Source organism: Carassius auratus, chromosome 8, assembly GCF_003368295.1.
Source record: "Carassius auratus strain Wakin chromosome 8, ASM336829v1, whole genome shotgun sequence".
NCBI lineage: Eukaryota > Metazoa > Chordata > Actinopteri > Cypriniformes > Cyprinidae > Carassius > Carassius auratus.
In genome coordinates, this window is record NC_039250.1 from 16,641,266 (window position 1) to 16,929,623 (window position 288,358).

At 37.8% G+C, this 288,358-nt stretch overlaps 5 protein-coding genes and 1 pseudogene across 9 annotated transcripts; 2 read left to right on the forward strand and 4 right to left on the reverse strand.

The window, feature by feature from the left end:
- Nucleotides 1–7,162: 7,162 nt before the first annotated feature.
- On the reverse strand, nucleotides 7,163–30,611 carry LOC113107944 (taste receptor type 1 member 2-like; annotated as a pseudogene).
- Nucleotides 30,612–49,841: 19,230 nt separating this feature from the next.
- On the reverse strand, nucleotides 49,842–73,704 carry LOC113107945 (taste receptor type 1 member 2-like). The gene is made up of 5 exons (XM_026270774.1): nucleotides 73,396–73,704; nucleotides 57,485–58,231; nucleotides 57,044–57,256; nucleotides 53,976–54,096; nucleotides 49,842–50,125 (listed from the first exon to the last, which is right to left on the reverse strand). The coding sequence occupies exons 1-5, from the start codon at nucleotides 73,702–73,704 to the stop codon at nucleotides 49,842–49,844; spliced, it is 1,674 nt and encodes a 557-aa protein (XP_026126559.1).
- A 27,010-nt stretch (nucleotides 73,705–100,714) lies between these two features.
- LOC113107432 (uncharacterized) lies at nucleotides 100,715–104,033 on the reverse strand. The gene is made up of 8 exons (XM_026269931.1): nucleotides 103,435–104,033; nucleotides 103,233–103,345; nucleotides 102,627–102,727; nucleotides 102,407–102,519; nucleotides 102,012–102,124; nucleotides 101,735–101,924; nucleotides 101,407–101,495; nucleotides 100,715–100,855 (listed from the first exon to the last, which is right to left on the reverse strand). Exons 1-8 carry the CDS (start codon nucleotides 103,799–103,801, stop codon nucleotides 100,715–100,717), a joined length of 1,227 nt encoding a protein of 408 aa, XP_026125716.1. The 5' UTR covers nucleotides 103,802–104,033.
- Nucleotides 104,034–104,168: 135 nt separating this feature from the next.
- kansl3 (KAT8 regulatory NSL complex subunit 3) lies at nucleotides 104,169–129,413 on the forward strand. Of its 4 annotated transcripts, none has more exons than XM_026269929.1 (22): nucleotides 104,169–104,352; nucleotides 105,551–105,836; nucleotides 106,442–106,612; nucleotides 106,728–106,818; nucleotides 107,217–107,402; nucleotides 107,511–107,642; nucleotides 108,021–108,137; nucleotides 108,335–108,433; nucleotides 110,258–110,329; nucleotides 110,419–110,493; nucleotides 110,616–110,773; nucleotides 114,707–114,770; nucleotides 114,968–115,129; nucleotides 115,865–116,021; nucleotides 116,514–116,591; nucleotides 118,563–118,742; nucleotides 123,159–123,246; nucleotides 124,275–124,399; nucleotides 124,839–124,927; nucleotides 125,035–125,245; nucleotides 127,437–127,548; nucleotides 128,842–129,413. In XM_026269929.1, the coding sequence occupies exons 2-22, from the start codon at nucleotides 105,622–105,624 to the stop codon at nucleotides 128,855–128,857; spliced, it is 2,598 nt and encodes an 865-aa protein (XP_026125714.1). In that variant the 5' UTR covers nucleotides 104,169–104,352; nucleotides 105,551–105,621; the 3' UTR covers nucleotides 128,858–129,413. The 4 variants fall into 4 exon arrangements, with proteins under 4 accessions (XP_026125714.1, XP_026125712.1, XP_026125715.1 ...); XM_026269927.1 differs by having other exon boundaries at nucleotides 104,170–104,352; nucleotides 114,968–115,156; XM_026269928.1 differs by lacking the exon at nucleotides 104,169–104,352 and adding an exon at nucleotides 104,359–104,489 and having other exon boundaries at nucleotides 114,968–115,156.
- Nucleotides 129,414–134,340: 4,927 nt separating this feature from the next.
- LOC113107433 (bone morphogenetic protein 1-like) lies at nucleotides 134,341–208,924 on the forward strand. Of its 2 annotated transcripts, none has more exons than XM_026269932.1 (20): nucleotides 134,341–134,551; nucleotides 156,702–156,815; nucleotides 157,146–157,274; nucleotides 158,888–159,005; nucleotides 171,615–171,793; nucleotides 173,061–173,166; nucleotides 181,681–181,805; nucleotides 192,301–192,416; nucleotides 193,332–193,434; nucleotides 193,531–193,647; nucleotides 193,931–194,076; nucleotides 195,652–195,847; nucleotides 196,080–196,205; nucleotides 199,628–199,818; nucleotides 201,445–201,625; nucleotides 201,861–201,986; nucleotides 203,127–203,254; nucleotides 204,472–204,685; nucleotides 205,007–205,257; nucleotides 207,922–208,924. In XM_026269932.1, the coding sequence occupies exons 1-20, from the start codon at nucleotides 134,407–134,409 to the stop codon at nucleotides 208,057–208,059; spliced, it is 2,949 nt and encodes a 982-aa protein (XP_026125717.1). In that variant the 5' UTR covers nucleotides 134,341–134,406; the 3' UTR covers nucleotides 208,060–208,924. The 2 variants fall into 2 exon arrangements, with proteins under 2 accessions (XP_026125717.1, XP_026125718.1); XM_026269933.1 differs by having other exon boundaries at nucleotides 134,342–134,551; nucleotides 199,628–199,788.
- A 6,095-nt stretch (nucleotides 208,925–215,019) lies between these two features.
- Nucleotides 215,020–272,175, reverse strand: LOC113107434 (protein dispatched homolog 3-like). The gene is made up of 21 exons (XM_026269934.1): nucleotides 271,886–272,175; nucleotides 247,490–248,482; nucleotides 246,267–246,486; nucleotides 244,222–244,358; nucleotides 239,592–239,726; nucleotides 239,329–239,489; nucleotides 236,609–236,748; nucleotides 235,254–235,342; nucleotides 234,908–235,072; nucleotides 230,972–231,133; nucleotides 229,297–229,428; nucleotides 225,897–226,033; nucleotides 224,597–224,766; nucleotides 224,316–224,446; nucleotides 221,696–221,871; nucleotides 220,559–220,685; nucleotides 220,179–220,324; nucleotides 218,911–219,070; nucleotides 218,562–218,675; nucleotides 216,903–217,078; nucleotides 215,020–215,522 (listed from the first exon to the last, which is right to left on the reverse strand). Exons 2-21 carry the CDS (start codon nucleotides 248,472–248,474, stop codon nucleotides 215,178–215,180), a joined length of 4,008 nt encoding a protein of 1,335 aa, XP_026125719.1. The 5' UTR covers nucleotides 248,475–248,482; nucleotides 271,886–272,175; the 3' UTR covers nucleotides 215,020–215,177.
- Between the last annotated feature and the right edge of the window lie 16,183 nt (nucleotides 272,176–288,358).

Sequence of the window (288,358 nt, forward strand, 5' to 3'; positions counted from 1 at the left end):
ACAGCACATCTTGCCACGACGTGATCCTCTGGTTGCCACCATTCCGTCGCAGGCAGTGCCTCAGCCTGCTCGTCGCCGAGGGCGCCCCCCTGCGTCCTCCACACCAGCTCCGCCCCGTGCTGAGAGTTCTTCGAGGCCGGCGCGTCGAGCCCCGCGCAGGAGAGCGGCGCCCCCCGTGTCACTCCCGGCTGCAAAGTCCTCGAGGAAGTCGACTAAGCGGCCCTGACACGGGCAACTCGGAGATGCGGAGAACTGCTCTTCAGGAGATGGCGGAGAGAGCGCCACTCCCTCCCCCGGAGGAGGGCCGGGTGGAGAATCTTCTGGTTCTGTTCCGCCGCTGGTCGAACGGCCAGTGGCACCCACATTTTCATTGGAAGAGCAATTTCTCCTTCCTCCGAGTTGCAAGGCTTGTGGGCTGACAATGAGCGACGCACAGCTTCCTCATTCTCACCCACGACGCCCCCTTTCGCCAGCGGCCAAGAGGTCGCGGTTCGGAGACGCAACGCCTCTCCACGCGTCTCTGGCCAGTTCCTCCGGGAACACGGGGAGTGTGGTTGCGATGACCCAGGACGCAGTGCCTTCTGGGCCTTCCGGCACGACTCCCCATCGCTGCACCACTGCGGGTATGTCGACTGTCCCTTTGGTGCCACTTGTACGGTATCTGGGAGCGTGGCTTGCGCTGCCCAACCCGTCACGCTGGCTCATCCGGACGGTTCGACTCGGCTATGCGATTCAGTTCGCCCGGCGACCCCCCCCCAAGTTCAATGGCATGCTCGAGACTTCGGTGGCAGTCCAGGACGCCCCTGTCTTGCGCGAGGAGATTGCTGTCCTCCTGGCGAAGGATGCAATCGAGCCGGTCCCTCCAGCCGAGATGAGGACGGGGCTTTACTGCCCTTACTTCATCGTGCCCAAGAAAAGCGGTGGCCTTCGACCTATCCTGGTTCTGCGAGTCTTGAATCGGGCCCTACACAAGCTCCCGTTCAGGATGTTGACGCAGAAACGCGTTATCAAATGCGTCCAGCCCCAGGACTGGTTTGCAGCGATCGACCTGAAAGACGCGTACTTTCATGTCTCTATCCTCCCTCGTCACAGACCGTTCCTGCGCTTTGCTTCCGAGGGTCAGGCATGGCAGTACAAGGTCCTCCCCTTCGGGCTCTCCCTGTCCCCCCGTGTCTTCATGAAGGTCGCGGAGGGCGCCCTTGCCCCACTTTGGGAAGTGGGCATCAGGATCCTCAACTATCTCGACGACTGGCTCATTATGGCCCGGTCCCGAGAAGAGTTGTGCGATCACAGGGACTTCGTGCTTCGGCACCTCAGTCAGTTGGGGCTTCAGGTCAACCGGGAGAAGAGCAAGCTCTCCCCTGTGCAGAGAATCTCTTATCTCGGTATGGAGTTAGACTCGGTGAGTATGATGGCACGTCTCACCAGCGAGCGTGCCCACTCAGTGCTGAACTGCCGGAGTTCCTTCAGAGGCAGGACAGTGGTACCGCTGAAACACTTTCAGAGGCTCCTGGGGCATATGGCATCCGCAGCCGCAGTCACGCCGCTCGGGTTGCTTCATATGAGACCACTTCAGCACTAGTTACACTCCCGAGTCCCGAGATGGGCATGGCGCCGCGGTACACATCGTGTCACCATCACACTGATGTGTCGCCGCCTATTCAGTCCTTGATCGGACCTTGCTTTTCTACGGGCCGGCGTGCCCTTAGAACAAGTGTCCCGGCACGTTGTTGTCACAACAGATGCCTCCAACTCGGGCTGGGGCGCGACATGCAACGGGCAGGCAGCTTCAGGGTCCTGGACAGGACCTCGACTGCTGTGGCACATCAACTGCCTGGAGTTGCTGGCAGTGCATCTAGCTTTGCGACGGTTTCGTCTGCTAGTGCTGGACAAGCACGTGTTGGTCCGCACGGACAACACTGCGGCTGTTTCGTACATCAACCGACAGGGCGGTTTACGATCACGTCGCATGTCTCAACTCGCCCGTCATCTCCTCCTCTGGAGTCAGACGTGGCTCAAGTTGCTGCGTGCTGTCCACATCCCGGGGGAGCTCAATCGTGCAGCCAGCGTGCTCTCACGACAGCTCACTTTCCCCGGGGAATGGCGACTCCATCCCCAGACGGTCCAGCTGATCTGGAGTCGATTCGGGGAAGCCCAGGTAGACCTGTTTGCTTCCCACGAGTCCTCCCACTGCCAGCTGTACTATTCCCTGTCCCAGGCCCCCCTGGGCACAGATGCACTGGCACACAGCTGGCCTCTGGCTTTACGCAGGTATGCGTTCCCCCAGTGAGCCTGCTCGCACAGACACTGTGCAAGGTCAGGGAGGACGAGGAACAGGTCCTGTTGGTTGCGCCTTACTGGCCCACCCGGACCTGGTTTTCGGAACTCATGCTCCTCGTGACAGCCCCTCCCTGGCGCATCCCCCTGAGGAGAGACCTTCTCTCTCAGGGTCCTGGCACCATTTGGCTCCCGCGCCCAGATCTCTGGAACCTCCATGTGTGGCTTCTAGACGGGACGCGGCAGACCTAAGTGATCTGCCCCCAGCGGTGGTAGACACTATCACTCAGGCTAGAGCCCCTTCTATGAGGCAGGCCTATGCTCTGAAGTGGAGTCTGTTCACGAATTGGTGTTCTTCTCACCGGGAAGACCCCCGGAGATGCCCGGTCAGAGTCGTGCTTTCTTTCCTGCAAGGTAGGCTGGAGCGTGGGCTGTCACCCTCCACCCTGAAGGTGTATGTGGCTGCCATTGCAGCACATCACGATGCAGTGGACGGCCGGTCCCTGGGGAGGCATGACCTGATCGTTAGGTTCCTGAGGGGTGCCAGAAGGTTACATCCTCCTAGGACACCCCTGATTCCCTCCTGGGACCTCTCTATTGCCCTGGCGGGACTTCAGAGGGGTCCCTTTGAGCCGCTGGATTCGGTTGAGCTGAAGTTCCTGTCTCTCAAGACAGCGCTCCTGATCGCGCTCACTTCCATCAAGAGGGTCGGGGACCTCCAAGCATTTTCGGTAAGTGAAGAGTGCCTTGTGTTCGGGCCGGCCTACTCTCACGTTGTCCTGAGACCCCGGCCTGGACACGTGCCCAAGGTTCCCACCACTCCCTTCCGAGACCAGGTGGTGAACCTGCAAGCGCTGCCCCTGGAGGAGGCAGATCCAGCCTTGTCGTTGCTGTGTCCCGTAAGAGCGCTTCGCATATACGTGGACCGCACCCAGAGCTTCAGAAGCTCTGAGCAGCTCCTGGTCTGCTTTGGAGGTCAGCAGAAGGGGAAGGCTGTCTCTAGGCAGAGGTTGGCCCACTGGATAGTGGACGCCATCGCCTTGGCTTACCATTCCCAAGGCGAGCCGTGCCCCCTGGGGGTGAGGGCCCACTCCACACGGAGTGTGGCCTCCTCCTATGCGTTGGCGCACGGCGCCTCTCTGGCAGACATTTGTCGAGCTGCGGGCTGGGCGACACCTAACACCTTTGCGAGGTTTTACAACCTCCGTGTAGAGCCAGTTTCCTCCCGTGTGTTGGGTAACAGGTAATTGGCGGGAAGGGCTGGCTGGGTGTCTCGCTTGCTGCGCCATTCCCCCTAACACGGGGATGTGAGCGCCTTCTTCTCCCAGTAGAGTTCCCCGGTTGGCGTACCCTGGTCGAGCATCCTCCAGCACCCTCGGCGTCAGACTTGGCGGAGCAGTCTGTCGCCAGGCCCAGTACTGGCGTTAGCATGCCCGGAGCCGGTCAGCCCCTGTACTTGGCTAGGTGTCCATATGGCTGGGTTCCCTACGGGTAATCCCATATGTGTATTCTTCCACGGTAAGGTTTCCCTCTTGGCAAACCCGTGTCTTCCCTTGACAGATCGCTCTGTCAGTCTCTTCTGGCAGCCGTTCCATCCCTACTCCAAGGTAGGACCTGCCTCAGAGACCCTTCCCATATGTAGTACTGCCCCCTGGGTCAGTCCATATCGGTATATCCACATGTCACCTCCCTACGGGTAGGATGTGGTCTCCGTAGCGACCTTTCCTAAAGGCTCGCTTCCCCATTGTCTTGCCAGCTGAAAGAACAAATAGGGAAGATTTGAAGCAATCTTTCACTGAAGGTTGAAATCCCTTCCATTTACTTTATGTGGGCGGAACAGCAGCATGGCCTTCTCCAGCAGCGATGTACTCACCCTTTGGCCCCTTCGGTACCAAGGTCAGTGAATTTGCGCTGGGGCTTTGGGAAGGTTACGACCTTAAGCGTATCTTTTGTGGCACGCCAAGGCTTGTCAACAATTGCAGCGCCTCAGGGTTGTGACGAGGTTCAGGTTATGGCGTTTTCCATAGGACCCCATTTGTCGGTCGACATAACTCGTAGTGACCGACAGATAGGGAACGTCTCGGTTACGTACGTAACCCTCGTTCCCTGATGGAGGGAACGGAGACGTTATGTCCCCATGCCACAACCTTGAACCATTCGCTGTTGCCGGGACACGTTCTCGGCTCCTCAGCGTAAAACCTAATGAGTGGATGCACCTGTCGCCCTATTTATACCCGCTGGCACGGGGAGTGGCTCAGGTGTGTTAATCCACTTGCCAATTTCATTGGCGTTTTCTCTTAAAATCAGAGATGATTGGCCTCCCAAGTGAGACCCCATTTGTCGGTCGACATAACGTCTCCGTTCCCTCCATCAGGGAACGAGGGTTACGTACGTAACCGAGACGATGGGCAGAGGGGAAAGCCACAGAGACACAGAAAGAAAGGCTAAGTTAAGTTGCAGTAAACCATAGTGGTTGATATATAGATTACATATAGATTACCTCGAGGACAGCTCGATATTATCTGCTGAACCTTTGTGATGTGAAGCCTTGATAGGCTATGTAAAGTGAAGGCCCAGACGGGCTGCAATTACATTGATAGCCTGTATATGTTTCTGTAAACTGTGTAATGTGGAAGCCCTGTGTGTAAATGACCATGATAGGCCATTGTATGTGAAAAGCCACGATAGACTGGACATGAGGAGCATGTGAGAAGTCACCACCACCAGTAGTTTGCTAAGAGTATCATACTGTACCTTTAGTATATGTGAAATAGTTTAGAGTCTGATCTTGACTGAGCTGAGGATGATAATGTTAAATTCTAAACCACCGCATTGTGCAAGAGAGGCCATTAGTTTAGGTTAAAAGGGGTCATATGATGTTGCTAAAAAGAACATTATTTGGTTTAATGTAGTGTGTTTATGTGGTTTAATGTAAAATAACAAACAAACAAACAAACAAAAAATATTATTTTCCACATAATGTACATATAATGTGATTGGCAAGCTATCCAGTGCATTGTGATTGGCTGAATACCTCAAGCGTGTGATATAAATGTTAGGCCCCTCACCATTCTGTGACCAGACAAAAACATTAAAACCCATTATAAATGAGGCATTTGTTGGGGACATAATTACTGATTATAATGAATTACACTGTCTTTTTAAGCTTTGCGTTGCATAACGAGCCATGTAAACAAAACCATGTTTTTTGTGTGAACATTTGGGCAGCGTTGTGCAGATCTTCCCACATAGTGATGTGGGGGCATAGTAGAATGAGCCGTTTTAGGGGGGTGTGGTTTTATAACTTTTATAAATGATATCTCTTTGGATTTGAGACTTTAGTCTTTGCAACTTTACAGATCTACTTTATGCACCAAAAGCTTGTTACACTCCAAAGAGGAAGGAAAAATTGAAATCACATCATATGACCCCTTTAAATTATAGAGGTAGAATTAGGGTTCTAACAGTGACTTAAGTCAAGTCAAGTCACCTTTATTTACATAGCGCTTTAAACAAAATACATTGTGCCAAAGCAACTGAACAGCATTCATTAGCAAAACAGTGTCAATAATGCAAAATGACAGTTAAAGGCAGTTCATCATTGAATTCAGTGATGTCATCTCTGTTCAGTTAAATAGTGTCTGTGCATTTATTTGCAATCAAGTCAATGATATCACTGTAGATGAAGTGACCCCAACTAAGCAAGCCAGAGGCGACAGCGGCAAGGAACCAAAACTCCAATATTTGTCAGCAAAAAAAAAAAAGAAGCTTTGTATGACACCGTGTATGCTGTAATATTTTTCAACAGATATGCTCTGGTTGCAATCTAGTAGGCCAATATGGTATTCCTAAACACAGAATATCTACATAGCGTGCACTGTTACATGATTAGCCCTAGAAACTGTACATGGATATTCTTATTCCTGATTGTCAACAGCACCCTCAAGTGGCTAAATGAGAGCAGTTTAACCCCAACATTCAACCAAAGATTACATTTCTTTCACCATTTACTCACTATCATGTTGCTCCAAATCTGTACAACTTTCTTTCTTCTGCAGAACATAAATTAAGATATTCTAAACTTTGACTTTGACATTTGACTTTAACTTTGACATTGTATGGACAAAACCTTTCTCAAATTATATTATTTTATGTTTGTCAGAAGAAAGTATGACTCATAAAGGTCTGGAATGATTTGATGGTGAGTAAATGATCACAGATTTGTATTTATTTTTATTTATTTTTTACTAAGAAAGTGGTCTCAGTTGGGGCTGGACTGCTCCTACCCTTTACAGTCATGTTGAAATGAATTCTGACTATGTGTTTTTTAATGCATGATATTCAAATAATTTGTTTTATGGCTTTGAATTTTAATTCTAATTTTAGTAAAATATACAATACTTAATTATAATTAGCATTGCTCAATAAAATACATTATATATTGCTTTTCATGCTTTGGTACAAAATCATTGTATCCAAATGTGTACAAACAAATTTGTTTAATTTTTGTCTTTTTTAAATAACAAAAATTATGGAACCGTATCACTCTCCCACTTCTCAGAGTCCAACATTTGTTGCTTTCTCTTTATTTGTGTTCTGTGACGATCTTACAGCTAATACGACTGATGATGCTGTGGTGCCTGATATTTTTGATGAAACTCCTAATGAATTACTAGCTACACCTATGATTGTACATATATTATTAGAAATGTTTATACTGTACCAATGATGTCGATAGCCATTTCCTCATCACCAAAGCAGTCGTTATGAGAACTGAAACTCTGATCAAACAATCCTTGATAAGATTGGATTTCCTCATCTTTGAATGGGAAATATAACCACATTTATAGATTTGCAAAGTTTATGTAAAAGCTTATTTTATAGATCATTCAGAGGTGTTACCTATTATCTCCGTGTTAAGAAAGAGGTTCTCAAAGTTCTCTTTGAGAGTAATATCCTGAGTGTGGCACTGGTTTAAAGAGAAGTGATCGGCCACATCAATAGTGCTGGGAGAGACATAACGTGCCAAAGAAGTTATGAAAACACTAGCCACACATCAGCAAAAAATCTATATGAAGAGCTGTTAATAAACATGATACTTGAGATCAGGCAGCTTGGAATCAAAGTCAGTTAAGTCCTCTGGTAGAGTGATCATTCACTTTCTATGAAACCCATATTTATAATACATTATAAGGGTATTCTTAAGGCATTATAATGAATGCATAATGCATTATAAAAAAAAAAAAAATTATAACACAACAATTATAATACAGTATATACTTATGTATTTGTGGTTATAAGTTTAAGAGTATGATTATAACTCAATGAACATATTAAATAAACTTCATTTACAGTATAACATACTGTAACAGTATCTTACTACAGCTTGTGAGTGGTTAGATATTGAGTGTTATTTGAGTGTTTCTGTGGAGCTAATGTTAATTAATTGATGTTAGCTGAATACTCCAACTGAACTAAAAATGCAATGTTTTATATGGTTACATTTTATTTTGATTGTCCCCTTAATCAATAGACTATAAGCAACTTTGCAACTACATGCCAACTATCTCTCATTAGAGTATTAGTACTGTATGCTCAAGAATTGTAGACTCTATGGTATGGTAGAATACGTTTTTGCAAAGACTCTTATAGTCAGTTTATCTGTTGGTTGACCATCAAAATAAAGTGTTAACATATTTACAGTAGCAGACATACTAACACTCTAATGACCGCTAATTGATATGTAGTTGCAGAGTAACTTATCAACAGCTGTCTAAAGGGTTCCATCAAACTAATCAAACATATATTACAATAAATATAGTTAAAATCAAATGTGTCATATTACAACTTTAACTTATCTGGTATCTGATCTTATGGCTGTTTGAGAAAAAAAAAATGCTATTATTAATATTATTATTACTACTTATAAGTAAAGTAGCATCAGAAAAATGGCAAGAAATGAGACTTATAATACATTATAACTATGAGAAGTGTAGTCGATTGTAAAAGTTGATGCAACGTGTTCATTGTGTTATAAATTATCGTACTCTTAAAAGCTATAACCACAAATAAGTAAAAATTATAATATATTAAAACTGTTCTTATGAATATTCATGAGATGATACAACATATTCTAAGGTTTTTTATAATTCATTATGCATTCATTATAATTCCTTAAGAATGCCCTTATAATGTATTATAAATGCAGGCTTCATAGAGAGTATTACCATAGTTTTTAAGGTGGCCTCCACTGCATCCTCAGATTGGATAAGATCTGTTTGTTCTGTGAATAAAAATGAAATATTGTTGAGTTCTAATGCAGCATTCCCTAATTATGTTGTTACTGACAGATTTAACATCAGAGACAACTTATATTGTATGAGGCTGCATTTACCTGGCCTGAAAGCAACTTTAATTTTGACCAATGCATCATTGCAATCTTCAAGAAGGTTATCTGGTCTTCTTTGAGTAAATCCAGACTCCTAAAAGAAGTTGACCTTAAGTTCGCAGACCAACTTTCATCTTGTAATGAATGAAGGCGATAAATCCCACACAGAGGAAGACAATGATTAATTTAGTTAAGCTTAGAACTTTTTTATATCTCTAAAACTGAGCACTAACTATGGAATGATACTCCGGACATTATTCAAAAGGAATTGCAAATTGTATTTGCTATTGCGTTTCAATTTGTGGACGCATAAAATGTGACATAATCCAAACGCAAATGCAAATCGTGCATTACCGTTTGCATTTTTGTTTAAGCAAACGCAGTGTCTGCCAAATTTAAAATGGAAATGCAAAGTCCGTTTGCAATTGTGTTTCCCATATCTTACAAGTTATGAGACTGTCATTGTTATGACTCAGAGCTCTGTGGCTCTCTCCGACAGCCACCGGAGGGCACCTTCACCGGAATACTGACATTCTTATGGACTACATTACCCAGCGGCCCCGTACCTTGGACTAATCACCACCAGGTGTTCCTCATTTCATGCCCTATTTAAGCTGCAACCAAACACAAACACAGTGCGAATTCTTGTTTTGCCTGTCTGACATTTCTGAGCGGTTATCCCTGCCTGCCTTTCCATGTATTATCTTGAACTGTTCTGATCCTGGCGATTCTCTGCCGCCTGCCTGACCCTTTGCTCTGCCCACGACTTGTCTACTGTCTGCCGCCTGCCCCGATTCAAGCCTGGTAATCGACCCTGTCTTTGATTGTCTCTGATATCGCTGATGCTGTTGTCTGAACCCTGCCTGTTATCACTATGAGTTCTTAATAAACATTGCACATGGATCCGAATGTCCCTGACTCCTTGTTACAGTCATATTTAAATAGCAATATTAATTACCACATTTGCTTTTTCACTCTCTCTGCACTGTGCATGTAAACTGGCAAAACTGAAATGGAATCACAATTCCTTTTCCATTTGAATTTCCGATGTCTACACAGAGACCTGTCAATAAAGTGACAGGGTGGGGCCATTTTATTGGGCGTGTTTGCATTGGGAAGTGATGTCACTCACTGTCGACGGTAATAAAAGAGGCAATTGATATAATATTTAGTTTCATTTGTAATGACTGTATGTAAACACATTTCCCTGAATTAAGTACATTTCTGCTGCTATTATGTTTAAATGAAAAATTAAAGGAGGCAGTGGTATTTCATATACTTTTTCGTTCTATTGTAAATATACAGTGAGGAAAATTGCAGTAGCCAAAGCCAGCTGATATGTTATCAAGTACACTGCTGTTTGCAGAATTACCGGACCTGCATCCTTGCGGATATCACACTCCCGAGTCGAATGAACAAAGTCTTAACTACTGAGGATGCAAGTCTGAAATCAGCATACTTTGTATTGAGAAACGTGCGCAGACCTAGTTTATTTGCCTAATCTTCCTGGTGTTACGGTTTAACTGGTTACTGTGTTATCTGGTAACCAACTTCCTGGTTCAGGTCTCCGCTGCAGGAACGACGGCAGCAGATCTGTCGATTCTGAAAGCACAAACTGACGTGATATTAAGTGTTTAATAAATGCAGACTTGCTCATTGCATGATTCAGATATTCTTGTAAAAGATTACAAGTTATTAGTATGATCGCCCGTTTCATGGCTGAAGTAAGTAGGATAAACAAATGATAATAAAGTACATCTGTGTTGGCGCGAGTTTCGAACACAGGCTAAAAGATGGCCAGCCACGAGACAAGAGTCACAAACCACCAAGCTACCGATCTACACCAAATCAGCTCCAGATCTCTGGATTCAAGACAGGACTCTCAGCTCCACATCGTGCAGCTGCTGAATCGAGGAAATGTGACCATGTTAACTTGTGACCTGTGTTTACCTAATGTGAAAATAAATCATAGCAGAACACTGACTACATTTTATGGTTCATGATGTTAAAGAGCATTTCATAACGTCTCAGACAACTGTACATTTGTGGCTACTGTGGTTTAATTATAAACACTATCATTAACTCATATTTACCATAGTAAAAGCATGGTAAATTTTAGTATGATACAACAATTCTTCCAGAACAGACTTGTATATGTGCATTTCCAGAAGAGATGACAAATGGATTCATGTTCAGCACCACAAAAAGAACATAAAGTGTCAATATCAGGAAACATCTTTTTTAAGTAAAGCTTCACAGGAAAGAAACGATTAAGTAATTTTTAAGACACGTCCTTAACCGTATTGGTTATTAAGTATTTAGATGACAAAGTCCACACTAATTAATTAATAATTATTTATTACCGTCGACTCTGAGTGATGTCACTTCCCAATGCAGACACGCCCAATAAAATGGCCCCACCCCTGTCACTTGATTGACAGGTTTCCATGTAGATGTTGGGAATTCAAATGGAAAAGGAATTGCGATTTCATTTGAGTTTTGGCAGTTTACATGCACAGTGCAGGGAGAGTGAAAAGGCAAATGTGGTAATTAATATTGCTATTTAAATATGACAGGCTCATAGCTCGTAAGATATGGGAAACACAATTGCAAACGGACTTTGCATTTCCATTTTAAATTTGGCAGACACTGTGCGTTCGTGAAAATGCAAATGGTAATGCGCGATTTGCATTTGGATTTTGTCACATTTTATGCGTCGACAAATTGAAAACGCAATTGCAAATACAATTTGCAATTCCTTTTGAATAATAACCGGAATATCTTTCCATACTAACCTCATTAAGTTGGTTTAGTGTTAATATAAAAATTAACCAGGTGAACCTTACCTGGGGTGATAAGATCTCCTTTGTGGTGGACTCTAGGTCACATTACAACACATGTGCTCTGGTTATTTTCTCCCGATTGACTGCGAGCCATATCTGATATTAAATGTATATTTTAAGAAAACAAAAGCGTTTTTGACCTTGCATGCATGTAATCCTATTGTAGAAGTCTCCCAAAATAGATATTAGGAATCTTTAAAATAGCATAATAGGGGCACTTTAAAAATGAAGATTCTAAAAGAAAACTTTACAGAATGTAAATTCATATTAGGATAACTTTAATATTTCTTGATGTGCAGGCATGCAGATTTTGGAAAAATAATATTTATGATATTCAACAGGTATGTCCTATACAATTATTATTATTATTATTAATTTTTTTTTTTTTTGATAGAGGGAAACAAGATACATTTCTAGTTTTAACTGTACTTATTCTTCAGACATTCCACATTAAATACAATAAGTATTAGCTGTATAAAAAGGGACCAACAATAGTTTTGAAACCACTGGAAATTGTTAATAGTCAACAGTCTGTATATGAAGCTTCAAGGAGGTTCTCAAGGCCTTGAAAATGAAGATTTCCAAAGCAAAGTTATTAGAATGCAGTGAGATCATATTATTGTTTATTTTTATTTATTTTATTTATGTATTTTTTTATAAAGAAGTATGCACATTTTCTAAACAAATCAATATATATGACTATTATATAATAGACAGTGAGTACTGTATGATATCAAACATACAAGACAGCTGACCCACACTTCACAAACGTATAACATGGACACTAATTATTGAGTTTTCAAATGTTCTTTATTATAAGTTAAAACAAAAATGGAAGCCTTTGTGTTTACATTACATACTGTACTGTATAAATCTTAAAAATCACATATGACGATTGAACCCAATAGATCTCTATTCTCTACTTCGCTTACTTGTTTTCTCTACTTGTGTTTAAGACTGTGATTAAATAAAAGTTAAGGATCTAAGGATCTATAAGAATTAAGGTGGCTTACTTTCTTTACATAAAGACTACAGTCTGAGTCTAAGACCTACCAATGGTTTGGGTGTAATTCTGAATAGATGTTTGAAAGTATGCTGGAGTGTTTTTTTGCGGTTGGAATATTATTACGTAGGATTTTGGTATGAAATAACTGAAGAGAATTGCATTTATACTGGTTATCTGGGCCACTGCATTAAAAATTATGATATATTTGCTTTTGGTAGTGAGGTATGCTGTGAAATATGCAATCCAGGTCAGATAATATAAAATGAGACTGAATGTTATTGATTTGGCCTCATTGTAATTTTTTGGCAGATCTCTTCCCATATAAGAAAACAGGAGACACAGGAAACCAAGAAACCAACTTATAAACAATACAATGGCAAATGCTATAGTGTTCCCCATTTCACAGTTGAGCATAATTTGGTCTTTAAAACTCCATGAGTCAGCAATGGCTTTGACAGGATCGACAGTCATCCATACCACACAAAAAAATAAATTAATGAAAGAAGAAAATGCAATGAAGAGCCACTGGCCATTGTGTTTTACCCAAAGGCTGTGTGCTTTAGGGAACTGAGCAGCCATTTTAAAAACACAAACAATTTGAAAGGAACGGACGGTCAAACAGGAAATACAGACAGTGAAGAAAAAAGCAAATATGCAATTTCTCAGGAGGCAAAATACAGATGTGGGTTTTCCGAAGAAAAAGAAAACACTTATACTAGACAAAATCAAACTGGCCAACATGAGTAAACACATGCTGCCACCAGCAGACTTTACCACTGGTGTGTCGTAATTGTAAGCAAAAAGCCAAAATTCAGCAATAAGGAGAATAATTAGGCATGCGACAGAAAACATGACAATGATGGAGGGGATTTCTGTGAACTGAGGATAGACAACAGAACGTGTCTTACATGTCGTGCTGCCCTCATCAGACCATTCATTCTCTGCACATGGAAAACATGTATAGGGGTCCCCTGAAAAAACAGTAAAATAATATGAATGTTTAGTACTAGAATTTTGCAGTAATTGTAACTGGATGTGGAAAAATATATTGTCGTCAAATATCACACTTCAAATAGCACATAACTCCATAACTGTTGTATAGTATAATGACCTGTCAAAGCTTAAAGAGATCCTCAAAAATGTTGTTTTGTTTATTTTTATAGCACATTTAATGCCACCACTGTTGCCCAAAGGGCTTACCAATCACAAAAAACAAATGCATAAATAATATGAACCACAGTTTGGGTCCGACACAAGAAAAGATACTGTCACCCTCTTGTTAGTATTTATTTCTTACAACACAAAGAATATTTTGATTTTCAGATCTCAAAGATCTGGCTACATAGGATACATCAGTGTTGGGCAAGCTACTTGGAAAATGTAGTGAGCTAAGCTACCAGTTACTCTACAGTAAATGAAGCTTCACTACACTGAAGCTACCACCCTGGGAAATGTAGCAAGCTAAGCTACATCAACAGTAGCTTGCTACATCCAAGCTACTTTTAAAATTAATTTTTTATGTTGAACACGTTTTATTACAAGTCAATGCTATCTCAGTGTTCAAATCTGTCAGTCAAACAGATAGGCAGGTGTAATTGTTTAGTTTAATAGTTGTTTATGTTCCTTATCAATTTGGCAACAAAAACAATCATAATACATACCATACCATTAACAATGTGCGCACAAGTAAGTGTATGCACCTGTTGCATGGGCATGCTTAATATACTGTAGGCCTTTGCAGAACAAAATGCAAGACCTCCAAACAGTACAAAAAAATGGCCAGGCTGGACCCCGATAATTTTTACAAGCAGCATCTGAAAACATATTTTCTCTCTGTTATCTCGGTCAGAGTCATGTACTTGTCGAGGTACGGCCACGGCGACTCACTCCTCGGGATTAACTGTTCTCCGACCTCATCCTATGCCATGATTTCATCAAATAATTTTTTGCGTGACTGGACAAGGAGTGGTACCATCCGGAGCAGAAGGTGGCGGTAATGCATCATAAAGATGGTTGGTTGCTATCCACTGTAAACACGAACAAGATGAAGTAGCGCCATCGCGTCACTACTGATCCAGGATCAGCGATCTTAGCAGTTGTATTTGCCGATTTGAGTATGAGCTTCAGAAATGCTTACGAAAATGTAGCTTGTGTGGAAGCTACCGCACTACTTGGTAAAAAAAAAAGAGCTTTTTCAGTAGCGAAGCTCTTTTTTTTTTACCAAGTAGTGCGGTAGCTTCCACACAAGCTACATTTTCGTAAGCATTTCTGAAGCTCATACTCAAATCGGCAAATACAACTGCTAAGATCGCTGATCCTGGATCAGTAGTGACGCGATGGCGCTACTTCATCTTGTTCGTGTTTACAGTGGATAGCAACCAACCATCTTTATGCTAATGAGAAACGTAGTTAAACTAGTAGCTTTACATTATATTTTCGAAAAAAAAATGATCCTAAAGGTAACATATAATAGGCAAACTGGATGAATTTTGCAGACAGAGAATGATCTTCCCATGAGATATGATTTAAACCACTTAAGCACATTTTACTTAAGCCCGACTGAGTATTCCAGGCAGCCAATCAGCATACCATGATCTACCATATTGAACTGGGTTAACCTTTTCAGTGGTGAGTTTAAAATATTCTAGCGGTCAACCCAGAGCGAGTTTTTTTTAAGGCAATTATTTAAGAACATTTCCCCTTACTTTTTCCATGGCAACACATCAGGCTTGTCATGTGACACACCGCGGCCGCAATAACACTGTATGACTGATGAATCACTTTTATTTTGTATTCCATTTTTTATTTCAAATATTCAAAAACTTGCATGCCATGTCATGAACTAGCTGATATTCCGATTAACAAGTATGTGTAAATGAGTGAGTTTTGTCCTTTAAAAACGTTTCTAAATTATCTTGATCGTGATCTGTAATGTGAGATGGGCGCCACCATGTTTGTTCGTGCTGCACTTCAGAGTCCTGTTAGTCGGATTTACAGAATGCTGATATTTTGTAGCCAAACAGTTTCCACTAACTTTAATTGAATTGATAAAAATATAGATGAAAAATCAATAGGAACCAAAACTATTTGGTTATTAACATTCTTCAAAATATCTTCTTTTTGTATTCTGCAGAAATGTATGTGGATTTGCAATCACATGAGGGAAAGTAAATGACAAAAAAAATTTGGGGGGTGGACTATCTCTTAAAATGCCAAGCTGTCATTGTTGCCTAAGGTACTTACGAGAAAAAATCATATAGGTGTTAGGTGGGCATTTTTCACATGAAAAGCAGCAACTATGAAAACCTTCAGGTTTCCTTGAATATCCAGCCTCACACTCAACAGAGCAGTTTGAGAAAGGAACCTGAGAAAGAAATTAGAAAATGTGTCATTAAAGTTAAATGACAATTAAAGTAAAATCTCATATGATTTTAAACATTTCTCCAAACTAAGATCGGTGTTCTCAATCTAAACAAACTATCTTCAAATAAACACATCCTGAAAGGGGAAAAAGTTTCGACAGGAAATTTTTTCCAGGAACTTTTTTGTTATTCTGGTTGAAATTCTGATTATCCCGACAGGAATCAATAATTAAAGTTGTTTTACAATCAAAACTGAAGACTTGGCAAAACACACAGAGACAGACAATGCTGTAAGAGAAGTGTTCTCTTTTGATACTTGTTGATACAGAGCTGCATGAGCCTATGGTGACAAAGCCTGCCAGAATGGGCGGGGCATCTGGTTTTGTAAGTGAGCGTTCGCTACAGGATTCTCAGATTTCTTCTCCTTCAGCTATGACTCTACGTTTCTACACTGAACTGAAGCCACTCACCTCTGACACACCGTCACAGCTGGAATCTGGACCTTTCAGCATGGCTGACCTACTTCTCCACTGCTTCAGTGACACAGCAGTTCCGGTCCATTTCCCCTGCCGATATCCGGCAATACTAAAAGAGCTTACTAAAATGAGCTCTCTCCTCTCCCAGATCACTTTCTTCTCAGAGGGCGGCTCCACCCCTCGTCGCCCTCCAGTTTTCTTCCTCCCAGGGACCTGAGGGTCAGAGGACTAAAGCGACCAGCTGTGAGTGAGCTCACGCTCTTCCTTGCCCTCACCATATAGAGAGTGTTCTCCCATCCTTTTCTCCCAGTCTGATCAGTTATTCTCCCTCTGCTCATGCAAGCAACCTGATCTCATTTAGGAGAAGTGAGGCTGAGCTGATAGATGACAGCATGCCATTAACAGCATCGGACACAGAGGAACTGTTGGACTCTGTGACTGACCCTACCCCCTTGCCATCGTCCGCAACCAGCGCTGCCCAAGATGGGATGGATGCCGAGCTTCTCCTAATCCTCTCAAAAGCAGTTGAAAGGTTAGGTTTAGAGTGGTCTCCACCAGAGGAACCATCCCGCAGCTGTCTGGATGAGTGGTTCCTGCCGGGGTGCCACCAAGTCTCCTGGTTAGTGTTTCTCTCCGTTCTTCCTGGAGGTCCATGATGAGCTCCCCAGATCTTTGCATATTCCCTACTCTGCCCGCCTTTGTGCCTTTGCTTCATTCGCCCTCACTTCCATTGATGGTGCTGAAGAGAAGGGGTGCGATAAGCTTTCTCCCTTGGATGAGTCGGTGGCCATGCATCTCTGCCTGACCATGGCTATTGGTTGGAGAGCAAAGTGGTCCAAGCCATGGTCCAAGCTGTGTAAGACCACTTCAGCTCTTGCTGGACATGCCTACACGTCAGCTGGACAGGCGACTTTGGCACTTCATTTAATGGCGGTCCTCCAGGTCTTACAGGCCAAAATCCTTGTTTCCTCTGACAGAGCTGAGGAGTGCAACTGACCTTGCTCTGGACACCACTAAGACCAACTCTCAGGCAATTGGGAGATTGATGGCCAGCCTTGTGGTGCTCGACAATTACACAGATCAAGGATGATGCTCCAGTCTCTCCCAAAGGTCTCTTCGGACTGGCAATTGAAGGATACACAGAATGCTTTACGGAAGTACAGAAATTATCCCAGGCTCTACAACATTTCCTGCCTAAGTGCTCCAGCTCCACTGCTGCCTCTGCTTGCCCTATATCTGTGTCGACTCAGCAGCCTGTGAAGCCAGCACCATCTACCCCTGCCATTCAGCCTGCTAAGATGCAGCAGACATGGGGATGCTTTCTTTCAGCTAAATGCTACCCTCTTCCTAAGTGTCAGGGACCCCAACCCAGTTTTCGACTCCAAATGAGAGCTGTAGTCATGCCAGAATGTGCTCTGTCCATACAGAGGCTGACGACCTCCTTCAAGATTGGTACCTCTTGCCCTCTTAAAGCATTTAAGAGGATGCTGGGCCTCATGGCTGCAGCATCGCCAGTGCTACAGTTTGGTCTGCTTCCTTTGCGCCCCCTTCAGCGCTGGTTGAAATCATGGGTTCTATCCCATGGGTTCCATCACAGACGGCCACAGATCAGGGTGAGTCAAGCTTGTGTAACAACCCTGCCCCACTGGAACGACTCCTCTTGGCTGGAACAGGGTGTGGCGATGGTTTGCAGAAGAACAGTTGTCATGATAGATGCTTCCAACTCAGGTTGGGGGACGCTGTATGAGGGCATACTGACTTTTAGCCACTTGGCGATAGTGGAAAAGGGCTTCCTCATCAACTGCCTGGAAATGTTAGCAGTATGTCGAGCCTGTCATTTCTTCCTGCCAGTCCTAAAAGGACATCATGTGCTTATCCGATCAGACAACATTGTCTGTGGTGTCCTACATAAATCACCAGGGAGTTCTCTCCATGAAACGTCTCTTCACTCTGGTAGAGTGCCTCCTGGAATGGGCTTAACTCAACCTGCACTTTCTGAAAGCAGTGCATATACGGGGCAAATTGAACCAAGGAGTGGACATGTTATCAAGTAGCAATGTCCCCTCAGGGGAGTGGATGCTCCATCCACAGATGGTTCGGAAGATCTGAGAGATCTTCAGCGAGGCCGAGGTGGACCTCTTTGCCTCGGAAGACAACTCTCACTGTCCAATTTATTTCCCAAAGACCAGGGATGCGTTGCCCACAATTGGCCCAACCTCCTTCTCTATGCTTTTCACCCAATTACCCTGATCACGCAGGTAATCAGGTGAGGAAGGCAATAAAAACAAATGGTTGTCCTGGTGGACCCCCTTTGGATGAATCCATGGATATCAGAGCTAACTCAGCTGTTGATAGCATCACTTTGGCCCATTCCACTGTGAGATGGGATCTCCTCTTTCAAACAAACGGGACAGTATGGCATCCTCAGCCTGACCTATCGGCCCTGCACCTTTGGCCTCTCGACGGGGGCCTTTGAACTTCCCAGAGTGAGCCTTAAACACAATTTCAGAGGCTAGAGCCCTATCTACGAGATGCCTCTAAGCCTTGAAATGGTCTTTTTTCTCCACTTGGTGTTTAAACCGTGGCAAAGACCCTCATGTCCAATTTTACAGAGGTGTTGTCATTTCTGCAGGAGCTGTTGGATAAGTGACTCTTCACATTTTAATTTTTAAACGAATCATTACTGAGTCATTACTGAACATTCTTTTTATACATTTTTTTATGAAAATGTGTTGGAGTGGCCACTGATTACCAATCACCTGATCACCACCGACAGCTGCAGTCACTTTCACAGGCCTATATATGTTCTCATCTCACTTCCTGTCTTTGTCAGATCGTTGGAGTTTGTTGTGAGTCGTCCTGTCCATGGCTGTCCTGTTCCCACATTATTGTCTTGATTCCTGTGTTGTCTTCATGGTCGTTCCATTCCTCGTGTTCCATGGAAGACTGGTTGCCCATTTGTGTCCATGTGCTGCCAGGAGTGGACCATTGTGCACTTGCTTCTGTCTGACCCACCACTACAACTCTTTGCTGCTTTCAGGACGTGTGGCTCAGTGGGGAACGGTGGTGTGGGATCCCTGCTGTGCCTCGTTCCAAGCACTCTTCGAGGAGATGAGACGCGAGGTGGCCCATCAACTCGCCAAGCTTTGTCAGGGGGACAGACCCGTCTCGGATTATTCGATCAAGTTCCGCACCCTAGCGGCAGAGTGCAAATGGAACAAGGAGGTGCAGTGGGACATGTTCCTGCATGGGTTGGCCAACCACATTCAGAAGGAGATTTTCACACTTTTCACAGATCTTAACGGTCTCATCGATCTGGCGCTTCGGGCGGACGCACGGTTACAATGACTAGAGAGGCACACTCGTCAGACAGTGGTTTCCAAGTTCCCGGAACATCACAGAACCAGAAGTGGTAATTTGGTTGGTCCTACGTGTGATCATGAACCCATGCTGATTGGTAGAGCTCTGCTTTCCCGGGAGGAGAGAGATAGGCGGAGGATGAAGGGACTCTGCATCTACTGTGGGGGATCTGGACATTTTTTAAGGGACTGCTTGGTAAAAGACCAAGCCAGGCAGTAGGACTGAGTTAACTGTCGGGTGGACCGGCTACAGAGAAACCCTCATCATCAACTCTCCTCCTGTTAAGACTGCAAAGGGCAACCACGTTTAATCAGTGTCAAGCCTGATGACTCGGGGGCAGAGGGTAATTTCATTGTCAAATCAGTCACCCCCCTTCCTCACAAGTTTTCTGTCAGCGCACTGAATGAACACGAACTTCCAGCCATCTCACACACCACCAGCAAAATCAACCTCATCACATCCGGGAACCACACTGAAGAGCCTTTTTCATTGCCAATTCTCCCCTGGTTCCCATGGTTGTCGGTCATCCCTGGCTGGTCAAGCACAATCCCAGGGTTGACTGGGGTCACAACTCCATCACTACTTGGAGTAATCAGTGTTAGCCTCTTGTCTTGTGTCTGCCTGTACATCTGTATCTAGTTCTGTGTTGCAGGATGAGCCAGTGAATTTATCAAACGTGCTCCAGGAGTACCTCGACTTGAATGAAGTGTTCAGTAAGTCCCAGGCTACTTCTCTACCTCCTCATCATCCATATGACTATGCTGTAGTGTTACTACCAGGTACGTCTCCGCCTAAGGGCAAGTTATATCCACTTTCCGTACTGGAAAGGGAGGCCATGGAGAAATACATTTCTGATTCTCTTGCAACCAGGTTAATTCGCCCTTCTTTTTCTCCAGCAGGGGCGGGCTTCTTTTTCGTGTGTAAGAAGGATGGTTCTCTGCGACCTTGCATTGATTACCAAGGGCTGAATAACATCATGGTAAAGAACACATATCTTTCGCCGTTGATGCCTTCCGCCTTCGAGAAGTTGCAGGGAGCATCTGTATTCACAAAACTGGATTTACATAATGCTTATCATTTGGTCCGCATCAGTTTCATGTACAGTCTGTTCCATTCCTAGCGTAAATCATGTCATCCAAGGGAATGTGCATGGACCCCAACAAGATCAAGGCTGGGGTAAATTGGCCAAGTCCAGATTCCCATAAGACCCTACAGAGGTTTCTGGGGTTCATCAATTTTAACAGACGTTTTATTCATAATTTCAGCCACGTTTTATTCATAATTTTGCGCCTCTGATGACCTCGACTTCCTGCCGAATGACGTTCAGGTGGTCTGGTGTAGCCGAAGCTGCATTTACCAAAATCAAGAGCCACTTTGTTTTGGCTCCCATTCTGATTGCACCTGATTCCTCATGTCAGTTCGTGGTGGAGGTCGACACGTCAGAGGTGGAGGTACGTAAGTGCGGTTCTTCCTCAGCGCCCTCCTTTGGATGACAAGATGCATCGCTGCACATTTTATTCTCATCATCTATCGCCAGCCAAACGTAACTACGACATTGGTAACAGAGAGTTGTTGGCAGTAAAGTTAGCATTGGAGGAGTGGAGTCATTGGTTAGAGGGGTCGGGGGTTCCCTTTGTCATCTGGACTGATCATAAGAACTTGGAAAATATCAAATCAGCTAAAAGACCCCAGGCAGGGTCGGTGGGCTCTTTTTCTGACGATTTGATTTTTTCCTATCGTACCGCCCGGGGTCTAAGAACATCAAACTCGATGATTTGTCACAAGTTTTTGACCGCTCCGATCACCCAACTACTCCCAAGTGCATTCTACCTGAGAAACATATTGTTTCCACACTCACATGGGAGATCGAGTCAAATGTCAAATCAGCCTATCCATGCCTGAGAGATTACGGTCAGACGTTATTCGATGGGGTCATTGCTCCAATGTGGCATGTCATCCAGGAGTTAATCGAACCAGTTTTTTGGTAAAGCAATGATTTGGTGGACAGGTATGGCTTGCAACATTCAGGATTTGTTTTGGCCTGTTTGGTTTGTGCATGTGGTAAGAACTAATTTCATTATTAATAATGGACTTTACATACTGAACAGAACTAATAATAATTGTGTAAATAGTAGTAAGTTGGTAGATATTTATTTTTCAGTACTGTAATAAATTATAAAAGAGTATGCAATAAAATGTGTTTCAATTATCATACTTATTATTTGGACAAAAAACTCCTTACAGCTATACTGCTAACCACCTAATAACACTATTATTAATTAGACATTTTATTTCAAATATTTTTATATTTCCTTTATTTTACTGAAAATAAATGGCTTTCTGATCTGATATGTAATGGGAAAAGGAGTAGCCTAGAATAAGTTTTGTAAAGGGCGGCCTTGAACTTGGGTCGTTGTATCAAAATCATTTTCCCACTGCGCTACTGATATTAGAGGTAAATGGGCATCTTTTGCAATGCTGTTTATCGTAGCCTGGCATTGGTGGGTGGAGTTAATGTAAATAGTCTCAACAACAAATTATGTTGTTAATATATTATATTACTTTTAATATTCTTTTTTTTTTTTTTTTTATTAAACTGTACTATATAACGCACTATAGAGATAAAGGTGACGTCATTTGACTTGACCGGGAACTGCTGTAGAGATTAAAGTACAATTTCTGCAATATTATTTTTAGATACACAGTGATAGTTTGTAGTTTACAGTAACATGTATGTATAAAAGTGTTAGTTCACTCACACGTTTGAAGCTGAAACATTACGCGTTGCATTCTGGGAAACAGTATCCCATGCAGTGTCTTTAGATGCATACATCAAATTTCAGCCAATGTAGCAGGTAATCCGGGCTTTCCATGCATACAGAACATTCACTTACTATTCACAGTATACAAGCAGCATACTGCAATATAGCAGGAGTTGTATGGTAGTCATTCCGAACACAGATTCTGTACTGATTTCAGTGGACGTATGTTATATTTAGCAGATTCTGGTATAATATAGTAGGTCATTCAGGTATTTGATGCATACAGAAAATTTTAACATCATACATACTGGATACTGCTGAAATAGCAAGAGTAGTATGATAATATGGTATTTCAAAGCAATTACTGGGAAGCCTGCTGGGAAGTGTAGTTTTCTGTTCCTTCCTGACCTCTCACAGAAGCTTAATTTATGTCACCTGTCCCTCACCAGAGCTGTGAAGAGCAGTCTGCATTTGAACAAAGGGAACTGGCTGTTCATGAGATAGTCTGTTTTCCCAGATCATGTTGAAGATTGTGTGCTCGGAGCTCAATTTTTTCTTTAAGGAAAGCCTGTTGTACTTGCTGTAGTGACTGTGTATTATTTTGCCTGCAAACGCAGTAAGGAGGTTGGTTGGTGCCACTTTTATTTTATCAATACTTACTTTTTTCTACTTGTTTTGTTGGGACAGTGAGGAAGTCAAGGAAGAAACGTATTGTTTATTTTGATGTTTTGATTGATAGGTAAGTTAGATTCCCTCTTTCCCATGTAGCATCATCGAGCGCAGCGTTAGTTCAGTCAGGCCACAGAGGCAAGGCTGTGAACAGCTGATGGGGTCACCTGTCAAATCGCTCCAATCACCACCTCTCTCTTATTAGACACGGGACATATATATATACGTGGCACTACTGCTCGGTAAGTATGCTCAACGACTCGCAACCCTCCCTCCCTCCCCATTATAAGCATGAGCACATTACTGCGCACCTTCTGGCTGTCATCTTGTTTGTTTCAGATCACTAAAGTTTCCAAAAATCTTAGCTGGCATGGACCTCACTGCTGAGAGACACCCATCTTCATAACCTGGCTACAGGATAGATGTCCCACTGTCACATCTACATAATTATCACTGTTTGCTTTAAAGGGTAACTAAACCCCTGGTCAGAGCCTGAATCCACCCACTGACAATATTTGAAAAAAGCTGAAAAGTGGTCAGATCACAGCGGAGATAGAGGGGACGAACTGAGGGCGGGGCTAAGCGAGTGTGGCGTGAATCTGAGACCCGCATTCACGGATTGATTGACAGCTGCTGTCAGAGTCGCTAAAATGGAGAATGACTGTAATGACACAAGTAGCTTTGCAACGGAGCGTTCATTTGAAGTAGAGGACTTTTCTCCCCCACCTTCACCTGAAGTGGAGGATGTCGAGGTGTCTGTTCATATCAATTTGAGTTACTGGCTCAAACTGCGGTCTTAACTCCCGCATCGCGCCGCTTTTCAGCGTGAGCTGTGTGGAGAAGACCATTTCCACTTCCATTGCGTTGGAGAAGCAATCCCATGTAAAATGCAGTTTGCACACTCCAGCTCTAGGCTGGAACTCACGGTCTTCCAGGCCAAATGCATGCAACCACTGGTGCCTAATTTTAAAGTCTGCTGGAAAACTGTGCAGTCCAGCAGTGCTGTCACAACCAGCAACACACCTACGTACCATCCTGACCAATGCACTATATACAGATAAATCTATGCTAACTTGAAGATCTAAATAACTCTATAATTTATAAGCTAAATAGATGCTATAATAGTCTATCCTGATCGTTTTCAATAATTCCAACTCCTGACTCACTACAGTTATTTTGACGGGACAAGATGGTTTTATACTGCCAAGGGCGTGGTAGCTCGTACCAAGGGGCGTGGTGAGCTGGAAACTTACGTCACCTGCCACCGCTTACGTCACTTGCCACTGCAAACACCCAATAGGAAAAATCAACTGCAGTAGCCACTGTTCAACCTAAAGTGGGAAGCACTCAGACGTTTTTGCACCAAATGTTGTAGAATTAAAACACTTTATACTCAAATGTCCAAAAAGCACCAATGAACAACACTAATAAAGCCCCATTCTTATAGATCATTAACTAAAAAAAGTTGGCAAGTAAAAGTCTTAATTGTTATGTATATCTAAATTCATGGTTCCAGGGGGTTAATGTTAAAGCTCTTGTATGTTCAGTTATTCTGGGGGCAAGAACCCCAATAAGGAACCATACCGCCAAAGATAAATTGTGTTCAATAAACTCAAGTAAACCTTGCCAAAGTGGTTCTCTGTATGAACTCCTTTTGTTTGTTATTTTGGCCTTTACCTCCTCCCGAAGCTAGAAGCGTCTTGTCTTTTCTTTATCTTTTTCTTTTTCTTTTCTTTTTTTTATTATTTTTTATTTTTAAATTAATTTTTAATTATTATCATTTACCCTTCCCCCTAACTGCTGTACAAAGACTTTACATTGTAAATAAAATCTTTAGCATTGAACTTTAAAAACTTACGGAACCATTATGCCAGAGAAGGAGAGAGTTGTCGATGGTAAAATACATTTCTGGATGATTCTCATATGAGCCCACAATCTTAAACTGTGGAGGATTCACATCAGTGCGCCAGAGCACAACTGCATAACTTATGGTTGGATCAAGATGATCATCGTATTTAATGTGACGGCCAATGAGTAGAAAATCCAACTTCTTTATTTCTCCAAGAAGCTGTTGTGAGGTGTTTAAAACAAAAGCATCATATAACTATCTGTTATATTATATTGAAGTTATTTTACTACAGTATAATATCAATACAATTTATAATACTTTTGTTTTATTCTTTTATTAAATTATTGCACAATAAATAATATAAACAATAATACAATAAGGTATAATATACTTTAAAAATACAATATTATTAATTAATTAAAACATTACTTCAACAATGTAAATATAATAATTATTCAACTTTTCATGGATTCACATGAATTTACTTACCATGTACGGTTTCACCATTATATTTTTGTTGCATCCGTTCATGTCACACTGCAGAACTTTATGTAATGCATGAGCTATGGTATATATAGCAGAATAAATGGCAAAGGAGTATGTGGGATTTTCATTTATAATCTCCTCTGCGGTCAACAATGAGCAGTAATCACAATCATGATTACATGTCTTGCTCTTCACGCGGACTTCACTCTCAGCTCTATCACTATGGCCAAAATCAGTTGTTCCTTTGGCTTTATAGACAAATTCATTAAATCCAGGCAGTGACAACAGGTTATCAGTAATGCCAATGATTGTGCCAATTTTCCTAATTCCTGGCTCACTTGGAAGCTGTTTATTCATAGCCCAATGTTGACTTGCAATCCATACTTTGTCTTGGATGTTGTTTGCTATGGCTGCTTTGATTGTTTTGGTTGCATATTGTGGCAAAGCAAAAATTACAATGACATTGATGTTGAGCTCATCAATCTTTTTAAGCGTTTGACTATAGTTTGCATTTAGGCTCAAACCCTCTTGATAGGCCAAACAAATGCTAGTATTTATTATATATTTGTTAAACAGATTTAGTCCATCCAAATCCTGTTGGCTTCCAAGAAAGGCAACCCAGTTCCATCCAAACCACTGTATGATGTGAATAATCATCTTTATCAGGTCTTTGTTGCTAGGAAGTGTTCTTACATAAGAAGGAAACTGAAGTTTATTGCTGAGCACATAGCTAGAAGCTCCATAATTCACCTTTGAAAGAGAAGAAAATATTTATATATACAGTTGAGGTCAAAGGTTTACACACACCTTGCAGAATTGGCAAAATGTTCATTATTTTACCAATAAGAGGGACCAAACAAAATGCATGTTATTTTTTGTTTAGTTCTGACCTGAATAAGATATTTCACATAAAAGACATTTATATATAGTACACAAGAGAAAATAATTGTTGAATTTATAAAAATGACCCCATTCAAAAGTTTACATATGCTTGATATCTAATTATGCGTTGTTACCTGAACGATCAACTGATGTTTTTTTGTTTTTTTTTGTTTGTTTAGTGATAGTTGTTCATGAGTCTCTTGTATGTCCTGAATTGATAAACTGCTAGCTGTTCTTCAGAAAAATCCTTCATATCCCACAAATTATTTGGTTTTTCAGCATTTCTGTGTATTTGAACCCTTTCCAACAATGACTGTAAGATTTTTGAGATCCATCTTTTGAGGACAACTGAGGGACTCATATGCAACTCTTACTGAAGGTTCAAATGCTCACTGATGCTCCAGAAGGAAAAACAATGCAATAAGAGCTAAAGGTGAAAACTTTTTTTAATTTGAAGATCAGAGAAAATGTAACAAATCTTTTGTCTTCTGGGAAACATCTTCTGAAGGGCATGCAATAAATGTATATATAGACACAGTGCATAATATATATATATATATATATATATATATATATATATATATATATATATATATATATATATATGTATGTATGTATGTATGTATGTATGTGTATGTATATGTATATGTATGTATGTATATATATATATATATATATATATATATATATATATATATATATATATATATAATTATTATTATTTTAAGTATTAAATTGGTTTAAATAACTTATATTTTCTGTATCAGTCTACACTCCATACACCATAATGATGAAGCAAAAAATTGATTTGTGACAACTTTGCAAATTTATTAAAATTAAAAAACTTAAATAAGTGTGTTGCATAAGTATTCATACCCTTAACTAAGTACTTAGTTGCAGCACCTTTACAGTCTCAAGTCTTTTTGGTATGATGCACAAGCTTTGCACATCTGAATTTGTCAATTATTTGCCATTCTTTTACTCACCTCTGGAAATCTAAAGCTCTGTCAAGTTGGATGGGGGCAGACACACATTTTCAGGTTTCTCCAGAAATAATTGATTGGATTCAAGCTCAGGCTGTGGTTGGGCCACTCAGGGACTTGCTGCGTGCTTAGGGTCATTGTCCTGTTGGAAGGTGGACTTTCTGCTCAGTCTGAGTTTCTGAATGCTATGGAGTAGGTTTTCTTTAGCGCTACTTAAATATTTTGGTGCATTGAGCTTTTCTTTTACTCTGATGAGTCCCACAGTCCCTGCCGCTGAAAAATAGCCCCACAGCATGAAGCTGCTACCACCACACTTTACTTCTGGGACGGTATTCTGCAGGTGATGAGCAGTGCCTGGTTTCCTCCAAACATGATGCTTAGAATTGCGGGTCATCCGACCAGAGAATCTTGTTTCTTAGTGTGTTTTCAAGTGTCTTCACTGAGAAGAGGATTGAGTCTGGCCACACCACCATAAAGACCAGACTGGGGGAGTGTTGCAGTGATGTTTGTCCTTCTGTAAGTTTCTCCCATCTACATATACTGTATGATCATGGAGCTCAACTAGAGTGACCATCAGTTTCTTGGTCACCAATCTAACCACAGCCCTTCTCTATCGATTGTTCAGTTTGGCCAGGAGGCAAGCTCTATGAAGAGTCCTAGTTTTTTCAAATTCTCCCATTAAAAGTAATGGAGACTACATGATTCTGTGAATCTTCAATGCAGCATAAATGTTTCTGAACTCTTCCCCATATGTTTGGCTTGATGCAATACTGTCTCTGAGCTCTACAGACAGTTATTTTGACCTCAGGGCTTGTTTTTTTGCTCTGATATACATTTTCAGCTGTTAGACCTTTTATAGAGAGTTGTGTGCCTTTCAAAATCATACCCATTCAAAGTAATTTGCCGGAGATTAACCCCACTCACAGTGTAGTAACATCTACAAGTGATATGAATGCTCCTGAGCTTAATTTAAACTGTCCCAGAATACTTATGCAATGAAATCATTTCAGTTTTTTTTTTCTAATAAAGTTGCAAAGTTGTTACAGATCTGTCTTTTTGCTTTGTTCTTATGCTGTATGTAGTGAAAATGTGAAAAAGAATGAAGGAGTATATGAGAAATTTTTATAGGCACTGTATATATGATATTTAGATGAAATAATGTACACATCTTCATTCTGTTCAAATGTTTACACCCCGGGCCTCTTAATGCATTGTTATATATATATATATATATATATATATATATATATATATATATATATATATATATATATATATATATATACAGTATTGTTCAAAATAATAGCAGTACAATGTGACTAACCAGAATAATCAAGGTTTTTAGTATATTTTTTATTGCTACGTGGCAAACAAGTTACCAGTAGGTTCAGTAGATTGTCAGAAAACAAACAAGACCCAGCATTCATGATATGCACGCTCTTAAGGCTGTGCAATTGGGCAATTAGTTGAAAGGGGTGTGTTCAAAAAAATAGCAGTGTCTACCTTTGACTGTACAAACTCAAAACTATTTTGTACAAACATTTTTTTTTCTGGGATTTAGCAATCCTGTGAATCACTAAACTAATATTTAGTTGTATGACCACAGTTTTTTAAAACTGCTTGACATCTGTGTGGCATGGAGTCAACCAACTTGTGGCACCTCTCAGCTGTTATTCCACTCCATGATTCTTTAACAACATTCCACAATTCATTCACATTTCTTGGTTTTGCTTCAGAAACAGCATTTTTGATATCACCCCACAAGTTCTCAATTGGATTAAGGTCTGGAGATTGGGCTGGCCACTCCATAACATTAATTTTGTTGGTTTGGAACCAAGACTTTGCCCGTTTACTAGTGTGTTTTGGGTCATTGTCTTGTTGAAACAACCATTTCAAGGGCATGTCCTCTTCAGCATAGGGCAACATGACCTCTTCAAGTATTTTAACATATGCAAACTGATCCATGATCCCTGGTATGCGATAAATAGGCCCAACACCATAGTAGGAGAAACATGCTCATATCATGATGCTTGCACCTCCATGCTTCACTGTCTTCACTGTGTACTGTGGCTTGAATTCAGAGTTTGGGGGTCGTCTCACAAACTGCCTGTGGCCCTTGGACCCAAAAAGAACAATTTTACTCTCATCAGTCCACAAAATGTTCCTCCATTTCTCTTTAGGCCAGTTGATGTGTTCTTTGGCAAATTGTAACCTCTTCTGCACATGCCTTTTTTTTAACAGAGGGACTTTGCGGGGGATTCTTGAAAATAGATTAGCTTCACACAGACGTCTTCTAACTGTCACAGTACTTACAGGTAACTCCAGACTGTCTTTGATCATCCTGGAGGTGATCATTGGCTGAGCCTTTGCCATTCTGGTTATTCTTCTATCCATTTTGATGGTTGTCTTCCGTTTTCTATCACGTCTCTCTGGTTTTGCTCTCCATTTTAAGGCATTGGAGATCATTTTAGCTGAACAGCCTATCATTTTTTGCACCTCTTTATAGGTTTTCCCCTCTCTAATCAACTTTTTAATCAAAGTACGCTGTTCTTCTGAACAATGTCTTGAACGACCCATTTTCCTCAGCTTTCAAATGCATGTTCAACAAGTGTTGGCTTCATCCTTAAAAAGGGGCCACCTGATTCACACCTGTTTCTTCACAAAATTGATGACCTCAGTGATTGAATGCCACACTGCTATTTTTTTGAACACACTCCTTTCAACTAATTCAACTAATTGCCCAATTGCACAGCCTTAAGAGCGTGCATATCATGAATGCTGGGTCTCATTTGTTTTCTGAGAATCTACTGAACCTACTGGTAACTTGTTTGCCACGTAACAATAAAAAAATATACGAAAAACCTTGATTATTCTGGTTAGTCACATTATACTGCTATTATTTTGAACAATACTGTATATATATATTCATAGTAACTTGCTAGTCCTGAACAAAATGTAGGAACAAAATGTATTTTGTTATGTGTACTGTATAAAAAGACACAAAATTTACCATTGGTATAAGGTCCATTGTGATCAGTGGTGCAACAGTTATAGCACTTGGGCTTCCATATGGTCCTGTTAAAGCAATCACTTTAGGCTGATAGTTGATGAGTTTTTCTTTAGGATTTATTGAGCCATTCTTTGAGATGAAACTTAAGACTGAAGGAAAATTCCTTGTGTTAGAACAATGGTCAAAAAGTTCATACCCAAGAGAAACATTGGGCAAAAGAGTTGTGGAATTATTGATCTCCTCAACAGCAAACCTCATTACTTGCATCATTTGATATCCAGATCCAGATACATTTTGCCTTATAAAACATCAGAGAGGAAGTTAATAGAATGTAACTGAATATTCAGTTTAGAATTATGAAAAGCTGATTAGATTCAGTGAAAAGCTGATTTTATTATAAAATACTCCGTACTAATAACCCTAAAGTGGTAAAAGATCCTTGCTTACCTAAAACATTCAGTGGTCTCCGGGTTGAAAACAGGTGTCACAGTGTCAATTTCATGTAAAGCAAAAAGGCCACCCAATAAGTAATCTCCCTCCAATCTGAATTCAGATGTTAAACAAAAAACTTTGAAAAAGAAACAATTAGTAAAGCACAAAAGAAAAGTGTAAATGCTACTGAGAAGCATGGTTAAAGATGGACTGCTGGTCATGAAGCAGAAATGTGAATATTCGTTTGAGAGTAGTCAGTCTAATATTTCTTAATTATAACTTAATTTTCTTAAAACACAATTAAATTTGCTTAAACCACCATTTTCAAGCATAATGCACATGTCCATTTCCATGTCAAACTCACAAAGTATATATTAATCAGTTATTAAATAGAGCATTACACCACAGATGTCTCCTCATACAAAGCAAATTATACAAATTTTTAAATCTACAAATCAACTCTTGTGAAACAAGCTGTAACCTACTGAAATCTCAACAGGGCTTTACAGTTGGATGAGGATCACAAAGATTTTCTAATTTAGAGATAATAATAAAAAAAAAAAAAAACCTGTGATCATTGTGTGAGGTGAATAATGCTGTGATGCTTTTTTTTTTTTTTTTTTTTTTTTTTTTTTGAGTATTCAAAACTTCTTAATGCTTTCCCAGGAAGCTGAAAAATGAGTCAATAGAAAATTCATAGATTCCAAATGGACTAGAAAAAAAAAATAAATGCTGTTGCCATTTACTTTACATTTTCAAATTTGCTTAACCAAGTTTGTGCATAAATTTATATGCATTAAAAATGTTTTACATACATTACATTAATATCAGGGGTAAAAGCAAAAAAAAGGATTGAAAATTGTTCCATGGCCAAACCCACACCCACATCCACACACCCAGGGTTTAAGACCCTTTTTATTTTATTTTATTGTAATTAGGACTATAGTGAGTATATTCTTTACTTAAATACTATTAGAACATTGACATTTTTAAAGAAAGGGAATTTTTAACTGCAATTCTATTATTTACACACTTTTATTAAATGTCAATGTTTTCCATCTAATGCTTTTACAAAACTTGACTCTTTGTGATGTAGTCATACAAATAGTTAACCATTTGCATAACTTTTCACGACAAGTTTTTATTTCTCAAATAATAAAAGCCGACAGAGAATGTTTTTGCTGCAAAGTGAGCTGATATTACAAAATATATAAAATATAATATAATTACTGTCTTTAACCTAACCATTATACCCTGGACCAGAAGAAACCATCCATTCAATTTCAGGCTGCAGCAAAGTCAGATTGTGCAGAATAATCGTCTGTTTCCTGTGGTCTTGTCCTGGTAATCCTCTGAGACAAGGTCTTTACAGGGGATCTGTATCTGGGGCTCTAGTTGTCCTGGTCTCCGCTGACATTCAAGGCTGTAGGGGTCCTATTTAGGTGCTGATCCCCACCATGGGCTGGATACATACTGGATCCGGGTGACTGCAGTGACCATCTGATATGGATACAGACTGGATCTGGTGGCTACGGTGACCTCGGAATAAGAGAGAAACAGACTAATATTAGTGTAGATGCCATTTTTCTAATGATGTAGCAAGTACATCGCGTGTTATGGGAAGTGTTATCGGTTCCGGTTATCCTAATTAATGCAGCCTAAAAATCCTTTAACAGATTTGAATATTAGAAATGTGTTAGTGTGTTATGTGTAAGCCAGGTTAAAGAGATGGGTCTTTAATTTAGATTTAAACCTGACAGAGTGTGTCTGCCTCCCGAACAATGTTAGGTAAGTTATTCCAGAGTTTGGGCGCTAAACAGGAAAATGATCTGTTTCCCGCAGTTGATTTTTATATTCTAGAGATTATCAGATTGCCTGAGTTTTGAGAATGCAGCGGACATGGAGGACTAGTGCAATGAAAGTTTGATCAATTACTGAGTTGCTTAACCATTCAGGGCTTTATAAGTAATTAGCAATAATATATCTATACGATGTTTGATAGGGAGCCAGTGCAGTGTTGACAGAACCGGGTTAATATGGTCATACTTCCTGGTTCTAGTAAGAACTCTAGCTGCTGCATTTTGGACTAGATGTAGTTTGTTTACCAAGCGTGCGGAACAACCACCCAATAAAGCATTACAATAATCTAATTTTAGGTCATAAACGCATGGATTAACATTTCTGCATTTGATATTGAGAGCATACCTGTAGGTCGTAATTTAGATATATTTTTGAAATAGAAAAATGCAGTTTTACAAATGCTAGAAATGTGGCTTTCAAAGGAAAGGTGGCTATCAAATAGCACACCTAGGTTCCTAACTGATGATGAAGAACTGACAGAGCAGCCATCAACTCTTAGACAGTGTTCTAGATAATTACATGCTGAGTTTTTAGGTCCTATAATTAACACCTCTGTTTTTTTTTTTTTTTTCAGAATTTAGCAGTAAGAAATTACTCCTCATCCAGGTTTTTATACTATGTGTAAGCCAGGTTAGAAATATAAAAACACAACCTCAAAAGAAAAAGAGAAAATCTTAAAATTACATTCTGTTACTTAACTAACCAATTTAAATGTTTAAAACGCTGTTTAAAGTCCACATGAAATCAAAATTGACTATATTTACTTTGTTTGCCTAAATTGATCGTTTTGTGCTGAACAATTCATCCATGCGAGTCAATCCACACAAAAGAAATTTTGGGCTTCATAATCTTTAATCAAAATCTGAAAATGCCCCTCCCCTCTGCATTGGAGGACCTTCACTGATGACGTAGGCTTGAGGAATTGGGTGTCTGCTTAATCTGTAACCACGCCCCTCCAACTGACAGTAGACAGACTGCCTGTGTGTTTGCGAGCATTGACAGCGCGTGAAAGGAGAGATGGCGAGGAGGGGCATTTTTGGTTGTGGAACTCACAGAACACTTTTCCCTTTCCCTAAAATTCCCTCATTACGGTCCAGATGGCTCGATTTTTTACATTTCGAGGAAGGAGGGATAACAGAGTGGTCACGGATGTGCTTGAAGCACTTCACGCGCGAATGCCTAAAAAATTGGACAGAACACGAAATGGGGTTTGTGAGATATCTGTCATTAACAGATAACGCTGTCCCGTCAGTGTACACCATTGGTACCTCACAAAGTTTGACGGTGAGTTGAACTAGCTACAACCAAGCTATTGAGACTTTGAACATCATACAGGGCTGCCAACATAACTTTGTCATATTATGCTTAATAAACTAAATACATGTTTATTGCGCGTGAATTGGTGCGTGCGCGCCAAAAACCAACATCACAACTTAAATCAAGATAGTTTCGACATAACGGTCATCTCTAACACTTTACAAAGGGTAACTTATGTTGAAAGATATAGAACAACTTCAAATTAACCATGTCTCATGCAATTGAACACACTTACTTATCTAGATCCAATCAGGTGCTAGTTGGAAAATAAGCCACGCCCACTATTTTCCTCATTTATTATTCCGTTTCTCTCGGAAATGCGTCACAACACTGGAGAAAAGTCGTTTGCAACTTCCATTTCACGGGGACTTTAATGTGAGGAAGAAAAAAAAGAACACAGCCCCTTTAAGAAAAACGCATGTGCAAAGTTAAAGAAAAATAACTTTGACTTTATGATTGTAAAAGTAAATGTAATTTGTTCTGAGGTGCTACATTGGCGAAATCTTTTCCATTTACATATCTGGGATTGACTTGGAGTATATTTGCGTTTGTGAGTTTGAGACCAAAGGGATTTGGTGAGTTCTCTAAATTGTTTAAAATGTGTATGGTTCCAAAAAAATTTTTTTTATTTGTAACTTATTAATGAGGAGTAAATGTTTTGGTTAATTTATGTGGGAATGAGATGTGGATTATATGGAAATGTATAGCCACATGTGCTGCATTGCAAACGTGCAGCCACCATTTTGAGAACATCTCATGGTTGTTTGAGACTGGGAAGATTTATCGTTTCAAGCAGATATTTAATCTTTGTAGATTGTGTTGTATTGTTAATGGTGTTTTGTTCTGTTTGTGTGTGTATGGTACTGTTTATAAAACAGGACAGGTTTTTTTTTCCTTTGAAGACATCTGAAATTTGATTTCAACGAGATGGCCAGCCACCCAACAAACCGCTGAGGAGAAGAGAGACTGTTGCTATATATCAGCAGTGTTGGGTATAGTTACTTTGGAAAGTAGTTAGTTAGGTTACAACGTTACCATCAATTAAAAGTAATCAGTTATGATACAGCGTTACCTATTCATAAAAGTAACGCGTTAGAGTATTCATGCGTTACCAAAAATTAAAAGCCGTTTTCAGCGGCTCACACATGACACACACAGCCCCCGGCCCCTTTAAATGCACCTAGAAGTCGTGACTCCCGACAAAGAATAACGTCAGTCATCCGACTAAATTAACACTGCAGGATAACAATAACAGGAAAGACAGTCAGCAATAGGCTATTCCACATGGCGTTTTATTTATTTATTATCAAAGAACATATTATTAATCAAAATTTCCACCTACCCAGCCCGGGTAGCCTAGGCTACTGTATATTATGAGCACCACAAGAAAACTCCTGATTTTTCTTTAACTTTAAATAATGCAGTTATCAAAGTACAATTTTGCTTACTTGTAAACACAACCTTAAACAGGCTTGCAGATTTAAATCCATTTAGAAATGATGAACAACCAGCCAGCCAATGATCTAACAGAAATTAACAGCTGCCTTTCAAACAAAAATGATAACAAACCGAATTAAATCCTTCACTGCCACACAGGCAAATGACAAATCGCTTAATAATTTGAGGTAGAATTTTTGGCGGTCGACAGAAGCTTTTCACCAACGCAGTGTGCATTTTACCATTATGTTCTTTTCTTTTTCATTGACAAATTGAAAATAATGTGCGTACTTCCATAAACCAAACGCTGTCCACTCTGCCATCTTGCCGGGAGTTCGAAAAAAAAAAAACCCCACACACACACACACAGGGTCAGGCGCAGGGCACAGACGCATCACAGCCATTGACTTTACGATCACAGAGTTTCGGCTCCGTTGATACATCCGCAGGTGGCACAGTAGACCCAGGCATACTGTCTGACAAAAAGCAGGCTGCAGTCGGGATTTTCCTTTCCTTAAAATAACGGATTACTTTTTTTAAAAAATAACGAAGTTACTGATTACTTACGCACGAAACTAACGCGTTAAGTTACACATTTCAGGAAAAAAGTAATTAGAGTACTCTAACGCGTTACTTTGTAACGCGTTACCCACAACACTGTATATCAGCGAACTGTAAAGGAAAGCAAATTCACCTGGGTATTCTCCATCATGTTAGGACTGTAAAGACTGCTATATTTTCCTTCCTGCAGACAGCAGTTGGACTGAGTGACTGACTGTAACCAGAATTGTGAAACCAACTTTGAGAATTTTGTAACTTTTGTGCATTTTCTTATTTATTTATTTTTTTCTACCTTCTTGAATGTTGAGTTTGGCTATCTATCATTTATGTTAGAACAAAGAAAAAGGTTACTTTGAAGCAGTCTAAGTAATACTGCATAGCAGAAACCACTGAATAAGAAACGAACCAAACTTAAATTGATTAGAACATAAAAACTTTATTAGATCTGAACTAAATAGGATAAAACAACTAGGTGAACAAAACTAGTTAAATTAGCGCTAATAGAAGGAAACCTATAGGGAAAAAAAGGTAAACATCCATTTGATATATTGCTTTATTTTTATTTATTTTTTTTATTTATTTTTTTCCTTTTATAATGTGGATGGTAATTTATTTATTTTCTTTGTATTGTGTGTGAAGTGAGGTTTTACGAGTGCTCACTGTTTGTCAATATAAACCGGCAGTTCAAACACATTTAGTGGTCTGTGTGAGTTTATTTACTGCTCCTCTGAATACTGGTCCAGCATACCTCAACCTGAGGGTGACATAATTGTTACATATGCATTCCATAAATTTTTCAAATTGGTATGTTTACATTACTTTGAATATTCAGTTTAGTAATGAGAAATTTGAGAAAATGCTGCTTTAATTTCAAATACTGTGCACTGAGAAACATAGACTGGCAAAAAGTCCTTGCTTACCTGAAACATTCAGTGGTCTCTGCGGAAAACGGAGTTGTTTCATGCTCAATTACATGTAAAGGGAAAAGACCACTCAATAATCAATCTTCCTCCAAGCTGAAGTCTGATGTTGACCAAGAAATTTTGAAAAAGAAACTATTAGTAAAGCCCACAAGCAAAATGTAAATCCCACTGAGAAGCATGGTTTAATAGAAACCACTGGTTGTGAAACAGACTGTGTGTGTAGTGGCTAATCATTTGAAAAAGGATAGGCTCATATTCAAGACTTAATTTTCACATGTCAATTTGCTTAAACCACTGTAATCACTGATTCAAATGTCAATTTCCATATTTAACTCCTTAAGCATGTCAGTCATTTTTAAATAGAGCATTACACCACAAATGTCTTTTCATGTGAACAAATGTTTGAATTTCTAAATCAAACTCTTGTGAAAGAATTAGAATCAATAGTTTTCAGTTTTAGATGTGGTTAAACTGATGACTGATGTTGCTATATGCAACATAGCCGACAAGACATGCAGCGTGAGGATCCACATGCAAGCTTTTATTAATAAACATGGTTAGAACCCAGGAAGGGTCAAACAATGGCAAACAGTATGGACAAGACCAGAATAATACAAGAGCAGACGAGGGTCTCCAATCAGCAAATGACAGAGAGAGAGAAAAAATCCAGGTACACAAAAATAGTCCAGGCAGGGGCAAACAGAATCCAAACAGCAAGATGACAGGGCCATCCAAAAAAAACAAAAGGTAAATATTGCCTCCTCTAACACTAGGAGAGTGGAAAATGCAGAGCAATACTCAGCGACTTCAGGCAGGATCTGGGTGGGTGTTATAGTGTGTAATAGCTTTCAGGTGGGTGTGTGCAATCAGTGCAATGGATGATGGGAAATGTACTCCAGGTTATAGTGTAACAGTCTGTGTAGTGTGAGAGCCCATGTAGTGAGCAAGTGACCTCTGGTGGTGAGGGAACGGAATTTCGTAAACCAGAATTGGTATAGCTGAATAGTGACTTCGTTGCTGACTGAAATACAATAAATTAATTAATTTATTGAACTGCAACTTTAATGGAACTCTTTGAAACAACCTTCAAATGATTATTCTTGCTAAGTAATTAATTACTAGCTAATTACATCTTCAACATTGTAAAATTACTGTACTAAATGCTAGTGGTAGCCTTTTGCATTACATTACATGAAAGTTCACTTAGTTACCACATACACAGTATGAAGAAATGTCTGATAGTACAATGGCGAAGGCTTTGGAGATCCTTGGCACCAATGAAAAACATCTAATCTTGTCAAATGTGTGGTAAGATGTTACCACATCCCAAGATGCTTGAATTCCTGCTTTTAAATTCCTCATGTTGAGTGACGATTGATGAGATTTAATTGCAATATGTGACATGGCATTAAGTCTTCCTAGTAGAACTTGCGCTGATGCTTCCATTTCTACCAGACAGAAGATGAAACTCAAAAGTATTTATTTATGAAACCAATACAAAGAACAGAATTATTTTGGCATAGGCCCCTTCCGAAGCTTGGATCAGACATTGAATCCAGCTATCCCTGCCAAAGATGAAGGCAGGACGGAGCCTACCCCAAAAGAAAGAAGAAAATTTTATTCACACCAGATTAAGTATTTCTTAAAAGATCCTAGAACATATGGATAAAAGAAAAGCTAAGATGTAATTAGTCATAATAAAGTATGTCTATCAAGCATTAAAGAATGTGTCAGATTATAGATTAAAGTATTAGCTTAAAGAGTAGAGGAGATGGGCCACAGAGAGAGAGGCCACGATAGGCTAAATATTAAAGGTCCTATGACATAAAAATTTCACTTTCTGAGGTTTTTTAACATTAATATGAGTTCCCCTAGCCTGTATATGGTCCCCAAGTTTCTAGAAATTTTAATCGGTGTAAATTGAGATTTTGCTATCTTTCTCTGCCTTTGAGAAAATGGAAGCTCAACCGGAAGCTCGATCTTGAATCTCCTCGTTGTGACGTTGTAAGGAGAATTGTTACCTCCCCTTTCTCTGCTTTGCCCGCCCAAATATTTACATATAATTCAGTCGCAATGTCAGAACATGCGTTACAAACAGACTTTTATGATATGGATTCGACAGCACCGCCACAAACAGTGAGTAACAGTGTTCATTAATGCCTGATCTGTGATTTCTGATGTGTATATATATTTGAGAGGGGTTCCACATGTAATACGCATTTCGTATGCAAAGATGTCAGCCAATCACAACAGTTGTGGTTTACTCGGGGTCTCACAGCAGACACGCCCCTTCAAACAGAGCATTCAAGCCAGAGGGCTAATATCAGGATATAAAAATGCTTTTTATTTCTAAATTTTAAATGTAAAAATTATACTAACAATATAAGTACACCTAAGGAAACATTAAAAAGCATTTAAAGAAAAGGAAATAATCCATGTCATGGGACCTTTAAGAGTGCACAATAGGCCAAATAGTGATAGAGGCCACGATAGGCAAAGTTTTGAGAAGAGGCCAAGATAGGCCGGATAATGATAGCGGGCACAATAGGCCACAGGAGGAAAGGCCCCGATAGGCCTCAGTGGGAATGGCCCCAATAGGCCACAAAGAAGTCTATTTATAATGAGCCGTTTTAGAGGGGTTTGGTTGACTCTTAACTTTTATTAAGAATATCTCTTTGAATTTGAGACTTTAGTCTTTGCATCTTTACAAATCTTATTTATGCACCAAGGGCTTGTAACACTCCAAAGAGGAAGGAAAAATGGAAATCTAATGTACTCTTCCAAGATCAGGAAACAGTCCTCCATAAAATGGAGTTGATGTGCCACAAGGGAACAGCTAGAGGAAATGAGTGAAAGGAATATATCCCATGATGCACTGCATTTTGCTGAACTGACAGTAAAATGACAGCTGTGCACTTCAGCTTTGATGCTATTTCAGCAGAGGGTGCACGATACCTGCATTAAATCAGGGTTTAGAGTGGAAGGCAAAAACTGGAGAAGAGCTGCTTCCCTCCTCCATTCTCCCTCTATTCCATGAGCTGATGAGTGGGCGGGGATATCTCCAGTGGGGTTACAAGCTCGGAGCAGTCAGCCAGTTGATTCCTGATGTCATTGTTTGTTAGCTGGTTTTACTGATTAATAACCTACTTCTGTTTCCATGTGCCTCTTTTCCTTGTTAAAGATAAAGAGTGCATGTTTGAATTTTCCATTAGTCTAATGCACCAAATGTGAATAAAACCAAATCAGCATTGGTGAGTAAACAGTATGAAGCAGTGTTAAATGCCAGTCGGTCGTAATTTTTTATAATAATCATAACAATGTCTTAGAACATAATATGGTTTTGTGTGATTAAAAACAGTTTTCAGTTTGTTGGGGTTATTAAAATGCTGCTCCCCACAAACTCCACTTGTGCTGTGCATCTAAGGCACTAAGGATCTGTTGTCAAATCTGTCATCAATCGAAGAGAAACATTTATAAAGAGAAGTTTCCCTTCTGCTTTACTGAGATAATATATCCACCTACATTGGACACATGTGAACATCACAACCCTTACAAAAATAAACCATGGTATTATCATAGTAAAACTACTTAATTTTCTTTTGCATGATTTCTGAATGCTGGAGACTATAAATTAAATTCATAATAAATGTATAGCCACAGGTAAATGTTGAGAGCTACAATTGTAGTTTGTAAATAATAATAATTATTAAATAATATAAATAATCATTTATTCATTAATTTACTTTTTTATTTTATTAAAGTTCTATTTTCACCACTATCATAGTTTTTGAAAAGCAAATGTTGTATTTGTGATCCAGTATTATGACGTTTGTCAGCTAAAAGAAAAACCATGGTTGATATTACTTTGTATGACACTTTATATTCTGTAATTTTCTTCAACAAATATGCTCTGGTTGCACATTACATCTTTTATCAAATTTAGTAGGTCATTATGGTATTCCTAGACACAGAATATCTCCATAGTGTGCACTACTTACTGCATCAGCTAATTCATTACCATGATTAGCCCTAGAAACTGTACATGGATATTCTTATTCCTGATTGTCAATAGCACCATCAAGTGGCTTCATGAGAGCAGTTAAACTCCAAAATTCAACCAAAGATGTCATTTCTGTCACCATTTATTTACCATCATGTTGCTCCAGATTTGTACAACTTTCTTTTTCTGCAGAACATAAAAGAAGATATTTTAAAGAATGTTGATAACCAACCGTTCAGTTATCTTTGAATTAACTTTGATATTGTATGGACAAAAAAAAAAAAAAAAAAAAAACATTTCTATAAAAAAATTGTCACATTTATATAATGCTTTAAACAAAATACATTGCGTCAAAGCAACTGAACAACATTCATTAGGAAAAAAGTGTCAATAATGAAAAAAAAAATGTCTATTATTTTATGTTTGTAAGTAGAAAGTAAGACTCATGAAGGTGTTTTTTTTTTTTTTTTCTTTTTTTTGCTGAACTGTCTATTAAACAATTCAACACTGAACAATGTACAACAATTTGAGGCAAAGTTCAAAACTGCTGCTCATATAATTATCCAGAGCAGCTAAAAATGCTAGACAGCAACCAGTGCAAGATCGAAACCTTCCTCTGTATTTACTAAGAAAGTGGTCTCAGATGGGGCTGGACTGCTCCTTCCCTTTAAACAACAACATTTCTGGTTTCACAGACTCCAGGTCTTTGAGAAAATGACACATTGGTAAATGTTAACATTGCAAACAAATACCAGTCCTTAATTATAGAAACAAAAAGAAGAAAATAAAAGGTGTTAATATTAAAATTGTTACTTTACACCCATATAACAAATTAGAAATTAACCATTTATCATTTTACAAACTAAAGGTCGTATAGTAAACATGTAAAGTCCATATGTCTTTAGTGGTTTATAAAAATACATATAAAACACATTTTTATGTTGCATTAACGCTTCTGCATGTAAGCATTTAACCTTGAAATATAATATCACTAGTCTTTTTATAAAACATTTTTGCTATATCCTTTTCATTGCTATTAATTGTGTGTAATTTAATGTGACTAAAGCTGTAGATATATAAACCATTACAGTTTTTGCCTATTGCTTACACACGGTTTGCTAAATTTGGCTCGTTGTGTCAAAACTCTACACAAAAGCAAATAAGACAACACTGGGAAATAAACCATTCACATCTATGTCAAATTGAAACTCTGCTATCAAAACCTTACAATCCTTTGTCAAAATATCACTCTGAAGTCAAAAATATACCCAGTTGCATCATATGAATACCCTTTCAGATCAGCAGCAACACACTAGTCTACTTTAAATAAATAAAAAACTGCAGTCTTTTGTTTTCAATGTTTTTATTCAGTTCCACAGAGGGCATGTTTTCACAACAACCAAAAAATGAAATCAAATCAGAAATTCAAAATCATTTCATTAGTATATTTTACAGTACAGTAAATTCAGTTAAATTAAAAACAAACAATAAACTACTGTAAACACTGAAAAACACAATTGTGCACAAGTGGGCTTATGGATCTTGCCGTCTTTTGGGGTCTGGCTACAGGATCTCATCAACATCACAAGCAATGTCTTCTTTCGCTAAGCTTTGGGGAAAATATCCCCCATGTGTATCGAATCCATACCTGGATAGACCTCACCTCAATGTCTCCGCAGGCCTGTTCCATTGCCTGCTGAAGAGGCATATCTTCTACAGGATTTAGAAATGGCAAGTCAGGAGGCAAGTACAGAACTTCAAAATGATCCTCATTGGTGAACCAGTTTTGCACCAGAGCATCCCAATGGAAACTAACATTATCCAAGACAACAATAAAGTTTTTCTCGACTGCTTAAACACATTTCTTGAAACTATGCCTCATATTCTCAAAACAGTAAACACAAATCCATAACTTCTCACCCAATTCCCCAAACAACCTATTTTCAGATCAAAATGAAGCTCTACACTCAAAACAAAACGCTGCCCTCAGACACAAGCCCTCAAAAACACACACACTACAGCATAGTCTCACACACTGCTGAGATAAATTCAAAACAATTCTACAAAAAACAAAAACCAGTAATAAATTGTGTTGTTTGTGGTTCTCCCCCTCAAGGAGCTTTTCACATGATGAACACATGTATACATTTGCACATTTTCTGTTCCTTAATGTACTGTACAGTACAATAAACCAAACAACAACAAAAAATATTCTGCCCCAGCATCACACTTTTGGTCTGGGACAGACATCACAGGCTATAGTGGCCCTAGCCAGGCTGTGGGGGTAAAATCCACCCCTGTCACACATCGACTGTTACGTCAAGTCAGGCTTCTTCCATTCCATCGACTCTGTGTCCTACACAAATAAAAGTACTGATTACTGTTACTGGAACACATCCTTTTTTACAAAATGGAAGTAAACAGAAACTCTCTCCATGTAAGGCAATTTGATGAATGTGTTGTAACAGAAGAAATCTTGCAAAAGTTGCAGTAGAGTACACTGAGGAACACCTACCTGTTTACCCTCCCTGAATGTTTCTATGATCAAGGGAACGGTGAAGCAACTTAAGTTTGGCTGAAATCATTGCCCTGCCTCCCTCATAGTCATACCATGGACAAGGACATGGTCAACTAGCGGCACAAATTTCATCGGAGACTCCTTGTCTCCTTGGCTTGCCAATCATCCTCCTTCTCGTTCCTCCTCCTCTTTCTCTTCCTTCATCTCTTCCTCCACTCCTTACTGTTCTTGCTCATCCTCTTCCTCCTTCTTCTCCTCTCTGGTGTCCTCGACCTTTTCAGTCATGTCTCTCTGGAACCTTTGTTCCAAAACTGAATGAACTGACTGGAGCACTTTTACTGTATCTATCCATTGAAGGTTCTGACTGTTGGCCATAAAGTCTTTTTTTACTTCAGTATGATTTACATTAAATTACTTATTATTATAGTTAACTTTTTGCCCCTCAATTTTATGTGATTTGAATAATCCCAAAACTGGGATTATGCAAAATTTTCATATCTCAGTCTATACATACCACATAATATTTTTAAGATTAAAATGAAATAACATAACACAGTTAGTTAGGGAGTAGGAGGATTTTATATCATAAAACCAAAATCCTCTTATGAATCCAAGTATTACAAATTCCTCTTTAAAAATCACTAATTGTGGATGGATTTTGAAAAATATAAATTTATGGATACAACATTTTAGCAACAAAACCATTCAAGGCTTTAAAGTGCCCCTTGTTATGCCATTTCCAGTATTGTCTTTCGTGAACTATGTAATGTAGCTGTATATGAATGTAAACGATCAGCAAAGTTGTAAACCTGAAAGTGCACAATAAATTAAATGTATGCATTTAGCAGACGCTTTTATCCAAAGCGACTTACAGTGCATTCAGGCTATCAATTTTTACCTATCATGTGTTCAATAAAGTTATTGTCTCCCAAAATAAAGAATCGACTCTCTACAGCCTAATAAACAAGTCGTTAGTAAATTTGAATCCCACTTCCGTGGCAGCTACACATCACGATGTTACACATTTGCATAATCCCCGCCTATGTTCTACATTGGCCAGCAGCGAACAACTTGACCCCGTCCACAAACACGTCATTTTACATATTACTGCTTCTCTGTGGGAAGTAAAAAAAACAAAAAATCTCCGGGAGTTCAACGCAGGATTCACTAAATGCTTGCTCTTGAAAGGTGGCTTAGTACTCAGTATTTGGACCAGCTGGCTCCTCTGCACCACAGATATGATATAAAATAGATGTTTATATTTTCTATCAAGTGTTCAAAATATGGAACGATGGCAATTTGCGTATAGTTTCCAACACGCGCTGTACACGGTAGACCAGTCACAATAGACTGGACTATATTACTAATCAGAGCAGAGTAGGCTCACGGAAAGGAGGGTTTTAGGCAGACTGAGTCTTAAAACTGCTTTGAACGAATTGTTTGAGAATGGCTGGAAAATGAGGTGATATTTAAATAAATAATTTGAGAAAACGAATGACTCCCAAAAAAAAATATTAGGGACCTTAAAAAATAGCATAATAGGGGAACTTTACAAATGAAGATTCCAAAAGAAAAGTTAACATAATCTAAATTCATATTAGGATAACTTTCATTTTGCTTGAGTTACAAGCATGCAAATTTTGGAAAATTTATATTTATGAAACTCAAAGAGGTATGTCCTATAGAACTATTATTTTATTTTTTATTTATTTTGATAGAGGGAAACAAAATACATTTCTAGTTTCAATGTGGCTTATTCTTCAGACATTCCACTTTAAATACAATAATACTTAAGTATCAGCTGTATACAAAGTGACCAACATTTGGTTTTGAAACCTCTGAAAATTGGTATATACCCTTACGAAAGGAAAATATATTTACCAATTTATTTCTTAAAATATATTGTGATATATTGTAATATATTATTTTCCCTTTTTATTTTCTAATATTTTATATATTTGAATACATTTAATAATATATTGATGATACATATATTATATAATATATTGCAAAATATACAAATGATTGCTGCTTCAATATATTGCAATATATTGGAAAAAATAAATATATATAAGAATATATGCCTAATATATTACATGATATTTTACAATATACTGCAATATATTTTTGTTTCATAAGGGTAGTCAACAGTCTGTATATGTAGCCTATTGTTGGCACTGAACAATGTAAGGCCTTGAAAATTAATTTCAAAAGAAAAGTTATCAAACTTCAGTGAGATCATATTGTTTTTTTATTTTTTAGATGTATTCACATTTTATAAATAAATGGGTTAAAAAGTGCTGTCGTTAATCAATATATATTACTATTATATCATTTGAATTGAATAGACAGTGAGTACTGTATGATATCAAACATACAAGACAGCTGATCCAAACCTCACAAACCTATATGGATAACATGGACACTAATTATTGAGTTTTAAAATGTTCTTTATTACACAGTAAAAACAAAAATGGAAGCCTTTGTGTTTACATTGCATGTATAAATCTCAAAAATCACACATGCCGATTGAACCCAATAGATCTCTATTCTCTACTTTGCCTACTTGTTTTCTCTACTTGTGTTTAAGACTGTGATTACATAACAGTGAAGTATCTAAACCAGAGTTTAAGGCTTACTTTCTATACATAAAAAACTACAGTCTAAGTCCTACTAATGGTTTGGGTATAAGTCTGAATAGATGTTTGGAAGTATGCTGGAGTGTTTTTTTGTGGTTGGAATATTATGACATAAGATTTTGGTATGAAATAACTGAAGATAATTCCATTTATACTGGTTATCTGGGCCACTGCATTAAAAATGATGATGTATTTGCTTTTGGTAGTGAGGTATGCTGTGAAATATGCAATCCAGGTCAGATAATATAAAATGAGACTGAATGTTATTGATTTGGCCTCATTGTAATTTTTGGGCAGATCTCTTCCCATATAAGAAAACAGGAGACACAGGAAACCAAGAAACCAACTTATAAACACGTCTATGGCAAAGGTTATAGGGTTCTCCATTTCACAGATGAGCATAATTTGGTCTTTAAAACTCCATGAGTCAGCAATGGCTTTGACAGGATCAAAAGTCATCCATACCACACAAAAAAATAAATTAATGAAAGAAGAAAATGCAATGAAGAGCCATTGGCCATTGTGTTTTACCCAAAGGCTGTGTGCTTTAGGGAACTGAGCAGCCATTTTAAAAACACAAACAATTTGAAAGGAACGGACAGTCAAACAGGAAATACAGACAGTGAAGAAAAAAGCAAATATGCCATTTCTCAGAAGGCAAGATACAAATGTGGGTTTTCCGAAGAAAAAGAACACGCTTATACTAGACAGAATCAAACTGACCAACATGAGTAAACACATGCTGCCACCAGCAGACTTTACCACTGGTGTGTTGTAATTGTAAGCAAAAAGCCAAAATTCAGCAATAAGGAGAATAATTAGGCATGCGACAGAAAACATGACAATGATGGAGGGGATTTCTGTGAATTGAGGATAGACAACAGAACGTGTCTTACATGTCGTGCTGCCCTCATCAGACCATTCATTCTCTGCACATGGAAAACATGTATAAGGGTCCCCTGAAAAACAGTAAAATAATATGAATGTTTAGTACTTGAATTTGCAGTAATTGTAACTGGTTGTTGGAAAATATTTTGTCGTCAAATATAACTCTTTAAATAGCAGCAAAACTCCACTAAGTCAAGGCAAGTTTATTTATATAGCACATTTCGTACACAATGGTAATTCAAAGTGCTTAACATTAAAGAAAGTAAAATAATCATGAAGAAAAATAATATCAAAAATAAAAACAAGCAATTTTAAAACTTTGGAAATGATTTAAAAATGGAATTATTTAAAATGAATTTTAAAAAGTTAAAAATAGAAAATGATTTTACATAAAATACAGTGAATATGTAAAATACAGTGCAATCGGTTCAGACATCGCACAGTGCTCATTCACAGGGGCGTGTCTAGAGCATTTTCAGTGGGGGGACCATGCTGGGGACTGCCTCCAAATGGGGTGGCCGCCAGTGTCCCCCCCAATTTTTTTATTAATTTAGTTTTTTGTCAACCTTGTATATATCCATTAAATTAAATTTGAGAATACTTTTATTTATTAATTAATTTATTTTTAAAGAAACTCCCTATATCTTTACTTCTTTTCATGGCTTGGCACTGCTCTCTTCCCTGCCTTCAAAAGAAACACTTATGTGTGTCTGTTATTCTTAATCTTAAAAAAATAATTTTCTAATTGTGAATGAAATGCACAGAATCCATCCATGTCATTTCACGTGTAAATGACTTAGTTCGGCCTGACAATTTAACTGACTATCTAACTGACTTTTCTCATGCATTATCAAGTAACGTGTCACCAGACAATTATTATTATTATTATGGAACAATCTGTGCATATTGTCATTTGGTGCAATCTTGCTTTGTGGTCACTGTCATAATATAAACTGATACAAAATATGCAAATCACCATGACTGTTTATTGTTTGATAGCGGCCAGTGTATTTTACTTTTATTGTGTTTTATTAAACGTTAACTGAACATTCGATTGAAATCAACCACGACCAATGTGAGCAGTGCCTGACGGGGTAAAAACATTGATCTGAGAAAACCATACAAACATATTAAACCATACATAAAGGTTTCCTACCAGTTCTTTGTTTGGTGTCTTGTGATGTGTCGTTCTTGAACGATTCATTAATTTTGAAAAAAATCTTTAATGTGACTAGGGAAGAACGAGTCGTCTCTATACGGCAACATCATTTTGATTTTTTTTTTTTTCAGAGTGGATTCTAATCTTAAACCTTGTTGTATGATTTATGTCTTTTGAGTTCACCCTTCAGATTAGACTATAGAACTGTAGTGTTACTTCAAAATGTTATTTGCTTTTAATTTATGTCGTTATGTCCTTTTTGAGCAAGCATCGTATACATACATTAGACCAATTTGTCAAGTCTGCCTAGGAAAAGCAATTATTATACCAGCAAACTCAAAATTGGATTAAAAATTAAACTAGGCTATAAATACTTGGATTATTATATTATTATATAGCTTAGTGTTTATTTACTGGTAGACAGTCAAAAAGACAAATTAATCCATATTTTATTTATAACAAGGTTTTATTTATTTATAAAATAAAAACACACCACAGATCCTGAAGAAACAGTAACAAAAACACAGTGACAGAAATGTCAGAAATGGCGCATGGATCTGTCACGTGATTAAGGAATGATTTGAACCCAAAGACTTGTCAGGCAAGAGGTGCGATAATCACAGACTGAAGACCCAGATAAAGAATTAATTAATCTTTTCTGTATCTTTATAGCATTTTAGTTTTGTATTGTTTGTAGTGTGATCAACGTTTGCATAAGTACTAGAGGAAGTTGAGGAAGTAACACGTAACATTTTAATTACATTTTGCTAAAATGAACGAAATGACTCAAAAAAAGATTCGTTCATTTTGCTGAACGCTACTCAAAAGTCTAAGTCGAAATAATGATCCAGACTTCCCACACTTGATAAAGTAAAAGTCCAAGTCCGCGACGAGCGTTTTTTCTCTGACGACGCTGCACTTCTTTGAATCGTGAACTTCAGTGGAGTCTATAAAATGATTGGCCATAAAATGAACCAATCACATGACATCTTATAGGGGGGGCACCTGGGGTGGCCAATCGAATTTCAACCAAACAGATGAGTTTTGAGTCTAGATTTAAATGTGACTAGTGTTTTAGCACATCTGATCTCTTCTGGATGCTGATTCCAACAGCGGGCAGCATTGTAACTAAAGGCGGACTCCCCTTGTTTTGTGTGAACCCTTGGTATTTCTAACTGACTCAATCCTAATGATCTGAGTGGTTTGTTAGGTTTATATTCAGTGAACATATCTGAAATATATTTCAGTCCTATGTCATTGAGTGACTTATAGATGAGTAAAAGTACTTTAAAATCAATCCTAAATGTAACTGGAAGCCAGTGTGAGGACCTGAGGACTGGTGTGATATGCTCAGATTTTCTGGTTATACTCAGAATCCTGGCAGCAGCGTTCTGGATGAGCTGCTGCCGTCTAATTGTCTTTTTGGGAAGGCCGGTGAGGAGACCATTACAATAGTCCACCCTGCTGGTGATAAAGGCATGAACAAGTTTCTCCAAGTCTTGACTGGAAGATCTGTTGTATAGGACTTGATGTTGATATCCCTTAAGGCATACTTGAGGCTCCGATGAGACTCTGTGGGATGGTCGATTGAGTGATGGCACCCTTTGGGTTGTCAAGTGGGTGCCCTCCTTCCTTGGTGTTTCGCTGATAGGCCCACGACACCTCCAGAGGGTTCAGCAGTGAATTCCAGCATCCCAGGTTCACTCCCTAGGTGCCATCAACTCACTTGAAGACCCAGGCAGAGTCTTTTCTCTTTACCATATCCACTGGCTTCCCTTTTCCGCAGCCGCGGAGAGGTCATTGACTGCCTGCCGGTGGGCCTTTCCTCGCACTCCCATGTCCCTGAGTAGCCTGGATTTTGAGGTGGCTACGAACCCTCTGAAGCCTACCTCCACTGGGCGTAATTTCACAATCCAGCCTTGTTGTTTCGCATCAGTTGCAAGTTCAGCGTACCTCAACCTTTTGTGTTTATAAGCCTCCTCCACTGCACCCTCCCAGGGCACGCTGAGCTCGATGATGTAAACAAGCTTGAGCGAAGCTGAGCACAGAACAAAGTCTGGTCGCAGGTTGGTGGCTGTGATTTAAGCTGGGAAGCAGAGTTTCTTGCTCAAGTCTGCCAGCAGCTTCCTGTCCCGTGCTCTGCCCAGCTGACCAGAGTCTGATCTTATGGTGGTGAGGTTGGCTTGACCCTCACCCTCCGGAAAACAAACGGTGTTGGATGCTACTGGGGTGTCGGGGGGAGAAGGGCATTCACGCTTGTCCGTTGACATTCTAACACTGCTGCAAGATCCCAATAAGATGTGCTTCAGTGTTGATAGACTTGGGCATAAAGGGCATGTGGGGTCTTTGGCATACCATTGTCTTAGGTTTGAAAGGAAGGACATCGTAGGCAGGACGTACCTCCTGGACAACCATCTTGCGTCTCTGAGATGGAGAGGCCTTGCTCCACACTGGTGTACTGTCCCCAAGTCCAAGACCACTTCTCCCCTCCTGCACTCACCCCACGATGTCTTTGTGTCTAAGTGCTGCCTGAAACAAAACATCTAATTCTTGCATTGTTTTTAGATGAAAGTATGCTGATTTAGTTACTGCTTTGACATGACTACTGAAACTAAAGTATGTCTCCAGAATCACACCAAGCCACTTGATTTTTAGTTGTTAGACCCCTAGAGTCAAGGTATGCATTCACCTTGAAAACTTCATTTTTGTTTCCAAATGCAATAACTTCAGTTTTTTTTCTTATTTAACTGAAGAAAGTTCTGGCATATCCAACTATTAATTTCACCAATACATTGGCAGAGGGAGTCCATACCCTTACGAAAATTAACCATGGTTTTACTACAAATAAAACCAAAAAACCATGGTTACTGTAGTTAAACCATGGTAACCACAAATTAACCATGGTTTTGCTATATTAACCATAGTTTAACCATGGTATTTTGTAGTAAATCTGTGGTTTTACAAATGGCAGTCAATACGCCAAAAAACCATGGGTTACTACAGTTTTACTATAATAAAACCATTGTTATTTTTCGTAAGGGTAGGGCTGTAGTCATCTGGAGATAAGGCTAGATAAATCTGGGTAACATCAGCATAGCTGTGATAGGCAGTTTGGTTCTTTCTCATTATTTGACTTAGTTGGAGCATACACAGGCTAAACAAGAGCGGTGCAAGAATTGAGCCTTGTGGAACTCTGCATGTCATGGACGTCCACTTAGACTTATGCTCTCTTAGACTCACATAATAGCCTAAGTTTCTAAGTATGACATGAACCACTTCAGGTCATACCAGTACCATTCCAGAAATCCCGACCCAGTTTTCCAGTCTCTCTAGTAGTATGTTATGATCGACAGTGTCAAATGCAGCACTGAGATCTAGCAATACCAGCACTGAATTTAAGCGAATATTATTCATCATCTTAATGAGTGCTGTCTCTGTGCTGTGATGCGGTCAGTAACCTGAGTGAAAATTGTCCAGGTATCCATTTGAGTTTTTGTTCAGCTGATTAAAAACTAAATTTTCTATAATTTTGCCTATAAAAGGAAGATTAGATACTGGTCTATAATTGCTCAAAATTGTGTTATCAAGATTGCTCTTTTTCAGGAGGGGCTTAACAACTGTAGTTTTCAGGGAGTGTGGAAATGTCCCTGAAAGAAGTGAGGTGTTTACCACTTCTAAGAGATCTGCTTCTAGACAATTAAGCACACTTTTAAAAAAGTTTTTTTGGGTTTGTCAGTCTCTCAACAGTGGCAAAAAGTGTATGAGTGTTGTCGTTGTTCAAAAATGGCATTCTTGTTTAATTTTATAGCACATTTAAAGCAACCACTGTTGCCCAAAAGGCTTCACAATCATATTCAACACATGCATACTAGATAACATGAACCACAAAACTGAAAAAGACAAAAATAAAGAGAGCAACAAACAAAGTTTTTGCTAAGGTAAACAATGAAAACACACCATCATAAAGACGCCCCCAAAGTATTTAAAGTGTTAGTTCACCCAAGAATTAAAATTAGTCCATCTTCTACTCATCCTCGAAGCATTCCAGGTTTGGACTCTCCTATTTCAAAATAATCCAAAGTTATATAAAAAAATTTCCTTGCTATTCCAAGCCTTTCAGTGGGGATAAGTGGGTGTTTGTTGTCAACTGTTCAGAAGACTTGAAATAAAGTGCGCACATCTGTAATAAAACATCCCTCACACAGCTCCAGGGAGTGAATAAAGGCCCCCTGTAGCAAATCCATCCGTTTTTATAAGATAAATATCCAGATTTCAAATGTAATAAACACTTTTTTTCTCAGTTCTGCTGATAGTTTGTTAGCGCTGCGTGGTTAGTGACGAGCGTGGAGAGAGAACAAAACAAAACGCTGGTCACAAAGACTGGTTTTCCTTTGATTAAGTAAGGAAACTATGTTTTGATTATTCTGAAAGAGGAAAGCCAAATTTGAGACAGGCCTAAAAATGTCTGGTTCATTAATTAAAAGATTGGGCCACTTTAACAATGGGGTGATTATAGCATGTTTAAAATCTGCTGGAAAATGCCTTGATTAAGGCATTTACTTATTAAATTTAAAAAGGTGGTACCAATGCAAAAAACTGTTTGAACAAATGTGGTGGCATAATATCATCCTTAAATGGATGAAGGTTTAAGGTAAGCAACCACATCAGCCAAAGTTGGAAGAGTTAAAGACTGAAAGTCTTACCACTCAGTAGTAATACTACAGGTACAAAAACAAATGCTGGTATCGGCGGAACAGTGGAGTTGTAGAGCAGTAATCATCCCATTAATAAAGTGAAGAAAATCTTTGCAACTTAATATAGAAGGATCTTGGTACAGCCTTTGAGCAGGGTTTGTAACTGAGTTTATAGTAGTGAAAATGATTTTAGGGTTATTTGGATTGCATGAGATTACATCAGTATAATATTTATGTTTTGTATCTTTCAAGGCCTTCTGAAATTCAAGCTGGTATTCTCAAAAGATGTCATATTGAACTTTTTGTCATATTCGATTTGTATATTTTTTTTTTCCATGTCCTCCCAGCTTGTTGCATATGTTTGAATATGTCTGTAAGTATGGACAGATTTATTTAACCGTGGCAGATAATTTAGCTTCTTAGCTTTAAGAGGAGCAATAGTGTCAACAACATATGTTGTTGAGGTTATTTTTCTGACCTACATTGGCATTCTCAGTTTCTTACAAATGCAAACAATAAAAACGTTATTTTGTGACCAGAAAATATTACTTTTGTCATTCACAATGTATGAATGTCATTTTGTCATTCACTGAATGTCCAAGTTATATGATAAAACCAGATCTAGCATATGGCCTAGCTTATGAGTTGGCCCTTCAACCCATTGTTTCTGATAAAAAGTCAATCATGTTCAAAAACTCTTTAGAAACTGCATTGTGGCCAGGAATTTAAAAAGTGGTTAAACTGTGTAGCCAGCTTGCTCAAGAGTTCAGAAAATTAACTAATGAAGTCTTTGTTTGCATTTGGAGGATGATATACAAGTGCAACCAGCACAGGATCAATTAAAGGGATTTGTAACATCTGTAGCTCAATATCATCATTTACTCAACATCATGTCATTCCAAGCCTGTATGACATTCTTTCATTTGAGGAACACAGAAGATGATATTTTAAAGAATGCTTGTATTTAGTAACTAAAGAGTTTTCTGACTTTAATTGCATGGATAAAATATACAAATTAAAAAATAGGAACCAAAACTATTTGGTTACAAACATACTTCAGAATGTCTTCTTTTCTTGTGTTCTGCAGAAATGTATGTATGTAAAGGGAATGTAAATTATGACAAAATGTCAATTTTTGGGTGGACTATCTCTTTAAATTCCAAGCTGTCATTGTCTGCTGACGAAAGTACTTACGAGAAAAATCCACATAGGTGTTAGGTGGGCATTTTGCACATGAAAAGCAGCAACTATGAAAACCTTCAGGTTTCCTTGAATATCCCGCCTCACACTCAACAGAGCAGTTTGAGAAAGGAACCTGAGAAAGAAATGAGAAAATGTGTAATTAAAGTTAATATTCATCTCAACTGATTTTAAACATTTATCCAAACTAAGATTGGTATTCTCAAGCTTAACAAACTAACACATCCTGAAACCTGAACACAATACATATTTAAACGCACATGCATTTCTTAGCTCTTGCTTTCAAAACAGTTAAAAGTTTGGCAGGCAATTTTTTCTGTAAACTGAATACTGTTTGAAATCCTGATATTCCGGACAGCAATCAGAAATTAAAGTTGTCTTATAAGCTAAATCAAAGACAGACAATGCTGTAAAACAAGTGTTTTGTGTGTGTGTGTGTGTGTGTGTGTGTGTGTGTTAGGAAAGGTATAATGTGTGAAAAAGGTGTTTGAAAATAGGCCTATGCTTTATTTTTGTAGTTTCACAATGTGTCACTAGAACTGTGCATTCAAGTCACTTAAGAAAGAGTTGATTACACATGAAAACCATCATGAAGTCATAATTATGAGTAAACCGAATGTTCTTTTTCATTTTATTTTAATTTTACTTTTATTTTAAAAGTTAATGCTAACTTTTAAACACAAACTTCCGCAGGAGGACTTGAACACAACTGTGCCACAGATTAGAGGTTTACGGGGGACTTTTTTTTTCTATCCTTCTCCTGCACCAATGACGTAACAAGTCAGCCCCGGGCCCATATGCTAAAAATGTGTATGGGCTTCCCCAAGCCTTATGGGCTGTGGTTCCTGAAACTTACTTAATGCTTCATCATTCTTAAGCTGTACTTTAACCTGTACCTTATCGTTCACTTTCGATACTTCAATTGTATTGTGTCACTAGACCCTATGGGGAAAAATAAAATTTTCTCAAAGGACTAAAGCTTTTACAATCACGCAGCGTAACTGCACGCCATTGTTTTTTTTAGTAAGTAAAAAATTTACCAATGGCTCGGCAAGAGCCTATGGCGACGGATTTGCAGAGCGTTTTACACCCTCACAAACAGCCACTGATAAGGTGAGAAAATAAAAAATGAGTGTTATGAGTTTCAAGTCCTCGCATGGCGACTCACCACCTGAACTAATCAAACTTCTGGCCACATGGGCTGAGGCCTGGCAGGACATCCCTGAAGTGTCAGATTGGATTCTGGGGATTATAAAACAAGGTTACACACTCCAGTTCGCTCGAAGACCCCTGCAGTTCTGCGGCGTTGTCTCCACCTCGATGCAGAGCAAGAACGCTAACGTATTGCAATCTGAGGGAAATAATTTACTGGTACAAGGAGCCACAGAGGCGGTTCCACCAGCTCAGAGCAAGTAAGGCTTCTAGAGCCGTTATTTCCTTGCCCGCTACACAGTGTTCATTGCTCTTTACTCCCTGAGCAGGGGATATCTGTTGAAGTTTACCTCACTTCAGACATTTATTTAAAGATTTGCGCTGCGCAATGTCTGCACACACGGACAAGCGTGAAAATGCTTTCTCTTCTAAGAGAAGAGAATGTATTTCCTCCTGTCCTAGCATCTCTTCATTAGTTACCAGTTCAATATAGGATCCATTTTAAGATTTTATTTTTTGTGTATAAAGCACTAAAAGATTTAGCCCCATCATACTTGTTGGAATTTCTCAGCTATCGGCAATCCTCTCGCTCCCTCAGATCCTCTGATAAAATCTTCTTACATATACCTCTCTCTTGCTTGAAATATAATGGGGATTGGGCTTTTTCTGTGACGGGTCCTAGACTTTGGAACAGCTTACCTCTAGACATAAGATCCGCTGCTTCCCTTCCTGTTTTTAAAACTCGCCTGAAGTCTGTATTCCTTGGCATTTGGGTTTGTTATTGTGTTTTCGTATTGATTGTGTTTTGAGTCATTTCTTTTTATTCTCTTAAATCTCTATGTTTACTTCATTTGTATATGTACAGCACTTTGGCATACACTAGATGTTTTTAAATTTGCTATATAAATAAACTGACCTTGACATCATATACCTCTGTAAATAAATTTCAAATGACGTCTCGTTCACTTCAATGAACTTTGAATGGAACATATGATCTCTTCAAACTGGTATAATGGTGGAGTATCCCGTGTTGTCCACTTTGCAGGGCACTTACGTTCAAATAGAACAAACATCTAAAGCCATGAAAAAAAAAATTATAAATAAATTTGCAGAGTAGTGGGCGCAAGGACTAGAATTGAGAACCGCTGCTTCACTCAGAGACAATGGCAAAGACACGGCTACTTATAGCAAACAATGAGGGTCACATGACAAAGACAAACCAATTGGGAAACACGGCACATGATTAAAGCAACAAATGAACAAGCAGAACTCATAATCAAAAGACAAGACAATAACCAATGAGAACATGACAATGAACAAGAGGAACCAATAGCATGAAGACAAGAGGGCAAGGGAAGCGTGACAAAAACAGCATCAATCAAACTACAAAATAAAATACATGAAAACAAGCGCATGAAACAAAAATCCCAAAACAGACATTACAGCTGTCCACCAGAGAGAGCCTGGCCTGTCTGTTTTCCCAGATCTCACTGAATATTGTGTGCTCTGAGCTCTAATGCTTCTTCAAGAATGCCTGTTGTACTGGCTGTAGGGACTGTGTTATTTTTGCTTGCAGACACCATAAGGAAGTGGGTGCCACTTGTATTTTATCAACATTTGTTTTTCTCCTGGTTTTGGTGGGACAATGTGGAAGTATTGGAAGAGACATATTGTTTGTTTTGATGTTTTGTCTGATAGGTAAGTTAGATTCCCTTACTGCCAGGAAGCATCTTCCTTTGTGGGTGTTTTTTTTTTTTTTTTTTTTTTTGCCTAAGCCCCCTCCTGAAGCTAGAAGCATCTAATACTTTCTTTTTGAATTATCCATACCATTTCCCCTTTCCTTTTTCCCTTCCCCTTAACTGCTGTACAAAGACTTTACATCGTAAATATCTTGAACATTAACAACTTACAGAACCATTGTTATGCCAGAGAAGGAGAGAGTTGTCGATGGTAAAATACATTTCTGGATGATTCTCATATGAGCCCACCATCTCGAACTGTGGAGGATTCACATCAGTGCGCCAGAGAACAACTGAAAAACTGATGGTTGGATCCAAATGGTCATCGTATTTAATGTGACGGCCACGGAGTAGAAAATCCAATTTCTTTATTTCTCCCAGAAGCTGTCGTGAGGTGTGTAAAAAAATACATATTTTATATTTTAAATATTATATATTTATATTACTTTTGTTAAATAATTACACAATAATTAAATAATAAATCAATCAGGTATAATATACTAATTTATCAAAATACAATATTATTCATTATTTAATTAATTAAAACATTACTTCAACAATGTAAATAAAATAGTTATTCAACTTTTCATGGATTCACATGAATTTACTTACCATGTACGGCTTAACCATTATATTTTTGTTGCATCCGTTCATGTCACACTGCAGAACTTTATGTAATGCATGAGCTATGGTATATATAGCAGAATAAATGGCAAAGGAGTATGTGGGATTTTCATTTATAATCTCCTCTGCGGTCAACAATGAGCAGTAATCACAATCATGATTACATGTCTTGCTCTTCCCCTGGACTTCATTCTCAGCTCTGTCATTATGGCCAACATCAGTTGTTCCTTTGGCTTTATAGACAAATTCGTTAAATCCAGGCAATGACAACAGGTTCTCCGTAATGCCAATGATTGTGCCAATTTTCCTAATTCCTGGCTCTCTTGGAAGCTGTTTATTCATTGCCCAGTGTTGACTTGCAATCCATACTTTGTCTTGGATGTTGCTTGCTATGGCTGCTTTGATTATTTTGTCTGCATATTGTGGCCAAGCAAAAATTATAATGACATTGATGTTGAGCTCATTAATTTTTTTAAGCGTTTGACTATAGTTTGCATTTAGACTCAGACCTTCTTGATAGGCCAAACAAATGCCAGTATTTCTTATATATTTGTTAAACAGATTTAGTCCATCCAAATCCTGTTGACTGCTAAGAAAAGCAACCCAGTTCCATCCAAACCATCGTAAGATTTGAATAGTCATCAATATCAGGTCTTTGTTGCTAGGAATTGTTCTTACATAAGAAGGATACTGAAGTTTATCGCTGAGCACATAGCTAGAAGCTCCATAATTCACCTTTGAAAGGAAAGAAAACACATACAGTGGAGGTCAAAGTTAACTGAATTTGCTAAATTTCAAATCGTTTATGAGTAAGAGTTATTTTTTATTTTGTTCTGATAAAGATTTCAAAAAAGAAAAAAGAAAAAAAAGACATTTACATATAGTCCACAAGAGAAAATAATTTATTTTAATTTAAATGGAAATGTTAATTTAAATGTTCAAAGGTTTAGATATGCTTGGTGTTATTTTTGTTTGTTTGTTTTTTGTTTTTGTTTAGTGATAGTTGTTCATGAGTCCCTTCAAGTTCAAGTTCAAGTTCAAGTTCAAATGCTCAGTGATGTTTCAAAAAGAGAAACAATGCATTAAGTGCCAGGGGGTGAAAAAATGTTGAATTTGAAGATCAGGAAAATGGAACTTATTTTGTCTTCTGGGAAACATGTATCCTCTGAAGGGCATGCACTAAATGAATAAAAATAAATAAATTAATAAAAAAATAAATAATAATATATATGTATTAGCAACGCTATCTCACGACCAATTCGTACGTATTTTACGAGGTGGCTTATTCGTACGAATTTGTACGACCTCACTCGTACGATTTTATTCGACCCCAGTGACGGTTATGTTTAGGGCCGGGGTTAGGTGTAGGTCATTCGTACAAATTCATACAAATTGTGCAAATTGTAAAATACGTACGATTTGGCAACAATCGTATGAATTTGTACAAATTCGTACGAATAAGCCACCTTGTGAAAAATGTACGAATTGCCGTGAAATTGGGTTGGTATTAGTTGTGGTCAGAATTACTGGCACACTTGGTAAATATGATCAAAGATGACTGTAAAAATAAATCTGCATTATTTATCCTTTTGATCTTTAATTCATAAAATGTGCAAAAATCTAACCTTTCATTGAAAAAAAAAATTAAAGTGGGGGGATATTCACATTATCAAATAAATGTTTTTCTCCAAAAAATGTTGGCTACAATTATTGGCACCCTTTTGTTCAGTAGTTTTTGCAAACTCCTTTTGCCAAGATAACAGCTCAGAATCTTCACCTATAATGCCTGATGAGTTTGGAGAACACCTGACAAGAGATCAGAGACCACTGCTTCATGCAGAATCTCTTCTGATCCTTCAGATTCACAGCTCCATGTTGGTGCTGCTTTTCTTCAGTTCACTCCATCATTTTCTTTAGGGTTGAGGTCAGAGAACTGGGACGATCATGGCAGAAGCTTCATTTTGTGCTCAGTGACACATTTTTGTGTTGGTTTTTATGTTTGTTTTGGATCATTTTCCTGATGGAAGATCCAACCACGGCCCATTATTGGATTGCTAGCAGAAGTGGTCAGGTTTTTTTTTCTTATCTGTTGGTATTTGATATAATCCATGATACCATGTATGTGAACAACATGTCCAGGACCTCCAGCAGAAAAATAGGCCCACAACATTAAAGATAGAGCAGCATATTTAACTGTGGGCATGGGGTCCTTTTTATCCGTGTGTGCACTAAATTCATCTGGTGGGTTTGCTGCTAAAAAGCTCTTCTTCTTTTTTTGACCTTAGAAGCCTGTCCCTTTTGAAGTTCCAGTCAGGTCTGACAACTGAATATGCTGGAGATTGTTTCTGGATGAGAGCAGAGGATTTTTCTTGAAACCCTCCAGAACACCTTATGGGAAAGTAAGTGCTGTTTTATTAATTTTTTTAGGTTCTCTGAGACTCAAGACTCAACTAATCGCTGCAATTCTCAAGCTGTGTTCCTTTGAGTCTTTGGCCACTCATATTTTCCTCCTCACCGTTCATAAGGACAATTTAGACACATATTCTCTTTCAGGCAGATTCGTAACATCTTTAGTTGATTGGAACTTTTTAATTATTGTTGGTGAAATTGGGGATTTTCAGTGCTTTAGTTATTTTCTTACAGCCTATATATATTTTGTGAAGCTCAACAATCTTTTACTGCACATCAGAACTATATTATTTGGTTTTACTCATTGTGATGAATAATTAAGGGAATTTGGCCTTTGTGTTTCCTCATATTTATACTCCTGGGCAGAGGTGGGAGTAAGTCACGCATGTGCAAGTCACAAGTAAGTCTCAAGTTTTAAGCTTCAAGTCTCAAGCAAGTCCACTTCAATTTTTGTGAGAATCCAGCAAGTCAAGTCAATTCACTGCTTTTGTCAAGCAATTCAAGTCGAGTCATAGCTTAGGTCATGCAAGTCACTGTCAAGTCATGCAAATGTTTGATGACTTAACATAATTTATATATTAAAATAACTTAAACCTACAATAGTTATGGACTATGTACGGTACCATTAGTAAATTATCTACAAACCATTAGTAAATTATCAGTATATGATTTATTGGCGACTTTGTTAGCTGGTCGGGGGTTCAAAAGAACAAACATGCAGGTATGCTAAAGCACAATTTTTAAGAGTAACTCATTTGTTTTGAATTGGATAAACATTTATAAATGCCTCAGTCAGGTGATTCCAGTGGCTTGTGTTAAATCCTTTCACTCATCGGCACAGACTTGTGTTCTGTGTGGAGTGTATGGGATCTAGTGATGAAGTGAACCTCTCAACCGCTTTACGTCCCACTGAAGATTACATCAGGTGCACAGAGTTAAAGAATCCATAGCCCCTTTCACACTGCCATTCCGACGAATACAGGGGTAAAGTTTTCCTGCAATTGTTCCCTGGTCGCTAGATTTGGCACTTTCATACTGCCAGTGATGACCCGGTATATGTAGGCCTACGTGCTTTCACACACAACCCTTGAAGATCCCGTAATGACACGTGACATCAGCGCGTGACTTGTAATGTACGAGTTGACAACGCTAGGCACGTTATACTTTTATACTTTCACTGAAGCAAGCAAACGATCTCGCCGTCAGCGCGGAAAGTGAGGAACTAACTGATCTCGCGTGTCGCGTGAAAAATAGGCGTCGGTTCTATTTCTAGCATGCAAGGCAGTCTGCATGCTCTAACCTGTTAACATGGGAGCCGAATTAAAATTAAAATCCAGTGTGTCGCCGGCCTGACACGCAGCAGAAACGCCACACAGCCAGTGTGTCACCGGCTTCACGGTGAATGCGTGAGAGTTCAAGCGCGAACTTCGCCTGATCTCATGAAGGCACGGGTTTTTATAAAAGCCCAAAACTAAGTGGAAAAAATGTAAAACTCAAATGTATAATAAGACTGGTGCATCCCTCATGTACACTAGTAGGCAGAATAAAGCAGGAAAATATCTGCCTCCTGCATTCTTTCGGTGACCAACAGACATAACGACAGCGCCATTTTGACCATGCCATGCGGTGTAAAATAGATACGAAGAAGTGGCTTTTATATGGATTTCTTCAAACAACCATTAAATACTCAAAAAATTTGTTATTATAATACAAATAAATTTATACAAATTTATACAAATAAATTTCCTATTCATAAGCCATATGCAATTTTCTCATCAAATTCCTGTCATCTAAAGCTGCCATGACAATCTGCCTGGTGCTCACGAGGGCACGTTAACTTTAGGGCGTGAAAAAAAACTACTTAGATAAAAGACGTTTACATAGCCTATGCAAAAAAATAAAAAACATACAGAACACAACTTACCTTACTTTTACTTGGCTCTTGATAGTCACCGGTGAAATCTCTGTCAGGAAATGTACACGAAGATTTGGTTTGGTCAAGAGAAATGGGCTTGGTTAAGTGCTGACGCTAAGGTCTGGTACAACCATTCAAAAACCGGACAGTTTATGCTTATCATATCATACTTAACTTACCACCAATACATCAGGAAATATAATTAGGTTACTGGCTATTTGCAGGACAGTTAATGGAATTACTAAACAAAAATAAATCATAATTCAGCTTAAGCAACACACTTAACCTCAACGCAGTTCAGGTACAGTCTGAGGATGAGAACTGTCCGACTCCGTTTAAAATGGCACGGCAGCACGGTCAAAGGGTAAATCATAAATGTTTTAATGAGTTAGTTTTTTCATACTTAAATATCATGTATAAGTTTTTATTTTATTATGTCAAGTTAATTATGGTCGGACCCTACCTTTACATACATTTAAAAAATTGTGTAACCATGTAATTTCATAAAATTATGACAAAGACAACCTTGTCCATTAGAGGATATATATATATATATATGGTTTGCCATCCATTTGCCAACAACGTACAGAAACCAAACAAATGCCAGAGGAATCCAGAAAAGGCCCGGATAGTTTTGGTATCTGGGCTATACCCTCACCAGTCAGTACTTAGTACACACTACAAAGTGTTCAACACCTTTTATAGATGATGTGTAAACGCATGAATAAATCATTTACAACGCTTTCTGCATCCCCTAATCTAAAGTGTAAACCATTCATCACTTCTAAATGTGTTACATATCACTTGTAGACCTTTCTTACCAGTTACAAATTATTCATATACAAGTCATTTATAACACTTTCTGCATCCCCAGTCTAAAGTGTAAACTATTCATCCCTTCTAAATGTGTTACATATCATTTGCAGATCTTTATAAATTATGTACAAACTGCAGTTTGTAAATTTACCATGTATTTGCCATATGCAAAGGTTCTGGTATACCTTTCAGTTACAGTATATACAAATCTATACAAATCCCTTATATTATATTTAAATTATAAATATTTTTATGCAAATATATTTTACTATTATACAGTGCTTTAAGTGGCCCAAAAGAGGTGCCGGTACTCTATTATAACCTATATATATATATATATATATATATATATATATATATATATATATATATATATATATATATATATATATATTATTTTTTTATTATCATTATTATTTTTTTTGATAACTCCCCTCATCCCCTGAGGTAACAATAACTATATTTAATGGGTTTTATATACAGCAGTCAACAGACGACCTTATAATTATAATAAATCTTTTTTTAGTTTGTGGATTTGCTTGAGCTAGAAAGAGCTATTGAACATAAATAAAATGTGCAAAAGGATTTTGAAAAAATACCCTTAGAAAGAGCTACTGCATTACTTAAAAAAGACGCGATATGTGAACGGCCCCTAAAACTTCTATTAATACAGATGTCCAAATGAGCGTACTGGTACGCTAAAAGCACGTTCTGGGCGCAAGGAGAGGTGGCGGTACTACATTACTAAAATGTTAACTTATTACTTATTAATCATTTGTAAATGTATAGTCATGTTTTGTAAATGATTATTTAATTGTTAACTAATAATTTATAAATGAATGTTACATCCCCTATTATCAGGACGGGCTTGGCAAGCGTTTTGTTAATAGTAACAGGACACCAGCCCCAGCCGACAGATCACCAACAACACAAAACCATAGACAGTAAAAGAAATGGACACAGCGACCCCATTGGAACTCAAGTGAGACAAGTGAAGCCCATTTTAGCGTTTTTTAGCACTTCCGTTTCTTCCGCGGCCGACTTCAACTACCGGTCGACTTCCTTGCCGCCTGCACAAAACTAATTTCCACAAAAGTATAATTTATTTAAAGTGGAAGGAATAATTAAATTAAGGAGCAACGACTTCAGGGTGCCCCAAGGCCAAAATAATAAACAAAATAAACGTATAACCAAACATATATAAATTACCTAATCAGGGAATAAACAAAATTACAAATTAACTTCCCTAACTCCCTATAAATAAACAAAGTCACAAACCAGACCAAAGTAAATGGCAGGACACTGCGGCAAGTGCCACCTTTTTAAAAGCAGCCAAACAGTAGATCCACCAATCAGACTCCACCGGCGACAGCCAATCCCTGCACATATATACAAAACAACACCCACACAAAACAAATACCTAGGATCGTAACATCCCCACACATAAAAAAAAAAAATGTTTTAAACAAAACTAAAAGAACGGGATAAGTCATCAGCTAGTACATTGTCCTTGCCCTTTTTATAATGAATGTCAAGATTAAAATCTTGAATAATCAAGGACCAATGCATAATTCGTTGGTTTGCATTGCACATTAGAGACAAAAATACGAGAGGCTTGTGATCAGTAAAAACAAGCACAGGAATAGAACTTGATCCCACATACACTTTGAATTGTTGTAATGCCAGTAATTAAGCAAGTGCTTCTTTTTCGATAGTGCTATAATGTAACTGATATTGCAAAAACTTTTTCGAAAAGTAGCCTACAGGATTCTCAACTCCATGAACATCATCCTGCAAGAGGACTGCTCCGGCTCCGGTAACACTAGCATCAACATCAAGTTTAAAAGAATGTGAATAATCCGGCACTGATAACACTGGATCACTACACAACAGACTCTTTACAGCTTCAAAAGCATGTTGACACTCATTAGACCACAGGATTTTTTGCGAGGCACAGAGCAGATTAGTTAATGGTAAAGCCACATCTGAGAAATTTCTGCAAAATGCTATATAATAACCTGCCATTCCTAAAACACGGTGAAGATCATGCTTGGTTTGAGGCACAGGAAAACCCACAATTCCCTGCACTTTCTGAACTGCAGGACGTACTTGTCCTTGTCCAACCCACTTACCCAAATACAAGACAGTTGCCTTGGCAAATTCACACTTTGCCAAATTCAGCGTGAGGGAAGCTTTAAGCAAGCGTTTGAAAACAACAAAAAGGGTGTCCATATGTTCTTTCCAGCTAGACGAATACACGACAGTGTCATCCAAACAGGCTTTACAGTTCTTAACGTCAGCCAAAATGGTGTTCATTAAACGCTGGAAAGTCGCCAGTGTGTTCCAAAGCCCGAAAGCCTGAAAGCCTGAAAGACTGAATCAAACACACAATGTCATCTCGTTGAGTAGCCGATAAATGACATAAGTGAGAATTGAGATCTGACAAAGTTTCAGAATTATTCAATCTGACATCAGACACTGGCAAACTGCATAAATTTAACCCATCTTCATCCCCACAAGATACCACAGAAAGAGAAGCAACCGGAGCAATAGAGCTGGTCAACTCAATTTTTTCATCACGAACAACATAACGCTTCAACATATTAATGTGGCACACGCGGGTTTTCCTCTGTCGATCTTGGGTACAGATAATATAGTCAGTATCACTGAGCTTTCGCTCCACAACATAAGGTCCAGAAAACTTTGCCTTCACAAAAAAACGGCTAACTAATTTTTTTGTCACAACACACATTCATCTTTATTTGAGCATTTGATAAAGCTGACCTAGCCAGATCTCGATCTTTATGCAGACGTTCTCGAAACAAGCTAACATAATCTAACAGATTGCACGATGGCTTTGTTTCAGACAACCAGTTCTCTTTGAGCAACTTAAGTGGCCCCCAAACCGTATGACCAAAAACTAACCCTGCGGGACTAAACCCCAGAAACTCCTGTACAGTCTCACGTACAGAAAACAACAACAGCGGTAATCCTTCATCCCATTCCTTTTCTGAATCCACACAATTTGTGCGTAACATGGCTTTCAAGGTTTGATGGAATCTTTCCAAAGCATAAACAACGATATGTTTAATGTGCAACTGAGACAAAATTTGGTTAAACAAACAGCACATGAAATTTGTTCCCTGGTCAGTCTGAACAATTCTCGGAAGCCCAAAAGTAGAAAGAACACCGTTAGAGCTTTCACAATGGCTTTAGCTCTCAAAGAACAAAGTGGTATCGCCTCAGGATAACGAGTTGCTGTGGACATGAGTGTAAGCAAGTATGTAAGACCTGCTTTGGTTTTCGGTAAAGGCCCGACACAATCTAATATTATATGCACAAATGGTTCTCCGATAGCAGGAATCGACTTTAGAGGTGCTGGGGGAATAACCTGGTTAGCCTTTCCAACCGTTTGACAAGCATGACATGACCTGCAATATTTTATAACATCGGACTTAATTGTAGGCCAAAAGATATGACGCAAAACTCGATAAAACATTTTAGCCACACCTAAATGGCCAGCCACATTATCATGCGCCACACTTAACACCTGTTCTCGAAAAAAAACATTTGGGAACGACAATCTGGTACAATGAGTCCCAACCTGAATTATCCGACAATGAAGGTGTCCATTTCCGCATTAATACTTCATCCTTAAAGTAATAACCAGTTGACTTATTCACAATTTCAGTTGCATTTACAGCAGAATCTCGGCAAAATTCGAGCGACTGATCTTGTTTTTGCTCGGCAGCCAACTGCCTCCGATCTACAGAAAGTAACGAATTAGCAGAACCAAATTCAGCACCACTGCTAGTGGACAGCGGCTTAGACGCGGACATCTCAGACAGTAATATACCAGAATCAGTCACGTTTTCATCAACATGAAAAGTGTCAGATAGGTCAATTACGGTGAGAAATTTTTGTGAATTTCTGTGTTGTGAACACAGACAAATCTACCACATCTTGCTTACACACAACGGATGTTTCATTTAGCGGATTCTGAATGACTTCAGGGAGAGGAAAAACTTTTCCATCAGCCAAGTCATTTCCAACTATTAGAATTACACCATTAATGGGTAACTGAGTGCGAACGGCCACTTTTATGAAACCAGTAACCCACTCAGATCGAACATATATATTATGCAATTGAATCTTTTCTACTCGTATTGCAATTCCCCGCACTAACACATCAGAACCACAATACGTTTTCTCTGAAAATGGCAACAAGCTTTCCAAAATAAAAGACTGTGCCGTCCCAGTGTCATGCAACATAGTAATGGGTATTTTATAATTTTCCAGATCACTTAAGGAAATCATTCCCTGACTAATAAAAGGTTTAAAAACTGCATCAATTTCTGGCTTCAACGAATTAGCAATAGTTAATACAAACCTGGCTCCTTTAGGCGGCTTAGTCTTATTTTTTCCTTTCAACACAGGACATACTGCAATTAAATAACCCATCGTGACAATAAAAACATGCACGGTTATCAGATTGCACTGATGGCTTCAAGAGTTGAGACAATTTTGAAGTTCTATCAGAATTTACAAAATTGGATGCTTCACGACGAACAGGTGCTTTAATACAAATTTGTCCGCGAACACAGCAGCCTCCGTAAGAGTTCAAACTTTTTGCTCATTCAAGTACACAACAATTTTATCGGGCAATGGATTCTTGAATTTCTCAATCAAAATGAGCTCATGAAGCTGCTCAAAATCTTTCGTCTTGCTGGCTTGACACCATATAAAAACAAGGGCGTAGTGTCCTTGATGTCACCCGTAGACTCCTGAAGTGTGTTTTTGAAGCCTAAAGTGTGTAGAGCAGGCCGTCGCCATCTCGGCAGTGCGTCACCACGCGAATCTCCCAGACAATCAAAAATGGGCAAAAAGGCGGGAGCTAGTTGCTGAAGCCACACCCACCTAGCACGACGGTAGTGTCAGCAGTGGCAATCCACCTGTCACTCAAGTGGCTACGCCCTTAATTATGCAGAACTTTAAGTCTTAATATAATTTAAACGGATAAGTTATAAAAAAAAATTCACCCCCTCACAGTTGTCATGAAGGGCAAAATTAGCTATTTAGACCAAAATCATTTTTTGCACCAGGCTGTAAACATGTTTTTTCCTGCTGTAAAGTTGGTCGATGAAGTGCAGTTTTAGTCACTTCCTTATTGGCCTCACGAGAGCGAGCGGGAGGTTGGCGCTCGGTTCAAAAGCACCAAAATATGAATCAACCTCGGCCTCCCGAAATGGTGCCATGAGGTTGATTTGTCTACTAATATAAAAATCCGGTGAAGTTACGGAAGGCATAGGCAACGGTGAATCAGAAGCATGTTGTAAACTCCTACTAGTTCCAACAGCAGCAATTAGTATTGGTTTAGACTCACCAAGCGGTTGTCCAGCCTGAGTTTTCAGTTCACATTGTCTAAAGCGCAAAATTTGAGTAGTATGTTCTTGACGTTTAATTTCCAAATCCAATTGTTTCAATTGGATAGCAAGTTTTAAATCTTCCGTACCTACCCCACTAAGTGAACTAAGCACTGGATGCTTGCTCGAATCCTCTTCTTCACCACTTGCATTTCCCTTTATCTCCTCACCCTCACTTTTAGTATTTTGAACTGCTGTTTACACCCCCTGTTGCACTAAAGCAGCTTGTATTAAGTCCTGCACTTCTTTTTTACGAGCTGATTTTACTACCGAAATTCCATAATAATCCCCTATTATCAGGACGGGCTTAGCAAGCGTTTTGTTAATAGTAACAGGAAACCAGCCCCAGCCGACAGATCACCAACAACACAAAACTTAGTTCCACAAAAGTATAATTTATTTAAAGTGGAAGGAATAATTAAATTAAGGAGCAGCGACTTCAGGGTGCCCCAAGGCCAAAATAATAAACAAAATAAACTTAAAACCAAACATAAATTACCTAATCAGGGAATAAACCCTGCACATATATACATAACAACCCCCACACAAAACAAATACCTAGGATCGTAACAATGACCTATAACAGAACATTATTATAAAGTGTTACCAAACAGGTATCACCTTTATGGGACATGAGCACATCATTAAAGGGATACTCCACCCCAAAATGAAAATGTTGCCCCATGTCGTTCCAAACACGTAAAAGCTTTTGTTCATCTTTGTAACACAATTTAAGATATTTTTTATGAAAACCGGGAGGCTTGTGACTGTCCTATTGACTTCCAAGTAAATAACAGTGTCAAGGTCCAGAAAAGTATGAAAGACATTGCCAGAATGCTCCATCTGCCTTTCAGTAGTTCAACCATAACTTTATGTAGTGATGAGGATTCATTTTGTACACGAAGAAAACAAAAATAACAAATTTATTCAACAAGTTGTCTCCTCTGTGTCTCTCCACTTCAGCGTAGTGCCATTTTGGAGAATATGTTATTTATTTGTCAGTTTATGGGACAGACTCAAGTCTGCCTGTTTTCACCCAAAATATCTTAAATTGTTTTCCAAAGATGAACTAAGTTTTTACAGGCTACGTCCCACTACGTCCCACTCCCGCAAAAAAAAAAAAAAAAAAACCCGTCCTGTCCCAATCTCACAAAAACACTGGGGGAAAATCCCATGCCGTTTCAATCCCGGAAGAATGACTCCTGTTCCTGCCCACTCCCGGGTTGTTTTTTTTTTTTTTTTGGCTGGAATCTGTCCAGTTACTGAAATTTTTTAAATAAAATACAATAGGCTACAGATCACAGAATGCCCACTTATGCACATTGATTTGTCAGAAGAAACCAATGCTTTCGTTCCTCTGAGCCAAACAGAAGTGATTGTTGACACGTAGCCCCACCCCATGTCCAGATTGATTCAAACTGTCCCTTATTCAACCAATAAGTAGTATTTTGAACTACTACTTAACATATTGCTGTGGAAAATTAACAAAAAAAAGAGCCAACAGTCTGATCATTTATATTAGGTATACTAAGTAAATCATTATATAATTATACAGTTCATAAAGATAGTTGCACTATTTTTTTTCTGTTGCATTCTGAATATATTTCTTACTCATTTTGTGTGTAGTTTGTGAATCATTTGCACTGTATTGTTGAAGACAATTTGTGCAATTGTTTTTACTATATGCTGTATAGTTTGTGTTTATTGTTCATACTCCGATTGAAAATATATTTATCAGAAGAAGAAAAAAGAAATGGAATTTATCTTTAAAAGAAAATCTAAATGAATGTTTTATGCCTTCATTTGACAAAGATACAGAATTTCTGAGGGGAAAAAACATTTCATAAGGCTATTTAAAGAATAAAATTATAAATGAAGTTGTTTGTATGCATTTAAATAATTACACATGCTAAAAAAAATAAAACATATGGTGAAGAAAGAATAAAAAATTTCAAAGCGCTCCCAAAAACGTAATTTTTGTTAAACGTTTAATAAATTACTGTGAAAATGTATAAGTGTTATGATTTAAATTAATTGGACATGCTTTTTGATGAATACAATTAAATGTAACCATTAAAAAGGAGTAAAAGTAAACCGATTTTATAGGGCCCTAAAAAAAGTAAAGTAAAGTAATAAGTAGTGAAGTTACTTTTCAAATGCAGTAACTAGTAAAGTAATCTCATTACAATTTACAGAAGTAACTAGTAACTAATAAAAAAATTTGAGTAACTACCCCAACACTGTCCGAGAGCTCTCAGTCCCTCCATTGAAGCTGTGTGTATGGTATACTGTCCATGTCCAGAAAGGTAAGAAAAACATCATCAAAGTAGTCCATGTGACATCAGTGGGTCCGTTAGAATTTTTTGAAGCATCGAATATACATTTTGGTCCAAAAATAGCAAAAACTACAACTTTATTCAGCATTGTCTTCTCTTCCGTGTCTGTTTTGAGAGAGTTCAAAACAAAGCAGTTTGTGATATCCGGTTCGTGAACGAATCATTCGATTTAACCGGATCTTTTTGAACCAGTTCACCAAATCGAACTGAATCGTTTTAAACTGTTTGCATCTCCAATACGCATTAATCCACAAATGACTTAAACTATTAACTTTTTTAATGTGTCTGACACTCCCTCTGAGTTCAAACAAACCAATATCCCGGAGTAATTCATTTACTCAAACAGTACACTGACTGAACTGTTGTGAAGAGAGAACTGAAGATGAACACCGAGCCGAACCAGATAACGAACAATAGACTGACTCGTTCATGAGTCAAGAACTGTTTCTGTCAGACGAGTCCGATTCCAGAACCGAAGAGCTGATGATACTGCGCATGTGTGATTTAGCGTGAAGCAGACTGAACCAAACTGATTCTTTTGGTGATTGATTCTGAACTGATTCTGTGCTAATTTTATGAGCCCAGGTAAAACGAAGGCTTGAATGAAGGGCAATCATCGCCAATGACGCCATTACGTCGAGCGCAAAAGAACCGGTGAACCGTTTTCTTCAACCGGTTTATTGAATCGAACTGTCCAAAAGAACTACTAGTGATCCAAAAATCGATGCAACCGGTTCTTCCCTCGTGAACGACTCAATGTTAACTGACTCAATTCACAATGCCATGTTTATTATACAATAATAATCAAGTTCTAAGATCATCACAAATTAAACAAGATTTTGATGCATATCTTTCTTATTAAATCGTTGTATTCCACCTCGTACTACACTTGATAGAGAATCACTTAAGACACTTTGCTTTAGGACTTTTCCACATAATTATATTCAATAAAACTGTATGTTAACATGTAGGAGCTTGCTGCATGAATCCGTGAGTTTACAAATCTGAGGGAACAGATTGCATAAGCGTGTGCACGGATTATGAATTTGTGGGTATGGATTCAAAAACCGAAGGCACGGTTTATATAATCTGTGTGTACAGATTGGAAATTCATGGGTATGGTTTATTATTCCGTGGGAATGATTTGTTAAACCAAGGGAACTGTTTAAGTATTCGTGAGTACGGTTTACAAACTGAGGGGACGGATTGTATTTTTTTTCTCCTACAGGTGACCTCCCGGGCTGCATAGTGTTATGGTGGGGTTCGCAACAATATTATTATTATTTTTGTTCTTTTCTTAAAGTTAGCTAAATGTCTGACAATTTCATGTATTGCACTTTATTAGTGTTATGTTGCTAACTTTCAGATTTTTACATATTTTAATCAAAATTTTGATAAATACATACTTATTAATATTTCCAAAATGTCCCCTGATCTTGAAAACCTCATAATGGCAGCCTCCATTTTAGTCTGGGTTAAAGCTGATTTTTCTATGGTGTTACTGTCTTTTCTGGTAACACCACAGAGCCTATAGTAACTTGCAATATAAAGTCTGTGGTGTTATAATCACGTCTGTGGTGTTACTTCAAAATGACATAAACATAAGTGGCTGTGTCACCAGTGTTTGATTGAAATTATTTAAAAATCACTAAATCTATTGACAAAGTCACCATGTTGACAACACTGCGCACACTCTGCTTGCCTGCTGAGTCATTTGGTTAGGTTGCAGTGCGGACAAAAACAAACATTTATTGAACAAAAGACTTGTAGTTATTTCAAGTCATTTAACTCAAGTCCGAGTCAAGTCTGAAATCATGAATTCCAAGTCAAAGTAAAATCTTTTATGAATATTTATCAAGGAAGTCTCAAGTCCTAAAATTTGTGACACAAGTCTGACTCGAGTCACCAACTTCTGCTCCTGTGAAACGAAATTATATTTCATGTTCATGATCACCCTGGTGTGCTAAAAAATTATAAACATGAATGGGAATATACCTCAGAGCTATTTTACTCATAAAAACAATTCTAGGAGTGCCAATAATTGTGGCCAACTGTGTTTTGGAGAAAAATATTTATTGCATAATGTGATTTTCCTCCCACTTTTAATTATTTTCCTTCAATGAAAGGTTAGATTTCTACTAATTTTATGAATTAATCAAATGTAAGGATAAACAATGCAGATTTATGTTTACAGTCATCTTTGATCATATTTACCAAGGGTGCCAATAATTCTGACCACAACACTTTGTGTGTGTGTATATATATGTGTGTGTGTGTGTGTGTGTGTATACATGATATTTTGGCGAAACTTCATTTTGTTCATTTTGTCAAAATGTTTGCTTATATGTATTTTGGGGTGTAACGGTACGCAAAAATCACGGTTTGGTACGTACCTCAGTTTTAAATTCACGGTTCGGTTCATTTTCGGTACAGTAAGGGAAAGAAATGCAAACATTAAACTGCAGGTTGTTTATTACTAGACTTTTTTTTTTACAATTTGTTTACACTTTTTTAAAATACTTTTTTAATAAAATATATATAAATAAAAAAAGAATAAGAAATAAAATACTGCTGCAAAGTTATCCACTAAATAAAATACTCTCAGTCTCAAAACCAATATCATATAATAAAATATAATGAAAAATATAAATAACTATGATTACAGTGCAGCATTACCAATCCCAGCTTGTATGCACATATTTAATATATATTTAAATGCCAACGAGAATGCGCTGAACGTGGAGACTCCTGCCACTTAATACATTTGTTTGGAAACACGAAAATTTACCTATGTTCCTCACACAAAATATTGCATTCGGTAATTCGGTACACACGTGCACCGTACCGAAAGCCCTATAGCCAAAACGGTCCGGTACGAATAAACGTACCATTACACCCCCCTAATATATATAGACACTCATAGTAACTTGTTAGTCCTGAACAAAAGGTGGGAAAAATGGTAGTGTGTAAGTATGTTGTTGTGTATACTGAATAATTTACCATTGGTATAAGGTCCATTGTGATCAGTGGTGCAACAGATATAGTTCTTGAGCCTCCATATGGTCCTGTTAAAGCAATCACTTTAGGCTGATAGTTGTTGAGTTTTTCTTTAGGTTTTATTGAGCCATTCTTTGAGATGAAACTTAAGACTGAATGGAAATTCCTTGTGTTAGAACAATGGTCAAAAATGTAATAGCCCAGAGAAACATTAGGCAAAAGAGTTGTGGAATTATTAATCTCTTCAACGGCAAACCTCATTACTTGCAACATTTCATATCCAGATTTTGAGGTACTGTGCCTTAAAAACATCAGTGAGGAAGTTAATAGCATGTAACTAAATATTCAGTTTACATGAATAATATTTCAGTTTAAAAAGCTGATTAGAATCAGTGAAAAGCTGATTTTATTTAAAATACTCCGTACTAATAACCCTAAAGTGGTAAAAGATCCTTGCTTACCAGATACATTCAGTGGTCTCCGGGATGAAAACAGGTGTCACACGGTCAATTTCATGTAAAGCAAAAAGGCCACCCAATAAGTAATCTCCCTCCAATCTGAATTCAGATGTTGAAGAAACTTTGAAAAATAGACAATTAGTAAAGCACAAAAGGAAAGTGCAAATCCTACTGAGAAGCATGGTTAAAGATGGACTGCTGGTCATGAAGCAGGAATGTGCCAAGCCATTTGAGAGTAGTCAGTCTAATATTATTTAATTATAACTTAATTTTCTTAAAACACAATTAAATTTGCTTAAACCACCATTTTCAAGCATGATACACCTGTCAATTTCCATGTCAAACTCACAAAGTATATGTTAATCAGTTATTAAATAGAGCATTACACCACAACGGTCTCCTCATATAGCAAATTATACAAATTTTTTAATCTACAAATGAAACTATTGTGAAACAAGTTGTAAACTTCTAAACTCTATGCAGGGCTTTACAGTTGGATTAGGATCACAAAGGTTTTCCAGTTTAGAGATAATAAAAAATAAAATAAAAAACTGTGATCACTGTGTGAAGTGAAAATATTCAGCATCTTTTGAGATGAAAGTGAAAAATTTATTTCATTTTTGTTATTTTATTATTCATTTTTGAGCATGACTGTCAATCTTCTCCCTGGAAGCTGGAAACCAAGCAGTAATTTTGCTTAACCTAGTTAGTGTATAGATTTAAATGTTTTATATATCTGACATTAATCTAGATTTTTGACCTCATAAGGGTCACATTTAAAGACCCCTACCACATCCAAACACTGACTTCTAAAAAAATTAAATACAAATTATATCTGAACTGTGAAGCATCTGTGCTCTATTATTTGTAGCTACATCATTAGAAATCCTGAGACATAATTGACAAACTGCATTACACAACCCTGTATGTATATCCCAATTTAATATACATCAAGTCATTTAGCAGATGCTTTTATCCACAGTGACTTAAAAAGGAGTACAATAGAAGCAATTAAAACAGCAATATGTAAGTGCAAGTAAGTCTAGTTTAGGTATTATATACACACACACACACACACACACACACACACACATACAGTGGGTACGGGAAGTATTCAGACCCCCTTATATTTTTCACTCTGTTATATTGTGGCCATTTGCTAAAATCATTTAAGTTCATTTTTTCCTCAATGTACACACAGCACCCAATATTGACAGAAAAAAAAAGACATTTGTTGACATTTTTGCACATTTATTAAAAAAAGACAAACTTAAATGTCACATGGTCAGTATTTAGTAGAAGCACCCTTTTGATCTAATACAGCCATGAGTCTTTTTGGGAAAGATGCAGCATGTTTTTCACACCTGGACTTGGGGATCCTCTGCCATTCCTCCTCTCCAGTTCTGTCAGGTTGGATGGTAAATGTTGGTGGAAAGCCATTTTCAAGTCTCTCCAGAGAGGCTCAATTGGGTTTAAGTCAGGGCTCTGGCTGGGCCATTCAAGAACAGTCACGGAATTGTTGCAAAGACACTCCTTTGTCATTTTAGCTGTGTGCTTAGGGTCATTGTCTTTTTGGAAGGTGAACCTTCGGCCCAATCCAAGGTCCTGAGCACTCTGGAGAAGGTTTTTAGCCAGGATATCCCTGTACTTGGCTGCATTCATCTTTTCCTCGATTGTAACCTGTCGTCCTGTCCCTGCAGTTGAAAAACACCCCCACAGCATGATGCTACCACCACAATGCTTCACTGTTGGGGCTGTATTGGAGAGGTGATGAGCAGTGCCTGGTTTTCTCCACACATACCGCTTAGAATTAAGGCCAAAAAGTTATATCTTGGTCTCATCAGACCAGAGTCCTTCAGGTGTTTTTTTTTAGCAAACTCCATGCAGGCTTTCATGTGTTTTGCACTGAGGAGAGGTTTCCGTCGGGCCACTCTGCCATAAAGCCACAAATGGTGGAGGGCTTCGGTGATGGTTGACTTTCTACAACTTTCTCCCATCTCCCGACTGCATCTTTGGAGCTCAGCCACAGTGATCTTTGGGTTCTTCTTTACCTCTCTCACCCAAGGCTCTTCTCCACTGATAGCTTAAGGCTGGTTCACACGGCAGGATAATTGGGCCGATTTTAGCCCCGATTCAGCCCTTCCGACAATCTTAGGATGCTCCGATTATCGTAAAATAATCTGATCAAATATTCCTGCCGTGTGTGGTGTGTTAAGACTAATCTCCTCTGCTCGGAAGAATGTCGGGACCGCTCCGATCTCAAATCGGGGATATCCAACATGTTGGATTTATTTTGCCCGATTTCTTCTCGTGTGTGGTGTCCCCCGAGGACAAACAATCACGCAGCCTGTGGACTGTGGCGTGTAGCCAATCAGAAAGCGAGGTGACGAGGCAGTGATAGTACCGGGAAACAAAATCAAAACAGCCGGCGTATATAATATAACAAATACAAATAAAGTCGATGGGCATAACTACATCCACAACTGCAGTCCACCAGAGTACATGGAAACTAATATATGAACGTTTATTTCAACGGTTATTAATCTGTGTAGTACGTAACAACATTTCTATGAGATAAAACAACAACTTATCTCCATATCATGATATAGCAAGTATAGTCCATGCTCGCGTCGTCTCCACCTCTTTGACCATCGCCTTTTCTTATTTTTCTTATGTTTTTTTCCCCGTTAAAAACAAAGCACAAACTATGGCCACTGCATCCTCTTCGTCCGCCATGATTGTTTACTCTAAAGTCACGTTTGATCTCGAGGGATTTTGCGAGATTTCCCGTCTGACCTGGGAATCCTCGGGAGTCAAATCGGTTCGTGTGTGATGTGTTGATATTGCCGTGTGGCTGCACACCACACACGGAGCGACCAAAACTGTTAGACCCGTGATTTTTTATCGCCGTGTGTGGGGTCTCTCAGGTTTGGAAAATCTGCCGACAATTTTAAAATCGTCCCGTGTGAACCAGGCCTTAGTTTGGCTGGACGGCCAGCTCTGGGAAGGGTTCTGGTCATCCCAAACATCTTCCAATTAAGGATTATGGAGGCCACTGTGCTCTTAGGAACTTTAAGTGCAGCAGAATTTCTTTTTGTAACCTTGGCCGGATCTGTTTCTTGCCACAATTCTGTCTCTGAGCTCTTCAGGCAATTCCCTTGACCTCATGATTCTCATTTGCTCTGACATGCACTGCAAGCTGTAAGGTCTTATAGACAGGTGTGTGACTTTCCTAATCAAGTCCAATGAAGGTGTAGAACCATCTCAAGGATGATCAGAAGAAATGGACAGCACCTGAGTTAAATATATGAGTGTCACAGCAAAGGGTCTGTGTGGCAAGTGGGGCGGGGCCGAGAGGCGAGCGAACGAGGAGTGAGGCCAGGTGTAGTGATTGGAGATGAGCTACACCTGCGCCCCACTCCTCGTTCCCACGCCTCTCGGCCCCGCCCCACTCGCCACAGTCTGAAATGAACACTTAGGACCAAGTGATATTTAAGTTTTTCTTTTTATAATAAATATGCAAAAATGTCAACAATTCTGTGTTTTTCTGTCAATATGGGGTGCTGTGTGTAAATTAATTAGGAAAAAGATTAACTTAAATGATTTTAGCAAATGGCTGCAATATAACAGAGTGAAAAATGTAAGGGGGTCTGAATACTTCCCGTACCCGCTGTGTGTGTGTGTGTGTGTGTGTGTGTGTGTGTGTGTGTGTGTACATACACACACACAGAAAAACAAGTAGATACAGTAGAATATAAATATAGAAAGCTAGTGTTTTTTTTAAATAATGTACTATTAAAATATAATAGAAAGTGCTAGAGTTAGAGGGTCAGATAAAGATGGAACAGATAAGGACTAAGGCTAATGCCTCAGCTGCTCATATTAATTTAGGCAGTTCATTCCACCAGGAGGGAACAGTTAATGGGAAAAGTCAGTGAAAGTGGTTTTGTGCCTCTTTGAGATGGCACAATAGTTTAGTTCACCTGCAGAACCAAAGGTTCTAGAAGGACCATAACTCTGAAGTAATTAATTTATGTAAAAGGGTGCAGAGCCAGTGGTTTTGTAGTCTAACATTAATACCTTGAATTTTATGCGAGCAGATAATGATAGCCAGTTGTCACAAACCAGGATAGAGACGGAGGGTTAGTGAAGCAGATGGTTTATTAACAGGATGCAGTATGACAACGATATGGAAAGTCACTGTTGAAGCCCAGAGCTCTGATGAGTGAAACAGGAGTAGACAGCAATGGAGATCTGAGGGCAGAGAAAGAGTAAGTTAGAGGAGATGAGTCTGGCAACAGTTCAGAGTAGTTAAGGTAGGCTGGATGCCAGAGTACTGGTGTGATGATGGCTTTATCCAGGTGAGTGATTGCTGGGTGCAGGTGATCCTGACACCAGTGCAAATTGATGAACATAGGTGTGATGTGCATTGTTTTTGGCTCATTAAAGATTAATCTTGCAGCATCGTTTTGGATTAATTGTGGATGTTTGAAAGAAGTGGCTGGAAAGCCTGCCAAAAAGCAGTAGTCAATAGTCAAACCTGGATAGAACAAGAGCTTGAACAAGAGTTGTGTTGCATGTCCTGAAGGAAAGGGCCTGATTTTCCAAAAGTTGTATAAAGCAAATCAGCCAGACCAGGCATTTTTAGTAATGTGGTCTGTGAAATTCAACTTATCAATCACAACTCCAAGGTTTTTAGCTGTTTTTGAAGGCGTTATGGTTGATGAACTGGATGTTGAAATTTTGATAAAGTGAATGGTTTGTTGAAACCACAAGCAGTTCTGTCTTAGCCAGGTTGAGTTTAAGGTGATCGTCCATCATCCAAAAAAAAAATGTGGAGCTTGGTTTTGCATTTGCTTATCGCGGGACTGCCCAGTTTTGGACTGCTAAATAGTGAGGCGTGGCCAGCTGACTTCAATAACAGGTAATCAGGAAAATATAAAAGTTTTCACTGCAGCAGCCCTCGTGTATAAAGACCGACGAGTGTAAAAACCATCAACTCAACCTGCACGACTCCACCAAGCAAGGACACTGACAAGGCACTTGAGTATTGCTTTTCTACCCTTTTTAACAAAGCAGACTTAATTTCTTCTATTGCTACTCATTCCGGTCTCAACCTCATGGCACTAACTGAGACTTAGATCAAACCTGAAGACACTGCCCCTCCACTAATTTCACTCAAGTTCCCACACTCCTCGTATGACTGGGAGTGGTGGAGGTACTGGTCTCCTTATATCAAAAGAATGGAACAACCATCTACAGGTAACGGTTCATTTGAATAACATGCAATTATTGTAACCCACTCTGTTAAAATCCACTTTGAGGTCACTTATCGTCCCCCAGGTCAATTGGGAAACTTCTTGGAGGAGTTGGATGGGCTGCTATCAAACTTTTCTGAAGATGGTGGTACTCTGGTTCTGCTTGATGACTTCAACATCCACTTAGATAAACCCCAGGCTGCTGAATTCAACACTCTTCTCACCTAATTTGATCTCAAGTGAGTGTCTACTACAGCAACTCACAAATCAGGCAACCAACTGGACCTCATCTACACATGCTGTTACTCCTTGGACAACTCTATAGTTGCTCCACTGCACACCTCAGACCACTTCCTCATTACTGCTAACCTAGCACTTACTCCTGAAGTGGCACCAACTCAAACGCAGGTCACCTTTCGACGGAACCTACACTCACTCTCTACATCTTTCCTATACTCTGTGGTTTCATTCTTGCTTCCTTCAATCTCTGTTTTCAGCTCTGGACATGAACCATGCTACTGGCACTCTTTGCTCCACTCTAACCTCTTGCTTGGACAACTTTTTTCCCACTGTTGTCTAGACCAGCACGCACCACCCTATCTGCCCCCTGGCTGTCAAATGTTCTTCGCAAACATCACTCTAAAGTCAAGGCTGCAGAGAGGTAATGGCATTGTGACGAGTGGGGCGGGGCCGAGGGATGTGGGAACGAGCGAGGCCAGTGAAGTGATTGGGAAATGAGCGACACCTGCAACCCACCACCGGTCTCGAGTCCAACAGAGGAGATGGAAGGATATAAAACTGGAGCGACGACAGTGAAGGACGAGAGAGGACCAGGCCTGGGCTTTTAGTTGTGTTTGCTTTTTATTTGTGTGTTTGTTTATTTTGTAATTAAAGTTTCATTTGGATTGTCCGCCGGTTCACACCTCCTTCTTCCCGATGATTACAAAGGTTTTATTATTACAGGCATAAATCAAGAGACTCTACTGACCTCAGTGTGTATCAGTCTCTCCTCTCTTCCTTCTTTGCAAATGTCTTCACTGCTAACACATCATTCTACCACAACAGAATTAACAACTGTTGTGATGCTCACACACTCTTCACTATCAGTGACCAATTCTCTGCAGACTGAGGATAAATTCACAATGACTAATGCACACTCTCTCTCCTCCTCCTCTCCACTTTCAGAGATGGACATTTCCAAACTTATCCTGTCCAATCATCATACTCCACTTGATCCAATCCCCACTCACCTCCTTCAAGCGATTTCTTCTTCAGTCATACCTTCACTTACTCACATTATCAACTCCTCTCTTCACTCTGGAACATTTCCCCCAGCATTTAATCATGATCGGGTAAGCCCACTGCTTAAGAAACCATCTCTAAATCCAGCACTTCTAGAAAACTACAGACTGGCATCCCTTCTTCCATTTGTTGAAGAGACCCTTGAGTGAGCTGTGTTCAACCAGCTCTCTGTGTATCTTGTACAGAACAACCTCTTGGACCGCAACCAATCTGGCTTCAAAAGCAACCACTCAACTGAGACTACCCTACTCTCAGTTACTGAAGCCCTGCGACTGGCAAGAGCAGCTTCAAAATCCTCTGTACTCATCTCACTGGACCTGTCTGCTGCATTTGACATTGTTAATCACCTGAATCTCCTGTCCACCCTCAGAAAGATGGGCATCTCTGGAACCACACTCCTTTGCTTTAAGTCCTACCTCTCCGATAGATCCTTCAGGGTGTCTTGGATGGGTGAAGTTTCTAAGTCAAAACAACTTGATACTGGGGATCCTCATGGCTCAGGACTTGGACCACTTATCTTTTCCATCTACATGACATCATTAGGTTCTGTCTTTCAGAAGCATGGCTTTTCACTGCTACGCTGATGACACTCAACTCTACTTCTCATTCCAGCCAAATGACCATCACTTTCAGCTCATCCTTACTAAGACAGAACTGCTGGCACAGCACCAACATACCTAAACCCACTAGTTTAATCTTATGTGCCTTCCAGAAGTTTGCACTTTGCAAGTGAACGACGCCTTGTGGTGCCAACCCAAAGAGGTTCAAAATCACTCTCACAGACCTTTTTCCTGGACTGTGCCCAGCTGGTGGAATGACCTCCTAATCTCAGTTCGAACAGCTGAGTCTTAACTCATTTTCAAAAAACATCTAAAGACTCATCTTTTTTTTGCCAGTACTTAACAAACTGATACTAGTTCTTACCTTTTTCTTTTCTTTTCTTGTCTATCATATTCTTGAAAGAAGGGGAAAAAACCTGGCTACGTGTTATGTACAAGGCTAACTGAAACTTGTCATGGCACTTGTAATCTGTTGTTGTTCTCTTGTTGGTCTGATTGTTTTTATTGTTCTCATTTGTAAGTTGCTTTGGATAAAAGTGTCTGCTAAATGAGTAAATGTAAATGTCTGTTAGACGTGCAAGCAGTTATCGTCGAATCATCAGGATGGAATGAGAGGTAGAGTTGAGTGTCATCAGCATGGCATGATATGAAAAGCTATGTTTCTGAATGACAGAACCTAGTGATGCCGTGTAGACTGAGAAGAGAAGTGGTCCAAGTACTGAGCCCTGAGACAACCTAATTGCTAGATGTTGCAATTTGGACACCTCACCTCTCCAAGGTACCTTGAAGGACCTATCTGAGAGGTGAGACTCAAACCACTGGCGTGTGGTTCCTGAGATGCCTTTTTCCAATAGGGTTGAGAGGAGAATCTGGTAGTTTACCGTATCAAAAACAGTGGACAGATACAGCAAGATAAGTATAGAAGATTTGGAAGCCAATCTTGCCAGTCTTAGGACTTCAACAATGAAAAATGTGGCACGGTCATCAGCTGTTAGAGTTGATCAAGGAGGGGGGAGGAGGACGACAAAGGACGGAGGAAAATGTTTTAAAGAGAATGCGAGAGTTAGGTGAATTGTTAATTTTGTTGTGATGGTGTCTTTTTAGCAGTGTAGTAGAATTCAAAGGTAAAGCATGCATATCCTAAACCTTAAAACGGGGTGCTGGGCAGACAAGTAATTGCAAAGGTAAACAATGAGTCCACACACCAGAAAATGCTCCTTAGCAATTTTAATGATTGCTCACCACGTGTAACGTTTCGGGTCCAAGCCCTTCATCAGACATGAAAACAAGTGGGGAGACACACCTCCATATATACAGCCATGTATGATCACATGATCACATACATCCATGATTAATCACATGACCAATCAAGTTAAATTGCAATTACATCAGGAAAACAGATAAAAAATATATATATAAACCGACTTTTGTAATACAAAAGATATATTAAGTGGCTAAGAGAAGGCCTGCAGTGCTTGAAGCATAGCCTAGAATTTTTTTTTTTTTTAAATGTCTCTACCACTGTAGGCAGTCATGATAGACGAGCAAGAATGTAAATACATAAGGGGTACCACAAAAGTGTGTTACATATGTCAAGTCAGCAAAACAATAACACACCATTTACAATATTAACAAAATTACAAGAGTTATTTACAGAAATGGCCTCAGGTCAAAGTCTTCTTTCAACCCTTTTGGAGGTAAAGTGTCCAGGGTATAGATCCAGAATGCTTCTCTTTTGAGTAGCAGACAATTAACATCTCCCCCGCGGGAGGGCTGTTTCACAAGTTCAATGCCGCAATATCTGAGAGAGGAAACGTTATGAGAGGATTGTGAAAAATGCACCGCTACTGGACTTTTGATGTCATGGTTGCGAATATTTGATCTGTGTTCTGAAATTCTTGTTTTCAGTGGCCTGGTCGTTTTACCAACATAGGCCAAGCCGCATGGGCATTTAAGTAAATAGATAACATTCTTTGTGTTACAGGTGATCACACCTTTGATGTCATAGAGTTTTCCAGTGCATGGGTGATTGAAGGTGGTAGTTTTATGTGTGAAGTTGCATTGAGGGCAATTACCACATCTGTAATTCCCAAAGGGAATAGACTGCAAAAAATGTGGTGGAGTCAATGGTTGAAGATGCGCTCTCACTAACATGTTTTTGAGATTAATTGCTCTCTTGTACACAAGGCGGGTGTTAGGATGTACCGGCCGCCAGGTGTAAATAAGACAATAGGGAACAAATTGCACAGTTCAGAGTGATTTTAATCCCCAGGGTGCAAAAATAGTTCTCCAGAGTGTGCAATGTAGCAATAGTCAAAAACAAAGCAAAAAAAAAGAGCAAAACAAAAAGTTATTTACAATATACCAACAAACGTAAATTTGGCTATGCCAATATCTAGGCCCAAAAATACAGGTGTAATTCAGCCTCTCCATACAACCCACCTCTCCCCTGAAATGGCTGCCTTTTAAAGCTTTGGCTCCTCCTATATTTGGAACATACCATGTTAAGGGGGGGAATTCTATAATTTACAATCAGGTGATAAGATAAAACCATAATAACATCATTATAGTTTGGCTTTACAACATACATCACCTATATCTATAACAGTTTAAAATGTTCAAAGACAATAAAGATATGACTTACAAGGAGACACTTACATACATGGTGTTCTCTCCCCTATGAGGTCAAAACCGGATGGAGAAATCTGCCATGAGCAAATGTTAGCTTAAATATGGCTACTTCCCATGTGGACAAGTTTGCCAAAGTGAGGGATGCAACAGAAGGTATGTCTAGCTGTTTGAAATGTATTGAAGTTACCTTGATAATTAAATTAAATTAAATAAACACTTATGTAAAGTATTCTGGTCTTCTTTTCTTGTGCTGAACACTAAACATTTAAACAAATAACATTTAACAGACAAAAACAAAACTAACTACTTGAGGTGAAAACTGGGATGTCACAACACCAAAATTAGCGCTACACACATACAACTATATAAGGATGGTATATTTTTTGCCGGCATTTAGTTTGTATGTGTAATGGTGGAATATGTTTGTTGCATGCACATGCCCATACTCAATCCCTTCACAATAAAAGTCCTAGGTCACAGTCAGTCTGTGACAGCGGGTGTCACGGCGTGGTAGAGACGGCGCCGTGGAAGAAACAGGGTCTGGGTCCAAATGCAGGAAAATAACACTTTATTACACACGAGAACAAAAAGGCCAACACGGCATTAACAAAACAGAAACAAATGACGTGACAATGCTAAAACACGAGAATCAAGAACCACAGCATTGACAAATGACGATTAATGCAACCAGACAGAGTGGTGTGTGAGACGAAACTATATACTCGTGAGCAAATTGGGAACAGGTGTGTGAGTGAGTATGTGTACAGAGTGAACCAGGTGTGTAAATGAATGTGTCAGTGGGTGAAGGTGATGAGTCCGGGAGAATTGAAGTGATGCCCTCTGTTGGTGAGAGGGAGGACCACCTAGTCCGGACTCATGACAGCGGGGTGATGTAGTGAAGCATTTAAGTGCTGGATCAGAGTCAATAATGTGCCAATGTTTTTTAATGATGGATTCGAAATCTCTGCCAAGAGGCGAGTATTGGACAATGCAGTTAACTCTAGACTCAGAAATTCTGGATCTGATTTTGCGGAGACAATCAGTTTGCGATATATTTTTAAAGTGATTACGTGCTTTGGTAATCCAATCATGTTTGTATTGTCTCTGTTGGAAACGTTTTTCTAAATCAGCTGCCTGGGCTTTAAAATCACTATCAGAACTACAGATCCGGTGAATGCGACTGAACTGAGACAAAGTCAGACTACTCTTAAGTGGAATAGGGTGAAAAGAATGTCCATGAAGAATAGAATTTCTGTCAGTGCTTTTTCGGTACAGGTTGGATCCCAGTCTATTCAAGTCTCTGTAAACAAGGATATTTAAAAAGTTCATCCTGTGCTTGTCATATTCCATTGTAAATTTCAAATGGCAGCTGTTAGCATTGATAAACTCATGGAACTGTTTTAACTGAGTCTCAGAACCGGTCCAAATGAAAAAAATATCATCTATGTACCTCCTCCAGTTGGAAATTGAGGGTATAGGTGTGGGTTGGATTGCTGATTCAGGATGATTTCCTTTTTAGCAGTGTAGACCTAAGCAGATTCAAATCAAGTTTATTTATATAGCACTTTTTACAATACAAATCGTTACAAAGCAACTTTACAGAAAATTATGTTTCTACAATATTTAGTAGTAGCTTATGGTGGTGACTGTCAGTTTGTTTACATTTGACAGGATTTTAAGAAAAAATTATACAAGACGTAGTCAGCCAGACTATATTATTATTAATTAATATTATTTAATTATAATATTATTAATTAATAATTATTATATGATGCAGTCACACTTGTAGCAATATTTGTTAGTTCTGTTTGTTGATTCAGGGTTCGCATCCTCTGGGGTCCTCTGAGGGGTCAGCATCATCTCTTCTCGGGTGTTCTGTGTGTTTTAAACAGAGAGAGTGTGTCTGAACCCCCGAACATTATCAGGAAGGCTATTCCAGAGTTTGGGAGCCAAATGTGAGAAAGCTCTACCTCCTTTAGTGGACTTTGCTATCCTAGGAACTACCAAAAGTCCAGCGTTTTGTGACCTTAGGGAGCGTGATGGGTTGTAGCGTGGTAGAAGGCTAGTTAGTTACGTAGGAGCTAAACCATTTAGGGCCCTATAGGTAAGTAATACAAATTTGTAACTGATATGGAACTTAATAGGTAGCCAGTGCAGAGACTGTAAAATTGGAGTAATATGATCATATTTTTGTGACCATATAAGGACTCTAGCTGCTGCATTTTGGACTACCTGTAGCTTGTTTAATGAAGAAGAAGGACAACCACCTAGAAGTGCATTACAATAGTCCAGTCTAGAGGTCATAAATGCATGAACTAGCTTTTCTGCATCAGAAACAGACAATATGTTTTATAGCTTGGCAATGTTTCTAAGATGGAAGACTGCAGTTTTTGTAACATGGAAATATGATTTTCTAAAGACAAATTACGGTCTAATATAGCACCCAACTTTCTGACTGTAGAGGAACTAAAAGTACATCTGTCTAGTTGCAGATTGTAATCTACAAGATTCTGTGTAGTGTTTTTTTGACCAATAATTAATATCTCTGTTTTATCCGAATTTAACTAGAAATGAGATGCAGCCTTGATCTGACGCAAGAAGCAGGTCATTTGTAATTTTAACAAGTGCAGTTTCAGTGCAGGAAGGTGCTCAATTGAGCAGACACAACTTTTTCAAAAATTTTAGACATAAATGGAAGATTTGAAATAGGTGTAGCGGGGTTACATGTAATTGATATGTCGACTAAACTGTCTGGGGGTTGGGGTTGTGCACATGTCTGTATATGTGTGTATGTGAGAAGATTATGCACAGGTGCGGCTGATAATGGGGAACGATCAGCAGCCTTCATGATTAGTGGCTGGAGAGGATAAAAGCTGATGGATTCTGGTAACCTGCGTTGGTAGCCGGAGCCCGAACATGACTTCACGCACCGTAACTCACGAGAGCGGAAAGGCTGGTATTACTCCACCTCTGATTCCCCAGATAGCCGTGAGCTGACCACTATTTGTTTGGACGCAGTGAAGACGGCGAAAGAATCATCCCAACGCACTCTATTCCTCGTATGAAAAGGAAGTGGTTTTGCGACTGTCTTAAGAACGAGTGGGCTTTATCCCACGATATTGTTGTGAAGAGTTGACTGATCCACTCTCCCCTCCTCGCAGTTCCGGGTGGAGTTTCCACGGTCACCATCCGTGGAGGAACGTTGTCGATGGGAGGCACGAGATACCCTGTATCGTCTTAAGGAACGAAGAGACTGAGACGGCGGCGATTCCTTTGTATTGTGATTTTGAACTGTGGACCGGCCGTGAGTGGTTGTGGGCCTGTTAATCCATTTTTGTATAGAAACGGGGGGTTTTATTAGGCAGACAATGGTTAGGTTGTAAGGTCTGGCTGCTCGCTATACTTTCTTTAACAGTGAATATGGTGAAAGGGTATTTCTCGGGTAAACAGTGTTTTTTACGTGGTAGTAGTTTGTTGTGAGATGTTGTGTTTTATTCACATTATGGTTATTCAACCCTTGTTTTCATGAAAGTGATTATGTGTGTGATGTGATTTGTACACGAGTGTAGAATTATTAAGGGTGTCTATCAGCGACGTTGAGATAACTGTGACCTTGGGACTTTACTTCCCCCTAGAGGGCGCCATATTTTTACCACTGGTTTTATAGCAGTAGTGCTACTTGTTTGTTTATTTGTACTTTATCTGTGATCTCTAGCGTGGTCACATCATTAATATTCCTTTTTTTTAGTGTGTATACATCTATATAGTATGTGTTTTATGCATTGAAAGATTGAAATAAATTGAGCCTATGCACCTATGTCTTTTGTTGTTGTACCTCGAGGGTCAATATTAAAATTTCCATTTCCCATTACAATTTTGGCGTAGTTGGCAGGACCCTTGACGTACACAACATGAATAGCAGCGAGCAGCCTCAGGTAGTGGGTACACAGCCACAAATGGTAGCTGCATTAATGCCATGATTTATGGGGGGGCCATGGGTCCCAAAGTTTACTGGAGAAGGGGGTGCATCAAAGTTTTTAGAATGGAAAACGCAAATTGAAGCCTTTATCCGGGCCCAGGGGCTGATCGTATAGCAACGGGTGGACTTTGTGCGGAGTGCATTGGAGGCAAATGGTAAAAGAGAGGTGGTGCTGTTGGCTGCTGACAAACGTGACACTGACATTACAATTTTAGGGGCCCTAAGTGAACTGTATGGAGTCCAACATCCAGTAGCTCAGTTGCGAGTCCAGTTTTTTAATTGCAAACAGGAACCAGGGGAGGGTGTCAGGGATTTCATTATCCATTTACGTGAGTTGCATTACAGATGGAGAGCCAGGGATCCTCTGGACGCCGGGTCAGATGATGAACTGCTACGGACACAGTTTGCCATGGGCCTGAGAACGGGATCCTTGAAGCAGGAGCTACAGAGGCAGCTCCGAAGGACCTCAACGCTTACCTTTGCAGAGGCTTGTGAGGAGGCAAAAGCATTAGAGCGGGAACTGGGCCACACAGAAGAACCCAACGTTTGCCCAACCGTTACGCAACATCATACCCACAGCCTACTCCTATTGTCACAGAGTTGCAGCAAATGAAGGAAGCTCTGCGGGCTGAGTTGCGCGAAGAGTTGAAAGAACAGGTAACCCTTCTAGGCAAGTCTATTGTAGAGGAGCTACAAGGACGTTTGAAGACATCGCCGGAGATGGAGACTTCCCCTCAATCATCCTGGCAGTCACAGTCCAATGACCCCCAACGCCAATGCCTGGGATCAGCCCCTCCTGGGCAGTCGTACTACCAATGGGATGCTCAAGGCCAAGCTATCTGCCGTGACTGTGGGGATGCTGGACACATCCAGAGATTCTGCCCACGGCGACGTCAAGCCCAGACGGGTTTTCGGCACCCCTGGTTACAGCAGGGCAAGTGAACCGGGAGGGGCCCTCAACCATCCCCCAACAAAGGCCCTCCATGGTTGGTAGATGCCCTGAAATCGAGGTAATTGTCCAAGGGCAACGAATTCCATGCATACTAGACACTGGCTCTCAAGTCACCCTGTTTAGCCAAAAACTATTTCAGCGCCACTTCGGTGATGAATGTATACAAGACCCTAGCCGTATATCATGGCTAGCTTTAAAAGCTGCTAATGGCCTGTATATTCCCTATGTAGGCTATGCCGTCTTAGACTTTTGCATTGGGGGAGTAGAGGTAAAGGGGAAGGGGGTAGTTATTGTCCGTGATGACTGCATTAACACTGAGTATGGACTCTTGGGGATGTACATTGTGGCAGATTGCTGGACCGGAGTTTTTAAAGGTGGCCATCCTGGAGTTGCTGCATTTAAATCTGTGTTCCCCCCCTTCTGCAGAAAGAATATGGGATACAGCTTTTGCTGCCTGCCGGAGCGCTGAAGCTTCTGTGACTCGAGTTGAGCTTCAAGGTGTGGCTAGACTCCAACGACAGCCCCCGGTGTTATTGCCTCCCTCCGTGGAAATGATTGTCTGGGCCCATGTACCGCAATCTGCTGGCCTGCCTGATCGCCCGGTCCTGATTGAAGATATGAAAAATCAGGGGTGCGAATGGCGAGTGGCTCGATCAGGGGAAGGAAGTGAAGATAAAACTATAGCAGATAGCCAAGAGAGGTGACAGAGAGCATAGGTAACGTTGAAAAGTGTCATTTTGGGGGGTTGGGGGGGGTGTATATGTTGTGTCAGGAACCATGTTGAGGTTAAGAGTGAGGAGGAAGTGATCGAAGGTGTGCAGTGGAGTAAAAAGTACATGATCAGTGGAGCAGTGTCATGTGTAAATAAGGTCCAGTTGGTTGCCTGATTTCTGAGAAGCCATAGTTAAAGGAGTCATATGATGCAATTTCAGTTTTTCTTTTCTCTTTGGACTGTTACGAGCTCTTGGTGCATAAAGAAGATCTGTAAAGTTGCAAAGACTGAAGTCTCAAACCCAAAGAGATATTCTTTATCACAGTTAAGAGAGTGATAATGCCTCCTCAAAATGGTTAATTCAAACATGTCCCCACATGTCTACGTCACTGTGTGGACAATTTGCATAATGCCGCCCAAATGTTCATGCAATGAAAGGAGTGGTTTCAGTAACCACAGTGTTGAAGCAGCCGTGGCAGGGAGATGCTGTGTGTATCTAGGCGAAAACAAAAGCACTTTATTTGGCCTTCCAAAAGTAGATGCTGTTAGGAATCTTTAAGATTACTTATAACAGTAACGCATATTATAGACAACCGTTTTGAGAACCTAGGAGAGGAGATAAATCTGAATTTGCTATGACAGTCTGGTGCTTCTGAATCAGCTACTGTTAGTATGTTTTGTTATTAGTTTAAATATTTGCTATTGAATGTTGAAATGCTGAGTTTTCCGTGTTGTGAGAGAGACATGGAGACAGGGTCACACAGTGGAGAACAAAAGGTGTTTTATCCGTCTGTAACGATATAACCTTCGTAATCATCGGGAAGAAGGAGGCGGGAACCGGCGCACAATCAAAACACTTTAATAATTCAAAAATAAATACAAAACGGCGCACCAGCCCCTCACGGACGACTGGTGCGCATAAATAAAAAGCAAACACATAAAATAATGTCCCAGGCCTGGTCCTCTCTCGTCCTTCACGGTCGTCGCTCCAGTTTTATATCCTTCCATCTCCTACGTGGGACTCGATACTGGCAGTGGGGTGCAGGTGCAGCTCATCTTCAATCACTACACCTGGCCACACTCCTCGTTCCCACGCCTCTCGGCCCCGCCCCACTCGCCACAACGTCCATTGCTTGTTTAACTGCAAACACATAAGCTTCATCAATGTGGGGGTAACATCACTCTGTTGATGTTACCCCCACATCAATTCGGGCTTGAATTGATGGTAAAACTAAGGACATTATTAACTGTCTTTACATTTATTTTGAAAGATGAAGCTGTTTGTTGCTGTCGTGTGTATTGAGTCTGAGCTCCGTCACATAATTTTTTTTATTGGGACACCTCTTTATGAGGTCATCTAATTTATCACCAGTAAAATGTTTGTCCTAGGTCCTCTGCTATTTTCAATTTACATGTTGCCCCTTTGTAATATTATTAGAAAATACAGGCTTCGTTTCCACTGTTATGCTGATGATACTCCACTATATATCTCAATGAGACCAGATTTTTTAATTATCTAAGCTAAAACGTAGTGTGTGGACTTGCAAGCAAGATGTCAGACACTGTAATATGCTCTGGTCCCCTCCCTGCTAACCGTGGTAATGAGATACCCCACATAGCAAACAGACTTGGCCCAAATGTGGCCTCAAGCTGACACTGCTGGCCTTTTGTTGGCAATGGCAGGTACCCTTTCAGCCAGAGCTGGGCAATGTGTGGCAATGATGGCATGGTGTGGATCACGGCAAACAATCTGAGGGCCGACTGTTGGGGGTAGAAGTGTGGCCCAGATCAATCCAGTGATCATGTGGCCCAAGGCAGGCTTGTGATCTGAAAGCATATTATGTGATCCATGATAAACCAGATAAATACAATATTGTGTAAGGGAAACCGGAAAATTTAGCTCAAAGGGAATTATTTACAAATAATCACTAACAGAATCACTGTTTTACGGCTGATCACTAAGACGACCAGCGATTTCATTGAACAAGCTGTTTAACATCAACTCTGCAATGGATATTAATATCAAAATATAGTGAAAACACTATTAATTAGCACAGTAACAAGATCGGCAGCTTAAGATATTAACTTGTAAGCACAAAACACAAGATACTTATCTTTTCAATATGAATGTGGCTTTATTAGATACATATAAACTAATCTAACACACAACCACATGAACTCACAAAGTTGCAGGATGAGAGAAAGTTAGGAAAGAATGAGTTTAAGAGAATGAAAATGTGAAATCCCAAGTTTACAGCAATAAATGTAATTGCATAGACATGAACAACCATCAATCACTTAATTAACCCTTGCATAGTGTTTCTCAATGAAGTTAAAGTTATATTAGATACACCAGTACAGATCAGAGTCTTATTTCTTATTAATCTTTAAAATATTTATTTAAAATACAAAATGGTATTTTGTAATTTGTGTTCGAAAGGGGAGATGAAAATGGCTTCGTATTTTGTATCAAATTTTCAGTGTTTTGGATTTTTGTAGTTTTAAAGTACTGTAAAATACTTAGTAAGAAGTCTACATGATGACATAATTAAAATGCAGCATCTGATTGGTGCCTACTCAATAAGCTAGTTTGCCCAGACTGGTTGAGATCGGAACAGAAAACTGATATATATACTGTATGGAATAACGTGGTCAAGGTAAGAAATGTTTTTTTTTTTTTTTTTACTTTTGCATAACTTGCTATAATTTTTAACAGTTCATGTTAAGTTTTGGTGTTCGTTTTTGTAGCCTAGGCTAAATAGTTTACCAATTTAAATAATGTTCTTGAAAACTATTATACAGCGCAGCAGCTCCACAATTTACGTTAGTTTGCTACTTTCAGCATATAAGTTTGTCAGTTGTAAATTATAATAATAGAGCTTTTCATTGTTGTACAAGGTTACACTTTAATGCCACAATATTGGTAAAATGGTGTAAAACTTGCATGGAGAAGCAGAATTTACTGTGAGCCACTCTGAGAAACTGGTTGTGCTTTTTTGTTTTATTTGCATTGTATTATTACATTAGACCACCCAATAAGTAATCTCCCTCCAAACTAAAGTCTGATGTTGACCAATACATAAAAAAACAATCAGTAAAGCCCACAGGCAAAATGTAAATTCTACTGAGAAGCATGGTTTAATAGAAACCGCTGGTCATGAAACAGACTATGTGTGTAATGGCTGATCAATGTCAGGCTCATATTCAAGACTTAATTTTATTAAACCACATTTCAATTTGCTTAAACCACTAAATTCACTGATTCAAATATCCATTTCCATATTTAACTCATAAAGCATGTCAGTCATTTTTAAATAGAGCATTACACCACACGTCTCCTCATATATACTGTATATGTGTGTTTGTGTGTGTCACAAATGTTTGAATTTATAAATCAAACTCTTGTAAAACCAACATTAACCTTCTGAACTATCAGCAGGGTTCTACTGTTGCTTTAGAACCACAACATTCTTCAGGTTTAGATATGGTTAAACAAATAAACTCTGATGACTGTGTGTGTGTGGGTGTATTTAGAGATTTTATGAAGCATCTGTTGAATGAACACTGAGGTGAACGCTGTGATGATTTTATTTTTTAAGTATTCAAATATTCTCCCCGGAGGCTTAAAACTAGTCAATAGGAAATTAATGGAATCCTCTTGGACCAGGGAAAAATCAGAAACATGCTGTTGTCATATACTTTAAATTTTGAAATTTGCTTAACCCAGTTCATGCACACATTTAAATGTTTTGCATACCTCATATTAATCCCAATGGTTAAGGCAAAAAAATAAAAATAAGTGCCACACACTTAGTTTCAGAGCAGTTTTTTTCTTCTCCTTTTAACTTGGAGTATAGTGAGTAGTAGTACATGTTTAACCTACACAAATTAAATACTATTAGAACATTAGCATTTAAAGAAAGCCAATTTTGAAATGCAATTCTATTATTTACACACTTTTGTGCAACCCAAGTTTTTATTTCTCAAATAATAAAAGCTGACAGAGAATGCTTTTTCTGTGAGCTCATATCACAAACTATATATAATATAATTTAATTTAATTTCTGTTTTTAACTTAGCCATTATACCCTGGACATTATAATAATAATAAATTAAGTTTTAGCCTGAGCATTATGAATAAATTATATTACCTTGTTCTAACTCAGCCTGTTAACACTGAAGAGAAAAGAGATGCCTAAGAGAACAAACCTCAGCTTGAACCACACATGATGGATGTATTTTGTTTCTTTTATACTGTGTAATACTGTATTCACAACCACAAATACTAACAGTAAAAAAGCTGTCTTTCAATCTTACTTTTGGGTTTACCATGAATATTTCAACTCTCTTTGCCAATTACTTTCAATTTTAAACAGAACTGAACGCACACAGGAGCTCATGAGAGATATATAGTCTTAAAAATAAAGTTGTTTCCCAATGCCATAGAACAACATTTTTGTCTAAATGGTTCAATTAAGAACCTTTAATAGCTGAAAAACCTTTCTGTTTCAAATAAGGTTATTTGTAAAAGAAGGTTCTTCAGATTATAAAACACTAAGAAAGAGATGGTTCTTTGAAGAACCTTTTGACTGAATGGTTCTTTGTGGAACCAAAAATTGTTCTTCTATTGCATAAGCACCTTTATTTTTAAGAGTGTATATGATATATCCAAAAATACAATATATTGGCAAAGGTGGATGCAATGTGATAAAAATTCTTCAATTCAATTGTCAATTCTTTGTCATCAGTTAGGAACCTAGGTGTGCTATTTGATAGCAATATTTCCTTAGAAAGTTTCTAGCATTTGAAAAACTGCATTTTTCCATCTCAAAAATATATCTAAATTACGGCCTATGCTCTCAATGTCAAATGCAGAAATGTTAATCCATGCAAGGTTTGATTACTGTAATGCTTTATTGGGTGGTTGTTCTGCACGCTTAGTAAACAAACTACATCTAGTCCACAATGCAGCAGCAAGAGTTCTTACTAGAACCAGGAAGTATGACCATATTAGCCCGGTCCTGTCCACACTGCAATGGCTTCCTATCAAACATCGTATAGATTGTCAAATATTGCTTATTAGTTATAAATCCCTGAATGGTTTAGCACCTCAGTATTTGAATGAGCTCTTGTTACATTATAATCCTCCACGTGCTGCGTTCTAAAACTCTTTGATAATACCTAGAATATAAAAATCAACTGCGGGCAGCAGATCCTTTCCCTATTTGGCGCCTAAACTCTGGAATAACCTACCTAACATTGTTCGGGAGGCAGAAACACTCTTGCAGTTTAAATCTAGATTAAAGACCCATCTCTTTAAAACTGGCTTACACGTAACATACTAATATACTTCTAATATCCAAATCCATTAAAGGATTTTTAAGCTGCATTAATTAGGTAAACCGGAACCGGAAACACTTCACATAACACCCTATGTACTTTCTACATCATTAGAAGAATGGCATCTACGCTAATATTAGTCTGTTTCTCTCTTATTCCGAGGTCACCGTAGCCACCAGATCCAGTCTGTATCCATATCAGAGGGTCACTGCAGTCACCCGGATCCAGTACGTATCCAGACCAGATGGTGGATCAGCACCTAGAAAGGACCTCTATTGCCCTGAAAGACAGCGGAGACCAGGACAACTAGAGCCCCAGATACAGATCCCCTGTAAAGACCTTATCTCAGAGGACCACAAGGACAAGACCACAGGAAACAGATGATTCTTCTGCACAATCTGACTTTGCTGCAGCCTGGAATTGAACTACTGGTTTCGTCTGGTCAGAGGAGAACTGCCCCCCAACTGAGCCTGGTTTCTCCCAAGGTTTTTTTCTCCATTCTGTCACCGATGGAGTTTCGGTTCCTTGCCGCTGTCGCCTCTGGCTTGCTTAGTTGGAGTCACTTCATCTACAGCGATATCGTTGACTTGATTGCAAATTAAAACAGACACTATTTCATCTGAACTGAGATGATGACATCACTGAATTCAATGATGAACTGCCTTTAACTGTCATTTTGCATTATTGAGACACTGTTTTCCAAATGAATGTTGTTCAGTGCTTTGTTGTGCTTTGACACAATTCTTTTTGTTTAAAGCGCTATATAAATAAAGATGACTTGACTTGACAAATATTTACTTTCAAAGCTTTGACTAAGTCCTCATCAAGCGTGACTATTTTTATGCTCTTTTGTCTCGTCACGATTCAGAACTCTGTGTTACATTGAACATAAGGTTAGAAGAGTCCCAACAACACCACTTACAGTAAAAAGAGTTCAATCCCAAAATCACTGATATTGTATTTGAAGCAATAAGGCAACCTGTGTGTATTTCGTTTTAACCTAGTATTTCCAATTAATGTGGCTAATGTGGTCATGCTGACTTTCCACATTGACACTCTTCACCCTTTGTGGCAGAGATTTAAGGAAATGAGAAATCGTACAAAACGGCATATAGCAGGATGACTAGGAAAAGCTCTAGCAGCAAAAACATAATAAAAATAAGACACAAATTAAACAAACGTTAGCCAAGAAAATGATTGCTGATTCATTTACCCTCAATTAGGTCAGATTTTACCACTTTTACACCAGAAGTGCTGAATTCACTCCAACCCCAATAGTCACTTTAATAGGAAACATGTCAGCCAGAATTCAACCTTTCAGATTTATTATAAAGAGATATCAGAGAGATCTCTGGTACCTCTGATATGAGATATCAGAGGAAACCTGTGAATATACACAGTATTTTACTCACAGCTTGTTGGTTATTGACTTACACTAGTGTTAATTTTGTCAGCCATTTTTAAATTAGTCTTAGTCCTCTGTCGAATACTTTTTAGTTATCATCCAATTAAATCAACCCTATCCTGTTTTTGTTTTATCAAATTTTTAGTCAAATAAATGTTTGAGCATTTAAGTCTAGTTTTTTCTCAATTAAAACTTTGTCACATTTTATTCATGCTCTATACTGGTTACAGTTTTTACGGTTGTTTGCACACTAAAATTAAAAATAACACACAGTTAGTGAAACCTGAAACTCAAAGAGCAAATTCTCAGCTCAAATCTGGACAACTTCTGCACAACACATTCCCAGCCTCACATTTTTGCAAAACAGTACACACATTGTTTTGCAAAACACTAAACACACTGCTCTACATTAGACACAGAAATCTAAAATGATGTCACTTCTTTGACATTTTAAGGCACTACTTTCCAAAATTCTACACATAGGTTAGGTGCTTTTTTTGTCAAAGCACTAAACACAATTCACAGATCCACAAACACAAGAATCAGAACATCTCAGATCTTTTGCAAAATGAAGCACTTAATTCAAAACGTTACAATCATTTAACAAAAACACATGATTCATACAATAGGATTCGGTTTGAACCACTTAGACGCTGCTGTGCTAAATCTTAAACACTTTTATGATACAGTTGTCTTTTTAAGATATTGGGCCCTATTTTAACGATCTGAAACGCAAGTGTCAAAGCGCGAAGCGCAAGTAAGTTTGTGGGCGGGTCTCGGCGCTGTTGCTATTTTCCCGGCGGGATAAATGGCTCTTGCGCCCGGCGCAAATCTAAAATGGGTTGGTCTGAAGTAGCTTCATTATTCATAGGTGTGGTTTGGGCGTAACGTGAAATAAACCAATCAGAGCGTCATCCAACATTCCCTTTAAAAGCAGGTGCGCAAGTTCCATTATGGATTGCTATTATTGTGGCGTATTTACCAGGCGCACGCCAGGAGCGGTTCACAGCCGAGGAGACTGATGTTCTTGTAAGAGCAGTGAAGGACAGAGAAGTTGTGTTGTATGGGGATGGGAGAAACCCACCCAAAATAGCGTCCGTTAAACAGGCGTGGGAGGAAATAGCCACAATTGTTTCATCGATTTTTTTTTCCTGGTTCTTGACGGACAAACCAATTTGTCAGATGTCCTTATACATATATGACCTCAAACAGGTCTGATCCTTAATTACTACAATTAGCCTGAATAATTTGTAAGCTAGATTTATGCCTATTTTTTTCACATCTTCGTGGCACACCACAATGATTTCCGTCATCTCATGTGTTAATATTTTTTTTAAGTGTAACAATTTATGATTTGCAAAAATAACTGTTGCATCTGTGTAGATTACATGAGCAAAGTGTATGCGCGTTGTGCACGCTATACATTATGGTCAAGCATGCGCCCTTAAAATAGCATAATGAACAACGCGCAACGCGCCACTGACTTTAGACTAGTTTTTTTCTGGTCAGTGGCGCAATTGTTTAATGGAACAGCAAAATAGCACCAGGGATTGTTTGCGCCGGAACACGCCTCCTTTTTTGCGCTGAACCGCCCAGGGAGCGCAAGTTCATTCACTAGTTTAGCGACGTGCTTCTGTGGAGGGAAAAGCGCGCTTTGCGCAGGTGCAAAATAGGAATGACACATGCGTCGGTGTACAAAGTCAATTGCGCTGGGTGCAAGATAGGGCCCCTTGTCAAAGAACATGAATATATTGACCAAACACAACATGTGAGCACCGGCGGCGCCAGGGGGGGTCTTGGGGGGTCTCAAGACCCTGCCAAAAAATGCCTTGACCCCCCATTTGACCCCCCAGCCTCTTCCTGATTAAAAAATATATATATTCGGGATAAAGATCCAAAAATGTTTCTCTTAAAACTACGCAGAACAATAATAAATAATAATTATTTCGACATTTATTCATACACTGAACCGAGAACCGTTTCTGTCGGACGCGTCCGATTCGAGAACCGATGAGCTGATGATAACTGCGCATGCGTGATTCAGCGTGAAGCAGACTGACACAGAGCGCATCTGAACCGAACTGATTCTTTTGGTGATTGATTCTGAACTGATTCTGTGCTAATGTTATAAGCGCGGGTAAACCAAAGGCTTGAATGAAGGGCAATCATCGCCAATGACGGCATTACATCGAGCGCAAAAGAACCGGTGAACCATTTTTTTTCAACTGGTTTATTTGATCGAATTGTCCGAAAGAACCGGTTCACTTGAGCACCTGCTCCTTTGCCCCTTAAGTGCGCTTTTGTCAAAGCAAAATTTCCTAATTTTTTTTTTGTAATAACATACACTTTTGTGAATGCCTGCCCACGCCCAATCATAATATTAGTACAATTTATTAATAATAATTTAGCCGTAAATAAAATGACCAACATGATGACCGTTCACCTGACTACGACCTCATCCAACCGGGAAGATTCCTCATGCTGCACGCGCATTTTTTAATTGCTAGAGGATATTTTCAACATCGTGGCAGCTGGTAAGTGGTGTTTCATTCTTAGCGAAGTGATTTTGGTGTTTATTTACTTATTATTATTTTACAAGAACGATGTGATGTGAGAACATGCAGATACGTTGTTTATATTGCTGTGTGTAGCCTGTAGTGTAGAAGTAACACTAGCGTGTTGTTTGAGGGAGAAAGGTTTCACAGGCATCGAGGGGTCTGGTCTTTTTTATGTTATTTGAATAAACTTTTATTATATTACAGTACTTATTTATTTTTAACACGTAAAAATAATTATCACAACACTGGTAAGGCTTATTCAGATTTTCTCATTCTCTGAATTATCATTATAAAAATAAAAACAATTCAGAAATGAATTAAAATATAATTATATTTTAAATGTGATGCAAATATTTTTTCTACAATAGCAACAGTGTTTACAACAGCAAGACCACTTTAGCCTGTAAACTCAATAATATCTATCTGGAAATAAATGTAAAAATATCAATGTCAATAAAAATGCATAATATACCTGACATGAAAGTGCAGTGTGAAGGATATGAATAACAAATGTAGCCTGTCATTTGTTTACATTGCAAAGGTGTTTTTGTTGTTTAGTAGCAGAAATATGCAGTTATTAGCCATGTCCACTGTATTTTTTTTTGGTTTTCATGAGACCCCCCTTGAAAAGACCAGGACCCCCCATTGCCCCCCCAATCAAAATTGTCTGGAGCCGCCACTGCATGTGAGACAAGCACGTTTATTTTCACATTCATGAAAATATTTATTTCTCACTACATTGTAAAATCCTTCAGTAGATCATTGCAATTAGGCTGCATTTTGCACTGAAAATCAGAACATATTGCAAAAACAATAGACGTTTGTGGAGATGGGGGGTGGCACCTTAGTTTTAACTCTTAGCATCATCTCTTCTTAGTTGGATATAGCCACTTCATCCATATCTCAGTCAATCTCTGGCTCTCTGTCCGCGGTGGGCTCAGGCATACACTCCTTGTGGGGGGTGTCAGTTGGCTGGGCTCTGGGTTCAGGGTTGGGCTGGTGCCATCCTCCTCTGCAGAGCCAACAGGATCCGTTGCTCACCAGCACCCACTCCACAAATACAGTGATGTTCCCTGGAGGACCTTCACCAGACACGTTTGCCCTGGAAGCATTGTTCAGTCTCACGATGTAGGAAGAGCAGAGGCAGCTGTCTGGGTAGTGGGTTAAGTTGGAAATACTCACAATGCTCCAGCAGAAGGATGAGGACAGAGAGGGTATCCATAAATGATAAAAACCAAACCTTTGGTGGGTGGGGAGAGTTGAGGGCAAAATAAACTGTTAGTGTGGTGCAAGGGGCACTTTATGTCATCTCAGGTGACCTATGTCCCAGGCATTCTGAGAAGAGCTGCAGACCAAGGCTTCGGCTTGATATCCCCACTCTTCAGAATGTTAGAGCTTTGTCTACACAATCCTTGTATGATTGCAAGTGGTGTGTGTTTGAGGAGTGGTGTGACAGGTGACGGCTGCTATCATATCAGTTCTCAGTCTCTTTTGCAAGACTATATTGATGGTGGACAATCTTCTTCTAATATTAAGTTCTACCTAGTGGCTTACACTGCGTGTCATGTTGGGTTTGACAGCACTATGGTGGGGCATATGTTTTCATAGGTTTATAAAGGGCGCCTGCCATTCCCTTCCAGTCACAAATATACTGATATCAAAAAATAAAATAAAAAAAATAAACTCTATTCTTTATGATGTCCAATAAAGCAGTGGATCTTGAACAGCTGAAAATCAACTGCTGTGATCAGAATGATGTCGGCCTAAATCTTCAGTTTTTGTCTTTTGTATGTTTCAGTAAAAAAAAAAAAAACATTATCTTAAATTGACTTTGTGACACACAACTTCAGTGTAGATTTTCTGTGTGAATCAACTGTGGTTATGGAGGTTAATAACATTAGGAGACAAATTCTGGTCTTCCCACAAGCCACACACAGACAAAAACTATGCTTTGATGGTAAATGATGGCTACTATTAATGAGAATGTTTCAGTTCCCATGTGTAATGTGCTGAGTTCAATTATGTTTAATGATAGATACCTCATAACAGACTAACATATAATACGATTCATAAATGAACAGGCTTTTAGCAGAAATTCCCCATTTGTTTAGAGTGCAAAGCTTTTCTGTGATTTGGAAGTTTTTTTTTTATTTTTTATAATAATAATTTAAAATGGCATATGGCTGATATTTCTTAGGGATGGGTTGTCCTGGGATGCCTTGCAGTAGGGTTTGGACCCATAAGTTTCATTGTGCGTCGTCCTGAAGTCATGTTTGCTGTGCCGGGGCTTGATATGGCTGTCTTTAACCTAGTAAGAGATTAGTTAAAGGTTGAAGGTCAGCTCTCAAGTGGGGAAAATAGTTCAGAAATAGTTACTAGCATCAGGCAAAAATGCCTTATGTTGACATAATCATTGCAATTTAATGGACACTTAAGTAGTGCTGTCAAACGATTAATTGTGATAAATCGCATTAAAAATAAAGGTTTTTGTTTACATAACATGTGTATGTGAACTGTGTATATGTGTTATGTTTATATAAATACACACACATGCATGTATATATTAAAGAAAAAAGGTTATGTTTATATATTAAATATATTTATTTATAATATAAATTATCTGAATGTAAATATTTTCTAAATGTATACTGTACATGTATGTATTTATATTTACATAATAAATATACACACACACACATACTATGCAAACAAAAACTTTTATTTTGTATGTGATTAATAGAGATTAATCATTTGAACAGCACTACTTTGAAGTAAACTACTTGTCCACTATAGTTTTAATCAAATTTGGGTGGGAACTGGGTTAGTCTGATGGACTGGAGAATCAATGTAAAATGTTACCTGCTGAAGCTGACTAGGGCTCAGTTCCTGTCTTCTGGAGTTCATGGGGACAAAATCTTTTTGCATGGTTGTAAGCATCTGATCCGACTCTAAACATACAAGAACATTTATATTTATATTTTATATATGTTTTTTTTCTATATATAGAGTATTTGTTATGTATATTGTTTAGTCTTTTTTTTTTAAGTCAGGTGACCTGAAAATGTTCTTTATGTAGTAACATTTAACTGATCTGATTTATTCTACTCAAAAACATGACTGAACCAACCTGGCCATAGGTCATTTTAGGTGTTTATTGTGAAAATGCAGGTAAGCAAACCAAAAGTACCTTGCTCAAGCAGCACGTGGCTAGGTGGGTAAACCGATGGCTTGGGACAGAGCACTTTTTTTGATGGGAACTGCTCCTGTGATGTTGTGCTGTAGTATTTTCCAGCTAGATCAAGCCTCCCGAATGTAACATTGCTCAAAGTCCTGATACTGGGTCCATCCACATGCACTGGGAACTCGGAGCGGTTTACCTGATAAAACAAATATCCCTGAGTTAGAAACAACAAGCTTTGTATCATTGTAATCTTTAGGCAAGAATAATTCGCAGTGGGTCACACCTCTGAGAGGAAGGACTGGTTCGTTGTTGACAGTCTCTCCTGGTTGTCTGCAAGTTTCTCTCCTTTGAACACAGAGCTGAGAGTCAGGCATCTGCGCTCCAGGTGAATAGGGCCTGGTAAAAAAAAAAAAAAGTGACACGCTTGATGAATATTTCAAATGTTTACGTTCTGGAAAACTTGTGAGGAGAACCCTTCATAAAATATAAAGTTAGCTGCAGATTTTAAAACACTTCTGAAGTTAAAATATTACATTTGATAAACATTTTCAAATATTGCATTCCATTGCCAACATTTAATTTAATATATTTAGTTTTAAGTTTTTAAGCTTTAAGTCCTGTGGATATTCTGCATTGAAGAACATTTTCTACGGCATAACGAAAAGTTATTTTACATACTACATTTGTGTGAAGGAAACTCCTCAGATGATATTGTAATCCATTCATCATTATGATGTTCCCGAAGCTTGAAAGGCTGAGGTTTCTTTCTCTTGTAAAGCAGACTTTCAGGGCTGTTGAAAAAATAAAAGTTACTGATTCTCTACATGGTTTCACATTTATCTCAATAGAACAAGGTGTGATAAAACGTTATTTCTAGAGCTTGATGCTGCATCTGTACCTGTGGTCACCTGACTGTCTGAAAAAGCTGGAATAAGTTGTTTGCTTGTCTTGTATTTTATCTCGGTCTCCCATTGCTATAGCTGAATACTGAACTCGTTGCTGAATGAAATACAAATAATACATTAAATTATTGAACTGCAACTTTAATGGCACTCTGAAGCACCACCATATGATTAATCTTGTTAAGAAATTAATTACTAGGTAAATACATCTTCAACAGTGTAAGATTAGTGTACTAAATACTCTAAAAGTATTGGATCTCTTATTACTTTCATATCAGCCTCAACCTACTGAACAATACAAGGATATACATGAAACTGCGCTTTCAATAAATAATATAAAATGCATAAATTAACCAAAGGAAGATGGATGCATTACAAACATACATTTTAACATTAAATGCTAAATGTTTATGTTAAATCCATTATTTCTATAAATAGTTACATAATTGTTTCATACTTTGCACAGTATATATTGCAATTAAATCAGAATTAACTAATTAAGTCACTGACAAATTAGGAGTAATCCCTTATTAATTAATTCAATTACAGTAATGCATTTCTTACAAATGCACTACACCCAACATTGCAAATGATGTATTTACCTTCTCTATTGACTCCAGAGGAGAAAGAGGAGGACACCCGCTGTAAAGGAACTGCTCTTGATAGCTACAGTCATATCTGTTCTTTTTCTCCTGCCTTAGACTTGATCCAACACCTTATTAATAAAAGAATAAAGCATCATCTGTTCAAAAAATAGCAAAAAAACGAAAAAGTCAATGGACAATGTGAGTGTGCAGTACTGACCTGCGCTCCCTAAATCCTTTGTGATAAGGATTGGAGACACCTCATGTTTGGTGTAACTGGATCTGTATGTCGGCTCTGGATATTTTCCTTCCGGCACACTTATTCTGACTTTGGTAACTGGTCGAACAAGTTTGGCTTTAGACATTGGCAGGGTCTTGAAATCAGAATGAGTGGTCACAAAGTCACCACTCCTGTCCACAGAAGTCATTTTAAAGTTTGTCCTTTGCATTGTGAGGCTGGTTATCTTAGGTTGAATGACAGGGATGGAGGTTCTGTCAATGAGTCTAAAGTGGCTCTTGGTGGTGGATTCACAGATGCCATCTGGTTTATACAAAAATGGCAAATTTGAAATTCTTGAGCAATACATCTTCGCAGTTCTTTTTGCAGATTGAAGATAAAAAGTAAAAAACTGATCTCTGTAACCAATAATTCCAAATAGAACTGCAACGTCATAATAAGGCTGGTTATTACTCGGAGTGGGCGGGGCGACACAACAGTCAATTTAATTGGTTTATAATACAGCAGATCCTTGAAGATGCGCGCATCCAGCATTTAATCTAATCCAGGCCTATACTGGACCACTATAGCAAATGCCAAATATAATACAAAATAAGCCTAGCGTAATTGCAATAATAATAATAACGAAAATTAAAGGTTTGACATGGAATGTAAACTCCAGTCCGGGTTTCTCGCAGTGCCGATGACGCGGGACTCCAGCCCGGGGTTTCCGTCGATCCGCTGTGGCGCGGTAAGAAAACAAAAGACAGTCGGCCATAGCTCAACCTGCATTACCGTGGATATTATTTTGTTGGAGTTTGTTTTCTCATCGCTTAAACTCGATTTCCTCAGTATTGTCTGCATTATTCAGAAGTCCGTTCTTTGGACCGAGATGACATGAAAGGAACCTGATACTGAGCAGTGAGTACTGTGAAAAGAGTTAGCCTCCGAGCTAGTAGCCTGCCAGACCATATTATAGCGCTGTAACTACTACACGTACACGTTTCCGGTTTCCTACGCATTGCTTCATAAATCGAGCAATACGGGCGATATTTCAGGTAATGTATTGTGATTTAAAAGCTCAAGTGTAGCAAACTGGCATGGATGTGACGGACTGTGTAACGCGGGCCATTAAACACGCCCAGATCACATCGCCACTCATGGCCCCCAGCTGAAAATATTACATTAAAACACAATTAACCGTCATTTAACTAAAAAAGCGCTATAACACCAACCACCTGCGAATGCTGGGATTTAGGAAACGACTTGAGTATTGTATGTTTCTGTTAAGAAGAAGCATTTACCATGGTAAATTGGTTTCTGCTTTTGTTGCTACAGTAAACGTGGTAAGTTTGCATTAGCCACCGCTGTCATTAACAAAATAAAATGCTAGAAAGATCTTAAAGATTTCAGCAATTTAGCACTTTACTCAAGTAGAAATAACTATTAGGACCTGTGGTATTTTAGCAGAAACGGCTATCGTGAAAATAGTGCTCTTAATAACTGTATTTAATGTGCACTTGTTGTGTTACGTTATTTTAAAATGTAAAAGTAGAAGAAGAAAAAAAGGAGTCTGAAATCATTACATTCAGTTTGCACGTAAATGTTTTCTTTTATTTCCATAAGTATATTATTTCCATTATACCTCATTTGTGTCCCTGGTCATTACCAGTCATTAGGGTCAAATTATTATTGTTAATATTATTATTTTAAATTAAAATTTAGGGCTATACACATTAATATGAAAGATGAATTAATAAGCTTTCCATTGATATATAGTTTGTTAGAAAGGACAATATTTGGCCAAGATAAAACCAAGTTATTTGAAAGTCTGGAAACTGAGTGCAAAAAAAATCTAATTATTGAGAAAATTGACTTAAAAGTTGTACAAATTAAGTTGTTAGAAATGTATATTACTCATCAAAAATCAAGTTTTGATATATTTACAGTAAAAAAATTACAAAATATCTACATGGATCTACTACATCTACTGGTTTTGTGGTCCAGGGTCTCATTTTATAAAATTGCAGTAAAGTGCATAATGATGACACTAACATCACACAAGTGCAAATGCTTTGTTTAACAGGATGCTTGATATTGACATATTGTTTCACTGCAGGGTTGATGTTTACGGTGCAAGCGTCCCATTTTTGTGGGAACCGCAGAGCCTCCGTGCAGGGCTAGAGGACCATGTTCCGTCCTGTAGGAGAGAGAGACTTCCAGACCTCGGCTCGAAGGATGGGGACGTCCCTGCTCTTCCAGCTGTCGGTTCATGAGCGAGAGTTGGACCTCGTGTTTCTTGACCACAGCTATGCCAAACCCTGGAACGCCCACCCGGACGCCAGCAGCGCACGGCCCACCCGCATGCTGTTCGTCACCCCGCGGCGGCAGCCAGAGCCCTCTGTGTGAGTGAAGAATAGAAGAAGGATATCTTTTACCTTGTTTGCACTTGTAATTGACATCTGTTTTAAATGATGCGATCACAAGTTATCAAACGAGGAAGCTGTCCACACCTGGTATCAACATCTTTAGCATCTCAAGTATTCTTGAGCACAAATGTGTACAGACATTTTGGCACCTGAATTGCCATTGGCTAGTACATTTTTAGTTTACTTGCCAGACTGATATACTGTACATGTTTGTAAAATGGCATAACTTTTTAAATATCTGAAAGTACACTCTTAACATTAGTCAGTCAAGCATTATAATATGATATTAGGATAATCATGTATTATTTAATGATAGAACTTAAGTAATTAGAATTAAAACGTAGTAACCATGTATGAATGCATAAATGTTTTAACTGAATTTAGTACTGGTGGGGTTGCTTTTTTGGTCATTCAATGTTTCTGTAAAAAAAAAAAAAAACACTACCAATAATTCTGATAAGATTTTTTGATCAACAGTGGTTGTGGTGAAAGCTTAGGGCCCTAGACATTTTAAAAGCTAGTTAATTCATCATAATTTCAAAATCATATTATATAATGGGTTGTGATGTTATCTGCTACAGTGATTCAGACATTTCCATCGACGTAGAGACGGTCACACCCACTCCAATGCCTCTCTATGACAATCAGAAAGCCCGCAGTGTGATGAAGGAGTGTGAGCGTCACGTTCTGTTTGCCCGAACCATCGCTGACGGACCGCCTCCTCCCGATGATTGGGAAGAGCACATCAACAAGTAAGAAAAGCTGCTGACAAGATATACGAGAATGAGGGAGTTCATATAACAGTATAGTTTTCCTCTTATGTCAGAGATGTCTGTTTGTGATCAAATTTTCTTCAATCTGTTTTAGGACTGGCTGGTCACTGGCTCAAAACAAGCTCTTCAATAAAGTATTGAAAGCACTGCAGGCAGAAAGACTCAGCAGACTGGCCAATGAGGGTGTGAGTTTTCAAAACTGGGTTTAACTTGCATGCTATATATATATTTTTTTCTTCTTTCAGTTAAATGTTGTTGTTTTTTTATCAAAGGCTGTTTGACTTGCTATAATAGTGGTGGTCTTAGACTGAGCAGGTGCATCTCAATAAATTAGAACGTCATGGAAAAGTTCATTTATTTCAGTAATTCAACTCAAATTGGGAACTGAAGACCTTCATCACAATATGTCAAAGTTGAAATAAATCAGGAAACACAGAATCCAGAAAAATAAAATACAAAACAAAGACCAGCTGCTGTCAGAGCAGACCTGTCCTAAAACCAAATGAGAAACATGATGATGGATAGATGGTTGTTCTAATGCAAATGTTCTCTCACTCACTCTCTGTGTCTCTGCTCTTCACAGGCCTGTAATGAACCTGTCTTACGCAGGATAGCGGTGGATAAATGTGCTCGTAAGGTCCGCCATGCTCTGGCCAGCATCAACTGGGACATAAAGCTGACACATTGGCTTCACAGCACACTTGTGGAGTCTTTGAGTCTTGCTATGCTGGCAGCTTACCTTGATGTACTGCAGACACTCAAAAGCAAGGTGGGATGCCTTATTATTATTATTATATTACCACTGTTTGTGTAGAATCCATAGTTACAGAAGATGGTTTTTATTCAGATTGTGACATCTCCACATTTACCCTTTTAGGTACCATCCCTGATCGACAGGATGTTGCTGTCATCCTCTGTAAAAACAGGAGCGGCAGGGGCTGAGGCTCTTTCGCTGCTCCTTAAGCGGCCATGGGACCCTGCTGTGGGTGTGCTTTCACACAACAAACCAGTATGTACTGCACTTTTTGTTGCTGTAGTTCCTCTTATCCCTATACAGTATCATATTTGATTTTTATGGAATCTAAATTATCAACACAATCAAATTTTTCCCAATAAAACTGTTGAATGCAATCTACAATATGCCTTCTGTCATCAGATTAGTATTACTTTTTCTGCAAATAAAAGGTATCTAGTAAGAGGTGTAGTTTCTTTAAGTAGAACTGTAAAAATGTCCCCTTTCAGGTTGTAGTGCAGTGGATTATTTGTTTGCATATGAATTTGTATCAGAATATGCACCAAATTGTTTATTTGTGGTAGGATATCTGTAATATAAAAGACTTTAACTGGAAATGTCTGTTTTCTGAATATTTATGTTTATTTTTTCCAGAGTAAACTTCCTGGTTCCCCCCTGATCCTGATCGCTCCATCAGGACCAACAAACCCCGCCTTCTCTACCTCTCGACGAATGAGATTCTGGCAATCTCAGCTGTCCTGTCTAGGGAAGGTATGCAAAATAACAGGCAAATATAGCTGTCACATACAATTTGATTTTGTGTACATCATAATTTCTGATTTAGGCTTGACTTCATTTAGATTAGCTTAATTTGTAAATTAAAATACTTTATAAATGTTCTCATTGATAGTCATTTTAGGTTCTGATTCAAATAAAACTGATTCAGTGTTTTGTTTTTGGTGATTCAGGTCATTCCCATTAACGTTCATGTGGGCAGTGGAGCCAACATCGGAATCGCGCAGTGTTTAGAGCACATGATTGGCACAGTCAGAGGAAAAGTTATTGAGGTATAAAACAACACACAAGTCATTTATTTTAAGCATTAAGCCTCATGTACACTGGAACAATTATCACACACTCTTATCGTGAGCATTTTTCGAGACATGTTTCTATGCGTATTTGTACTAATATACAAACAATTTTCGCTGGCGATGTGCCAAGTGAACATGAAAATTCACTCCCTGACATTAGATGCTGCTTAATTAAAAACAGAAATACCCCGGTACACATCGAATCCTATTTGATCTGAAGTGCCAATCTCATTGGTCGGCCAGTTTTTAATCTAGTGAGCCCAAGGCGTAAAAAAAAAAAAAAAAAAACGCTTTCACACCTGCCGTCTTGCGTGTCAGTGTGAACAGTCACATTGGCACCTTTTGTTTAGTCACGAGGTGTTAAACATCGGTGATAATCGTTCCAGTGTGCACAAGCCTTTAGTCGACTAATCGCATAATTATTAACAAACCATTTAAATCATTATACCGTATTTTTCAGAGTATAAATCGCATCAGTCCAAAAATACGTCATGACGAGGAAAAAAAACATATATAAGTCGCACTGGACTATAAGTCGCATTCATTTAGACCCAAGAACCAAGAGAAAACATTACCGTCTACAGCCGTGAGAGGGCGCTCTGTCTATGTACAGCGCCCTCTGGCGGCTGGAGACGGTAATGTTTTCTCTTGGTTCATGTCAAATTCATTTTGATAAATAAGTCGCACCTGACTATAAGTCGCAGGACCAGCCAAACTATGAAAAAAAGTGCGACTTATTGTCCGGAAAATATAGTAATGTGCCTCTAATTGCCTACACAGCCTACAAGCTCTCAAGCACATGCATAAAGCTTGCCACAGCACAGCGGCAGAAGTAATGATTATGAATGTTTCAAGGAAAAACATTAAGGAAACTGCATTAACATTTTTATATTTTATTGATAAACAAGTACTTTATTTGTTTTCAGCATAAGAGATGAAGTCGGCGACAAGACTCATAATCTCCTCAGTAGTGATGCATCTATATGCATGTTTCATATTGATTACATAATCTGAGGATATTTGTTTTCTATTTGAATTTGTTTTCATTTGAAAGTAGACATTACACTCTATATATGTTTTTCATGTCTGTAAGGCAAGTATACACTGAGTTTCAGAGATTCGTGCTCAAGTTCACAAAGACAGGGACGGCAGAATGCGCGTCCTGTTTGCTTTCATTATTTTACAAAAGCACAATGTTTTGTTGTTATTGTGAGTGCACTTACTATTCAGCTTCCACTCTCCGCACAGACACTGAAGTGCACATTTCTCTAGGTTATCATTAGATTGAGCGACCATGTAAAGTTGCTAATACTTCCATATTTCAGATCATAAGCCATATTTAAAGTCGATGAATGATAGTCAAGAGTTTGGATGTCCTGCCCAATGTACTGTATTACCATTGACCAGCCTTTAACGATCTGTCTGTCACAAACTGCATGACTTCGCCAGTGTTTTTTTTTTTTTTTTTTTTTTTTTTCTGTGACTAATCAAATTTTTGGTTGACCGAGCCTTTTCTGGACGACTTTTGGGGAGCAGCCCTAATATATATGTTGTTTTAATTCTTGTATATCATTTATAAACTAATTAAGTATATTTTATCAAAATGTCCTGCATTTAATTTCCCCAAAAATATATTATGTAGTTTATATATATATTCTTAAAACTCTGCACACATTTATTATTTGTCATTGTGTTTTCAATTATTATATTCTTGCCATAAAATTAATCTTGGGTGATGACATAATGAATAATAAACAAATCATGTGGTGTATTTAAAGATTTGTTAACTTTTTGCTCTAGGTTCACAGTCACTTTCCTCACAAGCCGATTATCTTGGTGGGCTGGAATGTGGGCTCATTGATCTCTTGTCATGTAAGTCTCTCTTAACATTAGTTTTCTGATTTGTCATCTATGTTCTGCTGTAAACTGCGAAATTTATAGATGTCTGTGTTTGCATCCAGGTGTCCCTTATGGAGTATGTGACTGCTATTGTGTGTTTGGGTTTCCCTCTCCAAACCGTCAGTGGGCCCCGAGGGGTAAGAGGAAACGGTTCATAGTTTCTCACTGCTTCTTGCCATGATGAGCAGCATGAAAACATTTAGCAGATACATTTAACATTGCTGGCTGAGGTATAGAATTGAAGTATTGTGTTTGTCAGGATGTTGATGATCCTCTGTTGGACATGAAGACTCCAGTGCTGTTTGTGGTCGGTCAGAACGCTCTTCAGTGCAGTCCTGAGAACATGGAGGAGTTCAGGGAGAAGATTCAGGCTGATAACAGCATGGTAGTTGTTGGAGGGTCAGATGACAACTTGAGGTTTGTGTCTTCAGACATTCACACATGTTTTTATACATGTCTGTTTAGACTGGTTGAAAGTAGGGCTGTGCGATAATTCGATAACGATAATTATCTCGAAATAATTTTCCTCTATAAATCGATATGTGGAGTTTGATAAACGTTCAATATATTGTGCAAAGGTGCTACTAAACAGCACGTCTATGTGGTCTACAAACAACATAACTATTGACTTTATTCTTCTCTATAATAAAGCCATTTTGGGAAATGAGCATGATCAAACATATTGTGGAGTGGAAACTGGGTCAGGGCAGACTACAGATTCTTACAGTCTCCCTCTGATGCTCTTGGCCCAAAAGAAGCATCACACTCACTCCCGTTTCACAGATTACACATCTCTTCCTGGGTAGGTGCCCATGGGCAGTGAAGCCATGCCTTAGGTTGTCCCCCTCTGGCCAAAGAAGAATCTTACCCGTCATTGGGCCATCACCTCATGCACACTGGTTATCGCTCCATCCAGTTAGGCAAAGTTATCATAGGGACTTGCCTCACATTTGGCAAAATGACATACAAACATGTTTTTGGGCGGTTAAGGAGTGGAGCACTTTTAGAGACATAACAAGCAACATTTTCTAAATGTACTGAACATGAGGACAGTACAAGCCTAGTGTCTGTCTGTGTTTGTGTCTGTGAGTTTTTGTGTTTTCATTTTGTCACTTGCATTGTGTTTATTTTCTCAGTGTGGTCGTCCTTTTTCCACGTGTACATTCAGTAGACAATGTTCTGCATTGGAGTACGCATATTTCTGTCTCTTTCTGGTGTCATGTGCAGAGAGTCTGTGTTTTCTCATTTCTTGTTTTCCATCTTGGTGATAAGACAGCTTTCCACAGTCTCTGAAAATGGTTTCATCTCTTTGTTTCTCTTTTCCTTTGGCCATTCACTTCAGTTTGGAAAAGTCCTTCTAGCTGTTGTTGCAGTTTGTGAAGTTCCATCAGGTCCGTTCATGCCATTGGGTCTCAGGGATTCTAGATCATTTAGGCTTGGAGTTCTGGATCTTGTAGGTCTGGAAATCTCTCGATTTCTAGTTCTGATGATCACTCTGTTCTTTAAGACGTCCTTTCTCTTCTGTAAGTCCCGTGGCTCCACTGGTTTTCCTATCCGTGTTCTTCAGATGACTAGATCATCTTTCTCCAGGAGGGTACACATTTTAAATCTTGATGCTTATACCTGAAATGAGACCAAAAAGATGATGTTGCCCCCCTTCCCCCACAAGAATCTTTAATGAGGTCTTTCATTGTCTTGACAGAGTCTAGCAATGTGACCATTTTTCCACATGTATAACAGAGAGTAACACCTTCTGAATTAAATCTTTCTAATCTCTTTGTTCTCTGATGCAAACCATTAGATAATCTAGAACATTCTCTCCTGCCAAATGCAGTGACTGGATATCTAGATTATACAGCTTTCATTTGACTTCTTTCATTGAAATGCTGTCTCGTTTTGGAAATGATTTGTTCGTATTGTGTATTTACATCTACATGCATAACAATGGATTCTCGCATGTGTGAACAACTCTTGTGCAATTAATGCAGACTTAAATGTGAGATTTTGTTTAGTTGCATTTGGCAAACCACTGTAACAGTTGAACATTTCCCACAACCTGGATGCAAATGCTAGAGGATGCTCTCCAATTTGCATTGTCACCACAGTTATCTTTTTCAAGTTAACCAAATTAGTCCCAGCAAGTTTAAGTAGAGAATCTCTCCTTGCACCTTTGTCTGCTATTTTGTCACGAACCTCTGCTGAGAGAGCACTAGTTAATGAGCGAGGAATGCAGATCATAAGAAGTCTACAAGCATCTTCATCTGACACACTATAAACATCCACCACCTTATCCAGTTTTGACAAAAACTCTACAGGATCCATGTTATCAGAGTGAAAAGTACCCACTGCTGTAACAAGTCTTTGGAAGTCCATAAAAGACCGTTGTCTAACAGCTTGGCCATTGTCATTTCTTTGATCAAGAACTCTCTCATTTCCAGTCTGTCTGGTTCACACTGGAGCTATTGGGATCCTCACAGAATCATCTAAAGACTGATGTCATTGACTAAAGGCTTCCTCGCATTTATTCTCATCTTATTCAGATTTGGAATGGGCATGTACTAACTGTCTAGCTGTCCCTTCATGCAAACATCTAAATGTTTCGGACTTTGAAATTCCTTTTCTCAATTTCACTGTCTGTTCCTTCAAAATGATCTCTTCAGCCTCACAGTTTCTCAATGATGTGACATAGCCTCTGACTTAAGAATTAAGCAACTTGTTTTCGGTTTTCATTTTTTCAAATCTTTTCTTAGTAACCCAGTATTTTGGGATAATTTTTGAATTGAGATATAGCCCACTCGTAGGGGTCATCTGCCTTCTCTATCCCATCAAACATTCCTACAGAGCTGTGCTTAGCTATGTATTTAACCATCAGCTCTTACATTTTCACAATCTTGTTTAATTGTGTTCAGCAAATCAATAGGCTTCTTTTCCTTCACTGACTGATCTTTATCTAGTTGTTTTTTTTTAATATACATATACCTGTTAGTCTAATTATTCACAATCCCTGTGCTTTGGAGGCAAATTAATAAAACAGCCATGCTACATCAGGCTTCTAAACCAGATTTTTCACTTCTCCATGCTCCTTCGGGCCTTAAGGCCTAAGTCTGAAATACGCATGCAAAATTTTTGCACGTCAAAAAATTTATTCAACCTCATGTTATGTCTATCATGCTTGCACACTGCCTCCGAAACTTTTGTCCATCAAAAAAATATTCAGAACAGGTTCGATTTTTCTGCGTTTTTCACATACGTAAAAACCATAGAATGTAAAAAAAAAATGCATTTTGGTGGTGGTGAATGGTGAGTCGGACTCAGTGTGCAAGGTCTCTGTGCGTGACCATTTTTTGGATCACAAATACGAAAAAAATGCATACAAAAATTTCAGACTCAGTGTGCAATGACCTTTACACCTCTCAACACTAAACTGTTAAAAATGTAACCCTATCACAGTACATGGACAAAACAACAGTACTTTGGGTTTTATGTTATATTTTTAAAACCGTTTACTTTGCCACAGTATGTTGGGCAAAACAACTAACTCGTTTCCATTTGCGTTGGAATTTTACAACTCCGTTTCAGTTACTTTAGAAACAACAATCCCAATACAACTCTGCTACCACACTGCGTCGGGCTGATTCAGTTCCATTAGAATCAAACAGAATTTGTACAGAATAGGCTTAAGAACTCCTCCTGCCAATACTGAATTTACTAGATTCTCTTCTATCCTTACAATTTCTTTTTTAGATTTATTTTATTTTGTAAACCGAGGGAATTCCCTGTCAACACCAGCAAAAAGAAAGAAACCGCTTTCATACCTTTTTCTGCTTTTTGGAAATCCCTCGGTGGGTGGCTATTGTTTATTGGCTATTGGTGTCCCTCTATTGTTTTTTTTCATACAAATACCTAAAAACCATAGTTATAGTTTTACCATGTTATTAAGGTATGCTGTATGTGTGGTTTAACTGTTTGTCATGATTTTAAATGATGCTACTATAGCATCCTATCTCAAGCTGCTACTACTATCAAATGTGCATTCCTAACAGACAAAAAAAGTAATATTATTATAAATATTATCAGGCAGCACAAACCGGTTTCTTGATTTGAAATGATATTAAATACACAAACTAAAAAATACGTTTTTCTATTAAGATATTCATTTCCTTAAGGAAAATCAATGGTTTTCTTTCTACAACTTCCACTTTTCCACAAAAATCTGGCTTTAAACTTGAAAGAAATAAAGATTGACATTTATCGTGATTATCAATATCGACTGATATGAAAAAAAAATAGTGATATTTTTTTTGGCCATATCCCCCAGCCCTGGTTGAAAGCATTCTGCTTTCTTTACAGGATTAACTCCACTAAGATGAAGACCGAAGGCCTGACACAGACCATGGTGGATCGCTGCATTCAGGTCAGTGCTTCTCACTTCTCTTCGCCACATTTCTAGTATTCAAATCAGTTAAGCATGATTTCACGGGTCATCCAGAGGAAAAACATAGGCAAATTTTAGGGAAAGCTGATTTGAAACGTTTGCACTGATACGTGATCTGTCTTTTGTGTTCTATATATTCTTAATTCTAAAGTCTTTTTCTTTTCCTTTGTTTTCAGGATGAGATAGTTGATTTTCTGACAGGAGTTTTGACCCGTACTGAGAGCCATGGCCACGGCTCTGGTGAAACTCGAGATTTGGATGCTGAGAAGAAGAAGAAACCTCGCCGTGAGCTGCCTTTTGACCTTGAGAGGTCACGACCTTCTTCACCTGCTGTGAGGGTACCTATCTCTCCATCTGGGTCAGAGGTGAATGTTGGATACATCAGGAGATATGTGTAAACTTTGTCAGCTTTATCTTCAACTTCATAAATAACTTCTATTCTGTTATGTTTTATTTTCCCTGGCTTTATTTTTTATAAATTTTTCTGGATTCCGTTTTAATGGTAAAATTAAGTAATAATAAAAAAAAATTTAATTGATAAAATAACAATTTATTACAAGTTTAATAAATAATACACTTGTGGAGTTTTTTTTTCTAATTCCATTTTTAATTAAATTGTAATAATCTAAAAGATTGTTTAATTGAGTTTATAAAGGCTTTTTAGAATTTTTATCTGGATTTATGATTTTAAATAAACGTGTATTTTATTTCATATTTTTGGCAAAAAGTGTTTCTGAACAGAGATTTGCACTTTAAATGTAAAACATTGAAAAAAAAAATTCTTTAATAATAATACAAATTATTATTATTATTAGATTACAATTCTTTTTAAAGAAGTGTACAGCTCTGCTTTTGATTTATTCATCCAAAATTTGCCAATCTCTTTGGTATAAGGCGAGAATTCAGTGTTTCTCTCTGCCTTTTCCACTTCACCGAATTCATAGGGCCCTACAAAAACTAGTAACCACATGTGAACATGCCTAAAACCAATCAGAACTTAGTTTTAGTTCATATAAAGAGGCCATGGATCATGTGAAGTAATTCAGACCTCTGCAATCATGTTTTCCCTGCAGGATATGTCCAGTGTCTGCAGCAGTCCTACAGCCAGCCCCAAACCCAAGATGGTGGGACTTTCTCCAGCTCAGAAATCCAGTCTCATTACTGCCACACAGCTGCTGAAGACCCACATGCAGCGCTCAGGAACTGTGCTCACACACAAGCAAGCACAAGGTGTGTAAATGCACAGATTCAGCCCCAGAACCCCACACACAGGATGCATTTTTGAATGTGCTGTTATTTTTGGTTATTTTTGCCTAGTGGGATAAATGATCCATGAAATATAAAACTGGCAACCATTTTTTACATTACTCATAAAAAAATCCAGTAGTAATGTCTCTTGTCCCCTTCCTTTAACTCTATTTTTGTATTTGAACGCGAGTTTGTCCTGTGTGTATCTGCATAACCGAGTCATGGTTACACCTGATGGGCCTCTTTTAACCCCTAGCTGTTCTGCTGATGCCTGTGCATGTTAAATGATGAGGGCTACGCCGTTTACAGTTGAAGAGCTAACGTTAACCCTCTGGGATTTACAGGCACGTCCTCCCTGTATTGAGGAGAATCTCAGATCCCATCAAGCTGTAATGTTGTGTGTGATTCCTGTCTTTTCTATCCCCTCTACTTTCGTTCTTCACTCTCTCCATCTTTGTCTTCCGTTGGCTACAGCTCAGTTCGCTGCTTTTATGAAACATAATATGCTGGTGAGGAAAAGCATTCCTCCTGGCAGCCCATCATGTCTCTTTGGTGAGTATCTATCAATCTCTTTTTTTCCTTCTGTCGTCCATCAGTCTGCCCCTTTCATCTTGCCTTCTCTGCTAAAAATAGTTTGTCTTGTCTTTTTACGGTTTCACCAGCTTATGTTTGCTAAAGGCACTAACAGTAGCGAATGCTTAAAGTAATGACTGCTTGCAAACCTTACATTCTTGGCAAAATGCATCTTAAATCAAATCAATGAAAAAAATAAAACGAGTCATTTTTTTTCTTCCTAACAGAACGTGTGCATTGTTAGGCTTTTGACCCTTCAAAACATTTAAAGTAGTATTTGACTGATAAATCACATAGGCCTGTTTATTTATTTGATTAAGCAGTGTCTATTTAAACTAAGTGCAAATAGCCTGCATTGTTGGCAGAAGCTAAGCGTATCGCAGTCTTTTTGTCAAGATCGGCCTGAGTTCGAATCCACCTTTGCAAAACTTTTTTCCCGAGACCTTTTCAAATCTCGTTTTACTTCGGAAAGGCATTTATGTTCAATAAAAATGACGGAAATTATCGAAAAGTTGAAAATAAAGTATCGGGTCGAGTTAGGGTAGGTGTAGGGAGGGCTTTATCGGTCAGTAAGGTGGCATCCATTTAATAATTTGAATTTAAAATTATAATTTATACTCAAAACATTATTGCATACTGTTTTATAATGTACTACAAAACTGAGGTGCAGATCATTGCCGCTATTTGCAATAATTGGTATAAACAGCAGAAAATCCTGTTATTTTAACATAATGTAAATATAATCTAAAGCTATTTGCACTTGAGTTAAAAACACATCACAAAATGCTATACTCACTTAGTGCAAATAGCCACTGCATTCTTAAACTATTGCCATTGACCAAAATGTTTCTCTGTTTGGCTGATAAGGGTCTAAAACAGGACTTTTATTTTGACAGTTGAAAACCCAGCTCTCATTCTCTCTTCATTAATGTCTTTGTTTTAAAGATATGTCTAATAATTGAAAGGTATCCCCTATAGTAAAATATTTTCATATGTTGTCGGCATTCTCAAGTCTTTTTGAATATCTAATGAACAATAGCAAGCTTCTGCAAAGCCAGCTGTTAGATCTTCTTGTGTGCATTGTAACCTGCATTTAATATGTGTTGTGGTTCATCCATGCAAAGGATCCTGTGTTAATTAGATGCAGACAGGAGAGTTCAAATGTCACTGAACATGCACACGCAAGCAACATTAAATCCTTGGTCTCAATATATGCTGCGCTCATGTAGTTTGCCACTGCCATATTCACTGTGTGCTGTATGTAAAATGTCACCTGGCTAGTGCACACCGATCAGGCAGATTACCGAGTACATTACTGGTTAGTGCTTACTTTGTTTTTATTCAGGTTTTTAATAACTTCTGTACTTGTTAAATATACTTATAAAATTCTATATAAAGTTAGTTTTTTTTTTTCAGATGAATCTGTACATTATTTGTAACTGTATCAGTAATTTTTTTGAAAAAAAAAATTATATATATATTTAATTATTCACGCTATAATTAAACTATCTTGAAATTAAATCTTGAGATATTGGCTTTATATCGCCAACAGAAAGTTTATATAGGCTCAACACTTATGTATCAGCTATTGTTTATTTATTATTTAGTGGTACAATAACTATGATGCACCAAAATGAAATTCCTTGGTCAAAATGTAAAATGTTAGATACTAGACATTTAACATGGATCATTTCGTGCACACATTTCTCTAAATCCTTTTATCAGATTTGAAGTTTTTACTACTTTGCAAGATGCTCGTCAAAACTACAAAATATGTGCAGTACAGTATACACTGATGTTGAAATGACTTTGGGTCTGAATGCATTGGAAGCATCTTAATCTGTACCCACAGACCACTGCGGTATTTTATATTCCCTGTATTGGCACCTTCTGAACCCTCAGTGAGCTTGAGACTGTTGATGCTTACCCCTTCATAATTTTTTGTTTCAGTGCCGGTGCCCAGTGAGCAGGTGGAGGGTTTGGACCGAGACGACCTGAGGCTCAACCTCAAGAGAAGACAGACTCCTAGTCCCACTCCCACCAAAGCCTCCAAAAGAGCCAAGATCAAAGTCACCATCGTCTCCCACGGAGACGCGGCGGGAAACACGGCTGGATCCACTTCTCAGGAAGGTAATGAAACCATTCAGCCCACTGAGCGCTGGTTACACTGTATGAGGTGTATTGATTGGGCGGAATCAGAAAATATTCATTTTATGCAGTTTTCAGTCAGATTGATGACTTTATAGTTCACAGAAAAATGAAAATAGTAATTTACTTTTCCACATTTATTTTATTCAAAATATCTTGTGTTCAACAGAAGAAAGAAATTCATACAGGTTTGGTGCAACGTTGACGATTTTCGTTTTTGGGTGATCTTGGGTTTCAGGTCTGTTGTTAAGCCATTGTTTTAATCATTTTTGCTTGTGTAAACTAGGCTTAGACATCAGATCCACACAACAAACACGTTATCTCCTTTATGAGACAATGTCTCACCACTGTTTACTACTACTAGTTTCCTGTACTAATACATTATTTACAATATACTAGTGTTGTCACGGTACCATTTCAATTTCAGTATTCGGTACCGATACCAGTACCAATTTCGGTACCAAAGCAAAACACAAAAATATTCTAATTAAAAAAAGAAATAACACTTTATCACTAAAAATAAAACCAATGCCATTCTTTATACTTATTTACAATTTTTTAAAGTTTTTTTTTTCATTTTTATTTTTTTGATAAATTTGTCTTAATGAAATGTAAACCTTTTTTTTTTTTGGATAAATAAAGGGGATTTTCTATTAAAATTAGAGCCCGACCGATATGGATTTTTGGGGGCCGATGCCGATATTAACTCGAAAATAGCCGATTTATAAGCCGATATTTTGATTTTGAAAATAAACTGGATATTAGACCCATTTCCTATAGACTGCGCTTACACAACATTCAATAGCAAAATATCTGCCTGTTCTATGTATGTGGACTGTATAAACCATTTTCCAGAACGGATTTTTTTTATTTTATTTTTTTTTTTATTTTTTTTAAAGCCTTAGATTACGGTCTCAATGCACAACAATTGCACATCAAAAGTATATATTTTTTAATGATCAAAAAACAGTCTGATTTTTAACATTTAACACTTTTACTTTCTTCCAGTTGAAGCTGGTTTTAACAGTCTGTGTGTGTACTGTAAATAAATTATAATACTAAAGTTAAAGTATTTGCAGAAGTAGTCCGACACTTTGCTGCTACAGCATTCACCCTTTTCAGCCATCTGTAGGGCAGAAAGAGAGACAGAGAAAGAATAAGCATGTGTATTAATAATATCACCATGTATCATTACTCGTGTCATCAATAGAATTATAATAATAATAAACAGGGATCTCCTACATAGGCAAAAATGAGAAATATATATATATATATATATATATTATTTGTCAAGCAATAGGTATGACCTATTACCTACTTATATTTAACCATATTATTACAACATTTTCCAGTTATGTCTGTAAAGCTGCTTTGAAACAATCTGTAAAAAAGAAAAAAATCGTGTTCAGCTCACATTTATTTACATGTCCCCTTTGGTTTAATCATTTCTGACGCACCTACTGCAGTTACTGGAACTACACTATATTTCTCCTCCTCTTCTCTTTGTGCAGGGAAGCGGCGCGCCCGTTTTTTCCAGGCGCGTCAGCACAGCATCGAGTTAAAAACTAATTAACTTTTCAGAATGCCGCAAGCGCCCCGCGGGTCATGTGACAAGAACTAACCAATCAGCTTCATCCTTTCCCGTAACAACGTTGAAAACTGAGCCGAGATGAAGGAACAGCTGTTCATAGCTGTATATGGATTGCCATTTTGAAATACATTTAGTAACAGAGCTACTGCGAGCGATTTTTAGTGCTGCAAATCCATTTATCCTTTGCTGAAATTTCCGCGTCTTCATGGAGAGAGCAGGTCATGGTTGCTTAGCAAAGGCAGGCGCCTCAGGAGCGCTTCTACCCGAGAAAGAAGGAAAAAGCGGCGCGCCTAGTGTTTTCCACACGTTTTTAGGTGCGATATGTGAACGGCCCCTTACGCGGTCATTATGTGGGAAACACTGCAGATATATTTAGAATAAGATAAACGCTAACGTTATAGTTTGACCTCTTATTAACGTTCACACTCTTCCACTGATAAACATGGTATTAGCTTTGTGGCTAATCTAATATAGCAATGCATTAGCGGCTGTAAGTGATGTTACAGAATATTTAGAAGTGATAATGATAGGACCGTTAGCTAGAACTACCACACCATTTTTATATACAGTGTATGAACTAAATCATTTCACATGACGAACGACAGACTCACCGTCAAAACAGTACAGTACATCTCCGTGGCTTGGCTGATCGCTTTCTTCTATAGTGGAGTTGCAGACTCTCTGCAACTGTGGAGCTCCTTCTGGTGGGCAAACTATGCAACACTCATAACATGAGTGAAGCATGAGACTCTGTTTCTCATGCTTCATCGGCCGTTATAAACGCAGATGCCGATTTAAATGCAATAAGCTCATATCAGTCGATATATCGGTCGGGCTCTAATTAAAATGTAAACATGGAAGAAATATTGTTTAAAAAATAAAACGGTAGCAGCAGTTTCACATACAATCTACTAAATAATAGTAATATTTCTAGCACAATGCCTTCATGTAAAACTTTTATTTTGACGGGCTACTTTTATTTTGACACTGGTGTTACATGCAGGATTCAGATTTCAACCAACATTTGCGGCTTAACACTTACAGCTACTGGTCCATACAGAGATTTGATTTAATTTATGCTAACTTTGACAAATTCCATGACTGTCCATATTAAGATCCCAGTTTCATTTTCATGAGATTCCGTCCACGTTTTCTGCTTCGTGGAAATCATAGCGCTGTACTTAAAGAAACCTGGTACCGTCACATTTTCATTTTTTTAGTACCGACTTGGTACCAAAGTACCGGGTCTTTTGACAACACTACAATATACTATATAGGGTCTTGGACCATTCACATTTTAACTGAAATTCGGTGTTGGTTCTCAACGGTCCCTTGTTTTGGTACTTTACACTCTGTGTAATAACAAAACATTTAATTTCCAAACCTCACAATTTAATTAAGTTACTTTATTTAGAAATTTTACACACTAGACAAAACAACTCTATAATGTCACAAATAATATTCTCATGGTTTACTGGGTCTCATATGATTCTTTGATTATTTTGTATTGTGCTTTTTGGTGAAGTCAAGTGTACTAAAAAACAAATACATTTCACAGTCTTCCAAATCGACTTCCTAATCAGTTTGTACATAAATAAATAAAGTCATTCATCTACTAATTCATCACATGAGTTTTGAGACTTGTACTACTACTGTAGTTCTCACATGATACCCGATGGTTTTAGAGGACAGTTCAGTCGTGGTATTGAAAGAAGAGAGCACTGGTTATCCACTATGGGATAAATCAATGCATGCTGATGAACTTTTATCATAGTTTATAGTTAACATTCAACACATTCATTTTCATCAATAGCATTATTTGTGATTTGATTTTGTGAAGGGGAGTTCCCCTTTAGCTGTGTTAAAAGACTGGCTTCGGACATTTTCACTTCCGAATTAGCTTGTTGCGAAAAAAGATAAATGTCTGTTATGCTCTCATCTTCACACCTTTCACTTTTTAAGACCAAAACAAAATATGGATTCATTGTTATTCTAAATAAACAACAAAACAGTAGGATACAATGGCAAACATACAATGGCAAGCTTGCAAAATGTTTATTAACAAAAAAAGAATAAGATGTGGCATGGCATAATCCAAATGCTGTATTATGTACTGACTAATAAATTATAGAACAGAAAACACAGTGGCCACAGTATGGAGCCCTGAAATATCCTGTTTTCTTTTTTAATATATTTTGAAATGTATAATTTTCAGCATCATTACTTCCGTCTTCAGTGTCACATGATCCTTCAGAAATTATAATATGTTGATTTCCTTCTCAAAAAGCATTTGTTTGTCATGCATGTTGTTTTTTTGAAACCCTGAGGATTTTTTCAGGATTCTTTGAATAGAACCGCATTTATTTGAAATGGAAATCCTTTGTAACATTATAAATGCCTTTACTGTTATCTTTGGTACCAATCCTTGATAAAAGGAAAAAAGTATTACTGTATTTCTCTGACTATAAGTCGCACTGGACTATAAGTCGCATTTATTTAGAACCAAGAACCAAGAGAAAACATTACCGTCTCCAGCCGCGAGAGGGCGCTCTATGTTTTCAGTGTAGACTACAGGAGCAATGAGCAGCATAGAGCGCCCTCTGGCGGCTGGAGACGGTAATGTTTTCTCTTGGTTCATGTCAAATTAATTTTGATAAATAAGTCGCACCTGACTATAAGTCGCAGGACCAGCCAAACTATGAAAAAAAGTGTGACTTTTAGTTCGTAAAATACGGTACATAAAATAGATAAACTTGTGAGAACATAAAACTAAGGTGTTTACATTCGTATTGGTGTTCTGTGTGCAGTGGGTTTGTCAGGAAAGCCCCTCGGACTGACGGTGGGCCAGACGGTATCAGGGGCCAAAGAGCTGTCGGAGCTTCTCAGTGCACAAAGGTACATTTATCTCTTCACACCAGACTGTACAAGAGAAACAAAGGCACTCTTTACACCAGCACAAATGCACAAAAATCTAGTTGAAATTCATATGCCATTTGTCTGTTCAAGTAAATGCATACAAAAGTGAATGAAAATGCAGACTCCTTCTGACAATAATTGGCACTTACAGAAAAGCAGAAATACCCAGGTTACTCTGGATTTACATGCTTTTAACAGCTGTTCAGATTTGTGTATTTGTGTCGGTCTGAACAGTGCATGAACAGCAGTTCACTCAAATTAAAATGGTTCACACCAAATTTTCCCACGGAACATTCCTGATGGTGTGAACAGGATTTTGATCTGAAGGAAATGAGCAGTGCTGTTTGTGTTCTTGTGTAATGAAGATCTTGATACATCACCTGATTGTTGTATTATATTTTGATAGCGGTTTTTGTTGTGACATTTGTGTGATTTATGTGATGGCATGAAATATGTGACCCTGAATCACAAAACCAGTCATAACTAGCATGGGTATATTAGTAGCAATAGCTAATAATACATTATAGGGGTCAAAATTAATGATTTTTATTTTATGTCAAAAATCATTAGGTTGTAATAAGTACAGATCATGTTCCATGAAGATATTTAGTACATGTCCTACTGTAAATGTATCAGCTTAATTTTTGATTAGTAATATGCATTGCTGAGAACTTAATTTGGACAACTTTAACAAATATTTTCTTTTTCTTTTTTTTTTACCCTCAGATGCTGTATTTTCAAACAGTTTTGTCTCGGCCAGATATTGTCCTATTCTAACAAACCACACTAATTCATTCAACTTTAAGATGACGTATACATTTCAAATTCTTTTTACTATTTTTTTTTTTTTTATGACTGGTTTTATAGTCCAGGGTCAGATAATGTTCCAGCACTTACCTCCATTACCCTGCATCTGCTCTGTATTTTCTAAGTTTCCACTTATACATAAAACTCTTGTATAAACTTTTAGAAAGAAAAAAAATCATTCAATTGTCTTGTGTTCTTAGGTCAGGTTTGGCAGACGTGTCTGGAGCTTTGGGTTCAAGTGAAGGGCCGTTTCACAGCCTGCAGGGGAGCGTGATGTCCGGGTCTTCCTCTCCTGTCCAGGCTCAGGCCCCTGCCACTGCGCAAGGTGCCACCACCGTTACATTCTGCCATCAAGATCATATAGATCAATAGAATAAATACTATGATGAGTAAGCAAGTCGAATATGCCACGAGTTGACATCCTCAAAATTTGCATACAATTTTAATTGAAGTAAATGTGACTGCGCCTTAAAGGAATAGCTCATGCAAAAATCAGAATTAGCCGTTTCTTCATCAGAACAACTTTGGAGAAACTAAGCTTTTCATCACTTACTCACCAGTGGATCCTCTGCAGTCAATGGGTGCCGACAGAATGAGTCCAAACAGCTGATAAAAACACTGCACGAATCCCCACCACTCCATCCATCGATTAAAATCTGACGGCACCCATTCACTGCAGAGGATCTCTTGGAGAGCAAGTGATGGAATACTTCATTAACACAACCTCTCTGACTCTTTTTGTGTGTGTGTGTGTGTGTGTGTAGCTCCCTCTGCCAGTAGTCTGCTGCAGGGCCTCAGCCTCAGTCTGCAGGAGATCAACACTAAATCACCAGGCGTCCCCTCCACCACACAGGTGCCGGCCGTCACACAAGAACACTGCTTCAAAACGCATCTCTTGACTAATACCTCTATGCTTTCTTTATAACACACCTGATCGTGTCTGTGTGTGGTGGTGTTCAGGTGTGCGGAGGGAAGCCGCAGAGTCAGGGGCAGGTGTTGAGCTCGCTCAGCTCGGGCGGCAGCGGCACACTCGTGAGGACGGTGCCCATCGTGTCCACAGGATCCGGGATGACCAAAACCACAGCCATCCACCAGCTCCTCACCAACGGCGGCCTGGCCAAGCTAGCCCACAGCCTGCCAGGACTGGCCCACGTCTCCAGCCAGAGCACGGGTACGTCCTCGTCGCCACTGATGACACAGCGAACCAAACAGAGGCGTCCGCGATGAGTAGAGACACCAGAGTAGCTGCAAGGTCAAAGGTCGAGTCCATGAGAAGCATCTGAGCGGAGCATGTAAACGTACCATTAACGTTTGTGTAGATTTGTACTGTTTTTATTTTAAAGCATTTAAAGAGCTTTATTGGGTGATCTTCAGCTTACAAACTAATGTCATTTTATGCAAGTTGTTCATTTTAGGGGTCGGCCTTTAACTCAAAACGGCTTTAACGTCCAGAGGACCAGAATATTTATATGGCAGTGCTGTTAAAATGAGAGTCGTGATCAATTCCCACATCAGCGGCTTGGTTCGTGCTTCATGTGACCACTTCACTGTTGTTTTATGCTCCATTTTTCTGTTTGCTTCTGTTCTCAGTTTTGCTCTTTGTTTACCTGTTGTTGTTGTTTTTTGATGAGTATGTAAATCATAATGCTTGCTCTACTCACAAAGACATTCATTAAATCCCCAACAGCAAACCATTTTTTCAACCTCTTCTTTGTGTCATTATTATTCTGTTTTCTGTTTCCATCTCCCAACTGCATGCATAAGTGTTCTCTATTTTTTGCAGCAGTTTACAATGTAAAAACAGTCCAAATAAATAACAAACAAAAAAACGAATTATGGATTTTTAATACATAGTTGTTTGGTCGAATGCAATACAAAGTGTTGGACTGTGTACGGTATGCTAATATTTTGTATTTTTATGTAGACGGTGTATACTGTGCAGTATGCAGGATTGCTCTTATTGACAAGATTTAAGACAATTTGATTCACAATGCAAGGGTATTTAGATGTGTAGCATTATTCTAACATATAGCATGTTTAATATTGATTGAATCATGTGTGTAGTATGTAATAGTATGCAGTATAGTGTTACTGTTCATACGTTCATTATGCAACTCTATCTCTGGCTCCTTCAGCTACATCCCACAAACATACAGACATTGTTCACGAAATGGATTATACACAACATGAAAAGAATGGTATCCTTTTATCAAATACTGGAATGTGTTGGACTAAACGCTACAAAATAATTAAATCAGCAAGGATTCATTTTTATGTGGTAAGTCGTGCGCATAAACTATGAAATGCCTCCAAAAGAAGATCAACAAAAATGTTAGTTTCTGCTGTTATAGTGGCAATTCTTTATAGGCGGTGTATTAAAATTAAAATTGTAGCTCCTATGAGTTGCATTCACCTGCTTCATGTATAAAAACATGAATTTATTAATTACTTGTTCATGGTAAATGTGCTTTACATGATCACATTACAAGTTGCTGCTGCTGAGGTAAACACTCGCTCTTTCTCTGCTGTCTGCTATATCTGTTAAATGGTTGTTAATTGGGTACAGAACATGTTACGGGTAATATAATCAAAAAATCATGGCAACAAATAATGTAAGTCATTTTAATAAGTCACAGTCAAATTGATTCAATTTAACTCGTGTTTAACCGTTGTTTCTTGTATTTGTTGGCTTAGGCTACTTATTTAATGAAATTTAATGAATATACAAATTAATGAAACATTTTTCATTTTTGTTATTGTTCTTTAATTTATTTTTAATAGCACACTCCCATTTTTTCATGGGTTGTACCCCCTGGCGTGTTTCGTGTTCTTTTTTTAAAGATATTTCATAGTATGAGATCCCTAATGTGTGTGAGTTCTTGTTATGCCCCCACAGGTATAATAATACATCTTATTTTTATTTATTTATTTATGTGTAAACTGCTTATAAACCATGATGTTTATGGAAAATGTAACGAAATGCAGGAAGTGGTTGAGTTTAGGGGTAACTTAGCCTATACTAAAACGTTCAAAACTTATGTTGGTACGGTATAAAACTCATTACTGGGTTTCACGGACAGGGTTTAGACTAAAATAGGATTAGGCCATGGTTTAATTAGGATATTGAAGTCATTTTTATAAACGTCGATTTAAAAAAAAAATACATTACTGGTGTCTATCTTGAGACAAAACCAAGTCACTGATATATTTTAAACATCAGTGCAAGTTTCTTTCAGTTGAAACAGCTTTTAGTCTGGGACTATTTAAGCCTTGTCTGTGAAACCAGGGGATTGTGTCTATAGAAAGTCCCCATGAAACTGAACTGTGTGTGTGTAATGTTAATGTGTGTGTGCTGTGTGCAGGACTGAAAGCTCCCACCACTATCACGGTGACGTTGCGCGGGCAGCCCAGCAGATTTCCCGCTCTGAGCCACACGGGGGCGCCAGCGCCGCTCGCAGCGCACCAGAGCACCAGGTGTGTGTGACCCGCCGCGTCAAAACCACACACACACACGTTTCTTCTATTACTTTTATACTGGCAAAACGATGTTTTCTATCCTCTAACCATAAACCTACTCCTGACAGAAAACCTGTTTACATTGTTACACCTTCAGATAAACATCTTTTAGGCTACATCATCAACATAAACATCATTATCATAAACAACTACACACACAATCACACACACACTGAGTGACTGAGTTGCAGATCCAAAAAGAATAGCAGGTCGCTTCACGGTGGCATTAGGCCTCCCTCTGCTTTGCCTCACGCTTGACAAATTAGACGAGCTCATCAAAGTCATTTAGGATTTTAATAAACATTGATTAGTCCGTTTAGTGGAGTTTTCTCCTCTCTCTCTCTGTCTGTCAGATGATGTTATTGTTTACTCGCTCTGCAGTGTGTCGTCAGAGCGAAAGCTGTAGTAACCGTCTCATTGACCATGCAGAGAGATATGCTGTAATTATTTGCTTAATCACTCAGAAGAGCATAATTATATGCTTGTCATTTTTGTTTTGGATCAGCTTAGGTATTCGTAATGGTTTGGTTCGTTTAAGAATGCTAAAATATTACGGCTGGACTGACCGCAGTGTATAACTTTAGTTCATTAAAGTTTGTAGAGATGTATTTTAGTGGTTTTACATGAACAAGAGTCACTGCTGAATGGATTCAATTAATGAATGAATGTCATATTTCACCTAATGATAAAAATAAAAAATAATAGACAAAAATCTAAAATTATTATTAAATTCACATCACTATATTTCCCCGTTTGAGGGTTTATTTATAATTATCTTTAATTTCACAATTATTGTTGTGTGGGTCACCCGATGTTGTTATTATTATTATTATTATTATTATAATTCAAATAATATATTGTGTTATTTAAATTACGTTATAACAATTAATCTAAAATCTATTTTAAAATATATATATATATTACTGGCTTCAGAATTTTTGGTTCCAGTAATGTATTTTAATTAAATCAATACTTTAAATCTGACACATCAAAAATTACACATTTATACACAAATTGATATTTATTAATTTATATAAATATATTAACATTTATATTCAACACATGTAGGCTAAATGGCATCCTAAAATAAATGAATGCAAAATAAATAAATAAATAAAATGGAAGTTGGTCTGTGTTAAAAAAAATTGTGTTGTCATTATAAGAAATATGATCACTTTAGGAACATCACTCATCAGGAGCACTGTATTATATAGTTATGGTCATGTGATCAATCAATGTTTTATCTTGCAGTGACCAGAAACTCTGAAATGGACGATATAAAGCTGAAATCGGCATCATTCTCACTTCCAATGATCATCCAAAAGAAAAACCAAGAGGAATCAAAAGCAGAAAGCGGGCTTGAAGACTAAGAAGACGCAAGAGCGCCATCTATAGACACTTCTTGCACACATGTGACTGAAAACGTGACATTCATTTGTCCATTTTTTATTATTTCCCTTATTCTGTTACACTCTGGCTGTACAACATAATGAGACATTTTCTTATTGTATTTATTATTATTATTATTGTTGTTATTATTATTATTATTATTATTTTTATTTTTATTATATTTCCCCACATTTTATTATATATTTTCACAGCAATTCTTTATGTGAACAAACTGATTTATTGGATTTATTCTTTAAAAAACAATTCCCATTCTATTTCATGAAATGTTTTACCAATATAAAATCTTAGGTTTGTTTGATTTTTGCCAGCAGAGCCTGTGCTTTATTTCCTCACAGCCATAAAGAGCCTGAGAGAAATGGATAATTAAACTGTCAAAATACTGATAATAAATTCAAGGCGCTTGAAATACGACATGAGAGCTTTTTAATTGATTTATTATATATATATATATATATATATTTTTTTTTTTTTTTTTGAATATTTTGAATGTCATGCATCAATACATCAGTCTTTCCTCACGACATCAGGATGTAGCTGTCCTTCAAATAACCGTAATGATTCTGCCAGTGGGGATAATGATGCGTCTGCCTGATTAAGTCACAATTGTTTTGATTGCAGATTGTTTTTATTGCCCCTAATGAGAGGAAACCAGTGGAGGTTGACAAGCATGAAACAGAATGATAGACACTGATTAATGCAGCAGTTTGTGTCCTCCAAACATTATGTGAGATGAGATGATTGTGAAGCACTCAGACTGACAAGATGGCAGAGGGTGTCAAAACTGTTTGATGCCATGGACCAAGAAATATCATTATAGTCTGTGAACCACAGGACTCCTTTGTGGCCCAGTTGGGTGTTACTGGGATGTCCTGGGTGATCGTTCAGCCTTTCGTCCTTGCATTCATCTCGTTTCTTCAGTCTTCCTGTGGGAATGCTACTATTAAAACCACCTGTCCTGGTTTTCCATCATGTCCCTCTTAACTAAATTGAAAGGTTATGATATAATGGGGCCATTGTTTTATTTCCGGTCTCAATACAGCTTGCCTGGAGGGCATTCCTGGATGATCGGGACACACTAATGCAATGTTTCTCTTCTGAGAATAATAAATCCAGGTTGACATCCAGGATTATTTCCAGAGTTGTGTACATCAGAATTGATGATACTTTCGAAAGAATTCCCAGGCGTGTTTCCAGTGAAGGATTTGCATAATGAAATTTGTTTGTGCGACACAAAGATGGTTTTAATCTCAGAAACGCTGCAGTTCTGGTATAATCTGTTGGCAGGAGACTAACAGGGCTTCCTAGACGTGAGATTTCCAGCTGAAGGATAAAGATGAAACTTAAGTCAATAAAATCTTGAGGTGCAAATGCTTGACCCGTAGTGGATTTGCATGAGAAACATAAAAATCTTTCAGAACAGAAATACAAATAATTCCCTTGCTTTAACCTCTGATTCACGTCAAACAGGATTTACACACTTGACTACAATCACAAAAAAAAAAAACTGTTCATGTCAAATTGGGTTATTGTCCAAACACAGACTCAAAGGGGGAAGTTTAGGAAGTATGTTACAATCAGTGTGTCTTTCCACATCGTAAAAGTCACTGACACTTCTATGACGCATTGAAGTCGTGATGAAATATATTCAAGACTTCGTATTCACAATATGACCAATATTTTCCCAGAATTCAAGCCGTTGTTGTTTCAATATCAACAATCAGGACAGACAGTCAAACAGTTACGATTAACAGGTTTCCTTATTCTTTATTCTACTAACTGAAAATGTTCACCACTCTAATGGCTTTGAAATGTTTTTATAAAATATATGTTGATTAATCGCGATTAAACACATCCAAAATTAAAGTTTTTGTTTATATAATATATGTGTGTGTACTGTGTATATACATTATGGATATATAAATACAAACACATGCATGTATATAAGAAAAATGTTAAGTTTATATATTAAATATATCTATAGAAATTATATGAATTTAAATATATGGATATATATAAATATATGTTTTCAAAATATACGTTGTATATGTGTGTATTTAAAATATACAAAATAAGTATACACAATACACACATATATGAACAAAAGGTTTATTTTGGATGCGATTAATCACGATTAATCGTTTTACAGCATTTATATATATTTGCAATGACTCTCTCTGTTCATTTCATCATTACACCAGTAGGTGGCGACAGTGCTCGTCGTTCTGCAACCGATTCGTTCGAATCACTGATTCATTCAGCGTGTTGAATGTGGAGAAGGCTTCAGAACGCATTCTGGCTTCACTTGGAAGTTATTATCGTGCTAAGAACTATTATCTATTATTAAAAGATCTATAATAGTGGTGGATAAAAAATAGCATTGTGGCTACATTGTGCTAAATAATAAAACATTTTCATTGCAGTCATTCTTGTTCGTTTTATTTTTATTTATTTTAGGTAAATTATCCTAAATCGGCAGCCTTTATGCCACGCAAAATGATATTCAAACTCATATTTAAAAACTTTCATGAACACAATCACTGATTTGACTATACAGATGTCGAATCTGCTATTGTGGGTATTGAGATAAGAAAACATTACATTAAAATAACAGACATTTGGCTACATTAACTAATAGATGGATACATTTTTGATACATATAAAACCAAAACACCGATATATTTTAATAAAATATCAGTTTCTTGTTTATATTGGTTTCAAAGGGGCAACATATAACAACAGACCACTAAACATATGCAGTTGAGTTTATTTGCATTTATGAAAATGCTTTTTTCAGTGTATAAGATACATATTATGTTATTGAAACCATGACCTTGCTGTTGTGAGCGTTTATGTCACAATAAAGTCTAGACAAGATGAACAATAAATGGGGAGTGGAAGACATCCTTTAATTGGAAAACGTAAAGTTCACACTTCTTGACATGGACTCAAATGCAGGAGGGATTTTCCTTTGAGTATCATTATGATGAATTTATGTGAAAAAAGGAAGTGACTAAAGACTTATTTGATTTTTTGGCATCTCTAACAACAATTTTATGGGAACACAATGTCATCTAGGATCTCATATTGTATCAGATCCATACAAACAGTACTGTGATTCAGTGTGGGTCAGATGTTAAGCATCATTACATACTTAATAAAGAAACAGCACAATCCCAACAGATGCATGAGAGGGGAATTCCACTATTCCACTGCACAGATGAGTGTAAAAATCGCTCTGAGGATACAAAAATATATATGGAATTCCCCTTAAATAGAAAGAAAAGAAGCAGGCACGAACAGAGTACACCATTTTTCACTACAAAATGGAGTTTTGTTATATATCTGGATTATGATGGTTTCTGTATATGATTAGAAACTTCCATCCAACATAAATCATTACAAAAGGAATTTAGAAGAAAAAAAAATATTCCCAGAGAAAGAGGGAATACTTAACTAGACAAATGGATCATGTAATATCTGAACAACACAATTATTGATGGTGAAGACATTGTAAGTAATACAGAACAATGTGCATCTGTTACAAATTACATGCTTGGACGCTCTCACTCAATGAAAACCATGCCTTCGCAGAATGAAATGTGCTGTGAGTTTGTATGTTGACTTGGGACACACTTTTATGCAATGTGACGCCTCCAATAACATCACTTACTGAGATGGATTTGCACTGTGATATAGTCAGTCTCTAGCAATGTGATAGACTTTATGGGTTTATTCAGCTTCTATGAAGGTAAATGTATGACTTTTTAAAGACCTCATAAGACCAAATGAAGAAATTTGAGGAATAATTGAAAGGGAACACAAATCCTTGCCTTAATGTAAATTAATCTTGAATAGCTCTGCTCCCAAACAGTAGAATACAGAAATAACTTCTACCATACCTTCTGATCACACTGTAAAAAAGTCATTGTTTTCCAGTGCAAATGTCTGAAGATTCATAAATCAAGATGCATTTACTTTTGAAAAGCAAAATGACACAAGATGAAGTCTTGATTTAAGAGAAATTGATCAAACCGGTTTGATTGGGATTAAAAGAAGAACAAGCATCAGCCAATGGACTCCGATAAATCGACATCATTCAAGTTTGCCTACTCCACTGACAGATGGTTTGTTCTGGTTTTGAGCATAAACTCACTTCATTTGGTTCCGTTTTTCCGTTCTTCATTTTAAATTCAATACTTTTTTATGAGCTGCAGTAACCCGGCAAATAAATCAGACGACTAAAAATATGTAGAGATGGACATAAAAACAATAAAATCACCATTATTGCAAATAAATTCTAGCAAATGTTATCAGGACGCAATCTGAGATTAAATTACTGAGTGATACACTTGAAATGAATCTAGAATTGTATTGGAGATGGTTCAGATCAAGTATACAGTTTATTTGAAAAAATATTTACACTAAAAATACTTAATTGCAGAGTGCAACAGCAGAAAACTCAGAATTACAGCTATTCCAGAGAGACATATGGCTTGTGCCTACACTTTTTTTTCGCCTATATATTAAATATTTATTCTCCATAATCTTTTCAGCCAAACAGTGTACACTATGTAGGTGGCTCCTCGACCTCAACATGCTTTCATCATAACATAAACAATAATACTGATATATTTAATTTGACTTAGATGGATACGTAACATACATGGAACACTTTTCTGTAAAGACAGAAAACACACACAGAGAGTATTACTAACTGAATTTTATACACTAAAATATCCTTTTGAAACAGTAAAGTATACCTTACCTTACATTTTCAGAAGAAAAGTTACAAAAGCTGTCACTGCGGCGATACACTGAAGGTACACCTTTCTACCTTACTCTGGTACCTTGAAGGTGTGTAAGCCTACACAAAAGTACCTAAATGGTACACATTAGTACTTGAAGTGTACATATTAATACCAAACGTGTACATATTAATACCTAAAATGAACACATTAGCATATCTATTAGCACCAGAATGTACCTACAGTGTGTATATTAGTGCCTTTTGAAGTTTTGTGAGTGTACTATGCACAGAGAACAGCACACAGTGAATGTAGCTCTATAGAAACACAGAGACCACACTGGAAACACAACATAGGTAGCCTACATCCCTGCATACATTGAGCAGAGGCATGTCACAAACCAGTGTGAGAAGCACCAACACCTCTCTCCTACAAAGTTTCTAAGCTATGCACTGGCACACAGCCCTGCTGCACAAATCACTTCACTGCTATGGGAACACAATGTGAGTGTGTCCCTGTGTGTGTGGAGGCAGAGCTGCGTTTTTAAACCCGCCCTCGAGAGGGATCTCATTTCCCCTAAAACCTCCCATTTTTCCTCCCTCCCTGTGCCGATCATCTGTGTCCGTCTGTACCTCTCTATCGCTGCTCCACTAGCCCAATCATGGAGCTCGCAGCGAGGTGTGTGTTCCTGCTCTCCAGCTTCGCCGTGCTCGCAGCGCTCGATCTGGACGCGATTGACCCAGGCTACTATGTGGAGACCAGCAGCCCGTCAGATGTGATCGACTACAAAGATCCCTGCAAAGCTGGTGAGCCCGAGAGACCTCTATTTCCCCTGCTTTGATAAGATGCAAGCTTTCGCGCAAGCCACGTAAGGCTGCTGTGAGACTGTGCGAACTATAAACCGTGGATGACAGCGCAGAATAAACACGCGATCCGCGGCGTCAGTAAACACCACAAATACTTTGCGCAAAGTGTTGTTGACACAACGATTTCTTAAAGATTACGCGATGTTTTGACAACAGACACGAAAATATTTACCTGGCGGTGTTTTTTTCTTCTTCTTCTTTCCTCCTCCAAATCACAGCCGGAAAGTTTTCGTTTTGTTTACGATAAGTTTCGCGAAAGTTTGAATTTGCGAACGGTGCGCCAACGATTGACATGTATTTATTTTTAAGTGTAAATTGCAGTTAAAAGTATGAGGAAAAGTTTTAATTTTTATTATGGGATGGATTGCAACAAAGTTGCAGATTGGGTTGCTATAGCAATGCATTTTTATTCCTTAGAAAGTGTTCTCAGTTTTTTGGTGGGGTTGGACTATCCCCCCTTTGCCATGTCACTCTGTTGAATGACGTATTAACCAGCCGGCTTGGTTTTCCTTTAAAAGGTGCACTACCTCATCCACCAGAGAAACTGCACTTTGACGTAGGGGATGTAATTTATCACGGACAGTTTTTACTGCATACTTTTTTTCATTTTTGAATATGTGTTCAGGAACAAGTACCACACCACAACCAAATATGTAATTGAATAGTTTATTGTTCAGAATTTTAGGGATGAGTTTGAAGAGCATGAAAAGATAAAGTGGATAGGATGATGGTCAGCTTGATCTGGGCGTCTGGAATTGATGGCCTGCAGAGACTCCCCAGACAGCAAGCAGTGTCGGCCCAGATCTGGCCCGCATGAAATCGTGCCATGCGCGCCAGATGTGGGCCGGATCTGGGCCAACACTATATTGCTGGCTGGGTCAGGATGGGGATATCATCTCATTTGTATATTTAGGCCAGACGATTAAGACCCCCCCGATGAAACCTGAAAAGAATAAGGATAACTGATTTGATTAAAGGGGAGGGAAGGGTGGGTTCAAGAGAAAGAGACAAATGGCGCGGTGTGAGGCGGCTGATATATGAAGGATTCTGGGAGTGAGGAGATTGGTAGAGGCGTGGCCTCGATCCCGAACCTCAGTTAACTAGTTAACTCCCTAAACTGTAAGACTAGTGTGCTGCATTGTTGTCACATGACTTCCTCATATTTAATTCAGAAAGTAGCGCCAAGTTGTCATCTCAGAAATAAACATGGTTAATCTTGCATTTGTAAATGCAAAATAAACGAAAACTCTTGGCAGACCGATGAAATTCGTAATTGTAAAATCATGTTTTATATTACTTATGTTACAAAATAAAAAAAATCACATACTGTACACAGTATACATACTATACACTGCAAATGTAGTATGTGTAGATGCTGTTTGGCACACAACCAAAGTTATAAAAAGCGCTTATCTTGATGTCCCCATTTTCATGGCTCGACCAGACTTGTATCATATCCACATATTCCAGAGGATAACTTTATCTCGACCTGAATTCAACCAATTATGTCTGATATAATTACGGTTTAGTAGCTCTAGGGAAGTAATTAATTCTTTGGGTCCCAAGAGAAGCACTGTCTATTTTCACATTCCGTGTCGTCAGGGCAAGGGCCCTTATTTTGTCGTTCGCCAAGAAGAGGTTAGAGTTTCAAAGCTGAAAATGTTTACTAAGAAGGAATGGTCCCAAATATGGCATGCCTAAACTTTGAGCACCTAACTAATGCCTGAGATTTCTTAAAGGTGCCTGTCTAAATTTTATATTGAGATCATGTTAAAGTACTTTCTCCAATCCAAGTTAATATACAGAGACAAGTTGAAGTAATCCGTTGGAAGGTTGATTTACCTAAAGAGTGTAACACTGTGACTTTGTGGTGCTATCAAAACATTGCTGTTTGTTTGAACATCCTGACCCAACAGAGCAAAATTGGCCTAACCAATGAGATTGGGGTGGCATTACCTTTTTAGTCAACCAATGACAGACGAGGGGAGTTTTTGGGAAATCAGTTTATTTTTTGCAATATATGATTCTAGAATGGAGCTTTATACTTGGTGCCGTAATGATGATTAATACAGGTTTGGAATGACCTGAGAGTGAATAAATAATGACAGAATCATCATTTTTAAGCATGAACTATCACTTGAAGAGATCAACCATTAACTGATCTAAAACTTGAATGTAGTTTCTAGGGATGAAAGCACATTAAACCTAATCTTCAGCTTGTGGTGGGATGTTACGGATTTCCTTTGTTTTGCCACCTGCAGGTTGACATTTGATTGGTTTTTACACCGTTAAGTGGATGGATTGAAATGAATCCAAGTTTTTTGAAGCTCACACAGGGGTCACTCCGGAGACGTGTAAAATCCCAGGGATCTTGGTCTCTATTAACTTGTCTGCAACTCCTCTCCACCTCCTTCCTAACTCCCTCTCTTTCATCTTCCTCTTTTTTTACTCTTTTAGGCCTGTTTTTTCTATGTCCTCATTTGCAGCTGAATGGGGCCCTTGGCTGTTCATTTTTACATTTTCACCCTTCTGAGAGACAGACTTTCCTCTTAACAAGCGACTATAGGACAATAACGCAGGCCACCAGCTGAAATTGGTATTCCAGGCAGATTAGGCTGGTTGACCCGCAAAGGCTCAGGGGGCGTCGATCTCATACTAGGATTAACTTCCCGGATTGTTCTGTCACTCTGTGATTCAGGCTCTCCAGCGATGTTAAGCCAAAGCGATTCTGTTTTGGTTGGTGACTCCTCGCTATCCCATTTCATGCATCATTCAAGTTAGCTTAGCTAAAAGAAGTGGCCCTGTCTGCTCTTTCTCAAAAAAAAATATTTTATTTAGTGCGTGAAGTTTTTGTAAAAAGGAAGTGATGTATTTACAAAGGTTGTTGTGAGTCAGAGTTCACTCGCCGTTATGACGCGATACACCGATTATCTGTTCGTTCACAGCTGTTTATCTCCTTCTTTTGTAAACAGATTAATAGCTCCGTCACCACAGTTTTCGAACAAACAGAATTAGCGAGTTGACGCCACTGTGGAAGTAATGCCCTTAATTTTTGTGTCAAAGTTTGTGCTGGTCAGGAGAGAGTATTGGCCGATCCTTCATTACCCCTAATACCTTAACTGTGATGTCAATACCCATAGTGCCTGGCTCTCTGACCTGATTGGACTGTTGTAAACACATCTATAACTTTGGAGAACAACACATGTGCACTCTCAGATCTGAGTGGTAGAAGAGGACGGGGTTTGGGATTGGCTTTGGATGGGGCCCAAGTAATGCAAGACGAGAGGTCTGCGTGTACAAGAGAGGAGTAGGAACACAGATGTAATGTGCCGTGTTTACACTTCATGCAAATAGATGTGGTAGAATGAGTTGCTGTTAAAATGCACTACATATTGATCTGCTTATTGAATTGCATTCTTCACACTAGCAAAATGAAATGCTTGTTTATAAATCCTGTTTTAAGGAAAATGTTGCACTGAATTTACTGCAAATATTTTCTCCCGAAAATGGCAATTCTGTATCTTTTTATGACATTTTTCTTATTTCTTTTGTGGGACACAAAGGAAAAGAAAGACATTTTAAGAACCATTTTTTTTCCATGCAGTGAAAGTCAGTGGAATCCAAAACAATGCAATTTTGAACTTGATAATATAAATAATTAAATAATTATTATTCTCTTGTGTTTAACCGTAGAAAGAAATCCCAACTGACTAAATGCCAGCGTTTTCCTTTTTGGGTGTACTATGCCTATTAAGCCTTGGGTGTACTTAGTTTTTCCGCTTGCTGTTATGTCATGTACAGTCTATTGTTGTATTCTTCAAAGTATTCTCAATTGACCATGACCTCAGTTGACCATGACCATGTGTTTAACTTTTGCTACTTTACCTGGCCTGTAGAGGTCAACACAAAGTTGTATTGTTTTTATACTAAAGTCGTACAATCATGGCAACCTTTTTTGACTTCCTTATATAGAAATTATTCTTGTTTCCACTTTTGCCTTCTGTTTTTCCTTATTTTTATTTTTTTTAATTTAAAAAATTTCAAGAAACTGTGTGTTGCCACCAAGTGAACCCACCAACTGGTGCAATAAAAAATGGCATATCTTTGGCTTGAAAGTCAGCATGAAATGGAAATCTATTTTTAAAATGCATGTTATAGGTCTTACTGCGAACAATTCATTCATGTAAATTTTCTTTTCATACGTTTTTGACCTCATATTGTTTATTCAAAATATCCTAACTGGACCTTCCAGTGAAAACACCACACTGATTAAAGTCTTCTCAAATCATTTAGTCCACTTAAAGGGGTCAGTGGATGCGAAATTTACTTTTACATGTTGTTTGAACATGAATATCTGTTGCCAGTGTGTGTATACAACCACCCTATAATGATAGTGTGTGTACACAACCACCCTATAATGATAAAAATCCACCCAGTGTTTTTTTTTAACCGACTGAAATCTTTACCCATTTCTCAAATCAAGCCATTCACAGCTTCTTGTCTGTGTGATGTCACAGAGACCCAGGCCCTCCCACGATAGTTGATTGACACGGCCGTCTTACTGTAGACCCACCCTGAGTGAGCTGTCATCTGTCCGCTATTGTTTCGCCGCCAGAATAAGCCCCCGATCTACCTAAATGCGTTTGTTTGCACAAATCATGCATGATCCAGCTTCACCTATAGGAGTAAGTATACTTTTTTATTTTTTTAATAATGAATCATTGCAAATTTCCTTTCCTAATAGCGTGCTAGTTTGCAAGTTTCACAATGAATGCGGCAACAGTTATCCGTCTCTCAGAGAGCGGTTCGGAAGAGAGGTGCGGTATGAGCAGAGCTCATTTGCATTTTAAATGATAAACTGAAAAATGCATGCTCTGAAAAGAGCTGTTTCTGACGGGGTAAAAAGGGTTTTCTTTTACATTTACATTGAAAAAAATTCACTAAAGTGAATAAAGAATCATATCAACTTGTGGCATCCAGTGATCCCTTTAAATCCTGCCTCTTCAAGCTCTCCGTCATCTGAATCCACTTTTGAGTGCAACGTCCACATCTCAACAACCAATCAACGATCAGTGCATAGAATCCGCCCTATTCCCATTAAGTCCCACCCTACATTTATTCTTTGTCGATAGTCTGTTTGACTCACATGTATGGAAGAAAATATCTGTCTCTAATTCCATTCCATTTCGACTTTTTACAGCTCAATGCATGGCAAAATAATCATGAATAACTAAAAATTTTAGGCATTGTTTTCATATATTCTAAGAACACTTGGGAGTATAATGTAGGAGTTGTATTGGACCTCTTTTGTGATGGTTTATTTGCAGTTTTTTATTTTTTTTTATTTTTGGTGCTATTGTTTTGAAGAAGCAACACTGTGTGTAGATTCTTTCAAATATCACATCATTGTCCACAGAAGTTGTACAGGTTTGGATCATGGAGGATATGATGAGTGCATTTTCATTTCTGGTTGAACTATTTCTTTATGAAAGACAAAAGGATGAATTCTGATTTCATCTCGACTTAAAATGTTAAAAAACTTAGACTTTGTAGCTTTGTCCTCGTTTCTCTCCCGTCTTAAGTGGTTAATTCATAAACTGAAATCCACCAGACAACAAATATACAGAGAGGCTGCAAAGCTCTGACTGCTGGCTTGCCCTCAGCTGTAGTTCTCACGTGGCAAATGTTGTTCCCTGTCTCTTTCCCCAGCATGGTTTTAATAAAGCACTCTTTGACCTGATTCCCTGTTGCACCACTCACCAAGAAATGTGGTGCTTGAATTCCTTCTTTTTGCGTCTTCAGAGTCTGTCTCATGGCTCAGCGTGGAAAACCACAAGCAAAGAGGGTTTAGCTGGAGCTGCTGGCCGAGCGCAGAGCCTGTCGTACATGCACAACTGGTGACATCATACACTCCCATGGTTCATTTTTCATTTGGAGAGGATTGGTGGTTATTTAATGACTTTTCAAGTGATTCTGCCTAATTCCAAACAATTTCACTGTCGGAATGTGTTGGAAAAATGAGTTAAATCTAGTAGTTTTAGGTACATATGTGGAATAATAGTAAAAATAATCTTTCACACCAAAGTATGCTTTGTGATTCTAGCACACTGGATTTCATCATAACTGTTCAGAGAGCTGTAATCACATTCATTAGAGATGTTGTAATATTTTTCATCGCCAAAATACTCTTTCCTATCCATAGTTTAATATTCACCACTAAAAGTAATCTGCATGTTAAATACTTGTGTTGTTATGAAACATTGTGCTTTTTGTTGGAGCATCCTGACCAGCCCACCATAGCAACACTGGCTCAGCCAATGGTGTGAAATTGGAGGAGGGACTTTTTATTTGGCAAACCAATAGGAGTTTGGGGGATTGCTTGTGGAAACCTGTTTGAAAACAGTTATTTATGCAGTTCTGTTTGGTGATGCTAGTGGCACAGAAATACACTTCCTGGAATCTTCACGTTTGTCAAGATTTAGATAAAAACAATTATAATTTAAGAAGATAATTGGAAATTAATTGTCTTCAACATTATGCCAGAAGAGCCATTGATTGGGTTTAACTTGTTGAACCTTGAATATTCCCTTAAATAAAATAATTTTTGACTTATGCCATATCTTAGTATTTTTTTTTATATTTGCATTTCGTAAAATATTTAAAGTGCTTTGCAACAACCGCTAATCTCAGCTAAAACACTTGGTCTTAATTATGGCTTTTACAGGACACCATGACAAATGCACTTGGCCTGATTGTAAGGAAAATCTCTCTCAATATTATAGGAATCTCAGGAACTTAAATACTGAATCTGGCTGCTTAAAAATATAAGGCTGTATTTCTACCCTGTAAGCCCTCCCGGGATCTTCGGTGCATTCATCTAGATAAATTCTCCCGTTTATGGAATGAAAAATGAATGAGATGTAGTCACGCACAATTACTGTATGTGTTTCCAACTGCAGTGTCTTTTTCCTGAAGGAATTGGGTAGCTACATTTGCTTAACATTTGTCTGTCAACATTATTTCCTTAATCCAGCCTCAGGACAACAAATGAAAAAAAGTTTAATTTGTAAGACTTCATTTCCATGAGCTCCAGGATTCACCTTAACTGTTGTTGTTTCCCAGCTGGTTCATTGAGCCCGTCTCTGCTCCTTGTGCAATGGACGTTTAGAACTGTAACCGAGCCAAAGGTATCCTCTCTTTCCTCCACCTCATGCCCTCTGGGTGAGGATCACAGAAAATGAGGGCTAGATCTTGGAGAGTGAGATGAGATGAGGTGAGCGTGCCTGCAGACTGTAGGTCATTCAGTGCATGCCAGCATGGCCTGGTCCTGCGGGTTTCTGCGTCTGTCTGTCAGCTGATGTGACTGTGGTGCATTCAGACCCCTCTGGCAGCTAAACCGTGAACCACACATCACCCCGCTGCATGTCTGAACCCATTTCAGATGCTGACTTTTTAAATGATTGAAGGTAGAACTGATCTGAGACCTGCACTAGTTATATGTCACCCCCAGCCATTTGCATTGTTGGGGAAGCTACTTTGACATGGTTAAAGCTATAAGCTACTTTTAAAGGTCAAGTGTGTCCTTTCTGTGGCACTAATGTTATCAAATGAATCAGGGCCACGACCTAATAGAGATGTAAATGAGTTTGTTTGTTCATGGAAACAGATTTGGAGAAATGTAGCATTACATCACTTGCTCACCAATGAATCCTCTGCAGTGAATGGGTGCCGTCAGAATGAGACTTCACAAAAACATCACAATAATCCACAAGTAATCAATACGACTCCGGCCCATCAATCAACATCTTGTGTAGTGAAAAGGCTGCATCTTTGTAAGAAACAAATTCATTATGAAGTCGTTTTGAACTTCAAACAGTTGCTTCCATCTAAAATATGAGTCTTTTATCCATAAAAACATTTCCTCCAGAAAAAGTCCATCCTCTGTTGACCCTTTAGATAAAAATTCATGGAATAGTTTTGTTTAAAAGATGCTTTATCCATGCATATTTCTCTCCTGATTCAGATTAGATGTCATTTTCACTGGAGAAAACAATATTAAGGATAATGGACTTATATTAGACTGAAACAATAGTTTGAAATTAAATTCCTTAATGAGGGATTTTTAGTGTCACTCAACATTATTTGATGGACTGAAGTTGTGTGGATTATTGTGAATTTATTTTATTTTTTTATTAACTGTGGACTCTCATTCTGATGGCACCCATTCACTGCAGAGGATGCATTTGTGAGCAAGTGATGTGAATGAAAAAAACAAACTCATTTACATCTTGTACGGTCTGAGAGTGAGTACATTTTCTGCAAATGTACAATTTAACTATTTAATTGAAAATAGTTCACCCAATTTTGTGTTCCTTTAAGAAGGCAATGTTTTGGAAACAGATCAGATTGTATCATTTCATTTTAACCCTTTAACTGCCTGCTCAACCAAATGGTTGATTTGTCACTTTATGGTAAACGTAGAAAAGCTAAGCTAATGTTTTCAGATAATCCTTTCTGCTGTCAGAATGTACTATTTGCTGAGAAATATAACTTTCTGATCATTCATTATAGTTCATATTTTCTGATTTCCATTGTATGTGTATGAATTCCGGTACTTTTGCCATAAAGTGACTTATCAACCATTTGGTAGAGGCTGATATTTTAAAAATTATGGGACGTGTTGAAAAAAAATACATTGAGTGTGGTAACTAATGACATAAGGAGATAAGAAATGCAAACAAAAAATTTTTCAAATGCTTTTTTCTTGGTGGGGCAGTTAAAGGGTTAAAGACCAGAAAAATATTTATCTTGCACAAAACATAAATTTAGTTATAAATTTTTTTTGGTCTAAATTAGAATAACAGCACCAATTAGCGCACATACATTTACATAGAGTATAATAATATAACAGCCGTGGAACAAAAACTTCTTGATAAATGACAGTTCCGTAAAATGTTCTGAAAAACAGTTCGCCAAAAGAAACTGTCCAAACCAAGCGATTCGCTAAAATGAATCTGACCTCCCAACCCTGTACTAAAGAGACAGAGAGGAATCTTCTAGAAGATGGCGCTTGATTATTGCCTCAGGTTGCTCGGTTGAAAAGCTCTGCAATATAATGTAATAAACAGTGTGTGACGGGCTATAATCTTTGTCACGCTACTCTGCTACTTGTTACTGGAAATGCTGCACAATTGTAAAAACTGCTGAACTGCTGTAACAACAATGTCGTTATCGGGTAGTTCACCAAAATATAAGCTATTTTGTTTACCCATACTCGTGTCATTCTGAATCTCTTCCACTTTCAAAGAGGACATTTTTTAAAGGAATTTTTCATTCAGTTACAGTGATGTTTTCAAGCTTCAGTAAGGATGAAAAACCCCATAAAGATATAATAAATGTGTTCCATATGAGTTGAAACTCTGCTTTTAGGTGGAAAACGTCCAGCATTTAAGCAATGCTAGCATGGGTGTTTCTAACCCAGCGGACTCAGGCTGTCAGCTGAATGTTAGCAAACAGCTTGAGTTTGTACATTTGAGTCAGATAAGAGAAGGTCAAGAGAGGTAAAAAGAGCGTGGAAGAATCATGTGGAGGAGGAGGAGGACATCTGGTTTTCATACATCTGCCATTCTAAGAAACTATATGTTGTGATACTGGTTTTCAAGTCAGGAAGTAACTTCCTGTTTCTTTTCTCCTCTCCCTAGTATGCTGCTTTCTGCTCAATGAGTTATAACAATCGAAATCCATTGCCCGGCAGCAAAAAATCATCTGCCAAGCACAGTGAGGTCCAAAAGCCTGTGTCCTCTGGTTTAAATGCTTCTATTTGGCACTTTTGAAAGTTTTGAAAGAACACTAAATTATATTAACAGCATAACAGTTTGAGTGGAATTATTTATTTCATAACAGAAGCACTAAAGCTGCATGAGCTCCACACGTTGATCGAAATATCATGTTCTCCGGTATGATTTAATAGCGGTCCAAAAAGAGCATCTTGTGCTTCAGTGGAATCCAGAACATCTGTCTGTACAAAGTCACGTGACCTGTGTCCTAGAAATAGTGCACATCTGAAATGTTATTTTAAAAAGTTCTTTGCATTTTTTGTTATAAATATTATTGATGCTTTCTTGGACTTGGCATAATAATAATCTTCTTTTTCTTTTAGATCATGACAGAATAGAACATTTTGGAGTTCTCCAAAGAACCTTTCTGTGAGAAGTTTGTAGGACATTTTAGTATTCTAAAGAACCCTTTCCCACTATTAAAGAACCTTTTGTCCAAAGGAAATTTTAATTGATGTTCCTCAAGGAACCTCTAAAGAACCTTTTGTCCAATTGTTTGGCTGTTAGTGTATTTTTGTATTTATTCCCCATTAAGTACTCACTCTTCCAACTTTCTTCCCAAGCAAATGAGCAGAGAACATGAAAGAGAAACTTCATTTTGAAGATGCTCTTCACATAATTCACTAGTATGAGCCTGTTCACCACCTCCAGCATTGCACTCCATTTGTTCAAGTAATGACACAGCAGGATCCTGTCGATGTCTTCAGCATGTGTGTACACAGCGTGAGCGAGCATGTATGGATGTTTATATGTGTGAGCCGAGCTGATCTGAGCAGGCAATGAGTAATGAAGTGATCTGAAGAGTAAGGCATGTGTTCCTCGGGGAAGTGTTTAAGCAGGCTTGAGAGCTGATGTGGGTGTTATATGTGCGGTAAGAGGATTTCATTGTGTGTTCATTGGCATTCTGTAACATTCGGTCACAGGTCAACTTTTATTTTGGTTTTGGCAAATTTCAGCTCTCAGCCAGAGATTTAATCTAGAGTAATGTCTTCCTTGTCAAGTAGATATCTTCCCACAAATTTATGCTGTTACATGCAAACATTACAGTAATCTTCCATTGTCGTCTGTTGTAATATGCCCTTCATTTCTACCATTTCTACTATTAAGATTTGTCCAGTGTTGTAGAGTAACATTTGAAGGAGTAGTTCACCAAAAATGAAAATTAGCTGAGTATATTCTCACCCTCAGGCCATCCAAGAGGTGAATGAGTGTTTCTTCTTGATAACAGATTTGGAGAATCACTTGCTCACCAATGGATCCTATGCAATGAATGGGTGCCGTCAGAATGAGAGTCCAAACAGATGAAAAAACATCACAATAATCCACAACTAATCCACACCACTCCAGTCCAGTCCATCAAATAAGGTCTTGTATAGAGAAAAGCTGCCTCTTTGTAGAAAAACAAATCCATCAAGACATTTTAAATTTAAACAGTTGCTACTGGCCAAAGTTTATAACCCATTATAACATTTCTTCCAATTAAAAAGTTCATCCACTGTTGTCCTTTTACATTAAAATCAAATTTTTTTAGAAATGTTTTGGACTGTTTTCACTTAGGGCTGGGCGACATGCCAAAATTTCAGAACAGTTCACCGATTGTCTTTTTTTTTTCTTGTCAACTTGAAAAAGTAACTACAAGATGATTCAAGTAACTATTTCTTTATTAACCCTCTAGCTACAAAAAATATATATTCCAAGTGCTTCACGCATGAAGTTGTTAAATATCTTTGCAGAAAAGATGCATGAACTACAACTGCATCTTGTACTAATGTGTCTTATACATATTATATGTAAAGAAATAATACAAGGAAAATGATTTTAAAAATTCTCAAAAGTCCAGGTAATAAAAAAAATACTAAATTACTAAATTTACTGATAAAGGCCCCTTTCACACTGCGATTCCATAAAATAAACGTGGAATGTGCCTCGGCAATTGTTCCTGTGTTGCTAGATTTTGCCCTTTTCACACTGATTACCCGGAATATGTGCGTGCGTTCACACACAACCCGTTAAGGTCCCGTAAAGACACATGACATCAGCGTGTGACGTGTAATGCACGAGTCGAAAACCCTAGGCACGTTAACTTTCACTGAAGCTGGCGATGATCTCAGCTTCGGCGTGGAAAGTGAGCAACTAACTGATCTCTGCTTCGTTACAGTTTGCACATATTTTTTCTGTCGCAAACGTTGATCTGCCTTCAAAACATCCGCTAAAAGATTTGCACGATAATGTGCTTCATCACTACGACGCATTCTCTACGGCATTAGTTTTGGCTTTTGTTCACACAGCTCTCGTTCCGGGACTGATCCCGGCAATGTTACTAGGTCTCAGACCCGGGATCAATCCTGGAATCGATCCCGGGACGTGTTTGCATTCATACATAACATTTTCTAACAATTTTCCGGGACCAACGTGCAGTGTGAAAGGGCTTCTGAAGGTTTCATCTAATTAGCCTCACAAGAGTGTATGCATTGTCTTCTAAATAAAGATGAGCCCTGCGTGATGCACTAGAGGGAACAATATGCTCTGTTTTTGGTGTGAAATGATCACAAAAACCTTGGGAAGGTCCCAGTCCAACCATCTCGTTCACACCTAATTAGCCACAATAATGAGAACGCAAACTGACCATGAAAAGCGAGTGTTGGTTCGCTCACTATGTTAGCAACACCTCAGCCACGTTTATGTTGCTCTCTGAATAATTCATCCTGTCGTCCTAACAGAGACTTTACAGAGTATAGTAAATGCTAGTTCTTAGTTCTTTACATGCACAAATATGTTTGTAGAGTACTAAGGCTTACTAAGGTTTAAAAATCCAAATGTAATGAGTGGTTAAGTGTTTGGATGGTTAGAGGAATCATTATTCACATTCAGATCTCAGATCAAAATAATGCAGCTAGCATATTGAGAGTGAGGAGTCACGTGCCAATTTGGGTTGATTTGGGCGGGGTCTGAGCCGGTCGGCCATGGCGGTAGGAGACGCTTTTGGTTTACAAGGGGCAACGCCTTCAGAACGTCACAGAGGTGCGACTAAACATTCCAGAGCTCTTTAATTTGTATGCATTCATTATTTCGGCGGGACATAAACGGATCTACGAATACGAGAAAGAAAAGGAAGAAAGTAAAGCAATGCAAAAAGATAAGGCGAAAGAAAAGGGACCTTACAGGAACAAGCTCACACCAAGCGCAAAACAGCGGTATTTGGTGAAGCATCCAAAATATCAACGCATATGAGCTCCCTGCATGGCACCTGGACCATTTACCTCCATGCACACATATGGACGTTGTGAATTATCTTGTTTTTGGTGTAAGTTACTACCCAATGCAGGAGTTTAAAAGCCACAAGTCTTTGGAAAGTTACGAGGTTTTCTGTTGTGGCTGGGTGCAGGACTTGGCCATCTACAAGCCTCCAGGTGCTGAAAACAGCATTTTAATGGCCAGGGTAAGTTTCTTCACATGCGTTTTAGTGTGTTGTAATTACGTTGCATTTAGCAGACACTTCTTAGCAGAACAAAATGACAAAGTAATTAACCGCGACTGTTTCGTAAACACTAGATTGTAACGAGATGTTCAATGTACACAAACGTTTCCAACATGTTTTAATGTAGGCTAAAGCTGTGTATGTTTAGGTATTTAGTTGTAATTTGATTTTAACCCAATGACACATACTGTACCAGGTTTTTGTGTTGGGTGTTGGGGGCTTCAAAGTGGACAAACCAGTTCTGGGTTGGCTAGGGTAGTTAAATGTGTGATTGCAAGATGTAAATGTCCTGATGCTGTGTCCAACATGACGGAGAGAAGGAGATACCGTGATATCGAGGGGAGGGGCTCTGTACCATGACGACAACTACTCACTCTCAACACAGTGACAATGAAAATTAGAGCAAAAATTGGTCATACACCCCGACATTAATAGCTCTTTCCACTCATCAGGTGTCATTAATATTGGTGTGTAAAATGAGGGCAGTCTGGCTGATGGTTGGATCAATAGCTCTTTGTAGGCAGTAAATGGTTTGTTATGGTTAGACGGGCCGCAGCCACTGTTCTGACCCCCTGCTACCCTACAGCAACTGTTTCCATTTAACATGCACACACACACACATACACACACATTTAAGTGTGTGTTTAATTGCACATGAGCAGTCGCACAGACCCAACCTGGTGAAAATGCAGAAACCTTTTACAAATATTCACTTCAAAGACTAAAAGAAACATGTTTTTAGTTCATTTTCTGGTTATTTTACTGTATTTTAGATACAGTTTGCATGATATATGTTTTTGCCCCATTGGTGTAGGTAGATATTGAGGCACTTATAAATAATAATTTTGTAAAGTACTAATTTAACTTTGTAATTGTTTTCCTGCAGCTTGGCTAGCTACAGTTTCAAAGTAGCTCACCACACAAGTTTTAAAAATAAATTCTATAGTTAAATGATTTATAAAAAAAATATATTGACCCAACAGATTCAATTTAGTTAATAACTTTTTGTTATAAACTTTTAACTTTTAACACTGCACGTTTCTTACCACATTGAATATATTGAATATAAACTGGCAAGAAATAGTAAACTCTCTTTTATCTATCAGTCTAAAACAAGATCATACAGTACAAATATCAATATAAAATATGTTTTCAAAACTGTGATATGTTTATTTACAGACCATGTTCATGTAGTCAGTTATTCTTATTCAGCAAGGATGCGTTAAATTGATCAAAAGTTAACTTCTTAAGAAAACACCTTTCTGACCCCAAACTGTTGAATGGTAGACTGTACTTTAGAAACTAATGTGACGATCAAGTACGACTGGGAGCACGATGAACGACCCGTTTGTTTTCCAAATGGCTGGCATCTCTTTGGTCGTGTGCCTTCAGAAGTCAAAGACTATCCCACGGGCCGTCTGAGAGTCTAGCCGTCTGAAAGCAGTCGCCCCTTCTATCGCACTTTCTTCATCCCGGCCTCCCTCGGACAATCCCTGAAGGCGACACATAAAGCCCATTCCCCAGTCCGTGGCTGGAGTCTAGTCTGGGACACAGACTGTGATTAGACCCTTCAAAAGCAGAAGCCGAGTGGGCTTTGCTGCCTGATGTCCAAATTGCAGTGTCAGGAAATGTCAAGGTAAGCATTTGCTAAGGAAGAACAGCTGGAAGTGTTTTTACAGGAGAGAAGAGTGAAGGGGTGCACTGTTTACAAGATTCCCTCATCCCGCGGTCCTAACACGAACGCTCAGCACCATCTGTGTCTGTCCAGAGAAGAAATATGTTTAGAGATGCCGTTTTTCTCCAGGGAAATGTCAGTTTATTATTGGATTTGTACTTGTAAATATTTCCTTGACACTCTTAATCCAGCATTTTCCTGGAAATTATCTGGATGAATCTCACTAGTCTATGTCCAGGTCACAGTTTCACAGCTCACTACAACATGATATAATAATAAATTAGTTAAATAATACTTTACTTAAAGAAAAAAGAATACGAATATACACATTCACCATTATGCCTTATCTTGCCTCCCCAAATTCTCATTACTGCAATGCATCTGAACATTTTACTTGGGTTTTATTATTTATTTATTTTAAATAGAGAATCAAGTATTTTTACTGCATTTCACTTATTTATGATCAGTATAAATATTTTTGTTGTAAAAATATAATTTTCATATAAATGAACGCCATTTACAGTGTAGGGTTTTTAATAATTATATAACTCAATTATATACTGTGTGTATAACATATAGCTTTTTATTTTATGAGATTATAATAAAATTATAAAAAACTTGAAATGTAATTGCATATAAATGATATCTATACATTAAGATGTCGCAGTATTCCTTTAATGTAAATTGTAAATGTCTTTATATTTATAAATAGGTAATGAAAAGATAAATGATATGAAGAGTAACTGGCATAAAGGAATACTTGAAATACTTAAAATATGTATGTATGGGTATGTATGTTAGTATTTTAAGTAGGTTAAGTATTCTTTTTTTTTTTTTGGAGTGGGGAGGGGGGTTCAATGGTGTTGTAATACATATTTTTACTGTAAAAAAAAGAAGAAGTAATTAACAGTTTATGCTCAATTTAATTTACCATAAATAAATATACTAAATCCCGGGCTGCTTGATTTTGCACCTAGCGGTGACGTTAAGTGAAACTGGGATAGTGAACCCAGACCTGGCTAATAGCCGAGGTCCTGATGAATGTGAATAGTGCGTTTACATTTCAGGAGGTGACAGCTATTCTCATGCGCAGCAGGCCTTACGACCCCCAGCCCAGACGTTCCCACTGTTCACCTCAGAGATGCTGAAGGCCTGAAATCTCTGATATTGTGGGTGGTAACTTCAAGACCTGTCTAGACCTCACATGTGATCCCCTCGGGCTCTGAATAGAAACCAGTCTAGGTGAAACTGGTGCCAAACTGGCTTTTGTTAATGAAAGCGCTGTTGTGTTTGGAGCCAACGTGATCATCCAGAGAGAAAAACACATTGCCCAGCTGGACCACAATTACATATGCTCTTAAAAGTATCAAATCTAGGCGTTCAAACCCAATCAATCTACGGGAGAGCTTGTGTTGTTCTTTTTTAATGGCTTTTACTCTCTGTCTCCTCAGCAAATCTCTCTTCATGGGTGGTGGAGGGTGTGATTGACAGTCATAATTGTGTAGATTACTGCAGACAGACACTGAGTTGTGAGCAGGAGACCCTGATTAAAAGGCCTCGCACACTTTGAGGTCTGCTTAGATGAGAAAAATGAGCTTCCTGAGTGTCAGTTTTCATGATAAACTGATATATTTGCTATTTTGACTTCAGTGGCATCAGATCATAACTGCGTTGGTCTGAGTAACAAAGAAGAATGATGATCTTTTAAACTTTCTGTTCATCAAATAGAAAAAAACAACAACAACAAAAAAAAACAATCACGGTTTACACAAGAATACAAAGCAGCATTTCAATGTTTTCAACATTGATAATAATAAGAAATGTTTCTTTTTGAAAGTAGAATAATATTTAATGATATCACTGTTTTTCCTGTCTTTTTGATCAAATGCATGCAGCCTTGGTGAGCAGAAGAGTCTTCTTTTAAAATCCTTACAAAATCTTACAGACCCTTAACTTTTGAACAATAGTAAAAAGGATTTTTTTTTCATACTTTTGATTTTGCATTAAGCACCATCCATGCCACTGGTTGTCAGTATAGTCCAAGATTATTGTCATATCAGCTAGTGCAACATAAACAAGTGCACATTAAAATGGCAAATCAAAATGAAAACTTTGGATCCCCCAATAATTGTGGTTAAATGGCAAGCATGCAGTGGGTTCTGAGCTCCTGCTGCAGCTGTTGAGTGTCTCTGTAATAAATGTGTCTGGATAAAGACCAGCAGCAAACCCCAATCTGCCACCACACTCCTTTATTCCACGTCCAATCTTTTCTGGTGTCATTTATAGATCCTCTTTTGGTACATTCGCTGCAGTTCATTAGTTCACAGCCATTGTGCTTCAGATTTGTAACGTGAATCCTTTTAGGCCTCGTGCTTGCGCTCCGATAAGCTCTTTTTCATTTGGGTGTATAGAAGGCATGAGGATTGGGATTTTGTTGGTGAGGATTTTGAGCTGGAAAGACAGAGGGGATTAAAACAGGAATCCCTTGAGGAAATGCAGATAAAATGCGTCACCGGAAGAACTGGACGGAGAAATGGAAGGAGGGTGGCTGGGCTGCTGTTTGGGCACTTGTTCTCGCCAGTCCTGGCTTCTGATGGAGCACAATTACACGCTAGATTAAGGGGCTTGTGCAGATATGGGGGATTGCGTCCCTCCCTCGGGAGGTTGGGATGGGGATCTCTTGCAGGTTTGGCTGTGTGTCGCTGGCGCTCTCTGGCGCTGCTGCTGTCGGGGCCTTTGGAGTCCAGGTTTGTGAGATCAGACACAGACTGGTGGCCTAGCAACTGTTTGTTTGGGTTTTCAGTCGTGGGGGGGGGGGACTTTTTCATGTACAATTTTTTGGGTTATTTTATAATATATAATATATATTATATTTTATTATATATATATATATATATATATATATATATATATATATATATATATATATATATATATATATATATATATATATATTTTGGGCTATGCACTTAAATAATATTATTTTATATACAGAATATAAATGTGTGTGTGTGTGTGTGTGTGTGTATGTATTATTAAAAGTTTGCAGATATTTTATATTGGTATTGACTTTCTATAATTATATTAATTTTATTTTAGAAATATTATGTTGCTGTCATCAAAAGTTATGACAAATAAAACTAAAATAAAACGTTAATTGCAACTTTAAATCTCACATTTCTGATCAAAATCAAATTAAAAAATCAAAAAAAGAAAAGTTTTGTAATTGTAAGATAAAAACTGACAAGTGTGAGAAAAAAAATCAGAATAGTGAAAAAGAAGACAATCAAATAATAATGATATCACTGTTTTCCCCCACAAGTACCTCTCCTATAGGTACTTTAACATGTTTAATTCCAACATACCTAAGTGTGGAAAGGAAAAAAAAGTTTTAGTTTTTTATTCCAATGCGGAAATGGGCTTCCACAGGATTCCGAATATTTTAACATCATAGATAGATAGCCAGACAGTTATGTTAGTCTTCTCAGCGCTGGTCAGGATGGACCAATCACAGTCATTTGTGATTCCCAGATAAGGAGTTATTTATGCATCATTTCACGCAGTAGAGAGTGAAAAACATCTGCCTGCGTCCACAGTCTCCAGAGGTCTCCGTGTACTCCCTGACATCTGGGAGCTGGCTCTTATGAGAGCACGCTTCGGAGATCTCACACGCTTATGGTCTGATTTATTAATGCCACGCTGTATGGCGTCATCAGTCGCTGTCAGCCCCTTCTCTTTCATCCACTCTCTTTTATCTGTGTGTGTGTGTGTGTGCGATGGATGTTAGGGTTAGTGAGAGGATCTTTTAGGTTCTGGCATGAGAACCATCTTCTGATCTTGTCTGGTCTTGTCAGTGATAATTTACACCTTTGTTTTTGGTCAGTGTTAGAACGCAGCCTCATATAAAGTAACAAATCATATGAACTGCTCTCATACGAGAGACACTGAGAGATCGCAGTTCGCAAACAAAATCACATTTTCTAGTATTCCAGAAAAATATCTAGTGTCATCTCAAAAGCCAAATAGTCCAGTGAATTCAAGATGATTTACAATATCATCAAACTGTTCTTGTCGCAGCTGTTTTCTTTGGAGCTTCATCAGCATTGCCTCTCATGGCCTGTGGTTGTCTGTGGATGTGCTTTGAGAAGTAAAACCCTGTCATTTCAGCTCTGTCGACTGTTTTTAGTTCTGTTTTTAGACCGGGGTTCAGTGAAGTTTGTCTGCAGACCTACAGAGCTGGCCAGATCCTCAGCACTGATCTTCATACTAGAAATGATTCTAACCAGTAACAGTATAGATTAGCAAAAAGCTGCTTTCTTGTTTGTATCGCGTTGTTTTACACTCAAAAGTTCTAATGGTTTACAGTGACCGTGATTTGTGAAGGGAGCACAAATCCAGGTCTTTCAGTTTTCTGTGGAAATAAGGAAATTGAGTTGATTGTCAGAGACTGTTGGTGATCAAACAAAGTTGAGCTTTTATTCCCACAAGCTCTGTGATGTGATGCACAACTACCAAGGAGTTCAGACAGCATTGCCCATGTGATGCTTCAGCTTGATTCAGATTGAATAGGAACACCTGCTCGCAATAAGTTCATTAAACAAATTATTCAGCGAGTCATTTAGATTTCATTAGAAATCATTCTAATATGCTGATTTGCTGCTTGAGAAACATTTCTGTCATCAGTGTTGAAAACAGTTCATAATTTTGTGGAAAGTGTGATGCGTTTTATTTTTCAGGATTCTTTGATCAACGGAAAGTTCAAAAGAGCAACATTTACTTGAAATATAAATATTTTGTAACATTATCAAAGTCTTTACTCTCACATTTGATCAACTGAATGCATCCCTGCTGAATAGAATTATCAATTTCCTAAAAAAAACTTTTCAACTTTCCAGTTATGTACCTCTTTAGTGGTATTTTGTCACATTGCACAGCATTTTCAATGTAAGTGTGAACAGACAAAATATTTCCAAGTCTTTGGAAACTGGGTTGGAACAAGCTGTTAGTAACTCATAGCTAGGCAAACAGCCGTTTCAGTGTTGCTTAATACTGTTACGTGTGTGACACCAAAAAACAAGGTATCAGCATACTCTGACACAACCCTGCGGCAGCAGACTGCTACTCTAAAGAATAATTGGCTCGACTGTGCAGTGCAGGAAGCTGCGGGTCTCTGCCCCACTGCCCCAGGGTGGGTTAGAAGGGGGTGGACGTCCCGTTTGATCCGGTGCTTTCACATGCACACACATCTCCTGGAATACACCATAAATCCTAATGCTAACGTTCATAGGCTTTTAAAAAACACTAGCCTTGGGCCTCACACACACACACACGCACACACACACAAACACACACTGCCACTGCACTGTACATATAGAAGCAAATAGCCTGTGTTACGAGTCTTATAAAGTGTCTTTATTATTATTTTTTAACTCATTAAGATAAAGAATGTGTGCTACTTTCCAGGTGTAGGCTAGCTAAACAATGTCTAGCGTTTTCTTGCCCAAACAAGATATAGTACACAGACGTATTTGGATAACTGCGTTTATGACTAAGAAAAACGTTTTTTATTTTTATTTTATTTATTTATTTATTTATTTTTTTGTCATGATATCATTGTAATACCTTGTTTTTTTGGAACAAACTTTGAAGCACCTTGGATACGCAACATTGTTGATGCTTTAAAACTGAAAGACTGTGAAAGCCTCATAGGGCATTAGAGGACATGGGAATATTATTCATTATGAATTTACATTAGTCCCAATAACTAGCTTATTTTTTGAACTAGCTTATGATTTGATAGAAAATGTTATGTGGTCATTTGTTATAATGGTTAACCTTAGCAGGCAAATATGTGGATGGCATGCACGTGTGTATGTTCATGTAATCGTTCACTGAGCAGTTCTGGAAAAGCATTCAGTGTTTCTAAAGGCTTTGTCTGTTTTTTTTTCAGTGTCTTTTAACTGGCAGATATACTGTCATCTTGCTGGCTGGGGATTTTAAAGCCATGTTCTCTGTAAAACCGCTTTAAGATGATTACAGTAACAGAAAACAGTAATATAATATCTCATATTAATATGTAATATTATATAATAATAATAATATATAATATTATTTTATATTACACACACACATACACACAAACATATATATGTATGCATGCATGTGTTTACATATATTATATTATATTATATTATATTATATTATATTATATTATATTATATTATATTATATTATAAAAACAGGTACAAACCAAAAAGGAATGCCTCAAATGTAAAGAATATGCTTCCATTTAATTGTAATTCATTGAATCTTCGTTGCACATGATAATTAGCTGCCCTTAAATCTGAAGACTCTGTTGATTCTCTTCTAAAGATGCAGTTAGCTCCTGACGAGCTAATTAAACTCTACCAATGCCTCCGTTCTCATGTAGGTCAGCAGCATCCTGTTGTGTAGATCTTTAGAAGCGTGCAGTCATCATCAACGTCGCTAATCAGCTTCTCTCTTTTGATGGAAGATTTATCTATCATGGCACGAGCGATGTCGATGATCATTTAAAAAAGATTTGTTGTCTATCAGCTCCCTGGACTCCTGGAGGGGTTGTTTTTAAAAAAAGATTCTGGTAAATGTGCAATATTAGATTTCGCACCAATCACTACTCATCAGTTAGCTCGCATAAACAAATGCACAAATAATGTGAATGATGCAAAAAGGCTTATAGTTATTTGAAGTACAAAAGTTGATCCATACTAAAGCAAGCATATTATTTGAACTAACCAACTAAATGTAATATATGCAGTTCCAAAGTTTGGGGTCAGTAAGATTTTTATAAGTTTTTGAAAGAAGTAATGCATCAATAAAATTGTATCCCTCTTAAACTTTAGACCAGTAAAGTATACATATATAATGCATATATTTTTTATTTATTTATTGGTTTCAAAAAATATATATATTTATTTTGTATTGGCTAACTAGATACCACAAAATCTGTTCCTTTTTTAAAATGAGTGTTAATGATAATTAACATAATCGTTACTTTAAAAATGAATGGCTATTTTACCATTCTTTAGAAATTGATAGCAGTCTTCTCTGTGTTTGTTTCAGTTGCTTATCTCGGAGATATTGCGCTGGATGAGGAAGATATGCGCATGTTTAAAGTGGACCGTATTGTGAATTTAGCAGAGAGAACAGTCACAGTTCTGAATCCCACAGATGCGGGTAAGTGTGCATGTTTGAGTGCATGTGTCTGCTTTATATAAACTTTGTGTCAGGCTTAATTGGCTTAAATCAAAGACTCAGGAAGAGAACTTGAAGCCATACGTTATTGAACCAACAGAGAAAAGCCTGTTGAGAAACAGTTCCCACATTCCCAAACAGAACAACATGTAGTGGAACAGGCCCTTATAACTTTGCATAAGTGGGTTTGCATTTATTTAGATGTAAATGTAAGATTAGAAGGTGATATGTAAGCTTTCTCTCTCTGAAACTTGAGATGATGATGTTCCAGATGATGGTTTCCTAATTAAACCCTCATGTTGGAAATGGTAGGTTCACTTTCCAATGAGACGAATACAAACAATACAGCGTCCCATCGCAAGAAGAGGGCAGCGACGTCCAGATCTGAGAGGGTTTGGCCCGAGGGCGTCATTCCTTACGTCATCAGCGGGAACTTCAGCGGTAAGTCATGTACACATCCACAGCTTTCCATGCTTAAGATTGAGTCGAAAACAACAACATGTGATTGATAACATCTGTTTGATTGTTAAGTTCCATGATTATAGAGAGCTGGATAGATTACTCACAAATTGTAGTTTATTACTTAACGTAATCTGTTTTACTTATTTTAGGTAATGTATTCTGACTAAGTTTTAGATTATTTTTATTTTATTTTTTTAATCAAACTTGTTTTGAACTTACCATACTGATATAAAAAAAAATTAAAATAAAAAAATCACAAAAAAAGAAAAGAAAATACATTTCATGTTTTTTTTTTTTTTTGACTTTGCAAAGAAAACCACAATATTATGACATATATTATTACAATATTGTTATTTAACTCTTTTCCCTTTTGAAAAAAGTTGCTAGTTACCGGCAGCATTTGTTTTACAACTTTCACAAAAACAACATTTCATTGCACCTGGAATACTTTGTTGTTTGTATATCTGAAGATGCAATATGTCAAAAGAAAGAACTGAGCCTCTGCTTTAAACAAAACAAACAAAAAGCTTCATGCATTCTTCTATCAACATTTGAAAAAATCAATTGCGAAAATTGCGTTTTTGTCAAAAGATAATGTCTGGATCAGATTCAGAATGATAATCAGAAAATATATGGAGTAGATCAATTCCATCAACACCTCAAAGCTTTCACAGTCCTATACCATTTCCTGGATCAACATTTCATTCGGTAACATTTGGCCATTTTGATTTATATGTTTTTTGATTGATCACGTTATTTTACATAAGCATCTGCTTACATATGTCATTGCTTGTTTCTACTACCGTATTTTTCAGACTATAAGTCACACCTGAGTATAAGTCGCATCAGTCCAAAAATACGTCTTGATGAGGAAAAAATATATATATATAAGTCGCACTGGACTATAAGTCGCATTTATTTAGAACCAAGAGAAAACATTACCATCTACAGCCGCGAGAGAGCCTTCTATGTCTTCAGTGTAGACTACAGGAGCATAGAGCGCCCTCTGGCGGCTGTAGACAGTAATGTTTTCTATTGGTTCATTTCTCTTGGTTCATTTCTCTCGGTTCATGTCAAATTAATTTTGATAAATAAGTCGCACATGACTATAAGTCACAGGACCAGCCAAACTATGTAAAAAAGTGCGATAAAAAGTGCTTATAGTCCGGAAAATACGGTACTTAGCTATGTTTTGATCCAGGGATTCAATGTTCTTTTCAGAAGATGCGTAATAGCACCTCCTAGTGTATATCAGTGAAAATACAGAAAGCTGGAGTATTCCATCAATGGCAGGGAAAGAGTTAAAATTACTTCTACTGTGAGGTCCGGACAAATTCATTGTTGTTTGACAATTTTTGTTGCCAAAATTGCATTACTTTCATAGGAATCCATATGAATTTGTATTTATATTTCGCAACAGCTTCAAGTCGTCATGCAAATTTGCTATCAACTATCGGAGCTCTGATTTATATAATCGCTACACTATTGAAAACAGATAGTGGTTGTTTTTGTCCACAAGAAATCACAAAAATGTCTCAGTACCTTAAAGTTTGATCGCCCTGCTCACTGCTAGTCCTGTGTGTGTTGTACAGGTAGCCAGAGAGCCATATTCAGACAGGCCATGAGACACTGGGAAAAACACACATGTGTGACGTTCATCGAGAGAACAACAGAAGAGAGCTACATTGTCTTCACCTACCGGCCGTGTGGGTAAGTGCATTGTTGGGAAGGTTACTTTGGAAATGTAATGGCTTACAGATTATAAGTTACCCTGTTCAAAATGTAATGTCGCGTAAAATTTTAATTAATTTTTTAAAGCAATGTAACAGATTTTATCTGCTAATTTTTGATTACTTTTTTTCTAAATTTTGAACGTTTTTGTTCTCACTTTTCTAATGTTTTCAAATGTTAATCATTTTCAAACATTTAAACTATCCAGGATTAACCTTACAGTAGTACTCAACACTAATTACATGCACTGCAAATTCAAACAAGAAAACCAAATCAAAAGCATCACAATAGCATCACTTAAAGGGTTAGTTCACTCAAAAATGAAATTTTGCCCATGTTTTACTAACCCTCAAGGCATCTTACGCATATATGACTTCATTCTGCTCAGACGAATCCAATGGGAGTTATATTGAACAATTATCCTTGCTCTTCCAAGCTTTAGATTGGGAGTAGGCAGTTTTTTTTTTTTTTTCAACAGTCCAAAAGACATCAAATAAAGCACACGCATCCCTAATAAAATGTGCCTTACACAACTCTGGAGGGTTAATAACTGCCTCCTGTATAATACTGATGTGTTTTTGTAAAAAAAAAAAAAAAAAATATATATATATATATATATATTTTTTTTTACGTTTTAATACTAGAACCGCCACAGGGTCAATTTTAACCGCTATTGAATGCACGTATTTTTGTCTGATGGAAAGTTGCATCCTGGTTCAGCTCAGCATCTGATGGCTCATCTGAAAGTGGTCCAGATATCTTATCATATTTACATGTTTTAGCTTAAAATTACTCTAATTGGTAAAACTTTGGTTTAGTTATTTAATTTTTGTCTTTTTTGGCATAATACAGTGAAATAAAATGTTTTTTAGCCATATAAACACAGTTGTAATGTATGTGGGTAAAATTTACCCGCTGGCGATTTTAGGTATAAAGCGACCTCTGGCAGTTCTAGTGTTAAACATTTTTCTCTCAATACCTCTAAGGCCGGTGACATACTGGATGCGTGGCGCAAGCGTCTCAGCTGCGTGGCATGTCGGTTTTAAATTCGGCTCCCATGTTAACAGGTTAGAGCATACAGACCGCCTGCGTGAGACGCGCGTCTCAGGTGCGGCACGAGCCGCGCGGCAAACGCTTGCTTGTTAGAAATAGAACCGACGCCTATTTTTACCGCAACACGCGCGCGTGTTGGAAGCTTTTCCAGGCAAAATATAATAGGAAAATGTGTTTAAATGTCATTTTGTACACAAATACATATGAATTCCTGATATTTTGATATTTGAAAGTCTATAGGTTGACATAAATTCAGATATAAATGTAATAAAAAAATAAAAAAATAATTATCGATTTTCAAATATTGCACCTGTCAAACATAATCTATTATGATAGATTATGTCCTTTATCAGTAGGCGTAGGTGTGTAAAAAAAAGTATATATTGTTGTAATGAAGACATGAGCCTGGTGACTGGTCTGTCAACGGTCTCCCTCTACAGCAGCAGCGCGCCAGCGCCGCGTCAGGCACGCTTCTGGTGTGTAAAGACACAGAATCCGCCACGCTTCTGGGACGCTTCTGGGACGCTTCAGACACGCGGCGCTCACGCCACGCATCCAGTGTGTCACCGGCCTAACAGTCGTTCCTGGCGGATGACGTAGGATGTATGCATCCCGCCTCTAAGATATTCTGGTATCTCAAGTTTGTTTACAGGAGCAAAGGAAGCAAAGTTTCCTTATACCTTACTAAAGGAAAACATACTCTCTTACTAACATAACCTTGGGTTCCCTGAGATACGGGAACAAGTACTGCATCTGGTAAGATGCTATGGGGCAGGCTTTTTCTCAGATGACTAAAGCCTTTTCAATAACGCAGTGTAACTGCTTGGCCATTGGTTCTTGCAGTTAATTAAAAACAAACCAATGGCGACAAAGTCCTCCAGAGACCGCCAGAATGGGAGGGGCCATCTGGCTATATAAGTGGGCTTTCCGCCATAGGATCCTCAGGTTACTTCGACTGAAGCAACAACTGAGTCATACAGCTACATAGCATGGCCAACAATGCATTACTCATTTCCATATCTCAGGGAACCAAGGTTATGTTGGTAACCGAATATGTTCCTATCAATGCTTCACTAGTACTGAATCTTCTAAGACACTATGGGGAACCAGTACAATCCCGCCATGCTATGCTAGAGGAATGACTAATACTTTAACCTGTCAGCCAGCACCCCCCATTATGGGACTCACAGCTGAAAGTGCTCAATCTAACTTATAATCGTAACAGTTTCGTACTTCAGTGTGTTACAAACATAATTTGGTGTCTTTGGAAAGAAGACACTTTGGGCTTTACTTTTTATCAACCAGATTTGATAATGCTCAAAAATATTAAAAGTTAAAGACACTGAAATGCCTTGTTTTTTTTTTTTTTTTTTTTTTTTTTATATAAAAATACATGAAATGAGTCCTGGAGCAATCTACAAAAAAGTAATGGGTTGAAAGCCACATGTCTCATGAGTTTCTATTTCAAATCTGAAGAAAATTAGACTCTACACCCCCCACCCTCCAAATATAAGAAAATATATTTCCCAATAGTATTGAAGGCTTCTACAAACTATTTGGTCCGTAAACATACCACTGCATAGTTTTTTTTTTTTTTATTATAAAACACTAGACAGAAACTTAGACATCATATAAGTGATTTATTTGAGCACAAAAAAATTAAATTAGAATAATTTGAGTAAGAAAAATAAGAATAATAAGAAAAATAAAAAAACATTTAACTTTGTTTGCCAATTACAGAAAATCCTGAGATTGCTAGGAATGCAGCATTTACAATGAATTACGATGCAAATAGGTGTTGATGTGCTGATGGCCACTTATACAAATGGTAATAACACAAATGTGCCATAAAAGTAAATAATCCACTCTCTCTATTCATATAGACACGTTCACTTTGATAGCCGTGATCATACAGTAATAGCGAGCTGATTTGGGCTGATTTGCACCAACAGATGGTAATCATGCAGATACATTCACATTCAACATAAAACACACTCTCACATTTATAAAAACTGTTGAAAAATAAAACAAACAAAGAAAAAGGCGATCGCTATAAGTTCCGCCTCCATCAGCTGACAGGTGTGTCAGAGCGCTTCACGAGGGAGCGCCAAAATTCAAATATACTATCTTTCGCCTTCCTTTCATTCATTCTTTTTTCTGGTGGATTGTCTCTTTCTGTTTGTGACACTGTACGCTGCAAAACCACGCCATTTTTTTTTACTACCAAGATGCAGTTTCCGACCGTGAGTTATTCCTTAACGGATTCCAACAGTTCTGTCACTGAAGAACTGTAACGTAAACAAATTAATTATGATCGATATTACAAACGTTATTGCTTCTTTGGACCAAACGTGCTCCATCAGATGTCGTTCAGTGGACCCTTACCTTTTTAACTAAACCGGGATTTACAGCTGTGGATGTGTTTATGACTCGTTATTACGATGGATCTGGTATGTACAACGTTTCTAATGTTCATGATGTTATGTGTACTGCTTACGCAAATATAGCAAATACAGTCTTTATAAGCTTTCCATTGAAAAACAGCGATCTGGCGTCGATGCTTGAGGCTTAGATCTTTATAATGATATATAGTTTCATTTAATCTATTCATAAACACTGACACGTGCAAGTTGAGGGGTGTTCAGGATGAGGGCTTCGGGGTGCTGGCTAAGAGGTTAACTTGCCTTAAGCACAAAAGGGGGCCCAGAGGGACCAGGTATTTTGCACTGGGTAAAATATCCCCCGCAGGAGTTAATAGGGCCAAACTCACGCCAGTAGCAGAGCGGATTTTAGCATCAGAGAACGAAGGTCATTGGTCTAAAGGTTCATTAGAGCCCTCAATACTGTGGGCAGATCCCAGGTCCACAGACTCCCAACGAGAGGTCAAAGGTTCAGAGCCCACAGCTCGGGCTGGGGGTGCCATAATTTTCTGTCTCAGGAGGATGGGCCACATGGCTGCTGAGAGCAGCGAGGACAACCCTGCGAACCAGTGTTGGTTCCTCCAGAGTGAGGCCACTAACAGAACCTTTGGTTTTCTGTTCCCTGAATCATCTGATTATCTATGGGGAAAAGCATAAAGGAGGAGGTTGGGCCAGTTGTGGGCCAACGTATCCCTGTCCTTCCTCCCAGATTCTTTGAACCACTTGTGGGTGGAGCATCCACTCTTCTGAGGGGACATTGCTCCGAGATAGCATGTCTGCACCTTGGTTCAACCTGCTCGGCACATGCGTTTCTCTCAGTGAACCCAAGTTGAGCTGAGCCCATACCAAGAGGCGCTCTACCAGAATAGCAATTTATATAGGACACCACCGTCATGCTGTCCGAGCAGACTAAAATGTAGTGTGCCCTAAGGTCTGGCAGAAAGGTGCGACAGCCAAAACATACTACCACCTTCCTTCTGCAGACTATTTCCAGTGTCACACCCCTTTCCATCCTCTGAGGGTCTTTTAAAGTGCCAAGAGCTACTAAGAAGGCGTTAGAAGTTATGAAGGCGTCCAAGATGCCAAGCATGGGGCCGAACTCCAGTGCTGAAGGTGCTGCATGTTAAGCAGTGCCAATACCCAGTGCACGTTCTGGCGCGACTACCACCCTCATTTGTGCTGAGTCGAGAACTGTTCACAGGAACAATATCCATTGACTGGGGAACAGTGAGCTCTTGGCAAAGTTGACCCTGAGTCCCAGGCATTCTAAGTGGCTGTAGAAGCCTGACTTGTTCTGAGCTGGAGGAACCATTTCTATGGCTCTTTTCACCGGCACATTCATCACCTCAGAGTGCAGGACGTGTGCATCTTTAACTGAGGTGGGAACCATGCTGCTGAATTTCAGGGGTCTTCAAGTGAATTGAAGTGAATAGCATTGTTTTATTATCCCCAAAACCCAGTCTATCACCCTGGGGTGGCCTGCGAGGCCTAGGCCCCCGCCTAGGGGTCGTATTGAAGAGAAAATATATGCTTTCCTTTGAAAATTTTGGAATTTTATTTACCCTCTATCACAGCGGATAGTTGTGTGGGTGCATGAATGGCCCCAGTATTCACCACAACATATTGCCTTAGGCACCCAGAACTGAATGGGGTGCTTTCAAAAAAATGCTTTGCTAGACTTAATGTTCATGCTGCCTCAGCGTGGGCATGGCCCAGACGCATCTATCTGAAGTTATTAGTGATAATAATCACTAGTAACAGGATTCTGCTTCAGTCCGCCTAAAAAAAATCGAACCACTCATTAGAAGAGGGGTACTGATGCTCTCTGTGTAAACACACAGGCAGATCAAAAGTGCTGCACGCATTCTCTCAGATCCACTTGTAGCAGACGTGGGGAGGAGTGGGGCTGCCTTCAGTGAAGAAGGCTAACCGTGAGCAAAGCAGATCGAGACATATACTCTTGTAGAGAGCAGTCGGATTTAGTAAGTGCTGCCTCAGAGTGGTCGTGGCCTAAGAGGCATGCTCAACCCGAAGCTGTCAGATATATGAATCAGTGGTGACCGTGTTCTGTTCCGATCCACTCAGAAGGATTAAGATGCTCTACAAATGGCAGATCAAAGAGCTGCGTGGAGAGTGATGCACATGGGGGCTTTGCCGGTGTGAAATTACTCAAGCCTGATCTCTCATCCCTGTGAGTTCGCCTTTTCCTCCTCCAAGGTAACTGGGAGGAGAGAAACATGCAAGCGGGGGAGACCATTTCCGATATGAATCATTGGTGACAGCGTTATGCTTCGATCCACTTAGAAGGATTAAGCTCCTCACATGTAAGACACAACAGCAGATCAAAGTGCAGCAGGGAGAGCGAGCATGCGGGCTGTATGTTAGACCCTGCTGCTTATCTCCCTGACTCTGAAAGTGACGTCACATGCACAAGTATTGTGACCCATAGTCAGAATTTGTGCTCTGCTTTTAACCCATCCAAAGTGCACACACACACACACACACACACACACACACACACACACACACACACACACACACACACACACACACTGTGGACACACACCCGGAGCAGTGGGCAGCCATTTATGCTGCTGCGGCCGGGGAGCAGTTGGGGGTCCGGTGCCTTGCTCAAGGGCACCTCAGTCGTGATATTGAGGGTGGAGAGAGCACTGCACATGCACTCCCCCCACCTTCAAATCCTGTCGGCCTAGGACTCGAACACACAACCCTTCGATTGCGAGTCCGACTCTCTAACCATTAGGCCACAACTCTGATGTTTCTCTCTCCAAGACTCGCTGAGCAAGGAGAAACAAGAGAGCGGGGCTGCCTTCATTCAAGGCTGACCGTGAGCAAGACCCATGCTCTCAGTGAGAGCATTCCGTCTGTCAAGACACACTCACTACTCCGCTGCATCATAAAGGGTTCCCTGCACAAGCTACAATTGCTAGAAAATTGCTCTTTTAGAACTTACCTACTTAGAAATAAGCTCTTTTAGAATTGCCGCATGGTGTCAGGGGATCAGCTGTGATCGTTGCTGCTGCGACGGTGAAGGAAGCAGAAGGAACAGCGAAATTAGCAATGCAGAAGGTCACTGGTTCAGCTTAACCCACTGCAAGGTATATCTATAGCGAGCAGGTTTTGAGTCTCATAGATCAGCAAAGATCATCGTCGTCGCTGAAGTAGAAGAAATCTGAGGATCCTATGGTGGAATGCCTGCTTATGTAGCCAGATGGCTTCATCGCCATCCAGAGCTCTGCTGCCGAGCCATTGTTTCGTTTTTAATTCACTGCAAGAACCAATGGCTGTGCAGTTAAACTGTGTTATTGAAAAGGCTTCAGTCATAGAAGAAAAAAGATTTTTCCCCAAAGCGTCTTAGCAGTCACAGTACGAGTGAAGTATTGATAGGGAACCAGTCTCCTCTTGAATTGTATCGGAATCCTCCAACATTATTCTTTACAAATCCTAATTTTGTTCTTCTAATTTGCTGTGTCTCCACTGTGCTTCCGCATTTGTCACTAAACACCGGCGCTTAAGATATGCCTACGTACTACGTCAACCGAGGGAACAACTTCCTCGTATGACAGTTAGCAGAAGTGAGAAAAACTAATTTATAACATTTTATATATGTATATTTTTTCTTACAAAAATGCATGGATTCACTACAGGAGGCCTTTATCTGCCCCAGAGCTGTGTGAGGCACATTTTATTATGGATGTGGACACTTTATTTGACGTATTTTGGACTGTTGAATAAAACGTCTGCCTACTCCAATTCTAAAGTGTGGATAATTTTTTATATAACTCCCATTGGAATCATCTGAAACAAGAAATTCATATACACCTAGGATGTCTTGAGGGTGAGTAAAACATGGGCTAATTTTCATTTTTGGGTGAACTAACCCCTTTAACTAAACAGTCTCTAAATATGGGAAAAAATTAATTACACATTTGTTCTCAGTAACTGTAACGGATTAATTACATTTATTTTGTAATTAAATTACATAAATGCCATTACTCTCCAAAACTTGTTAAGTGTGTATGTTAGCGGATATGTGCATGCTTCACATGGGTGTGTATGTGTCTGTGTGTCGAATTGAGAGAGAGTTTCTGCAGCAGGAGGACGAAACCTTTAACACTTCCAGCTTCCTTCTCTCTCATGTGGAGCATGTGCTTTTCACTCTCTTCTTTCACTCCTCTTTCTTTTCAGTCTCTTCCTGATTTATTGCTCAAGTGGTTTTCCACCTGATCCGTTCCTCTGTTCCCACTTATTTGCTTTGTGTGCCAACAGACAGATTTGTGTGTTTATGTGTGTGTTGGATCTCGTGCCTTGACCTTGCAATTTCCATATGCTTCGCTGAGGAAATACCATCCGTTTGTGTCACACTGTTCGCCATGGGACTGTCACCTGAACGTGTGTTTTAGCAATAAACAATGGCTCCCTGTAGATGCTTCAGTGGCGTTGCAGAAGTTCAGAGCCCAGCTTGACGGCCACATCCGTTGGAGACAAATCAGTCCCTGGGATGCCATGTTAGCACATCAGTTGTGCTCTTAAGCTGCTTCTGTCTGCTGGAAAAAAAGATTTAATTTGCTCTTTGAAATGCGCGCTTGATGAACATTCACTACTCAAAGCTCCTCCACAAACCACATGCAACCTTTAGAGAAAATACAGGTCCTTCTAAAAAAATTAGCATATTTTGATAAAAGTTCATTATTTCCATAATGTAATGATTAAACTTTCATATATTTTAGATTCATTGCACACCAACTGAAATATTTTGATTTTGATGATTTTGACATAAAGCTCATGAAAACCCAAAATTCCTATCTCAAAAAATGAGCATATCATGAAAAGGTTCTCTAAACGAGCTATTAACCTAATCATCTGAATCAACTAATTAACTCTAAACACCTGCAAAAGCGAGAGGGTATGACACAGAAAGAAATTTCTGAACGAATAGGCTGTTCCCAGAGTGCTGTATCAAGGCACCTCAGTGGGAAGTCTGTGGGAAGGAAAAAGTGTGGCAAAAAACGCTGCACAACGAGAAGAGGTGACCGGACCCTGAGGAAGATTGTGGAGAAGGACCGATTCCTTACCTTGGGGGACCTGCGGAAGCAGTGGACTGAGTCTGGAGTAGAAACATCCAGAGCCACCGTTCACAGGCGTGTGCAGGAAATGGGCTAAAGGTGCCGCATTCCCCAGGTCAAGCCACTTTGGAACCAGAAACAGCGGCAGAAGCGCCTGACCTGGGCTACAGAGAAGCAGCACTGGACTGTTGCTCAGTGGTCCAAAGTACTTTTTTCGGATGAAAGCAAATTTTGCATGTCATTTGGAAATCGAGGTGCCAGAGTCTGGAGGAAGACTGGGGAGAAGGAAATGACAAAATGCCTGAAGTCCAGTGTCAAGTACCCACAGTCAGTGATGGTCTGGGGTGCCATGTCAGCTGCTGGTGTTGGTCCGCTGTGTTTTATCAAGGGCAGGGTCAATGCAGCTAGTTATCAGGAGATTTTGGAGCACTTCATGCTTCCATCTGCTGAAAAGCTTTATGGAGAGGAAGATTTCGTTTTTCAGCACGACCTGGCACCTGCTCACAGTGCAAAAACCACTGGTAAATGGTTTACCGACCATGGTATTAATGTGCTCAATTGGCCTGCCAACTCTCCTGACCTGAACCCCATGGAGAATCTGTGGGATATTGTGAAGAGAAAGTTGAGAGACGCAAGACCCAACACTCTGGATGAGCTTAAGGCCGCTATCGAAGCATCCTGGGCCTCCATAACACCTCAGCAGTGCCACAGGCTGATTGCCTCCATGCCACGCCGCATTGAAGCAGTCTGTTCTGCAAAAGGATTCCCGACCAAGTATTGAGTGCATAACTCAACATAATTATTAGAAGGTTTACTTTTTTTGTATTAAAAACACTTTTCTTTTATTGGTCGGATGAAATATGCAAATTTTTTGAGATAGGAATTTTGGGTTTTCATGAGCTGTATGCCAAAATCATCAGTATTAAAACAATAAAAGAACTGAAATATTTCAGTTGGTTTGCAATGAATCTAAAATATATGAAAGTTTAATTTTTATCATTACATTATGGAAAATAATGAACTTTTATCACAATATGCTAATTTTTTAGAAGGACCTGTAAGCTGCAAAGATGTGTCATTTGAATATCAACACATGTTCAGTGTTCAGCATCTTGGCCTCTTAGGATGAATGATTATACAATATGTTTATACATATTTATGATTATTTGTTCATTTATAAAGTTGCTTCCATGAAAATCTTAGTATCAAAAAGTCAGTTAATTTCTGAGGTGCAGAGAGAGGGTGGAGGGTCGTGGAAAAGCAAAACATTTTTGATGAAAGAAACTTTGATTATATACTTGAGTATAATCGGCCGAAAATGACAGAAGTGTAGAATATGACTTCTTGAATCACAATTATACTAACAAATAGTTCAAAAAGCTACATTGAAGAAGTAAAATATTGTTTAAAGGGTAAATTTAAACAATCTTAAGTAGATTCCGTACTTCATTTAGCATTGTTAATGGCAAGGACACTTAGGAGGTGGCAATGTGGGATTTTGTTGCAAATAGTGTTGTAGTTTTCCTTTTTTTATCATGAAAAATATAGACTGAGATTACCATAGCTTCTAATTTAATATCCTAATCTCCAAAAATAAACATACTTCCCCAATAGAAAGAAACAAAATCCACTGATTGCTAACCCTGGAACAACATATAAAACTACCAAATTTAACTTAATCGCAATTGCAAAGTTTAATTCCAACATACAATCATTCCATTTAGTGTTGTTCACCGTCTGTTTGATTACAGGTAATTTGTAACTAAATGCATGAGTCTTACTGTAAATTTCTGCCATAGTCTCCACTAATAACCTACTCCTACATATAATGTAGAAACTTTGCATTTTCTGTAAAGTTGCTGTGCACCGTTATGTATTGTGAAAAGCGCTATACAAATAAACAGAAAGTAGATTAAATGTAGATTAAAAAAAATACATGTAAACTTTGACGGATTAAAAAAGTAAGCTCATGTTTCTAAAGAGTTTTTGAAGAAATATCAACAGTGTCTCTAAATTTTAAATACACTAAAATAAAAAATTCTGCAATCAGGTTTTACTTCTTCCACATTTATATTGACAATTTTGCTTTCTCGCAGAACAAACATAAAACAAATCACTACTATGTAAGGTTAATATTGTACACTAAAGCTAAAATCATAAATATTTCTATTACTTACTTGTTAACAGAAATACAATAAAAAATATAAAAACTTTACTGTAGCTAGTTGTCTTACCCAAATTGTCATGCTCATTTAGTTTATCTTAGTTTATCTTGATGTACTAAAATAACAAAGTATTAACTTAAATAATTATAGAAATGCTATTATAATGTACAAATAATGCTGATGTATTTAAAAAGATACAAGATGATAATAGATACAAGTCAGTGGTTGTAATATGACAAAAACAGATGATCAGAGCTGTGCCATTCATATTCTGTTAGTGTGAGATGTAATAATATTACACTACTGGCTCTACAATGTCTCAATGGTGTCCATTTTATCGCTCCAAATGAATTTTAGGAGAAACAAAGCTGGTCCCTGAAGTGAAATGTCTGTTAAAGAGCAATAAATACTGTCTTTCAGTCTGAGCGATGAAAGCTTCCTTTGGCAAATTATCCAGAACATACAATATCTCATGCTGCCTAAATTTATAAGCGAGACGAACACAAAACCAAACCAACTATTTCTCCAGTGAACTTGTTTACAAACGAAGAAAGAAAGTCATACTGACAGAGACAAATGTAACAGACTGTTTGCTTTCTCACTGTTTAAGCAGACGTGCCGTTGCGGTTGGGCAGCGAGGGGAAACTTCAGAAAATATAGCACTGTGAGGTCTTTGCCAGGCATTTCGGTTCTTTGTGGAAGTACAGGCGGCCTTTATGTCCGACTTTAGGCCATGATGGGCACACAAACAGTGTGTGGAGGTGATGAAACATTAAGATTTGTTCCCCCTTTTATGCAACAGTAGTTGCCAATGGGCAACCCATGCTTTGATTGAGCCCCAGTGTGTGTGTGTGTGTGTGTGTTCAGGCGATTCCTGTCATTCTGTGCAAAGTTCAAGGCAGAGTTTGTGGAGCGAGCCGCTGGCTGCTCCATAATTAAAGACTGATCTTTTGCACCCACACAGGCTGCACATGTGGCTTTATATGTGTGTGTGCAGATCAGCAGATTTTCTCCCGCATATCCTAGCGCTTTGAAAAAGGGATCGTTTTATTGTGTGTTTAGTGTGTTGGTGTGTGTCTCTCTGGATTTTGCAACACGTAGCTCTAAGCAAACGCACAAAACAAACGATGCGTGACATTTTGTTCGAGTTCCCGTTGTGTTCTGTTTCAGTTTATGACTTTGCTTGCTTTTGTGTCTATTAAGAGTTGACAAAAACATATTACATGATGCAACATAAGAAGGGTGTTTCAAATAAATAAATAAATTAAGACTTATTTTATTAGTATAATGGGAAAAAAAGTATTTTTTTATACATCGTAGTATTCCTTTTTTATATAACATTTTATGTATGCAAAGTGTGTTGAAAGATATCAAACATCATTGTGTAATTTAATTAGATGTTGTTGTAGTTGTTTTACAGTTATTATTAATGGAAAATGTGCTTAATTGTCATGGAAAATAATGCAATAATATGAAATAAAGATATTTAGTTTATATTTAGTGTGGTATTGTAGATTTAGTATATTTTCTAAATTATTTCACTTTCTTTATAATAAATATTATATTCTCTGACTTTGAATTGACAATGATATAGCCTTATATATATATATATATATATATATATATATATATATATATATATATATATATATATATATATATATATATATATATATATATATATATATATATATTAATATAGTGGTTTACCCTCTATAACATAGTAAATATTTTAAGCACATTTTTGGAGTGTCTTCAATATAATGATAAAAAAAAATGAATGTTGAGATGTATAATGACTAAATATTATTATATATCATATTATATATTTAAAAAGATCTGTGATGTTATAATGGTGTACAGGTGCTGTTCATATGTGGGCCGGAGAGGAGGGGGTCCGCAGGCCATATCCATCGGGAAGAACTGTGATAAGTTTGGGATTGTGGTGCACGAGCTCGGTCACGTGATCGGATTCTGGCATGAGCACACGCGACCCGACAGAGACGATCATGTCAGCATCATACGGGACAACATTCAGCCAGGTAGGAAAAACAACAGCGGCAGAATATCGCTCATTTTTGTGTGAAATGACTGTGTTGAAGATTCTGTGTGCAGATTACATAACATGTATTGCTAACTGGAAACTATCATGATGATACATAGAAAAAGTGGGGTCAACAATCCGGCAGCAATCATAAAAGACGATTTCAGTTTTCACAGAAGCAGCTGTTACAGAATTTGCTTGGAACGACACGGCCCACTTTTTAAAACAAACTCTTGACTGCTGAGCTCAGCACAAATCCACCGCTGCACTCGTTTCTGATCAATGCTGGGCAAAACAGTGTTACTTTCACCTAAGACCTCATAACCCCTGACTTAATGTACAGTGGCCTAAAACATATCCACACTGAAGACAAGTGCTTTTAATAGCAAAAAAATCACACCATGTAATCCATTATTTACTCACCCTCGTTCCAAACCGGTTTTCTTGTACAATTTGAGATGTTATGAAACATTAGTGGATCATGTTGGTATTTAATATGATTGTGTTCACCTGTGCTTCCTCTGAAAGAACACCTGTGTGCACTTAAGCAGACCTGACATCATTCCTCCTCTAAAAGTCACCAAACACCAGCCAAAACACTGGAGAAACCCTAGCGCTTGATTGCAGAAGGCATTTGTTGTATGGTATTTTATATCCAATAAAATGTGCTGCTAGAAATATCTCGGCCATGGCATATTTTGACTCCCGACCAGCTGTGCCTCCGAGAGCGCGACGTTTTTCACTCTTTTTAGGCAGCATTAATGAACAAGATATGCTTAAATAATGGCTGTCGTTAGACATCTGTGCAAATGGAGCTCATTATAGACTCATTATATGGCACAGAATGGTTCTCAGCAGAGAGGAAGATTCATAAATAATGTCCGTGACTTTAAAATGCACTGATGATAGAGGCTGTAAAAATATTATTTGTAACAGTGTTTTGCCCTTTCATTATATTAAATATTTTGAAGCATAAAATTTAAGAGTCTTTCATAATAATTAGTGGCAGCAAACAGGAAATAAGCGTGTGTGGTGTTACTATGCTACAATTTTCCCAATTCATGCTGGACACACATTGCTCTGATTTACTTGAACATAATCGCTGATATAATAATACATTTGAAGTGTAATATATCATAGCGAACAGAATAAATATGATAGTAATTAATTAGTAAATGTGAACCTGTTTTGTTGAATGATCAGTATGAGCTCTTACTGTTGTCATCACTTCCTGTCTAAGTCTCATTCTGGGTTTGGTCTCATAGGACAGGAGTACAACTTCCTGAAGATGGAGCCTGGTGAGGTGGACTCACTCGGAGAGGTCTATGACTTCGACAGCATCATGCACTATGCAAGAAACACGTTCTCCAGGTAAGAACCTCTAAAGTATCATCACATTTTTAATCATTTCCCTCCATATGCCAAAATGTCCACCCCTTAATTAATCATTTTATTACTTTTATACTGCCCAAACAGTATTTTCCCAACCCTAACCCTAAACTTACCCCTTATAGAAAACCTGTTTGCATTGTTACACTTTCAGATAAACATCAGATAAACATAATTTACTATACATTGGTACCACAGGGTACCCCATAATGTAAAAAAAATCAGGTTTTACTATCCTTGTGGGGACATATGTTCCCAACAGTGTAGCATATACAATTTCTCACACACACACATAATTTTATCATTGTATTTAATTTAAAAAATTCTATAATTAATTAAATGATCACAACTTGGAAGTATTAATTGCATATATTGTATATACATTATAATTTATATGCAGACAAGTTATACATAAATATATATGTAATATATAATATAAATTAAATGCAAACAACATCATTCACACTTAGCAAATATGAAACTTTTTTTTCTGGCAGATAATAAAACAGACTTATAAATATAAATACGGCTTTTGAAGAATATTTATGCAACTCATTTATAGCAATATAACAGTAACAATATAACAATAAAACAGTTCAGAAGAGTATCTGGAGTAGGACTAGACATGAGATTCAGGAGGAAGCAATATTATAAGTGTTTAATAAATTCCGTTTCAGTCTGATCCATCATATGAGCTCAGGAACATAACTGTCATCACATGGCAAGAGCTGCGTAACAGATTTTCAAAACTTTCTACTGTGTGTTCCAAGCAAAAAATAACAGCACACAGAGTTTGAACAATGAGGAAGAATATACATCAGAATGATTTGCGAATTTAGGTGAGCTTTTCCTTTAAGAAAATACATAGTTCTAATTGTTTATGAGCATGTTCACTAAGAAAATGCTTTTGTATTCCAATGCACTGCACTTGCAAGGTGAATATTTTTAACCTTCGCATCCGGTCTCAAAAAAAAAAAAAAAAGCACCGTATTTTCCGCACTATAAGGCGCACTTAAAAGACTTTTATTTTCTCAAAAAACGACAGTGCGCCTTATAATCCGGAGCGCCTTATATATGGATCGCTCTGTCAAAATGTCGACATTCCCTTTAGCACAGCTCCATCTAGTGGATGCATAATGCAAACCCAGTCAAACGTTTGACTGCAGTATCTTCTATTCTATGCGCTTTATAATCCGGTGCGCTAAAATAGGCCATTCATTGAAGGTGCGCCTTATAATCCGGTGCACTTTATAGTGTGGAAAATACGGTACTTCAAAAAATGTTTATTTTATTCTTGTTATAGTCGTGATTCAAACAGCTCAGTTATTCACATTGCTTGATTGTTGCTTGTTTTTTTATGAGGATTATTCTTAGAGGTCGACCGATGTATCGGTTTTGCAGAATAATCGGCACTGATAGTTGTTTACTTGTAATATCTCTATCTTTATTTATATCTGTCATTGTTAATGAATTGAATGACAACCCTATGCTGCAAACCTTTGACTCTTTTACTTTTTTCAGCGAAATGCTTGTCTTTCTGTGTATCTAATAAAGTATGCCTCATTTAGAGAGCTATAATAAAAGACTAGCTATTTGCTATAATATAGATTGCACTTTCTCATTCCGTTTGCTCATGTAAACTCATCTATGCCACTCTGTTCATTCTTAAAGTGAAGTTTTAGACCGCCCCTTCAGTTGAACATTAAAAGTTTCTTGTTTTAACAGTAGTCAGTATACTACAAACTAGCTTTAATGATCAATATAAAAAATTATATGAATATTTTATTCATTTAGAATAAAGTATGGTTCAGTAGTGTTTTAAAAAATAATAATAATAATTTAATTAATTAAATACTATCGGTTGATTAATCGGTATCGGTCAACGTGGTCCAACCTAGTTATCGGTATCGGTAAAATCTATTATAGGTCTGGATCTAATTGTTCTTTAACGCCAGTCTTTAATACTGAATGATGCTGTATTCGGCGCAGTCTCTCCGCGCTTTTTCTCATTATTCTCAGGGTGACCTCTGAGCGAGGCATCAGCAGTTCTGAGGCGGGAGGCTATCTGAGCATCTCTCTCCTCTTACACTCTTTCTGCTGAGCTTTCACAATGCCGCTATTGTGCTTCTTAGTGCCCATCAGGTGTTCACAGAGCAAACCAGTCAGTTTCCATGTGTGTGGAACGGCTCGGTTCAGATATCATCTAGCCGTTCTCTCAGTGTCAGATCAATTTAATTCACTTCCTGATTCTCCTCATGAGTAACTGTGTAATGCAAGTTTGTGTTTGGCCAGATTTGAAACTTTTAATTTTTTATTGCGAAAACATGGCAGTTATTTGCCTAAAAGACACTAATGGAATGGTTTTCTCATCTCTGTCCCCCGGTGGACTGACTGACCTCTATTTTTCATGTGAACAGACACACACACACACACTAAAACAATTCATTTCTGTTGATGACGTCTGTGAAACCACACAGTTATCCTGTCATTTAGCGAAGTGTACTCTGTTATCACCGTGGTTCTGGATTTGAGCAGGAAAAAACTGGCTAGCTTTATGCTAAAGACTGTTTGAAACACTTTCATTTTGTCTTTATTGCAACAAACTGTTGCTGTTTTTTTGAACTGGCCTTTTCAGAATTGTTTCAAGCACGTCAGTGCTCAGCTATGGCAAAATCTTACTGAAAACGGACCAGAATAAAATTTTACCACACTTTTTTTCTGTTGCTAATGATTATTTAAGTATTATTTAATATAATCCTTAATATATCAGTATAATATACATAGTATAAGTATAACTTAAGACTACAACCTTTTTTTAACTAATAACTTTATTCAGGATGGATGAGTTAAATTTTTCAAAAGTAACAGTAATTTTTTTTTACATTGAATATATTCATAATAAAAAAAAAACATATTTTACACATACTGTAAATGTGAAGCAGTGCATCTGTTTTCACTATTGATAATAATAAATGTTTCCTGAGCAGCAAATCAGCATATTAGAATGATCTCTGGATGATAATGTGACACTGGGGTAATGATGCTGAAAATACAGGTTTGATCACAGGAATAAATTACATTTTTAAATATATTCAAATGGAAAAACTTTATTTTAAATCGTAATATTATTACACAATATTACTGTATTTTTGGTCAAATAAATCCAGCCTTGGTGAGCAGGAGAGACTGTAGATTTGACTGTAGGTTTCAGCCTTCATTTGATCTTGAAGAAACTCTACAGCATGCTATACGGGGAAAAGAAATGTTAACTTTTGGATCGTCCTCAAAAGGCTTTGCTGATGGGATCGTAGAATGTTATTCTCATTGCATGTATTTATCAAAAGTTTTTCCTGACTAGTTTTGACAGCCTACAGGCAACATTCCCCCAGAGCGAGCATAACACGAGTCGAGGCACACGCAAACACACGTCTATATGAGAAGAACCATCTGTTTCCTCTCCTTTTGTTCTCCTTTTCATTTTTTCATGCTCTCCTATTTTGTTTTGGCATCCATATTGCTTTTTTTCTTTTTGGAACAAATTGCTGTTTTTTCATTCCTGTAGGGTTCGATGAAGAATAGGGCTTTTATTTTGACAGTACCTGAGTTGCTGTGTTGTGAGGTGAAAATCTCTCTCTGATTATTTTTACCCAGAATTTAACTGTTGAAATGGTTCAGTTCGAGTGAAAACCTGCCTGTTTAACCCATTTCAGAGTAAAGAGAGGAAATATGGAGGATAAGTTTCTAGTAATGCCGTACGTATTCCAGGTGTTTGTTTGGGAGGTAAAGTGAGGATGGAAGTTGTATTTATATGTTAGCAAGGACACTAAAGGACTGGTTTCTGTGTCTGTAAATGTCTTCTGGGAGTGTTCTGGAAAACTCAATCCCAGAGTTAAGTATAGGAGAACAGATATAGACACGGTGAACTCATCCAGGGCTTCCTCTCATTTCAGAGCCACCCCTGATTATTAAATGATTACTAGATTATCATATATTCCTCCTCTCTTGACCCTCAGATGTTTTTACCCAGAAATGAAAGGGTAAGTTAGATGGATTTATGCTTCTTGTCTTTGTTAGCAGGATATTAGAAAGCTCACAGGAGCTTGAGAGAAGCTAACAGTGTTTGTCCACTGTCCTGCTGTCTTTTTTCCCATCATTCCTGCTGTGTTTGAAGAGTACTCATACTGTAAATCTCCGTGGGAAGATGGGCTCTTTGATTGCACTTGTATCGGGAGGATTTCATGGCTTTCCCTCAGGTTTTTTTTTTTTTTTTTTTCCTCAAACCTTTCTCCCGGAGAAGCGGGTGAGCCTCCTAGCTTTTTGTCTGGGGCATGTTTTCCGACCTCCTCCTTTGTCTCCTGGCCCCCGTTCCGCCCACCCTGCTCACAGAGCTTTTTCTTCTTCAAACTGGTGCTGGCGAGTTGAGCCAAAAGCAAATAAAGAGCTTGCAGTATGTCTTGAGTGTGAGATGACACCAGCCCACACATCTACTGTTCAGCCCTGGACTCACAGACCCAAAATAAGGTCACATTTCACCACAAAATCAAAAGATAAAATCATATTTTACATAAATAAAATATTGTTTTAAGAGCGTGAAGGTTTATTTATTTTTTCTTCATTATTTCCAAGTTTGTGCCATTATTTTCATGAGAATTAACCATTTTTTTTTCAGATTTTCATACTTTCACAGTAATGCAATACTTTTAAGCTTTTTACACAAATCTTATTATAGTGAATCTCAGTCTTATTACTGTAAAATATGTATACACACTAAATATAGTTATTTTTTATTTTATTTTGATTATAGCATTAACATTTTTTATTAAAAGTATTATGCAAAATAATATTAAATAGGCCTTAATATTTTTTTTAATTGCCTTTATTGTTTTTAGCATTACAATGATTAAAATTAGATTTTTGTTGTTGTTGTTGTTATTTGCTTTTCAGATATGCACATTTGTAGAAGAAAATATTGTTATTGTAAAAAACAAGAAAAAATTATATTGTTATAAATTAATTGTATTACTATTTCTAATTATAACAATTATGAAAAATATATTGTTTTTCTATCTGTGTGTGTGTGTGTGTGTGTGTGTGTGTGTGTGTATGCCGAAGGATTAATTATTTGCATTTTACACACAATAATTTTTAATAAAGTGAATATTGGAATATTATTATTTTTATATAATATACATTTTAATATAAGCTCTATGTTTACATTTTATAGTAGTGATACATCAAAGTTTTGCCAATATTTAAAAAATATATTGCAGAAATAGCTATAAACAACAAAAACAACTACAATAATAATAATTAATACTACTACTACTACTACTACTACTACTACTACTACTACTACTACTACTACTACTACTAATAATAATAATATTTTTAATAAAAAAAAAAAAATACAATTAAACAATTAAATTGGTATTTTATAATTGCGTATTAACTGGAATTCCTTTTAAAAGCTTTCATGAGATTCACAGATATAGTTTTTTTTTTTTTTTTTTTTTAGGCTGTCTTTTGTAGCTGTAAGTGTCTCAGATCTTTCTGATTTCAACCTGAAGACAGGACATATTTAATTCACTGCACTGTTTATTGATTTGAAATGTGGTTTGCATTTCTCTCATATAAAGCTTGTAGTTGAGCCTTATTTGAACATGCCTGCTGTTGACTGGAAGGTTCCCATGGGAACAAACAAATGACCAGACCCTCGCTGGCCACCGTCCAGTGAAAAGCTTGACGATAAACTAGCAAAGAGTGTCAAAGTATGAAAAGAAGGGCGAGAAAACAGACAGGTTTTTGATACTGAATCACTCTTTGCTGAACTGTGCAAACATTTTTCCAGCCTCTGCTAGTAGGACTGGAGAACGGGATGTGTTGGAAAGCATAAATCTTTTTCATATTACTCAATATTTCTTTTGTTTATAGCTTGCGTACAACCAAATGATGTCATGACTTTTAAGGAAGCATCAGGCCTGGAGCGGCCAATCAGGAGTGCCGTGATGTCATGCAGGAGGTTATTGTGCCGTGTGGGGTTGCCAAGTAGAACATGAATTCAGGTCGTGTTTGGTGTGCCAGTTTAGTGGTAACTCCCCGTCTCAGGCCTGCCGGATTTAGTGACTGTCCCAGGAAGCGTCATTGTTTTTCTGTTGGTGCTGTGGAGTAGTCAGACCTGAGCGGTTTTTATTATGCTTTGAGTCATCATCATCCAGACTTCTGTTGATTGGTTTGATGTATCACAGTTGTACTCTTCTAGCGTTGGAAAATATTGGTGATCTGCTTCCTTAAACCACTTTCAGAGGTGGTCCACGACAGAGTCCTGATGCAAAACAAATCATCTAAAACAAAGCAAGCTAAGTCATTTTGAACATGGAAGAGGCTACAAATATTAACATATTACATATTAAACCATATGTAAAGTGCAATCCGTCTGAGCTAATTGAAGCACCTGAGACAAATGTTAGTAACCTAGCATTGTCACAATACTGTATTTGTATCTCTTGGTCTTTAAACCAGCTAAAGAATAATCATGTAATGTCATAATGCATCTGTTACTGTGTGGATATTTCAGAATATTGGGACTTTATTACACAAAAATAATCATAAGTCTTGAATGCATGTTTTAATGTCTTCACTTTCACAGAAAACTGATGAAGTTATTGTCTATTTTATCCTTCATTTGCTGAAGTATTTGCCAAGAAAGAGTGCCATTTAATCGTGTCTATTTTGTGTTCACATTCTGAATAAGCTACAACATGTAAGCATGTGAGCTGTCTGGATGCACTTCATCATGACCAAACATCATGCTAGAGTATAGTGATGCACCAAATAGTTTTAGAGGGCTGAAACCATATTTTGTTTCTCTGATGGCGTTTTTTCACTGTCAGCATTTATTTCGTCACCCGACTTGAATAAACTACAACAGATAAACATGTCAGCTGTGTGAATGCTAATGCTAGATTAACAATATCAGTTTATGAAGTTTTTGACTCTGCTAGAGCATAAAAATATCGTAATTTGTTTGCAGATATTTAAGAAACATGCGAAGTTAACCCGGTGAAAAAACACTCTCCAATATTTTGAATTTAAGTTGCAATTAAGTTGTCAATCCTACATACAGCACCTTTAATCAGTATTGATATGGCTTCTTAAATCTCAAGATCGATCTTTTAGTCTGTGCTCTTTTCTGTTGCGTGAACTTCAATAAACATTATTTGCAGCACTCCTGCCATCCAATAATCACAATAAGCTGTGTTCCTTTAGTTCAATCAACATGTGAACCGATCATTTCTTATACTTGACTACTAGTTATACCATCAAATAAACATGAATAAACATCAGAAAGAATGTTGAAAGAAGCAGAACATCTTACTGAAATTTATCATGTTTAGTGCTGGGCAGAAAAAAAGTTATATCATGGTATTTTTCAAAATTATACTGGTTTCACACTACCGTATTTTTCGGACTATAAGTCGCACCTGAGTATCAGTCGCATCAGTCCAAAAATACGTCTTGATGAGGAAAAAAACATATATAAGTCGCACTGGACTATAAGTCGCATTTATTTAGAACCAAGAACCAAGAGAAAACATTACCGTCTACAGCCGCAAGAGGGCGCTCTATGTTTTCAGTGTAGGCTACAGGAGCACTGAGCAGCATAGAGCGCCCTCTTGCGGCTGTAGACGGTAATGTTTTCTCTTGGTTCATTTCTCTTGGTTCATGTCAAATTAATTTTGATAAATAAGTCGCACCTGAGTATAAGTCGCAGGACCAGCCAAACTATGAAAAAAAGTGCGACTTATAGTCCGGAAAATACGGTATATGGCAGTATTTATTTATTTCACGCATGACCAAATTTTCTACTGATTTCATATCGCAACAGTGAAAAGAGACCCCTCTCAAACGGTGTTGTGTTTCAAACGTTGTTGTGGTATTTAAAAAAAAAATGATATAAGAAACAACCAGCAGTATTTGGTATGAACCTTTTTATAATCATGCTTTTTAAAACACTGTCAGACTACAGCACCTGTAAGGCTGGACTAAAATAATACATGCAAATGCTGAATCTGAGTCATGACATTTTTGCAGACCAAGGCAAAGCTCTCAAAGTATACTCAACATTGCATATAGTGTTACACAGAAAACAAAAACAGAAGAGCAGGCGAGTCACAGGCCGCAGATTACATGACTGCTTTCACGGATAAAACACGGCTTGGCTTGAATTCCCTTCGGATTGTTGTCTGCTCCACAAATGACTTTACAGCCTGTCGAGTCCTAACCACCACATTCTGTACATCTGCTGAAACTTGCCGTATCTTAAAGCGCGAGATAACATTTGTGTTTATAGTACCCTTGTTTCTTTCTGTGGGTGTGGAGAGTTTTGCTAGACATTCCAGGAAACAAGTGGTAGTGAATAGGGATTGAAATAACACGACAGGTTTGTCTTTATGCATCTGTTCACTTTGATTGAAGACATGTCTTTTTTCCTGACAGAGGGATATTTTTGGACACCATTCTGCCGCGGTATGATGTGAATGGAGTTCGGCCGCCCATCGGTCAGAGGACCAGATTGAGCAAAGGAGACATCGCACAGGCACGCAAACTTTACAAGTGTCCAAGTAAGAAAACGACACACACAAACTGTACAGAATTACAGAATGGTAAAGTGTCACATCATCATCTTTCTGTATAAATAAGGAGAAGCTCCTGTCAGACTCAACAAGAGTAAAAGATGGTGTAGATAGAAAAACTGGGTCATTGGAAACCCTAAGCATGAAAACATGTCTGACCGCAAATCACAGGTATCCAGGTCTGCACAGCAAAATCATGCAAAAACAAACATCTCAGTCAGTGTTTTGTCTTGTTTTCCAGTAAAACAAACAAACAAACAAACAAAAAACACCTAAATAAATAACAAAATATATAATTAACAATTGAACTATACAATGATAGACATGAAAACGCTCTTATAATTCTTTCAAATAAATCATATAAAATTGCCTAAATTATTCTTGAACAGATCAAAGTATTTAAAGGGAGAAGGTTACGTTAAAATTATACATTTTAATATTAGATGTCATATTTTTATGTGAAATTCACTATTGTTTTGTATAGAATTTTTCTAGACTTACATTTGAAAAGAAATTAAATTACAGTAATCAATTGCTTAGTAATCCATTACATCCAACACTATATATATATACACACACACACACACACACACACACACACACACAAACACAGCACATACATAAGCAAAATCATCAGAATGTCCAGCAATGATTTTGTTAAAGGATATACATATTAGACCCCCCCCCCCATTTCCTGTCTTGGGTGGGACACGCTGAGATTATGTTGTTTGGAAATAGCATGGTATCCACAATTAATGTGGTGCGGTATCTTGGCAACGGTCTCTGTGACTCCTGGCTTGGGTAAACACTGGTCAAGCACAGGAAGTTTGTAATTTGTCTTCTTTCCCTGATAAAACAGAGGAGAGAGCGCTTGCTTTCTAGGAGACAGCAGCTAAAGGCAGTACAAGGAGGTCAAGACATTTTTCATTGAAACTTTACAGAGATGTTCAAACACACACTACCAGAGAGTCAATGAGTTCAAACCGGCAAGCAATTGCATCCGAACCAGTGGCACTTAAAAGCTTGGTTTTGTCAAATTTAAGATCGTAAAAAAATCTGGAAAAATAAGATTTTACTTTGTACTTTTAGAACATACAAATAAGCACAACCCCACAACGTGATGTATATTAATAATACATAATTTTATTTTGTTTTGTTTTACAAGGTAATCAGTGTAAAGCTGACTGTACATTATCCCTCACATTTTCTGAATATATTATGAAACTGCTGAGATCTTGACATTTACAAAGCAATGCTGGTTTGTCATTATGACCATCAGAGCGTTTAATTACCCAGCTCTTGTAAAACAGTATGCTGCCCATGAACTGTTTCATTTTAATTGCACACTGAATATAACTGAATAAAAACAGGAACCGCAATGCAGCCTGATCTGATTAATAAGCATCAAAAAGCTACAATTTAATTGCATATGTATTTATTTAATTAAAACTATTTAAAAAGTGTAATTAAAACAAGTTCAAAGTAAAAATAAAACCTTATTTTACTGGCTTCTGGTTTCATTTTGCAATTAGTGAATACCGCACATTTACGCCAAACGATTGCTGCTGATGAATTATGACAATGTTTACATTATGTTCTTCACATTTTCTTTTTAGTTTTTTTTTTTTTTTTTTTTTTTTTTGCAGATGGTTGCATGGGTGCATGTTTTTGAAATGAGAAAATGTAAACAGTAAAACCCAGATATTTGTCAAAATAAGAGTCCAGGTGTATTTCTGCCTGAATTATAGCGTAAAAATTACAGTATATAGCATACTGAATAGTTAATCATAGCATACTGAAAAGCATCAATTCCTTTTTATGGATATTATTGTTTTTTCTGCAATTAATTCAACGTAAAGCTTTGTAGATTCTCTGTCACTGTCTGCAAGGTAAGTGTAAGAGCATTACATTTTTATAGTATTAGGCACAATAACCTGTTTTCACCTTTCATTATTTATCTCGGTTTCAAATGAATTGATATACTGATAAAGCAACAATTTTTAGTTAAAGGTGCTGTAGGGAACTTTTGTAAAAAAAAAAATATTTTTTACATATTTGTTAAACCTGTCATTATGTACTGACAGTAGAATATGAGACAGATAATCTGTGAAAAAATCAAGCTCCTCTGGCTCCTCCCAGTGGTCCTATTGCCATTTGCAGAAATTCATCCGCTCCCGTTAATAAACAACCAATCAGAGCTGCGGTCCGTAACTTTGTTTTTGTTCAAAATGTAGAAAAATGTATATAATAAGCGAGTACACCATGAATCCATTTTCCAAACCGTGTTTTTAGCTTGTCCTGAATCACTAGGGTGCACCTATAATAAGTGTTTATATTCGGACTATTTTAGATTGCTTCGGGGATACCGCGGCGGAGTAACCCAGTACCTTTGTGATTCTTCATAGACATAAACAGAGAGAAGTAGTTCCGGCTTCGATGTTCTTCCGCAAGACGCAAGCAGTTCTGTTTATTAACCGCTAGAGCCTCAAAGTTCCCTACCGCAGCTTTAATGTATATATTGAATAAAACTTTTTTAACCCCATTTTTCATGACTGATATTGAACTGATATTTTAAAGTCTTACATTTGATTTTAAAACTATGCAGATGCCCTCCTAAGCACACAGTCTCTAATGGGAATTTTTATTTTATTTTATTTTTTTGCAATTTTATATTGACCTTTGTCTTTACATGGCTTTAGTTATGTATAATAAAAATAAAAAAGACCCCCATCAGGGACTGTTTCTCATTTTACAAACATTGTTTTTGAAGTTCTGACTGAAGTCTGTTGGAGGAACGTGTATCACATGATTTGTTCATGCAGTACGTGGGGTAGGATCCTGGAAAATAAGGTGTAAGTGTGGCAGATCTTTTGCATAGCATTCCTTGTGGTGTGTGTCACTTGCTGTGGCTTGCCAGACTGCGTGTTAATGGTTCTACACACTGAATCCACTCCACACTTGGTCTGAGGGATCTCTGCTTCTCTAGCTGTAGATGACTGAAAACTCCTGCGTGTGGAGAATGTCAGCTCAACAAGGCAAGCCCTCTGGAGGGAAAGTTAGGGAGAAACTTGGCTGCTAGGTGACCAACCATTAAACCCATTCCAAATAGATTTTAAAAATGACTGGTTGTTAGTCAACTTTATATGTATTTTAGTAAGAAAACAAAATAAATACAGATTTTACTTGGTATGTTGGGGAAGAATCAGTTACCTGCATCTTTGTATGTTGATTGCTGCATCAGAGGGTGAGCCAGACTTCGGATCTAGAAATGATGGCTATGCTTTCCCAGACTACTTGGAGATCGTTGCTTCCCTCCAAGGCCTGTAGGCATTCATCGGCTCAGCAGTAGACACACACACATATATATATATTGATCAGCAGTGCTTATACGGCCTGTGTATAACCACTTTACACGCTACAGCATTGTTGCAAGTGCACCAGGCAAAGGCACTGAGGGACTTGCATGAGGGTGGTCATGACCCAGAAGTTCTCGAAGAACTCCGTACCGTTACGGACCTCTACGAGCGACGAGGTTACGGCGTGGTCTCTGAGTCGTGTGATGTCCACTATGGTGGTCCTGGAGTGCCATTGCTGTGTCTGGCCGACATGAAAATAGAGCACAGGTGGCTTTCACAGGACTCTGGAAGGGGCAGTCACTGTGGCCCTTTGGTAGGGATCCCAATTCGTCTGTCATCCAGTGTGACGTCAAAATTGACCAACTGAAAGGGAACGTCTCGGTTACATATGGTAACCTTCATTCACTGAAGGAGGGAACAGAGACATCATGTCCCGTCCCCATAGCTCCTGCACCACCGATGAGTGGCTGGGTAACCAGCTCGGCTCCTCAGTGAAAACCTGAATATGCGTTGCACCTGCTGCCTGAATCTCACGCTGTGATCAGCGGCATCTGGCTGCAATAATTGCATGTCAATCTGCATTGGCTCATTTAGTTTACACTAGAAGTAGATAGATCTGTCTAAGCAATATCCCAATTCGTTGGTCATCCAACGTGGCATCTCCGTTCCCTCCTTCAGGGAATGAGGGTTACCATATATATGTAACCAATATGTTTTTAATGTTTTATTTTATTGTCAGTATTGTAAGTGTCATTATTATTTTCTATATTTAATTTAGTAATTTTACACTTTAATGTTATTATTATTATTATTTTGGTGATCAAATATGTGTGGTGTTGTTATTGTGAAGAACTGTCAAATCAAAAAATGTATTATTATTGTTTATTTAATTGTATTTTATTTTACTGTTGTATTATTTTTTATTTTATGCAAATCTTACTATTTTATATATTATTTGTATTATTTAATGATTTGTTTAATTTGATTTTTGCTTTGTGTTGTTTTGTCTTTTTCTTAGATAGAATGATACTACATCAAACTAATGTTTCATTTCTATTTATTAAGTCAGTTAATTAGTAGTTGTGTGATAAGCAGGATAATGTACAATTATCTGTTCATTATCAGAAAATAATGAGCTGAAAGGGTAATCAGGACGCAAGCGTGAAGCAGGCTGTACATTATCCATTACATGTGTTTTGTTTTTTTAATATGTTATATTTTGACATTTAATGAAGCAATGCTGGTTTGCCATGTGTATTTCCACACTGACCACCACACTGTAAAAAGTTTAACTATTATTTACTCAATTTTTTTGGTGAAACATTTTTACACTCAAAAAAATTGAGTAAATTTTAAAGCTGTGAAATCAATGAAATATACTGTTTAAATTGAGTAATTGTCAGTAAAAAAATTAAGTAAATCTGAGTAACTGAATTACTTTATATGAGAAATAAAATTAATTGGATATAATCAAAATTATAAAACACCACAACTGTAATTCTATGTAAAATAAACAAAAAATATTGAGTAGATATAATTGAAATATTGGATGAAATTTTACCAAAAAAAATGTGCTACGTTTACTACATGTAAAAGTGAATTTAACTTAATATTGGACTATAAATTATCAAAATGCTGCATTCACTTTTTTTTTTACACCATTTACCCTTTATAATTAATATAATAAAACCAAATAAAGAAAGAAACACATTTTTTATTGAAAATTTATTTGTCAATTAAACATAAGACAAAGTCTAAAATCAACCTTTGAAACATTGTATCCATTTTAATATTCCAGTAAATTGCAAAAATTAAAACTGTAAAGTAGCCATAAGGGAAATGATTAAACCTTATGAAACATTTCATCCATCTTAGTATTCAAGTAGATTACATGTAAAATACGATAGCCGTAAGAGAAATGACATCTTTGTTCCTGGTGCATACCAGCCATTTGCAGTCACACTCAACATTAAATAATAAAAAAATATAAAAGCAACACTTACATCAATATTAAAGGGATAATTCACCCAAAAAGATGATGTTGTCATAATGTACTCGCCCCCCCGGGTTGTCCCAAATCTGTACGAATTTCTTTCTTCTGTTGAACACAAAATATATTTTAATGAATGTTGGTTAACAGATAGTTGAAAGTTGCCATTGACTTCCATGATAGAAAAAAAAAAAAAAAAAAGTATACTATGCAAAGTCAATGGCAACCTTTAACTGCGTTAACCAACACTCTTTAATACTTGGCTGAATGTCACGTCACTTCACTTAAAATATCTTTTGTGTTCAACAGAAGAAAGAAACTCGTACAGGTTTGGGACAAATTGAGGGAGAGTAAATTATGACAACATCATCTTTTGGGGTGAACTATGTCTTCAACAGAATTAATCAGATAACAGAAACACTTCCATCAGGAATACCCATTCTGTGGGATGACCATGAACCACTACTATGCAAGAAGATAATTTTTTAACCTCTGAACATTAACAGAGTTTTGGAGGATCCAGCTCAAGAAACAGTTTTTGGAACAACTCAAGTGAGTACAGGGTCCTTCTCAAAATATTAGCATATTGTGATGAAGTTCATTATTTTCCGTAATGTAATGATAAAAATTTAACTTTCATATATTCTAGATTCATTGCACACCAACTGAAATATTTCAGGTCTTTTATTGTTTTAATACTGATGATTTTGGCATACAGCTCATGAAAACCCAAAATTCCTATCTCAAAAAATTAACATATCATGAAAAGGTTCTCTAAACGAGCTATTAACCTAATCATCTGAATCAACTAATTAACTCTAAACACCTGCAAAAGATTCCTGAGGCTTTTAAAAACTCCCAGCCTGGTTCATTACTCAAAACCGCAATCATGGGTAAGACTGCCGACCTGACTGCTGTCCAGAAGGCCATCGCTGACACCCTCAAGCGAGAGGGTAAGACACAGAAAGAAATTTCTGAACGAATAGGCTGTTCCCAGAGTGCTGTATCAAGGCACCTCAGTGGGAAGTCTGTGGGAAGGAAAAAGTGTGGCAAAAAACGCTTCACAACGAGAAGAGGTGTCCGGACCCCGAGGAAGATTGTGGACTGAGTCTGGAGTATAAACATCCAGAGCCACCGTGCACAGGCGTGTGCAGGAAATGGGCTACAGAGAAGCAGCACTGGACTGTTGATCAGTGGTCCAAAGTACTTTTTTCGGATGAAAGCTAATTTTGCATGTCATTTGGAAATCAAGGTGCCAGAGTCTGGAGGAAGACTGGGGAGAAGGAAATGCCAAAATGCCTGAAGTCCAGTATCAAGTACCCACAGTCAGTGAAGGTCTGGGGTGACATGTCAGCTGCTGGTGTTGGTCCACTGTGTTTTATCAAGGGCAGGGTCAATGCAGCTAGCTATCAGGAGATTTGGGAGCACTTCATGTTTCCATCTGTTGAAAAGCTTTATGGAGAAGAAGATTTTGCTTTTCAGCACGACCTGGCACCTGCTCACACTGGTAAATGGTTTACTGACCATGGTATTACTGTGCTCAATTGGCCTACCAACTCTCCTGACCTGAACCCCATAGAGAATCTGTGGGATATTGTGAAGAGAAAGTTAAGAGACGCAAGACAAAACACTCTGGATGAGCTTAAGGCCGCTATCGAAGCAGCGCCACAGGCTGATTGCCTCCATGCCACGCCGCATTGAAGCAGTCATTTCTGCAAAAGGATTCCCCACCAAGTATTGAGTGCATAACTGAACAATTATTTGAAGTTTGACTTTTTTGTATTAAAAACACTTTTCTTTTATTGGTCAGATGAAATAAGCTATTTTTTTTGAGATAGGAATTTATGGTTTTCATGAGCTGTACGCCAAAAGCATCAGTATTTAAACAATAAAAGACCTGAAATATTTCAGTTGGTGTGCAATGAATCTAAAACATATGAAAGTTTAATTTTTATCATTACATTATGGAAAATAATTAACTTTATCACAATATGCTAATTTTTGGAGAAGGACCTGTATTTGTGGGTCTTGGGATATCTCAAATCCAATGTGACTCCTGAAAGATGGCAGCAGGCTCTGCTGAGATTCCCAAGATTACGTCGCTGACTGCCCCATTATTGTTCCGAAGGATGTAGATTTTTATGACCTCCTCTGCCAACTCTGCTTGTACGAAGACGGGTAGATCAGCTGAACCCTACAGGCAAATTTTAAAGATAACTGGTTAGAGCTAACATTCAAAACTGAATGTTACAAGAAAGTGACAAATACACAAAACAAATAGCACCTGAAGAAGCAAACATTCTGTTGGACCATATGATAGGTAAAATCTCAAACAAAGTTTACTAGGGGGAGGAGTTGCAAAAATTAACAGCATTCTTCTTAACAAGAGGACAGGTTAATTTTCTACATAGGGACATTTATTTTTAACAATAAACCTAAAAGAAAAACGAAAAGAGACCAACTGCGAGCTTCTATGCTGTAAATCAATGCTATAGGCTTTTATTGAGGTCTGCATTATTTCAACCAATTTCTTTATAAACATGTTTAATATTTAAGTAAAATGACTAATGGTTTTGAAACAAAAAAGCTGGTTTAATTGCACTACTTGAAAAAAATATGCATTGCATTAACCCTCACACTCAACCCTCTAAATAATTCTGTGGCTTAGTAAATATTACAGTAATATTTAACTTTATTAACTTAATAAAATCTCTGAATATAGTTCACTTGATTATACAAAAGATGGCTTTCCTGTAGCTCAAACAGTAGAGCGTCGGCGCTAGCAAAAATTGATTAAATTGTAAATGTGTACCTTGAAATGCAATGTAAGTTACTTTGGATAAAAGTGTCTGCCAAATGCATAAATGTAAACATATTAACGGACTAAAAATACAACAGTTTATTTTATCTAAAATGTACAGTTATATTTTATTTTTTCCACTAAAACAATTTAGTATTAGACTAACAAATTGTTTATTTATAATACACATAATATATTTGTGAAATTTCTATCAATTTATTTAAGGATGGAAAATTAAACTGATCTGTTTCAGGGAACAAAAATATTACAAATAATTTCAAATCAAAATGAATATATTTAAACACACTCTTAAGAAATTTAGTAAGTTTACTCAATTAAAACAACGTACCTCTCCCCCAGCCTCCGCTGTCCTTCAATACCCACCAGGTCTGGATTTGTTACATTAAAAAGCTTACGGTTTTCAAACTTTTGACCGATATTGTATGTGATCTAGGTTTCAGTGCACTAGAATGATTTTACAATGGAGCAGGCCTTAAACTGTCCGACTCCCTACAGTGGGAGCTGATTAAAACGCACCAGTCTGTTATGTCCACGCCATTTTAAATACTTTTGCATGGAGTATTTGTAGTGGTGATTTAAGAGCTCATACTTGAGTTCGTGTAGTAATTATGATGTTTTACAACAACGTGACAGCTTTTTACAAGAAAGAATGTTGTCATTTGAAAGTTCATAAATGATGTGTTCCCTTTTGACAAGCCACTGACCCCAAAGGGGAACCTGTACAAAATCGTTTTCCATTGGGCATGTATAGTTATAGTTGCTGGACCACGGTACACTTATCGTTAGACTTTCAAATGGCGGTTGAAATAAACGGTGATCCAAATAGTACGAACGTTAACCCACTCCAAAAAAAAAAAAAAAAAAAAAAAAAAAACTAACATACATATGGCTGCCCCACTAACTAACTTCGAAAACTACACTGTTATGTACACGTACACACGGTCAATGTTTAATCAACTTTTGAAAACATTTTTGCAAATATACATAGTTATAAAAGGACTACGGACTACGTTACTTACAGGAAATTTGAGTAATGCTGTTCACGTCGTTGCTGAGAAAAGCAGTCCTTCAGTGACAGGTGCCTCTTGTTTGAGCCGCGAAACTTGTTAAACTTCTTAAGATAACGCAAAATACAAACACAATTGTTAGGAAATCCTTAATAATTAACTTCTGAATTAAACATTACAAACATAATTAGTATTAGCTGGCTAAATTATAACGTACCACGATATGAGAGGAGTGCGGGTCTTGCCGTTGCTGAGGAAAGCCGTCCTTCAGGTGACTTCGATTAAGCTACGAAACTTGTTGAATATGACGTAAAATACAAAGACAATTGTTAGAAAATGCTTAATAATTATTAACTTTTTAATAAAGTGTTACAAACGTAAGTAGGATTAGCTGACTAACGTTACTTACCAGGAGCTGTGAGGTGTATAGCTAGTCGACGTCGCTGCTGAGAAAAGCAGATTTTTTTTTTCCTGCGGAGCTGCACACGTGATCACTTTAGCCGCGAAATTTACTCAATTTATTTAAACTGTCATTTATTAAGCTGGAACTTTATTTAGGAAAATTGGTTGGGAATACTTAATAATTTTAGTTTCTAAAACAGATCAGTACAAGTAAATAATTATCAAATATTTCTATTAGAATTCACCAGAAATATTGAAGGTATATAAAAAATATAATTAGTTAGTTAAATACTTATTTATTTTCATTACATAAACTTAAATAATATATGTAAATTTTAGAGAAATTATTTGTTGGATTTTTAATTATTCTTTTTAATCTGACCCACTCAAAATATCACTTAAATGATTTCAAAAGATTTTATTAAGTTAATATAGCTCTTTATTTTTGTGAAATTTACTAAGCCACTGAATTATTTTTTACAGTGCAGAGCGTTTAATTACCCAGCACATTTAATACAGTATACTGCCTGTGAACTGATTCATTTTAGTTGCACGCAGCACCATATAAAATGGAACTCTTTTGATTTGAATTTTGCAGCACTTTTATTTCCTTCTCTTGCTCTTTGCTGTGAATATCAGGCAGGTGTGGAACATTAGAAGCAGATGTGCTTCATAACAGGACAGTGCTCAAGGCGCACACTGGGAAAGACAATCCAGACTTTTTTGTGGTCTTTAGTCTTTGTTGTGTTCTGTGACGCACAACAAAGCTTTATATAAAGGCAGTCTCTGTGGTCCATTGTGTAACTGATCACATCATGTTTATGTGTAATGAACTGTCCACGTTAACTCTTCTTGAACACTGACAGCTTATGACCTTTCTTTCTTTCTTCCTGTCTGTCTCTCTTAGAATGTGGAGACAGTTTGCAGGAGAGTAGTGGAAACCTCTCTTCACCTGGTTATCCCAATGGTTATTCAGCATATATGCACTGCATATGGAGAATTTCAGTCACACCGGGAGAAAAGGTGAAGAAGCACTGCTGAATCACTCTGATTAGCTGCTATAAGAGACGTTTTAGGCCTGTGGACAGTTTATGGAATTGAGTAAATTGTGATATTGGTCCCACGTAGAGTTGGAAAGTCCAGTTCATTTTGGATACTTGCAGTTGTTTTCAATGAATCAGTTTAGAAATTTGATCAACATAGATGTGCAAATAATGCAATTGGTTCCTTTTTTTTATGAAGTAAAACAATAATGCAATGCATTACTTTTCATAAAGAGTAACTAAGTAACATAACTGGTTACTCTTTTATGCAATAATTCAAAAATGTAATGCAATACTTTCCATAAAGTGTAACAACGTAATGCATTTGGCTACTTTTTTTAAGGAGTAACACAATGCTGTCATGCATTAGTTTCCATAAAGAGTAACTAAGTAATTAATTAGTTGGTAACTTTTTTTATGGAGTAATGCAATATTGCAATGCAATACTTTTAAAAGTAACTTTCCCCAACACTGCAAACAAAAACCTGTTAAATTAAACATGAACATTTTTATTTATTTATTTATTTTTGGTAAAACATTCTCCAATAATCTGTTTTACTATATATATATATATATATATATATATATATATATTTATATATATATATATATATATATATATATATATATATATATATATATATATATATATATATATATGGAGTAATTTATGCTCTGCAAAATGGTTTGAATTGTAAAAAAGAACAGATAAAAAAACAGACTTATTAATGAATCTGACAACCAAGTGTAAAGTGTAAACAAACAAGTAGATTGTCTAAAATGAAGATTTCTGAATTGAATTCCTGTTAGAATCATTGAATTTGAACAGTTATTAAGACTTTCACAGATTTTCAACTTTCCTTCAGTAACAATTTACTACTTTTTTCGCCCTAAGATCATTCTGAACTTTACATCTATGGATTTATACCGGAGTCATTTGTGCTGGTATGATCATGTGGAGATCAGAGATGGATATTGGAGGAAAGCACCACTGAAAGGTTTAAGATGAACACCTCACATTTCAAAAGAACAATATGAACAAGTCGAAGTGAAGCTAAATTAATGTTGAGTTGTGTTTGTACTTCTGTGTGCAGGTCGATTTTGTGGGGATAAATTACCAGAGCCAATCATCTCTACAGACAGTCGCCTTTGGATTGAGTTTCGCAGCAGCAGCAACTGGGTGGGAAAGGGCTTCTCTGCAGTTTACGAAGGTACCAATTTCATGGCTACAGTGGAGTTCTGTCAACAAGGCTGGATTTGCTGCTAATCCAGGGTGCTCAAAAAAAGATGTCAACAGAAAACACTGTCAAATTTGTTTGTAATAAGTTTTTTGACCCATAGAACTAAATCCAACCATAGCAGAATTACTGAATTACTGAGTTTCCATTAGGTGAACACCTACTGTAACAATATCCATTTCCAGTAGTTCATATTGTGAAAGAAGTCATTTTCACTCTTCACTCTCATGTTTCACTGTAATATTTTATCTTGTAGCTATTTGCGGTGGGGAGGTGAAGAAAGACAATGGTCAAATTCAGTCTCCAAACTATCCAGATGACTACAGACCTAACAAAGCGTGTGTGTGGAAGATAGCTGTGGCTCAGGGTTACCATGTAGGCCTTACCTTCCAGTCGTTTGAGGTATGATTAAAATTATTATTAAATTGTTATTACTGCATTATAAGCATGTAATTAATTGCTAAAGTGTGTGCTAAACAAGAAAAGACTGTGTATATATAGTTGTATACAGTTGCACAATATACAGTTGCACTGTGCACAGTGACACACAAATTAATAAAAATTATTAATTGTTTACTTTGTGTTAGAATATGTTATACTCTTATATTATATTGTACTTCAGAACATGCATGCATTTAAGTAAAGATTTGTTTTGAACATTAACTCTAATGGGATTGCTTAGATGTAAAAGGAAGACTCTTACATCGTTATATAATTATTTGATTATACACTTAAAGGGATAGTTCACCAAAAAATGAAAATTTTATGTTTATCTGCTTACCCCAAGGGTATCCAAGATAAAGATGACTTTGTTTTTTTTTTTTCAGCTGAACACAAAAAAAGATTTTTATCTCTAACCGTTGCTGTCTTTCAGTCATATAATGGAAGTGAACTGGAATCATGGCTTTGAGAGTCAAAAAAACAAAAACAAAAAAACACTTGAAGAAAAAACTATCTGTCTGCGTAAGAAACTGAACAGCATTTATATTGTTTTTTTAAACTCTGATTTACCACAATGTCACACTGTCTTTAGCACGTTCTCAATAGCCATCACATGATGCGTCTTCTTTTATTTATTGCGGATCACAGACTTATAAGTGCCTTACTGCCACCTATCTTTCAAATGGACCATTGCCACTCTATCTACAGTCTCAATTAGGAGTGTCAGTGGTCCATTTGAAAGATAGATGGCGGTAATGCAGTTATAAGTCTGCAATCCGCTGTAAAGCAAGAAGAAGAAGAAGACTCGCCATTCGCCGGCTGTTGAGAACGTGCTCAGGACAGTTCGGACATTGTGTGAACTATATACTGTTCAGTTTCTTGCACGGACCAATTGTTTCGAGTCTTTACACATCAGTGTATTGTCATGCACCACAGGGTTTCAAACCCGAGATTCCCATTCACTTCCATTATATGACTGATAGACCACAGCGGTTTGAGTTAAAAATCTCTGTTTGTGTTCTAGTGAAGAAACAAAGTCACCTACATCTTGGATGTCCTGGGGATAAGCAGATAAACATCAAATTTCCATTTTTGGGGTGACTTATCCCTTTAATACTGAGGATTTTTTTTATGTAATCACTATAGATTGTAACTTTAACTTAGTGCTTGTGTCATTCGTCTAGCTGACTCTGATTTTGTCATGTCATTGCATTGGCTCTGGGTTTGGTTTAGATTGTCTCTAAACAGCTGGTGTAAATAAACCCAAAACTCCCCATGTTCTTTGTCTTTGGAAAGAAGAGATGTTGCAGATCTTTAAAAGAAAAGGGGGAAAACATTCCGCATTGTTTCCACTTTATTTTTTTAAGATGTTCTAGACCTTGATGAAAAGGTTGGTTATGGTCACAGCTGGATACTATCAAACATTAATGGCATGTCTTGCATTGAAAGAAAAGAAATGTTTTTCAGGTCTTTCAGGTTTAAATTTACTTTTTCCATTTCCCTTTTCTCAATTATCTTTTCTCTTTTTAATCCAAGATCGAGAGGCACGATAACTGTGCCTACGACTACCTGGAGGTTCGAGATGGGAACTCAGAAAACAGCCCGCTGTTGGGCAGATTCTGTGGTTATGACAAACCTGATGATATTAAATCCAGTTCCAACCAGCTCTGGATGAAATTTGTGTCTGACGGTTCTGTCAACAAGGCTGGATTTGCTGCTAATTTCTTCAAAGGTGAGGTGAACGTTTTTTGCTTCATGGTTTTACCTTGGATTTGATCTATGGAAATTGATTGGAGTGATGATTGGCATTATAGTTCAAAATGTAACATTATAGCTCAGCATTTTTTAAATTCAGGAATGAACATAAAATATTGGACAGTAACCAACATGATGAAACATTTAAGGAAAAAAATATAGACTTCCTGATACTCAGAACTCAAGTTTTGATGTTCTTGTTGTTGCAGAAATGGATGAGTGCTCCAGACCTGACAACGGTCGCTGTGAGCAGCGCTGTGTCAACACGCTTGGTAGTTACAAGTGTGCCTGTGATCCTGGGTACGAACTGGCGGCAGACAAACGGAGTTGCGAGGGTTAGTATGTGAACAGTGCTGGATACAGGCCAGTGCCATATTTAAACTGGCAGTATTGCGGGAAAGCTGTACATTCTCAGAAAAGTCTCAAAATAGGGCCTAATATTCTAATATAAAGTAATATAAATGGTAGCGTTAAGGAATTTTCCGTATTCTTTTTTTCATTCATGTTTTACCCATATTTTAAATTATGAATTGCATTGTGTTGCATATTAGGCTTAAAGGAAATGTTCTTACACTTAATGGATACTATCCAGGCAGAAAATAACCAGTACATTTTCCATTTTTATATGGATTTGTCTTGCAGTATACAAACAAATAACGCTAACTCTGTGTTTGGTAATAAAGGCAAGTTTTAGGGCAAAGAAAGTTATTACAGTTCAATTTCACATGCATCTTCATAAAAGGAGTTAAGAAATTTCTAAGAAACTAAAGTTCAATTCCTGAAAAATTCTTAAGTTCTCAGATATTTTCTTAAGAACGAGTATTTTTTTAGTATGAAGAGCAAATTACAGGCTTTTGTGTTATCTGATTGTACAGCGGTTCTAGAAGCGGTTCTTCTTCTCAAAGGTCAAGATGCGCTGCTTGCACATTACCGTACTGATCAAAATCCTGATGAAAATTGTTGTAATTATAAAATTAAACACAAGGTCTGTTTTCATAGTGTTGTTAAATTGTTAAATTTATGCAGATTCCTAGTAATAATGTATTTCTATAAGTAATGTTATGTTAGAAAGCTTAATATTTGAAACGGCCTGAAAAAATACATTCAATAAATCAATCAATTCAATTTAATATCCTACCTATGGGAATTTAAGACAATTTTAATGTTATACTAACATTAAGAGGTTATGTACAAGGATTTTTTTCTCAAGAATTCAAATTCGTCATACAATATTCTGTATATATTTTAGTTAATTACTTTAGTTTAGCAGTTAAGAAGAATTTCAGTTTTTTTTAAAGAATATTTCGTGAATCATATTCTGTTTGTAATGTCATCACTCGGGATTGTAAAAATAAATAAAAAGATTTCCAGAACTCATAGCCCAGGGTTCTCAAACAAACATCACGTTGATAGTTTTGATAGCATATTTACCCTTTTGGGGGGAATCAACCTACAAAATGCTTACCTATGCATATTAGTCTGAGATAAAAAAAAGAAGCAATTATATATATATATATATATATATATATATATATATATATATATATATATATATATATATATATATATATATATATATATAAAATCACACTTTCCATCAATTACTGAGTGCATGTTTTGAGCAGCCAGCTACGCGGCCTCATTCTGCCTCTAGTGGACAGTCTGTGCTATTGCATCCTCTTTAGTTCTACCCCTGCTTGCGCTGTTGATATACCGCCGACATCTGCTTTGTGCTATTGGCTCGGGGCTGCCAGCAAGTTATGAGCACCTTCCTCACATTGACAGCAGACTTGCCTGGTTTTCTTTGCCCTCCTCCGCACGACACTTACAAAACGCTGCTCTGTTTTCTGAGCGGATGGAAATTCTGCTGAAGTTTGAATCTGTTTATATCATATTCTTCTCAAACAAAGTGCTACGATACAGTTGGGGTTAAGGGTCAAAGCATTCTTAGGTACAGTGTATCGTCGGCTAACTGCGTGAGGCAGTTGCTAGGACAGCACGTACCCTGCGGCTGCTACATTGAGCAAAGGTCTTTTCGTTCAGACATGCACTGAGATGACTCAACAGCTCAATCGTGACAGACTGGAGCGATCGGAAAATGATTCTCCATTAGATAAAAGAAAGATTGGCCCAGCAAAGCTTCCCGGTGGCTATATTCATATCAGCAGTAAATCCCACATTATCATTATGACTGTGCTGCTTGTTCTCACAGAATAAATAGAGACTGATAGGGCTTAAATGTACATAAAGCTAAAACTTCAAGGCAAGTGCTGTCCAAAGGCTTCATGTGGGTAGCCATGGAAACATCTCTCCCCGAGCGCATGTGTTCGGTGGAAATCGCTGTAGGGAATCTGTTGAGTAATTTGGATAGTACAGAAAGTATGAAAGTAAACTACTCTTTCTTTCTGCTCGCGTTTGATTAGATATTAAGCCTGGGGTTGTTCCCTGTTTATTTTAATTGAAATGTTCTTGTTATTTTATATGTCAGCTTGATAAATTGAAAGTTTAAGAGTGCTTTGTAACCCAGGAATATTGTGCATCAAATATGTAGCAGGTTTAGGGAATTATTTTTTATTTCATTTTTTTTTAAGGAGCTGTGTTGTACATTTTTACATTTATTTTTTTAAACTCTTAAAATAGCGCCAACACCTTGTCACTGGGATAGTATCCTCAAAAGGACACTTTTGTACCAACAAAGGGTGCAAAATTGTATAATAAGAGTAGATATTAATACCTTAAGGGTATGTATTACTACTCTGAATTATTAATATGCACACTTTAAGGGTTAAAAAAGGTACAAAGGTAAAAAAAAAAAAAAAAAAAAAAATAGTCAATTCACCTACTGTATAAGACTTTTGTATGTAAATGAGCTCTGGTATAATTGGATAATTGCTTTGTATGTGCGGGGAAAAAAAGTGACAGAAACTTCTGTCATCATTTACTTATTCAAGTCGTTCCAGACCCGTGTGACTTTCTGTCTTCTGTGAAACAAATGTTGAAAAGTTGTATTGTTGTTTTGCACGTTACAATGAAAGTCATTGGAGTTCGATGTTGTTTAGACACAATCAACCTTCATAACATCAACTTTAGATGAGAAATGTTCCATTTTTGGGTGAACTACCCCATTAAATTTATATGCACAGTGGTAGTGATCAGAGGGGATAAAGTATATTTGTTGATGCATCATGATTCCTTCTCAAACGATTCTTGATCGATCCACAGAAACAAAATAAACACACACGGGTGCCTTCAAATGAAGTTTAAAGACAAGGACAAAAGACTTTTTAAAGAAAACAACAACCTAATGTTCTTCATAATGAACTCTGTGTATAAAGAGAACCTGAAGGGAATTTCAAAAAAAAGCCTTCTTAAAGTCTGCACAGAATGGAAAATCACTAAAATCACTAATAATCTGAAGTTATTAAGAATGATTCATCCATGCATGTTCCTTTTTTGACCTTTACTGATCAAAATGACATAACTTGATCTTCATTTGATGCTCAAATTCAGATCTGCTAATCAAAGAATAGAAACAAGTATCCACTTTCCCCCCCTGATAATCTGCTTCAATCCCAATGTAGAAGAATCTGTTGATACTATTTCTTTCAGATTAAAGCTCCTATTCTTTTACTTGAAAAGGCTTGGGAATCAGATCATTTCAAGAAATGTTGCGTGTGGACTGAGGAGCTGAAGTATTTCTTCATAATCCATTAGTATCATTTGTCTTACAGTTCTTTTCTGTTGTCTCTTTCTCCAGCTGCCTGTGGTGGTTTCATCACCAAGCTGAATGGGTCCATCACCAGTCCAGGCTGGCCCAAAGAGTATCCACCCAACAAGAACTGCATCTGGCAGCTGGTGGCGCCCACGCAGTACCGCATCACGCTGCTCTTCGACGTCTTCGAGACGGAGGGGAACGATGTGAGCACTAGGTTTTTGGCTCAGCGTGGGGTGGGTTTGTCTGGTTCATTTCAGCTCGATCTGTGTGAGTCACCAAAGGGCTTTAGGGAATGACTTCTCCAAATTGCCTTCATGGTTTCTCACTTGTTTTTGTTGATACTGTAGCTTTCGGCAGTTTTGCCCGGTGCAGCTCACGTGACTAATGCACTTATGATCTGTTTGTTAAGATGAAGGGTAGTTTTCAGGCTTCGTGCATGTTTATCACAAAAAACACAGAGTTATCCTGTTAAAGAGTTGCCATCTGTCTTTTAATACTTCATTATTTTAAATGTCACAAACTTCAATAGAAGCCGGTTGTATTGCATTAAAATAACAGCAACGTCATTACATCAGTGCTAAACAAGAAAAGTGATTTTGAGAAAGAAAATGAGGCTGTTGGCTTAGCCTGGGTTTTTTAAATAGCTGTTAGACCTCTAAATTAGACGACACACTAAGACATGTTTAAAGCAGCTGTATGCTCTCCTGAGCATTTTATAGCTTTTGCCTTAATGGCGTACTATATAATTGCTGTATAAATTAAAGCTAGGATTGATTTGGGTTCATACAGGTTCTGCATCGGTGACGTTGCCTATTACCACAGAAAGTAATTATGACCACATAAAACGAACCTGTCTGCAGTAATGGATTTATATTGAAAGTCTACAGGGCATGGACCTGCACAAAAATAACTTTTGCACAGTATGTGAAAGGATTACTTCTGTTTACATGGAGCAAACTCCAGCCACAGGAGTTGCGTTCGTATCATTTACCCAGACATTCATCCACTTACAATAGCTGCCCCACTATTAAAAGCATGATTTACGTACTTAAATAGCACGTTTCGGTATAAAAATGCATGCAAGTGCTTCTTTTAAACTACAAGCCACCCCATAGACTTCTATTGTCAAGTGCATTACAGTGAATATGATTTGTGTTTGTTTTCTTGATATTGTCTGTGTTAATGCTGTCAGCAGAGCTTAACTTTTATTGAACCTAGAACATTTCTTCAATGTCCTGGCTCTGCTTTAATAGAGGGAGGTGAGAATGGCTTCAGCTTTGTTGACTGCCAAAAACAACGTGATAAGTGTAATGCTATGCGCTCATGTGTTGCAATCAAAATGAAAAGCTGTGAAAAGAATCAGTGGACTATTTCGAGCATTTTGTGCCACTTAAATGAAGGATCCAATCCAGTTTCTCATCAAAACAAACATGACACTATTTTCCCTTCTCTATTTTTTTATTCAAACATTTACATTTATTAGATGTTTTTATCAAAAAATAATGGTAGCACTTTATTTTACAGTCCTGTTCCTCATGTACATACTATGTACTTATTATGGTAATTACAATAACTATGTAATAACTAGGTACTAACCCTGAACCTACCCCTAAACCTAACCCTACCACATGTCGTTACCTTGTGTTACCAGAACTTTCTTAGATAAATACACTGTAAGTACATTTTAAGTACATGTTAGTACACGTACTGTAAAATAAAGTGCAACCAAAATAATAAATGCGAAAGAGAAAACACTATTATATTTCCCTTCTTAAAAGAGCTGTGTTATATGCTGTTTTGATGCTGCTGACCAGCAGTGGTGGAAAGGTCTGACCCGTGTGTGGCTCTCTGCTGTGCAGGTGTGTAAATATGACTTTGTTGAGGTGAGAAGTGGTCTGTCTGCCGACTCCAGACTGCACGGGAAATTCTGCGGAGCTGAGAAACCGGAGGCCATCACCTCTCAGTACAACAACATGCGCATTGAGTTCAAATCTGACAACACCGTCTCCAAGAAGGGCTTCAAGGCCCAGTTCTTCTCAGGTTAGTTTATGCTGTGAAATAAAAATGTTAAATGTATAATATATTACTGGAAAAAATATCTGATCGTAGCCTTTACTGAAAATGCATTGTTTTATAATGCATATAAAGTGTAATGCTTATAGGATTTATCTCATTAAAGTACAATGATGGGGGTTTTTTCCCCCTTTTTTTCAAATCATCATGGGGGGAAAAGAATATCTGTGTGTTACTGAGATCTGGTGTTTTGATCTCACAGATAAAGACGAGTGCTCTAAGGAGAACGGCGGATGTCAGCATGAATGTGTGAACACCTTTGGCAGCTACAGTTGTCAGTGCAGAAGTGGCTTCGTCTTGCACGAAAACAAACATGACTGCAAGGAAGGTGAGAAACACACACACTATAGACAGTGTACCTTTGAAGTAACAGGCCATGTAAACTTGCTTAAAATCATGCCATATTGTCATGTAAAATGGTAGGAATATGATAAAATACGCAAGTGTTCAGTAAGTGATGAAATATGTTATTATTAACTGGATAACTCATCCCCAAAATTTTAATTGTCATCATTTACTCACCCTCATATTGTTCCAAACCTGTGACATTTCTCTTGTGTGAGACACAAAAGGAGAGATTATGAAGAATGTTCATTCTGCTCTTTTCCATACAATGATACTTCATTTCGTTCACAGCTATCAAGATTCAAAAAGGAAATATAAGCATTATAAATGTACCAGAAATATGATGAAATGACGATATAAGCTTCTTCTAAAGCAATATGATAGGAGGAACAAACTGAAAAGTAATAGTTTATGCCTTTAAAAATCTTTCCTTGAAGTAGCTCTCAAATCTCGTTCTTAATTCCACACATTCAAACCGCAGCACGTTTGATAATGATGCACACAAAATCCAGTGGCATTTGGAGAGTTCAGCACTTTGAGCAACATGAGGAGAGTGAATAGTGACAGAATTGTCATTTTTGCATGAAAAATCTCTTTACTTTTTATAGCTTGACAGATATCCACTACGTTTCGAGTCAGAGTTGAAACTCTGTTTTATTAAGAAAGAAAAAACACAATCCTAGATTAATTAGCCCATGTAAGCAGAAATTCCCTGTAAATAGCTTTAGGGTAGGTTTTGGAAAGTGTTTTCTCAAATATATCAGAATTACTTGCTGTATGCCTGGAAGGTCACGGCATGAACAGCAGTCTGGTTGTTTTATTTTCCCTATTAGTGCACAACTGCTCAGAAACCTTCACCATCGATTTCAGCTCACTGACACTAACTAGAGTCTGGATATTTTTAGAGAACGCCTTCCTCTTGCTGGCAGAAATAGAAAGAGAGTGGCAGTGCTTGAAACGGGAAAAAAAAAAGTTGTTTGAGGAGGTTGGGAAATGCATGGATCTGTGTGCCAAAAACGACAGCGATTCTCGTTGTCTGGAGTTTGAACGTTGCTCATCTGATGAATGTGAGCATGAGGCTTTTTGAGTGCTGGACGTCACGTGTTATTGGTATCTCTTTCAGCCGGCTGTGATCACGTTGTGAACAGCGTGAGCGGGACTATCACCAGCCCCAACTGGCCAGATAAATACCCCAGTAAGAAGACGTGCACCTGGGCCCTCTCCACCACCCAGGGACATCGGATCAAACTAGTATGTAATAGTACATCCCCTCTCCAACCATATTTACCATCGTTGGGTAATGTACCGTCCAAACGGTCATTAGTTCAAAACAAAGCCCTGCAGAATGAGCTTGACCCCTGCTTGAAGCCTTGCATCACCCTGTAAGGGTTTATTCTGCTATAAAGACCAGCTGACTGTACATTATTCACTAATTACATGGCTGTAAATAAATGAAATTATGTCATTTTAAATTATTTATTTTAAGAAAAAAAGAGTCTGTGAATTGTTTGAGGTATGTAACTAGCGCAGCTTTATAGGAAATTGGTTTGTTTGGCATGTTTATACACTATAGCATAATTATATAAGAATATTTGAATGCAGAATGCTGCGATTTGACCAATCAGGATCAAGTATCCATGAGAGCAGTGAATGAAAAAATTGTGTGTGCACAAATATTGTTTAATAGCCCGGTGTCTTCCTTAGCACCATTTTGTCATCAGTAACTCACCCTCCACTTATTCCAAAACTGTATGAGTTTCTTTCTTCTATTGAGCGTAAAATAATATATTTTGATGATTTTTTGAACAGTTGGCGGTAGCCATTGACATCAGTAGTATTTTTTCCCCATACTATGGAAGTCAATGGTTGCCATCAACTGTTTGGTGACCAAAATGGTAACAGTACCAACATTTGAAGAGTATTGGTAAGCATTGGTAGCCATTGACTTCCATAGAATGGAAAAAAATACTATGGAAGTAAATGGCTACTGTCAACTGTTGCTTACCAACATTGTTATAAAATACCTTCATTTGTGCTCAACGGAATAAAGAAATCATACAGGTGAAGTACAAGTGAAGGGTGAGTAAATAAAACACAAAAGCAATGTCTATGTGTCTATGTGAATGGCCCTTCACACAACGCAGTTTTATATTCCACTTTGCTGTTTTTCCGTTTGTATTTCTATCTGAACATGCACTAGATGGACATGTTTGTTGCATCATGTCATGCATGCTACACCGTCCTAAAAAAACAATATTTCTAATTTTAAAAATGACTCCAGACAATCCTTTTTTTAAAGTCCACTTGCACTCGGTCTCAAAATATTCAAAATATTCTTTGTGAATGGCAACTTAGAACACAGCTGTCTACATAGACAATGGAACTCAAAAGAATCTTGTTTCCGTGTTCACTATAATAGTGTACGGAGTGTCTGCCATTCAAACGCTGACATGAGCCGTATTTTTCAGGCTTTCAATGAAATCGACATGGAGCCTCATCTGGAATGTGCTTATGACCACATTGAGATTTATGACGGTCGGGATGGGAAGGCCTCTAGCCTCGGACGATACTGTGGCACAAAGAAGCCTCAACCGATCATATCCTCCGGCAACAAGATGTTCATCCGCTTCTTCTCTGATAACTCAGTACAGAAGAAAGGCTTCGAGGCTTCCCATACTGCAGGTGAGCACATCTATCTGTTAAATAAAGTACCACTAAATACTGCAATTACATGTAGTCTCTTATAATAAAACAATAACCTTGTAGCATTCTGTTGTGTGTCATCAACTACAGGCCAATGTAAAATCACTGAAGCACATGGTTCAAATTGCTTATTGCTTTTTTTTAAAAATGACACCCACGTTCAATAAATAAAGACTTTTTCTAAAATGTATAATTAAACCATTTCTGGTTACTAGGGACTAATGACTTGCAGTGATATTCTGAGATGCTGAATGCACTGGTGAATTTATTTCTCACGTTCGTTTTCTTTCTCTTCTCCAGAGTGCGGAGGCCGTCTGAAAGCCGAGGTGAAGACTAAAGACCTCTACTCTCATGCCCAGTTTGGTGACAATAACTACCCCGGGGCGTCCGACTGTCAGTGGGTGATCACAGCAGAGAAGGGCTACGGCGTGGAGCTCATCTTCCAGACCTTCGAGATTGAGGAGGAGGCCGACTGTGGCTATGATTACATGGAGCTGTTTGATGGGGCGGACACCAAATCACCCAGACTGGGCCGCTACTGTGGATCAGGGGTAAAGCACAGATTTAGTTTGCTACATAAAATCACAAACATCAAAATGCTTCGGCGTTTTATGTCAGAACCAGTAGAAACAACTTATTTCAAGGGGTATTTCAACGAAAATGAACCCTCATGTCATGTTCAAACCCATAAAACGCAAGTCTATGAAATTCAGATCATGATATCGTCAGAGATTTCTGCCTCTTCATTGAAAGTCACTTCTTCCTAAATTTTGACGCTCCACAAGTCCTCTGAAGACATGATTGCTTTATTATTTAACAGATTTAATTTAGGTTTTTATCAAATATAAACTTTCATCACACTCAGAGATACAGCAAATATGGTAAACAAGCTCAAAGGCAAGCTCCAACCTTGGTGCTTTATAAGTTTGAGCTTATATTTAATGCACTATGTGTGTTTGTTGATCAGTTTTTTTATATAAATAAAAGTTTAGATTAAATCTGCTCACCATATGAACCCCTTGATTCATATGGATTTATTGTACAATGTCTTTATGAACTAGTTGAAGCACTGGACGGTTTTTTTTGTGGAATGGACTTCAAACGGAGAGACAGAAATCTTTAGAGTTTTATTAAAATTTCTTCATTGGCGTTTTGAAGATGAATGAAAGAATGACATGAGGAAGAGTAATTGATGCAGAGCTTTTTTATTTGGGGTGGGGGGGGTGAACTATACCTTTAACTGGCTGTTGAAGCGGACAAAATCAAAACTTGAATGCAAAAAAAGTTTGATCTAAGAAATTCAAAGCAACCAATCACTCAGCACCAGCACTATTCTTTGTGAATTAGTGCAGCTAATCATGCAGAACCACATTTATTTGCCCTTTCTCACTCAAATTACTTTGTTAGGCTTGATTGGTTTCTACGAGCCATCAGAAATTGTGTTCACTGGCCCTTACAGTCCCGTTTAACTGTCCATGACCCTATTACAACAGACATGTGGACCATTTTTGGGACACAATCCACCTCTTGAGAACTACTGCTTTACAGGATAAATGATGATCTTTGAAAGAGGCTGTCAGGGATGTTCCTAATTTCTAGTTCTGGAGAGAAACAAAATCTCTGAAACATACAAATCATACAAAATTCTCTGAAACAATAAGAACTCAGTCTGTGTGTGTGTATGAATGAGATCAGCTCTGTAGGTAACATTTACTTCAGTTCAAAGAGAAGGACTGAGGCTGAGTTTAGACAAGGTATATCGCATGAAATTCTGATACTGAAAAGGGTGTAACCTGCTTATCGCCTGAGAGGTTTTCTTAGATTGAACCAAGAGGATGTTTGACAGTGTGCATTTGTCTCAATCGAGTTTTGGTAGCTTGCCATTTAGAGCATGCTTTTAATCCAAAGCAACTGACAATTTACTAACAGCAGGGAATCTGTCCCTCGAGCAACATGAGCTTAAGTGTGCTGCCACATTAGGCTTTCACAGCCTAAAATAACCCATTTAAACTTGGTCAGAAAAGAGCCACTGCACAATGGAAACTACTCTGAGACCATATCAAATGCTTTGAGATTTAGGTTCTTATGTGAAGCACTTTTCACTATCTTCATAGGCAGATACCTTTTAAAGCCAATGTATACCTAAATTTCAACGCAGTGTGCACAATTCAAATTTGATCATCAACTGTACACACTCATTTTTTTTCTGCGATTAATAAGTTTGTTCAAAAAGGTGGTGACACTTAACCAACCCATTGTTTCAAAATCAAAGAAGAAAAACTAAACTTTTAGAGGAAGAGTAAAAAGACACTTTTATTGGTCAGAAATTTAGGAGAGGAATATTTGTTATTGCGCATGCTATCAAATTGTGTACATAATAACTGTGTTCCACTGTACCTTTTCTTTGGAACAGCTTTCACCTTGTGTTGAAGATTTTGGTAGCACTTTAGAACTTAGGTGAAAGACAATAGTTAGGTCTTGAATACACTACACAGCTTTTAAAATCGGAGCAGATTTTAAAACGGTATCACTTCAGAAAGTTTGCCCTACAGGGTGAGAGCTTTGTAGAGAAGAAGGGTGTAGGGGACTAAAAACCTGCTCTTTGGAACCCACTTCTGCGTCGTATTGTCAAGCCCATTAATGAGGTGCTATCATTGCACAATTAACCTGCGTAAAGAATCATGGGAGTTCTGACTCGTGGTCTTTCTGACTCCTTTTAACTCAATACTGGCTCACTCTAGACCTGATGTGTCCAATCCTACTCATCAAGGGCCACTATCCTGTAGATGTTAGTTCCACCAAACTCCAGTACACTTGACTAGAACTTTCTAGTGACCTTGATTAGCAGGTCCCAGTGTGTTAAATCAGGGTTGGAGCTAAACTCTGCAGGACAGTGGCAATCCAGGAACAGGTTTGGACACCCCAAGTAGTTACCAAACAGTGGATCCCAATCCTGCTTGCAGAAAACCCCCACATTTTACACACACCTGATTTAACTTATCTGCTCATTTGTGAAGACTCCAGGACCTCAAATTTTTTTTTTCAGATAAGACATGCATAAAAAAATGTTCAGCGTTGGGGTTCTCCAGGACTAGGATTGGGAACCACTGCACTAAAATGTCAATCTGTAGGATTGATGAGGTTGTGTTGATGTGACGAAAGGGAATTTGTTCTATCTAGCCTACTCAAGTCTTCCTCCATCTTTGTGTTTCCAGCCTCCAGAAGAGATCTACTCCGCTGGTGACTCCATTGTCATCAAATTCCGCTCAGATGACACCATCAATAAGAAGGGCTTCCATGTGCGTTACACCAGCACCAAGTTTCAGGACACACTCCACTCTCGTAAGAAGTGACCCTTAGTGGCCGGGAGGGGCCGTGCAGGGCCTAGGGGGAAGCGAAAGGGCCCCAGGGGGAGGGCCTCGCCCATCGCTCGGAGCCCCCCGGCCGCCAAGAACACCCAGACTCGACGGACCAGCCGCAAGAATGCCAACCGCACCTCAGTAGTTCACAGGGGTTCTGGCATCCCCTACTGACTGTGAGGAGTAAAGCCATTCCGCAGTAGACCTTGTTTTTACCTTTTTTTATTATTATTACATTTGGGGCAAGATGTGGATAGGGGAATGTATTCAGTTGCTGGATACCAATATAGGGGCAAAATCAAAAAAGGGGAGGGTGGGAAGGGTGGGCGTAGCTGATCGGATACTGGAATCCCCCCGTTTGTCACCTTTCATGAGCCGAGAGTGCGTTGAAAAACACATACACTGAGGAACTCCTGCAGGAGAACCGAGCAAACTCACCAAACCAGTCATCTGTGCAACAGTGGGATAGAGGAAGTGAGAAATGAGCGCAGCATGGGCATTCACGACGGTGTTCCTCGCATGTTTTCCAACCTTGCAACTTGAAATTTACCGCTGCTCTGTGGGGAAACAACCGTCTCTTCTTGACATTATTGGCATTGCTTGTTCATAAAGCGCATCGTAGGCCATTGTGGGCCTGTTTCTTTGTCGTTACTTGAGCAAATGACAATGTATGTCAAAAAGATGCATGTGATACAGCTAGAAGGAAATGTGGATGTAATGGCACCAGCGTTTGTAATAACTCGTTTTTTTTCCCTGGCCAGTAGTCCAGAAGGTACCCTGTCCGAAATTATCACTCTCCAGGAGGTTTTCCAGAATCAGTTATCACATTAAAAGACTAATAAACAACACGTGGCCCATGTCTGATGGCTGTTAATTGCTTTTGCATAAAAAGACAGGATGGTATGGTGGAAAATGCTTAGCTTTTGTTAGATTAAGCACACACTTTTTTCAAGGTCTTGATAATGTGGTGCTGTCCCCGTAATGCTCTCTCTGAGCTTCACCGATCATGAACAAATTAGGCACAATCACATGACAATTGGTGGGCCCTTTCGTGTCCTGACATCCTACAGCTGTATTCTTTTTTTTCTTTTTCAGGCTCTTTCCTTGCAGTCCATGACTGAAAGTTGTTCGCAAAACTAGCATCACTAGCATAAGGACCTCAGTCAGGGTAATCAATGTTACAATTTTTTTTTATTATTAGACATGATCTTAAGGGGGTAGTTCAGCCAAAGATTCTGTCATCATTTACTTCAAATTTGAGTAAATGACTTACTTTCTTCTGTGAAACACAAAAGAAGCCATTTGCAAGAATGTTTTTGTCCATACAGTGACTCCAAATCAATATAATGGACCCTATTGAAATTTGTTATATGGACGAAGGTTAGGGTTAGGGTTAGGGTTAGGGTTCTGTGTGTGTTCTGCAGAAGAAAGAACGTAACAATGTCATTTGTGGTTGAGTAAATGATGGCCAGATCTTCAGTTTTGGGTGAATTATCTCTTCAAGACATAAAACCTTTTGAGTTAATTATTTGCTTGTCTCGTTTTCAATACAATTTTGAGTTAATACCTGAAAGGATTGTACTTTTTGTCAGTCCTCAGATGTCCTATTGCTGGGTAGATGTTACTTTTACACCGCTGACTATGGGAAAACTGTAAAATGTTAATTTGTACCAATAATGTACCTCAGCATGTGGGAGAGCGGTGGGACGGTGCTATATCAAATGAGTCCTGCGCCCCAGTTCTTTCAGTCGCTCTTTCTCCATTGATTTTCAGTGTCAGTTGGGAAAAGAGCGTGTTTGATGTCAAATCTGTGTGGAGCATGATCTCCGGGGTTGATCATTTGATCTGAAGTGTTAGCGCCCTCCATTTCCAGGATCATCCCTGTGAAGTGTGCTGCTCCCTACCTCTCTCACTTTCCGTCTCCTGCAGAACTCCTTCAAAGGCTGTTAACTTGGTCTCCTCTGTCTCAACTGTTCTTTTCATCATATGATATCATTTCACACCTGTTTGCCTTTGTGGATTTACCTAAAGCTCTTTTAAATCTCAGGTTCAGGATATCTGATTGTTGTTACCCACTGATTCATTCCAAGCCGCTAGATTTTAATCGTTGCAGGTTACTGTTTGACTTGGATGTGTGAGATCCAGGAAGGAAAGTGATGAGGATTATGGGATTTAAAGAACACATTTTGGGGTTTTAAAAGGTTTTAGACAATGGCTTCCATCTGAACCTTGAATGAGTTCACCTCAAGCCACGAGTGCTGTGACCAAACAAGTTGCTCGATATACGATCTTGCAAGCTAGCATTACCCTCATGCTCAAGATCGACTAACTTCTATTATAGTTCTTCAAAAAGGATTTTATTTTTGTGTTTAAGATACTGAGTTTAGCATCTCTGTATTTGAATATGCTTCCTAGCACAGCTTTTTAAGAGTAGTGGAGCACTTGTACATTTTGCTAATCGAAGCACATCCTCCTAAGCATTATTAATGTTTTTAATGCCAGTGTTATTTCTTGTTAGAAATAGTGTTTTGTGGGTGAACGCGGGCTTCAAATGATCTGTTTTAGCACGTTATCTCAGCATTTATTCACCCTGACTGGCCTTCCCACACAAGACTTGGTACATGTTTATGCATTTTATCATATGTATGTATGTAAATATGTATTAATGTATTCAAAAGTACACTAAACCATAGACAACTTGGAGAACTAAGGCTATGTATAATTGCAGACAAAAGATGCAATTTATTTATATTGTATAGCTAATTTTCACCTATGTATTGCACATAGTGTTAACAAGTGCATCTATTTCATAAAATGTAATTTCCATTTTGAAATGCTTCATGTCACATTTTGTCTTGTAGACTCAGGAACTATTGACTGACCATTTAATTAATTGAATAAAAGCCCAAATATACCAATTAAGTTACAGCAGTTAAAACTATGATCGAGCACATTCAAGGCAAAGTGCTCTGTCATGTAATTTGGATTCTTTCTGTGATTTCTTTTTTCTGATATAACCTACATGTATTAAAGGCGTTTCATTAGTCGCTGATGGTTTCAAGGTCTTTAGCTCACATTGATGATGGACTTTTGCTCTCCTGCTCGTATTGATGACTGTGGATTTCTAAATAAACCACATATCAGTATTGAATTTGCTATATAACAGATCATCAATTATGAATGGTCACCACAGTGCATTATTCATGCCTTTCTACCATTTCCAACATTAAAAATTAAGCTGAATTGATGGGAAGAGCTAAATAAAGTCAAGCAAGTGCTTTGAAAATTTTGATGTTGGTGAGAAAACACTTACCAATGAAAATGTGCACATTAAGTATAGTTAAAATATATTTAAAAAATAAATTCTATATATATATATATATATATATATATATATATAAACTCAATTTTATAACTAAATTTTATAACTGAGGTATACAATCTCTGTCAGTAAGCCATTTTGGGTTGAATCTTGCCTTAACTGTCAAGAAATATATATATACACTAGTCAACATTTAAAGTGGATCAAAGAAAAGAACGCACTCACTTTAAGGAGCAAAAATGAAAATTAATAATTAATTGAAATGTAAATGAATTAACTGGATTTTATTTTTCTTCCGTGAACATTTCACCCACTGATGCCAGCATGTATTGTGTGCACCTGTTAATGTGTGAATTTATCAGAAGAAGGAAAGCAGCTAGAGCTGTGAAGGCGAGCTGAAATCCTGCGTGCGGAGGGCACTGGAGTGCAGCGGAGAGCTTTTGGGAGGACAGCGAGAGTCTGTGGATTGCTGCTGAAGTATATGTATTATTTCCAGACTGCTGGTTGAGGGTCAAAATGAAGGTCGCCTGTGATCATTGTAACTTTGTGTGTGTATATGTTTTGAAACAGAGATAAATGGCAACAATCAAAAAAGATGAAGACAGACAGAGTTAAGTGGATCCGTTTGGTGTGCAGGAAAACAAACGCAAAGAGTGGGTTTCACTGGGAATTTAACAAACCACATCAGAAACACAACATCACTCTGTAGAACTCAATATTTGTTTCACCAGAATCTTACAAAAGCCAACATGAAATTCACCAAGATTTTACACTTTTATCTTATAAAATCCAGACAATAACCTTAACATTTCACAGACAAAGAACAACTCTTTTTCACATGTTTTTATATACAACTAAGTGCATTAGCAGTATGATCTGTACTTTAAACCTCTTCAGTGGTTTTGGACAAAACCAAACATTACAGTAGCCTCTTCCATGAAGGTAGGGAAATGTTGGCTTTTGTGTTTTTTAAAGTCAACATGAAATCAGAAATAGCTCCTATTTTCCTAGCGTGTGCTGTTATTGAGCATGTAATTACAAAGAATACTCGTAAAGAACATTAAACATTAAAGAACATTACATTTGGGGAATTTCCAGCAGCTTTGTATGTTTTTGCTCATACATACTTTTTCATATGATCTGCTTAGTCCCTCTGATGAAGAGGTTGGGGCTAACTTTCATATTCTTTTTCCATAACTTTAAACATTTTATTCATTTTTTTTTCCTACCAAGATTTTTTCCTATCGTCAAAAAAAATAAATAATTATAATTATTATATATATATATATATATATATATATATATATATATATATATATATATATATATATATATATATATTATATATATATATATTAATATATATATATATATATATATATATATATATTATATATATATATATTAGTATTAATAATGTAGTATGTATACACTATTATATTATTAACATTTTCAATTAAATTTTATTTTAATTTAAAACGATCCGTTTTATATATTTTGTTTAATATCTTATTAATTTTAAGTGTTTGTCTTTTTTTTTCTTTTGTAGTTTTAATTTAAATTTATTTCAGTTTTTGTTCTAGTAATTTTAGTACTTCCACTTGTTTTCAGTTACTTGACAAGGTAACTGAAAGTTATTTAATATATAGTATATAATATATTTATTTCAGTTTTATTTTAGAAACAGTGTAATAGTTACTGTTTCTTTTCTCTTCCTCTTCATCTGATGTAACCAAGGCTGTGCAGACTTTTGGTTAATGTTGAACAATAGCCAATTTGCTAAGTATTGAGCAACCTTTGAAGACATGGTGAATGGTGGAGGATGGTGAACATGACTTTTTACTAATCAATTCCAGATTTAAAAATGACAGTCTTGTAGGGAATTTGTGTGATCTTGTTAGGGATAGACCATCATTACTCTTTGTAAAAAAAAATTCTACAAATCATGTATTAATTTACTAAAAAGTTTTGGATTTTGGGTTGCTTAAATCAAATATCCTGTTTCACTAAAAAATGTCACTTTGCAAAAGTAAAATAGATTATGAATGCCATTTCATGTTGACTTAGTAGGACTTCTAGATTCGGAAATCAAATAGTTAACTATTTTTTTATTCTAATAGTTAACCAGCTCTGTCACACGATCCTTCAAACGTAGCTTCATCTTACAGGTTCGTTCTCCTCCAGTGTTGTACCGCCGTCATGAACGATATGAATTCACAGAATTCATGTCCTCCTCTTCTGAGACGTCAGGGCCTCATCACGCTTGAATCGAAAGTAGACACGTCCTCACGACCCTCTGAACCACTCCAGTCCAGGTGTTGAAAAAAAATACAAAACACTGAGGAATAGTCAACACTTTTAGTCATACATTAACATTAAACACAAGTCCCTGACAGAGCAATCCTGGATAGTTAATTATCTAAATATTTGCGACATCATTTCCCACATCTACTACCTTCATGCAGACTGTAAAGTATTCATATATTTAGGGTTTCTTATTTTCTAACAGTGTGCCATTTACAGTGGTGGCCAAAATTATTAGAACACTACTATTTTCTGCAACTAAAATAGTTTTAAAGGTGTCATATGATGCAATTAAAATAGTTTTTTTCTCTTTGGAGTGTAACAAGCTCTTGGTGCTTAAAGAAGATCTGTAAAGTTGCAAAGACTAAAGTCTCAAATCCAAAGAGATATTCTTTATCAAAGTTAAGACTCTGCCACGCCCTCCTAAAACACCTCATTCAGACACACCCCCACGTGTTTATGTCACTATGTGGAAATATTTGCCTAATATGGTCATGCAAAGAAAGGAGGAGTGGTTTCAGTTAGTGTTGAAGCAGTCATGTCAGGGAGATGCTGATGTTTCTAGGAGAAAGCAAAGGCACTTTATTTGGCCTTACGAAAGTAGATGCATTTAGGAATCTTAAAGATTACTTACAACAGAACAGCAAAACATTTTATGGACAAAGGTTTTGTGAACCTACTGTAGGAGAGGAGGTCATTCTGACTTTTCTATGACAATCTACTGCTTCTGAATCAGCTGCTGTAAGAATGTTTTGTTATAAGTTTAAGTATTTGCTATTGACTGTTCAAATGCAGAGTTTTTACGTGTCACATGTGTGTGTGTGAGAGAGAAGGAGAGAGAGACATCACAGGGGAGTCAGTTGTCTTAAAGTGATTGTAAAACTAAGGATATTATTAACTGTCTTTACATTTATTTTGAAAGAAGAAGCTTGCGATTATGGAAAGGGGCGTTACATTTCCAACGAGTGCTTGCAGTGTTCGGCCAATCACAATGCACTGGGTCAGTTGGCCAATCAGAGCAGACTGCACTTGTCAGAAGGAGGGACTTTGTAGAAAAAAACGTGTTTGAGAGAGACATAGAGGCATAGAGGACCTACAATAATGTACAGTATTTGAAAATTAATGTGTTTTTTGAACATTAAAGCATGTCAACATATTCTATTACACCAAATACAAACAATAATGATCCTTAAAAAGCATCATATGACCCTTTAAATCAGTTATTTCTATCTTTTGCTGTAGTGTGTCAGTAAAAAATATTTTCTGTCTGCAATGTACTGTAAACTGATATTTCCTACTGACACACTACAGAAAAAGAAAGAAATAACTGACTTAAAACCTGGTGAAAATACTAGTGTTTTAATATTTTGGGCCACCACTGTATGTTAAATAATGCATTTTCCCAAACTTGCTTGCCAAAGAGTTCACACATGTCGTCTAAAATAATCACACAGTCACTCTCCTGAAATCCACCAGGTTCTTCGATTCAGATCAGTGCGTCCGGAGCGAACTGTGACCCGGTCCACCACAGCACCCCTCCACAGACCCCCACGATCAGGACCAGCAGAGCGGCTTTGAGCACGGCTCTGGGAGGACGGCTGAAGTCACCGGGTCCCATCGTGGCCAGTAGCGCGGTCGTGACGGTGAGCGTGAAGCCGATGGAAATGGCCGTGTTGATGGCCACAATCTGACCGAATTTGGCGAAAGGCACGATGACACAAAAAAAGAGTGGAACGGTTGAAATCACCGTCGTCACGGCACTGGAAACTATAGCCACGCCCACGTGATCGGCTGCTTCAAGGGTCCGTGTCTGCCGTTTGATGGAGGACTCCTGCAAGCCGAAGCAGAGGGAATGACTCGTGAAAACTCATGTTAACATTCACCTCGCATGAAAAACGAAACTTTCTGTTTCGCTACTCTCACTTCGGGGGTTTGTTTTTTGTCTGGTAGATCTACTAAATTAAGAAGTGTGAATCGCACGTGATGTTTACAGTTCATCTGTAGCGAGTTTTGGCAAATCATCAGTATGCCTAAATTTTTCCTCCTCACTGGATGTGTGCTCAGAAGCAGCAGGTTTTCTCCGTTACGCTGCAGTCAGAGAGAATTACTCCCAGACAGCAAGCAGTTTCGGCCCAGATCCGGCCCGTATCATGTGGACCAGATGTGGGCCGGATCTGGGCCGAAACTTCTTGCTGTCTGGGCTGCTCATGTTTACACAGTTTCATACTTACAGAAGATAAACGTAAATAAATAGAAAATCTATGGATGATAATGGTTAAAAATAAACAAACATAATATATAATACGTAATTTAAAAAGAAACTTAAGTTTGGATTTGGTCTATTTTAGATCCATCTAAACTAAGACTATATAAAAATCAAATATATAATCTATCTGACAGAAATAATCTAATAAAAATGTATAATGTATTAAATAATATATTGACATTTGATAAAAAAACAAAACAAATATCATTAATGCATCAAGAACACTATTATAATCCATTATTAAACACACCTTAAGTTAGTATCTAGCTGTGATATTACCGCCCTCATTATGTTTCCTTCAACAGTTTTAATCAAAATCTTTTAATTACTGGCACTTGCCTTGTCTTCATTATCATTAACAAAAATAATCAAATAAAATCCCTTCATTAACATCACACACACGTGAGCTATAGATCTAATGATTACAAATTATGAATTAATAATGTGTTATAATATACTGCATCAAGAATACCATTATAATCCATTATTAAACACACCTTAAGTTACACGTGTCCTTCAACAGTTTTAATTAAAATAATTTAATTATAGCCATGAAAAGCATTGTATTATATATGTATTATAATATATCAACCATTATAATCCATTATTTATACAGGGCTTCTCTGCCATATAAAAAAGATACCTGATGCATACAAGTGAGAGCATGTATTTTATTTAGGAGATGCTGTTTTATCCAGGGCAGGCCGGTTTAAATGAGTTCCCTGTAACGTCCCAGCACTCAGTGTCTCGCTCTAGGGCACAAAGCTGGAAGAAAACCCCAGCGTCCGACAGATTAAATGATGTCCCTACCTGGGATCCAACAAAACTCTGGTGTCACAAGCCCAAAACACAACCAATGAAGTGGGATGTGAACACATCCTGAAAACAGTCAGGAACTATCGTTTCATTTCAACGCTACGAGAGCTGGATAAATGTAAATCATACCGAACTGTGATTAGCCAGTCCTGAGGTGTCAGCGTCCCCAGCCAGTAAATATCCTTCCACTAGATGAAGACAATAGTCCACCGAAGAGCCCACCAGTATGGAGAGAGAGATGGCTTCGACTGCACCCATCTCCCATCCCAGCCAATACATCACCGCCACCACCAGACACACCATACCTGCCAAGAGTCATGCTTTTTACCATTATTATTATTATTCCTTGCCCTACTTGAATTCAAGCATCATTTCACATTTTTGAAATCTATTTCCTTCTTTAGTTGGGCACGTAGGAGTGGGATGATGTTCACAGTCTCTTCTCATTTCTCATCATTTGTGTATTCGTTCAGTCTGAGTAATCACTTGTGGTGATAATATTCCCGATTGAAAGCGAGTTAAATCACGCTCATGTCTGGCATATTGTATTAACATATAAATGAGATGGGAACAGAGCCGCACATTTCAAACACAATGATTTTTACCGTCAGTACATATTACACGAGTCAATTAAATTCAACAGAAAGGCTGAAGCAGGCATTTGATGCTACCGTCCAAAGGGAGACGCTGCATTTAGGTGTCTTACAGGAAAATTAGTTGCCCGTAATAAATGGTGGTAAAATATTTCAAGGGTTACAGAGTCAATAACACATTAGCATGTCCAGGTCACATTCCATGCAAAAATAAAATTACATAATTACCCAAAGAAATATTAAACCCATTATAAAGACCTTTTTTATTTTATTGTTGTAATATATCCAAATGTTGTCCATTGTGTGTGCGTCTATATATATCTATGTATATATATATATATATATATATATATATATAGAATGTGCGTTTTAATATTTTCAGTTTTCATATGAAAGTAATTTTGTTATTTGCTTTTGTCATTTTATTCGTTTTTATTTTTTATATTTCTATTTAGCTTTAATTTATTTATGTTTTGCTTTTAGTAATTTGAGTACTTATTTTTAAGATTTGTATTGTTTTGGAAAGGTCGTAATATATATATATATATATATATATATATATATATATATATATATATATATATATATATATATATATATATATATATATATATATATATATATATATATATAATTTATTTTTTCAGCTTTATTTAAAAAATTGTTTTTAATAGTTTTAGTTAAAATAAGCAACACCAACATAGAGGCAGTATTTTACTATATTTATAACATAATTTATTTCAGTACAAATGTTTATGTTAAATAAAACTATAAAAAATATATATTTTAAATAAAGCTGAAAAAAAAAATCTATATATATATATATATATATATATAGAACAGTATATATATATATATATATATATATAGAACAGTATATATATATATATATATATATATATATATATATATATTTAAAATAAATTTAAAATAAAATAATTTTTTTGGAACCACAATAATGTTCCTTTTGGGATAAAATCAATTAGTTAAAATTAAAATAATATTACTTTGCATACAAATTTAAATGACTGTAAAATAAAATAAGCCTAAATTTGTTCATAGTAAAAATTTTCTTTGTGCACTTTTTTTTTTTTTTAGGATGGAAATAATAGCGGAGATTCACTCAAAAAGAACTGACAAAAATAAACAAAAGTTGTAACACATATAGTTAATATTTTGTTCAGGCATGACTTACCCAGAATGCTCAGCAGGATTGGCAGCAGCAGCAGCAGATGAGCAGTAAACACAGCTACTGATGCGATGCAAATGGCAAGTGACAGCAGCAGACTGTAGAGGGCGCTCTCCACACCTGCAGACACAGGGCAGCGCAGAAAGAGCAGTTCAGAGAGGTTAATGAGATATAAATAGAGAATCTGACTGCAGATTCATTATTGTCAGTTGTTGAGAGAGAAGTTAATGAGCACTCGTGTTAATGACGTCTGCGCCTCAGACTAATCGCTCTTAAATTGCTCATTTATTCAAGCAGGGCCATATTTATCAAAGCTCCTTTCTGTCTTTGCCACGTTCTATTTTTGCTCTCTTGCCTATAATTTCCATGAAGATCTGCTTCCAGTGTTGGCAGGTCTGGAAGCCTCGTCTCAGAGCCGAGGATGCTGGGAGTGATGCGAGCTGCTTCTGCAGGAAACTCTCCCATTGGAGGAAATCAGAGTGAGTCTGAAACGAAGACTTCCCCTTGTAGGTGGTCTGAAACACAGAGACAGTGAAGGACCCTTATATAAAAATAAGGCTGTCAAGTAATTGAACATTAATTTAAACGTTAAACATTGCATGATTAGGTGTTTTGGCTGAGGAATCCACCCCCCAAAAAATAACATTCAAATTATTTTCCCTTTTAGATGAGAAAAGCATTAAATACTGAATAGACATTAAAAAAATGCTTTCAATGTACACACATATTAAGGCTATAATGCTCCATAAGGGCATAACAAATCTGTTTGAATCTGTGTTTGAACCAAGAAGACCTTCTCTAAATAAATATATGTCATCTATGATTTAATATTTGTTTAGTAAAGCTACAAACCAAAACATGGCCTAAAATCTGCATGTGTATATACTGTTTACACATATTTACTATTGTTTAGTCTCTACCTGAAACAATATGATTGTTGTATTCTGCTAGTTGAGACATTTTTAACTATATATAAATATAGCCATAAATAGCCATATATTTTCAACTCTTTTTTTTTTCATTTTTTTTTCTTCTTAAGCCAGAAATTAATAAAGCCTTTTTTTTCACATCAAAATTCACATCCTAATGAGTGAACAGCACTTTGTGCTGCTCATAGATGCACAACAGTCTCGCGTGTCTAAAACCCAATATTAACATCTTGTTTACTGCACTGTTCTATAAAATCAATCTTACATTTGAAATCGTGCAAATATTCGGGGAAAAACAGCACTCTTGCTTGTGTGATATTGCTAAACACAAAGTCAAAAACTAATTTTTGCCATCATATTTTTTATTTTAGCGGCAAGTACGTGCAGTCAGTCGTCCTGCATCATGTTCACCATCAACTGCATGCAATGTAAGATAATGTACAGATCTGGGCCGGTGCGGGTGCTTTAAATGCATTAATCGTTTTAACATGTTTTTGTTTTTTACATGCAAATAAATCCATTAAATTGACAGCCCTAATAAAAATGCATAACAACCTTGTGTAAGAAGTTAAGTAATGAAGCTATTTTTGGTGCCGTCACACTCGCACAAAGGGTGAAAACAGCACCATAAAAGCATTTCCTATGACACAACGACACATTTGTGCCAACTACTGAAATACAGCAATGAACTCACTGATTCAAAAGCCATAGAGATCCAGTGCACTCTACCGCTCTGCATGCCCACTGCACCATGGGATAGCTGGCCAGGCAAGAGATTGGGCTCCGGAAGAGAGTGACATTCAGGATGGAGTAACGGCAGGATGGATGAGAGGCTGTTACCTGCAGAAGAGAAACACAACGTGACCAACTGAGAGCCAATGCTTTATACAAGACAGATCATTTCTAAGCAGCTTCACATTAACAAAACAGTTTAATGTTGTAATGTTGTAAAGTTAGTGTCATTATCCAGCTCTATTCAGTTCATATTTTCTTCTCATCTCTCATCTGGTGTCAATGCACTTAAATCAATAATATCATCTAATAACAGTTGTATTTAAAAGGGTTCCTCCTGACCTGAAGGCAAACACTGAGCTCCACCAGGCTTCACCAGCTTGGTGTTGGCGCTGATGGCTTTGCACAGCTTGCACAAGTTCCCGATCTCATTAAAAACATCAAAGTCTGGATCATAGATCACACTCCCCTTTGAGGGAGAGGAAGGTCAATAATCATGAAATTAATCATTCATAAAACAGCTTCAAAGGAAAACAATCAATATACAGAGTAACAGACCGAGACCACATCAACAATCCTGAGGTTTTTTTTAAAAACTGAGATGATGGAAGTAAAAGTATTACCCTTTAAAGTCCGACATATGAAAGATTCGATTCTTGAGCATCATATTTTATATTCGTACAGTAAGATATAAGAGAATATGGACATCATACTTAAGAGCACAAAACAACTCAGATTTATTAAGTCTTAAACTTAGCTAAAATATGCAGTTTGGTGTATGTATTGTAAAAAAGTAAATGTAAACTGTTCTACAGACTAATTTGATAAAATGCATATAAAGATCAGTAGTCATTATGTATCTCACAGTAATATGTGTACGTTGATACAATATTTAAATTATTAAATATTTCTATGATTAAAGCTCTGTAGCCCCAAACATGCATTGCATTACAGTGATGATTTAGAGATCAACAAATAAACGTTCCACAAAAGCCTGATGATCATATATTTGACACTCATGAGTAACACAGATCTATGTATAATCATAAAGGTACCAAAAAGTAGGTTTGAGGTTTCAATCATGAATTGGATGAGGATGTCGATCGAAATATCATGAAATGACTTGCAGCAGTTTTTTTGTTGTTGTTTTGGCACCTTGCATTTTTTGTTGTTCATAGTTGTGGAAAACTATTTATGAAGCACAGTATAGCAATTGGGATTTGATTCTATGATTCTCTCCCTAAAGGGGTAATTTAAAAAAATTGAAAAAAAAGAAAAGAAAATGTGCTTTTAATTTAAATGCAAGTCAATGCTCTGACTTTGAGAGTCCAAAAAGCAACACAAAATGAAAACCTGTGCCTTCTGAGGATATACAGAGGTATGATATATTTGGATGTTGACCATGATTAATCCATTATCCATTTTCATGAGGGGACTTCTCTTCTGCACTCAGTGTAAAGAGTTTGTATTGTGTCTCACCAGGTCTCCAATAACATGGTTGTCTGAGCGCTGAGTGCGGTTGATGCCCAGTATGCCGAACACCACGAACACCATGGCTCCGGTGTCCACTAGAGGACGCACGGCTGGTTTCCCACACTGACCTCCGCTGCAGGGGTTAAAGCCGGAGGTCCTGGAGATCTTAACCTGGGCAGGAGCTGAGCAAGATGTAGACATATGAAAGAATTAAAGCACAACTGACAAACTGACAGAAAAGGAAGCATTTAGTGTTTATATGAGAAAGATTGCATGTGGGTATGTTCAAGAAGTAACATGTTGTTCAATCACTTTTGTTTTGGGACAGCCCAAAATGTTATATGTAATATGTTAATAAAAGGCATAAGAAACTAGCTAATACTGAGAATTGGTCCCTGTACTATAAGTGTTACAGAGACTTCACATTAAAAAAAATATTAACAAACCTGACTAACCCCATACTTCTTATGAATTGTAATATAATTTGGTTAGTTTTAGAAGTAGATCAGCAGGCTTCAAATCTAATAAACTTGGACTAAAGCCACAGAACTATAATTCTAGTTTCATTGTGGTCTTTTAAAGATAATTGTTATCACCACAGGACTGCAAAAAAAAAAAAAAAAAAGAAAACCTGAAAAGAAATGGCCAGCTACTGCACCAGAATCATTACTTCATTCTACATGTATTTACAGTTCGGTCAAAAATCTTGATGTTAGTCAGCCAGCCATTGCCCAAACTACATAAACAGATATATTAAGGATAAACTTCAGTTGTACGTACTGTAGATACATTAAGGTCAATTAAAAGGTGTAGACCCATGTGAAAAATGAGCGCACTTTAGCATACTTATTATGGAAATAATGTACTTTAAAAGAATATATTGAAGTGTGAACTGAATGTAATGATTTTAGACACTGCATGATATTTAACATTAACTAAAAATGTCTTATAGATAAATATTATTTTATAATTACTTCTGTTGTTTTTGAAATATGGCTAAAGTGTAACTGCTGAATGTAAAATATACTTTTAATGTAATTTCTTTCAGTTTTTAATGTATTTGTAATTACTCATTTTTAACTTTTGAAATATATAAACATTAAATGTAATACTCAATATCACACTGGAGTTATAATCAAGTACTTTACACGTGCTTCATGATGTTAGTCAACACATCAAAATAAATTAATTCTTTAAAGCAAAACCAAAACTGTATTACATTTATTAAAGTGTAATTCTGTGAGTAACATAATCATGAATGTGAACGAAAGAAAGTATACTTACAGAAAGTGTTCATTGTTTCATTAATACTATATTATCTGCAAGAACAGTTTTCAAAAGTATACTTTTGAGGTATGATTTATTTGTTTTATTTATTCTTTTTGTCCAATTATTGCTATTAAAAAAACATTAACTACGAATTTCGCCTCAACAAACTCCTAATTTTCTGCTTATTAATAGTTAGCAAGCTAGGTGTTAAGTTTAGGTATTGGGTAGGCTTTGGGATTTAGAACATGGTCATGCAGCATATGTGCTTTAATAAACAGCCAATAGGTTAAAAACAGGCATGCTAATAAGGAGCTGGTTAATATTGAGAATTGGTCCCTATACTAAAGTTTTACCGATAGATTTGATCATCAAATTATCATTACTTACCTATAAGGCCCTAAATGGTTTAGCTCCAGCGTACCTAACTAGCCTTCTACTGCGCTACAACCCATCACGCACCCTAAGGTCACAAAACGCTGGACTTTTGGTAGTTCCTAGGATAGCAAAGTCCACTAAAGGAGGTAGAGCTTTCTCACATTTGGCTCCCAAACTCTGGAATAGCCTTCCTGATAATGTTCGGGGTTCAGACACACTCTCTCTGTTTAAATCTAGATTAAAAAAGCATCTCTTTCGCCAAGCATTCGAATAATGTATCTTTTGAATTGTGAGTGTAGTTGCATCTGATCAAATGTGCATTCGTATTCTTTAGCTTGGGTTTAACTCATTAATTTTACTTTGTTGGATCAGCAGCTATGCTAATGATGTCTGTATTTTGTTTCTATGTTTCGCCACGGGATTTACATCCCGGGGTAACTAGGATTTACACAAGCTCCAGTCTGGATCCAGAACACCTGAGAAGAGATGATGCTGACCCTCAGAGGACCCCAGATGATGCTAACCTTGAATCAACAAACAGAACTAACAATTATTGTGATTGCATCATATAATAATTGATGTTAATAATGTTCAACTTCTGGCTGACTGCGTCTTAAGCTACTACTAAATATTGTAGAAACGTAATTTTCTGTAAAGTTGCTTTGTAACGATTTGTATTGTAAAAAGCGCTATACAAATAAACTTGAATTGAAATTGAATTGAATCATTTGCCCTCAAGTCGTTCCAAATCTGTGTGAGTTTCTTTCATTTTTTTCATACTTTGAAAATTAATGACTAGCAGCAAATGTTTGGTAACCAACCTTCTTAAAAATATATTTTCTGTTCTGTTCAAGAAATACCTAAAAGTTTAGAACAACATTAGAGTGAGTAAATTACTTTATTAGTACATTTTTATTTTTGGGTGAGCTGTCCCTTTAAATGAAACACACAACTTCAGATACATCAAAAGCCAGGCCTGTACCTGCAGGCAGAGGTGCGTAGAAGCTGCCCTGAGTGGGTCCATCCGGTCCCGTGCTGAACACACACCCCGGCGGCCCCTCACACACACGACTGGAGTACGGGCTGATCGTGTGCTGGGCGAAGTACAGCTTCCTGCCCAAAATACAGACCAGATTCCTGTCATGCCAGCTCATTTCCAGACACGTTGCTATGTTGAAATGGGACACTGAGTCACACAGGTTAAATGTTGCACAATGGAGGTGCAATAAAAAATTATTTCATCCCATGTTTTTGCACACTCGCCTGCTGTGCCGCTGCTCGACCGACGCCACGTAGAAGTCAAACTCTGATCTCCAGCGCCGGCTGGCATCACACGAGCGCAGAGTCAGCATCCAGCGCGGCCGCGGGTGATACGCGTGAGACACGCACACGCTCATCCGCATGCTGAAGTTGCTATGGGGACTGCTGTAGGCCTGTTACCGTGACAACACATCCATTAGTGTTTGTCAGCTCAGATGGAATGGGCTGTAAGTGCGCTGAGGTGATACGACACTACGCTGCGCAAACTCCTCTGAGGGTGATGGGATTCTGAGGGCTCCCTATAGACTGTGTACATGGAAAGCTTTGTTTTTTCACCAAGGCGAGCGGTAATGGCTTTTGTCTGTGTACTGAAAGTATTTAAGCGATGTGAAGAACACATTTGCTAGCCATAATTATGTTTTCAAGAAAATGGCTCATCACAGATGTCTCTCCACACGACTGTTTGTGCTCAGCATTGTTTCTTTTCTTTGCATAAAGGAGAATATTAAACTGGCAGGCGTGAATGCTTTTGTGTTTGTCAGGGTCTGGCGAAAACAATTACTGAGTGTGAATCTGAATTGAACTGACCGAGGCTCACAGGATGTTGAACTGGAATGACAGGAAGAGGAATTGAATAGCAAGATATTCAATTCAGATACGCAAATGAGGAATTTCATTAGTTAAGTTCATCAGTAGACAAAATCTGAATACTGTTATTATTAGTTTCACCACATATTTGCCTATGTAAAATATATTTTAGTATTGACATGGACTATTTAAATACTGTCCAAATATTTAATGAAGCCATACGACAGGTTTTGTCTTTGATGTACAGTCCCACAAATGTTCACCACAGTTGTTTTAAAAATGTACATTTAAATAAATGTAATTGTAAACATAACATAATAATAATAATAATAATATACAATTTTGAATCTGTGTTTGAGTGCTATATTATGTTAATTAGAGCATTTTGGGAAATTAATTGCATTTCCTGGGTGGTCACTAAAAAGAAAGGTATAAAAATAAGTAAGATATCAAATAAATAGGTTAATTTAAACAGGTGGCTAGCTTAAAACATTGGATATTTTTGTAATAAATATAATATAAAAATATAATATAATCAGAGAGGATTTGGGCTCCCAAGTAAGACCCCATAATGTCGATTTACAACATAAATCGTAATGACCGACAGATAGGGAACTAGAATTTAAAGGCATTCTAAATTCATTTCAGTTTATTAGACACAATCTTGGTGTTTATGTGTGTGTGTTTATATGTGTTTGTGTGAGGCCAAACATACCTGAAAGAAGGGCACATCCCCGTGTGTAGACGATGATGCCTGCCAGGGTGCAGGTACGCTGGCACTTAGTGAATAACGATATAGAGGAACAGCAGAGCCCAGCTCCAGTTTAAACACATAGACAGTAAGGAGACCACCTGCAGAAATTCATAGAAACAGTGGTTAACTGCATCAAGGCAGCAGACATCAGATACGATTCAAAAGATTGGGGTGTTTATTATTTATGTATGCATTTATTTATTCATGAAAGAAATAAATTACTACTTTTCTATTCAGCAAGGGCACATTAATAATATCAAAAGTGATAATACAGACATTTATAACATTACAAATTATTTCTTTTTCAAACAAACTTCTTCTTCACTAAAGAATCCTTATATACATACTGTACATATATCTACATATTATTATAAATTGTAAAACTGTTCCACAATATAAACTGTATTATCTATTTTAAATAAAATAAATGTACCCTTGGTGAACATAAGTCTACTTTCAAAAACATGTATAAATATAGCTGCAAGCAACGATTACCAGGGTTCAAGCACCTTAATGCAAAAAAGACATGATGTATTATTTTGCAAGCCTGCAACCAAATAAATCAACGATTAAAAGAAGCATTTTGTCAATTCCAGGTAATTTACTTTACCAAATATTATGTTTTAAAACATTTATAGCTGTTATAGTACCACATATAGTCAAATCTCCATGTGCTCAACTTCTTTCATTAAGTTCTGAGTTTTCGTTATATGTTATAATTTTGTTATAAATATATATTTTTGGGATTAATAGGCCAAACTCATTTTCTAAATTACTTTTTATACCTAACCAATGTCAAAGGTTCAGCATTTATTTAATAATTATTGACTTAGTCCAGAGAATTGCACTGCAGTGATTTTCTTGAAGTTAAGAAAAAAACCTAGGACTAGTTCACTTTTTTTTTTTTTTTATTTATCTTAATAATATTGAATACTTAACAAACAATCTATCATATGACATGAATAACGTTGCGCTATATATAATATGCATGCACTTATAAATAGCAATATCATCCCCCAGTGGATGATTTCTTACAGATTTCTCACAGACCTTTAGGGGCATGAGTCAAACAGGCCCAATGAGTTTTATTTCCACTGGTCTCCATTAACCCCGCTTAATAGGTGTTCAAACGTCATTGGCCAACGCCAGCCATGTTTTTCGAGATACATAAACGTGTTTAAAGACTTGAACACAGACAATGTATGTGAATGTTCAAGTCAATCAGACTAACAGATGCATAACAGAGTTATAGCCATTATGTTTTGTCCTATTATAGCGCCACACAGTGGCCAGACTCAGATGTTCCTCATTTGACTTCAGACTGAGTTCTTAATATGCGTATAGAGATGGTGTAAATATCTCATTCCAATGAAAAATTATAGCTGTTTAAGAAAGTGTCCACTCATCTTTCAAAAGTTTTGGCATCCTTTTGCAATGGTGAATTTGCAGGTGCAGGCCCTTGTCATTTCTAGGCTGGACTACTGCAATGCTCTTCTGGCTTCACTTCCATCAAGCACAATCATGCCTCTACAAATGATTCAGAATGATCTTTTTATGTTTTAAGATCTTCAACGAGCCCAAAAAAGCCCATGTTACACCTCTCTTTATCTCTTTGCACTGTCTCAAGTTGGGGACATTGATGCTTGCATTTAGAACAGCCACAGAATCAGCAACTGCCTACTTCCTCTTACTATTTTGAATCTACATTTCCTCCAGAAGTCTGAGTTCTGCTAGTGAGCACTTTCCAGAAAATTCTCTTTATCATTCCTAGGTAGTGGAATGATCTTCCCACCCCATCTGGAATACTGAATCCCTGACAATTTTCATGAAACAGCTGAAAACCCACTGCTTGACTTCATCCTATATTACCCCTTTGTCTTTTTCTCTATCTATTCCTTCCCTTTGTAGCTTGTACTTATTTGAACAAATGCCTGAAACGTAGCATTACAAGCACTTCCTATGTCTGTTTGCCTCTTTAAGAAGAATCGCTTTATGTATTCTATGTATTACATAATGTACATTTAAATGTATTGGGGGGGGGGGGGTTCCGATTGGGCGAAAACCCTAGGACTAGTTATCAAAAGTAGATATTAAAATAAAAATCCCACATTTCTGTCATCTGCGTTTTGTTTTCATCTTGACCTGGCCTGGCCAATCACTTTTAGGTCTGAATGCTGATCTTTGAAAAAACTATTACAATAGGGTTTGAGCTCGCTTGAACGTCTAAATATTATCAACCCCAAACCTTTTAAAGGTAGCATATGAGATGCCAAAGTAATATTAACTACTTTCCAAAGCAGACAGTTTCTAAATACACTGTCAATCTAAACTTAAATTAAAAATGGATTTTCATTAGCTGTTATACGATTACTGTAGTTTAGTAGCCAAAGAATGACACTTTCAACTTCTCTAGAACTGCTTTCTGAATCAAAATTGGTTTCAAAACTGAATCTTTCTAAAAATTTTACTGCTTTTTTTACATTTAGAAAGTCTTTCTGCTTTTCATCAACTCACAAACCCCATGTAGTTCCTGTTTGCAAAACGGATTGTCTAATACAATACATTTTAAGTCAAAAGTAATCAGAAGGTAGTCAGAATGCAACACCTACTGTAATTTGGATCCAACAGATTACATTACAAACTATCACTTGTATAATGCAACTTGTAATCAGTAATGGACTAAAATTTGAAAGAAATCGACCCAGCACTGTATATAAATATAGAAACAATACACATTGCTGGTCAAAAGTTTGTAGTAATTAAGATCGTGTTTTGTTATGCTATTATGTCCAATTTATTGCATTTATGGGTAACTGTTTAGAATAATTATGATTAACATGAACAAACAACGAACAACACATTTATTACTGTATTTATTAATCTTTGTTAATGTTAGTTAATGAACAAAACAGTTATTCATTGTTAGCTCATGCTAATTCACAATCCATTAACTAATGTTAACAAGCACAAATTTGAATAATGCATTAATAAATGTTGATATGAACATTAACTATTGTTATTTTGATTGTTCTTGCTTAGATCATATTAACTAAAGTAGTTAACTAACATTAACTAATGATACCTTATTCTAAAGTGTTATTCATTTATGTGATAAAAAATACAGTAAAAGCTGTCATATTATATATATATATATATATAGAAGAGAACCTTTATGGTCGACCATCTTGACTAGAGCTAGCAGTTTAGCTGGTGGAGGCCTGAGTGAGCTGATTAACCATGCTCTTAAACTAGTGTACCAGCTTGACAACCTTCTGCTGCTATGACCTGGTTTTTCCAGCAGGGACTGCATCAAAGTCAGTGTTTTCCCACCCTTTCTTCCCAGCAGAGCAGAGAAACAAACCTGCGAGCATCTGTGTGCTGTTGTTGGGTGCTGGTTTGGTCTGGTTTGAGGGAATTGTGGGATGATTTCCTGAGGTAGAGCTGGTGAAGGCAGCAGAGCTGTGCAGATTATGAGGTCGCTCCATAAAAACACCTGTGAGAAACAGAGAGGTGGGACATGTCATGCTCTAACACTTTAGACAGCACTTTATTTTAATGTCCAATTCTCACTATTAGCTAGTTGTTTAACATGCATAATACTAGAATTCTGGCTGTTTGGTAGTACTATGTATATAATATGCAAAAGTCATAGTTAACAGTTAGAATTTATCCCCAAACACACCACACAGCTAACACACTTAAATAAATAATTCAACATTTAAGAACTATGAAAACATGATTAAGAGACCAAAGAGACATGATTATAACAAGATACAGTTGCACAATTCAGAAATGCTGGGCAAAGAACAGACAGTTCCACAGTTTGACAGTAAACAGTGTTCATTAAAATATCTGACCGCTGCAGGAACAAAAGTCCTTTCTTAATCGCTCACTGGAGCACTGAGGCATAATTAAACACTCGCTGAAAGAGCTTCTGAATCGATTAAAAACACTATATAGTGGATGGCCTTCAAAAAACATATCAATTTTTAATTTCATCCTTATTTATGTTATAATTTTTTTAGGCATGCACTACATAGAATAAAGATTAATATTAGCATTAATTATATTACCACAAGTATTTGAGTGTGTTTTTCTATGTAAATGCCATGGTATACAACTATGGTAATTATTTGGCAACATGGTATTTTTCTAATAAATTAAATTTATTCTTGTAATCAAAGCTGAATTTTCAGCATCATTACTCTAGTCTGTAGTAATCTAAAAGTAAATAAACTTTTAGATTACCTCATAATCCTTTGGAAAGTACAATATGCTGATGTGGTACTCAAGAAACATTTCATATTATTATCAATGAAAGCTTTAATATGTTACATTTTGATGAATATATATATATATATAGTATAGTATAGTACAGTACAGTACAGTATAGTATAGTATAGTATAGTATAGTATAGTATAGTATAGTATAGTATAGTAAGGTATAATATAGTATATCTTTTTGGGTCTTTTTGCCACTTTATTTGTGACGTTTATTTTTCAGGATATAGAGAGATGTGATAGAAAATTCTGAGGGGATCAAGGTATAGGCTTCATAATTTTTTCACATTTTTAATACCAGATTTTAAATCTGTTCTCGAATACAGTATGTATTCATATGTTTTGAAATATATAACCACTGCTCTGTTAAGCATTAAATAATGCTTGCTATGGCACACTCTCTGGGATACTTGATTCCAATTCAGTTGTGGCATTTCATGGTCAAACAAAACAATGTAACTGATAATGAATAATGTACCGATGTAGCAGATCAAAAATAAATGAATCCCTTAAAGGTGACACTAAACACTATCCCTTACGTAATGGCTAATTGATGAAAGTTGCCTGACACCCAAATATTGGCACTACTCAAAAGCAAATGTTTCGGCTAATTGCCCGCTGCCTGCATCTACTGTATCTTTCCCTAAGCAGAAAATCTGTAAGCTAATTAAATAAGGCAGCGCAAATGAGTCAAGCAATCGTCTTCAATGAGCCACTAGAGTGTATACTCGTGCAGCGATGTTTAGAGGACCCACCAGAGCACATATGGCAGGCGATGCCCTGGGCGCTGAGGTTGCTGCGCAGGTCCAGCAGTCTCTGCAGGTTGGTGTCTCTGTGGAAGAGCACAGGCGCGTGACTCGCCGGTCGCAGGAGACAACAGCACCACACCGAGCCCAGGAGAACCAGAACATACACACCTGAAACACCAGACAGGGTTGTAGTACGCAAGGAAGTTCTACCCAGCACTGACTATAATATAATAACTTCTGAAATCATTTTTTTTTTTTTTCTTGCAAGCTGCAAAGGTGGGACTAACTGTTTATGTATTTATAATGCGATGGCATTGAAGTCCCCGTTGGTATAATGGTAAGGTGTCCCAATACTTTTATCCATATAGTGTAAGCTCAGATTAGAGAGGCATGTGATTGGTCACCTCCGAAACATAATACAAAACCCTTGCTGACTGAAAGAACACAAGTTTAGAAAAGGGCTGAATCCAGGAATGGTGATGACGTAGCATCTTGTGAGATTAACAAGCAATTTTTAAAAGACCAGCCATTTTTGCACAGCACAAGGGTTAATGCATCCTGCTACATTATGCATGACTGTAATTGTTACTGTCTCTAAGTCTATAATGATAGCACCATTGTATCAACAATGCTCAGGCTGCTCACCTAATAAGAGGCAAGAGCAGTGGTGGCCTGGGAGAAACCGGGCTCTTCTTTAGCTTATTGACATGCATGCAGCGGCAGACATATGCATTTACACAAAAGGCATTTCTTGCTATGCTCCAACATGCTAATACAAGCTTAATTGCATTGTTGCAGACCCATAAGGGATGCAGTTCATAGCTCCTTTGTTTTAACTGTGAATAGACTGACCTTGATACTAAGAACAAATTAAAAGAGAGTCTGAAACAAAACAGCAAGGACATTTTCATCTTACTAATGCACAAATTGTGTGTACATTAGCAGAAAAATCTGAATCTGATTAGCAAGAGATAACTATTGTCCTCTTTGTTCATTTGCAGATAATAATTTATCAGACATTACAGTACATAGTACTCTACTATAATATACTATACTATATAGAGTTATAATTAATTAATATCGTTTTCTTTTGCTTTAAAGAGGTACACTAATATGATTTGTGTATGACTAACATGTAAACTACTTAATTATAATTTTAACTGTAGTGAGTCATTCAATATTACACACAGTTAATATATTTTAAATGTATAAAATTGCAACTTCATCCTTACAAATGCGTAACTACAAATACAAGTTTCAGTAGAAATGATACAAGCTGCCTTATTTAAGTATATTATAGTTGGTTATAAATGCTTGTCAGGTACATTCAGCAATGTCACTAACCATATTTCAAAAACAATAGAAGTAATAGAATTACATTTAAATATATGTAATTTAAAAAAGTCCAACATTAGTTGATAAAAAAGCACTCTAAATGTCAGTTAATTGCAGTTAATATAATTTAAACTATAATACATTTTCATTTAATTGCAATTGACATACAGTTAAGTGTCCAAAACATTACATTCAGTTCACACTCAGATATATTCTTAAATGTTTTATATCTAAAATAGGCCTATACCAAAGTGTACTTTATTTTCACAAGGGCAAACTAACAAAAGCTAAGTAAATCTGAAATTGGACGTTACAGTATACTTTAGAAAAGTACTCAAGGACAGCCAGTTTACATGCTAGTAAATGACTGAAATTCAGCTCTTACATGCTATTTTACATGAAGCTCACAAATACTGGCAAATACCTTAATTACCTTAACTCTGTACCATAATTTGACATAACTTTGGGTCCAGACAAGGTGATAAAAATCAGTGCACAACTCCAGAAAGTAACTTAGCGTGTATTCGTATCAGTTCACTTGCTTTGGTCTGGACAAAATACAATGTTGATTTTTTTTTTTTTTTTTTTTTGGGTTGGGTGCTGTTCGCGTTCACACGGCCCTTTTTGCAAGTGAACCAGAAACTGTAAACAAAACCACATGTGAGCTTAAGGTCATCCATTCATTGGTTTATCCATTCAACCGTACCAAAGTTTGTTTGGAAGAGGACCGAGACCACTTCTTCAGCTAAGTCTCTGTGGGGTTGTTTGCTCTGCACCAGAGTGCGATTGCTGTATTCACACCTGCCCAAAAGATGCACACCAAGTGGGGAAACAAACTTGAGTTCAATTAAATCCAGGGGTCTTAAACTCAATTTACCTGGGGAACGCTGGAGGTAGAGTCTGGGTCAGGCTGGGCCACATCAAGTATTCCACAAAAAAGGAGCACAATAATCTCAATATTTATTATTAACAGTTCTTCAACATTAACGTTTCTTCCAGTCATGAACTGTTCCTCTGAATTTGAACATTCCTTTCTGAATGTTTTTTTTTGATGAACATGAACAGTTCTTCGGAACATAGGCTTCTCTTGCCTACTCCTTGCTGCCAGAGACCTGGCAGCGCTTCCTCTCACACAGCTGAGACACATTTGGCTTGAGGGAGGAAGCAGTTGAAACCCTCAGTATGGCTAGAAGATGCTTATCAGTAAGTCTGGACCTGTACTTTGACTTATTGAAGTTCATGGTGGTGAAGAGCTTTTCACATACAAAGGTGCTACCAAAATGGCACATGGTCCACTTGAACATCCTGGAGAGCTCAGGGAAGGTGGGTGGGAATTCTCTCAAAAACTGTCTGTTTGTATTTGACTTTGAGTTCAGAATTGCACTGCAGGTCAATGAGCTCATTGATGTCATTGATGACGTCTGATGTTATATTCCTTTTACACTGCAACTTTCTCTGTACATAAGCGACACGTAGGGGTGCCCCTGTGCTCAACAAAAAAATATTAGTTCTCCCACTTTTTCCTGAAATTGCCTGTGCTCGTCACCAACCTTTCTCTTCACAACACGTTTTCGAGAGCGAAATGACTGGAACTGGGTGATAGCATATATTTTTCGTTCACTTGGTGTCACACACGTTTCAACCAGTTATAGGTCATTCGCGAATAAACCGGGTGGTTGGTGAACGTTGTGAGCTGGCTCGCATATCTGAAGAGTCGACTCTTTGGAAAAAAAAAATCATGTAATAATGAAATAATTAATAATTGTACTTTATTCGTTTCAACTGTCTGATCAGCCTCAAATTCTGTTCCTGTCAATCCCGCGGCATCAACCAGTTATACTGCATGAGCGAGCCAAAAGTCAGAATTGTGTGTGTGTGTATGCACGCCCGCATGTTGTTCAGATTCAGATTGTATTTGTTTTGAATGTTGTTCTATACATTAAAAAGTTGTAATTTAAATGCAAATGTTTAATAGTATTCTTTTTTCATAACAAATCAATGCATTTTTAAAGATATTGTGAGACATCGTGAGAATGAGTTCATTTAATAATTTAATTAGAATTGTTTTCACACCTGTCATAGTCAAAGTCATAGTTAAAACATTTATTTTTTTTAAGAGCCATTTGTGAGCTAAAAGAGCCAGGTCTTTTCGGCGAGCTAAGTCAAATGAGCCGGCTCATGAAAAAGAGCCAGAATGTCCAAGTATTTCGCGGTATACGCAACGACTCAGCAAAAATGTCAGTTTCAGAATAACCTGCGGGCTGCACTAACAATAAACTTGGGTGGGGGGCCACAAATATCATCCCGCGGGCCTCAAGTGGCCATGAGTTGGAGACCCCTGATTTAATCAAACCAAAAAAGACAGCGGTAAATACACTCTTAGAAGCCCGGGAATCAGAGTGAAAGTCAGCCAACTCTTGGTAGTTTTGTGCGTGACTTACATCAGACAGTTAGCCAATGCTCTGTGGGCGGCCTGTGAGAGCATTGTCTGCGACTGAGAGCATATGAATAAAGATGCTTAACTAATGTGAGAATAATGAAAGCATCGTTATCTCGTCTTCTGAGATAAACCTCTAAACATTCCTAATCATGACGAGTTTTACTCACCTATAATGGTTTTCCGTTTCTCCACTACAGGCTCTGCGACCCAGTGTCTCAGGAGCTTCTGAAGGCGAGCACTGACCACCCCTACACTGTCTTCAGAGGACACGGCCAAAGGAGCTTCAGCCGAGAGTGACAGCAGCACCGCATCAGATTCAGACTCATACACACCTGCGCAGAAATCAACAATACAAGGAGTGACTCGACAGCTGAATGTGAAAATCTGAGATAACGCAGCATGGGTTTTATCATGAAAGATTCATTGGTGAACAGTATTCCAAATGTTCCAATATTCCAAACTGTCTCTAATGTTTATTCAAAACAGCGTTTGTGGTGATGGCATCATCATTACCTGGTTCCAATTCTACTGTTATTAGAGCAACATCATCTTCATCTGAGAGCGGACTGGGGCTGGTGGAGAGTTTAGTCAGAGTGGTCCACCTGTTAGGGTTAACAGTCTCAGGGTTGAAGGCAAAATACACACAAAAAAGCAAGTAATTGTATGTAAATGTCAATTTGATTGCTTGGAAAAGAGTGACCAGCAGCCAATTAATTTAACAGATGCTATTCAAAATAAAGATTCATGAATCAGACATCACTATTTCTCTCATGGCTAATATCTGGACTGCTTTTATGATACATTATGATCCTTTTGCATCATTTTTGAATCTTGAAAGGTTCTATATATATTCAGTAAATCTGCAAAGAGTGACCAGCATGCTGAAAGGGAAAAAAAAAATAAAGTCTTAGAGGGTTAGAACGACATGATATTATTGACAAAAGAATTAGTCTTTGTTCAAATAAAAGTTCTGTCGCCATTTCCTTATTTTCATGTCATTCCAAACCTTATGACTTGATGTCTTCTGTGGAGCACAAAGAAGATATTTCAAATGCTGTGCTTGTCAGTCTTTTCTATACAATTACGATAAATGGGCACTGTAGCTTTCCAGCTTCAAAAGCAATGCCAAAGAACCATAAAAGGCATCTATCTGACTTTTACAATAGCTTAAAGTGAGAAATTGTACACATTATTCACTAATAACTGTCCCCCAGCAATGAGCTGTTAACTTAAAAAATACAAATCAAATACTTACTGAAGTCTTAATAAAATACCATTCATTCATTCATTCATGCAGCATTTTCTTTGTTAATCTTGAAAGGTTTCTTCTCCTATTAATGTAACTGCAAGGAAAAGAGTGACCAGCACAATTTAAGAAAAAAAATGCCATAAAGGTTTGGAAAGGCATGATGTTAATAACGACATTATTTGTTGTTCTGGGTGAACTGTAACTTTAACCAGATCATTTACCCAAAAATGAAAATTCTGCCATCATTTACTCTCTTTCATGTTCCAAACAAGTTAGGGTTAAGGTTAGGGTTAGGGTCCTCTGTTGAACACAAAAGAAGATATTTTGAAGAATGTGCTTGTCACTCGTTTCCATGCAATTACCATGAATGGGGAATAAAGCTTAAAAAACAATAAAAATAAGCATAACATTACATGTGACTTGTGCAATAGCTTTATTTGAGAAACAGACAAATCTCTTAGTTTTCCCATGAGAAAAGGTTGAGATATTTTGACCACATTTAGTAGCCAAACAGTTTTGGTGGCTATTGTCTTCCAATGTATGCACCCAAAAAAAGAACAAACAAAACAAAAACACTCAATTTCTCAAAAGACATTTTGGAAGAAGTAACACAATCTACCATTTGGGACAGGTGTTGGCACGGTCAGCTCCACACTGGCTCCAGATGCAAAGGGCAGCAGGCATGAGAATGGACACCCAAAGCCAGCAGCAGCTCACAATGAGAGACATGAACAGACCGAAGTCATGAACCGCTGGGATCTAATGACGCATGCAAAACAGATAAAGGTCACGCGTCAAGGTGTTGTCAGAATTTTTTCACTGCATTGCATGTTTTAAAATAAATTAACCGGTGGGATTCTCATTATGCCAGACGACGCTACTAAATAAACATGAGTCAGTGACAGAAACATAAAAGCCACATTGGTACAAAAGCTACCGTGAATAAAATAAGACCCTCTTTAAAGATAAAGCAATGTTCGACTGTCTACTCTACATGTTCTTGCGGCTTATTTCATCATTTGTGCTCATGGTGTTTATTTTTTGATTGATGTTAGATCCTGAGCTTCAAAGTAGGAGGTCACATACAAATCCTCAAGTTCACTCAGAACTTTAGCTCGTTTTATCATACCACTTAAAGCTTTGATAACAGGAAAGTTATAGAATGTAGAAGCCGCAGGTTGTGACTGAAAACAGATTTTTTTTTCATTGTGTAAAATTGACAGTCCTAGAAAAAATTTGTCAGGGAATTGATGTCACGACCATGAGCACATTGACATATGCATGAGTAGTATTTAGCAAACAACCCTGATGAGCAACACTGTGAATAACATGAGTATGTTGAGGTTAGCAAATCATAACATTTCATTTATACACTCACCTTAAGGATTATTAGGAAAAACCTGTTCAATTTCTCATTAATGCAATTATCTAATCAACCAATTACATAGTAGTGGCTTCAATGCATTTTGGGGTGTGTTCCTGGTCAAGACAATCTCCTGAACTCCAAACTGAATGTCAGAATGGGAAAGAAAGGTGATTTAAGCAATTTTGAGTGTGGCATGGTTGTTTGTGCCAGACGGGCCGGTCTGAGTATTTCACAATCTGCTCAGTTACTGGGATTTTCACGCACAACCATTTCTAGGGTTTACAAAGAAAGGTGTGAAAAGGGAAAAACATCCAGTATGTGGCAGTCCTGTGGGGGAAAATGCCTTGTTGATGCTGGAGGTCAAAGGAGAATGGGCCGACTGATTCAAGCTGATAGAAGAGCAACTTTGACTGAAATAACCACTTGTTACAACCGAGGTATGCAGCAAAGCATTTGTGAAGCCACAACACGCACAACCTTGAGGCGGATGGGCTACAACAGCAGAAGACCCCACCGGGTACCACTCATCTCCACTACAAATAGGAGAAAGAGGCTACAATTTGCACAAGCTCACCAAAATTGGACAGTTGAAGACTGGAAAAATGTTGCCTGGTCTGATGAGTCTCAATTTCTGTTAAGACATTCAGATGGTAGAGTCAGAATTTGGTGTAAACAGAATGAGAACATGGATCCATCATGCCTTGTTACCACTGTCCAGGCTGCTGGTGGTGGTGTAATTGTGTGGGGGATGTTTTCTTGGCACACTTTAGGCCCCTTAGTGCCAATTGGGCATCGTTTAAATGCCACGGCCTACCTGAGCATTGTTTCTGACCATGTCCATCTCTTTATGACCACCATGTACCCATCTTCTGATGGCTACTTCCAGCAGGATAATGCACCATGTCACAAAGCTTGAATCATTTCAAATTGGTTTCTTGAACATGACAATGAGTCCACTGTACTAAAATGGCCCCCACAGTCACCAGATCCCAACCCAATAGAGCATCTTTGGGATGTGGTGGAATAGGAGCTTCGTGCCCTGGATGTGCATCCCACAAATCTCCATCAACTGCAAGATGCTATCCTATCAATATGGGCCAACATTTCTAAAGAATGCTTTCAGCACCTTGTTGAATCAATGCCACGTAGAATTAAGGCAGTTCTGAAGGCAAAAAGGGGTCAAACACAGTATTAGTATGGTGTCCCTAATAATCCTTTAGGTGAGTGTATAATACTTACTGGACTGAATCAGCTTATGTTTACTTAATACATACAGTTGAAGCCAGAAGTTTACATACACCTTGCAGAGTCTACAAAATGTTAATTATTTTACAAAAACAAGAGGGATCATACAAACTGCATTTTATTGTTTATTTCTAGTACTGATATTTCACAACAGAAAATAATATTGGAATTTATAAAAATGACCCCGTTCAAAAGTTTAAATACACTTGATTCTTAAGCTGTGATGTGAATGACCTGAATTATTATTATTATTATTATTATTATTTTTGTGATAGTTGTTCATGAGTCCATTGTTTGTCCTACACAGTTAAACTGGCAAATGTTCTTCAGAAAAAATCCTTTAGGTCCCACAAATTCTTTGGTTTTTCAGCATTTTTTTTTTTTTTTTTTGTATTTGAAGACTTTCCAATAATTACTTTATTATTTTGAGATCTTTCTTTCACACTGAAGACAACCGAGGGATTCATATGCAACTATTACAGAAGGTTCAAACACTCCCTGATGCTCCAGAAGGAAACACCATGCATTAAAACTTTTTAACAGAATGGAGAAAGGATTTCTTTTCATTTAGTACTGCCCTTCAGAAAGGCTATTATATCATATGTGAGGTTTAAAGGTACAGCAGCAAAACCAGCCTGTGCAAAATAGTTCAGAAAAAAATTAAAATTCAACTGATTTTGCTGCAAGAAGCCTTGACTAGCATGCTTATTCTGCTCAGCTGACTGCACCTGTGAGAAGGTGTTTGCAGCATATGCTGCTGCTGTTGTGAAGGACGTGAGGAACGTGGCTCGGCCTGCTGTCTTTATTGTGTAAATCATACGCTGCAGTGAGCAAGTCAAGTGGGCTGACTGTCTGAATGTACTGATGAACACAAACACATCATCCACACCTGTAAGGAAAGAAAGATAAAGATTCAACTTAAGATTGTACAGTAGGACCAATCTATATGTTCATTTACAATGCTCATAGGTTGATGTTTTAGTATTCTCACCAATCCCTATGATGACGAAAGCTGCCACTCCATTGAGAATGCCGAGATATTTTACTCCAAACACCACATGATACAAGAAGAGTGCCACGAGACAGCTCAGACCAATACTGGCCAATCCAAAGAACGTCAGAAACACTGCAGAGAAATGAAATGGACAGTGAAGCTTAAATTCAAATCAAGAAATAACTGTGCTTCCAGTGCTGGAAAAATCTATTTTGGGAGTATATCTTGCCAACTTGCTACTCAGTTCAACCACAGTAAATGTCATCTTTAGCTAGCTGTTCCCACCAAGATATAACAAATCAGCTAAATGATTATTTAAAAGGGTTGCATTGCAATTTGATAATTGCACATGTAATCGGAACAGTATTATCATGGCACTGAACTTATATAGATAAGGATAATTTACTTCTATTAGTTTCTAAAGTCTTTTAATTTTCACTAAAATAATTAATATAACTAGAAAGCATCTATATTATATGCACTTAAAAATTAGTGATTGTATTATGTTCACCTAGGTTGCATTTATTTTATCCAAATACAGTAAACACAGCAATAATTGTGAAATATTAATACAATCACACTTTTCTATTTGAATATTTCTAAATGTCATTTAATCCTGTGATGAAATGCTGAATTTTTATCATTATTACTCCAGTCTTCAGTGTCACATGATCCTTCAAAAAAGCATTCTAATTAAGCAGCAAACTAGTTCTTCTAATAAACCATCCAAATTGAGCGAATAACTAAAATGAATGGCTGCACACAAAAAACTGCTAGCAAAAGTACCACTAAAACATTAGCCTGTTTACCATGAGAATTACATTATTTTGATAGCTGAGCTACAGTAATGCTACAGTATTCAAAAATGTACGTTTGCATCAGTACATCAAGCTAATTGCTCCAACACTGAGTTCACCAAGGCCTTACTGTCAAGTTTGAAATACATCACCAGCACAAGAAGATGTTTTATGTGCTTTCACCCTTTTATCCCTGAATTAACAAAAAGTAGCACTCTCTGTTCTGTTGCGAACAGAGAGTGCTAAAGGTTTCGTAACAAACTTTCCCAAGCTGAGTGGACCAACAGCATTTGAGAGCTCTCTACTGTTTCTCTAACAAGGCAGCACAGTAAATACAGCTGACATCAATGAATTTTGAAGGCTCAGGGAAGGTTATATGATATGCAGATAAAGCACAGAGGTCAAGTTACATAATGTGAAAAAGCGTCATTGAGTTTTTTCTGTAAAAATGTCAAATGGAAAAGTGGAGCTACATTTTCCATTATCCAGACGGTTGTTGATGCAGCAGCTGTGAGAAAATAAGCCTCATTTTAGCAATGTTCTGACAAAAATAGTATAATGACCTGAATATACCAAGAAAAGCAGCTGTGGAGCTGAGAGACAGCCAAATCAATAGGATTTACTTGATGAATTTGCACAACAACCAGTTTGTACACCTTGAAGTCTGTATCGTCTTGTGCTTTTAATAGATTCCTAGCTGAAATACATGCTTACTGCTGTGCCTAATTAAGTCATCCGGCACAAAGTTGTAAACTCCTGCTGCTGTATGTGTGGGCTGTCTGTGCAAGTTCAAGACATCAGTCAGATTTCATTTCAGAAAGATCTGTTGACACATATGTTGACTCAAAGCATACTGAGGCCTTTCTGTACACTAGAAAATGAAATCCAGTTTCAATTTCAATGAAAAACAAATCATGAAAACATTGAATCATATCTGCTACAATATTTCAGCAAGGCTGAAACCATGTATTGATCAGTCAGTATCCATCAGTATCCATCAAATATACATTTTTAAACTGTACAGCACTTTACAATAAAAAACACCACAAATTGTTAACAATATTAATTAATATATTAAGCAATTAATATATTAAACAATATTAAGCATTTTTACAGCATGTATTATTGTTTATTGATAATTACTTTATTCATAATACATAATCCACTCTTAATTTAGACTAATTGAAATTAACGAAAAAAATAAATAGTAGTATGTAGTAGATATGTGCATTGTTAGTTCGTGATTAGCCTGACTACGTCAGACTTCGTATTTCCGCTCAATTTCAGTTTGCTTGTGTGTCTGAGATACAAACTATCTCCCAGTTTTCCTCCGGCTCCAAAACAGCTGGCCAATCAATGAACAGAGGGTGGCTGAGAGCTGTGACGTAGATGCTAAGCGCCAAATTTAGGACTGTAGTTTAGGTTACGGAACCCGAAAACAGACACGGATACATAGGATGGTATTCGCTCTGTTGTGGAGATTATTCCCAACATTTGCCAACTGGTGGTGAAGTTGTGGCCCTACTCCCGAATCCCGTCAGGTTTTGGGAAAATTCAATTTATCAACTGTTACCAATCATAAGCGAGAAACTAGGGAAACCAAAGTCCGGCAAGGCGATAATTGTTTTTGTGAACTGCCTTTTTTTTTTTTCGTCGCATACCTGTGTTCACAGTGGAAGTTTGAGGCGGCTGAACAGGCGAATAACACACGTCATAACCAAACGTTATATGACTGGCTTAAGGGTAACCAAAGATTTTAAACTTCAGACAAGCATGCCCCCACAAGACTCTGACTATGAAGCAGAGCGAAGTAGCAGTGTTTGGAATTACCAGGCTAGTTCGTGATTCCTAAAATAAAAAATAAAATAGACAGTATGCACTCATCAATTAAATTCTACATTCAAGAAATCAATCAAACAAGCCGTTTCAAGTATTCAATATTCAAACCAACAGCACAACTGACAGCATGTACTGCTTTTATAATGTTTTAAATCGTTTTGATATAAATGAGACACAAAATTATGTTGTATATAATATATGTGTTTGCTCTTCTAACAAATATACGTAATATGAAATCAAATGCAGAACCAACAGTTTATTTCAGAGCAACACGATGTGGTGCTTACCTGCTGAATGAATTGGTGCATTTATATGAATTGTTGAGTGAATAATTCAATGACTCATTCATACAGTGGCAGTGTCACAAATTTGTGTATTCTCCGACTAAGTACTTCTATGGAATAAGTAATTACTTTGTGACTGAATTTGTGAATTCATTAAATCTTGACACACTCCATTCACTATGTGGTCAATTTATTGTAACCTACCAGTGTCAAGAGGGTCACTTCACTCTTATTTAGAAAATCCTCTCACGTTGCTAAATGGGATAGTAATGTGTCCATTGTATGCACATTTCAGAATCTTGCCAAAATGAATAGGTCATCCAGGTACTTTCGCCTGCTGTTTTATGAATAGTTTGAATTCAGACAAACGTCGTTCACATCCCTTGCCTGCTATATAGTGGGAAAGTATATATAAAAATGAAGTCAGCCACTTGTTACCACTAATTGATGCATCCAACTTTTTTACATTTTGACATTTATTAATCTTAGTTCTTGTTAATTTTAACTAATATATTATTAAAATCCAACATTCATTAAAAGTAGTTAATAATATAATTTAATGGACCTGAGCTGGCATAAGCTGACAATGAAAAGTTTTAAAACTTTAAATGTAACTAACGTTGACAAAGATGGATGAATCTTGTAAGAAATTAACAGCTCATTGCTAATTAATTTTAATGAACACATTAACTAATGTTACCTAATGGGAGCTTATTATAATGTGTTACCATAATAACAAAGTACAATAAAACAATTTGTGCCATTGCTCCTGGTTGAATTAAATTATAAAGAATTTAAAAGTGAAGAATTAAAAGTGATCATAATAATAATTTAAAATAGCTTTATACCAGTCTGCAACATCAACCAGCAAAAATTAGCAGTATCTTTTCATTAAGTGAGACATTTTTGCTTTAACCCTAAAATGCAATTCAATGCGATTTGTAATTCAAAATATGGGCAAAATGTGAAAAATCTATATAAAAATACATTTGTATTAAAACAGCACATAAGCCTTGTATTATGGAGTGTACTCCTGAAATAACTGCAAGCAGCTTAAAAGCCCTGCACATTCAAGTTCAAAATGGCTGCAACAGCTCTTGCATTAAAAATAAGCTTCATAGATGTAACCTGCAAAAAGACTCGCTGAAAATTCCTGACAGCAAACATGCAATAAATATAAGTACTCAGACTTAAAAGTGCATTACACTCTATCTACAATCTCAATTAGGAGTGTCAATATTCCACTTGAGAAATAGGTCCCGGTAATGCACTTTTAAGTCTGCGATCTGCCATAAAGCAAGAAGAAGAAGAAGATGCCTCACACTCCTGCTGCTGAGAACGCGCTCAGGAGGATGTGCTCCGGGGAGTTCTAACAGTTTGGACATTGTGTGAATCAGACGTAAAAAAACTTTCTTGCACAGACTGATTGTTTTTTATCTTTACACATCAATGTTTGTTTGTTCATGTTTGTGATTCCCATGCCATTCACATCAAGTATAAGACTGAGAGACTGCAACGGCTTTTGTTAAAAATCTCAGTTTGTGTTCTACTGAAGAAACAAAGTCACCTACATCTTGGGTGCCCTGGGGGAAAACAGATATACATATTTTATTTTTATTTTTTTGGGTGAACTATCCCTTTAACTACGCTAAAATCACTGTTGTGTCTGCAGGTTTATTTGATTAGAATGCTTGGGCAGTGTCTTACCCGAAAATGAGGTGAGAACGTACACAAGGACAGTAATGCATCCCCCACTGAACAAAGCCAGCAACATGTCACTGTGAAAGGTCTTCCGCACTTCGTCGTCGAATAACTCCGTACCCCCGTACAACACCTTCACTTTACTGAGAGAGAGAATCAAAAAAAAAGAGATGAGAGAGAAGGATAGTCAAGATGGGTAATGGCTGACATCAGACAATATGTTATAATAGAAGGACTAGTTGAGTGGGATAAGAGACAAAATGGAGATGGGTACTTATTAGTAGATGCAAAAAGATCATCTTAATTAAAGGAGTTATTACAGTATCAGAGCTTCAATGAATGCCTATTCTGCATCTGGCCGCTGGCTTATTTCTAGGCCTACTACCATTATTGTCATCCTGCGGTAATGGCTGTCATTTGAGTAGCATCTGCTTACATTCACTGTCTTGACAGCAGTAAGAATATTAGGAGTGTTTTGCAGATGTAATAAAGCTTTGAGTCATTGTCTCTGATTCATGGCAGGTTTCGTTTCAAAGTCTGATCATCCTTCTGGGGTTTCATTTGCATAAACGACTCCAGCTAAAATCGAAGCCTCTGACTTTTGTCACTGACACTATAAGGAATACTTTTTGACTTAATAGTCTCCCATTGTGTGTTTAATCATTTATCTATAACTCTTTAGATTTGTGTTATTAAAGTGAACAGTATCTTCAGCTGCTTCAGAGAAGAGCAGGAGGACTGGGCCATGATTCATCACCATTATGCCATTGAGGTGGTCCTCGTAAGTTCATGGAGCCATTATGGATGTCAAATTTATGAAAGCAAATTCTGCCTTATGACAATTTTCACACACACTTTAATTTTAATTTAATGCATTATATCACTTTTAGAATAAAATGCCATGAATGGGGTTGAGGAGTTTATTCGTGTTACAACACTGATTGCTTTTGGAAGACATTTTGCATGGCAGGGAAGCTTCATGTTTTTAATTTATGTGTGTAATCTGAATTGCATGAATATATTTTACGAAGAACAACATTATACAGACTGTCACACTGAACCGTAGCCCTGATTGTAATTAAAACACCATTCTCTGCAAAATAACATTAATCTTCTCCACTTTGTGAAGTATATTGTTTCAGAAAAAAAGAAAAGAAAAAAAAACCCTTCCTTAATACAATAAATTAACCAGCAGAAGTTATATTTGATATATAGTATAAACAAATAGGAATTTTCCACTGGGATGAAAAAAAGAATACTCAAAATATTTTGTCTGAAAACACTTTCTAATGTTTTGTAATTATGTCTTTAGGGATTTTTTAAAAATGTTTCTTAAAAAAAATATTTTTTTAGCAGTGTGATATGTCACTTATCAACTTGCCAATATGCATATGGACCTTGCAGATATATACAAGGTGGGGAATAAAGCTTCCACCAACTGGGATCTAAGTCAATTTCACACGTTTCTATTCAATATGGACTACATTCTAATCCTCAGTGAATTTCAAAAGATAGCATCATTTATTAAAAGCAATGATCCAACTTTGTATTAGGCGGCCTTAACTACTATGTACTATGTATTTCATTTAAACTAACAGTTTGGAACAACGCACTTATTGTGTACCTACATGTTTTTAAAATTTACTTATATAAATAAAAAAATACCAGAATGTACTTACATCTGTAATAACTTTCTTTAATTACATGTATAATTACAGTTACACCTTAACCCACCTTTAAACCTACAAACTACCACCAAATCTGTCCCTAACCTTACCCGTATCCCACCTCAATAGCAGAAAAAAAGTTTCAATACAGTATGAACACAATAATTACAATGATAAATGTCTGTTTCATGACAAGCTCTAGTATCCAAGCACCATGTATAATGCCCCACAAGCAATCATGAATCTCATGCTGAATTCCCTGGTTTGTATGTTTGTTAAATTGATTATGTTTTAATTGACCATTCGTGGTATTAGACCAGACAAATAAACAATAAGCCTTCTTGTTTAAGTGATCCCAACACCAGCTGTGATCTGAACACCCACCTGGTGGATTGTTGTGACAGTATGTCTGCATACTGCACCACAAAGTCTCTGAAGAGACGTCTCTGTTCGAGAGGTCTGTCTTGAAGAGAGAAGAAGGAGGGGAGAGGAGCTCCAAAATGGATCTCACTGCGAAGAAGAGAGGACTGAAGCTTGTCCGGTGTGAGTGTTTCATCAACGTACCAGTAAAATTGCGGATGAGTGATGGCCAAGCTCAGGGCACCTAAGAATAGAGGATATTACAATCAAAAAAGATTTCAGTTTCAATTGGATCAAAATTGTGAAGGGGGCATTGAACATTAAATAAGTCACTATTTGTGGTTACTCTTTACAATATATGTATAAAAGCAACACTTTCCTGCAGAGTTTGACACTTCGCAGGAATTATTATATTATTTATTTTGGCATGCAATGACCAATTATAATGCCGAATCTGCCATTTTTGTCTGACAAACAAACCAGCGTGGAGAGTACATCAAGGTCGGTGGACTTGAACTTGAAAAATAGTGTGTATTGAGGTTTTTCTTTGGTTGAAATAAGATACCTTCTGATTTTCATTCATGTTTTTGTCATGCTATAACTAATTTTAAAAAAGAAGAGATGATTGGTTCACATGCCGCTTAAACTGAGGCATTACAGTGATCTGTCATAACACATTAATCAGTATTTATAGTTTTAATTTATGTTAAAAAAAAGACAAAATGAAAGTCGGGACTTGGTTTTATACCTTAAGTAACCTGCTCTGTCTTGTCTGTCGGCGTGTTGTCAGAGTCCTCTCAGCTCTGCAATGTTTTTTGCACTGAACCAATTAATCAAGGTTTTCAGGATCATTGGAAACTTACAGGTAAGTGTGTATAGGATATAGGTCTATAGGATATTGGCCAACCGGGAGCAAGATTGGACTCCCCTGTTATATGTTAACCAAGGCTAACCCTACTTGCAAACCAGGCCATTCCAGTTTAACCTGGTCCAGCTGGTCTGTTTCTGCTCCAATATGTCTTTTAGATTAGCAAAGTCTCCACCAACTGGGAGTCCAACTGGTCCAACTATTAAACCAACTTGGACTAGCTAGAAACCATAAAGAACCAGCTGCAGCTTATCTGCTGTAATTAAGCTGCATTTTACTCGATATGCTGTACAGCATTCATAAGTATTCAAGTAAAAAATAAATGAGGATTACTGAATTGTTAATTTAGAGTGGGATAGTTTGGCCCCCAATGACTTACCATGTATATCGGCTAGATCAGGTCCCATTCCATCATAGTAGATCTTCCCCCCACGCTCACTGGGAAAAAGGTAGGACAGGAGGGAGCTTGGAGGGGAGCAGAAGGAAGGTCCCAAAGGCAAGTCTCGCAACATCTCCAGTGGCTTCCAGCAGAACTGTTGAAACTGAGGGTGCTGCATTAGAAGTCTCTCTATTTGATGAATGGTGTGAAGGCGTTCGGGGGTGAAGATGTTGTTATCCTTGTCGCCCTGGGCCACGAACACTAGCTCTATCCTCCACAGAGCCTGGGTCTGGAGGTAGGAGTAACCCGCAAATCTTCGCTTCCTTATTAAGGGTGAGTCTGGTTTCCCACAATCCCCAGCATCACTCGAATTGAGGTTTACTGCTATGTCAGGCTTTACAGATTCTATCTTTTCCTCTTTAGTCTTGTTGTTTTTCTCATTTCCAAACTGTCTGTTGTCATTGTGTGCCCCTGGCTCAGTCTGTCCCAAGATCCCTGCAGGTTCTGTGACATTCACCACTGTAGAGACGTCCTTCCCTTTTCTGTTTACCATGAGCAAAAAAAGGTCCCTCAGAGCATTGGCTTCAAGGTCAAATCCCTCTGCGTCACGCCTGTGCCTGTCCCAAGACCCCAACTGACTTTTCACGGCAATGGTGAGAGCGTCAAAACGTTCTGCCGAGGCATGACTCCTGACCTCAAATGCACTGTAAGAAAGGTCAATGTCTAGAGGTTCACAGCGAAGGAACATATAAGCCGAAAGGGCGAAGGGTACCAGAAATCCCATGGCCAGAACCAGTCCGCTCACCCAGGGTTGCGTGTACACCTTCCCAAAAGCCCACCACAATCCTTTACAGACCTGCTCATTTCCAGCTGGTTGTTCTGTGTCTCCTGTTCCCTCCTCTTCCTCTTCCTCCTCTTCTTGCTCTTCAAACTCACTTAGGTTCCAGGTACCTTGGAGCAACAAGGGTTCATCTTCCGAATCCATAGCAGTCACTACAACAAAGACATAAAACACCTACATTAATGCCTTTTGGCCTTCTGGGTGCTCCCGTTTGCATCTGGACAGGTGAATACAATGATAAAATGCTTTTGATTTACGGAGCATCCTTAAGAGTGTGGCAGGTTATTCTCAGCAGGCCGCTGTTAAGACAAGGACACAGCCGTTAAGGCTGTCATTCTGTAAATGTAATCGTGGAAGGTTTTTGGCCTCTGGGTAGTGAGTGGTGAAAAGAAATGAAGGAAACAGTGAACCGAGTCTCAAAGGCCAGCGATCAGGCTGGCAGATGGTTTGGCCTCTGGTATGAGATGCTGAACCCAGAGGAAGTATGTGTGTGTGTGTGTGTGTGATAATATATTCTGTGTGTGTGATAAGAGATTTCATGGTAGTGGACTGTTGTGAAACTATACAGCCATATCTGCAGTAACATTTTGAGAGCATGACTGTTTTCTTTGTGAAGTTATTTTCATCATAATTTAGCACATTTAAACCATCCTTCCACAATTACCAGTATTCTACTGTGAAAAAAAAACTAAATTGCACTCCTCAAAAAAGAAAAGAAAATCCATCCCATATGAATTACATTAAAACAAGATATTTATTTAAAAAGTACAGATCATTTTTTTGATCTAGCAGTATTTGGGTTAGGGCTGCACTATAAATTGCATGCGATATTTAATGTACATCTTGTCAGTTAAGCCGGTTCTTTAATCATCTCCATTAACTGCTTGCTTTCACATGGAGCAGAATTAACTACTTGGATGTTTTCTAAGGCCCTCGGATGTAGTGGGCCCTAGCCCCCAGTTGAAACCACTAATTTTTCTTAAACAAAACATCAACTGACAAGACATAAAATCAGAAGTATTTATAAAAGGTTTTACACATCTTAATTGCCAATTAATCTATTAAGTTCTGACAAAATAATATTTGCAAGCTATTTAAACTACAAAACAATATGGATTCATGCTGATATTGTCAAAAACCCGAATTTGCTCGGAGCATTTATAAAAACTTTTTCACGCACAAGAGAGAGAGCGAACTGGTGAGAGAGAGAGCAGGGACAGAGAGCCAGAGATAACATGCTATCAGCAGCTGACACACAGTAGGCAGCATCACTGAAAATTAAATCATTCAACTAGTCTAAGCCTGCCCAAATGCTGACAGAGAGACAGCAGTCCAATGTTAGACCTGCCTAATGTACAATACAGCCCGAGGCACTGTGAAACTGATCTGGTACCATTTCATTTTCAACACAGATTGCCCCCAGAGCCCAGTGTGCAAGCACAAGGCCAGGGACTCATTGACTTTTAGCAGAGTATAGAGCCCAGGGGCTGAAAGAGAGAGAGAGAAAGGAGGAAGACAGACAGGTACAGATGCTTCATCCCCGTATCTTTGGCCCACAGAGATTCTGAAGATTTTTCCTGCTGGGATCAGATGGTCTATGGTGGATCGATGCTTGATTTAGGCATTAAATAAACCCTCCTGGAAAGCTGATAAGCTGTTGAGGTAGTAATTAGCATTCTGAGATAGGAGCCATTTAAAAGTCACCTTTCAATGCACAAACACCGTAGGCTAAGCTCAGGTGTTCATCTAGAGTAACCTCTATGGGCTCTTATGAGATGGATGCTTCATTTGAAGTATTTGTTTGTTGTCTTAAAAGACATTTACAGCTCATGTTCAACAAAATGTCATAATTCATCCCAAAAATAAAATCCTATCACCATTCACTCCCACCGGTGCTGTTCGACAAAATTACACCCATCAAGACTGCTTGATTGATTGATTGATTGATTGATTGATTGATATTTATGGTAGGTAGTGCTGGAAAAAGATGGGAAGTAATGTGAAGAGATTAAATGACAGCAGACCTTCATTTCCTTCATTATGTCTAAAACATCTAAAGGAAATATTCATCCATGATTCATTCTGAATGTGTAATAATCTTCTGGTGACTGCAAGTCTGTCAATTATCATTTGAATATGCTCAGCTGATCAATTTTTTCTGTATGGAAAATAAATCCTTCAATACCATCAAAATTCCACCATGAAATCAGTAAAGAACTATGATGACAGGATCAGGATATAATTAAACATAATCATCAGTGATATGATTGCATTGGATTAGTTTTGCATTCATCAAAGCAAAACCATTCAAGAAGTTCTAATTGTTTTTTGTCTTAGTAAAGCTTTTGATTTAGACATGATGACAGCATATTGTGTTTCTCCACAGGAGAAGATGGTTATTTTGAGCAGGATATTTGGTTGGTGGCATCTCAAGAGGATGAGGACCAACATCTGTTTTCACAGTAGGTAAAGAGCTCAACGTCTGCCTCAGCAGAGGACAAATTCATTAGGCTGAGAATACATTTTTGGAAAAAGCGAAAGAGACAGAGGAAGATAGATAATATAAAGCTACATTCACACAGTCAGTGAACCTTGAAGTTGTAAAATATATGTTAAGATATATCTTTTTATTACAAGATAAATGCTCTGTGTGTGTGTGTGTGTGTGTGTTCACTACTCACTGCTGTGTGTGTGTACTTGGACGGGATAAATGCAGGGGACAAATTCTGAGTATGGGTTAACATTCTTGCCACATGTCCCTTCGTGTCCCATCACATCATATTATGTCACTTTATATAAATAATAATTATTAAAGTGAAAGTGACATTCAGCCAAGTATGGTGACCCATACTCAGAATTTATGCTCTGCATTTAACCCATCCGAAATGCACACACACACACACACACACACACACACACTGTGAGCACACACCCGGAGCAGTGGGCAGCCATTTATGCTGCGGCGCCCGGGGAGCAGTTGGGGGTTCAATGCCTTGCTCAAGGGCACCTAAGTCGTGATATTGAAGGTGGAGAGAGAGCTGTTCATGCACTACCGCCACCCACAATTCCGTCCGGCCCGAGACTCGAACTCACAACCCTTCGATTGGGAGTCCAACCCTCTAACCATTAGGCCACGACTTCCCCAAAATTAATGTATTAATGTATAAAATAAGTATATCATTTAAAATATTTTATAATATAAATTATATAATATAAATACCTTTTAAGTTTGTGATGTTGCACCACATGACTTTATACAGTCTTAACTTGTTTAACAGTCACGAGGCTCTCCAGTGGCTTTCTCCTCAATGACTGTTTCTATCGTTTTGTCTAGTTTAGTTTAGTTTTGTTCTTTCATGGTTTTTCTCCCCATGTGTTCCGTGTCCCTGTTAACTAATCATTATGATCTCCATTCCCCGTCAGTTCCCACACCATCTCCCCGATGAGAATGATGTGAGCGCATAGAAGATCTCTGCCCCCTGCACAAGCAATTAATCTGAGAATGGCGAAAGTGCCAAAAGGACAAGGAGAGGGTGCCAGCCCCTGAATCCAGTTCAGAGCGCCCTCCAGTGCCTGCCCCAAGATTGTGCCTCTAAATTCCCGCTCCGCGAAAATACCCGCCCTCCAACATGCTCCAGCCTTTTCCACCGCTGTCATCTGGCAGCCCCTCTGCTTACTCTCAGCCCACCATCTATGTGGTGCGAGCTCCGCGGGACTGCCATTCTCCAGCGTCGCCGTGGCTGTGGTCTCCCTTGACTCCACCTCCAGTCTCCGAGGCCTGGACTCCGCCTCGGCCCGTTGACCCATGGACTCCACCATTGGTCATAGCTCCCTCCTCTACATCATGGCCCCGTAGTCCACAAACTCTGCCAGGCTCCCTTGTCCCTCCGGCTCCACCTTGATCTAGTGTCGACCATCTTGTGTCTTGGGACTCCACTCCTCTGGTTTCGCCATGTCCCTCTGGCTCCGTCAGGCTACGTCAGGCTCCTTCATCCCATTGGTACCACCTCAGTCCTCTGTCGCTCCGGCTCCACTGCAGCCTCCCAGATACACATCTTCATGTCAGTCGCCAGTGCCAGTGCGGTGGCCATTCCTCCTCCATGGCTCAATCATCTCTTCCCTGGTCCTCCTTCGGAACCTCCTCTTTAGTTCCAACCCATCCCCCCCACCTTCTGTTTTATCCACAGAGCGAGGTCACACCTTCCAGGAGGGGGGAGTAATGTCATGCCTCTGGATTGTTTTTGTTGTGGTTTTGCTCCCCATGTCTCCCTGTTATCTAGTCATTCCATGCACCTGTGTTCCCCTGATTGTTAGTTTGATTCCCAGGTGTGTCTTGTTCTTCCCCATTATCCTGTGTTTAAAAGCCCCAGTCCTTTCAGTCCTTTCCTGTGTTCCAGTCTGCCACGTGCTACTTCCTGGATATTTTGGATTAATAGACTATTGTTGTTCGTGTACTGCTGTTCTCCTCGCTCCTCACCACTATGACCATCTACACCACAAAAAAATAAAAAATGAGCAGCTACAAATCGTTGTACTTTATGTAAGTGCCACAAACCCGGTCCTGCTTTGAAAATCCCACTTCCTATTCCAGATCTGTCACAAAATGATTTGTGAATCTTTCTTGGGGTGTAAAATGTGGTTGCACCATTTTCTGAGATATATAGCTTGTTGTGGAAATCCTAGAGACTGAGAGTAGTCATGATTAATTCAGTGCTCCCTGATGACCTGCAATCCATTTGTTGTATCAGCCGTGATACTAAACAGCTTAAGAGACAATGTAAGATGTTGCATTCTGACACCTCAGTTAATGAGGCCCATTATTTACAGCACAGCACCATTATGCATGTTTTGCACATTTGCTATATCACTTAAATAAACATTAGTTGTCCCCAGATCATAGGGGGGTAATACCTCTTACGGCGTCAAATACACCAATTTATCATTCACACCAAATACACATACCTGGTGCTGACCACAGCAGCTTTGTGCAATTCAGGCTAATGTTCGTTTTGACAGCTGAGAGTCATGATGCTTTGCTAGGGCTGTATTTTGATGCTGAGAAGACAGAAAATATTCTGAAATGTCAACATGCCAGTTCTAATTTGTTCTAATATTTGCTTAATCGGTATATTCCAAAATAACCTGGTGCAATTTCATAAGACCAATTACAGCAGGTGCTGTCAGAAATATTCTCTTGTACCATCTCTTACAGATGCAATATGTATTTTCCCACTTCAATAATGTTGTACATCAAAAGAATTACAAACAATTGGCCTAGAAAATCAGTTTTATGCTCCATAACCCTTGTGAAAAAGACATGCTTAATTGTACTGTATATATATATATATATATATATATATATATATATATATATATATATATATATATATATATAGATAGATAGATAGATAGATAGATAGATAGATAGGTAATAGATAGATAGATAGATAGATAGATAGATAGATAGATAGATAGATAGATAGATAGATAGATAGATAGATAGATAGGTAATAGATAGATAGATAGATATAAATGTAAGTGTAGTGTGTCATTTAATGTTACATTTAAAGCTAATATTTAAATGTATTAAACTGCAAAATACCAATAAGTACTAATTAAGTAACTCAAAAAGCACTATTAAATTCAACAAATCACAATTAATATAAATGTAAACTATTTTGATTTAACTTAAGTAAAGTAAGTAAGCATCTGAAAACAGTACACTCAGTTCACACTAGTATATATATATATATATATATATATATATATATATATATATATATATATATATATATATATATATATATATATATATATATTATAATTGCATGAAAAAAAGCCATAAAAAAGCTGTTATTCTACTTTCACAATATTAGATATTAGTATACTGCACTAGAATTGACCAGCAAAACAATAACAAATTCTTAGCCCACCTACTGTATTTTATATTCTTTACACTATTCTTCCAGTTCTTGCAGTCGTTTTTTAAAGTAAGCATGAAAGGCTTTTCCAGACTACTGCACAATATATAGAATTCTTAAAGATAAAGGTTTTTCTTTTTCTTTTTCCACTGATGCCAAAGAATCTGTTTTGAGATCCTAAAGAACCTTTCAGTGAGAAGTTCTTTAAAGAACCATTTTTCGTTTATAGAATCTTTTAATGATCTCCTTTGAGGAATGGAAAGCTTCCATGAATGTTAACGGTTCTTCATGGAACCATTAATGCCAATAAAGAACCATTTGTATTTAGAAGTGTAGAACATAAAATAGCTGACGTGAATGTGTATAAAAACAATTAATCACAGGGATGTGACTGAAGTCAGTTACTTCATTCAGAATAGCACAGATAATGACCAATTTTATCAATATATATATATATATATATATATATATATATATATAATAATTTTTTTTTTTTTTTTTTTTTTTCATTAGAATCAGTTACTCCTTGTGGTTGCTGGATAACAGAGTCAGGATGTAACCTGTTGTAGATAAACCTCTAAAATTCCAATGCAATAATGAGTGTTAAGTAACTGGGTGTATGAATGACAGCAGGATGCAGTTTCTGTATATTGTGCACCTTTCAGAAATCAGAGCTTGGCAGGAGTGACTTCAAATAAGATGTGTATTTAAATATACAAAACCCTTCAAGAGAGAAATACAATCCAGTGCTTCTCTGTTTTACTCGCTCCCCGAGCCGGTGAGCAGACGTGTGATGTAACACTATGTCTACATCGAGTGCGTCGCAACAGCTCGAGGCTGTCTGTACTGGACGCGTCTGAGGAATAGAGCGAGAAATCACTATACTGACTCGTCCCACATTAACTGTAGACAGTTTCACTGATTATAAGGCTTTCTGTAGGTCTTTGTCCAATTGGAGTGATTCCTTATTAAAGCCGAATTGTTAAAGAGGGCAATCCATAGGAACAAAATATACTACTGTCATGGAACGTTCTGCTACGCCCTCCTCTGGCGGTATCAGATCCCTCTCTCCTGAATATTAGGACTGCATTTCCCAGTGTCCCTCTCCCCAATCATCCCCGTCTAACCCTGCTTAATTATCTTGATTACCTTCTAGTATTTTCACCTGCACCTTGTGTTCTCCCCTTTATATTGACTGCTATTCCCTTTTATATTTTGTGAAGTTTTGATTTACCCCTGGTCTGTATTGTTAGTATCTCTGATCGTTGTTACCCTATTGAGGAGTTTATCTAAGTTCTCTACGAACGTCTGCTTAAGTTCCTTTTCATTGCCAGCCTGAGTTTATGTCAGCTGTTCTCTGCTTACTCACCTGTATTAATAAACTGCTGCAGATGGATCTAACTGACTCCGCCGTTTCATCACAGAAAACTTCACCAACTCAAGATCCAGCAGAGTTTCGTCACCTCGCCAATGAGGTTTCATCCCAGGCAGCGGTGCTCGCTTCACATCAGCGGCAGCTGGTAAAACTAACCTCGCTCACAGAGGAACTTGTCAGATCTGTTCAGGCACTAACCCCGCAGATTGCAGCGGCTAATCAGGCCGCAGCTCCCACCGCACCTGTCCCTCTGCTGCCAGTCGTGAGTACGATCTCAAACAATCCAAGATTATCCCTGCCTGAAAAGTATGACGGTTCACCCTCCACTTGCAAGGGATTTTTGTTGCAGTGCGAGCTCTATCTAAGCCAGCAGGCTCCAGAACATCGCACCGATGAGGGCCGCATCTTTCTCATCTGCACCCTGCTTACGGGAAAAGCGCTGGAGTGGGCAACGGCACTATGGTCAGGAGGTCAGCTTACGTCTATTTCCTATGATGCTTTTGTCACCCTATTCAGGGAGGTGTTTGAGCACCCAGCTGGAGGAAAGGATCCAGGGGAACTGTTACTCGCCCTGCGGCAAGGGAATTCCACTGCAGCGGATTACACTCTCTCCTTTCGTACGCTCGCCGCTCAGACCGGCTGGGGGGAGGATCCTCTCAAACTACTGTATCGGAAGGGGTTGAATACGGATCTGCAGGGGGAACTTGCTTGTCGTGATGATGGAAAGACTCTCAGTCAGATCATGGAACTTGCCATCCGGCTCGATCATCTCATCCGGGCTCGCCGCACTCCAGTCAGGACCAGCCTGAATTTCAACCCGGTATGCACCTCAGAGCCCGAGCCCATGCAGATTGGATACACCCAGCTCTCCGAGGCGGAACGTGAGAGGAGAAGGCGCAATCGTTTATGCATGTACTGCGGTCTGGCTGGTCATTTCAGGGCTTCCTGCCCGGTGAAACCCACTTCTCGGAACCCCGCTGCGGTGAGTCCACGTTCACTCTCTTCCCAAGCTCTCATTGTGGCAATTTCGTTAATTATTAATGGGCAGGTTATAAAATCGAGGGCTTTTATAGACTCGGGAGCTGCTGGAAATTTTATTGACGCAACCTTTGCAAGAACTCATAAAATCTCTCTCCGCTCTTGTGAACCCTCTGTGACAGTGACAGCTTTGGACGGGCGCCCCCTGGGGACAGGGGAGCGCCAGTACATCACACCACCTCTCACCCTCAGCATCGGCTCGCAACATAGGGAGACCATCCAATTCTACACTATTCATTCACCACTTCATCCTATGATTCTGGGGTTTCCGTGGCTGGAGAGACACAACCCGCAAATTTCCTGGTCTGAGAGGAGGATTACCCAGTGGTCTTCGTCGTGTCTGAATAAATGCATGCCCGCTGTCCAGGGTCCTGAATTGAGTGCCAGCCCCTCCGTGGACGTTAATCTACAGGAAATCCCCGCTGTTTACCATGACCTTGCCCAAGCATTCAGCGAGCGGGAAGCCTCACACTTACCTCCCCATCGTGCTGTTGACTGTGCTATTGAGCTCCTGCCGGGTACCATGCCACCACGCGGTCGTGTATACCCCCTATCTCAGCCAGAGACCGAGGCCATGAATTTGTATATAGAGGAACAGCTTGCCAAAGGCTTCATTACCCCCTCAACATCTCCTGCTTCTGCCGGTTTCTTTTTTGTCAAGAAGGATGGGGGTCTCCGACCGTGCATAGACTATCGGGGTCTCAACGAGATAACTGTCAAATACCGGTATCCTCTTCCTCTGGTCCCAGCTGCTCTTGAAATGCTCCGCACGGCCCGATATTTCACAAAGCTCGACCTACGAAATGCTTACAACCTTATTCGTATTCGGGAGGGTGATGAGTGGAAGACGGCGTTTTCAACAACCACCGGCCATTATCAATATCGGGTCATGCCGTTCGGCCTTTCCAACAGTCCTTCAGTTTTTCAAGCGTTTGTCAACGAGATCTTCAGAGACCTGCTCAATCGGAGTGTAATTGTGTATATTGACGACATCCTGATTTATTCAGACAACCTTGAGACGCACGTTCAGGATGTGCGAGCTGTTCTCAAACGCCTCATCGAGCACCAGTTTTATGCCAAGATACAGAAGTGCGAATTTCATCAGACGCGGATCTCGTTCTTGGGTTACATCATCAGCGCAGACGGAGTTGTGATGGATGACAAAAAGGTACAAGCTGTGGTTAACTGGCCTCGTCCCACGTCAGTAAAAGAGCTTCAGCGCTTCTTGGGCTTCGCAAACTTTTACCGCCGATTCATTCGAAATTTCAGCATGATTGTGGCTCCTCTCACTTCTTTACTCCAAGGAGGAGGAGGACGTTTCCGCTGGTCATCGGAATGCACTGCGGCATTTGAGAGTTTAAAGAAGAGATTCACCACATCACCCATTCTCCATCACCCAGATCCTGAGAGAGAGTTTATTGTGGAAGTGGATGCTTCTAACACGGGCGTGGGTGCCATTCTGTCACAACGTCATGGTAGTCCAGCTAAAATGTACCCCTGCGCATTTTATTCCCGTAAACTCAATGCAGCCGAGCGCAACTATGATGTGGGCGATCGAGAACTTCTGGCGATGAAGGCTGCCTTTGAAGAGTGGAGGCACTGGCTGGAGGGGGCGTGTCATCCTTTCACTGTGCTTACGGACCACAGAAATCTGGAGTATCTCAAATCCGCCAAATGTCTGAATGCTCGCCAGGCGCGCTGGTCTCTCTTCTTCTCCCGATTTAATTTCAGAGTCACTTTCAGACCAGGTTCTAAGAACGGCAAGGCGGATGCTCTCTCACGTCAGTTCGACAGTAAGGACGAGTGTTCTGAACCAGTTCCCATTCTGCCCTCATCTCTCATTGTCGCACCAGTACAGTGGGATCTAATCACGGAGGTTTCTACAGCTCAGCAGAAACAGCCCGTACCACCGGAATGTCCGGGGGACCGCCTCTTTGTTCCTCCCGAGCTCCGCGACCGTGTCCTCCAATGGGTTCACTGCACTCCCAGCGCGGGGCATCCAGGTATCACGGCCACCACTCAGCTAGTCTCCAATCGCTTCTGGTGGCCTTCCCTTCGAACTGACGTGATCAAGTTTGTTCATCAGTGTTCCACCTGTAACATGGTCAAGTCTTCTCACCTGAAACCAGCTGGTCTCTTACAGCCTCTGCCGGTACCGCAACGCCCTTGGTCCCATATCGCCGTGGATTTTGTCACGGACCTTCCTCAGTCCCAGGGTTTCAACACCATCCTCTCGGTAATAGACCGGTTTTCAAAATCATGCCGTTTCATCCCTTTGTCTGGTCTTCCCACAGCCTTAAAGACCGCCGAGGCCCTCCTCAATTGTGTTTCGGCTTTTTGGCCTTCCTGAGGACATTGTAACTGACCGAGGCCCTCAGTTTACTTCTCGTGTATGGAGGGAACTATGCTCAAAGCTCAATATTAACGTAAGCCTCACCTCGGGCTACCATCCTCAGGCCAACGGGCAGGTTGAGAGGTTGAATCAGGACCTAACTCGTTTCCTACGGACCTATTGCCATCAAAATCAGCAGGAGTGGAGTCGTTTCCTTGTATGGGCTGAATACGCGCAGAATTCGTTAGTTAAGCACGCCACTGGACTGACACCGTTTCAGTGTGTCCTGGGATTTCAGCCTCCGCTCTTCCCGTGGGCGGGCGAGCCCTCCGATCTCCCGGCGGTAGATTCCTGGCTTCGGCGCAGCGAGACCACTTGGGATGCTGCTCATGTGCATTTACAGCGGGCCATTCGCAAATATCAGCACTACGCGGATCGCAGGCGACGCGGGGGTCCCCGGTACCGTCCCGGGCAGTGGGTGTGGCTTTCAGCCCGAGATCTCCGTCTCAAACTACCCAGCAAGAAATTATCCCCTCGCTTCATTGGTCCTTTCAAGATTCTGCGCCAGATCACCCCGGTCTCATTTAGGTTGGCTCTTCCCTCTCATTACAAAATCTCACCTACCTTTCATGTGTCTCTTTTCAGACCCGCAGTCACCCCCAGGAGAGAGGAGGGTCAGGAGGGGAACACACAGGTGCAGAATCCTCCCATTGAGGTTGGCGGTGCGGAGGCCTACCGGGTGCGAGCAGTACTGGACTCCAGACGACGTGGTGGGGCTTTACAGTACCTTATTGACTGGGAGGGGTACGGTCCAGAGGAACGGTCCTGGGTCAGGTCGCAGGACATTCTGGACCCCTCTCTACTTACCAGCTTTCATCGTGACCATCCTGACCGTCCTGCTCCCAGACCCCGAGGAAGACCCCACCGACGTTCTGGTCCTCGCTTCCGGAGCCGCTCGCAGGGGAGGGGCTATGTCATGGAACGTTCTGCTACGCCCTCCTCTGGCGGTATCAGATCCCTCTCTCCTGAATATTAGGACTGCATTTCCCAGTGTCCCTCTCCCCAATCATCCCCGTCTAACCCTGCTTAATTATCTTGATTACCTTCTAGTATTTTCACCTGCACCTTGTGTTCTCCCCTTTATATTGACTGCTATTCCCTTTTATATTTTGTGAAGTTTTGATTTACCCCTGGTCTGTATTGTTAGTATCTCTGATCGTTGTTACCCTATTGAGGAGTTTATCTAAGTTCTCTACGAACGTCTGCTTAAGTTCCTTTTCATTGCCAGCCTGAGTTTATGTCAGCTGTTCTCTGCTTACTCACCTGTATTAATAAACTGCTGCAGATGGATCTAACTGACTCCGCCGTTTCATCACAACTACTATATAGTGTAACATTTAGTATTGTTGTTTGAATAATAAAAAATATATATGTTAATGTTGGCATATTTGCTACAAGTTAACTATACAGTGAACAAAATTACATTTTTAGTTTAGACAAACATATGCTTTAGGCCACGTCCATATTTGGTTTTATCTGAATACTGATACTAGTACAAATAATTTTGCCGATGTTACAGATACACGCCGCTAGTTACCAGGGTCTATTTGGATTTGATGTTGATATTAAAACTTCCTTGCTGTGAGTGTGGCTGGTTAAAAGGGTTAATAGCTGGTGGAAAACAGTCCCCAGTAAACTCCTGCTGAACGTCGCCTGAGACTTCATCCATTTACTTTAAGCATGCATGCTTGCAGGACTGAAACAGTGGCAGATATAGCATATCATGAGCACATTAATTATGGCTGCTCTTGTGCTGTTGCTGTGCTGTCATTGCTGGTCCCCATGCGTGAAAGACACCGGGACTCTGTACTCGCAGCTGAGAAATGGGCCAGACCTGCTCTTTTCTCCCTGCTTGGGTTTTTCTTTCTCTCTCTCCCTCCTGACTCGTGAAAATGAAAGACTGGGAAGAAATGTCAGTTTAGTTAGTTAGTTACTTAAGTAATGTTAGGTTTAATTTCAAACAAAAGATGTCTGTTACATTTTCAAGCCACATGATAGTTTTCTGTGATTAACAGACCAAAATGTAGATAAATGATTAATTTTAGGTCAGATGTTCAATTCCCAAAAGCATCTTTAGCTAAGTCTTGTTAGCTAAAACCAAGTTAAAGTTGTTAAAGTTGCATGATTATGAACCTTCAACGATAAAGTGTTTCCCGAAATCACAGTTCTGCATAACATTCATTCACAATCAGCATTTTGCAAAACTATATGCTTGGAACTACAGCTCTCGACTTTTGGTAGAAGCGATAATAACCTTGGCCTGGTGTAAAGTAAACTTCGCAAGCGGTTGACTTTTCTGCTTCAGTTCCGTGGTTTGCGATTTCAACAGCAAACCAAAGTGAAGATTCAAAGCCACTGTTCAATTTGACACTATTTGCCTTGATGCTGCCGTCGTGATCCACTTTATGGAGCTATGAAAATACTCAGCTGACCTAAATTGACCCAAAAGTGCTGTTGCCAAACTATTACGAGAATGTGCAGACTCTGTTATTTGCACTGTCCGTGGTTTCATCCAGAACTCTTTACTGTGTGTTTTAATATCCTTCTCTATCTGAGAAATAAAGGGAATGTAATATTTATGGAGCAGTAGCTTACAGCTGTAGTTCAATACATTGATAAAAAGCCTTCATACTAAGCGTGGTGGGATTCTAGTCATTTCTTTCTCCCTGGGAGCCGTGCAAGTGGCGATATCTAAATAGATTCAGCGGTTGATTGACAGCGCGGGGATGAGCTGTTATCGGCTGGACCACAGTGTTGTGTTTGTGAACTACATCTCCCGTGGTATTGTGTTTTTTGCCACACTGTGGAAGCCCAGCATGCTCTCCGCCTGTCACAGAACTACATTAGCATCCATGATTGACAGAAAAGGAAAGAGACTTGGCAGATATTCGAAACATAATAAACCTAGATATTTTAAGGTAACAGCCGCTCCCTAAAAGTGTGAAGTAAGCAGTCCTACATTTCTGTCATATTTTGTTGATTCTTCCAGTATGCTTAGTAGTATGCTGTCTGGTATGCCAGTATACAGTATTGTTCAAAATAATAGCAGTACAATGTGACTAAATAATCAAGGTTTTTAGTATATTTTTTATTGCTACGTGGCAAACAAGTTACCAGTAGGTTCAGTAGATTGTCAGAAAACAAACAAGACCCAGCATTCATGATATGCACGCTCTTAAGGCTGTGCAATTGGGCAATTAGTTGAAAGGGGTGTGTTCAAAAAAATAGCAGTGTCTACCTTTGACTGTACAAACATTTTTTTTTTTCTGGGATTTAGCAATCCTGTGAATCACTAAACTAATATTTAGTTGTATGACCACAGTTTTTTAAAACTGCTTGACATCTGTGTGGCATGGAGTCAACCAACTTGTGGCACCTCTCAGCTGTTATTCCACTCCATGATTCTTTAACAACATTCCACAGTTCATTCACATTTCTTGGTTTTGCTTCAGAAACAGCATTTTTGATATCACCCCACAAGTTCTCAATTGGATTAAGGTCTGGAGATTGGGCTGGCCACTCCATAACATTAATTTTGTTGGTTTGGAACCAAGACTTTGCCCGTTTACTAGTGTGTTTTGGGTCATTGTCTTGTTGAAACAACCATTTCAAGGGCATGTCCTCTTCAGCATAGGGCAACATGACCTCTTCAAGTATTTTAACATATGCAAACTGATCCATGATCCCTGGTATGCGATAAATAGGCCCAACACCATAGTAGGAGAAACATGCCCATATCATGATGCTTGCACCTCCATGCTTCACTGTCTTCACTGTGTACTGTGGCTTGAATTCAGAGTTTGGGGGTCGTCTCACAAACTGCCTGTGGCCCTTGGACCCAAAAAGAACAATTTTACTCTCATCAGTCCACAAAATGTTCCTCCATTTCTCTTTAGGCCAGTTGATGTGTTCTTTGGCAAATTGTAACCTCTTCTGCACATGCCTTTTTTTTAACAGAAGGACTTTGCGGGGGATTCTTGAAAATAGATTAGCTTCACACAGACGTCTTCTAACTGTCACAGTACTTACAGGTAACTCCAGACTGTCTTTGATCATCCTGGAGGTGATCATTGGCTGAGCCTTTGTCATTCTGGTTATTCTTCTATCCATTTTGATGGTTGTCTTCCGTTTTCTTCCACGTCTCTCTGGTTTTGCTCTCCATTTTAAGGCATTGGAGATCATTTTAGCTGAACAGCCTATCATTTTTTGCACCTCTTTATAGTTTTTCCCCTCTCTAATCAACTTTTTAATCAAAGTACGCTGTTCTTCTGAACAATGTCTTGAACGACCCATTTTCCTCAGCTTTCAAATGCATGTTCAAGAAGTGTTGGCTTCATCCTTAAATAGGGGCCACCTGATTCACACCTGTTTCTTCACAAAATTGATGACCTCATGGATTGAATGCCACACTGCTATTTTTTTGAACACATCCCTTTCAACTAATTCAACTAATTGCCCAATTGCACAGCCTTAAGAGCGTGCATATCATGAATGCTGGGTCTCATTTGTTTTCTGAGAATCTACTGAACCTACTGGTAACTTGTTTGCCACGTAGCAATAAAAAAATATACAAAAAACCTTGATTATTCTGGTTAGTCACATTGTACTGCTATTATTTTGAACAATACTGTATCTTAACCGACCAGTCACAAAAGTGGTCACATGTCTGTTCTGACTGCAAATAGTAAAAGAAACAATTCTAAATGCAATCAATTAATTGTTCAATAAACTTTTCCGAGTTTCAGTCTCTCTGAATCCTTGCTTTCTGTGAGCCTATACTCTTCTCTGATTCGTCAGATGTCCAGGTCAGTTGTGATAGCTCTACTACATACAGCATGTATCAGAAACGATAGACCCATTGCCATAGTCCTTTATTTTGAACGCTCAATGGAAAATACAACCATCTATTATTTATAATACATGTATCTTGTGATGCAGTGAAACAAGCTGGTCCAAAAAACGGGGTACTGAGACACTTTTGAGAACTTTTCAAGATTAGAGAAGCAGTTGTCAGTAAAATTACTAGAAAACAAAAAAGATGGGGGTTGTACTGCTTTGGTACAATGGGATTTTTTTTTTTTTTTAAACATTTTTTTTTTTGGAAGTTAAAATAAACCAAATTTTCTTTCACAGTGTAGGACAAGATGTGTTCTCGCCATGATGTTTACCACATGAACAAGCTACAGTGCAGTTTACATATGCATACAGCTACATTACACACTGCATGAAAGGCAATATTCAAAATTGCATAATCCATAATGTGTTAAATACTTACTTCTAAAGTTGAAAGTATAATTCTCTTGTCCACATGAAAAACACCCCGACCAGACCTGATTTGCTGACAGCCCATGTGACATCATTTTCATTATTATATCGCTCTCTTGAATACTTTTTTCTGATTGGTCAGTCGTGATTGTTTAGTAGCTTGAATAAATGTGTTAATAAACGATAACATCATTAGTAGCTCTGAATAACATACCACCTTGTATTTAAGGCTGGCACTTTCACGTCTCTCATGTGACAACACCGCAATCTCGCTCGTTTCATTCAAACTAGGGCTGTCAATGTTAATTGTGTGATTCATTTTGTTTAACACATTAAAAGTATTTAATACAGCAATACTTTTTTGGGGGGGGGGGGCAGATATGTGTCATATCTGCATCGCATATATCAGGTTTTAAAAAGACAGCGCTGCTGTGATTTGTCAACTTTTGTATCTTGAATAAAGATTAATCTATGTTCAATTCATCGTTTCTGCATATATGTTAAATGGCTAGAGTTAAGGTAAATGTATTGAATAGAGACATCATTAGCAGTACTGGTATCAGTGATTCTGGCCTTCATTAGTTATAGACTACTTAGTAAACAGAAGCTTTACATAGATGTGTAGCATGTAAAAACTGAAATATACTTTGGTTTTAACATTGCCTTATGTAGTGCAAACAGGAATGGCTCATCCAGGGCTTGCACCAGCTACGGACAGCCCATGGGTTCATCTGACTGATCTGTCGTCACTGCTAATCAACAGTAGTGATATATTGTTTATTGGCACTGTTGATCTGTCTCAGTAAACTCAGTAGTGAACACAGTACAATCAAACCTCTATCTGTGGACATGATACTTCAGCACTGTGTGTAAAGATGGGCTTTTTAATGGATTTTTATAGACTGCTAACAATAGACACATCCACCTTGGTTTTCCAACATATACTGAAATGTGGTCATCTTGGGTGTGATGTCAATCCCAGCTCCGACATTTGACTTCAAAGGAAAATGAAACGCAGCATGGAAATCACTGGAGAGGAGCAATGTTTCTTGGGCACTTTGCATCTGGATACTTTAGATCAACTGTGGGCCCTGTGTCTCACCTGATTGCCCGTTGAGGCATAGTTGCTTAGCAACTGTTGCCCTGTGTACTGTATCATCACCTTAAGGTTTTTTTAATTGATCAACAATGAATCCAAGATGAAGAATGTATGCAAGACAATTTCTGTCTCTAGATTAAAAAAAAATAACATAAATGGTAATTAGGAGTTTAGATTGCAGAATTCTGAGAAATAAAGTCAGAATAGCAGGGTATAAACTCACACTGACTTATTTTTCAGTATTGCATGAAAGGTCAGAATTGTGATATAAAGACTTGCAATTCTGACTTTTTTTTCTTGCAAAATGCGAGTTTGTAACTTGCAATTCTGACTTTATTCTTACAATTCAGAGTTTTTATCTCCCAGTTCTGACTTTTTCATGGAATCGTGAAATATTCCATCAATTGTTTTTTTATTTTAATTTATAAGTATTTGCCATAGTACTTGCATAACATTGCTCTTTTGTTGATTTTGATTGCTTCCATTGTCCTCATTTGTAAGTCCTCATTTAAAGCATCTGCTAAATGACTAAATGTAAATATAAACCTGCAAACTGCTGAGGAGGAAAAGACTGATGTTCTCAAAAAATTTATATCTCACATTTCTTAATTAATAACTCGCACCTGCGTGTTATAAAGTCAGAATTGCGAGTTTATATCTCTAAATTCTGAGTAAAAATATCAATATTGCAACGTAAACCTGCAATTGCAAGAAAACAAAAACATTTAGGTTTGCATTTGGAACATGGTTCTCCCTTTGGAAGCACTGCTGCAGCCTCTGCGCTTTTGTTTCTTGATGAACCGATAAACACCTGTGAACATCAACTCCCAGAAATTGCATGAAGCCAGCCAATCAGATAGGGGCATATCATTTTGAGACGACTGCTGTGATTTTTGAATATGCATCAGACATAACGTGGGCGTGCCGCCTCAGGCCGTGACTAACAGTGCTGTAACAGCTCTCTGTTCCAGCTGGAGACTCTCAGGCTGTTTTCAGAGGAGTTTGCTGGAGTGTCCCACTGCATCAGATCTGAGAGCTCTAATCGATTCTCCAAAAGGTTAAAATGAAACTTTCAGCATTAGAGAGAAACCTCAGGCCATAGCCAACTCATGGATGCTCTCGAATCAAATCTCAGTCAAGGTTGGCGGCCCCGCCGAGAGCCCTTACGTTGACATACTGAGCATATTTTTTCTTTCATATCACAAGTTCTGCTTTTGAAGAGTTAGTTTTTTAACACGTGATAAGGTTATCTGGAAATGCACTGTTACCTACTGCAGTGTTTTAAATAATTAAAGCAAAGCAAACATAACAGAGACACAGTCAGAGCTGCTGAATCAAACACGATGAGAGGGAAACATGATCGATGTCTGATAAAACCCTCTGCAATGTATTAAGTTTGTGAAACAGAATACATTATGCAAGTAGTAGTGTACTATAAAGTAGTAGTATGCTACACATGAATTCACTATGTTGCTTGTTTTTACTCAATATACAATTCTTGCCTCTGACATAAAAAGGCATTTTGAATTCTGAATCTATTTTTAGTGTAAAAACATCTTATCTTTAATAATGAATCAAGAAAGCGGTAACAATTGCAGTCAAGGTCATGTCAGCAGCATTATGGGATACAGGAACCAATGCAATGTGCCTGTTTTGCATCGTGTGCACTGTATATTATATTTTGCAGAAATAGTATGTTAATAGTATCCTAGTATTGAAGCTGAACAGAATTTTATAATGGAATTAACGTGGGCGAGATTCAGGATTTTAATGACATGTGAAATGTGAATATTGTTCTTATAATTTTAATCATTTCACTTCACAAGCATGGTCATTTATTACTTTTGGACAAAATATTATTATTATAACTCCCATAGCATCGCATATTGTCTTTATTTGTATTCATTCTAAGGGAATCTGATTTCTTTCTTCTTCTGTCCCACAGGATGATTATCAATAACCAGCTGAACTAATCAGCTAAAGCAGGATCACTTCACTTTAATTTGCCATCACAGTTGGAGGCCAAGAACACAATTGAACCACCCATAGGAATTAAAATAACAAACATGCAGATATTTAGATTAGGTGTAACTATTATAGTCTGCACACAAATATTAAACAGGGATTTCGTTGGCATTTTCGAAACAGAGGTGGGATTACTTCCTGGGATTGCTGTTAGCTCAGAGTGTTGAAACACTGTTATTGTGTACTTTTAATTTATAATGCTTATCCACATTAGCATAATTATTTTATTTAAACCTCTTTATATTGGAGAATGCATTTCTTATTCTGTTCGTGCAGAAACGTATTAATGTGTACAGGATTCTCAAAGGGCCACACAAAGGGATTTGTTTACTCACCCTCATGTCGGTCAAATCCTGTATGACTTTCTTTTTCAGGGAAACCCAGAAGGAGATATTTTGTAGAATGTACAAGCTACGCTTTTCCATATGTTGAAAGACAATGGTAATGAAATGGGAACTCTCCCAAAAATGTAAAGCACTATAATAACATTAAAAGTCTTTTAAAGTCATTAGACATATTCATCCAAAAAATAAATAAATAAATAAATACCATATTTTAAAGAATGTTTATTAAATTTCTTAAATTCTTAATCATTTAATATTATAAAATAATAATTTTCTCAAAAAATATTTCATCGATCAAGTCATGGCTGTTCAGTTGTTCAGAAGCAAAACTAGTGATGGCAGATTTGCTAAATAATCAAAAAATTAATATCTGTTTGCAAAAAGGTCTGAAATGGTGTGGGATTCAATTTGATTCTTTCAGACAGTTCACTCATGCACTGAATGTTTTCCAGAAGTTTCTCACACTTAAACAATTCTATATTTTATATACAGGCTTGGGAGGGTTACTTTAAAAATGTATTCCGTTACAGTTACTAATTACTTCATTAAAAAAGTATTCAGTAACATAATCCAAGTACCACAATAAGAAAGTAATGTAACTGATTACTTTTGGATTACTTCTGGATTACTTCAAGGTCAAATATTATTTTTTTAAAACAACAACATTTATTAATTAAGAATTTCACAGACTTAATTTATATATATGTAAAGGACTATTCAGACATCTAGTGCATGGTATTGGTATTACAGATTATTTAGTTTTATTTTGAAGAAAATATAATAAGAAATAATTTTAAGGAAATGTTTCTTCAACAGGAAAATAGAGAATACAATTTTTTTTTTTCAATGAAAATATAATAAGAACAATTTTTAGACAATGGAAAATGTTTCTTCAAAAGAGAGAATACAAATATATATTTGTTAATCTTTGCAAATGTAAAACTAATTTTTAAAAGTGCAAATGCTCCTTTAGGTTGGATGTCGAATCCTTCGATGAAGAAAGTGTTTTCTTTGCTGGAAGGCACAGTTTGCACTGTTCAACGTTGTTTGCAATTTCTTCTTTTTAAACAAAATAGCAGCGGAATTTCCATGAAATTAACGCGTTTTTGCAGCAGTGATTCAATCTGCGTCTGAGGAGATTGCAGACAGCTGTTATTTGCGCATGCACCAGCGGGTGGCACACGTGACTCGCGTGAGTCATTAATCAAGCTGCGCTGAATATAGTGTTATTATCATAGACAGTAAAAGAAATGGACACAGCGACCCCAATGGAACTCAACTGAGACAATTGAAGCCCATTTTTAGCGTTTTTTAGCACTTCCGTTTCTGACGCGCAGACTCAAATGAAGCTTGACGACGTCAGCAACCTGTCTCACAGATGTAAATCTTCTAGTAGCTGTGCGTGCAAACTGCCATCGTTAATCTTGCAGAGACGGCGAACTTGAGCGTGGAGTTATTTGTCGTGAGTGAGCAGGAGTAAGTATTCTGATTAATTATTTTGTATAGTATTTTAAAATGTAACGGCAGTACACCATATTAAGTTAATTGCCTGCGAGCTTCTCCTCCTGTCTGTACGGTAATGCGACAGAGAGTCGAGTGGTTATGACGCAATCGTTAGCCTATTTTTACAAAAACTGTTTCTACGGGGCCATAATGTAACATAGAAGGTAATGGAGCCCTTTATACATTGTCGTGTATCTTTAGAAATAAATAATGGACAAACGGAGTCTTTAAACGCCTCAGATGTAAAGTTATTCGCTGTCAAAGAGACGCCAAAATGAATGGGAGGACAATGGGAATGCTAACGCAAGTGAAGTTCTGCTACAAGATGGCGGCACGCGGCCGACTTCAACTTCCGGTCGACTTCCTTGCCGCCTGGTTATTATGCCAAATTAAAATATTGATTTATTTAGTTTTAAATGAAACCATTGTAATCCTGAAAGTATTCCCCCTTTTTCCAAAATGTAACTATAATCTGATTACTACGTTTTTGACGTAACTGTAACGAATTACAGTTACTGGATTTTTGTATCATGATTACATAACGCCATTACATGTATTGCGTTACTCCCCAACCCTGTTTATATATGGCCACAAAAAAGAGGTGGCTATTTATCCATTGTAAGAAAACATGCAAATGTCATATTGTTTGTTAACGATGAAATCAACTCTTTGTTGCGTATGTAGTTACTCTGTAGGTAAACATGATTTAAATCATTTATATCCAAAAAGAGTAGCAAAATATGGACACACTTTTGCAGTACTGAGGAAAGCTTAGAAACACGGCTGAGATTCTGACATAATGTTTAGATCCTCGCAAAAAAAAAAAAAAACACTGTATGGCTTCAAAAGAGTCATATGCTGTGATGTAGGCCTATAGAAAAGAGCAGTAAATCACTGTTGATAACTGTCACTTCTGGGTGAAGTATCCTTTCAAAAGGGCACACTTCCAGTACAGTCGGATGCAAATGCATGAGTCTTATCTTCCCTAGGTAGATGGTCATTAATAACATTTCAGCCAAAGTTTCAACATGTGGATTTGCACACGATCAAATTCAAATATCCCATAAATCCATCAGACCATGCATGATGCAGATATCAGAAATAAACCTCACAGGGCATTCATATTGAACTGGTTCAGCGTAAAAAGAATCAACCTTAACATGCGCCACACTGGCACTGGAGTTTATGGATGCTGATGTTTTAAACATTGATTTTTTTTTTCCAGTGAAGTCCCTTCATAAAGCAAATTCAATAAAGCAGCGTCAGTGATCAATATCAATATAATAAGACTCATGCAAAACCCCCTTTGTTTTGAATTATTCCAAATGTTTCATTATATTGTCAAGCATTTCCATGGTACTGTTTATATGTGCACATAAACCCAATCTCAGGTTTATGTGGCAGACTATAACACCTTCTCATCAGATGGAAGCTAAAAATAGTCGAGCCCCCCGCCCCTTCCTTCTTTCTTTCTTTCTTCACCTGCCTCTGCTCACCTTTTTCCTCATCCTCATTCACCAGCTCATGTAGTGTGAATCCCACCCTCCGTTTCTCCACACACACTGAAGAGTGAAGTGTGCGACACCACAGTTTAAACGAGCACCGATCTCGACGGTAAGCATCGTTTATGACTGAACAATGGTGACTCGCTCCACCAGTCACTCTCCAAAGTTCACAATGCACTGGAGGCAAAGAAATCACTCTCCTATAGGTCTCTTAAATATATCATCGAAGGCAGTGTGAGAGTGTGAATGTGCATGTGGCATGAGACGGAGCGACTAGAGCGCAGTGCCAGCGCTTGCTTACAGATGTGTCCACTAGCAGCCGCGTCTATTAGTCCCAGCGCTCCTGGTTGGCACGGGATTAATGATTCTGCACTCTTAAAAATAAAGGTGCTTCTAAAGGTTCTTCAAGCAAGGCCATAGAATAACCATTTCTGGTTCCACAAGAACCATTCAATCAAAGGTTCTTTGTGGAACCACCTCTTTCTTACCTTTTTGTTATCTGAAGAACCTTCTTTTCGCTGTAAAAAGAACCTTTCGTGAAGCAGGAAGCTTCTTCAGATGTTAAGGGTTCTTAATGGAACCATGGACAGAAGGGTTCTTCTATGGCATCGTGAAGCACCTTTATTTTTAGAGTGTGATGCATGAGAGTTTGCACATCTGGAGGTGAGAAGTGTGTGTTTTTAAAAACTTGAGACATCCACACAAAGATAAAACCTGAAAGGCTCATGCATTATGAGGGCATTTTGTCAAAAAGGTATTGTTATATAGATAGGGTTTCTATGAGGGTTATGATCAGGTTTAGATAATAAAAACAGCACTGTCTCATGCTTAAATAATAGAAGTTAATAGAAAGTAATAGAAAAATAAACATGTGCATGTTTTTGTTTATTAGAAGCAGCTTTGGAGATGCTGCATGAGATGAAAAGATCACACCTTACTGATCCCAGTTTGAGAACAACTGATACTTTCTTCACTCTTTTATCTTGACTAATGTCTGCGTTTTAATTGATAACAATCATTTCATCCAAAAAGCCCCTTTACTTTTAGACTGAATGATGCTGAAGTGAATTAGAAATAAAGAGTCTTACCTGAGTCACTCGAGGAAGGACGTGAAGGTTTGCACTTCCTCTGTATGCCAGCGAGTCAGTCAGCGATGCAGTCAAAGCACTTGTCTCTGTTTCTTAATGTAAACACCGCAAACTACTTCGTGAAATCTTGGTGTACCACAAGACTCCTTGTATATATTTCAGTCACTAACAGATTTATTTTTTTCTGGCTTGCTTTGCGTCAGCCGGCCGCTGTTTGTTTGCACTGCTTCTTTTGTGTGTCTGTACTGTATGTTGACAGCATCACTGAGTTGAGCGTGCTCTTCCACTCTCCTCAGCAACACTCACTCTCTCGCTCGCTCTCGGCTTTGTTCATTCCTCCATCCGAGACGATTCATCAGTGTGAGAGCGAGAGGGGGGACAGGAGAGATGGTGGTGTGAAGGGGGGAAGACAGAATGACACAGTTATGGTTCGTGTTACGTTCGTTGAACGCACAGGAGAGTTTCGATGCATGAATGAATATTCAGAAGAAAAAAACTGCGTTCAGTATGATGCTGTTTTATTAAAACGACATGTGCACCCCTGTACAGATAAGGATGGTTTATTCTTACCTAGAGAGAGAGAGAGAGAGAGAGGCATACACCGGAGGAGATATAAGATAAGAAAAACCACTATCAAGTAATAATAGGACTGGCTACAACAGAGAACATTTCAAAACTCAATGTGAACAAATAGAGTGAATCTCACAAATCCTGTCAAGAACACACAAGTTATATTGCACTCAAATCCAAAGAAAATGAATCATAGCTACAGTATATGAGGAGGACCATAAGGGAAGTCATTGTGACATTTATTTTCAAGAAAAGAGCAATTCTATAGGCTGCTCACCGTCATGTTGCTCATGCCTGTGGAACATGAAAAGTTATTGTGAAGAATGTTGGTTTATGGACTATTGAAAAATAAAATACACTGAGACAACACACTCTAAAAACATTATGGTAACGGTCCCATGAGGTTATGAAAAAGTTTGTTCCGGATGGTCTCGTACTCCTCAAAAGTGTTTTTTTTTTTTTTTTTTTTTTATGGTAGGGTTAAGGGAACATGTAATTTTGAAATTTTGCAAACGGAAAAGTAACATCATATTCTGAAACCATTAGTAACATTTAAATAATATTAGACAAATGTCAAACTAACTATCTATCTATCTATCTATCTATCTATCTATCTATCTATCTATATATATATATATATATATATATATATATATATATATATATATACACACACACACACATACACACACACATACACACACACACACACACACACACACACGCACACACACACACACATGTTTGTTTTTGTGAAAAGTGGGGACATCCCATAGGCGTAATGGTTTTTATAATGTAGAAACTGTATATTCTATCGCCCTTCACCAACCCTACCCCTAACCCTAACCCTCACAGGGTTAGTAATTGTACTGAATATGCACTTTGTACTTCAAAAAATACTTTTACTGGAATTTTATATAATATTATTTAAATTAAAATCCACTTAAGTGTACTTAAACAAACTTAAGACTTTGTAATAAAATCCAATGAAACATTTTACTTGAAAGTTCATTTGAAATCATTACGTTTTCTTTTTCAACCATTCAGTATTATACAACACTTAGTTCAAATTTACTGAATGTAGTCAATTGCAACTACATCATTATAAATGTGCAATTAAAATATATTTAAATACCAGCTGACACATATGTTTCAATACAAATGACATGTAAATATATTTAATTGTTTACCATAAATGCTTGTCAGTGCATTCGCAGCACTCTATAAACATAGTTCAAAGACATTATAAGTAATTGCACGTTAAGATAGACTTAAGTCTCACTTAAGTGAGCTCAAACTAATTCCACTTAATAAAAAACTCAACTATAATACATTTTTTCAGCGATTTGTCATAATTCGTTTCAGTTTGCACTTAAGTGCATTATTTTAAAGCACCTTATTTCTATAAAAAGTACTCTTTAAATTAAAGTGTGCTTCTTTTTTCACAAGAGCGTCATTGGGGATGAGTAAACAATGACAACATTTTCAACTTTTCATACTTTATATATGTTCAAGTATTACTTACTAACCATGTGAAGTTATTGCTAATGTAACAACTATGTAAAGCAAATAAACCTTCTGGGTTTCATTTGATACTTTATTTTGAGACTGTTTTCAGAGGACAATCCACCCACAGGAATTACATCAGTATCACATAACCAGCAGCTCAACCATCCGACCCATCTCTAAAAGGACGATTAAATGAAAAGCACATTTTAGGTAAGAATTGCATCATATAAGCACTTAATAAAAACACAAGCTGCATATTACTGCTTCTAAACCCGCTCCGTAACCTGTCTCGAACCCTTCAGCTGTAAATGCATCACCATAAACACAAATCGTTTTATTTATAGAGCTTATTTTGAACAGAAAACACGTATATCAGAGAAGCACACCCACGTGCAGACACACGGTATCCATCATGATGCTAAACAGCAGTATTTGGATGACATTTAGATCCCTGCTGGCTTTTTAATTAAAGAAACTGCCATTGTGAAGAAGGCAAACGCTGCAGATATAAAGATCCACAGGCATTTCTTATTTTAGAAAGGATTTTGGCCCTTCATCTCGCAGTTAACCTTCACATTTACCAGCTATAAGAATGATTTTTAATTATGCCTGTAAGGTTTCGGGATACACACGTTTGATCGTTTAAGCGCAAAAGACTGTTGCGTAACAAACCAATGGATGCATGTTTAATCATAAAATCGCATTATGAAATGTTTCCATCTAATATTTGGAGACACTTTCAAGGAAAAGGATAAAAAGCGATGAGCTCCATTATGACACTTCATCATGTTATCTTGGAGAAGCTGCATGTGTAATCACTTCCTTTGCTTGTTCAGTGCCTCCACCGAGCACAAATGTCTCATCTCTCCGGGTTTCATCATGTTTAAGCACTGGAGTGTGTGAGTCTCGGATGATGATGATGATGATGATGATGATGATGATGATGGAATTGCTATTAGGTCTGTGATATTGCATAGAGAGTGGAAACCAGAGAGGAACTAGAATAGAGAAAAGCCCAACACTTACTCTATTGTGTGATTGGGTGGGGTTGCAGGATAATTGCATCTTTCCATTGCTGATATGATGACAAAGAGAATTGGTTTGAATAGTAATAGACCTAGACATCATCCAGGCTGATTTCTTGGCCAATATTTGGCTGTCATGGAATTAAACGAATTGATAACTTGGACCCATTTGTCAATTAACATGGTCTTTTTGCTTTCTACCAGCAGCCTTCATGTGCATTTTATGTAATATGTAAAATATATACAGTACAGACCAAAAGTTTGGACACACCTTCTCATTCAAAGATTTTTCTTTATTTTCATGACTATGATATTCAAAAGAATATGCAAACTGAATCTAATGTTTTCTTTTCATGATAATTGCAATTAAGGGTAATGCATTATCGGTTATATTTATATTAAATGCAGCTATTCAAATGAAGAGTGTTGTTTAGGATGTTTATGTTGAATAGGATGTTTATAAGCATATGTAATGTCATAAATCTCTTGATATGAAATGTGATTGTGCACTGCTGAATGCATTTCATTTCTATTGAAACTCGCACTTACATCTTTTAGTAATTACACATTCATAATGATAAAGTTGCAATTTAAGTGACCTTATATTTCATTAACATTATAGTATCCTTTAAGTAAATTTTATTATTATTATTAATATACTTTTAGGATTTGCAATACTCTGTATTTTCTTCAATACAATTAAATGCACTTCTTTTTTCCAAAAGGCAAATGTCATTCTAAATAACAAAATTAAACCACAGCCTCCAAATTATCATGTTTGAAGCCTATGTCATTCATTCATTCATTCATTGTTCTTTTTTAAATTTAATTTTTTATAAAAGTTGCAAAAACTTTGTTTTAAATCAAAATTTTAAATAAAACAGATTATTTACAAAGAAATACAATGTCAGTCTTTCTGCTTTAAAATTGTACTCTTACATGCTGTAACCTACCTTTTTATTTTATTTTATTTTACAAACAAACAAATAAAAAGTAGAAAGAAAACTCAAAATCATTTGCTCACCCCATGTTGTTAAAAAAAAGTAGTGAAAAAGAAAAGGAGATGTATTGTGGGTGAGAGGATGTTGATTACAGCGGTCAAGTTCCAAAAAGCACATTTAAAAATGTTGTAAAGTTTGAAGTCTATAGCTTTGCAAGAACAGACTGATATGTATTCACCAATGTTAGTTTAAAACACCTAACTACTAGCGAGCAGAAGGTGAGCTTCTTTTACTTTATCTGCCAAACACACTGGGTCTGCATCCTCCTCCTCATACGTGATTACGGAGACGCTGTGTCACCTCCAAAACTCTTCACTTTGACTTTGATTCTCTTATAAACTGCCAATCTTTGCATATTAGACAAGAACTTTATTGGCTTACCTTTATATGCCGGACATTTCAGTTTATCAGAGATCGGTTCATTTGAAAAATATGCTTCAGTGTCATTCCTGCATCCTCCAGAATGTTCCTGTAATAAACACGGTCTTTATTAGGCTGCTCTGCCTCCAGATCACCAGGACCAACAGCAGAATATTCTGATTCAGAGCTAATTATAGAATTACATCATATCATAATTATAAAAATATTGTATTGCTTAAATGCTTTAGATAGAATGTGTAAATGTCATTATGTTACTTTTTTTAATTAGCCAGGTTTTTAATTAATATTTGTTAGTAATTGTATGTTGTTTATATTTTTTTGATATATATATATATATATATATATATATATATATATATATATATATATATATATATCGTCCCCTTGGAATTATAAGGTTCTATCTGCGTTCTGAGTAGTTTTGAGATATTGAGCTTTAAAGTTTTTGTGTTCCATAGACTTCTGTAGATAGAACCTTTTTGTTTTTTCAATAAAAAATCCCAAAATGTACACAACTTAAAATCAAACATCACATAATATAAATAAATTGTCACAGAATAAGAATATGTGAATAACTCAATTTTGACAAAAATGTCAGATAGAACCTTATAATTCCAAGGGGACGATATATAATATAGAATATTTGTTATAATTTATATATATAACAGTATTATTCATAATATTCCAGGAGGATAAAATGCCCCGTTGATACAAATAACATTTTTGTTAAAAATCTAATAACATTTTTCTTACTTGGTTTATAATTCACGTCATTGTCACAAAAACCATGATAACTATTTTGGACACATTTAACATTTATTTCACAGAAGAAGAAAATAATAACAGCATTTCCCCCACTCTTCCCAATATCAGATCAACTATATTGAGCAAGCTCTTCAATTTCAACATTTACTCTCCCAATTCAGTCCTACGCAAAGCATGCTGGGAACTACAACTCCACTGCCCAGTTTCATTTAATCCAACAAAAATGATTCATGCAGCCCTTTCACAAATGGATTAAAGTATACTGCAGTTTTATTTTCAATCACAGAATGCAATGGAATAAAGTTGTGAAAAACTTCACTTTGGCTCATTTTAATTAATTCAACTGAACAAGCAGTAAAATCAATCAATCAATCAATCGTTATTTGGGTGATACTGTAGATGCACAGCACCCCAGGAGTGAGTACTGTATATGACAGAGAGTGAACTGACTGAAGGTGAGCGGGAGAGTGTGTGGATGAAAGAGTCTAGATGCTGTAGAAAAGAAAATGCTGAAGTTTCCAGCCTGCAGTTTTTACTGAGATTGCCTTTAAATCTCTCTTCTCAGAATCTGTCATCTGCTCTAATCACTAATACCTGGAATCCAGCACGACTCAGAGCTGATAGATGGAGGTAATTTGAAACAGACCCATATGTGACCTCACCTTCACAAGGCTGCGTGTGCATTTACAGAAGAGCAAAATTACCTCCAGTCAGGATAAAAAGTTAGCTCACTCAATGCACTGCACAAATAAATGGCTTTTATTGGCAGAAATAAGTCATTTAAGCACATCAAGCAGCATATATTGATGCTCCATCGATTTGTTGCCACATGATTCAGCTTCATCATCGACAATTAGGCTGTTAATTACACTTTAAAACTCTTATCATGTTTCAGAGAGTTGTGTTTTTATAACAAAGTCTTACTGCTTCTATTATTCCCATAGAGAGATATAAGTACTGTCTGCGTTATTCTTGTGATGCATTAGCACAGCTATATTGATTTCAACAGTCGTTGCCTCTGGAGGCAAATGTGACAGAAAACGTTCTTCAGTCAGATGCACAGGAGCCCCAGATCTGAGCTGTTCCTTCTGCATGATCATCACAAAAATAAATCAAATTTCTGCATTGTCTGAAGTAAATGTGAGCGTGGCTGGCTGTGCTCCAGCGCTTGTTTGAATTCAGTTTCAGTTTATCTGCAAAGTACTTTTCAAAATACACATTGTCCCAAAGCAGCTGTGAAAGAATTGTTCCATACTGCAGGAAATCTGAAATTGGTTTTCCTTCCTTAAACTGATAGTCCACTGAATCATTTAGTCACCATCATATCGTACCAAACTATGAAAAAAGATGCCGAAAAAAAGCATTTAAGTATCTTTCTTTCTCCCATTTCTGCACCCACTTTCTTTCCTCCAGTGTGTTTTCAGTATGTTTCTGTTGTGAGGATCCAAACGCAGAATGACCACTGACAGGGTTTATTAACACAACAGACAGTGGAAACAGAAAACGGTGAGGATGAGAACAGGTTAGAGAAGTGCAGGAGAAGTGGCAGGACCAGGCAGATGGTGGTGGTGAAGACAAGACACAATGAAGCAGACTTGAGAAAATAAAGAACCAATCAAATTAAAAGCAACAAAAGGAATAGTAAATGGAAAAGAATGTAAACAAAACTAAATTAAATCAGTAAAAAAAAAAAAAAAGCAAACAAAATACAAAGACAAAAGTACAAGGCCACAGAAATTGTTAGAGAAAAGGCTAAAGAGAATAGCTTTGAAAGTTACTGAATCAAAAGCAACGAGGAGCAAAACCTTGACAAGGAAATGCAAGAAACTAGCAAAAACTGGCGGTTTGTCTAAATACCCAAACTTGCAGTCTTGGCCCCTCGAGAATGTGTGCATGTAACAGGAATTAAGCCTGCAAGACTGTCCCAGGCTTTAAAAACACCAAAACACAGTGCCCTAAATGCACACTAAACCACACTATCAAGCTCTGGAGCGGCATTCAAGGATAAGTGTATCCCATCATGCATCACGTTCTTAAAATAAATTGTGAAACTTTTTGCCAAGATCTTGCAAGAGGTTGTGGAATCCTTTCCACTGTGAGATAAATATTTATAACGTAGATATGAGCTATAATCTGAAAGTAAAACATGATGTGTTGTGGCGTGTTTGGTGCAAAGATGATAATTAGATGATGAGAAGCACAACTGTTATTAAATTGTGCCATCTGTTAGACTACTGAAGTTTATTTTAAAATTAAATCATCATAAAACCTAGTGAAAAATGAATTTACTAAAATCTGTTTGAAATGCATTTATTTCATTCTAAGTACAAATAAATTTAGATTTGCTTTAATTAATTAACAACTAATTTTATGCTTAATGCACTTTAATTGTGTTTAGGTAGTGCTGAGGTCTAACTAAAGAAGTTTCAATTGATATTGAAGTCATATTTTTATAGATTTGAACTGAAATAAATGTATTTATTTAAATGTATTTCATTTTTACTGGTGAACACTTGCATTTGTACAACACTATAAGTGTGTCCCATCGAGTAATGAAAAGTTCTACACACTTGAACACTTGGGCCAAATCTGGAAATATGTCAAGTGGTCGAGTGGTCAAGTTCAAAAAACGCAAGTGTGGTTCATAGAAACTTGATTCTTAAAATTAATAAATTAATTTGTTAACATTACAGTGCATATTTAAAATGTTCTAAATCATTTACTATGTAGTGTTGTTCAAATACTGTTGACATGGTTGCCAGGGTGCTGGTAGATGTTTTTTTTATTATTATTATAGTTTTTTTTTTTTTTACTGGCCTACCCCCAAATTGTTCACTAAAAATGTAGCTCATACTATGGGAGTCAATGGGATCCAAAACAACATAGCACTGGACCTCACTGATTCTCAATTTATAGACAAACCAAACCAAACCAAAAAAAAAAAACACCAACAAAACAAAACAAACAAAACAAAACATCAAAACACAGGAAACAAAACAAGACAAATCAAAGAAGAAGAAAAACAAACAAAGGCAAATAAAGCCAAACAAAACAATGATTCATTCTTCAAATCTTCTTTTATCTTCCACAGAGGAAAACATAATCATACAGATAAGACTTGAGGATGAATAAATGATGAGAGACTCTCATTTTTGTGTGAATAAATCCCTGTAATAGAGGATGTGGCCTCAGATTGGATCAGTTAATGAAATGAACAGCCAACAACAGACTCCAGTTAATAATAATGATGATACCAATATTTCCTGCTCTGGTGTTCTTACTGACACACATTGTTAAAGCACTCGAGCCCTCCTCACCAGGATCTTCTCAGGCAAAACAAGTATTTTACTTTATAAACCCCCAGTGAGCAAAGCCAAAGGCGAACGTGAAGATCTTACTAAGATGTTGAAATAGATGAGGAGGAAACCTTGGAAGTTACAAGCACTCAGCTGGGGAAACCCTTCTTGATGGCACATTTAAACGCATGCGAAGCATACAAATATATCACGCAGTAATAATTATGCTAATGATTCATTTAGAATCTTAATCTAGTAGAATCTTTGAGTAGAATTCTCTACTAATTCTCTACTAGAATATGTAGTGAACCTCAGGATGGGCATGACATGAAAAGAACGACAAATGATGTATATAAAAAGAGTTTTGAAGTTGCAAATAAATATAAACGTGTAAACAAATAAAAAGTTTAGTACACGCTTTTCTGTGGTGTTTTATTGTCCACTAGGCAAAATTCATTTGGAAAGGAAATACTATCTCTTTTCAACAACCAATCTGAGGAATCATTTATATCCATTGCAGGATGATTTATGCATCGAGCGGGTTTGTTCAAATCCCTTACCTTAAGTATGAGCAATAGTTATAGCGATGCTTGCCCTCGTAAACATCATACTGAATAACAAGAACAAGAGCATCAGCAGAGCTTATGGCACAAAATCAATAGGCAAGAAGCATACAGTACAAGCTTATTCTACTTCTGTGAATTAAAACAAGAACTTTGTATATAAAGATCACAAAAGGGATAATAAATCACTGTATATATTCCAATCTAATATGACAGATGGTGGAAACAGAAAGCCTATGAATAAGCCTTCTAATGCATTTTACTTTATACAGCACTTCGGGTCCTTTAATCTGATTGGACAAGCAGCGGTGCATGAGTGTGTTCATCAGATCTGCAGCATTTGCATCTGCATCAGTCAGTCCACGCATTATAGCTCAGAGATGCACGGCACTGATAATGTAACAAGCAATGTATTACAAGTAACGTGGGTTATGTAATCAGATGACTTTTTAAAGTATTGTATTACATTTTCATTTACGAAAATATTAGAGTTACTTTTTCAAATAAGTGATCCCATTTATTGACTGACAGCTCTTCTGTCCCTTTGCTAAGAGAAATCATGTGTAGAGGCAGTGTGTGCACTCTGTGGACTTTATATTTAAGTTACTTTCCCAAAAACTGGTAACAAGCATTATTAAAATGTAAGTTTCTCAATATCCTCCTGAGACCCAGCCCCTTGACTTATGTCCACTGTAGTGGACATTTGAGTTTCATCCCTCTCCTTGGAATCTTTTGTGCAAGTCTCTTAATTCCTACTGTACTGTACAGAGGACATCCTGGGCTTTCAAGGGATATGTTATTTGATTGGCTGGGAGGCCGGGAACCCCCTCAATCTTTCAATCCAAAATGGCCGGCATAGGAATAAGCACATTTTATGGAAAGATAAAAGGTGAGTAAAATATTGTTTGTCTATGGTTTTGTTTCTATGATAATCATATATTTTCTTGTTCATTAAGGTGTTAGGAACCATATATTTAGTTCTGATAGCAAATACATTATGTATATTTTGAAAAATTAGCAATTTTATGACTGTCAATTATAGAGGACATCAGGACTATCTTCATGTAAATAATGACTCCACATTGTTATAGGAAATAGAACTGAAGCAGAAAGAATTCTTTACAAAACAGTTGAGGGAGATTCAGATTTAGAGTTGTCAGATGACGAGAGAGATGAGGATGAGTTTCAACCAGTGAGAGAAGACAGTGATGAAGAAGAGGAAGATGATGCAGAAGGCTCAGGTGAAGGGACAGATGCAGACACAGACAGGGATGAGCAGGAAACTCAACGCCCTCTGTGGGCTAGGAGTAATATGTATGTTTTATGCAGTTCCACAATTTTAAATGCAGCTGCATTGAGTATTTAAACTGTTATTATTAATTATTTATCATTTATTATTCTTTTTTTCCTTCATATCAGATTTGCACGTGTAACCTGGGCTTCCAGTGTGTCAAGATGACCCTACAACACATTCAGACTGGAGTCCAATTGAATATTTTTGGATACCAAGCATGCAGAAAGATGCAGAAATAAGGGCTCCAAGAGCAAGACGTACATGAGATGTACCAAATGCAAGATGTTCCTCTGCATTACCAAAAAGAGAAATTGCTTCCTGGACTATCACAACTAACAAAAACATACTAAGAATAAAATGAAAAGTGAAGGAAAAACTAGATTGGATTCAGTTTGACAGAAGGAAAAAAAATCCCCCTCCAAAAGTTTCACATTAGTTCTATGTTCATTGTTCGAATAACCCTAAAAGGATTCAAGGGGACCAATAAAAGGATACAGACATAACAAAGTGTTAAGCTCTAATAGTAAAGATATACTTGCAAAATGTAAGGAAAAGGATTCAAGAATGATAAATGTTTATATAATCAAAATGTCTGTATTCTTGGATAATAATCAATTTACAGCCCAAAATGTATTCTTAGTTAAAAAAAATTGTATAATCTGGTAAAATTGTTATCTACCAAATGTGTTTGTTTTCGTACTAAAATGATCCTGTTGTCCACTACAGTGGACATGCTGTAAAACAAAGATAAAAAATAAAAATAAATAAATTGTAGGATGTTTTTTTAACCCTAAACAGGTATGGAATCACAAAAAAATAGGATTAGGAAAACAAATATTTTCCTTGGTTCTCAGGAGGATATTAACTTCTGGTTAACTAACAAGATGATTTATATGATTTAAGGGACAGTTCATCCTTCAGTTCATACCTTTAAGCTCTGTAAATTGATTGATTGATAGACTGTTTGATGTTAAGAAAGCATTTATATATAATATATTAAAATAATAAATACAATAAATTGCTTTATACACTAAATGTATATCAATTGCATTTGAACTAATTAGTTGTATAGTTGAGAGCTTTTCAGACCTACTTCAATTAACTTGAATACTTTACATTTATTTCATGATGTCTATTGACTTTGGTTACTGTGATGCCTTGTTTGGTTAATATTACATCAGTTAAATCACTGGAATGAATGATCAATTTTTATATTCAGTTGGGTATTAACTCCATTCCATAGTAAAAGCTGTTTTCTGATCTTATCAGTATTTAAAGCCGTGTTTAGTGAACATGAGGGAGAGGTTTAAAGTAATGAGGTTTGTTGTTGTCATGCAAGGTTATATCAGTCCAATTGCTGTACATCTTCATTGTTTCATCCTGCAGCATCAAACATTCATTTTCAGTAAATAAACGGAAGGCAAATATGAGATTGACATTTACTGGCATATTACTGATGTTAGTTGTCATAATGGGCACCTCCCAAATCCCAAAAGAGCCTGCAGAGCTGAAATAACTGCTACTCTCATATTCCCATTCTATCAGAAATGAGGTCAGAAACTGTCAGGATTTACTGAGACAAATACCAAACAAACGCCTGCCTGCTCAAATACACTTCTACAGAACACTATCCTCCATCCATCTATCCATCTATCCATCTATCTATCTATCTATCTATCTATCTATCTATCTATCTATCTATCTATCTATCTATCTATCTATCTATCTATCTATCTATCTTCCATTACCCACCCATCCTCCCATCCATCCATCTATCATCAATTTCATCATCCATCTATCAATTTATCATTTATCCATCCATCCACACATAAATACATCCTCCGTCCATCCAACCATATATAATCCATCCATTCCATCATCCATCCATCCAGCCATATATCATCCATTCCATCCTCCATCCCTCCGCCTATCCATCCAACCAAACAAGTATCATCCATCCATCGAACCATATATTATCCCTCAGTTCCATCATTCACCAATCATCCCATTTATCTATTCATCCATCCATCCACACATACATATATATGCCATCCATTCATTCATCATCCATTCATCCATCCATCCATCATCCATCCAATCATATATCATCAATCCATCCATTCATTATCCATCCATCCATTTATCCATTCCATCATTCATCCATCCATCCAACCAAACATATATAATCCATCCATCCAACCAACTATATATAAACCCTCCATTCCATCATCCATCCATCCATCTATCCATTCATCATTTATCCATCCTCCCATTCATCTATCCATACATCCATCCACACATACATACGCATCCATCCATCATCCATTCCATCCTTCCATCCATCCATCCTCCCATCCAACCATATATCACCCAACCATATATAAACCCTCCATTCCATCATCCATCCTCCCAATCATCTATTCATACATACATTAACACATTCATGTCATCCATCCAACCATATATCATTCATCCTCCATTCATCATCCATTCCATCATCCATCCATCCAACTGACCATATACCATCCATCCATCCATATGTAACCCCTACATTCCATCATCCATCTATCCATTCATCATTCATCTGTCCTTGCTTTCATATATTCATCCATCCATCCACACATACTGTACATACATATGCCATCCATCCATCCATCATACCAAGTATGCCAGAGCAATCATGACTTTACTCTATGTTTTTGGCCCTGTTATGAATGTGATTTGATTAAGTGTGGATCTCACTGGAACATGTTGGCTCCACTATTAGATCTGATTGGCTTTGTGTGGAACAAACTTCTCTCAGTTTATACAATATCAGGGACAAGCAGCCAAGATAATAATTATCCATAATTACATGTTATTCTGGTGTGAATATGAGCATTAGAATGAGCTTTTATCTTCTTAGATCAATATCTGTGCTGGCCCTGTCTGCTCTCTTGATTCTTTATGTTATTTAAATGCTATATTTAATTAACAAAACTCGAAATAAATATTTAATTTAGCAATATTACATGAGCATGAAACAGAATTAAGTTTGATGTGAGTTTCATAGTGTGCTTAAAGGGTTAGTTCACCCAAAAATTAAAATTAGCCTATAAATTACTCACCCTCAAGGCATCCTAGGTGTGAACGGACTTTCTTCTTTCAGACGTATCCAGAGTTATATTAAAAATGGTATTTGTTCTTTCAACCTGTTTAATGGGTGTTGCATTGCATCAGTCCAAAAGAAGTTAAATAAAAAGTGCCCATCCATAATAAAAAGTGTCTCACATGGCTCAGAGGGGTGAACAAATAGCAAATTGATTTTAGTAAGAAAAATATCCAAATTCAAAACTTAATAATCAATTAATGAAGCCTGTGCCAACAGTTGCACACAGAAGCAGCTCCGGGTGGATGACATATAAGGTCAGCGTTGCACATGCGCCGGTGAGTCTCCTGAAATCCAACGTTTTCTTACTTAAAAAAGTTACTTAAAAGTTTCCTTACTTTTGCAAAGAAAATCCAGTCTCCTCGAGTTATATCGAAATCCTCCAACCTTTTCTTTACAAATCCTCATTTTGTACTTCTAATTAGTGACCGTTGTTTTATTTTGATCTCTCCCCTGCACTTTGAAGTTCATCACTTCTGAGCTGTGCATGCTCAACACTGACCTTGTACGTCATCCGCCTGGAGCTGCTTCTGTGTACTGTTGGCGCAAGCTACATTAAAGTGAATATTGCGTTTTGAATTTGGTTTGATATTTTTTCTTACAAAAAAAAGCATCAATTCACTACAAGGAGGCCTTTATTCACCCCCTGGAGCTGTGTGAGACACTTTTTATTATGGATGGGCATTTTGGGTGAACTAACCCTTTAGTAATTCTACTTTTGCAGTGTACTTCAAGTTTATACAAGTATATATAAAAAAAAATCTGTACTTGCAGATATTATAATTATGAGATTAACGAAATAAAAGTTTACACTTTATCATAAAAAAGAGTCTTAAAAAGAGTTCACTTTCACCACTATGTTTCTTAAAACCGTCCTGTTTTTGTGTTGAGACTGCAATAAATTACCAGTTTTCTGATGATGGGCAAAAAATAACCTACATGCTCACGGCCTTGACATGAGTGCTGACAGAGCGATTTTTGTTGCGTTTGGATGTTTGCACAATTCCTCAGGGAAAGATCTGTGATAAGGCGCGTCTTCCTCTGAGGGAGGAACGGAGGAAGAAAACTGCCACAGAACCAGCTCTGCTTTCTCTTTGATTTCTTATCTAATTTTAGCCGCTAAATACTCCAGCACACATCGAGGAGAAGATGACCTTTTATGCTGGCATATCAAATGTCTGTTCCTCAGTATGATATCCAGTGCTGGGCTTTTACCTTTCTTTGCCTCGCGGGAAGTTGATGGGCCTCTGCGTGAAGTCCATCTGACTGTAGCCTCTGCCTTTCTTTTGTGAGAAGTAACTCCAGCTTCCTTAGGCAAACAGAGCTAATACTGCATTCATTTGCTCTGGACTCATGGACTACCTTCATTCTCAAATTCATTTGTATTGTGAAGTGTTTTTGTTCGTGTCTGTAGTGCAATACAAGGATTGTCTCATTTATTAGGGTAATTTGTCAGACGCTAGTATGGAGGAATAATTTACAGAGTCTGTTTGTTTCCTGGGAATTGAACTCATGACCTTGACTATGCTGTTAAACTACAGCAAGGTAAATGGGAGAAACAAACTATGCACTCCAATATAAATAAATATCACATTATGTTCACCAAGGGATAATGCAGGTCTAAGGTTGTTTTTAAGGGACCTACTGTACACTTTTTTTTCCTCATAGGTCCAGGTATAAATGTTAGTCAAGGTTTCTTAAACTAAACAATTTGTTATTTATTTTTACATGTCTCTCTGGATTGTAGAATTAAACAGTCTATTTTTATTTTTATTTCTATGGAAGGCCAAACAAAATAGTTTACTTTCACACTGAAACACACAGCTTCTCCACAAAATGGCGCTGGCAGCAACAGTGAGAATAAAAGGTATGCTTTCTTTTTTGGCATGAACATTTGAACAGCGTTTTGCAAACCTTCCCACATAGTGACGTAGACATGTGGGGGTGTGTTAGAATGAGCCATTTTAGTGGGGTGTGGACATGTCTTAACTGTTATAAAGTATATCTCTTTGGATTTGAGACTTTAATCTTTGCAACTTTACAGATCTTCTTCATGCAACAAGAGCTTGTAACACTCCAAAGAGAAAGGAAAAATTGAAATCGCATCATATGACCCCTTTAATATAAATTAACAAATCAGAAATAGAATTGAGTTTTAACTTATATGTTTATTATTTATACAGTATCTAATAATTTAGATATTTGTAAGACAAGTCTTTTTAGAGCTCATTGAAGAATTCAAATATATTTCAATACATTTTTTGGAAATTAAAAAAAGAAAGTATTTTCTCTAAACATTTACATTGTGCATATAATAGTAATAAAATAATTAAACTTTATATAAAAAGGGCCTAAAGAGTAACCTTTTGCTTGTACATAAAATTATTTACTATTGTTAATATAATTATTACAGAAAAGGAACATATTGATGAAAAACTATCAACTAAACTTTTCAACTTTCTAATTTATTTGTTAATAATTATGGATGATAAAAAAAAGAATTAAAAAAAAAAAAACTAGTTCCCTTTCAGTCGGTCACGTTCGACATTACGAATGGGATCTCGCCCGAGAGCCCAATCACCTTCGAGTGGTACAAAACGGGCCAATTGTACACAAAGTAGTCTGTGGAATTTGCATCACGAGCTCCGCCCCGCAGAGCGGGTATATAAGGAGCAACGCAAGCAACTCGCATTCTAGCTTTCGCTTCGGAGCCGAGCACATCACTTGCTGAAATCACCGGAGTGTTTACAAGCAAGAGCTGGTGTTGGTGTGACGTCACGATTCAGCGGTTCGTCTAGGTTTCCTGCGACAGCTCCCGCGTTCCCCAGAGCGCTTCAACACCCCTAAAAGAGCAATTTCTCTCACAAAAGAGATACAGGACGATTTGCGTCTTTTTAAAGATGTCATTTCGCCCGTATGTT

Coding starts and splice junctions, on each gene's coding strand:
- LOC113107434 (XM_026269934.1), bottom strand. CDS start 248,474: ATGGATTCGGAAGATGAACCCTTGTTGCTCCAAGGTACCTGGAACCTA. Junction 246,487..247,489: donor TGATCTAGCCGATATACATG/GTAAGTCATTGG, acceptor CTCTATTCTTAG/GTGCCCTGAGCTTGGCCATC. Junction 226,034..229,296: donor CAGCACACAGATGCTCGCAG/GTTTGTTTCTCT, acceptor GAATTTCTGCAG/GTGGTCTCCTTACTGTCTAT.
- LOC113107945 (XM_026270774.1), bottom strand. CDS start 73,704: ATGTTTTTAAGGCACAGTACCTCAAAATCTGGATATGAAATGTTGCAA. Junction 57,257..57,484: donor TAATGGTTAAGCCGTACATG/GTAAGTAAATTC, acceptor ACCTCACGACAG/CTTCTGGGAGAAATAAAGAA. Junction 50,126..53,975: donor CACCTATGTGGATTTTTCTC/GTAAGTACTTTC, acceptor TTCTGTGCTCAG/CTTCGCTCAAGCTTGTTTAC.
- kansl3 (XM_026269927.1), top strand. CDS start 105,622: ATGTTCCGTCCTGTAGGAGAGAGAGACTTCCAGACCTCGGCTCGAAGG. Junction 114,771..114,967: donor TGGTGGATCGCTGCATTCAG/GTCAGTGCTTCT, acceptor CTTTGTTTTCAG/GATGAGATAGTTGATTTTCT. Junction 124,400..124,838: donor GGCCCCTGCCACTGCGCAAG/GTGCCACCACCG, acceptor GTGTGTGTGTAG/CTCCCTCTGCCAGTAGTCTG.
- LOC113107433 (XM_026269932.1), top strand. CDS start 134,407: ATGGAGCTCGCAGCGAGGTGTGTGTTCCTGCTCTCCAGCTTCGCCGTG. Junction 157,275..158,887: donor CATCAGCGGGAACTTCAGCG/GTAAGTCATGTA, acceptor TGTGTTGTACAG/GTAGCCAGAGAGCCATATTC. Junction 201,626..201,860: donor CAAGGCCCAGTTCTTCTCAG/GTTAGTTTATGC, acceptor TTGATCTCACAG/ATAAAGACGAGTGCTCTAAG.
- LOC113107432 (XM_026269931.1), bottom strand. CDS start 103,801: ATGTATTGCTCAAGAATTTCAAATTTGCCATTTTTGTATAAACCAGAT. Junction 102,125..102,406: donor GTTTCCTTCACACAAATGTA/GTATGTAAAATA, acceptor TTTTTTTACCAG/GCCCTATTCACCTGGAGCGC. Junction 100,856..101,406: donor GCCCTAGTCAGCTTCAGCAG/GTAACATTTTAC, acceptor ATCTCTTACTAG/GTTAAAGACAGCCATATCAA.